Source organism: Myodes glareolus, chromosome 15 (assembly GCF_982192425.1).
Source record: "Myodes glareolus chromosome 15, mMyoGla1.1, whole genome shotgun sequence".
NCBI lineage: Eukaryota > Metazoa > Chordata > Mammalia > Rodentia > Cricetidae > Myodes > Myodes glareolus.
Window position 1 is genome coordinate 20976522 of NC_142040.1, and position 208535 is coordinate 21185056.

The 208535-nt window shown below is 45.0% G+C and overlaps 1 protein-coding gene, 1 non-coding gene and 1 pseudogene across 2 annotated transcripts; all 3 read left to right on the forward strand.

The window, feature by feature from the left end:
• Window positions 1-20413: 20413 nt before the first annotated feature.
• On the forward strand, window positions 20414-190149 carry Arsb (arylsulfatase B). Its single transcript, XM_048455942.3, has 8 exons — window positions 20414-20829; window positions 37983-38169; window positions 42493-42683; window positions 51873-52080; window positions 100453-100696; window positions 128320-128390; window positions 186442-186564; window positions 187656-190149. The coding sequence occupies exons 1-8, from the start codon at window positions 20515-20517 to the stop codon at window positions 187919-187921; spliced, it is 1605 nt and encodes a 534-aa protein (XP_048311899.3). The 5' UTR covers window positions 20414-20514; the 3' UTR covers window positions 187922-190149.
• LOC125414136 (small nucleolar RNA SNORA24) lies at window positions 126032-126150 on the forward strand (annotated as a pseudogene).
• A 13731-nt stretch (window positions 190150-203880) lies between the features above and the next one.
• LOC125414142 (U6 spliceosomal RNA) lies at window positions 203881-203986 on the forward strand. Its single transcript, XR_007236163.2, has one exon. It is a non-coding gene; the product is annotated as a U6 spliceosomal RNA (small nuclear RNA).
• Window positions 203987-208535: the final 4549 nt, after the last annotated feature.

Below are 208535 nucleotides of genomic sequence, written 5' to 3' on the forward strand. Positions count from 1 at the left end.
CGCCACACCTGTGCTTCAAATGTGTGATCAACAGCTTAGAGAAGGAAGTGTTGGCCTATCCAGACCAGCCCTGGGAAAATAGTGATTACCAGGCAGACAAGCCCCTACCATTACAGAGATTGGGGGCCATTAAGGATGGACCCTTCTTTCCAGGTGGGCCTCAGATCCCATCTCTTGTTTCTTGTTAACATTAGAACAAGAAACTCCCGCCTTAGGATTTAAACTGCAGTATAAGGAGGTGGCGCAGAATCTAGGCCTTGTTGAGGTCCTTCAAAGTAAAGCCACTTCTTCTGGTCAAAAGAATAGGAACCAAGTTCTCCTATGACCCTGGGTGGAGACATCACAGTCTGAGATACCCAAAACCTTGTATGCTAGTCTCTCCCTTTAAGGATTACAGCTGGGCCTGTCAATCACTTGAGTAGGGAAATTAGTTCACCTGAAGACATGCTAAGGCTAGGGGAGGACTAATTGTCCCCTTAAAGCCATAGTGTTCTTAGCCTTCCAGCAGCCTCTTCATCAGGGATGCTCGCGGTACCCCGCAAGCAGCACAGCAGAGCTGTCCTAACTTTGCCTTTTCCTGCCTTCAGATACTGGCCCAAAGCCTACACATGGGTTCCCTGGACCTCCAGACTTTCTCTTTCTCTGAAGGCCCTGCCCTTCCACATGCAGGTGCTTGCTGACCTCAATTGCAGATGGCATGGCTTTCTTTCTTCCTCTTCGCCCTTCCTCTTCGCCGTCTCTCTGCCTGGCAGTTGCCAAGATCTGCAGCCTTCCCGCCCTGATGACTTTCTCTCAGAGACTTATAAAATTGTCCCGAAGCTTCCTTTGGAGTCCGTTTCTAAATTCCTTTTTTAGGAAGAGGTTTCCCTGGCAGCACAGCTTTCCAGGTCTGTCCAGACTGCAGACGCCCCAGCCAAGCATTTAGGGAAAGAACACATAGCTCTGCAGTTAAAAACGATGCTGTCATAAATGTCAAAGGACAACACCTTTAGAGAATGAGGAGATGGGGCAGAGGGGCAGAACATAAGGAGCCGTCAAGTAAAGATAAAAGCTGAAAGTTCCCCTGAGAACCAGGTCTTTCGTGCCACCATCATGGACAGTTTTAAGGGATCAGTGAGAAGTTAGACCGCATCACAAGATGAGCAAGAGGTAAGGAGTTGGGGAATTGGGACACACTTTTTTTTTTTTTTTTTTTTTTTTTTTAGTCTGGGGTAAGTAAGCTTTGAATAAGATGATTAAAAGACTGTCAGTTAGCAGCAAGCATTTGACTGCAGATTAAAAACATTCCTAATAACAGAAGCTGGGGTGATGATGGTTTTATTAAATCACTTAAGAAGCTTGGTAGGTGCCAGAACTTCATAGATCTCTTTTCCTACGCGGTTGAAGCCTCCTCAGTTCTAACCGCGTACATCTACATGATTAATCTCCTTCAGAAGGAAGGAGATGTCAACTAAGATTACAGGCTGAAACACACCTCCCCACCCGAATTAAGCAGAGTGGTTATTGATGATGTTAGTGGCATGAACAATTTCAGGGAACGGATGAAGACAAAATCCAGGCTCTGTCATACATATCAGTATATGATTATGTAACATATGATTAGCTTCAAGTTTGAACTTTTGGTTAATTACATCTTTGAGTGTTTAAAAGTTTTTTTTTAAATTGTATGTATGTGCATGTATCTGTGTGTATGTGAGATGGAGAGAGAGAGAGAGAGAGAATATTCTGGATATCTTTCTTCTGGTGAGGGCTTGAACCCATGACATTTGCTTGACTGGATGCCTTCCACCACCCCTCTTCACCTTATTTCTTATTTTTTGGAACAGGTGTTTCACTGAACCTAGAGATCACTGATTAGCTAAACTGGTCAGCTCTAGGACCCACTTCTCTCCCCTACCCCTCACCTCAGTGCTAGCATTACTGGGGCACAGAACCACACATGGCTTTGAGTGTGTGTGTGTGTGTGTGTGTGTGTGTGTGTGTGTGTGTAGAGGAACAGGGTTTCTCTGTGTAGCCCTCGCTGTCCTGTAGCTCACTCTGTAGAACAGGCTGGCCTCAAACTCATAGAGATCTGCCTGTCTCTGCCTTTTGAGTGCTGGGATCAAAGGCATGTGCTGCCATGGCCTGGCCACACATAGCTTTTATGTGAGTGCTGGGTTCCGAACTCAGGCTCACGTGATTGCACGGCAGGCATTTCAGCAACTGACCATCTCCCCAGGCCCCTTGGTGTACTTTTGAGACAAGGCCTCACTTTGTAGCCCAGACTGTCTTTGATCCTTCCCCCAGCACCTCGAGTGCTAGAATGACAGGTCTGTCCCAGTACGACCAGCTGTTGCTTACATCCCTGAACACTGCACCGTTTACAGAGGTAATTTGGAGAACTACAGTTTTCTCATGGGTTCCCAGTATTCACTGCTCCACACCATTCATTTTCAGAATTAGTTTTTGCACTGGATTCATTCAAGTTTACGTAGGCTGAGTTTATGTCTTCAGTCCCTATAGATCTAGCTATCCTATGTTTAAGACCCAATTTGGAAATAACAATAACCACAGAGTATTTAAACAGAAAGGGGCAGGAAGCAAGCCTCTTAGATTCCATTGTTCTGTGTGACTGGAGTTCTCATTTGTTATGTGTGTTATAAAACAATAGGCAAACTGTGAGCTTCAATGTATAGAGTAAGAGAACATGGTAGGGTCATATGTGAACTATCTCACCAGTTTTGAACATATATGTCAAATTCAGACTCTTTTCAGATTGTTTAAAGATTAATTTATTCTTGTTTTCGTGCATGTGTGTATGTGTGTGGGGGTATGCCGCCTGTGTGCAGGTGCCTGCTGAGCCAGAAGAGGGTGCTGGATCACATGTAGGTGGAGTTACAGGCAGTTGTGAGCTACCCAACATGGGTGCTGGGAACTAAACTCAAACCTTCTAAAAGAGCAGCCAAGTACTCTGAATTGCTGAACCCAGATTTCTTCTTTTCAAGTTGTTAATTGTGTGAAAAACCAAAGAAGCACTCTGTGAATTTCCTGCTGAATAGGGAATTTTTCAAGTTTGCAAGGATGCTTAAAATGATCCAGAATTGTTCTCGAAGAAACAAAGACACAGACGATTGTAATACGGTTGTGAAAGCAGATTCACCAAACTCATCATTAGAGTGGAGTTTTTTCCTAATCACCCACTTGTCTGTTTCTCATGTAAAAGAAACTGTGCAAAGCCTAAAAAATGGTTTGTCAATTAATGGACGAATCTGACTGCACTGGCATTTAAACCCTGATGCTTGAAAAAAAAAAACTGGTTTTGCTGATACTTTTGTAAAAGTTTGGGTTTAAAGACGAAAAGGCCGAGATCGCTCAGAGGTTAAGATTACTTTCAGAGAATCAGAGATCCATTCCTGACACTCACATGGCAGCTTACAACCATCTGTACTCCAGGGGATCTGACTCCCTCTTCTGGCCTCTGTGGGTGCTGCACCCATGTGGTGCACATATATACAGGCAGGCAAACATTCACATACGTGAAATTTAAAAAGTAAATAATTGAATTACATACATGGCAGATTAGTTTATTACAACAGAATGTGTATATATTAATTAATATTACCCTTTCTCTGTTTTATTTTTTAAATTTATTTTATTTAAATTTTTTGTTTATTTTATATAGTGACTGCAGTTTCCCCTCCCTTCTCTCCTCCTGGTCCCCTGTCCCCCACCTCCACCCACTCTCCTCCCCACCCCCACCTCCATCTTCCCATCTACTCCACTTCCTCATCTACTCCTCCTTCTCCATTCAGAAAGGAACAGGCCTTCCATGGGCTTGAATAAAACATGGCATATCAAATTGAGACAGGATGGAGTTCCTCCCCTTGCATCAAGGCTGAGCAAGGAAATCCAACATGGGGGAACAGGTTCCCAAAAGGCAGGTAGGCACTAGGAACAGGTCCTGATCTTACTGCTAGGAGCTTTACAAAGAGACCAAGCTATACAACTGTCACACACATGCAGAAGACCTAGGTTAGTACCATGGAGGCTCCCTAACTGTTGGTCCAGAGTCCGTGAGCTCCCATGAGCTCATGTCAGCTGTCATGAGCCCCCTGTCTCTTCACCAATCCCACATCTGACAGAGGTCTGATCCTCAAAATAAACAAAGAACTCAAGAATCTAGACATCAAAATACCAAATAATCCAATTTAAAAATGGGGTACAAGTCTAAACAGAGATTCTCAATAGTAGAATCCAATGGCTGAAAGACATTTAAGGAATTGCTCAACATCCTCAGTCACCAAAGAAATGCAAATCAATAACAGCTCTTAACACCTGTCAGAAGGGCTAAGATAAAAACACTGATACCAACATGTATTGGAGAGGATGCAGGAGTCAGGGCAATACTCTTCCACTGCTGGTGGGAATGAATATTTGTACAGCCACTCAAGTCAATATGGTGGTTTCTCAGAAAACTGGGAATCAATCTTTCTCAAGACCCATATCAATCTATATCCATCTGGGGCATATACCCAAAGGATGTGCAATCATACCACAAGGAAACTTGCTCAACTATGTTCATAGCAGCATTATTCGTAATAACCATAACCTGAAAACAGCCTAGATGTCCCTCAACTGAAGAATGGAAAAAAAAGTGATATATTTATACAATGGAGTACTACTCAGTGGTAAAAATCAATGACATCTTGAAATTTGCAGGCAAATAGACGGAACTAGAAAAAAAAAACATTGAGTGAGGTAACCCAGACCCAGAAAGACAAACATGGTGTGTGCTCACTCATGAGTGGATATTAGCAGTAAAGTATAGGATAACCAACCTACAATTTGCAGCTCAAGAGAGGCCAGATAACAAGGAGAACCCAAAGAGGGATGTGGGGATCACCTTGGGAAGGGGAAATAGAAGAGATCTCCTGGGTTAACTGAGGGCAGGGGATGAGAACTTCAGGGAGTGGGTTGGGCTGGCTGGGTGCTGGAGGCAGGTTTGGGGTGAGACAGAGGGGGAGAGTAAAGAAAGAGATGTCTTGATGGGGGACATTTTGGGGTTAGGCAGAAACTTGATTCTAGGGAAATCCCCAGGAATCCCAGCTAAAACTCCTAGCAATAGTGGAAAGAGTGCCTGAATTGGCCATCTACTGTAACCAGAACGGTGACTACCCTACTTGTCATGAGAGATACTCTATCCAGTAACTGAAGGAAGTAGATACAGAGATCCACAGCCAAGCACTGGGCTGAGTTCCAGGAGCCTTGCTGAATATTATTCTTTTTTCAAAACTATATTACATAACATATTTTAGAAATATCATCTTCTTGCTTACTTTTGTGATGTCATATTTATTTCATTTTCATTTTTCTCATTTCCTTTTTACAGACATAAAGAAAAGTTTTCAGACATATTTCTTTTCTGGTCACTATTTCTCATTTTATTTGATGATATTCCTAAAAAAGAACTGTCACATGGAAGAGGCAAATTTTTCTTTTAAAAATTTAATTTCATCATTTGGTTATCCAAATGGCTTCTTTTTTTCCAGTATTGGGGATTTGATTTATTGCCTTGCACATGGTAAGCAAGCATTCTACCCCTGAACCATCTCCATAGACCCCCTTTCAAGACAGACTCAAAGGTGCCCAGGCTAGCTTTGAACTACAAAACTCTTCTCCAGCATTCTGAGTAAGGGGCCTCTCTGGTGTGGGAAGTCCTTCTGTATATGTGTTGCTTTTATTGGGTAATAAATAAAGAATCTGCCTTGGCCTGTGATAGGACAGAGCAGAGCTGGGTGGGGAAAACTAAACTGAATGCTGGAAGAAAGAAGGCGGAGTCAAGAGATGCCATGTAGCCACCAGAGGGGAAAGACGCAAGCCTCCAGCTGGACCCTTGCAGTAGGCCACGAGCCTTGTGGTAAAATATAGAATAATAGAAATGGGTTAAATTAAGATATAAGAGCTAGCCAATAAGAAGCTAGAGAGAATAGGCCTAGCGGTGACTTAATTAATACAGTTTCTGTGTCGTTATTTCAGGGCTGAGCAGCTGGGAACAAACTAGTAACTTCCTACTACACCTCTCCATGTTCTTACCTTGCCAAACAGTTCAGAAATCAACCTAACATGCAGAATGACCGATGAGGATGCTCTGCAGGAGCCACCAAACATCCCCTAGGGTCATGTGGACCAGACGCTGCTAGCAGGAGTTGGAACCATAGAAAAGATACAGCCCTGTTGCCACAACCGAATCCAAAGTATCATCCTTACTCTCACCCTCCACACCCTGTCCTGGGCTCCCCGTTGAGTCAGTCCAGCTGGATGCCAAGGAGGAGGAGGGACTTGGCCTCTTGTGTAAGCATTGGTCACTTTTGACAGAGAGCAAAGAAGACTGTGGAACAGATAACACAACCTGGACAGTGGCTGCCTCTGGGACAGAGAGATGTTTGCTGATTCATGGTCTAGAGGAGCATGTGTGCCTAGTGGGAAGGGGTGAGTGCTGGGTGAGCCAACACTTGAAAACGTCTGCTCGTGTTAGGACTGTACTGATGACTTCTGTAGCTGGGGCCACCTGACAAGCAGCAACTGAAGAGTAGAAGGGTTAATTTGGGGCCACAGTTTGAAGACATGTTCATCATCTGGGGGGAAGCATAGTGGTGAGCTTGGCTTGACACTGTGGCAAACAGGAGAGTCAGGCTGTCTGCTCACACCTCTGGGGTCAGGACAGGAAGCAGAACTGGGCTATAAACTTCTAGCTCATCTCTGACCCAGGGACCCATTTCCTCCAACCAGGTCACACATCCTAAAGACTCAGCAGTGTCTCCAAACAGCAGCATTACCTGCTGGGATGAAGCTTTCAAAGCACAACCTGTGGAGAGCTTTCTACCTTGAGACCATAATTCCATGACAGAGTGAAATAAGCTATTTAGGTGGTGTGTGTGTGTGTGTGTGTGTGTGTGTGTGTGTGTACACTATCTCTGACATCTGATGTTTCTTATTAGTCATCCTAGGGAGAGTTTGAAAGACCTAGTTTACATTGTGTGACTTTTTGTACCACTTAATTTCACACAATTATGTACATTTTGCCTTTTTAAGACTTACTCTCCTTAGCATAGTGCGTTATTACTTTTCTCTCTAGCAGTGGATTTTTTGTTATAGAGTATGGTTATTTTTTTTTCTAAACACGTGTTCACACTAGTCTGCACACTCAGACACCCTGTAAAGGGTGGTCGTGGAGCTTACTTTCAGGAAATGGATATAAAATGTAGACAGTGTAGTATACCAAACATAAAAACAGTGTTCACATTTCTTTTAATGCACAAAATAAGCACACGAAAGTATACAAAGGTCTATGAATTCTAGAAACCAACACTAACTAGCTCGAGAAAGAAGCTGTTGCCATGGGCAGGCTGTACTCAAGGAGAGCAGAAATGGGATCACTTTGCTAGAATCCATTGCCGTAGGCACACTGCCAATGCCAGGGTCTTGTCACCAGAGCAGAAGTATGGTCTTCTCTCTGCTGTGGCTGGCTTTGAGACTGGAGGTGACAAACAGTGGCCAGGGCCAAGGTAGTTTCATTTTGAATTAGCATCAGCTCTTGTTCTAACTTACCAATTTCATAAATTTGGAGAATTTTAAGAGCTAAAGGGAATTATATTTCTTCTTCCCCCCTCACCTTTCCCCTCCCATCACACACACACATGCACACACACACACACACACACACACACACACACACACACACAAACAAAAACAAAAAAAAACTGAAGGTACTCTTTATGAAGAATTACCTATTTAATAGGCTGTCTGGAGGCTCAAGGGCTCTTTCAACAGTACAGAAAGTGTATGCATGTAAGTACTAACAAATGGAAGAAGGGTCCAAGGCCTCCAGAACACTTCTTGGACACCTGTTTTAGAACTTTACATACCTATGAGATCCTTTGCTCTTAGTTACAAATGCCTCCCACATCCATTTCTATAACCGAATACATCATGAAAATAGTTTAGTAGACAGCATCTAGATGAACAGACTTTGGCCCCCTTTCTGATGCTCAGGTGCCTGACCTGTGCAGCCAGGAGCAATGAGCAACATCAACCACAACTTAACACACGGCCATGCCGTTTAGTTATCTCTCTGAAGAAAGCCCGCTTGCCAGTCTTATCTCAGCCGTTGCATAGCTTCTCTTTACCCACACCAACGGTTTCACGTTCAGACATAGGGGTTTGAGGAGGCCTGGCCTCGGTTGCTGGTACTGAGAACATTCAAAGGCACTGAGACAAAAATTGCTTGGGGTTCTGTCTCTGAGCTTAGCTTGCTGGTTTTCAGCACAAGCCGGAGACAGCAGGAGACAGTGGGAATGGGTGGCTGTGGGTGTGGTTCCTTAGTGGAGGGTGAAGACTTGCTCGTGACATTCTGCAAATTGTGCCATTGCATTACTAATAATAATGTTAATAGGACAAGAAGAGATCGATACTCAGATGCAGAGGTTTTTCAAAACTGAAGGCACAGAAGGATACATATGGTGGAAAACTGAGTATGTTCCCATCCCTCTGCTGACCAACCTATCTACCTAGGACAACAGCCCTCCCCCTGTCTCTCCACGCACACACACACACTTGAAGAAAATTTAAAAGCATGCCACCCATAACTTTCACTGTTTCCAAGAAGGTGTATTGGAGATTGTTCCACATTATCTTTTTAAATGATTACAACATCAGCATGTGTTTGTGATTACAAAAATGTTTTGAAAGACAAAATGGTATTGATCACCCCATTTCAACAGCAGCAGAGAAGTACTCAGGAATTAATTGAATAAGTGAAAAGTGTTGGAGGAGGGCTGGAGAGATGGCTCAGTGGATAAGAGCACTGACTGCTCTTCCAGAGGTCCCAGGCTCAATGCCCAGCACCCACGTGGCAACTCACAAATGTCTGTAATTCCAGTTCCAGGGGATCTGACACCTGCGGCAAAACATCAATGAACATAAAATAAAAATAAATAAAATCTAAAAAGCCACCAAAAAAAGTGTTGGAGAAAAATCTTCATGTACTCTAAAGGTTACAGATGCAGGTCTTAAAAGTGGAGAGGCTGAAGTCAGCGTTGTGGATTCCTGGGAATTTCTCTAGAACCAGGTTTCTGCTAAGCCTATAATGTCTCCCTCAATCAAGATATCTCTTTCCTTGCTCTCATATCTGTCCTTCCTCCATCTCGACTATCCCATTCCCTCAAGTTCTCCTCAAATCTCCCCTTCTCCCCTCCAGCTAAGACACTAAGCAATAGAGGAGAGGGGGCCTGAACTTGATTTTCCTTGTAGTCAGACTGATGAATATCTTAAATATCACCATAGAACCTTCATCCAGCAACTAATGGAAACAGAGGCAGAGACTCGCAGCAGAGCACTGAGCTGAGCTCTCAAAGTCCAATTGAAGAGTGGGAGGAGTGAGAATATGAGCAAAGAGGTCAAGACCATTATGGGGACATCCACTGAAACAGTCTTCCTGAGCTAATGGAAGCTCACCAACTCCAGCAGGACTGGAAAGGAACAAGCGTAGGACCCAACTAGTCCCTCTGAGTGTGGTTGACAGTTGCATGACTGGGACAGACTGAGGGGGCCTCTGGCAGTGGCACCAGGATTTATCCCTACTGCATGTACTGGCTTTTTGGGAACCTATTCTCTTTGAATGGATACCTTGCTCAGTCTAGATATAGTAGGGAGGGCCTTGGACCTTCCACAAAGCAATGTGCCTCACCCTCTCTGAGGATTGGAGGGTGTGGGGTGGGAGGGTGTGTGGAGGGAATGGGAGGAAGGGAGAGAGTGGGAATTTGGATTGGTATTTTTTTTTAAAAAAAATCTAATTTAAAAAAAATGCACACACATACACACACACACAAAGGAGAGGCACCTCTCACTCGTGGCTATAATTGAGTATCACAGAGGTCTTGATCTCTGAAAATTAACTTAGAAACTTAATTTAGTTCCAATAAAACACCAGCAAACATTTTATTTATTTTGAAACAGAGTCTTGCTATACTGGCCTTGAGCTGACCATCTTTTTGCCTCCCAGAAAGTCACTGAATTCTTCATGACAGAAAACGATCAGCCCCTATCCCACCATCAGCCCCATCCCACCACCAGCCCCTACCTCCCCTCCCCGGGAGCTACCTCAACATGTCCCTTCCAAGGCTGATATTGCAGCTTCCCTCCGGCAGGAAGCAGCCTCCCTGAAACTACAGCCCCCCTCTTTTTTCCTCTCCCAGAGTTGGGATATGTTGGCCTCAGGTCATAATGAACTGAGTCAGGCTGTGGGGGTGGGGGCAATAGCTCTGAGCCATAAAGAACGACTTAGCCCCAGCCTGACCATTCTGGATCCACCTGTGGCAACAATATGCTCAGATAGTAAAAACAACCCACTTTGGTCCCAAGCAAGTCACAAAAAAATGGCTCTAACTTCCTGGTTGCTGTGTGTGTGTGTGCGTGTGTGTGTGTGTACGTGTGTGTGTGTGTGCAAAGGTGTGCTGCATGTGTGCACTGTATCTGTTTGTGCGTGTGCGTGCATGTGCGTATGTATGTATGCATGTGTGTACGTGTGTGTACGTGTGTGTGTGTGTGTGTATCTCCCATGCCCACTAAATGCACTCACCCTTCATCCCTCGGAAATGTTGGGGTCACTCGCTGTTCCAATAAAGCAGTCTCTGCCTGTTGAGATGGGGGTGATAATTATGCTAAAGAATTAGGGCATATTAATCAAAACCAGATTCCAAGAGTTCACAGTGAATTAAATACATAGGGAACTCAAAAACTCATAGAAAGAAAGCTAAAAGGTCACTATTGGTAGCCATCCTAATTATAACCAACTCGGCAAGAGACAAAAACCAATGAGCGAAGTTTGAGAACTCCTTAGTGATCACCTGCAGGGGGAAGGGTAACTTTGCAGAGGAGATAGGGTGCCTGGACCACAGTGGTTCCACAAGGAAGCTGATCAACACTGCGCCTCTGGCTGAGGCTCCAGAAGCATACACACCACCTTCCAGCATGTACAAAGTGTCGCCCGACTCAAATTCTGATGAAGCAGCAAACAAACACCAGTGGAGAGATTACTTAAAACAAATAACTATTGCTACAGCATGCATGCCATGGGCGTTCAGGACATAGATGGAAACCAGAAGGGACCCTTCCATCTGCAAGTCTCCAGGGCACCACCCACCTATATGCTTAGCTGAAAGTGTAGGACACAGGAAGTCTGGTGTAGGCTTAGATTCAGGAGCAGTTGTTAAAGAAGGATTTGCTAGGCTGCTGGAGTTTTATCAAGGACAGGGAGAGCCTGGGATTATGGCATGTGACTGTAACCCCAGTTCCCCTCTGTTAGAGGAAGACAGAGAGCTGGAGGAGGCTGTCCTGGGCTGCACAGCCAGGACCTGGTTCAAAACAAAAACAAAAGCAACAAAAAAGGAGGGGGGATATAGAAAGCAACTAGCTATTGCTGTGGGAGTTCCTTCAGCTCCTTCAGCCAATCGCCGCTGAGTTACCAGCCCATTGGGGCGTGGTCTCTCCCTTTAAAAAAAGCAGCGGCTGTCCTCCACTCGCTCTTTGTCTTCCGGCTCCGTTTCCGGCCCCTGGACTCCTTTCCTGTTCGCGCGGAGGGGCTGTTGTCTGGGACGGTAATCTGTAAGTTTTTTCCCCTTTGAATAAATAACCATTCTATTAATCATAATTCCAAACTGGTGTGGGATTGTCTGTGACTTACGCCTTCATCTGGCGCCCCACGTTTGGTTGTAGAACCCCCCCTTCCCCCCCACTCAACTGCTTGCTACCAGCTCGGCTAGTCACGAGACCTCCCTCAGCTGCGGCCTGTGCCCTGTGTGTGGAGCCAGCAGTTCAGTTAAACCCCACGCCTCCCAAGCTCCACAGGCTCGGGACAGTCTCTGCCTGCCTGGTTTGCTCTTTTCTGAGTTGTTTTTAAATTTCCCTTGTAAGTGCGGTGCTTTAGTGGCGTGAATCAGAACGACTCGGTCACGTGGAGGCATACGCGGCTTCCGGGTTGCTCTTTTCTACCCCTGGATTCTGGGTTTCTGGTTCCGTGTATGGAATTGATTTAATTAAACTTTCTTTCTTGAGCAACTTATATTTCCTAGTTTTTAACAAATACTAAGGCAGACACTGAAACAGGACCTGTTTAAGTCACCTTTGCAGTGGTTCTAGTCGCAACTTGGCAACAGCGCTGCCAACTAGACAAGAGGTAATATGGCAGTTTTTGTTTCCAACGCCAATTTTACTGTTTTCTTTATTAATACAATGGATTATGTCATGCAAGGTTTATATGACTATGGGAATATATTAATTTACTTGTTGCTAGGTTTCAGTTTTCTTTTCAATATTTTATCATTAAGAAAGATACGATTTTTACGGACTAATATTGAACAACTAGTTGAAAGGATTAAAATTATTGAAAATCAGGGGTTATCTGAACAAGTGGATACTATGATAGACAAAATTGACTCCATGTCCAAGGGTACTAGGAAGTTACCTGAAAGGGTACAGGCTGTTGAATTTGACGTTCAGATGTTACCACAAAGTTTTGATAAGGTAACAGATAGAATGAACCTCCAGAATGGGAACCAAAAAACTGATACCTTAGTGAAATTACTAGAAACACGGGTAGGTCAGGAGATTCAGGATTTAAGGGATACAATGATAAAAAGATTAGAAATGATTGAAGAAACTATTGGAGCTGGTGAACAGAGTAAGAAGGCACAAGGACAGGATACAATGCCACCACCAGCTGTTAGAACTGGCTTACCCAGGGTCCTAACAACATACCCTGTAATTTATTCTGACAAAGGGTTAACTTCCAAAGGCTCAAAGGGAGTTAAAGAAGCTAGATGGACACCAATAGCAATGAATGATTTAAAAGAAATTAAGCAAGCTGTCGTTAACTTTGGCTTGCACTCTGCATTTGTTAAGGAAATGATAAGGACTTGGGCTTCTAATGTCAGAGCTACCCCCCATGATTTCTCTCAGCTAGTGTCTGCAGTTTTAGATGATGGGCCTTCCTTGATGTTTGGAATTTATTTCAGAGAAGAATCCAAACATATGGAACAGCAAGGAAGAGCAAAAGGTGTGGAGGTTTCCCAAGATCAAATTCTTGGTGTAGGAGCATATGCTGATCCACAGGTCCAAGCTCTTTATGATGAAGAAGTGCTGTCCTTATGTCACAAAGCAGCCTTGAATGCTTTGAATAGAATACAAGATCCAGCAAAAAGGGTCGAATCATATACCAGGGTTAGGCAGGGACAGAGAGAACCCTTTACTGACTTTGTGCAAAGATTAATTAAGGCTCTGGACATAGGGGTAACAGACCCAGAAGCTAGACGAATACTTCTTGAATCTCTAGCTTTTGAAAATGCAAATACTGAATGTAAAAAGATAATTGGGCCTTTAAGATCTAGATCAGCACCAATGGAAGAATGGATACAGCATACAATGAATGTTGAGATGTTTAGCTATAACGATGAATCCTGGGTAGGAGAAGCGATTTCCAAAGCTATGAGGAGACATCAAACTACCAGGTGTTTTAATTGTGGTAAATTAGGACATCTGAAAAGGGATTGCAGGCAAAGAAATCCTAGGAATAATATCTCCTCTGGGAATGACAAAAGTAGGAGATCTCAGCCTTCAGGTATATGCAGAAGATGCGGTAAAGGCCGACATTGGTCCAACGAATGCAGGTCAACAACAGACAGACAAGGCAACCCGATACCATCGGGAAACTCCTTGAGGGGCCTCTCGCAGGCCCCCAAGCCAAAAGTGGCCCAGTCATTCCCAGTTACAGTCGAAAATGTGTCTCACCAAGAAAATTAAAAACTCCAATGTCTGCCGTAAAAAGTAATACTGGTCTAAATGATGAATTACATGTGGAGAATGAGTCAAAAAATTCAGGAGGACAGAGTAAACGTATATTTTGGCAAACGTATATTAACGATCAAAGACCAAAGCTAAGAGTCTGTATAAATGGCATTTTTATTGAAGGCTTATTAGACACAGGTGCGGATGTAAGTATAATTACTCCAGAATCCTGGCATCCGAATTGGCCTCTTCATGAGGTAGATGTTCAGTTCCTGGGAATTGGAACCCTATCTCGTGTAAAACAAAGCACAAGATGGGTGGAATGCATAGGGCCTGAAGGGCAAATAGGAAGATTAAGGCCATATATAGCAAATATTGCAATAAATTTATGGGGCCGTGACCTGCTACAGCAATGGAATACCCAGATTAACATTCCTGTAGTTCCAGGAACTCACAATTCTGGGAAGGATATAATGAGGTATTATGGAAAAAGGTCACCAGCCATTCAGGCTGTACAAGAACACACAGCCAATAGCAAACCTTTAGAGGTACCAACAGCCCTACCTTTAAAATGGCTAACTGAGAAGCCAATATGGATCAAGCAGTGGCCTCTAGCTGAAGATAAGTTACAGGCTTTGGAACAGCTGGTACAAGAGCAACTAGATGCTAACCATATTGAAGAATCAACCAGCCCTTGGAATTCTCCTGTGTTTGTTGTAAAAAAGAAATCTGGTAAATGGAGAATGGTGACAGATCTAAGAGCTGTCAACAAGGTAATTCAGCCTATGGGTCCGCTACAATCTGGAATTCCTTTGCCTTCTCTATTACCAAGAGGATGGCCTCTTATAGTTATTGATTTGAAAGATTGTTTTTTCACTATACCTTTGCAAAAAAAAGGATAGAGAAAAATTTGCCTTCACAGTGCCTACTTATAATAATTCTCAGCCTACTAGGAGATATCAATGGACTGTCCTCCCACAGGGGATGCTCAATAGTCCCACATTGTGTCAATATTTTGTTAATAAGCCACTGGAAATAATTCGTAAGCAATTTCCCAAGTCCATAATTTATCATTACATGGATGACATTTTATTATCTGATTCAAATAAAGGTATTTTGGAAAGTATGTTTGAAGAAGTAAAGAAAGTTTTGCCTAGGTGGGGATTACAAATTGCCCCTGAAAAGATTCAAAGAGGAGATTCTATTAATTACCTAGGCTACAGAATAGGGTTAGAGAAAATTCGAACACAAAAGGCACAAATTAGGAGAGACCGGTTACGGACTCTTAATGACTTCCAAAGATTGTTAGGAGATATTTCCAGTCTACGACCAGCTGTTGGGATAACACCTGATCTAATAGTTCATTTAAACAAAACCTTAGATGGTGATAAGGATTTGAATAGTCCCAGAAAATTGACAGTTGAAGCAGAAAAGGAACTGACAATGATTGAGGAAAAATTACAGGAGGCACATGTGGATAGGGTCAACCCGAATCTTAGTTCCATCCTAGTCATACTGCCTTCCAGAATTTCTCCTACAGGGATTTTAATGCAGAGGGAAGATATTATTTTAGAGTGGATATTTATACCTCATAAACCAAGTAAAAAATTAAAAACTTATGTAGAAAAGGTTTCAGAATTAATTATAAAAGGTAAACTGAGACTTCGTCAACTAGCAGGTATAGACCCAGCAGAAATTATAGTGCCTTTTACTACTGAGGAAATAAGAAAGTTATGGGAAGATAATGAACCATGGCAAAGAGCTTGTGCTAATTTTTTGGGAGAAATTAGCAGCAACTATCCCAAAAGTGATAGACTTAACCTCATAAAGAGAACTTCTTGGATTCTTCCTAGAATTGTACGTGATGCTCCAATAACTGGAGCTCGGACATTTTATACCGATGCAAATAAATCAGGGAAAGCAGGTTATAAATCAGAAGAATTGAGTAAGGTGGAACAAAGCCCTTATAATTCTGTCCAGAAGGCAGAATTATATGCCATTCTTATGGTGCTAAGGGATTTTAAAGAACCTCTTAATATAGTTACAGATTCACAATATGCAGAAAGAGTTATCTTGCATATTGAAACCGCTGAATTCATACCAGATGACACAGAGTTGACTTCATTGTTTATCGAGGTACAGGACATAATTAGGAATAGGCTTTGTCCAATGTACATAACACACATCCGGTCCCATACCGGTCTGCCTGGGCCTCTAGCACAAGGTAACGCTGAAATTGACCAATTATTGATTGGAAGCGTTCTGCAGGCCTCAGAATTTCATAAAAAACATCATGTCAATAGTAAAGGCTTAAAGAAAGAGTTTTCCATTACATGGCAACAAGCTAAGGACATTATAAAGAGATGTCCTACTTGTTCTTTCTATAATCAAACACCATTGCCTGCAGGGAGTAACCCAAAGGGTACTCAAAGGAATGAAATCTGGCAGATGGATGTGTTCCACTTTATGGAATTTGGTAAATTAAAATATGTACACCACACCATAGACACGTATTCAGGTTTTCAATGGGCAACTGCCCTGAGCTCAGAAAAGGCTGATTCGGTAATCACACATTTATTGGAAGTTATGGCCATCATGGGTATACCTGCACAAATAAAGACAGACAATGGTCCAGCATATGTATCTAAGAAAATGAAACGCTTCTTTGCTTATTATAATATAAAACACGTTACAGGTATACCAAATAATCCTACAGGTCAGGCAGTTATAGAAAGATCAAATCGTACTATAAAGGATATGCTAAACAAACAGAAAGGGATGAAAGATACCCCCAGAAATAGATTGCATAATGCTTTATTAACCTTGAATTTTCTTAATGCTAATGAGAAAGGAACAACAGCAGCAGAGAGGCATTGGATAATGGAAAAAACTTCTGAACTAAACCAACCTGTTTATTTCAAAGACGTGCTGACCTCTCAATGGAAGCCAGGAGATGTGCTACGTTGGGGAAGGGGTTTTGCTCTTGTTTCCACAGGAGAAGAAAAATTGTGGATACCATCAAAATTAATAAAGGTTCGATTTGAAGAGGAGAAACCTCTTGGAAAGGAGAAATGACAGCATCTACAATGATGATAACCATACAGGTGGTAAGAAAAGCATATAGAATGGGGGCAGGGTTCTGTTCTTATCTCCACAGGAAAACACTGATCTTTGAAAAGTTCAAGGGACCCTGGATATTTGAATACTGACGGATGGAAAATAACGGCCCAATAGGGACTATCAAGAAAACTGAATAGGTTCTGTAAGTACCATATACTAAATCATATTTCTAAATTTATAGAGCTGGTTTTAGAGTTGAACTCTGGCTCAGTCCCTCTCTAATTCCAAGCCTGTTGTTTAAAGAAAAACCCAGAGTTTCTGGAGTTTCTGTCTCATGTCAAGAGCCATGATATGGGACAGAAAGAAATATGAGTTTAGAAAACATCTTTACTTTTCTTCATATCTATCATACCTTCATTAAATATATCTATCATGTCTCTCATTGAATATAGGTATTCATGTATATGTCTATATAATTAATGTTTAAGTTTTCCACAATGAACAATGAGTTTTTCCTACAGTGACATTTGAAGTTTCCAGGAAGAAGATGGGGCCCCATAACAACAACTCCACCTGGTTGATATGACGTCATGATACTGATAGCGCTACTACAAGACCTGTTTTGGGTACCAGCTGCACAAGACGGTTCCAACGTGCTGAAATGGTGCACATCTTGTACAACATTCTGGCCAGACCTCCACAAAATACTCAGAGACTATTTGCAATTTTAAAAGACATTGATCTTGAAATTTAACCATCATTTTACTTTCACAGGATCCCCCAGAAAGAACGTCTTCCCCATGACAGCTGGAAGTAATTCTAGAGAACGACGTCCCCTCTCCCAATAAAGTTTGTCCTTGGGTTTAGGGACATCATTTAGGGGTTGGTTATAATTAGTATACGGTTGAGGGTTGGGGGAGGAATTTTATAAGCACAGGAATCTTAAAAAAAAAAAAAAAAAAAAAGGAGGGATAATTGGATTATGGGATAAATAGATTTGTACTTGTGAGTTATTGCTTTTAGACAAACATATTGGTATCGATTCTTATATATTGATACAAAGTTAAATTATGTTGACTATTTTATGCATGCATGCTTCATGCTTCTACCTCTGTTTAAAACATTTTTATGTATTTGTATATATATATTGTATTGATATATGTATATTTACCATATTGCATTGTACACTTCTACCTCTGATTAAGATACTTATATATTGTTTATGTATTGATATATATTTACCATATTGCAATGTATACTTGCACATTGTTTATATTTGGAGGTCTCATTGTCCTCATTTATTGCACACTTGTTTATTATCTCAGTCTTTAAGTTAGATAGATATTGAGAATTATATAGATCAACAGTCATCTAAGTTTGTCATTTATAATTAGACTAATCAGGTTCTTTAGATATATAGAGATTATATTCAGTATAGATAGATAATCTTCAACCTCTTCAAAGAGCTGTAGAAAATGGCCTTTAATCTAATTCAGAGTTCTATGGTAGGGAGACACAATCACTCCTGGCAACACTGATCTATGCCCGAGAGAATGTTGAGCACCAAAGACACTCCACCTGGAGCCTTTCTTCTTGGCAGAACTGGCCTTTGGGTAAAAAAATGCTCATACCTCAACTACTGACAGAGTTACAGAATATCCGTAAATGGATAAAACAAGACTGTCATATCCTGCCAAGACAGGGTAAGATAGTTTTGAAGTTTCTTGCCTTTGAAAATGGTATGTCAGTTACATCAGGCCTTAGCCAAAGTTGGTTGCTTCAACGCTGCAAATGTGACTTTGGGTGTTTGTCCAGGTAGCCAGTTGTCTCTGCGATTTGGTACATGTTCTGGAAGTTGTTTGATTGCACTTCCTAATTACTCAGATAACATTATTTCCCTTCTCAGATCTTCGATGGGATTGAAGATTATATAAATGTAGTTACTTTCCTTTCATGACTTGGCCAAGTTATTTGTTATACAAGACTTAAGCTAGTTAGAATAGGATATTTGTATTTATTGTATATAATTTCGTAGGTTTGTACTTATTGTATATAATTGCGTAGTAGGCTTAGAACTCTCTTACTTAAACAAAAGGGGGAGATGCTGTGGGAGTTCCTTCAGCTCCTTCAGCCAATCGCCGCTGAGTTACCAGCCCATTGGGGCGTGGTCTCTCCCTTTAAAAAAAGCAGCGGCTGTCCTCCACTCGCTCTTTGTCTTCCGGCTCCGTTTCCGGCCCCTGGACTCCTTTCCTGTTCGCGCGGAGGGGCTGTTGTCTGGGACGGTAATCTGTAAGTTTTTTCCCCTTTGAATAAATAACCATTCTATTAATCATAATTCCAAACTGGTGTGGGATTGTCTGTGACTTACGCCTTCAAGCTATGGGGTAGACGCATATGCAAAGACCACAGTGGACATTTCTGTCTCCCCCTAGTCCATCCTCAACACAAAGGGAAACAAACTGCTCTTTTATAATGCTAGAACTATAATGCTAAAATTTAAAACTTTTCAGCTACATTCTTTATAAAAGACGAAAAGTAGTTGCCTACTTCAAAGGAAAAGAAATGTAAGTATGTTAAGAGGGAAACAAGCTAAGCAGTTACGGATAATTTTCCAAAAAAGGAAAAATCTTTACTCTCACACAAATGCAAAAATGAATACATCATTAGATTTTCTTTAACTTAGTGAACAAACCGATAAGAAGTTAAAACCCGTTTAAGGAACAAGGCAACAAACGGCTGTTGACCAGCTGCGAAGAAGTCATGTGTGCACATCGGGGTAGCTGTTTCTCAAGGCTGTCATTCAAGCACGGTCTCTAAAGCTGTAAAATAGCTCCCTGGACTTGGCCTCAGCCTGAGAGGCTGTCTTCCCTAGGTGCAGTATTTTCTCCTCCACCTAACAGTTATCACTCATCTCTAGACATTGAATAAGCAGGCGGTCTTCTGTGGGCACACCCCCAAACAACCTGGAAATGAAACTTTACCCTGTGCAAACGGGCGGTGTTCAGCCCAGGGCTGATGGGAAGGAAGTGGCTTCGTGGGTACACACTTTTTATAAATGGATCTGAACCACCACCATCTGCACGTCTCTCTCCTATTTTCTCAAGTGCCCCAAGCTATGGCCTTGAACTAGATACAAGTTGCTAGTTACAACACCTCCCCCCCCCAACACACACACACACACACACACACAAACACGAGAAAGAGGGAGAAACAGACATAGACAGACAAAGGCACAGGGAAACAGAATGGGGAGCCAGGAGTAGAACCATTTACAAGGTGGTTTCTTCTGGAGGGTGAAGAGGGGAGCTAATTATAACGCTTAGCTGTCAAGGTTGCAGCTAGATTTAATCAGATAAGGGATGTGGAAACCCTTTGGAACTCGTGGTTCTCAAGTTCATGGCTAGGAAAAATAACGGGCCTCTGCTCTAGGCTTTGAAAGCACCACACCAGTGGAGTTTACACGCGTGCTCTGTGCGGACTCCTCCCCCGTCCCCGTGGGGGAGGCGGAGGGCGTGGACGCCGGCCCTCCCCAGCCCGCGGCCCGCCCCAGTGAATGAAATCTTGCCGGGCCCCGGGTCACTCAGTTCCCGATTCTGTACGGGACAACAACAACTCGGGCTCTGCCGGCTGCGAAGGATGGGCGAGCTCTCTGCTCCGGGATGCACCGGGAGGCAGGCCCGAGGCCTCGGGCTGCAGCTACAGCTACAGCTGCTCCTGTTGCTGCTGCTCCTGCAGCCGTCGCTGGGCTGGACCTCCGGGGCTGCCCGGCCACCCCACGTGGTCTTCGTGCTGGCAGACGACCTGGGCTGGAACGACGTGGGCTTCCACGGCTCGGTCATCCGCACGCCGCACCTGGATGCGCTGGCGGCCGGCGGGGTGGTCCTGGACAACTACTACGTGCAGCCGCTGTGCACACCCTCGCGGAGCCAGCTGCTCACCGGGCGCTATCAGGTACGAGGTGGCCTCTCGCCCTGTGTGGCTCTGCGAGCCCGCGCGCTGGCACTAGGGGCTCAGTGGGACCGCGCTCGCTGCCCATGGCTTCCCCAGGCCTCTGCGCATGCCCGGCTTCCTCTTGGTGGCCCCAGTGCTGAAGTGGCTTTCGTTTTCTCAAGGACTGAGGAGAGGAGGTTTCTGGGAACTCGAGGTGCTGTGTCTGTGAACCCCCAGGATCAAGGGTAGATGGGGACCTAAGGAGGAAGGATGGAGAAAGTGAGGGAGGCCCAAGGAGCTCCAGAGTGGTGCTCAGTGGTCAGGAGTGAGCTGCTGGGACAGGGGAATAGGAAACCGAGTAGATGGGAGTTTCAGAGATTAACTTGGAAGCATTAAAAAGATTGGGATTGTTGACAAGGGGAGCAAAATCAGAGAACCTGCAGTGTGTGAGCCTGGGGGGGGGGGGGGTACTGTAAAAAGTCTTAACCTTTACCACCAGTTCTGTTTGTGCCCTGGAGGCCGCTACAGGAGAGATAAGGTATACCCCAGGCGCCTCTGCATCTGTCTTTCCTTTAATACGCACTTGCCCGTAACTACCCATGTGCCAACAACCTGGAAACTCCAGCGCCTGCCCTCCAGGTCCTCCGCTGTACACGACCAACAATGGAAGTCACTTCCAGGTCCTCCGCACCCCTAGTATGAAACACGGGATGCTGATACTCCTTCCACATTGGAGGGTAAATCCAACCTGTATGATCATATTCACTGCCCTTTAGAAAAGTGTCTGCAACGCACGGATTTCCCCCACAGACTATGTGTGTGTTAGATGACCAGGAACAGGAAGAACACTTTTGTAGTGTTTTTATTGCCTTTAAACTTAATTTTGAAAAACATCCCATGAGGTAATTATCGTGAATCCCCTTTACAGGTGAGGAGATAGCTTGCCTACACGGATGTCAGCTGACGAGTCATACAGTCATACAGCTACTAAATTGTGGTCCTTAGTTTCTTGCATCCACCGGACATCTCAGACCTATGAAATTGCCACCCCCCATTCTGATTACAGTTGATGAGTTTATAAGATCCTGATGTGATTATGACCAAATTAAATATAATTTTTAGTGGCTACTATTGAATACTGATATTACATCTCTTTCTCTATTCACCCATCCATCCATCCGTCCATCTCTCTTATCTTTCTACACACACACAATTACACTATCTTCTGGCGTTTCTTCATGCAAAGATTTAGATAGCATGGTGCCCGTGTGGATATTCAGAACAAGTCAATCAAAGATGTCAGCAAATATTCGAGGAAAAATGAGTTAGCAATAAGTGTAAGTATGATGTCATCTACTGTGTAATGGATTCTAAGCACACAGTTTATTCAACAAGCATTTTGAACTCACTGCCCTCCTACATATGTGTTTCCAAAACCTTTCAGACCAATGCTAACCTCATGTTCTAAGACCAAGATAAAGATTTCAACAGAAGGCTGAAGAGAGATGATAATGTTTCTCTAAGAGACTCAGCAACACCCCTAACCAAGAGTTTCCTATGGAAACTAAAGCATGGTTGGCTTCCCTACCAGCAGGAAGGTCATGCCAAGGAGTCTACCTGACTGTGAGGTGCAATCAGTAGTCCCTGGGCCAATGCAAGTGTGTCCAGCACATAGTAGGAGTCTCCCAGGAGTAGGGGAAGGTGGTTCTGGGTTTTCTCTGGAGAGAGAGAACTGAACTCACATTGCAAAATAATGGAGGGGCTGTTGGGTTACTCAGCGTCCTAACAGACCTGGACGGGAAAGCCAATGCTGCACCTCGAACCTCTCAGACTTGATTACTGTTGGTTTATGTGGTGTCCTAACAGACCTGGATGGTAAAAACAATACTGCACCTTGAACCTCTCTTAGACTTGATTACTTTCATCCCCTAATACGCTACCCTCACCAAGCCCTTGAAAAGACTTGATTGAGTACTGGGAGTAAATCTGTGGTTAATAAGTGAAGGGAAAGGAGAAGTCATGTACTTCAGAACCACCAGAGGCATCTCAAGGGAGCTGACTCAAACATATTTGGTGTTTTTTCCACCCATTATAGTCTGTCACAGGACTCACGAGTTCCTGTTAAAGATTACTTTGGTTTAGTGATATCCTAAATCTAAAAATGACCATTGCTTTAAAATTCTATACATTGGTACATTCTGGATACCTTTCTCCTATCCTTCAAAGCTAATTAAAACAATGATTTTTATATTTAAATAATTCAAAGCTGATGACCCTTCCTTGTTTAGAATCATTGTCAAAACCATAAGAAATATTTTCTGTACCTTTCAAATATTTGGCTGTAGATCCTTCTCACATAGCAATCCCTTTATAGTTCACAGAGTTATAGTGATACAGCAGTGGCGATAGTTCTGGAACATCCAGATACTTTTCTTCATAATATCAGGATTATTCTCTGAAATCGACTCTTAGTTCCTCTGTCCCGATGTCGTATTTATACTGAGGAGCGTAGTTTTTACATTTTTAAAAGTCGTGCTGTATTATCGTCGCTGTTTTATCACAAGGATGTAAACTAAGGCTGGAACAAGATAAAACATGATGGGCTTGGGGATGATTCAGGTGCCAGAACCCTGGCAAGATGGCAGGCGGGGGCAGTGGGGGGCAGGCAGGGAGTAGGTGGGGGGCAGGGGACAAGCAGGGGCCAGGCAGGGGCCAGGCGGGGGGGAGGCGGGGGGGGGGGGCAGGTGGGGAGTAGGTGGGGGGCAGGGGACAAGCAGGGGCCAGGCAGGGGCCAGTGGAGGGGGGAGGCGGGGGGGGGGGGGCAGGTGGGGTCGGGGCAGGCGGGGGCAGGTGGGGGCGGGGCAGATAGGAGCAGGCGTGGGGGCGGGGCAGGCGGGGGCAGGTGGGGGCGGGGCAGGTAGGAGCAGGCGTGGGGGCGGGGCAGGCGGGGGCAGACGGGCACCAGAAAGCTCTCAGGCCTGCTAGACTGCTCTCTATGGCAGAATTTCAGAGCAACGAGAGAGCCTTCTCAAGACAGAAAAGTGGACCGTGCCTGAGGGCTGCTGCCTTAGGTTGTCCTCTGGCTCCACAATGGGTGCTGTGTGTATACATACCTGCAGCCACATTTACACACACACACACACACACACACACACACACACACACACACACACACAACCACTCATCAGAAGAAATGTGCCCAACGCCACAGGACTAAATGATGGAACTGCTCACGTACCAGGCCGTGTGTTCAGAATCAGCGCTTACAGCAACCGTGTTTCCTCCTCAGAAGTATTCATCCTGTTACCCCTAGTAGCTCCTTCATATTTAATATCCTTATTATTTTTTGAGCATTTAAGTCACTCCTAAAACATCTCCATCTGAAAAATGAATCTAACATATTTTTACTTAAAAATTGCCTGTGTTAGCTATAAAATGGGAATGGCTTATTTCTGAAAGGATCGTTCCGTACAATAAAATGAAAAGATTGTTAACTATTTCAGAATGAGGTCCTTGAAAGAACTCTTCAAGAGCCCTGCCTGTTCCCTTTGCACTTGTGGTAGTTGATTCTGTCAGCTTGGCACGGTCTCTGGGGAAGAGTCTCAGTGAGAGACTGCCTGTATTAGGTTGGCATGCGGACAGGTCTTGATTCTGTTCATTCATGTGCAGCCCACGGTGTTGGCAGCTTTGCCCGAGCTTGGGTCTTGGATGGGAACGGGGAAAGTGAGCCGAGCAGGCGCAGGTGCGTTTCTTTCTGCTCTTGACTAGGCGTGCGGGTTAGCTACGTTCCTGCCGTGACTTCCCTGTCATGAAACCTGCAATCTCAAAATGAAACAACCCTTTCTCCTCTAAGTTACTTTTTGTCCGTTTTTTTATTTTTTATTATTATTATTTTTTATCACAGCCATAGAATTGAAAATAGGATGTCAATCCTACTAATGTTGACAGAGTTAATGTTTAGGGAACCCTTCACATATTTGAAAATTTAGACAAGCCTAGACTACCGAACTTTGCTCTCTTGGGCTTCGGGGTTGTGTGTGTGTGTGTGTGTGTGTGTGTGTGTGTGTATTTTACTTTTGAAAGTGATGAGTAAAGAGAACTTTGAGAAATGGTGAGAGGTAGGTTTCAGTCTTGGCTGGGTCAAATTATGACCTTGCTGAACTCGGTTCCTCACAGAGAGATACAGGACCTAGGCTAAAATCTGGTGCTCCGCCTAGCCTTAAATGTCTTTGACACTGATGCTTTTTTGTTCCTAGGGAAAGGGCATATTATCATACTCACCAGCCTGTCTTTGGTAGGAGCATATGACCCTGCCTCACACTGCCTTACACACCGCACGGGAGGAGATGACCCTGCCTCACACTGCCTTACACACTGCACGGGAGGAGATGACCCTGCCTCACACTGCCTTACACACTGCACGGGAGGAGATGACCCTGCCTAGCACACTTTACACGCTGTATGGGACCTTGTTGCCTAGCAGTGCCTTACACACTATACAGGTTAGTTTTTCAGCTTTTGAGAATTAAACAGAAATATGAATTCAAGTTTTTATATTAAGACATTTAATTATTACCAGTTCTTTCACAAGATCCTTTTAACCATCATGCTTTGGTGGAAAATGTATAGCATCTGAGAGAGGTGGGTGGGGTAGTGGGGAGACTGAGCCATGAATGAGGGAGATAGTCGTGGTAGATAGGCGTTAGAATTCAGCCTCTCTACAGCCAGGCTGGTGTTCTCCCCATCACCTTTGTCCACTATCTTTAAAATCTATCTATACATTTTATTTTTAAGTAGAAAACATGTATGGTGTAAAAACCCAAGTCTGGGGGGAGGTTTTATTTTCTTCAGTGGTGTAGTCCCTGATAAGTAGCCCCCGTTCCTGTGGAATCTTCCTGTCCCACACTCAGGAAACAAACTCTTATTAAACTAGAAGGGTCACAGAGAAAGAGGAGTCATGAGTGCAGGAGGGGGAACTTGCTGAGGAGGGCTTAGCTCTAAGGGAGAGTGCAGGGTGGGGAATGAAGTATGAAAACAACTAAAATCTGTTATGTAAACATGTGAACCTTCAAATAAAAAGTTAAAACCCTCAAAGCTTACAAAGGGGCTTACATTGAAAAATTTCCCCTACCAGCCACTCCCTTAGGCATCCATTCCCATGTTTATAGAGAAGTATACAGAGAAGTGATGAGCTGAGACTGACAAGATCCTTCCAGAAGTACCCCATGACTGTGCATGCAAGCATACATGTAGATATTGTAATGTTCTCTTCACACCTTTGTACCCATGTTTAATTTTACTGAACATTTGATGTCATCCATATTGTTAAATAAATAGCATCCTCATGTGTGTCTGCACGCTAGTTTGTTACACGAACAGAGCATTTTAACCAGTCACATAATAATGGATACTAAAGTAATTTCAACATTTTGCTTTACCAAAGAAGGGGAAATCAATATCTTGCACACGTGTCTTTTTGCTCATTTCAAACACACTTGTAGAACAGTTTCTCAAAAACAAAATTTTTGGGTTTAAATGTAACGTTAGTTTATAATTTTGTACTGTAAATTTGAACTTTTAGAAAAATCTCGTTTTTGTTTATAATTATGTGCATCTGCTTATGTGCGTCTGCTTATGTGCATCTGCTTATGTGCGTCTGCTTATGTGCGTCTGCTTATGTGCGTCTGCTTATGTGCATCTGCTTATGTGCATCTACTTATGTGCGTCTGCTTATGTGCGTCTGCTTATGTGCATCTGCTTATGTGCGTCTGCTTATGTGCGTCTGCTTATGTGCATCTGCACAGCAGTGCAGTGCCTGTGGATGTCAGAAGAGGTAACTGGAACTGGAGTTACAGATGGTTTGTGAGCTGCCATGTGGGTGTTGAGAACAAAACCCAGGTTCTCTGCAAGAGCAATCAGAGCTCCTAACCACTGGGGCATCTCTTCAGCCTCCCTTGCCTAATTTTAATTGGATTATGTGTGTTTTTAATGTTGGCTTTTGGTCTTTGTGTTTTGGGTAGTAAACTTTAATCAGACGATTATTTGTTACTTTCTTGACAGTGCCCTTTGATACACAACAAGTTTTCAATTTTGATGTAATATTTATAATTAATTTGTTTGATAACATACTTTTGTATTACATATAAAAATCATTGCCTAATATTGCATGTATTGGTCTCTATATCTTCTTCCAGGAGTTTTATGACTTTGATCCTTACATTGAGCTCTGCATTTACTCTGAGCTAATTTGTGTGCTCCACTAAGGTGTGGAGATGTGTGCTTAGCTGAAAAGACTGCTCCTTCCTCCTTCGTCTTCTCGCCTCCGTCTGTGTCAGCCCACTGACCACAGTGGGTTTTTCCATCAATCTGTGTGTTTCTCATGGCTGTAAATGACACTGTAGCTGTATACTAGGGTCCAGAATATGGAAGAGTGGATTCTGTCTGCCTTTCTTTCCCTGCAAGAATGTTTTAATGATTGTGAGCCCCCTTGACTTTAATGTGGACTTTAGGATCAACTTATCTGCTTTGGGAGTGGGGAAGGAGACACAGAGTTTTGACTGGGATGTCACTGGTCCGCAGAACCACTTAAAAGTATTGCAGCCTTGACAACAGTCCTGGAATTGAGCCATCTTTCCAGTGTTTCAAGTATTCTTTAATGCTTTTCAGCAGTAGTTAGTAGTTTTCAGAATACAGATTTTGTAGCTTGTTGAAAAATATTTTGTATTTGGTACCATTGTGATTGGAATTGCTTTCTTAATTTTGTTTTCAGATATTTAGTGATCTTATGTAGAAATGTAAGTAATGTGTATACATTAACCACCCTTGTGGGACTTACTAGGGTTTGTACACGTGTGTTTGCATTTGCGTGTTCCTGTGTGTGTGTGTGTGTATGTGTGTGTGTGTGTATGTATGTATGTATGTATGTATGTGTGAGATCTCAAGGTTTCCTGAATTAGCACTTTTCTTGCTTTATTTCAAACCTGAGTGTCTTTCATTATATTTCCTTGCCTAGTTGCTTGGGCTAGAACCTTTGGTGTGTGTTGAATAGATAGATGCGTGTCTTGTCCAGGCTTGCGGTCCATCACCATGAAACGTGATGTTTATTCATTCTTTTGTTGAGCAGGTGTTTGTGGAGCAGCCTGCTGTGCCGGGCACTGTGCCGGGATCTTCTGGTGTTTGCAGTGTTTGAGGTGAAGGGAGGAGGGATGGGAAGGAGTGAACTAAGTGGGTATCCGAGGAAGTGAGGAAGGTGACTCTAAAGAGCGTGGCGATAAGAGTTGAAAATAAAGTAGGTAGAGTGATAGGGACCCTGAGAATGTCCCCAAGGAGGCGAGGCTGGCAGAGAGGCGAGGTTGGCAGAGAGGCATGAATGTCAAAATCAGTGCTGTCAAGATCCTGCAAAGGATTTAACAAGCTGTGGGAGGAAGAAGAGAAGCAAGCCCTGAGACTGGATCCAGCTTGTCCTAAGACTGGAGAAAGTCATGGTAGTGGACACTGTGGGAATGAAGAGCCAAAGGCATGCTGGGAACTCAGAGGAAGGCAAGGTCTCTCTGGACCTAATGCTTCCTGTTCAGGATAAAAATGTTAAGTCTTCAGCTCTGGATGTTGCTATTTCCATAGTAAAATTATACTTGATACTATTATACCCTAAAGATTGTGTCCACTGGAGCTCACAGAGATCCACCTGCCTCTCTCTCCGAGTGCTGAGATTAAACGCTGAACTGCCATGCCCAGATCAGTATTCTTATTTTTAAAATTGCATCCAGGAAATGCAGCTGGAAGTTTCTAATGCAAAGCTGTGTTTTCCTGTCTCCCACACTTCCACTTGGCAGCCCCTCTTTTCTAGTTTCTTAATGGAAAGGATTTGATATTCATTTGTCTTTGGTTCAAGTTGCTCATGTTTCCTAATAGCATTTCTGCACTGTTTTCAGTTCAGACAGAAGCTCAAAAATACTGAATTTTCAAATTCTAGCAAGTTGTCTTGATTCACTATACAATATTCATTATATGTCTACATTCCCAGTGAATTTTTTTAAATTTTAATTTAAATTTTTACATGTATGGGTGTTTTGCCTGCATGTATGTGGTATGCCGTGTCTATGCCTGGTGCCCATGGAGGCCAGAAAAGGGCATCGGATCCCTTGCAACAGTAGTTAATGTATAATTGTTAGCTGCCATGTAGGAATCCAACCTGGGTTCTTTGGATGAGCAACTGGGGCTTTTAACCCCTGAGCCATCTCTCCATGCACCAATAAAAATTGTCTACTTTTTAAAAAAGTTTTATTTTATGTGTATGAGTATTTTGCCTGGGTGTATGCATGTGTACCACATGTATCTGATACTGTGGTACCCTCAGAGGTCAGAAGAGGGCATCAGATCCCCTGGAACTGGAGTTACAGATAGTTGTGAGCCACCATGTGGGTCCTGGGAACTGAGCCTAGGTCCTCTGCAAGAGCTTTGAGTGCTCTCAACTGCTGAGCCACCGCTTAGCCCTCTAGTCCCAAGGGTTAGTAGTTCAAGGGCTGCTCCTCCTATTAGGTTGACTTTAATTCTCTCTGTTGTCGAGTACTCTCATATTGATCGGATAAGCGGATGTATGCTGTGCACCGGCACAAGAAGGAGCTCCATCATAGTTCAAGGCCTAGGACTGCACTTGGTGGAGGCCATGTGCCTGTAATCCCAGCCCTGGAAGGCTGAGGCGGAAGGACTAGGAATTTGAGTCTAGACTCAAGTGCATAGAGAATAGAGGGCCAGCCTGGGCTACAAAGCAAGACTTATCTCAAACAAACAAGGACTTCAAATGTAGCTCAGTGGTAATAAATGCCTGCTTGTTTTTAAAGAGGCATTTGAGAAGGCCAGGCGAGCTGGTGCACGCCTTTAATCCCAGCACTTGGGAAGATCTCTCTGAGTTGGAGGCCAGCCTGGTTTACCCTAGGCCTACATAATGAGCCCCCTCCCATCTGTCTGTCTGTCTGTCTGTCTGTCTGTCTGACTCTCTCTCGCTCTCTCTCTCTCTCTCTCTCTCTCTCTCACACACACACACACACACACACACACACACACACGAAGGAAGGAAGGAAGGAAGGAAGGAAGGAAGGAAGGAAGGAAGCAAAGATTGAAGGATAACAAAAATGACACGTCTCAGGGAAAACACTAAGGAACTCTTTTAAGTCCTCAGCTTGTTCTTCCCCTGGGGACCGAGGAGGTCACTCCACACCACGATTCTATAAGCCTTGGCAGAGAAGACAGACAATGAAAGATGACACCGCTTCTTTCCTAGGGGACCTCAGCCACATTTTTCTTAATCATCCTGATAAATAGACAAGCCACTCTCAGGGCTTTTTACTCACCCCCGAAGCGGAACCTTGGACAGGAAATACAGGGAAGAGGCCATGCAGGCACAGGGCAGGTGATTCCTGACTTTTGCTTCAAGTTTGCCTCACAGCTGGCAGGAGACAGTTGCAGAGGAAGAGGGCCTGGGGGCATGAAGGTCCGGCTAAACATGACCTTACTAGCTGCTGTTCTTGCTTGTCCTCAGGGTCTGGCCTGGTCCCCACCAGCCTTGACGGGTTCTTGTCATTGAATTGAATTAAACAGATAGCGGAGGAGCTGGGAGAATTGGGAGGGGACTTTGGGTGAGGACATGTGATTCTAGTCAGAAGAACCATAGCATCGTCCAGCCAAAGGCAGAGACGAGAGCGGCATACAGCCAGCGGGCCATTGCGTTGCTGGTGCTAGTTTTCATGTCTGTGCTCATTTAAGGGGGAAACAAAGGATGCATCGGCTTTGTATGAGCTAGCAAGTCAAGCATGGGTCACTAATACGAGGAGCCCAGGGGCAACTTGCTCTGATGGAGATGTTTAATTTACCTCCCAAGATATTGGAAATAAGAAAGTAAGTTGCATTCGGAGTTGCATGGAATGTGATCAGTTGACTGGTGGCGTTTTTGTAGCTGATTGACTGATGTGGTTGGTTATTTGAGGACGGTGAAATGGTTTAGCAGGTAAGGGCGCTTGCTCGTCACCAAGCCTGCTGACCTGAGCTCAGTGTTTGGAATCCACAGGGTGCGGAGGAGAGCACCACCTTCTGCAAACTGTCTTCTGATCTCCACATGTGTGAGATGGTGTTCACATGTCTACACGCAAGCACACACATACGTATACACACATGCACATAAAAAACCCCACATATGATAAATGCAATAATTTCTAATTGAAAATCTGTGCATACTCTATTGCTCTCAGGTCATTATCATTATTGATTTAGTTTCCTAATCATATCTCTTTACTAAAAAAATCCTTTTCTCAGAGTTCTTTATGTTTTCTTCCTTAATAAGCTTCTTTTGGATTCATAATTTAAACAGAGGAAGTTACAGAAACCATTTCTGCCTTGTTTGTTCTTTTCACAAACATCACTTTGTGGGTTTAGCCTAGCGCTCTTTACTGATCAGCACAGAATAAATAGGCCCTTAAAACTGTCAGTGGTGCGGGCCAGTTCTGAAACCTGAGCGCTGAGGGGCCAGGCCAGCTGGCCATGCCAGGCTCCTAAGGCATAATGTGTGTTCTGTAGCTCTTGGCTTCAGTGCTCTGGGCAGCTGACTGTCAGCCGGGCTGCAAGGGGGAGGGAGCAGACTCTCCACTCTCCGTTTGTCCGGTAGGTAAACTGTGGGGTGGTACAAGTGTTTTCTGACTGTGATCAAAACCTACAGGAAACAGGCAAGAGCGCAGGCTGAGAGTTCTGAAGCCTGGCCAGTCACTGTCTGGTTGTGTGGCTGTGTTCTGTTGTGGGAACCCCCCTTCAGGCTCCATGGTGTGTAAGGCAGAGGCCAGGCCTGCTCACTTTCCTGAATTCTCAAGTGCCGTAGAGGTGGCATTTCACAAACACTGGGGCATATGGAGGGACAGACAGACGGACGCTTCCCTTCTACTCCACTGGATGTTATCCCTCCACTGTTCAGGGTGGGAGACAAATGGCATCCACTGCCAAGTGTGCTACAGGGGTTCACTGAGCCCCTGGTACAGTTCCTTACGAGGTGGCTGAAGCATCCTGAGCTCGGAGATCCTGTCTTAGAAGGGGTTCTGTTGCTATGAAGAAGCACCATGGCCAAAAGCAAGTTGGGGAGGAAAGGGTTTATTTGACTTTTACTTCCACATCATAGTCCATGGAAGTCAGGGTAGGAACTCAACCAGGGCAGGAACCTGGAGGCAGGAGCTGATGCAGAGGCCATGGAGGGTGCTGCTTACTGGCTTGCTCCTCATGGCTTGTTCAGTCTGCTTTCTTATAGAACCCAGGACCGCCAGCATAGGGATAGCATCACCACAATGGACTGGGCCCTCCCCCATCAATCCCTAGTTAAGGAAGTGTCCTACAGGCTTGTCCACAGTCTGATATTATGGCGGTGTTTCCTCAGTTGAGGTTCCCTCCTCTCAGATGACGTTGGCTTATATCAACTTGACACAGCACAGACACACATTTAATCAGTAGACTGCATGGGCCTCAGAAAGAGGACTGGACAAAGTTCTGACCTAAGAGCCGTGATCCTTCTCCCCACAACAGGAGGTGGTTTTGTCTGGTCCTGTTTTTCTCTTTTAAACTAAGCAAGCATCTCCTAGGTCTCAGGAAGAAGACTAAAATTTTCTTGTCAATTATCACATGGGAAGCAAGACCCTCCCGGGATTTGCAGACCTTAGCATCAGTGGAGCAGACCCTCAATGGTCAAGGGCAGTCTTCAGAGGGGGCGTTTTTGCAGGAGGATTTATTTTCATGAAGGAGAGCCACACAAGGCAGACGGGTGGTAGCTCTCATGGGCTTTCACAGGTTACAGCTGTGCCCTTTTCTGTTCACACCTTCTTTCTGGATGTTGAAGATGAGGTTTGGATTGGCATTGTGGATTTTCTTGTTTAGATAGCTGCCCTTCTTTCTCTGGTTTGCTTTTACCCCATGACAGCCTGCCCCAGGCATTGTGGGGTCACTCCAGAGATCTGTGCTGGACTGCCATGAGCCTGGCACTGGCCTGTTTACTGCGTCTCCACACGTTATAGCTTCCTGACTTCAAATAGCGCTTGAACAGACCACAACCACGCTTCTGGCTGTCATCCAGAGTTTGACTTCTGCTTCCCAATAATGCCATAAAAATGCCCTGTCAAATAAATCCTCAGGAACTAAAAAGAACAAATTCCCCGTTCTATGTGATCGGAGAGAATGGAGATAGGTTTCAGCTGACCGCCTGGCTTGGTGCCCATGGCACAGGAAAACCAAGCTGCCAAGCATCTCTTGGCAGCGTTTTCTAGCGCTCAGAGATTATTCTCTGTGCGTGACAGATGAGCTTCCCATGTGAGCTTTGCACATTTATATCCACTGATGCTTTGGGTTCCATAAATACTGCCTTTGCATCCTGATGGTGATACATTAGTATATGTTACGAAGTGTTTGAGCCTGGGCTCGGTTTTCTGTTTAGTAAGCTTGTAGTGCTAACAGTGGAAAGAAACCGTGGTGTGTATGAACATGCTTGCATGCATGCGCACATGTGCATGTGTGTCCGTGCACATGTATGTGCATATGCGATTGCGGAGTGATGAGTGTTTTTCCCCTAGAAGTTATAAAACCCTTGGCATTCAGCGACGAATCAGGAAAGAGATGGCATATCCAAATGAGAGCACCTTAGGGAGGGTTTCTCTGCAAAGTGAGGTTTTAGAAGATGTGGGAGTGGGCAGAAAGTGTCCGGAAGAGATCCCAGTGGGGAGGGAAGGAAGGGCTGATGTGACCTGGAAGGGGAGGCATATGGGAAAGCCCTTCAGAGTGACCTTCAGGGCAGAGGTGCAGGTGGCTAGGCACCTGACCCAAGGCTTCTCACTCTCTCCTGTCCCCCTCTTCTTTCTGATCACTGATTCCCCACTGACTGACCTCGATCAGAAGCCAGAGTTGGGAGGGCAACAAGTCCTTTGTTTTGGCTTCTAGAGACTAAACACGACCTGGTTGGAAGGCATCTGAAAGGCCTCTGAGCATTCTCGTTGTCTGTGTCCAGTTATTGCTGACAGAGGCCTAAGAATCCACAGAAAATGTACTTTCACTTTTAAAATAAAAATATTTATTGGCATATGATTAACATGCAATTAGCTGTACATACTTTAAACATACAGCTTGATATATTTTGATATTTATATCCACCTGTGAAACCATGATAGTGAGTTTATCATACTTTAACATTTAAGATAGTCCATGTGGCTCTCAAATGAAATTATGGAAAGATATCATGGACTCAAGTCATAATAACCACAATTTCAAAAATGTTGGCTCTGACAAAACACACAAAAAATAAAATCCAAAGTTCATGACGAGTGTAAAGATGTACGAGTGTAAAGATTTTTACGAGTGTAAAGCTCAGTGGCAGAGCATTTGCCCAGCAGGCACGGAATCATGGTTCCTCCTCAGTCTGCAAACTAGTGATTTCCACACAAAAATAGCAAAAATGATACACTTGGTGGAACAGCCCTGTAATCCCAGTTATTCAGGAGGCTGAGGCAAGAAGGTCACACACTCGAGGCCAGCCTGGGATACGGAGTGAGTTTCCCGAGCAATTCAGTGAAACCCTGTCTTAAAACATTAAAAGAGGGCTGAGCGTGTAGCTCAGTGGAAGAACATGTACAAGGCTCTGTGTTCAATCCCAGCTTCTCACATTCTCTCAGAACTTGGGAGAAAACTCTTTCATTGGAGTTCATAGTAAAAAAGAAAATGAAACTTTAAGTTTGAACGGGTTTTTTTTGTCTAAATTTTGCATTTGTTTATTGATGAAACTGAGTTTAAACATTTTCTGTCTGAATTTTACATTTGTTTATTGCCAGATATTTAAAACAAAACCTTGAAAACAAATGGCTTTAGCAACTAAGAATGTTTGCTGCTCTTCCGGAGAACCCGAGTTCAGATCCCAGCACCCGGAGCTGGCCGCTCCCTGCTGCCTGTAGCTCCAGCTCCAGGGACTCCGACACTGCCTTCTGGCCTCTGTAACCACTGCACTCATGTTCCCAGGCACCTCCCTCCACATGTAGATATAATTTAAAAATAATGAAAATAACACTGATCCAAATGTAAGTCTGTGGATCTATGTGGTTCGAGTAGTTAGCAGTTGAAGGTTTGAGAAAATCAGTGCTCATTGTGTATTTATTTATTTATTTAGTTCCAGTGGGAGCGGAACCGCCAGGGTGAAGCTTCAGTGTGCACTGTGTATAATAGTCATCTGCAAAACACAGTCCAGGGGGCTGGAGAGATGGCTCAGAGGTTAAGAGCATTGCCTGCTCTTCCAAAGGTCCTGAGTTCAATTCCCAGCAACCATGTAGTGGCTCACAACCATCTGTAATGGGGTCTGGTGCCCTCTTCTGGCCTGCAGGCATATACACAGAGACTATTGTATACATAATAAATAAATAAATAATTAATTAAAAAAAAAAAAACACAGTCCAGGAAATTGGCTCAAGAGTAGCCGAAAGAGTCCCATAAAGCCTTGGTCCTCAAGGAAGCAGAGCGTTGGGAGGTGTGATGGGTGAACTTGGTGGCCAGCTTGATAATACCGGTGGGTGAAGAGGGAGCCCCTATTGACTAGCTGCACCCATCGGCTTGGCCTGTGGGCATGTCTCTGAGGGTGTTTTCTTGGTTGCTAATTGATGTCACATGGGCCATCTTACCTTGGGCAGTGTCATCGTTAGGCAGGTGGGCCCCTCCTCTCTAAGAAAGGCAGCTGAGGACGCCGGAGAAACAGCCAGTCAGTAGTGTTCCCCCGTGGTCTCCACTTCAGCTCCTGCCTCCAAGTTCTCGGCATCACTGTGTGACGGGCAGCAGTCAATCTGCGAGCAAAATAAACTCTTTTCTCGTGCTGGGTGGGCTGGTCAGTGTTTTAGCTCGCCAGCAGAGAAGCACACTAGGGCAGGAGGGGAGAGGTGTTATTGATGACTACTCAGACCGGTTACCATCACCGTTGTTGGATATTTAATATGCGCTTGGCATTATGTATCCCTTCATTAATCTTGCCCAGTCCACAGGAAGTAGATACTGTTGCGCTCCCTCCTTTACAGATGAAGATACCCTTACAAATATCGAGACTCAAAGAAGTCAAAGAAGCCACTATCTTACTGTCTGAAGGTCACAAAGTTTGTCAATGGTAGGGTCATGACGGAGTGGGGTTCCTGCTTTATCCTATTCTGCAGCATGTCTATTATGTAGCATGTCGATCACCCGCAAACACATTTGAAGAATTATTAGCAGCAAGTTGCTTGATACCCACTTTTAGTGGACCAGGGTGCTGAAGTCCTCCCTGGGTTGTGAGCTGACAGCCATAGCCTTCCCTGTCCTCAGAGTCCTGTGTAGCTAAGGCGTTGGTTCTCAACCTGTGGGTCGAGACCCCTCTGGGGTGGCCTTTCAGATATTCTGCACACTAGATACTTACATTATAATTCATAACAGCAGCAAAATGATTGTTATGAGGTAGCAATGAAGATAATTTTCTGGTTGGGGGTCACCACAGCATGAGGAACTGTGTTAAAGGGCCGCAGCACTGGGAAGGTTGAGGGCCACTGCTTTGAGGAAACACAGGCTCTTCTAGTGCTAGGGAAGGCCAGGGCCGGTGAAGGAGTACTTCATCCATCCTCGGGTATGGTAGCATCTAACAGCACAAGAGCTCGGCCCAGGTCCCTAGGCTTCTGTTCGTTGGCTTTCAAGTGCCACGGGCAAGTCCAGAGTGCTCTCACAATCCAGAACAGGGATGGTGTTAGTTCTGTTCGTGTGCAGCTGACTTCTCACGCAAATCTTCAGAGATTCAGGGACTTGTTCTTTGGCCACCTATCCCATGTCACCTGTCACCTTCTCTCCTATGCTTCTTCAGAACAATGGTCCTTATCACACAGTAGAGTCCAACGTTAAACTCTTTGGTCTTAGAGTATCTGCTCTTGCTTAAAAAAATTATTGAGGACCAAAAGAGTAAATGCACAAATTACACCATTTGCAATTTACTATAGCAGAAATGAGAATGCATTTATTCATGAAAATGGCAATAATGGGCCCTTTATATGTTATCAAAAGCAAAGAATGAGAAAAAGAATGTGCTTTCTTCATCAGCAATGAAGCTTAGCATTGTTTGATTTTTTTTAAATGGCTTCTGTTCATAAAATATAGCTAGGTTGTTGACCAGTTTCTGCCATCTGATCTATATGACCTCAATATGTTATTTAGGTAAAAGTTGAAGAAAGTCTGACCTCATAAAGGCTTCTAGTTCCCCTTCTTTTGAAAAAGGGAGAGAGAGTTTCATTTATAGACAGCATCCAGTTGATCATGGTTCACCTTAGTACTTTTCACCTTTATAACAGTTCAGAAGCCAAGTCCACATAGTCACGCTGTTCACTACCGGTGTGACAGTCATTAAATCCTGGGAACCGGCTAGCATGCTGCTGTAAAGCAGGCGTTGTGTGTAAGTGCTGAGGATATATAAGGTGGCCTAGTCTAGGTTGCAATATCCTCCAGGTTAGCTTTATTAAATGCATCTTGCAACTTATGATCATTTCAATTTGTGAAGGATTTATTAGGATTGTATTCCAATTGAAATCCAAGGAACTTCTGAAATTATAAAAATTACATTTTTACTGTTCTAAAACCAAACAAGTCTTTGTCTCTTAATACAGTATGCTGTGTGGACCCTGTGCCCTGGGAATTCTTTCGTAAGCCATTCCAAAGTGGCAGTCAGTGGAATGCTTTCTTGAAAGGATAAATGTCTTTCCGGATTATGGTTTATGTAAAGTCCAATAAGAATCATGAACCATTAGTTTCATTGTACCATTAAATAAGTCTTTAAAAAAAATCATCAAGTCCTCCAAGAATCGAAATGCCCCTTCTAATCAGATTTTAACTTCTCACCTGCAGTGGGATTCGAATCCTTTTCCTTGAGAGACTAAATTACCGGTTCCTGACATACTGTCTTGATCAATATTTGTTGAAAATATTGGTTTGTGGTAATGCTTTTCATTCATACATCCAATTCCTATCTGTGTCCACTACTTTATTGCACCACTGGGGAAACTGCCTTTCAGAATAAACCTGGACATCCAGATCCCATAACTTAGGTGGCTGCTGTATCCACTTCTTCACAGCGTTTTCAGGGCATTAATCCCTGCTTCTGTGTTTGTCTCTTTAAGATCCATATGGGCTTACAGCATTACCTCATCAAGACCTGTCAGCCCAGCTGTGTTCCCCTGGATGAAAAACTCCTGCCCCAGCTCCTAAAGGAAGCAGGCTATGCTACGCATATGGTCGGAAAATGGCACCTGGGAATGCGCCAGAAAGAATGTCTGCCAACACGCCGAGGATTCGATACCTACTTCGGTAATGGAAATTCACGTTTCTTTAACAACACAGACCTACTACATCCCACTCATAAAACACACCCAAGTGCTATCAAACACAATGACTGGAAACTTGAACATAGGGTAAATCAGCCAGCACCATAGTGGGGCTGCTTTCTGATGGTCCCTTCATAAGCCAGCTCTGTGCTGAACACTGGGTGGACCTTTGCCAGAGCCCTAAGGGACAGCCTTAGGGGACCACTCAGAGACCACTGTCCACTCTGTAGGGTCATCCTGAAGATGATGGGGCAACGCTCTGTGGAACTAGAGGCAGACTTTGTGCTTCCTTACCTAAAGTTCACATGTTTTTCTCCCCGTGGCCTGGGTTCAAAGGCCCCTCTTCTTGGGGGTGGCCTGGGTTCAAAGGCCCCTCTTCTTGGGGGTGGCCTGGGTTCAAAGGCCCCTCTTCTTGGGGGTGACCTGGGTTCAAAGGCCCCTCTTCTTGGGGGGTGACCTGGGTTCAAAGGCCCCTCTTCTTGGGGGTGACCTGGGTTCAAAGGCCCCTCTTCTTGGGGGTGGCCTGGGTTCAAAGGCCCCTCTTCTTGGGGGTGACCTGGGTTCAAAGGCCCCTCTTCTTGGGGGTGGCCTGGGTTCAAAGGCCCCTCTTCTTGGGGGTGGCCTGGATTCAAAGGCCCCTCTTCTTGGGGGTGGGGAGAGAACGATGACATCTTCTCCTACCTGTGAGATCTGCTTCTGAAATTACTAGATTGGAGAAAATCGATTTAAAAATTAATAGCAATAAAAGATAATCAACGGTAGTGGGAGATAATGACGTGATAACTAGAAATGGGAGAGCCCTCCGAAAGAAACGTGAAGCCTGCGCTTGTTTTAAAGTGTGACAGCGTACGTCTGTTATAAACTCTGCCGTAATTACTGACCTGTTTGCCGCTGACTGTGTGTCTTTCTGTCAAGTTCTTTTTATATTGAGCTGTCTTTCTGTTGTCTGTTCAGTAACTTCCTTCCCTCCCTCCCACCTGCTTCTTCCAAACGGACACATAGTTAACATAGACATTTAAGTAGACTAACAAAATTGGAGTGACTAGTCAGACGTGGAATAATGTAAACGCACCAAATTGCAAAATAAATAAAATAAATAAGAAGCAAAAAGCTGCATGGCTCCGGGAGCACTCCACATCCAAGTCTCCACATTCAAGTCTAAGATAGGAGACTTCTTATGTCGGTAGGGAGGAGAGAAGAGGGTTACAGGGACATTATTCCAAGCTAAGTGGACAGTAGGTGTTGAGGAAGTGAAGCTGCTCCCGACCCTTAGCTGTGAGAAAAGCTTCTTGGGAAGGAGGTAGAGTGGAGAGCCACTCTAGTCACAGAGTGGTGGCTTTCTTGTAGCTCCTTGGTCATTACTTGCTTCCTCGTGAGGTTAAGGACAAAGCAGAGCTCAGTGAAAGGTAGCGGGTTCACATACGCTTGGAAGCAGCCAAGTACTTGGATCTAACCCTGAGGTCAAGATACCAGCATGTCAGACAGGAGAGCAGGTGTGTCCCTCTCCCACCCGGGTGCCGCAGCACCACTAGCCAGCCATGACATTCTTTCTGGTTGAGTCTTCAGCGCCCTTGAAGGACTGTTAAAACTCAGCCTTCTTTGATTTACCACCCTGGACGTTCCAGAGGAAAGGCTGTGCACCTCGGGGGCTTTTGTTTTCATGCAGGACTCTGCTAGAGGGTGTGTTCGTGTCTGTCCTTTGACAGACTGTGGATTTTAAAAATCTTTATGAAAAATCCAATTTTTGATTGGACAGCTAGGGAGAGAGTTCAGTCTGTAAAATGCATCCATGAACCTGAGTTCAGTCCCTAGGCCAAAGTGAAACAAGCAAACAAACAAGCAAACTGGTGCCTTGCGGGTTCTAGTCCTAGCACACCAGCTGTGAAGATGGGTGAATCCCTGGGACACACTGGCCAAGTGGCCTAGCCTAATTGTCAAGCCAGTAAAAGAACCTGTCTTAAACCACAAAGGGGGCTAGCTCCTGGCAGTGGTAAGTATTGCCCTTTAGCCTATGGACACACTCTCACACAGACACAAACGGAAACCTTCACATAGAAGGCAGAAATCATAGGCTTTATGAGAATTGAGGTCTACCCCGGAGCTAGGTAGACCAATATCCACATTCATGTGAAGAGAGAGTTGCAGCCAAGAAGAGTGTTTGGAGCGCAAGGCCGTCATTAGCCTTGTAGTTTAGCAGTCCTGCTGGAGGTGGGTAGGTGCTTGTGAGTGCCTTCGAAGCCAAGGAAGTACACACTTGATGGGTAACTGTGTCAACGTGAACTGCATCTCGATAAAACCATCGAAGGACACAGATTTAGTTGTTCAGAAGTATTTTCTAAAGTTCCTCACAAAAGCCTAGGTGGCCATCGTCCTTAGACTCAAGTTTGTGGATTACAATGATGACAGCATTGTGTGACTGTCACTAACTGTGCCGGGTCAGCTTGGCCAAGTGTTTGAGGATGTGGCTCTGTTTCTGCAACTCTCCTGTTCGTAACCTCATTCAATATTTATGGCTCCTGTAACCAAATATAGCCTGTGCACATGCCCTCCCCAGTGACAGTTTATATTAATGGATAGAGAACCTGAAGTTTTCTCTCCAAACTCTAATACATCATCAATGTTAAAACACAAGCTAGGTCCCAATCAGTCTGATTGCCAAGGTAAGGGTTGAAATTCTTATTCTTCATTTTATTTATTTATTTACTTACTTACTCATACATTCATTCATTCATTCATTCATTCATTCATTCATTCATTCATGTGTATGTGTGTGCACGCATGCATGCCAGCACACATGTGGAGGTCTGAGGACAGCTTGCAGGAATCAGTTCTCTCCTTTTACTGTGTGGATCTAACTCAGGTTGTCAGGTTTGACACGTGGCAGGCACCTTTCCCCACTGAGCCATCTCAGCATCCCTGAATTTTTTTTTTGTGAATACGTATTTTTCTGTTTCACATTAAGTAATAAATATGTTAGATTTTTTTTCCGTTATAAATGAAAAAAAGTGAAAATCATATAAGAAGTTGTCTTAAGATCCATATACTAATTATGTTTGGGACCTTGACCTGGGATAATGGAAAATGGTTAATCTAAAGTGAATTACTATATAAGTTAATTATAAATTGTTATATAAGCTGTAGAAGGCTCTTAATTATCTTTATAGAGAAAATTCCATGAGAAGGAAAAGAGCTAGGCCCATTTTTCATCATTTTAAGAACAAAAAGGAATATATTTAAGAGCCCAGGGAAGTTTATTTCTTTTTAATAGCTTCGCTGGGGGTATAATTCATATACTGTACAGCTCACCCAATCAAAGTATTTAATTTAGTAATTTTTATGCAAGTTGAGGGCTTGTGTCATTATCATCACAACCCAGGTACAAGGACAATCTTTAATCACTCACAAAAGAAACCAAACCTCCTGAGCAGCCGCCCCAGCTTCCCCTCGGACCCCAGCCCTGGGCCAGCACTAACTGCCTCTCCTTTGTGTTGACTGACTTTTGAGCAAGTCTGTGGATTGTATTCTAATACACAGCACAGCTTGCCTTTATACTTTAGCAAAACAGGTAACATTCACAGAACAGCTATTGGGAAACTTCCTTTTCTCCTGGCTTCAGTATCTGTTGTGGGAGAGGGCTTTTTACAGAAGGTGAGGGTGACGGCCACTCAGCTCAGTGAGCAGCAGCGTGACTCCAAACTGTGTGTGGTCAGTCTAGCTAGACCGCTCTCCTCTGACCCGGAGCTGGAGCAGAGAGAGCTTGTGTTGGGGAAGGTTTGTATCTTTCCACCAGTGGGTGTCAGCATTTGACTAAATATAACTCTCGCTGAGGCCTCGTTCATAAATAACCGCCGACGTCGTCAGTCTCCCAACAGCAGCGACACAAAGGACGTGAGCTGAATCCCGTTTTTATTATCTTACAAATGAAACCTTGTATCAAATCACACTACCAGTGTATGATCTTTTCTCTTAGCCTTCAAGGATTAACATCTTATTGCCTACTGAACTTGAACTCTGAATTCTAAGAACCTGTTTCCACAGAATCATCCACTTACAAAGAGCCGACGTGATGGAACCGATGCCCTGAACGACCCGAGTGAGAAGAGGACTTGGCTTCTGTGCAGCCACATTTCAACGGTGTCTACAAAGAGATATAGAGATGTTAAGAAATGTAGCTCTGATTAGCCTTGTCATTTGATTAGCCTCGTCACGGGCAATCAGTTGCATTAGGCAATTAAATGCTGGAACATTCGTTTGCTTAACAAGCTTTCTGCCATGCTGACTGTTTCGTCTCCCATTCTTCTCGTAGGCTATCTCCTAGGCAGTGAAAACTATTACACCCACGAGGTCTGCGCACTAATTGAGCCTTTGAATGTTACGCGGTGTGCTCTTGATTTCCGAGATGGTGAAGAACCCGCGAAAGAGTATACAAATATTTATTCAACAAACATATTTAGCAAAAGGGCTACAACCCTCATAGCTAACCACCCACCAGAGAAGGTAAGGCTTCCTTCTTAATTATTCTCAAAATTTTGTTACTTCTGAAGATTTATTTATTTTTTTTTAATTTTAGAGCACATTCCAGTTAGCCAGAAAGGGAAGGTGGTTAAAAGTGAAGAATCTGGATCTTTTCTCTCTTAAAGATTCGATGGATCAGTGTAGGAGATATCCATGCAGCATACCGGAACCCCCAAGAGACGATTCTCATGGGAGGGGACCCTGAACTGCAGGCAGAGGAAGGCTGACTTCCAGGATTTCAATGGAAACCCTGCTTACTCTTTGCTTCATTTTTTCAAGACAGGGTCTCTCTGCATAGCCTAGGCTGTTCTGGAATTTACTCTGTAGACCAGGCTGGTCTTGAACTCACTGAGATCTGCCTGCCTCTGCCCCCAGAGTGCCGCGATTAAAGGCGTGCACAACTATCACCTACCTTTGCTTGCTCTTATGAAGCTCTGTGTGCAAGCACTGTAAATGCCTAGCAAGCCGGGCTTCTGGTTCCCAAACAGGTGACTGCATGCAAGGTGGGGCCCCCTATGGAGAAGTGTTAGGAGTTCAGGGCTCAGAGCAAACTCCCCCATCTTACACTTTTCAGAATTATTTTGGTTGCTCTCAATCATTTCTATGCCCATATTAATTTTAGAATCGGTTGATCGACTTTTACCAAGAAAACAAAAGGTAGTTGCTTTATTTGGTGTTCATTGGTTAGCTTAAAGGAAATGACCATCTTAGCGACACAGAGTTTTAAAAATTCAAATGCGTGTTAGATTTGTTTTTATAGGTAACTAAGGAAGCCATTGGGTATGTCATGCGCAGACAGCTGCAGGTTAAAAAGAGCTGTGAATAGCCTTAAACCCAGATTGCCTGGATTTAGCATCCACGTGCTTTGGAAATTATCATTTTTTTTTTATGTTGCCAGACACAAGGCTCAAAGAGTGTCCTCATGAATGTAGTCACACACTCACACAGAATGTCCTGCCATGGGAGCCTGCCTAACAGGGAGGAGTCCAGAAAGTGCGCAGGTCCGTCCTGATGCGCTTCGTCTCTGGCGATGCCTGGAGGAACTCAGCACAGGTCTGGTGAAGGTCCCGACCTGCATACTTGTTCAGACTTAGTGACCTACCCGTGACTCCCTGTTTGGTATGGAATCTTCTAGGCTCTGTCTTTGCTCCTCCTACCTGGTATGAGGAATCTTCCCTGGTGACCATTTTTCAGCTTTTGCTTCACTTTGGCTTTTTAAGAGTGGCATGCTGACATCTCTAGGCAACTGTGTCTGCCACGCAACACGAAGAAAGAGGACCGCTCTCTCAAACGTTTAGAAACGGGCACGCTTTAAGTCTAGATTTAAACTAAGACAGTTGGTGAGCTCGATAACTGACTTCATGGATCAGTAAATGGATGGAAAGCAGCGGCTGGGTGCAAGGGTTCTCTGTGGGTGGGTGTTCTAAGCCAGGAGTGGTGGGGTAGACATGTGAGTGAGGACAGTAGGAGCCCCTAAGAGCCTGTATCCCATGGAAGAGGTCTCGCTAGCATGGCCCTCCTCGCTGGCAGTACTGTAGTTCTTAACTGTGTGTGTAGCATTCTGTAAGCATAGCCTCATATCAAAAAAGTCAAAGTCGGGTTTTAAATAAATGTTTTGTTTTCCTTTGAGGAAGGCACATCACTTATTTAAGAAAATAGACTTGCTTAAATAGTGACTTTTTTTAAAGCAAATAGTGACTTTGTTTAAGGTCCCAGGGCCATTGGAAGTCAGCGTCAGAACGTGAGCTCTCTTCCTGATCAGCGTCCCTAGCTCACAGCTAGTATCCGAGTGCAGGGATTTTGAAACCCAGTTCATATTCAGCTCCGCAGTCCCAGTTTCGACACCGTATTAGACTCTCCTTGGACACATGTAAGAAATGATGATGTCAGACATTGTGAGGGACCGGTCCCCGGCAGGACTGAGTCGCCAGTATTCTGTCACCTCGCCTCAGAGATTGTCTCAGGCTGCCACTATGATAGCCCGTGTAGTTAGGATTCTATGACATGTTATTCAGGGCACTCTCAACTACCTATTTCAAGTTCACAGTCTGATCCCATGATACTCTAATTAAGCCACAGTGATAATCTGCCTACAATAAAAATTCATTGCCTGGAGGCACTCAGCACAGGTCTTGATGAAGGTTCTGGCTTGCATATCTATTCAGCCTTAGTGACCGGCTCATGACTCCCTGTCTGCTATAGAAGCTTCCAGCCCCTGTCTTGGCTACTCTTACTCAGGATGAGGGACTCTTTCCTGGTGACCGTCTCAGCTTTGCCTCACTTTGGGTTTTTAAGAGCTTCATGCTGACATCTCTAGTCAACTGTGTCTGTGAAGAAAGGGAAACGTTCTCTCAAATGTTTAGAAATGTGTACAGAACAGTATTGTCTCCCGGTGCCCTCATGACATTGAGCAGCTAAGAGGAAGCAGCTGTGGAGAAGCCGGTCTTTGTGGGTGGGCGGCTACACTGGGCTGGCGGGGAAAGCACCGGAACTGAGGACGCTCACAGGCCTTGGGCGCTCCCATGCTATGGAAGGGTGTTGTCAGCATGGCACTGCTCATAGGTAGCGTTACGAAATCAGCAGATGGGAGATGGACGTTCCCTGCCAGTGTCTGGGGTGCCCAGCGTCCCCAAGCACAGGAACAGGCGGGGAAATAGTCAGTGGCAGCTCAACCATTCACAAGGCAGCTCCTGCACTTCTGCCAGCTTCAGTTCTTGAGACTGGTGCCCCTCACTGGCTCTGGGAGTGGCACCTTTGTAAGATCTCTTACAAGGTTTAACCTAATTCTGTGCTAGGCTGCCAGGCGATATTTATAGGTTGGAGCATGGCATCCATTCTAAGATGGGAGTCATTAAAGGAATTCCCATGAAGTGTCCGCAAGTCAACTAAAAATGTCCCTGCTTTTGAGGAGCAGCTGAGAGAGAAAATCGATAGAGTTGTTGTGTCGTTATTGAGTTGCTGATGCTGGGGGTGGGGACATTTCTAATGGCTGTACATGTGTCAGGAAGGGATGTCCTTTCTCCTTGATGTCAGGAGATTGTCCTAGTAATAGCATTTATAAAAAAAAGTAATATGTTTTTCCATTCATACTTTGAATTAGGAAAACCTATAAAGAAATAAAAATAAGACTTTGTTCCTCAGTGACATATGATTTCTCTCCATCATGGGGTTGTTCAGAGAATAGAACTGAGGAGCCATGTAGCATAATAGAAAGGGGAAAGAGCCATTAGCATCTAATAGCTCTGCTGGCTATGTCTGGGTTTTCTGTGATACTCAAATGTCTAGTCATGATTTCCTAACCGGGACTTCATTTTATAGTCTTAGGATACTTGAAAGGGTCGCAGTTAGGACTGGGGTAGAGTTGGCAGCCCAGGCTGAGTTGATCAGAACACAAGTCTGGAATTGAGAGAATAGCAAAGACATGTTGGGCTCCAATATAAACAGAGATGGGTGGAGGCTGACGTTGAGCAAGGCGTTAGTGTGAATCCAGAGGCAGTGAGGTGAGAATGGGCCCTCTCCAAAGCCAAGGCTTGAGTGTGCTAGGCCTCAGGTCTGCAGACTTGTAAGGAGCCCATCCCAGATGCTGGCTGTTTGCTCTGCACGGTGAGCAGAGGATGCAGCTGGCAGGAGTGGAGAAACTGATTACAACTTTCCATTGGAGGACTCTAGAACTAGTGGCTGCAGGCAGGGTCCTGATGGTGGTTGGAGACAGCCTTAGATCATTGTTCCTTCCATTAGGCAGCCATGTAGTTTAAAAACTACCATTCTCCCCTGCCCCCGAAATTCAAAAACAGTACAGCGGGACTGGAGAGATGACTGTGTGGTTCTGAACACTGGCTGCTCTTGCAGAGGACCTGGGTTCAGTTCCCAACACCCCTGCTGTGGCTCGCACCCATTTCTAACTCCAGTTCCAGGAGGAACTGACACCCTCTTCTGGCCTCTGTGGGTACTGTAGGCACATGGTGCACAGACGGACATGCAGACAAAATACTCATATACATGAAGTTAAAAAAATCTTCAAAAATAGTGTACTGATACTTCTGTTTAGTAATGTTGGTCAGTTGGTTGTTCATAAATAAAGTCCTCCTGAGAGCTGAAAGTTTGATTTATAGTGGTATACATGTGTATAAAATGACTGAGTGTGGTAGTGTGCACCTTTAGTCCAAGCACTGGAGAGGTAGAGACAGGTGAATTTCTGTGAGTTTGAGGCTATCCTGGTCTACATAGCAAGTTCCAGGTCAAGCTGGGCTACATAGAGAGACCCTGTCTCAAAATAAAACAAAGTGGGTGGTGGGGGAAGGACAGACAGACACGGGGCCTGGGGGAGTAGGGAAGCAGATACAGTGTGTTTCATTGGTCCCAACCTCATGAAATGGACAGTATTGCACATCACTGTGTCCTCCCGGTGACCCAGAGCTGTGCAAGGGTGTGGGGCTGTTTACCCCACAGCAGACTGCCCTTGACTACTCCTGATGACATGTAAGAAAAGACAACATTTTTGTTGTTGTTCAAAAAATGCACGTATTTATTCTTGTATGTTATGAAGCTATGGTCTGGTCCACAAGCGGTGTGAGGCTTTTGCATGTGACAGTCACCTGACAGGCTAGCTTTAGCTCCATCACTAAGGTGTAAGTGAGTGTAAGACAGACTGCTGATAATATGGTCTTTGTGGTTTTTATATTGGTATCCCTTTAAGAGTGATGGTCATATCATTAGCCACTAAGGAATATTTATAGAATGATGGTCAAATTTTTTCAATATTTAACAAAAAGAAGTACAATTTGTTCCACACTGAGAATTTGTAAATCCCTTTAATATTGATTCCAGAATCGTGTTCTCTTTTTAAGATTTTTTTTTCTGTGTGTGTGTGTGTGTGTGTGTGTGTGTGTGTGTGTGTATGTGTGGTATACATGTGTCCAGGTACCTGCAGAGGTCAGAAGACGGCATTGGATTCCCTGGAGCTGGAGTGACAGAAAGCTGTGAGCCGGCCCATGTGGGTGCTAGGGACCCAGCTCAGAACTCTGGTCTTCTGCAGCAGCAGAAAGCACCCTTAACCACTGAGCCACCGCCCCAGGCCACATGTTTTCTCTGGCGAAACGACAAGAGCTTTCCATGCTCTGCTGGTTTTGCCTTCGGGGTTCGCTGTTAGCTTGGGATAGGGTGCTCCCCCCTTCATGGCCTTCACCAAATAGGTTGCTATTTTGCTGCAAGTGATCTGGCTAGGAGTGGACAGAGCAAGTGATCTGGCTAGGAGTGGACAGAGCAAGTGATCTGGCTAGGAGTGGACAGAGCAAGTGATCTGGCTAGGAGTGGACAGACTCACTTCTGTCCTCCTGGGGTTCTGACTGCTTCCAAGAATCAAACTGACATCAGACAGTTTACATTAAAAGTTACATTAAGAAAAGAAGGTGGGAGCCAGTGTCCTCTGCCATAGGAGGACCAGGCAGTGACCTCCACAGGAGTAGGTACAAGGGAGTGACCGCAGAGGGAGCAGGCCTGAGTCAGAGACCTCTGCGGGACTGGGCCTGAATCAGCAACCTCCACTGCAGCAGGCTTGAGCCAGCAACCTCTCCCAGAGCAGGCCCAAGGCAGGAACCTCAGTGGGAGCAGATTCAAGCAAGCAGCCTCTACTGCAGCGGGCCCAAACAACCCCTGGGAGCACTGAGTGACCTCTGGGAATACCAAGTGACCTCCGGGGTGACTGAAACCATGGCCCTGACTGTGCCACGAGGAACAACCATCTGAGCCTTGGATCCACTGGCACCTGGAAGACTGATCACCAGAGATACAGCCCCGGCTATACCAATCAGAGGAAAACAAGGGTCAACAAGGTACGAACACACTCAACACCACAAAAAGCAACTTGACACCAACAAAAACTACTGGCCCTGCAACAGCAAGGCTTGAACACCCAAATATAAATGAAGCAGAAGAAAATGAGCTAAAAATAACTTTAGGAGAATATTTGAGGCCCTTAAAGAGCAAATGAAAAATTCCCTCAAAGAAATGGAAGAAAAGACAAACAAAAAATTGGAAGATATCATCAAATCCCTTAAAGAAAACCAAGAAAAAGCAATCAAACAGATGAAAGAAACTATCTGAGACTTGAAAACTGAAGTAGAGGCAATAAAGAAAAACACAGACTGAGGGAAATATAAAACAGAAATTATGAGAAAATGATCAGGAACCACAAATGCAAGCAAAGACAGCAGAATACAAGAGATGGAAGAAAAAATCTCAAGCACATAAGATACAATAGAGGAAATAGACTCATCGGTCAAAGAAAACGTTAACTCTAACAAAAGCTTAACACAAAATATCCAGGAAATATGGGATACCATAAAAAGATCAAACCTACAGGCTCTTGTATTCATCACTGTGTGCCCAGATAATGGTGACCCCCAAGTACAGTACAGTGGTGTGCTGGATACTTCCAGTGAGAGACAAGTGGATGAGCCTCAATGTCCTCTGCTGCTTTCTCCCCAGGGACAGGTCAGTGGGATGGACTCCTCTTCCCCAGGGCAGGCCATAGAATTCAGATTCCCTCCTCAAACAGCTGGGAAACTGCCCTAATGTTCCTCTTTCCACATCACAGTTGGCTGAAGGAAGGGCGGAGCCTGCCTGATAGTAAGTTGTTATATGTGCTCATTCTCAGCAGAGCCAATCAGATCCACCCAAGAAATTCTCAGTCAGAGGCCTAGGAAATGAACAGACTGGCTTCTCTGCCCCACCCCCAGTCTGTTCCCAGAAGTCCACACCTTTTTCTAATTTTTCAAGAATTATTAATGAATTAATTTAGATATGTAGCCTATACTACAGTGTTTTATGTCTCACACTGTAGTCTAGGCTGGGCTGGAACTCACTATATCCCTGGATGGCCTCAAACTCATGGCGATCCTCCTGCCTTAGGCTCCCGATAACTAGAATTACAAGCATAGGACACCATGCCCAGCTTAACAAAGTGTCCGATGATTTTCATGTGACTTTTATTTTAACACTTTATGTGGGCTGCAAATTATGGTTGCCTTGTGAATTTTAGTCCTGTCCCCCTCTACACCGTGGCTTCTGCCTGGACTTGGCCAGTCTAGTGCTGAAGAATAAGTCAGGAAGACTTCCAAGGCAGAGCGTCGAGCACTGCCAGGGCTTAGGCTGAATTCCCCACCCCCCACATCCTTCCATGGTCCGGAGGGACCCAGAGTGCCAGTATGACCCGTGTGGATGGAGTGGAAAGTGTGTGTGGAGGATCAGAGGCAGAACAAACTGGTGTTAGAACTTGTAGTATAGCGTTTACAAATGGGGATTTGAAATATTTTTTTTTCATGGATATATGTCCAACATGTAACTTGCAATATCTGAACTCCAGATAAGCGTTTGGGTGTCTGTTTGGGCGTCCTGTATGAACAGCTCTTCTTACCATGTGTCTGCACCCCTTTAACTTAAGGGCACACACTCAAAGGGATGTATGTGTTGTTTAAAACAATTTTACAAAAATAAAAAAGGAAGTGAGTCCCTCTCATATGCCGTTTGCCTCCTTAATTAATGATTTAAATGCCCCAACTACTCTAATAGCATAATGTGCTTATTCTTGGATTGAAGTCATTGATTGTCTCTTTGAGGGTTTTCAGCTCATTGGAGAATCCTGCAAGGCCCAGTGCAGGGGATAGCTGCAGAGTGGCCCCCTAAGGAGAAATGGCTGACTAGGTGTACCACAGATGCTGGATGCTGCAGATTGGCATGAGAGAAAAAACAACCTGTGGACATACTTCCTACTCCCAGGAACTAAATTGGCCTTACATTTATTTGGCTCAATATCAAAGACTACCAAAACATTGTTTCCTCAAAAACCGTGTTTAAAAACCTTATAAACATCTCCTTATTTTTATTTTATCTATTGGTGCATGTCAACAGCAGAATAGTGAGGTTGCTGGTAGGAAACACTTCATCAATTAGTGGTATGTGGGCATACTATCTAACCTTTTGAAGCTTAGTTAACTCACCTGTAAAATGGACATAACAGGATGGCTTTGGGTGTTAAATGGCATGGAGTGGCCAGACAGTCAACAGAATGTATTTTATATAAAGCATTTAATATATGGTGTGTTGTTGATATTATTGTTTATTTGGGTCTGAACCTTCCATCCTGTTCTAGGACTTTGACCTTTATGGTTTGTGTCTTTTCTCATGTTTTGGGTCCTTTGTCATCTTTGAACATATTTGCCAAAGCATAATTGGCATAGCATAAAGTTCACCCATTTAAAGTATACAGTTAACTAGGAATCTTAAGCAACATTTAATCATCATTACTGCCTGCTTTTAAAATACTTCATCACTGGAGGGTAATTTCTGCCCGCTAGTAGTGCCTCATCATCATTCTGTCCCAGAATTCCCTGTAGCCGCGGACAGCCACTCACCTAGTTTCTGTCTCTATAGACTTTCTTCTTCAGAATATTCAGATCAATGTAGCAACGCGAGATGTGGTCCCTGATTGGCTCTTTTCATGTTTTCAAAGCCCGACTGTCTTGCCACTGATTGTATTGTTGGTGTGCGCCATGACCAAAACTATTCTGAATTTTATTTATTCATTCACCGATTTGCGGACATTTTAGTTTTGCTGCTTCTTGGCCACTATGAATAACGGTGCAGTGGGCATCCATGTACATTTTACATGAACATGTGTTTTCATGGCTTTCTGGAATAGGAAGGCCAGGTTGTAAGGTAGCTGTGTAACACTAAAACCTTCACACTGCTTTTCGGTGTCTGCAGACATCACTTACATTCCTACAAGAGCATCCGAGGATTCCGCTTTCTCTATAGCCTCGCCGACATGAGTGCTTGCTATTGTAAATGCTCTAAGCCTCCAAACGGACATGAAATAACACCTCAGTGCAGTTTTTGTTTTGCAGTCCCTGGTTATGAACATTGGTTACATCTTTGGAGAAATACCTATTTAAATTCTCTGTGCTGAACTAAGTTGCCTTTTATTGTTGACTTTATGTATTCTGGATGTGGGTTCCTTACCACAGATATGATTCGCAGATACTTTTGGAGCCCTCTGTAGGTTCTTGAAGTTATTGATATGAACTGATAAATCCTAACTGTCTCATGTTTTGTATGTTTTGTATCGAAAGCCTCCGTTCCCTTTTAACTGCAGTCTCCAAACTCTGTTTGCAGCCGCTCTTCCTCTACCTTGCTCTCCAGTCGGTCCACGATCCCCTTCAGGTCCCCGAGGAGTACATGAAGCCGTACGACTTTATCCAAGATAAGCACAGACGTATTTATGCAGGGATGGTGTCCCTCATGGACGAAGCAGTGGGAAATGTCACCGCAGCCTTGAGAAACCATGGGCTCTGGAACAACACGGTGTTCATCTTCTCCACAGGTCAGTCTGCCAGTAGGCAATCCATCTCTTGGCAAAGCCTAGGATGTGGCGTTCGGTAGGCGGAATGAAAACAGATTGGAGCAGTTAGCATTTCCTTACGAAAACAAGCGCTAACTGCAGTAGTGGAACCGCAGTCACAATGTGAATAAGGAAACAGAATTACATACCTCGTCTCCTTTCGTTAATATTTCAGAATACACTAGGAGTGTGCTCAAAGACCAGCGCTCACTGAGTGCATTAGCAGGCACAGCACATCCACAGGGCGTCAGGATGGCAAGTCCCCAGAGTGCCTCACCAGGCCAGCCATCTTCTGTGACTACCACTGTTGCTAACTGAAGGGCTATGTCTGGGCAGAGACAGTCTGCGGCACTGTAAAGCCAGGATAGAAAAGGAGCCAATTAAACTTAGGCCAGAGTGTTGGGGTCCAGCCTCGACAAAATTCATATGTTCCCAGGTAGGAACGTGAGGATTAGAATTATTAAGCAAAGTGAATATAGATATAAGAGAAATAAGAGACAAAACCACAGAACAGCATCAGGAGGGAAATTCGGTGAATACTGAACCCACCCACTTTTATTTTCACTCCAGGGGAGGGGGAGGCAATAGACTTCATTAACATGATTTAAGCAGTAGACCAAGTGTCCTCCACCTTTGGTCCAGGTGGAGCCCATCCACCTCTCTATGCAAAATCCTAACTAGCCACACTCTAGGTGTGTTTGAAACATGTATGATACATGTATGTATATACATCATTAAATTTACACTCTATTTTAAAGGGTTTTTTTGTAGGTTTGTATTTTTGTTTTCGTCAGCCTTTCAAGTGAGTTAATTCTTCACATCCTGTTGACCTTGGCTAATACCAAAACCGTTGACTGGAAACTCTGTGTGAGATCGGGGCTTGTCATCCAGTGAGCTATTCTGAAAAGTCACGGGGTGGGGGTGGGGGTGAGGCAACATGACGAAGAATTAATCTTGCCGGCCTCGTAGTTGTTTCTGTTGTTCTGATGTTTTGCTTTGCTTTTAGTTAAGCATAGTTGTCAAATCTAGTGTGGTTGAGCCCTTACTGTATACAGACAATCTCAAGAGCCTCGCGTGTTTAGTTCAAATAACCCTCATAGCAATTCACTCCCTGAGGACTGTTCCCTCATCTTGCAGAAGTTAATACTTAGCCCACAGTTACACTGCCATATCTGGGCAGTTCTGACTCTCTGTTTCAGGCTCTGTAGCATTTTCTGGCCTCAACGATGGCAATCTTTGTTTATCTAAGACAAGATCTTGTTGCCATATAGCCAAGCTGGTCTGAATTCTCAGTCCCCCTGCCTCAGCCTCTTCGGTGCTGGACTATATGTACTCATCACCATCCATGGTGAGTTGATAATGTTTGTGTTCTCTTCCAACTCCCGACACAGCAGAACTATCTCCATGGTGGGCCGCAGCAGCAGGTTGCTGAGGAGCCGGGCAGGGCACAGTGAGTCAGTCGGTGGTTGTGTGAGCAGCTTGTGTGGTTGCTTTAGTGCCCTCTAAATACTATAGTTTTCTAAGTGTTCCCTATATTGATAAGGGTTGAATATAAGATAATTTTTTTCACAAAAAAGAAAAAAAGAAGAAAGACATCTTATCTGTAACCCTTTACGGGGTCTTTTATAATCTGGGGGGTCAACCTCAGTTTACTTCATTTAAAAATCCCTCTATAGCATTTTTGATCAATCTGGTGTTGAAGGCCTGGAGTCTCTAGAAACACTTGGAAAAGGAGTCCAGGATGCTCAACACCGATTTATTGGAAATTTAATTGGAAATGACCGCAAAAATTGGAGACTATAAGTTAAAAAAAAAAACCCCAAGCCTTGTTGCAGAAATCATGATTACATGGTTTCTGAACAGTGATTTCCTGAATATGGATCAATATGTTACTTATGAACTAAAGAGTGCTCAGAAGTGAAGATGTTTACTCTGGAAACTGTTAAATATCTCAGTGACTCTCATAGGAATAGCAATATGGGTATCAAGGATGTCTGGGAAGAGCTGGAATAATTTTTTTGTGTGATATATGAGAATGAGAAAATATTTAAAAGTCAATGTCTCTTTTGTGTCATGATTTCAGATATGTGTATTTTAAAATAGAGTTGAACATTTTATGAACATCTGAACATCTTATTCAATTTAGCAAAAATAATATTTGAAGCTTTTCACTGCAAACATGGTGATTACCTTAAAATAGGGCTCTTGTTTCCTGATAGGATGTCTTAACAGATGTATTAATCCTAGGTCATCTTTGCTTTGGGGGCTCAATGCAGCTTGGTGATGCCTAGACATTTTAATAATGCTCCTAAATTTCATTCGGTGGAGTTTTAGTTAGGATTTTTGCATCAGTTCACAAGTGAGAGTAGGATTGTTTCCTTTCTCACTGGCAGGCTTTGCTGTCTTGATTGAATCACGTGATAAAATAATTGGGATGGTTTCCCATCTCTTCTATGATCTGGAGTAATGGGCACTCCCTTGAGCCTTTTTTGGAGGCTCTTTAAAGGTTATCTCCATAGTTTACATTTTTCCTTACTTATGTTTCGATTGAGTCTCCAAATGTTTTCAGATTAGTTTTTCCTGAGATATAGTGCCTGCCTTGATTCCACCTTCAGATGATTCTCCATCCCAGGGAAGTTTCCCATATTTAGCTTGCTGACGTTGGTCTGCTTGAACTGGGGAGGGGGAAATCAAACTTTCAATAGGTTGGATTGCTAATCCAGCTTCTTTTCTTATCCCCTTTTGGCTTTCTGTCTTTCCCCAGTCTCTCTCACTCCCTACTGTGCTTCTGTCCTTTCCCTCAGTCTCTCGTGCCTGTGTTACCAGCTGGAGGTTCTGCTGTTTTGGCTCTGTCCATCAGTGTTTCTGGTGGAGATTATTTGTGACTGTGCTTTTAATACCTTTGCATTCCTTCCCTTCTTTGCTCTGTGCCCTTCTCTGCCCGGTTTCATAGTAGAAATGACCCCTGTGTTAAGTCCTGACTGCACACCCAGGCACCCTCTAGTGTTTGCCTCCACTTACGCTGCCCTTGCTCATAATGAATGTGGGGCAGCTCAAGGTTGCTTTGTGAGCTGGTTCCCAGTCTCCATTTTATCAAAGAAAGAACCCCAACTTCAAGAAGCTGAGAGATTAGCTACATGTCAGACATGAGAGAGCCAGAATTCTTAAGATCTACTGGGGTCAATATCCAATTACTAATCGATTGTCCTTTTAGCTCATCTCCTTGTCTTTTATCTCCTTCTTGGCATTCTGAGCATCAGTTCCCAAAGCCAGCCTCTCCCTAAATCTTTCTGAGAACTTTAAAGTCTTTATTTTTATGCCGAATCATTGCCAGCTTTCTCCCAATGTAGTGATGTATAGGCTATGTGCACAGTACGTGTTACCATCTCTCTGTGCCCTGGCTAATTCTGTCCCACATCTGTGATTGGGATCAGGTTGATAGACACAGCTCACTGGGTTCCCAGGCTCTCTAGGAGCAAAGTGTATTCCACCCAGCAGAAGCCATTTCCTTCCCTTCTGGCCATTGGTCCTTTGACCAGCCCAGGTCACCGTGACCTGACTCCCCTCAACTCCATTCTATTAATGTTTTACTTTTGGAAATAGCCCAGGAAACCCTTTCTTCCTCCCATCCCATCTTCTAGAAGTGATCAAGACCTCTTAACTACATATATAAGGGTAAAGAGGTAATAACTCTTTCTCTGGTTATGTGCAAAATTAGCACTCCTAGCCTTTCTTCTGCCTTCATTCAAGTAGGTGGAGTGGCTCACGTCCAGAGACCACGTAGCTCAGGTTAACCCTGTTTCCTCAGTACAGCATCCCTGGCCTTAAACTTTGTGAAACTTTTCATGATTCTAGGATTATAAGCTATTTCCTATTGTCATGCCTGAGCTATGATTAGTTCCCATCTTTCTCTGTTTATTTTTAGCTAGATATTGCCTAAAAGAAGCAGTGTTCGTCACAGTCAAAAGGACAAGATGTTAGCCTGGACTCCCTTCATTAGGGCTCATCTTTCTACTTGCTAAACTCCAGGAGTGAGAGCCAGTTCTTGGTCAGCTAGACCAGTAGTTCTCAATCTTTCTAACACTGTGACTCTTTAATATGGTTGGCTCCTCATGCTATGGTGACCCATAATGGTGAAAATTATTTCATTGCTGCTTCATATCTGTAATGTTGCTACTGTTATGAATTGTAATGCAAATATATGTGTTCTCCAGTGGTCTTTGAGGGGTTGCGACCCACAGGTTGAGAACCACTGAATTAGACCAGGAGACTCCGAAGAAGAAACAGTGTCATTTTGTACATGTCTACGCCAGCTCTTCCCAGAACAGCTAGTCTCACTTCGGCTTTGGCGTTCAGGAGAAACCTCATTTGCGTTTCTTTCTCCAAAGGGTTTTCTGCTTCTCTAGACAGTTTTTTTCCCCGAGGTCGCATTTAGTAACGAGCATGACAGTGTGGCTGCACCCCAGGAGAGAGGGCCTGTGCTGAAACCACGTGGTTCATCTTTTCCAGTTTCTAACTACTTAGTGCTTCTCTTCCTTGTAAGTGCTCAAGGGTTTGTGCATCCAGATGGTGAGCGTTGGATGTGTTAGAGAGACCACAAAATGCACCAGTCTCTTGGTGTCCAGCTTGTGCTCCATGCCAGAGAGGGGCAGGTTCTAGGTTAGGCTTGAGAGGTGTTTGCTGTCTTCTTGAAGTTCCCCTTATAATCTGAGAGAAGTCCACAGGGCGTCTCATCCTCTGTTACCTGCCCCTCGTCTGACCTTTAAAGTGACCTTTCTCAGTCATTGTCTTAAGACCTCACAGTACTGCGTTTCTGGGGTGTTAGTGGCCCAACACTGCACATCCACTAAATGTCACTGAATCCAGCCCTTTTCAGTGTCTAACTTCATGTCCTATGGATCTCACCTTAATTTTAAAAGCATAATACCTTTTTATTTATTTGTGTGTTTGTTTGTGAGCACATGCATGCCACAGCCTGTGTGTGGAAGTCAGAGAACAGGTTGAAGGTGTTGATTCTCTCTCCCTACTTTGTAGGTTCTGGGGCTTGAATTCAGGATGCCTGATTTGACAGTTATCACCTTTACTGCTGAGCCTTCTCACTGGCCCTTACCTCACTTTCTAAGGTTCAGTTTCTTGTGCTTTCCCATAGGTGAACGGAATCTAAACCCCAAGATTGGGAGCTTTGGAATTTGTAACGCTGCACATAATTATTTTGTACAGAGAATTTGAGAACCTCTGAGCTGAGGTAACTCTCATTGAGATCCTGGGAGTTTCCCTTGCTAGGAATAGACAAAGTGTAAGTTCACGTGCATATCCTCCACACTAGGAGAAATGTGTTCACGTGCTACCAGAGAGGGATTAGCGGTCTCTGTGTAAGAAGAAATGAGATGGGATGTTTGCTAATGGTTGCGTTAGTCATATGTGCCTGCCAGAAACCAAATGAGCATACCGTTCAGCTTCTCCCAGCTAGCTTTCCCTTAAAGAAAAAGTAGGTGCTGGGGAGATTGCTTAGTGCTTAGAGCCTTGGCTGCTCTTCCAGCGGACTGTGGTCTACTTCCAGCACCCACATGGCAGCCTCTAGGTCCAAAGTATCTGATGCCCTTTTCTAGTTTCTGTGAGCAATGTACACACATGGTGCACATGTGCAGGCAAAATCCACCTACATAAGATAAAAATGAGCAAATGTATTTTCTTAAAACAGAAAATGTACTCATTCCTAGGTTCCTCATTAAAGCTAAGGAGACAAACTTAAATTTAATTATTCTGTTCTTCATGCCTCTACTGATATGAGTTACAATAGATTGATTACTGTTATTCTGTTATGGATTTGATTAGGACTTTTTTTTTTCTATGTTAGGGATCAAATTGAGAGTTTCACACTGATTCAGGCATGTTTACTACTGGCCACAGCTCCATCTCACGCCACTCTTTCTGAGTAATGGGGTTAATTTTACCATAAGCAAATAATGTTTGTCACATTACACATGTACTGCCATGTTTTTATACCACAGTGACCCTCTTAATCCTTCTCTGATATCACATTATCAGAGTTCCAGTCCAGCTTTCCTGTGAGTGAGTTTTGTGGTTCTGCCTCAGTTTCCCTGTCTGTTAAATGACCATTTGTTCATTCACTTGGCCTCTGCGAGTGCTGGGGAGATAACATCAGGTGTTGAGCAGGATCAAATCTCCCTGTTAACTCTGTGTGTGTGTGTGTGTGTGTGTGTGTGTGTGTGTGTGTGTGTGTGTGTGTGTGTAGGCGCATTAAAAACAGGCAGGGTTTTTAGGAGACTGACAAGAAAGAGGTGTGAAAGGACAAAAGTGGGGGTAAGAGATGGAGCTGCAGGAGATTTAAGAAATAGCAGAATGGGGGCCTGGAGAGATGGCTCAGTGGTTAAGAGCATTGCCTGCTCTTCCAAAGGTCTTGAGTTCAATTCCCAGCAACCATATGGTGGCTCACAACCATCTGTAATGAGATCTGGTGCCCTCTCTGGCCTGCAGGCACACATGTAGGCAGATATTGAATGCATAATAAATGAATAAATATTAAAAAAAAGAAATAGCAGAATGGGGGCTAAGAACATTTTTATCCCTAGCAACACTGACAGCTTTTCAACCTGTGGTCTCCAGTGCAGGGGCAGTCTTGCCAGAGATTAGGGTGCGTTTGCAAAGAACTGCAAAAGGTGCAGACTGGCCGAGTGCATGAGTAATCTGTGTGACGGTAGGTTCACAGGCCAAGGATTCACTGTGCACTTGGGACGTAGACTGGGGGAGTCGGGAATGTGTGAAGCAGGCCTGGCTGATGCCCTGACTACAAGGTACAGTTGCCCTTCACAGAGCAGGCTCTGTGGTGCTCAGCCCTGCACCGTGCAGAGGGGTCTTGCCCATGTCATCATCCTTAGACCACCAGAGCCTGCTCAGCAGTGCATTTATGCTTAGACAGAGTAAGTTATTGCAGAATATGAAGTTTTGCACTTATCGTGTGAGCGTTCACAGAACTATGTGAGAGTGAAAGGAATCATAACTAGGGCCTCTGACGTCAAAGTCCCCTTGACATTTTATGAGAATTCTCTTCAAAATGGGTAGCTGGCAATAGAGAGCTGCCCCACGGCTTTCGGGATGCCTGTGCAGTTGGCAGACTTACAAATATTGTAGAAATCTGTGCTGGGAATGTGCCACCTGACAGGCAGAGCGGCGTGGCTGGGCGCTCCAGACCTTCGAGGCCATGTCTGACAGAGCTGAGAACTGTCAGGTCCATGAAGCGGGTTGCACACATCACCTCACCGCTCACCCTGTAGTGGTGTGTGCACTGAACACGTGTCTGTCGGAGAAAGGTCACAGTAGGTGGATTAAAACTGAGACAAGATTGAGCTGTCCTTGAGCCCGCTATGGATCATGCTACCCCTTGAGATTTTGCATGTTAACGTCTGTATAAAGAACATGTTGGACCACTTGAAATTTTTATTCATAGGGGGTGTTAATTTATTGATAACGTCACCAAGTGAAAACAATCACCAGTGTACGTTCAGGGCTCTGGTCTTGGTTTTAGTGTCTCTCTGATGGGACGCTGAATGCTCAGTCCAAGTCTAAGGAAAGGATGCCTCTCAATCCTTTGTTTATAGACTGTCGGTTTTTATTATGTTACTGAATAGATGCAAGAATATCGCATTGTTGATATTTTGAATTTCCAGCAGGTGAAACACGAAGTAATCAACGTCTTCACGCTTCTGTGAACATATAGCATCGTGGCCTTTCTCTGAGTTTATAATTAATGGATGGTCATATTGAACTGAGCATATTTATTGACTAAATTGCAGGAAACTTTCAAATCATTTGGAGCTCTTTTCTGCATTCCCTTTGTGTTCCATTTTAAAGGTCATACTTAAGATGGCTCCTTTGGTCAGTCCTCTCAGAACTTGGAGCTCAAGTTCCCTCTGAGGCAAGGGGAGAAGGCGCTTCATTGCACAAGCTTTATGGGCGATTGAGTCATGATGAAGGAAGATTATATATAGAGAGGAAAGCGCCGAGAAATCACAGACATAAGAGGAAGGGGTCAAAGCAAAGCCAGCAGCCACCCCCTGCCTGTTTACACGCGTCTGGTCTGTTCACATCTGTTCTCCTCCAGGAGCTGCAAGTGTTTCAAGATAGCAACCCTATCAGACAGGCTAATCCTTAACATACCTGTCAACCCTGCAAAGAAATGTTATTGAATGTGTTACTTGACGTGATAGTCTTGTCCAAACATAACTGTAGGGCTGTTCCCATGACAGGATTCTGTAGACTAGAGGGGAGCCCCAGGAAAATGAGGAACTAGTTTGAGGAGTCGCTGGTGAACCGCAGCCTCAAGGAACCCTTGAGACGAGTGAGGATGCTGGTTGGTGCTGAGTCTGTTTTTGTCTTCCTGCCAGCCCAGGATCCCAGCCTGCCAGGTGGTGTTGCCTCCATTCAGAGTGTCTTCCCACCTCCATTAACCCTTTCCAGAAGTACACTGGTTGACACTGTCTGGAGGTGTGATTCCAAAGCCTGTTAGGTGGAGGATGGAAACATCCCAACACCATTCCTTGTCAACTCATTCATCAACTCACCTTTAAATCATGACCTTCTGCCCCATCCTCTGAGGTCTCATTATCTGCTCGTCTTCTATAGAAGGAGTCATGACCTGATCTCTGAGACTGCACATTCTGAGTTCTGCTTTCGAAAGCTTCCATTATTACCCACATCAGACCAGCCATCTGACCCAACCTGCTAGTGGTATACAACTTTTTAATTGAAAATTTATTTTATGTGTATGTCTCTTTTTGCCTGCATGCATGTCTTGCACAATACCTGGTGCCTGTGAGCCAGACTAGGGCATCTGATTCCTTAGAACTGGAATGATAGATGGTAATGAGTGGGGGTGAGGGTAACTGAAGCAGGGTTCTCTGGAAGGTTCTCTGGAAAAGTAGCCTGTGGTCTTCACCACTGAGCCATTTCTTAAGCCCCTAGGAGTAGAAGATGTGCTACAACCAAGTTCTACATTGTGTGGTCCCGACAGTTGTTAATATGTGCTATAGAAAACTTCGCTTGAAGCTGAGAAGAATGGAAGTGGGAATAGCCTGGAGTTGATTCACAGAAAGATGGGACCTGGGAGGATGTCTAGATTTGAGAGGCAGAGGGAGTAAAGAAATGGTCAACTCTAGAAGTCTCCTGGAGACAGTGACAGTGGTGTGAGCATCACAGACGCACATGTGCCAGCTCATCAGCAGGTGCTGCAGTCTTCTTTGTACCTGGAGCAGGGTCTTCACAATCTGCAGCCATGTACAGCACTTCTTCGGTGGAAAGTGGAACCCAGTTCAGGGCTGTCTGACAGCCTCTGTGTCAGTGGGGTCTAATATGAAGGTGCACACAGCTCAGCTCAGTACGTAGGAGCAGAACAAGGCCTGCCTGGATGGGTGGGGTTCTAGAATCTTAGAGCTGGGGAGGGTTTAGGAGGCACTCCAGTCTACCCTGATCATCGAAAAACTGAAACATACCTAGGCCGGCTGAGCAGATAATGTCAGAGTAAACACTTGGGTTAATCTTTCCTCCCTACCCTAGGCTCTTCCCTCCCTGCACGGTAGGGTTCGTCCGCGTGATAATGACACGGAAGTCTTAATGTCCACCCATGGGGATTAGAGTGCAGCTTCATTCACCCTCTGAGAACAGGCCTTGCTGCGAGCTGAAACAACTATGTGAGGCTCTGCAGCATTCGGGCAAAGCGTCTTTTTAAGCTGTGTGTAGCCTCCTTTAAGAACTGGGTGAGGACCGGCATAGAAGAAAACATGCATTTATCACGGACTTGAAAAGTGGAGAATTTTGTCGTTCTTTCCAAGAGTTTATTCTACCTGCCAATCAGTGGCAAAATTGAAGAGCTAATTGTTCTCCCCTAGCCCTCCCTCCTTCCCTCTCTCCCTCCCACCCCAGATTTCATCTCCTAATGGAAATGCCCATGAGCAGTGTGGAGCCCAGTGTAAGCAGCCAGAGGAAGAAAGGGCTGAACACCCAAGAGATATTGGTTCATGAGTCTGCAGGAAGTGAGTGGGCTGCAGGTGCTGAGGGTCTGGAGTCTTTTAGCAGAGATGTTATTAACTGTAGGTAAAGGACACACATATACACCGGGGGGTGGGAGCAGGGACTGGCATTTGAATGACAAAAAGCTCCACATTATTTACGCTCATCTCTTCCACAGTATAAAAATGGACATTTATTTACTCTATATAATATAATATAAAATAGAGTAAATAAATAATAATAAATGTATAACTCTTGTTGTTGTTGCTGCTGCTATTTTATTTATTTTTTAAGGAAGAAAACTGGGATTGGCTAAATTTTAACTACGGATGCACCCAGGCAGCTGTTTTTCCCATTTGATTCTACTGGTGCAGATTCTCCCTGAGGGCAGTGGTAGGTGCTGTATACATAAAGCATTTGCTCCAAAGACAATAGAGTTCCAGGGCTAGCTAGTGGCGTGTATATCCTGGATCCCTCTCCTCTGTGGGGTTTGCAGAGGCCACTGTGGCCTTCTGATGTGCTTTGAGCTGGCTGAGGAAAGTCCACAAATGCTCTTCCTCCCACACATTATCAGCTGCCTCTTCCCTGAGGAGAGGGCCTGAGAACCCAAGTGGAGGCTCTTGACTGGGACCCGCCCTGCTGTGCTTGGCTTTGCTGCTGCCCATCTTGTGCTTGCAGGAGCATCAGACCCCCCCCCCCCACCGGGCCTAAAACAATAGCAGGAATGTATTCGAAGGGTTCCCCACTTACTTTTCTTGCTGACTTTGGCAGTTGGGTCAAAGCAGCAACAAAATGCTGGACATAAAAGTTCTGCCTCCCAGGCTTTGTTCCCCTCCTACAGAGCAACCCTAACCTCACAGGGCTCTTTTCTCATGCTTTCTTAATGAGGAAATATTTTCGGGATTATTGGCACTGCAGGTCTATTTATTTATTTTTTTTTCTGGTGGTTTTCACTCTTAACCAACTAAAATCCCTGTGATCTTGTTTGTAGTTTTGTTCCATTATGGGCCACATCTAGTCAACGACCAAAGAGCACAGGGACTAGAGAGATGGCTCAGCAGTTAATAGTCGTTCTTGTAGAGGATTCAGTTCATTTCTCAGCACCTACATGATGTCTCACAATCGTCTGCTAACTCCAGGTCCAGGAGATCCAGTACCTTCTTCTGACCATCTCAGGCACCAGGCACGCACATGGTGCACAGGCAACACACACACATAAATCAACCTAAAACAACTTTTAAAATTAAAATTAAAAAATTTAAAGCAGAATTTTCTTCCTTCCTTGATGTGGGATTCCCCTTTGTATGCTGTGAATACCATTGGTTAATAAACTATCTTGGGCCTGTGCAGAGCAGAATAGAGGTAGGCCAGGAAAACTAAACTGAATGCTGGGAGGAAGGGCGTGGAGTTCAAGAGAAGACATGGAGCCTCCACAGGAGACAGACATGCTGAAACTTTGCTGGTAGGCCAAGACCTTGTGGTGATGCACAGATTAATGGAGATGAGTTAAATTAAGATGTAAGAGTTAATGGAGATGAGTTAAATTAAGATGTAAGAGTTAGTCAATAAGAAGCTAGAGCTAATGGGCCAAGCAGTGATTTAATTAATACAGTTTCTGTGGTTATTTCGGGAGTCTGGGCAGCCAGGAACAAACAAGAGGACTCTTACAACCTTTCCTTCCTTCCTTCTTTCCTTCCTTCCTTCCTTCCTTCCTTCTTTCCTTCCTTCCTTCCTTCCTTCCTTCCTTCCTTCCTTTCCTCCCTCCCTCTCCTTCCCTCCTTTCCATCTCTGTCCATATCGCTCTTTCTACCTTATGTAGGATTTTGCTTCTTTTTAAAAGAATTGTTTTGAAAATTTAACAAACTTTAAAAGTAATCTCAGTGCTGCGGAACTTGCCAAATGCCTTCGATCTCTTTTCTTGCCAGTTCAGCCTGTGGTCTTATCACATAGTCAGATACTTGCAGATTTATGAAATCATAAATGAAGGTGGGGTGAGGAGAATGGCACACCGTGTTTCTGAGACTGGTGACCATGCAGTGTCATTGTCAAATCTCATGTTGGTTTCACTTTATGTTTAATGGAGTAGGCTGGGTGGTGGGGTGCAGCCCCCATAATACTTTGTGTGCACAGTACACATCGTCTCTGTGTCCTCGAAGGGAGTGGCCTGATCGGTTTCTGTGGAGGTTGTCATCAGACTATTCCTAGGGGAGGCAATAGGAATCCATAGTTAACAGGCAGGGCTCTGTAATTTTGATTTAGCCAAGAAACTGATTCTGAGATCTGTCATTAAATGAGCTATGGTCTCTTAACTTATCTGGCACAGTTGGTGGTCTGGGGCATAAGCATCGTTCCTGTCCTTGGGAATCTTTTCCTGGGTCTGAGGTTGTGAACTTTCCTCCAAAAAGATCTGAAGGGAATGTGAATGGGCACAAAAATATATGTTGTCCCTTATGGCTAGCGCAGTGCTTGCTAAAGAACGCAGGAGTCCTGGGCAGTAGAGATACTGGACACACTTGAAATTTAACTTCGCACTCATGTGGACCCAATTCTAGGACAAGAGGCAGATACAAATGATGGAGTTTGGGGAAGAGATTGGCCATCAGGCCGGCTTAGAGGGAGGACATGGGATCTAAATCAAGCTGTTCTCACAATCACTACGATGTAGGGAGGCTAATGAAAAAGAGGACAGGACAGTTGGGGGCATAGATCTGCGCACATGCAGGGGCACGGGAAGAAGGTGGCATGGTGACTGAGCCGGTCGGCCTTCTCAGCAGCACACAGCTCCAGAGTAGACAAGACGTGCCTCCAGGACTCAGCATCTTGCTTGTCTGCATAGGAGGGAAGAGTAATATGTTAACGATGTAGTGGTTTTAAACATTTTTATGTCAAAACAGAGGCACATCATTGAAGAGAATGCAATCCCATAGACTTAAGAAATGTAAGAACTCAGATTTCTACTCCTTCCTTTCTTCCTTCTTCCCCCTCCTCTCCCCACCTGTCCTCTTCTCTCCCCTCTCCCCCTCCTTTCCCTCCTCCTCCTTCTTGAGACAGGTCTTTCTTTACAGCTTTGCCTGGTCTTGGAGCTCACTACATAGACCAGGGTGGCCTTGAACTCCTGGAGATCCACCCCTGCCTTCCAAGCGCTGGGATTAAAGGTGCACCACAATGCCTATCTCCACTCTTCTTTTGCTCTCTCGATGTGACAGTTTAAGATTCTTTAAAAGTGGTCATTGACTCCATTCTTTCAGAGTCAGTGGCCATCAGCAGGGATCAGCATTGCCCAGTGATCCACAGGGCTGCTGCAGCAGGCGAGGTTAAGGAGGTTAGAAGATTTGGCTTTGTTGTCAGAAACCCCAGCATGTATGGAGGGGGCAGGCTCTGGGGACTGCCAGTGATGGCGATCTTCAGAGCAGTTAGTGTGGCCCCCAACACTTGCCTGTCTTCACACGGCAGCCGTGGAACATCTCCGTCACAGGCCAGGAGTCGAGTCAGCTCTTTTCGTCAAGAAAGCAGAGAGACCTGTCAGGGGCAGTCTTCCCGGATAATGAGTTGCAGGATCCTCAGAGGCAGTTCTCACACACTCCTCCTCCCCCAAACTCTAAGCATGACAGTCCCTCCTTGGCTCCCTCTGCCCACCCAGGAATTTGCCCCAGGTACCTTTCTTTGTTTTTGGCAGATTTGGGCTGTGAGTCATTAGGAAATGCTGACTGGGGGAACTGTGCTTTTCCTAGTCATTGTTTGGAAGCATGAGGAGAAAGGCCAGTTTGCTTAGAAGGCGCACAAATGGTCTCTGAAAGCAACCCAGAAACAGTTTTGTGCACTGAGAGCCTCACTGAAGTCAGGTCTCACCGTCCAGCGCCCCAGTGCTGATGCACTGTGTTTGCACAGGCTCAGGGTGTGGAGAGGAGAATTCAGGTCTCACCGTCCAGCGCCCCAGTGCTGATGCACTGTGTTTGCACAGCTCAGGGCTGCTCATGGGGGTGGAGAAGAACTTGGCCAGGAAACAAGCCTGTGCCTACTGGTTTGGTGTTTGTTGTTTTTTTGAGATTGGGACTCACGATGTGTCTTAGTGTTTTATTGCTGTGATGAGACACCGTGATGATGGCAGCTCTTATAAAGAAAACATTTAATTCAGGTAGCAGCTTACGGTTTCAGAGGTTCAATGTTATCATCATGGTGGGGAGCATGGCAGTGTGTGGACAGATGTGCTGGAGAAGGAGCTGAGAGTTCTATGTCTTGCAGGCGACAGGAAGTGAACTGTCTCACTGGGTGTAGCTTGAGCACAGGAGATCTCAAAGCCTGCCTCCACAGTGACACCCTTCTTCCAACAAAGCCACTCCTACTTCCACAAAGCCATACCTCCTTTTAGTAGTCTTTTTTTTTTTTTTAAATCACCTTGCTATATAGCCCTCACTGGCCTGGAACTCCCTATATAGACCAGGCTGGCCTGAAAATTACAGAGATTTACGTGCCTCTGCCTACTTAGTGTGGGGGTTAAAAATGTGATGCCTAGTTTTCTGCTGTTATTTTAGCAATGGAGAATGAGAAATGATATAGGCAGAGAAGGGAAAAACATTTCGGAACTTCTGGAGAGAAATTTAGTGTTTTAATTTGTTTACTGTAATGTGATAAGATTTTTCCTCAAAAATAATAACCACTTTTTAATAAAAGATTTTCTATGCCTAAGAGGAAAAGACTATTTCTGTCTGATAGAGAAAATACTAATAACAAATTTGCAAAAAAAAATATAATCTAAAAAGAAAACTGGATATGGTGGCATATACCTGTGGTCGTACCTACTTGACTTGTCAGACTGAGCAGGGGATCTTTTGCTCTCAGAAGTTTGAGGCTAGTGTGAGCAAAACACAACCAGAGAGAGAGAAAGAGAGAGAGAGAGAGAGAGAGAGAGAGAGAGAGAGAGAGAGAGAGAAGAGATTTAGGAGCAGGGATGCTCTGACTTTGAGAACACTTTCAAACTGTATTGGTGCTAATGATTAAGATGTGTAGGGAGAAGGGTCGCTTGCTTGTCCGGCCGCCAAGCTAGCTTAAACCTGAAATAACAGCACAGAAACTGTATTAATTAATGCTTGGCCGGCCCATTAGCTCTAGCTTCTTACTGGAGAACTCTTACATATTAATTTAACCCATTTCTATTACTCTTTGTATCACCATGAGGTCATGGCCTACCAGCAAGGGTTCAGAATGTCTATCTCTGGCTGCAGCTCCATGGCATCTCTCTGACTCTGTCCTTCTTTCTCCCAGCATTTGGTCCAGTCCTCTCCGCCTACCTAAGTGCTGCCCTATCAACAGGCCAAGACAGTTTCTTTATTCATTAATGGTAATCCCAGCACACAGAGGGGACTCTCACATCAGAGATGTCAAAGAAAGCATATTATGCAGCATGGACATTGAAGAACATTAATTAGTCTAGTATTCTGTATTTGTGCTGTATTAGTTCACTTTTGTTAGCTGTGACCACAGTATCGGGAAGAACAGTATAACGGAGGAAAGATCCATCTGGGCAGGTTCAGAGTTGCAGAGAAGCAGTTCATGGTGACAGAAGCATAGAGTTGATGTTGTCCACATCACACCCATCCATGAAGCAAAGGCTCAGCATGAAGCACAGACAGATCCCACCTTCAGAGGCCTGCCTCCATCAGCAGACTTCTGCCAGCCAGATCTCACTCCCTAAAGGCCCCACAGCTTCCCCAAAGAGTGCTACAAGCTATACACCAAGTATTTAAAACGTGAGCATATTGGGAACATTTCGGATTCAATAACATGTACCTCTTATACATTGCAACATTTTTTTCTTCTCTGAGGTATATTAAAAATAATTACATTTCTTTTGTAAGTGAAAATAACAATCGTAGTGAGGTTGTTGAAGACCCCAAGTGGCAGAAATAGTTTGAAAATGTCAGTGGCATTCTATTCTAGCTTTTACATTCATGGTTGCCTTAGTTTGGGTTTCTATTGGTGTGATAAAATACCATGATCAAGACAACTTACAATAGAAAGCGTTTAATTAGGCTTCCAGTTTTAGAGGGTTAGAGTCCATGATGGTGGAGCAAAGGCATGGTGGCAAGAATAACTGAGAGCACACATCTTGGTCTACAAGTAGGAGACAGAGGTAGGGGCTGGGATAGGAGAGGAGAGGAGAAAAAAAGAATATGCGGGGAATAGCTTGAATCCTTTGAACCTTCAAAGCCTACCTCCAACAAGGCCACACCTCTTAATCCTTCCCAAACAGTTCCACCAACTGGGTCCAAGTATCCAAACATAGGAATGTATGGAGGCCATTCTCATTCCAACCTACAATAGTCTGGTGTAGTTGGTTGTTCTTTTACTATAGCCCCATGTTTGAAGGCCAATATGTTGTTGGCTTTTCTTTTACTCTTTTTACTCTTTCTCTTTTGTGTGGCCTGTCCCCCAGCTCCCAAGTAAATACACACGGAGTCTTATGGTTACTTAGAAATGCCTGGCCTTAGCTTGCCTTGTTTCTAGCCAGCTTTTTTTTTTTTTGCCTCTGGGCTTTTATCTTTCTCTATTACTGTATACCTTCTTTCATTTACAGTGTAAGTGAGTGGCTGACCCCTGATGTTCTCCTCTCTTTGTTTGTGTCTCCCAAAAAACCCACGAGTGTTCTCTTAGCTCCACTACAGAACACTCACTACACCTGGTTCACCCCTTCTACTTCCTGTCAGCTAGTTGCTGACTAAGCCTCCTGACCACAGGTTAATTTTATATAATCAAACAAATGGAACATGTTTTTGCATTGTAAACAAAAGCAGTAGGAAGAAATGTAACACACCTTAAATTAATATTCTGCAACAATCTACCATGGCTGTGTAAGAACTAAAATATCTTTTGTTCTTAATAGAGCATACCATTCTGAAAACTTGAAAGGTTATGACTCACTTTTGGATGGATTTTTTTTCCCTCAGTTAGCAAACATAGATATTTATAAAATATCTAAAAGTTAAAAGAGCTAAATAATTTGTTGGTCTTGGTCAATACTCCCAACAGTTAAAACAAAACAAAACAAAAGCCAGTTTTTCATCCCCATTGCCTTTCTGGGGATGGCAGGCCCCTGAAGTCATGTGACTTTCCTTGGCCTTCTCACTGCTCTGTCAGCTCACATGCTTGAGGAACTTAATTTCCTGTCCTGCTGCATATGATTGAAAAGCAATGACATTTATTTTCTCTGAGGTAATGTGTTTACTTTTCTCTTGGATGGCCGTCCCTTTGTTGATATCTTAGCAAGGCTTGGAGCATTAATTGATTATGAGGCTTCAGCAAGATCCCTTGCTACACTCAGTGCAGAAACTGTGTTCCCGTGGGTTGGTGCACAGGCTGCATTGTCTGGGGATCCTGCAGAGCTCTATAAATGAGAATCAGAAAGCGTGGGTCATGATAATAATTGTTCCATGTCTGCAGACCCAGGAAAGAGCAGACATAAACAGCCTTTTTCTTGCAGACATGCAGCCAGTCTGCCAAGGTGTTCCTTAACACTTAGACTGTGGGGAAGGGATGGAGTCTAGGGAGGATATTTTTATCACATGTAAAATAATTGCCAGTAGATATTTCTCTCTGCCACATATGAATAAAATGTGTGTGGAGTAAGATACACATCTGGAAAAGAACAGTGTTTACGTGCTGGTATTTGAGGACAGCATTTTGCTTTCAGAGTCCCATGCTGTGAGTTCAGCCAGGTTCAGTATTAGTCCCTGAAGACAACCCTCCCCTCATCTTTCCCACCTCTCTTTCTCTTTTTGGTTTTTGGTATTCATTGCTCTTGTGGAGAATATGGTACTAAATCCAGACTTTGTTCTAACACAAGGACCTTCTATTACATCTTAACTCAAGAAAACAGTGCAAGCCAAATGAATGATGAAACAAAATAATGTGCCTGAAAGATTCCAGGCCCAGGCAGTATAACATTCTCTGGAAAATCTTGTTTACAATAGACTCAACTCCTTGGCATTCTGGGGAAGGGAAGAAGGTGGGCAGCCAGGTCCAAGTAATGTCATGGGTGCGAAACTGAAAGACAGTATGGTACAGTGCCTGAGACAGCAGGGACTCTGGACACAGAGGGGCGTGAGCTCAAATCCGCATTCTACTGCCTGCTAATCGGTGCCTGGTAGGGCCATGCCCTTACTCAACATCAGTTTGCTTATCTTCTGCTACATCCACGGCTGTCTCGCCAGTGTAGCAGAAATGCTGACTGGATGGGCAAATATTGCCGGTAGGAGTGGGATTTGTGCTTCTAGGAGCTGTGTGTTCCAGGCGGTCCCTTGACAATCAGTTGTGGTGTAATGCTACCTGAATTGTCAGTAATACTGACTCAACCTGGCTGTCCTTGGAGCCATATGTGTGTCTTTTCCCTTGTCTGTATGTTCTTTATGATTCTTACATATTGCTAACAGATCAGACTATTCCAGGCAGTTGCGGATACAAACAAGACTATTTTTGAATTCTGCTCCGCTATTATTCAAAGCCTTAAAAAAGTAGCTAGTTCTGGGAATTGCCAGAATCATCATTAGGACAATTCCTTGATGATGTGGAACAAAAGGAGTTAATTTTACTAGGAAAAACCTTAGAAGCTTTAGGCATTTGCCTGAGAAATATGTGCAATTGTAAACAGAAGGCCTATGAAACCTTTCTTATGGGAAGAAAAAGACCTAGCCTAAGCTGACAATATCTGAGCCTGAGAATTGAGAAGGGAGGAGAGTTGAAGTTAGTGATATAAAGTAAACTTCAGAAAGATTCAAGACTATGTATTAGAATTTTCCTAGCAGAAAGCTTTCCCAGGGAGATAGTAGCCTTTTCTCTTTCACACCCAGGCACACAAGGTCACTTAGCTCAAACCAACCAGCCACCTGCAAACTGATAAAGATGGTCTAGCTCAAGGGCAGTGATCTCTTTGAAGGCAAGAGGAGAGAGTTTGTTTTGTAAAGTGTGAGAAAGCAGAAGTCCTTGTGCCCAAGTCAAAGCATCTTCAAAGATTCTTTTTGTAAACTATTTTATGCTGTTCTTTTCTGTTTTGATGATGTATGCCTTTGCCAAGTTCTTTGATTGTAAAAAATATATAAATCCTGCACTGAAGTAAGTAAATCGCAACAGCATGTCTCAACATTGAGAGTGTCTGTGTGTCACTTTCCTCGCCGTATCCTGATCTCCCCTGTGCCTTTGCCCTGATTCCCTACGGTCTGAGTGGCTCCCCTGAGCCGGTCCGTAGCAATCTTCAGAATGGTACACTTCGATTTACCCGGGCTACTGTGAGAATCCAATGAAAGAATTCATGCAAAACACCTGGAAGAAAAGCTGACAGAAGTAGGGTTTCACAAATGCAGCTGTTATGGGTGGAGTCACATTGGGCCATCTTGCCTGGCCAGAGAGGATACTGCAGCAGTAGTCTCTGGGTGGAATCTGTGTTCCAAAGGTCCAGGTTGAGGTAAGGACTCCAGCTGTTCCATGGATCGACACTAGCGCCCCCTGGAGGAGATGATTGGTAAGGGCTGTCCCGGCTTCAGAACCCCATTTTCAGGACACAGAAACAGTTGTTTGGAAACAAACTGCAGGTAGGGTGAAGGTTTTGCTGCAAGAGAGATGGGAGTAAGGGTAGGAGGGAAAACTGTAGACTCTGCGAGAGTGTGGTATCGGAGCTGAACTTGTGTGTTGAAGGCTCAGACTCACACTGTGCATGTCTGGGGCAGATGACCTCATTACCAGCATTAAATTTAAATATTACAGAGATTCCTTAAATTATGCAACACTAGCTTTCTGCTGTTAAGCTTTCCTCGGAATGTTGGTCTTAGTTCTTCATTTCTCACATGGAAAACAAAAATGGGCTTGAGAGATGGCAGCATCCCTTCAAAGCAAAAGCCCCTACTTTTCTATACACTTCACCTGGACAAACTCAAGCACACTACACTCGATTTTCCATTGTCTTTTGAGTATCAGAAAGCAACGTATTATCGGTGATGCCAGAGCCAAACTTTGTTACTGCTAACTATCCCTGTTGGCACAATGGCACATAGTTTAAAACAATTGTGTCCAGTAGCTCCGGGCTTTCATTTAGGAATCACATATGCTAAGACAAAGGCCATTGCAGGCGCCTCCAGGTGTCACTGGGTTCTTTCCCTCCCCGCCGTACTCCAGATGCTCCTGTGCTGAGTAGGTGGGCAGCTGGCCAGCATCTCAGTGGGTGTCCAGGACCTTACTCTGAGTCCAGGAGGACTTTCATGCATAACCTGGATGTGCAGGGAGCCCGTCTGTCTCCACGGGGCCACCATAACCTGGATGTGCAGGGAGCCCGTCTGTCTCCACGGGGCCACCATAACCTGGATGTGCAGGGAGCCCGTCTGTCTCCGCGGGGCCACCATAACCTGGATGTGCAGGGAGCCCGTCTGTCTCCACGGGGCCACCATAACCTAGATGTGCAGGGAGTCAGTCCCTACAGGGAGCCCATCTCCATGGGACCACCATAACCTAGATGTGCAGGGAGCCCATCTCCACGGGGCCACCATAACCTAGATGTACAGGGAGCCCGTCTCCACGGGACCACCATAACCTGGATGTGCAGGGAGCCCATCTGTCTCCGCGGGGCCACCATAACCTAGATGTGCAGGGAGCCCGTCTGTCTCCACGGGGCCACCATAACCTAGATGTGCAGGGAGCCCATCTCCACGGGGCCACCATAACCTAGATGTGCAGGGAGCCTATCTCCACGGGACCACCATAACCTGGATGTGCAGGGAGCCCATCTGTCTCCGCGGGGCCACCATAACCTAGATGTGCAGGGAGTCAGTCCCTACAGGGCCACCATAACCTAGATGTGCAGGGAGCCCGTCTCTACAGGGCCGCCCTTCCTTATCGGGAACTAGCTGGTTAATGCTTCTTTGGGCAAGAGTCTGAGGTGGATTCTGTCATGATTTCCTAAGGGTCACGCTGAGGCTGAACGTTGGTCATCCGTGGCAGGGACTAACTAGGATGACATCACATCCATGTGCTGCCTTTTCCTTTTACCCTGTTTGTTGCCCAGCTGCTCATTCCTACTCTCTGGGATCGCTTCCAAAACAAACTCCCTGTGTCCACGCTTCTGCGTTTGTCCCAAGCAGAACTGGTGCCCGGAAGCATTTGTCCTTAATCATGTTCACACCAGCTTCCCCATCTTCACCAGCTTGGGGGCTGAACAGGTTAATAGCCTCGTTTTGTAGAAAAGGAAACTGAGCTCCAAAGACGTGAAATTACTCGCCAGGTCACAACGTGCCAGAGACAGGTGTGGAGCAGAACTTCATTCTGGCCTTTGGCTAATAGTCTGTCCTCTAAAAATGCCCGTCATCCCACCACGTGTACCTTACATGCTGACCGTCAAGCTGGGCTGTCAGGAGGAAGAGACTCAGCGATGACAAAATTTGGTCAAAGAAATACTAATGATAACTTGATTTCTGCACACGTCAATATCCATGGAAAATGGAACTGACTAAGGCTATTGCTCCGCAGAATGAGAAGTGAGAGGCAGGGTGATGGGCAGCACTGGAATGCAAGCTGGGAAGAAACCAGGATCTGGTGGAGGCTTGTTTAGGTGTAGTGAAAAGATGGTGTGATTACAGGACTGGGAATATACCACCTCCACAGTTGAAGAGTTACTAAGAGGAAGTCCTGTCTAGTGGAAATATAATGCAAATCATTAATGTGAACCACAGATGCAATCTTACATAGCCAAGTTAAAAAAAACACTAAAGAGATCCAGGAGAAATTAATTTTAGCAATATACTTTCTTATTCAATATATCAAAAATATCACTTAGCACGCCAACAAGAAATCAGCATCAGAAGCTATGAAGGAGAATTTTGCCATCTTTTAAAACCAGGAGTTTTATGCTGCTGGCACATTTCAGTTTAAATCGCCTCATTTCGGGTGATCAACAGTGGCCACTACTTTTGAACAGCTTGGTTCTACAGGAAGTGAGCTGAAAGGATGGTCCGCGATCACCAGAGAGTGTGCTGCTGGAGACTGGTTGTAGGGGGTTCAGACTTATTTGGAACTCAGCCTTTTTGAAAGATCATCTTTTGAAAGATGTGTTGATACCGAGATGAAGGATTGTGAGGGCTGGGAGGATGGCTTGGCAGACCAAGGCTCTTGCTACCAAACATGAAGACCCGAGTTCAGTTTCTGGAACCACATGCACTGTGGCATGCGCACATGCACGCATGCTCACACACACACACACACACACACACACACACACACATACATTTTTTTTTTAGGATAACGAGTGGACTGGCGGTGGGGAAAGTGCAGGAGGACAGGGTCAAAGCGCTGCCATGCAGTAAAGTTGCTGAGTCAGCGGGTGATCCCATGGCGTGGGCTTCATGGAGGGGCAGGTGCTGAACGGTAAGGGCAGGGAAAGATGAAATGTGCAGAGGTGAACAGCCAAGGTGGGAGCACTGAGGACCCTGCGAGTGAGGATTTCTGCCATGGCGGTGGCGGTGTGTGAGGAGCTGTGCATAGAGGAAGGGATGCAGGAGCCGGGCAGGGCTAGCGCTTGGTCTCGCATCACTGGCCTGCAGGGGACATGGGTCCGAGGGCTGAGGGAAGCGTTCCTCCAGTCTCATGTGTCTTCTGAGCATTCTCACCACCCTGCCCAGGCACTGCCCGTGGCTTTGAGACCTGAACTCCCCCTGTGTCTCTACCCCTCACTTCCATCTTGTCCGCAGTGTGTGACTGTTTCCATGACTCAGCTGGGCGAGATGGCGCCTATGCCCTGTTCTTTCTTCTTATCCTGTGAGAGATGGGGAGTGATGAAGCCGGTCTTTTTACTTGGAAAATGTCATTGTGCATCTCTCAGAACCGGGGCTTACCAGGCAGAACATGGCCACTCAGCAGCAACTGAACCAGCCAGATCTCTGCATCTAGGTGCAGGAGGACTTTGTGGCCGACCTGTTGGAAAATCCTTGATTTCTGGTCTCCAAAATGTACACAGAACCCTTTTAGGGCCAAGGGAACTGTTCATGCCTTCTGCTAATTAGCAGATACGAATTCATCTCTGCAGCTACCCTGCAGAGTACACAATCCAATTAGACACCTGCAGAGTTTTGGGTTGTATGTTTCCCAAAACCCTGTCGATCCTAGCTGCTAGCCACGGCAGACTCTCCCTATCTGGGACCCATCAATATGCCGCAGGTCACTGACATTTGGATTGGGCAGGCATATAGTAGGGTAAGGACGGTGCGGTCCCGAAGCTTGACCTATCATGAGCCCGCTTCCAGTCAGGGATGTCACAGGGTTACCGGCACGTAAGTGATACTGTCACGTTGACTTGGTGTATAAAATTGTGTGAACTTTCCTGCAAGGATGTTTTGAGCTTTGCCCTCCCTGCTTCACCTCCATTTCTTACCCCCAGGTGAAAGCGTGGGGTCTGTTATTTTTGTCCCAGACTGGTCCTACATCATCTGTAGGAAATTTCATTGATACGGAAAATCCGGAAGCTCGCTTGACTCTGCTCCTTCTCCTCCGCTGCCTCTATTGAACCCAACCCTGTTGGCACTGTCATGTAAAAGAGAAAGGAGTAATTAGCACAACCATCAACAGAGGAGAGAGGCACAAAAAATGCTTAGGCCCTTCACACTTCCCTGAAAACCCAATTAGCACTCTTTTACGGTTGTAATTTTTAATTACTGTTTGAGCTGAGAAAAAGTGTATTCACTAATTAGATAATTATTGGGTAGTGACCTTTTGATTTAAAAATTGCTTTGAGTCTAAAATTGTCTCAAGAAGAATTGTTTAATTTAATAAATCACTGCTGCTTTGATGTCATAGAAAATCTTAACACCGAGAAAGGTCTTGAATCGTCTGCTGAACTTGCAGAGGACCTGACTGATAGCCACATACTTCTGCTTCAGGAGATCCAGCGCCCTCCTCTGGCCTCTGAGGGAACCTGCACATATTATCACACATGTCACACGCACACAAAAACACATAAATAAAAGTAAAAATAAATCTTTATAAAAGGAAAGGCCTTGAGGTGTTTGCTTGCAATTCCAGTGCTCAGGAGGCTGATGCAGGAGGATGGAGTGTTTCAGGCCAACCTTCGCTATGAGGAAGTCTTTGTTTCAAAAATAAGGGGTGGAGGGGAGAAAAAAGAAAGACAGACAGACAGGGAAGAAGAGGATGACAGGAAGAAAGGGGCTGGGGATGCAGGTCTGTTGGTAGAATGTTTGCTTGTCATGCATGAGGCCCTGGCTTTGATCTCAACACTGCATGGATTGGATGTGGTGGCCAACACCAGCTCTCAGGAGGTAAAGACAGAAGGACCAGAAGTTCAGGGTCATCCTTGCATGCATAGTGGGTTTGAAGGTAGCCTGGGATACGTGAGACAGGGTCTCAAAAAAGAAAGAGAATATAAAGAAAAGAAAGACTTTTCTGGGGGTTATAATTGTTTACTATACTATAATTTCTTACTATGAGTGACAGCCCCCAGTTCTCAATCTTTTTCTCAGCCTTTGCTCTAGCTTCCTACACCTTTGTGTAGTATTTAAGATATGACAAATGATATGGCTTTATGGGGAAACCCATACTGGTTTGATATTTCTTTGTATTAAGTGGTGTGTGTGTGTGTGTGTGTGTGTGTGTGTGTGTGTGTAATGAAACTGAGAGTCTTTCCTCTAAAAAAATACGCAGGACTGATTGCTATGTGATATTAGCATCAGGGAAACAGTCTACAGTGTGTGGAAACCATTGTCTGGGACATCTCAGACATTCAAAATAGTCTAAAAAATAAGCCTATTTTCCTAAGTATCTGATAGACTATTAAAGCCATATAAGGAACTTTGATCAGTAAACTAAGTGGTCACACCAAATGCGTGTCCAAATGTGAAACTCTACTGTAGGAAGCTGTATTATGGATTACCTTCCTACAGCTCATGGCTGTCTATATGGAAGTGTTAAGGATGTAGTTTTAATATCACATCACCCTCTGTGCCTGGTGTGTAAACTTGTCACTACAGAGTTACACAGAGAATGCTTAACTGCTGTGGAGAAGACAGTGCTTCTATTTACCAATAAGCCTAGTTTCTACATTTGAATTGAACACGGAGCTCAGAACTCTGAACTGATTATATTCAGGGCTAAGAGGCTGGGTCCAGAGAATTGATTATATTCAGGGCTAAGAGGCTGGGTTCGGATGTTCCCAGGCCAGCAGAGGAAGTGTGCAAATAGTTCGTGTTGTTTGGTTTGTTCTATACGCTTTGCCTTGAGAGTGTCCAGCTTTGACGTATGGTTTAATAAGACTCGTGGTTTAGTATGCCACCGTAACCACGACTGCCTCTGGAGCCAGGTCTTCCAGGGATGTGCGTCCTGTTGTATGAGCAAAGAAATTCAGTGAAATCAGGTGGTGGGTGGCACAGATAACAAATGGGCAGGATGGTGCCCGAACCCCGACCACAGCGTCTCTGTGCTGCCGTTTAACTTTAGTTAGAGGCGGGTTGTGGTTTTTCATTTGTTTTGACAACAGGAAACAATAAGAAATATATTAATACAGTTTTCAATTAAAAAGAAACTGTGGTGTAATACACACACACACACACACACACACACACACACACACACACTCTGATGCCATCAACTTGATCTCCTTCCTGTCTGAGCTCTGCACTCTGACCTTGCCATGATGGCTGTCATATGGGGTGTCCCCTCCCCATTCTGTAAATCCAGCCCATATTACTGTGTTTGGTTTTTATCATAACGCTCTTGACTGTTCTTGTTTTCCTTTCCTTGTTAAAACTGTTTCTCTCAGCAGAGCTAAGCACATTGGGAGGGAACCTTGTCTGTCTTGGCCACCATTGTATTATATTAATGACATGGCTCTGAAAGGTTGTAGAAGTTAGGTCTATTCGGGAAACAACCGGGCTAGCTAAAAGATAAAGCAGTTATATTTTTATTTATTGTAAGGGAAAAGCTCACGAAACAGAAACGAGAAGTCCAAGCTCAGCTGTGCTGTGTGGGAACCACAGAGAGGGAGCACCTGGGCCGTGCACCCCTTTTTCTCCGGTCCCAGAAAGCCACACCCTAACTTGGTCCCACTTCTTGAAGATAATTGGTTAACAAGGCTTCCCCATCAAAAAGTGATCTTTCTCTCACTTTCAAAAGAAAACAGGTCCTCATTTGCTCATTTCTCCCTTCATTGTAACTTAACACCAGTGAATAATACTTTCTGATTTTTAGATTTCTAGATTAGACATTTTAAGAAACCTATTTTATTTACGTTGTCTCTGTGTGTCTGTGTGTGCATGTGTGCATGCATGCGTGTGTTTTGCCTGCATATATACCTGTGTGCCACCTGTATTCTTGGTGTCCTTGGAGGTCAGACGAGGGCACCAGATGCCCGGGAAAGGAGTTACAGACAGTGGTGAGCTGCAGTGTGGGCGCTGTGGATTGAATCTATGGCTTTGGCAAAAGCAACAGTGTTGGCAGCCGCAGAGCCAACTCTCCAGCCCCGTCACAGTCATTTAGCAAATCCTTACTATCTCCTCAGTGATTTCTTAAAGATCATCTCAATTATTTTATCAAACGGCTCATATTTCTGATTTAAAATCAATTCATGATCATGAAAGAAAGTTAGAAGTAGTGAAAGTACAAAGAGGAATTTATGAATTGTGTAAACTCATGGGAAAGTTTCTCCTGACATCAACAGTTCTTTACAAACATGAGTTGTGGTCTGAGAGGCACCGTAGTAGTTGAGTCTCGCCTGGCATGTGAAAGGTTGTGGGTTCTAGTCCCAAGATGAAAAACATTAAAAAATGGTCCAGAAAGATGGCAAGGTGGGTAGAACTGCCAAGCTTGGTGACCAGAGTTTGGTCTCCAGAGCCCAAGGAAGGAGGGAGCAGACCCCCCCCCCCCAAGCTGTACTCTATACAGCATGTATGCTATAGGGCATATGTGGTGTCCTGTTCCCCGTTTTTTAAAAAGACAACACAAGAAAACAGAACAAAGAAATTGTGTTTTAGCAATAGCATTCCCTTTAAGAATCCAAGACTCTGGTGAATACAGTCACCAAAAGAGTTTTTGTTTGTCATTGCTAAGTTTTGGGGGTATCTTAATGTGGCACTTTGACTTAACACTTAGCCATGGTGTTGGGGAGTAACTGTGATGAAGCCGTGCTGGCTGGACTGTGGAATTCAGTTCCAGTCACACGCAGCCTTGCACCTACACTGAGATGTGAACCAAGAAGCCCTATTTCACTGCTGTAAAATCAACTCATAGAAACCCCACCTCTGTGTTTGGTCATAGTAGGGAAACCTGAGAACCAAATGAGATAAAGGGCTCCCACTGCACAGCAGGGCAGCAGGTGCACTAACTCCGCCCCACATGTCTGCATTTGTTGGTGACTCGCCCTTCCTAGGAAACTCACTGTGAGTTAAAAATGCATTTTATGCCGGGCGGTGGTGGCGCGCGTGTTTAATCCCAGCACTCGGGAGGCAGAGGTCGGTGGATCTCTGGAGTTTGAGACGAGCCTGGTCTACAGACAGCAAGAGCAACATCTTTGGGAACCTGTGAGGAGTACAAACCTTTGTTCTCTTCCCTGGACCAGAGGCCCTTGAAGTGGGACCCTAATCTAGGCTTCAACAGTCTTCTGGGTAATTCTGCACGCAACTGTTGGAGCATTTTCCTAGAAAATAAATTGTTTTTTCAGAAAAATTGGTTTCATTTTAAAGTGATATCATTATTTTTGAAATAATCATTGAGCTGCTGTGGTTTAAGAATAGTAAGGATGTTTTCTCTCTCTCTCTCTCTCTCTCTCTCTCTCTCTCTCTCTCTCTCTCTCTCTCTCTCGTAGCCCAAGCTGGCCTCAAACTCACTATGTCATCTATGATCTTCCTGCTTCCACTTCCCAAGTACCTGGATTACAGGATTGTGCCATCAAGCCTAACTTGAAGTTGCCTTTTTAAATATATATTTTAATTTAAATTATGTTATGTATATGTATGTATCCTAGTTAAGATTCTTATTGCTGTGCGAAAACACCTTGACCAAAAGCAAACTGCCTTACACTTCCATATCACTGTTCACAGAAGGAAGTCGTCAGAGCAGGAACCTGGATGCAGAAGCTGATGTAGAGGCCATGGAGGGGTGGTGCTTGCTGGCTTCTGCCTCATGGCTTACTCAGCCTGCTTTAGCATAGAATTCAGGACCACCAGCCCAGGGGTGTTCCCACCTACAAAGGACTGGACTCTCCCACATCAATCACTAAGAAAATGCCTTACAGCTGGATCTTATAAGATACATTTTCTCAACTGAGGTTTCCTCCTTTCAGATAACTCTAGCTTGTGTCAAGTTGACATAAAACTAACGAGCACAGCGTATGTGTCTGTGTTTGGGTTTATGTACATACGTGCAGTGTCTGCACTGCCAGAAGAGGACATTGAATCCCCCAGAGTGGGAATTACAGGCGACTGTGAACTGCCCAGTGTGGATGCAGGGAATTGAACGAGCGTCCTCTGGAAGAGCAGCACATGCTCTCAACTGCGGAGTGGTCACTCCAGCCCTGGGTGTCATATTCTTTAAAGAAATACTTTCCAGTCTTCCTATCCTTGTGCTTCCTAGAAGTTTTCCCGTTTCTTCTGTTTCAAAACTTATTTAGACACTGAAATTTTAGGCTTAGCTTCCATTATGGAAACATGAGTAACTTATTTCAGTGGTCTGCTGTGATGTGGTAGACACGATCTAAAATGGCGAGAATGGTCACTAATGAAACCTTTACTTCTTTTTCTCAGCTGGTTAATTTTCTATTGAGCCTCCCGGATGTCGTCTGCTTGCTTTAGGACAGCAGGATTGGCTTATCTTTTGAAAATTACTTTGAAACAAATGAAGTTTTTCCCACAGTAGACCCAAAAGTTACTCTTGTCAGAGGGGAATTTTCACTAACTAGAACTCTTTCTGAAAGGAGAGAGTATGAACATACATCAGACATTAATGATGGTGAGGGGAAGAATGTCATCCAGCCTAGATGAAGAAACTGACCCAGAAGCCTTGGCCTAGTGCTAAGAGTTGATGAGGGTCAGGTCTCCTGCTTCTGATTCCACCTCTTTGCAGAAATCCCTCTGCTGCCTTTAGCCTTCAGAGAACCCCTTCTTGGCTGGATCTTTGTCAAAAGCTTCATCCGAAGTGGTTCCTTCACCCCCCACACACTTTATTTATTTATTTTTTTGACTTGGTTTAATATAAAGCATTCACAAGTTCTTTCAAGAACAGCACACAGCTTTGTTTAACTCCCTCAAGCCCTCTCACCTCCATCAAGCTGCACCAGGAAATTTAAGGTCTAGCCAGAGTCCCCCAAAGAGTTAAAAAACCCAGCCATCCTGCAGAGTGGAAGAAACTGATGTCAAAAACAGATGTGCCGCTGTGGGCCTTGCTGAATTCATAAGTCAGGCTAAAGCCAGAATGTATGCATGCGTCTGAAAAAAAAAAAGTCTTGGCCAGCGTAGTCGAGAAATGAAAAGTCTCATCTGCAATTCATCTTCAGGCCTCACCGGTCAGGAGCCCTGTGGAGGGCTCCCGGGAGAGGGGTGGCCCTGACACTCCTAGCCACTAAGTCAGAACACCCTATAATCCCTTGTTTTCATTGTTGGTGTTCGGGCCGAGCTGCCTGCACAGAGCCTGCCCGTTTTCATTGGCTTTGGGGATTGTTATTGGAGTGGCTGACAGCTGTCTGCCAGGCTGTCTGCAAGGCCTTCCTGTGCGCGCTGCACTGAGCAGCTCCACTTCACAGCGCTATTGTTCCCGGTCAGCCCTTTCTTCAAATCTTTCCCAGCTGTATCCTGATATGGTCAGCCACTTAAATTAGCTCCAGATTGTTCTGTTTATTTTATGTTAGATAAGTGACAGAATACAGTCCCACCAGCAGGCCAAATGGGGGAGGGGTGCAGTAAGGGGGTGGGGGTGGGAGTCCAAGAACACACGGTCTTTTCCAACGCGAGGAGGGTTCCAGACAAAACTCCGAAAAGGCACAAGTATGATGCGTTCATAGTCCTGCCATTCATACGTGACCCAGAATGGCTGGGTGAGCATAAATTTTGGATCTGAGCAGCAGAAAAGAAAAATCAGGATCCTGGCACAAAGCCTTACTAGATGGAAGTAAAAACATGTATGACGGGAAGAACCCATCGAATCTGTCAGGTTGGTTTCTGTGCACTGGACGCTCAAGTTCATAGAGATCCTGACCGCTTAGGCTTGCAATGCAAGGTCATCATGGGCTCAGACCTCACCTGGGTTCTTTGATCTCACGGCATGCTCAGCATTTGAAAAGATTTGCATCCACGCCTGAATTTAAAGCTGGAAACCCACAGCTACTGAGCCACCAGCATGCGTAGCTGCTTACCACAGAGCCGCAAGTGAAAATTCACCGTGGACTTGGCCTCCTGACTCTTACTGGCCATCTGTGCAAAGGCTTACCCAGGGCCTCTCCCCTGTGGGTCTGGCCTCTAGCAGGGGTTCTCCGTGAAGACCTTCCAAATGCTTAGCAAAAGGTGGCTTCTAACATAATAGATTCTCTCCTAGGACAAAGAGTCCGTGGTTGGTAGGAGTAAACCCGGATAGACTGTGAGAAATGAACTTCCAAACGCTTGAGCTGAGCCAAAGCACACAGCAGTGCCAGCAACCTGCTGAGTTACCTTGGCCACGGAGACTCCCGAGTGAAGATACCATGACTCGCTTCGTCTCAGCTGTTCCACTCCTTCCCACCCCGAGACCCTTCCTACCACGCACAGAGATGGGAAGGCAAGATCAGGGTCAGGAGTAATAAAAAAAAAAATTGCCCTTAGGAACTGCCTCTCGGTTTCCTTTTAGGAAAATAATCTCACTGTATAATTTTTTAAAATGACAAAACCATCTGGAGAAAAATAATTATCCTGTCAAGGTCTCTTGGCCCCGGTGGAATATGCCTTTGGTCTCCATGAAGGTCCAGCACGGAGCTGCCTGGCCCGCATGTCACCCCAGCTTTCTTCTCTCCTCCTCCTCTTCCTGTGCAGTCTTGTTGACTTTTGACTGTGTGCAGCCATACATTTTCCCCTGGGCCAGGCGTCCCAGAGTTGTGTTTTTGGAGAGCAGGAACCACTTTGTAAACCTCTATCGTCTGTTTCCACAGCACTATCAGCTGCGCAGCCCAGGAAGCCTCTAATCAGGGCATTCAGATCGTCGTTTTCTCTTTAATCCCTACACAGGGTGCTTTTGTGTTCATCCAGACACAGGCTTTAAAACCCAAGTGCCCTTGGCCTGTTCTCATTCACACCACGGCACAGCCTTCCCCGGCTAGCTAAGATGGAGTCAGCCCGCCAGGGCTTGCCTTTCTCATCCATCGTGACAGCTGAAAATTGGATGATGCAGCAAAATAGACCAGCGGAGACTTGGTAAGGGCAGAGGGCAGACGAGCAGTGAGCTAGGTTTTCTTGGTTCCTGTGATGGGGTGACTTCTTGTTTATCTCCTCACCTCTATCTCTCAGCTCTGGCCCAGGAAACACGAAGCAGGCCTTGATAGCGCTCTCTTGTAGAAAACCCTACTTCGAGTGTGAGTGAAGAAATCAGCAACACCCTGGAAAACATGGGGAATTCTCGTTTCTCTTGTCTGCTCTGCCTGTGTTTCTCTGCTCTCTGCTGAGCTCTCCTCTGTTCGCCTCATTCATTGCTCTCTCATCCAGCTTCGGCGTAGACTTCAACTGAGTTTGCTGACTGGAGTCCATGTTGCCCCAGTGGTGGGGTTTGTGTCAAACACCTAAAAGAAGACCCATAGTCTTCTGTGGGAAATCCTCATTATTTTTGCTTCTGTAGGAAATCCTCATTATTTTTTCCTCTCTTTTCTTGGACTGCTTTACTCCCAAAGGTAACCTCAGTTGTACCAAGTATACGTATGTGAAACTATAAAAAAAATAAAAATTTAAAAATATTTATCTTTGAATTCCAGTATTCAGCCCATCTCAAAGATGGCCATCTACACTTAGATTTTTGCTCTGGGAGCCAGTTCTTCATGATGGAGTAAATTAACCTGGCAGAGTAACTCCAGGCACAAATTGCTGGGAGTAAGATATGTGTGAGGGTATCTACAGACAAACCTGGAGAGGAGCACCCTACACTTTGTGAGCCAAGGCATCCCTCCACACAGAACCGCCACACAGACCCACGGAGGCAAAACAAGGGCTTTAAAGACTCTTTGCCAAGCCCTAGGCTAACCCAAGTGTGTGACGGCAGAGTTCAAGACCGAACCATCATTATCACCACTGTGCACAGACTGTGGAACAGACCCATGCTCCGATTGACCAGCTTGAGGCCTGTGCAAATAAACACACCCCTTGAGAGGCTTTTAGCACAACGCCATATTCCAAGTACTCAGGAAATAATTCAAAATTACTTATGAAGAACTGACACCCAGAGCAAAAATCTAAGTGTAGATGGCCATCTTTGAGATGGGCTGAATACTGGAATTCAAAGATAAATATTTTTAAAATTTTAATTATTTTTTTATAGTTTCACATATGTATACTTGGTAAACAAACCAGTTTAATCTCCTATCTCCCTACTACTCCTACTACGTCTGCCTTTTCCACCCTCCTCCCAAATCTCTCTCACACGGTCATGTTTTTCTGTTTTGTTTTGTGACCTACCAAGATTAACCATGTATGTGACCGTGAAGTTGCCTGTTGAAGCCTGGTGGCTCAGCAGAGGACAGAAAACTAAGGACAGTGGTTCCCCCTCTCACAGAATCTATCAATAGCCAGTAGTTCAGAGGTAAAGGGAGAACCATGTGAGCCTTTGACTGAGTATTGATAAGCCTGGTCTTGTGGGTCCGGTGCAGTAACTTCAGTAGATGGGAGTTAATGGTTGTAGTGATTGTATCTGGTCAAGAGGATGGAGTTTTGTAGCACCCTACCCCATCTTCTGGCTCTTTCACACATCCTGCCTCCTCTTCCACAGGGTTCCCTGAGCCTCAGGGAGTGGTATATGTGACTAGTTTATGCCGTATCCATCACACACATTCTCTGCATCTTGGGCGGCCTGACCTGAGTCTCCGTGGTCACCACTGTCTGCTGTAAGCAGAGGCGGCCTCTCCAAGTTAGGCTGCAGCTGCTTCTGTCAGGCACGCATTGCTGCCCTGCTCCGTGAGATGAGGGAAACACTCTTGAAATGAATGGAAAACCTTAGTTCTCAGTAGAGAAGTGTACGCTACAACCAAACAAATTGGCAACTTAAATCAACAAACCCAACTTTTCTAACTGAAAACTGTCCTATTGAAATTCAGAGTATATTTTAGTGGCCCAAATGAAGATGACAGTGGAAAGGACCAATGAAATTCAAGATGGGTCCGTGGGGATTCTACAGCTTTAAAGGTGGGGGTTAAAAGGGATCGGCCCATCGCTAGCTTTCCCAGAGTAAAGAACACCGATGCAGAAAATACAATGAATGGAATGATGGAAGTAATGATGGGAGACATTGGGGATTTAGTGAAGGGGTCATGCAGAAAAGAAAGTCAGAGAAACCTACACCATAAAGTACAAAAAATACTCAAACCATAAATTGCTGGAAGCTAATGAAATAGAATGCCTTAAAGGTAGCAGTCCTATTTGCTTGGCTCTGCTAAGAGAAATGAAACTGTTCCTGTGAAATGTAACCCCTGGGGCTGAGGACACAGCCCCTTTGGAGCTGCAGAAGCCACGTGAAATTGTGGGTCTGACCCCAGCACCACAGCAAAGAAGTGTGCTGGTGTCCACCTGCAGTCCAGAAACTTAGGTGGCGGCAGGAGGATCAGAAGCTTCAGGTCATCCTTGGCTTCATACTTGAGGCCGAGTTAAGATGCATGAAAGCCTTGCCTCAAAAGATCTTTTTTTATTTTAAAATTTATACTTTATGTTTGTAGCATTTTCATTCAGTGCTTAGAGTCGAGCCCAGGGCCTCACATATGCTAGGCAAGTGTTCTGCCGCTGAGCTACATGCCCAGTCCAGCTTTACTGATAACTGGTGAAAACCACAAGCCATTTTCTGTAACTAACGAGTGGAGGGGTGGACAACTGTGCACTTCCCACTGCATATGAGGAATGCTTGCCACAGGCATTAGCATGGAGGGCTTGCCAACACATTATGCCGAGGAAAAGAAGCGAAGCTAAGATTGTACGGCGAGATATTTTTTCTAATGAAACATTCTGAAAAAAGACAATTTCAAAGATGGAAAGAATATCAGGGGTTGGGAGTCGTACGGGGAGTCCCCTGGGGCGCTCCGTTTCTGAGGATGCTTGCTGTTATGTGGGCTGTCAAAATCCATAGAAATGCATGTAGAATAATTGGATTTTTATCATCTGTAATTTTAAAACAAAAAGGAAAGTCCAGCACACTATTTCGTGTCTAAGAGGGTTATTTCCATGGCAATGGGAAGTAGGGAAAGATTTGTGTAATCCCTTATCTATTTTGAAGTCATTTTCCACTTGATTCATATTTAAACTTTCAGGAAGCCAAAAATGAAATAAACAATGAGGCAGTCTCTCTGACCACACACAGAAAGCTTTCCAAATCTGAATGTTTTGTTTCACATGCCAGATGGACGTTTTGTAGGATCAGCTGGCCCCAAAAGACTCCACTGAGAAATGGGTTATCAAAGTCAGGGTATGTAAAATTGAGAGACTCCCTGGCTCCAGAACATACCTGCTGGCGTGTGCACATGTGCGTGCATGTGTGTTTTATTTTTAAGAAGCCAAGTCACTGTGGTAGACCCGTGAAAACATGAATGAAGAATGTGCCATGTTCTGAAAGCTCTGGACTTTGGTAGGACGGTGTTTGGAATACCTGTCTGGGAGAGTCCAGCTGCTGCCCCAAGATACATGGTTGCTCCCTTGTAATGGGGTCCAGCAGTCGACCGAAACTTTCTCCTTTTGAAGTCACATGAACACCCTGCTTCCTCTCACACCATGGTGGGCCTTACTAGTTTTATACACAAGTGTAGTGAGACAAAGGCATGGCTTAGAGAGACCCTTGACCTGTCCCAGTGCACAAATTAGTTTATGTTTTACTGCAAGAGTTTCTTAGGGCTTGTTTTGCCATTAAGACTTTAATCTATCTTTCCATTTTATTTTATTATATGCGCTGGTTAGTTTTATGTGAGCTTGACACATTTGGAAACAGGAAACTTCAATTGAGAAAATGGCTCCATCAAATTGGTCTATACAAAAGTCTGTCGGGCACTGTCTTGATTAATGATGGATGTGGGAGGGCCCAGCCCACAGGGAGCAGTGCCAGTCCTGTGCAGGTGTCCCTGTGTTGTATAAGAAGCAGGCTAAGCAAGCTATAGGGGAGCAAACCAGTAAGCAGCCCCCCTTCATATTTCTGTTTCAGTTCTTGCTTCCAGGTTGCTTCCTGGAATTTCTGTACTGATTTCCCTCAGTGATGGGTTATGGAGTGAAAGTGTAAGGCAAACAACCTTTTCCCCCCTAAGTTTCTTTTTGTTAGTGTTTTTTTTTTCTCCAAAGATGTATTTGTTTTTAGTTTGTTAAATGTTTACATGCATGTATGTATGTGTACCATATACATGCAGTACCTGTGCAGGCCAGAAGGGGCATTGGCTCACCAGGAACTGTAGTGACAGACAGCTGTGAGCCCCAGGAACTGTAGTCACGTACAGCTGTGAGCCCCAGGGACTGTATCACAGACAGCTGTGAGCCCCAGGGACTGTAGTCACAGACAGCTGTAAGCCCCAGGAACTGTAGTCACGTACAGCTGTGAGCCCCAGGAACTGTAGTCACGTACAGCTGTGAGCCCCAGGGACCGTATCACAGACAGCTGTGAGCCCCAGAGACTGTAGTCACAGACAGCTGTGAGCCCCAGTGACTGTAGTCACAGACAGCTGTGAGCCACCACATCAATGCTGGGAACACAAGCCAGTTTCTCTGGAAGTGCAGCAGCTGCTCTCCTGTCCACTGGGCCATCTCTCCAGTTTCTCCATCTATGTTTTATCACAGCACCCGAAACCCCACTAGGACATCACACAGTGTTGCTCACTGAGCTATGATTCACCTACCATAAAATTAGGAAGTGTGCGATTTACTGGTTTTTAGTAGATTCACGAAGTTGTGCATTCCCTGTCATTGTCTAATTCCAGGACATTTTATCAGCTCCAGCAGAAATTCTGTACCCATTATCAGTTGCTCCCAGCCCTGCCCCTCCCAATCCTGCAGTGATTGCTTTCTTCAGTATAGATTTTTTTTTGAACATGTCCTATAAATAAAACCACATAGTATTTGATTATTTATGTCTCACTTTCTCTTTAGTGTAATATCTTCAAGGTTCATCCATTTTGTAACACGAATCTGTCCTTTAATGTATTTTCTGTCCTTTAATTTATTTTTAATATATTTTTGTAATGTTTTAGTCACAAAAGTGACTAATCAACTTGGGACCTCTAGGTTTAACCTTCTGAAGAGCCACGTAAATGTTCTCCCAAGGAGCCGAATGCTGTTGCATCCCATTGGCTGAATAGTGTTGCATTCCCAGCAGCCGAATAGTGTTGCATTCCCAGCAGCCGAATAGTGTTGCATTTCCAGCAGCCGAATGGTGTTGCATTTCCAGCAGCCGAATAGTGTTGCATTCCCAGCAGCTGAATAGTGTTGCATTTCCAGCAGCTGAATAGTGTTGCATTCCCAGCAGCTGAATAGTGTTGCATTCCCAGCGGCAGTATAATCAGTTCTAATTGCTTCATGTTAAAGTGGTGAGGCTTGTTTTTTTTTCTCATGTACTCTGGAGTGTGATGCGATACCGCCTGTAGTTTTAGTTTCTGCCTACTTACTAAGGAACGATGTGAGCATCTTGCTACGGGCTTATCGGCCACTCCACTAATACACCTTCTTTGGAGAAATGTCTCTTTGGATCTTTTGCTCATTTTTTTTAATTGAGTTCCTTGTCTATTTGTTGTTGCATTGCAATAGAACTGTCTTTAGATTTTAAGGTATGAGTTGAAATAGGGGTTGGCCAAGGCTTGTTTTGTTATTGTCTTGGTTATTTGTTTTGTTTTGCTCTTAACACACCAGAGTCTAGCCTCTCTTGTTGAATTTCCCCCTGCTAACCTTAGTACCTTTGTTAAGATCCAAATGATGGGCTATGAGCAGAATGACCCCAGATTCCAGGGCTCAGACTTAGAAATGCAGCATGTGACTCCTTCTTCCTCCCCAGGGACTCCAGGACTACCCAGGTTCCTGTTCTGCTGTGTGGAAGCCACCTCATGTTAAGGTTTTCCTGCCCCTTCCTAAACTGAGGTTTAGTTGCCTCTGTGTCTGTGTTTGAAAGTCAGGGGCTTTAAGAAGTGGTGTGGTCACGGAGGGATTAAGGCTGTTTCTGCATGGGTAGTTTTGTGTAAAATCTCTCTTCTGTCTCTTTGGTCCTCCTGCTTCCTGCTGCAGGACTATGCCATACTGAGGGAGGCCCTCACTGGATCCTAAGCCACAGGTCTGGACTTCACAGCCCACAGAACCCTAACATACCTTTATATGTCACTTGACCAGGGAAGTCAGCCAACAGAAACCAATACCTGTTTTCAGTCAGCACAGTTAGTGTATTGTCTCTTTTGCTGGCTCCTCTGCAAGAAGCCGACACACCGGAGCTGGGGCAGGAGGGGGGAGTGCCTGGTCCACAGCTCTCACCCCTACACCAGCCTCAGGTGAAACGTTCCTGTTCCTACCAGACCTCCATTTCACCCATCAGGATCATGCTGGGTGCTCCCTGCGGCAGAGACTCTTTGGACCACCTCCACGTCCATTTGTGTGCTTCTCGGTGACAGATAGAACATTCGTGGGTGGACCTGAGTTTCCCCCATGCCCTGGTGTGGCCATTGCTCTCCGATAACTACACTTGGCACCTGGAAACGTAGTCTCACTGTTCCCTCCTCTACCCCGTCTCCTCTGGGATGTGAGATAGCCCTTTCCGCTCTTCCTATGACTGTCGCTCTACCCTGGGCTAGGGTTTCCAGGTTGGGGAACAGCTGCCTTCCCTTGCTCTTTCTGCTGTCTTCTTTCCTTCTCCAGCTCTGACTGGTGGATCCAGCTAGGTGCACAGCGTCTTTAACGCTCAGGTTTCTTTTCTTCCATCCTTCTGTGGAGACAGTGTTGGGCTTCTTGCTGCATCAGGATCCTAGCCTGCTCAGAGGCTGGTCACCACTCACATCAGTAGATTTGAGAGTGAGACAGCTCAGCCCTGTGCTGTGTCTAATAGCCTGGACTTTGTGAGCCTGTTGTGACCACTCACGGACATTTGTCTGATGGCCTGGACTTTGTGAGCCTGTTGTGACCACTCACAGACATGTTTTGCTTTGGCTGATTGTTTTTGGTCTTGGTGGCATACTGTTTGGGGCTGTTGGCATGTTCTTGCCCCCTGCTTTGTTTGTCTGCTCTTACCTCGCTGGGCATAGAGAGCAGCCCACTTCCCACCTTCTGTGTTTCAGCCATTCTCACTACGATGGCTTCTGCCCTTGCTAGGGACTCCTAGTGTCCCCAGAGCTCACTCACCCTTCCACTGTGCTGGTCAGAGGACTGCTTCTGCCTGCCTGGAAGTCCAGTGTCCTTAGGGATGCACAGGGTTTCATCCTCTTGGCCTTAGAGCAGGCACCATCTGCAGATCTGACGGAAATCTTTTCTTTGTGCTCAGCATCTGAAATTTCTAATTATACTGCTTCATATTTGGGCTTAGAGAGTTATTTTTGTGTCTGCCATTGAGTGTTTCCTCCCGATCAGTTCTTATGTTTGCCTGCCTCTCCTGACGGCGGAACTCCAACCCCCCAGTGAGATCCTTTAGCATTTGGCAAAGCTTCAGAGAAGTGCTCTGGAGAATCGGAACTGCTGGAACTGCCGGGGCCACTCAATTAGGTTCATTGACCTTTCTAAGTGACCCTAAGAGAGCCAGTACAATGCTGACCCCGAGAGTGCCATTTAGCAAGGGCTCCATAGATTTTGACACGTTTAGCTTACATTCTTTATCTGGAAGCATAAAGACAAGATCTCTGATGTTTGCCTGCATGGAATATTCCAGCTTTCTCTGATTTAGACTCTCTGAAGCCCACTGGCCTCAACTTTCATTTTCCTTGCCATGTATGTAGGTAATACGCCCATTATTCTGAAACTACATCTCTCTCTCTTTTTTTTTTTCTATCTGTTAGTAGCATTTTCAGTGTCTCCCTGCTGTCCCAAACCTCCAAGCACTTCTACGATAACCATTTTGTTGGGTTTTGATTTGGCACTACTGAAAGAAAAGCAGCAGTCCAGAAAAGAGTCTCCTGATCGTCAAGGATGGTTTCAGGCCTGAAAGAAGAGTCAACCGATTTGTCAGGAGACTCTAGAACCCTCGGAAGACCCAAAATTTCTTATACATTGGAAATTTATTAATTTTTAATTTAAAATTGAGTACCTCCTGTAAGATCAAACCATAGCAAAGACAGAGAAAATAAGGCCAGAACAAGCATTTGGTACTTCTGTACCGTTTACTAGAGAACCCGGAACGCGAAGAGTAAACCCACATTATCTATGTTTTCTAAGAGCAAGGGGCTCGCAACCTTCTGTGCCGATCTTACGACGGCATCCACAGAGCTCCCAAATCTGTGGATAACCAGTGCTTTGAATTCAGAAAAAGTTATCCACTGAGCAGAGTGCAGTAAATTAGAACGCTTTTCCGGTTCCCAGACACACCACAGCTTCCAGAGAACAAATGCTTTCAGTCTTTCCACAGACTTTTTTTGTCTTTGTGCCCTTAGCACACTTCAAAGGAGAGATAAAATCTCAGTGGTCTCTCATTATTCTAAGCAATGACATGCCTACAGCAAATGAGGAAGGGCTTTATTTACAGTCTTTCTTTTGGATCCCACCAGTCCTGATGTTGATTTTTTCTCACATCCATCTTCCTTTATCTCAATTCTTTTGGTGGCCAGGTCAGTTATTTAGTGACTAGCTGCCAAATCTGCCACATTCCCAGAATCCTCTCTGAGCCCACTCAGCAGGATCCTCCCCTGGCTGCTGGCTTATCAAGATGAACAAGACAGAAGTGTGTGCTGGGAGCCCAGGGGCACAGCTCTTCTCTTCCTTGAGTAAAGAAACCACCACACAGCCCTACAGATGCTCAGATGAACATCTGGATAAATATTCAGATTCTGATGCTTCATTTGAATCTCAGGACGTCATTGCTGAACCACGGTTAATGGATGAACTTCATTTAAACCCGTAGATGTAGAAAGAAATCATCCTGAGTTTTCCCTAATAATAACAAAACCCACCATAATTCATTGCAGCCTTCTGTCTACAGTGTAGCATGAAATCCAGCAGGGCGATAAGGAGAGAGTCTGAGAACGCCGCTCCCAAATTTAGGCTGTCTTTAATGTCAGGGCAGTCTGCTCTGCTCTCTTTATCGGTTCTGGTGGCTTCTGTCAACAAAAACAGTGAATGTTTGCTAGGTGGTGCTTCTCTGCCAGACTCTGTGGTGAGGTGGGTTTGGTTAGCTTTGTTTCCCAGACCCAGAGATTAAGTATCCTGGCCGAATTGACAGCCCTGTCACTTGAATGTGTTTCAGTGAAATTAGCAAAGTCACAGTAGGGACGGTGGAGAAAAATGACAGCAGTCATAAAACAGCTAGACGGATTTTGTTTCTGTCTAGCCGTCATCTAGTTCCTTGGTTCCGTATGATTGCAGTTTGCTGGGCTGAGGGCGCAGTTCAGTTACAGAACATTTGTCTCACTGCACTCCCCAGCACTACAAAAGGAAAGATAGAGCTAATTTGTTCTAACTAAAGGAGACCTTAGCCTTCGTCTCAGGAACCCGTGTAATTGAATAAGGCCCTTGTACTGCCGGCTCCCTGTGTCTGGGATGTCTGCTTTGTGATGGTCATGTGACTGCCCTTCTGGTTTCAGCTTTAAAAAATTAAAGATTTATTGTGGATAGTTTGTAGCTGCATGGGTTGGTACCCACAGAAGTCAGAAGAGGCTGTCAGCTCCCTGGAGCTGGGGTTAGTGGATGCAGAGAACCAAACCCAGGTCCCCTGCAGAAGTAGCGAGTGCTGTAACCGCCGAATCAGCTCTGCCTCTGTCTTATTCCCTCTCTTTGGACAGCCCGGGTTACTACTTCCAAAGAAGGGCTCTCGTCTCTTTCTTACTTATAGCATGAGAAGAGTTTGTGTGTCTCGTTCGTAGGCTGCCACGTTCTAGAGCTAGGGTGGCCCTGGAAAATGGCAGAACTCAAAGCAGATTCGCTACAGCGTGCTCTGGAGAGTCCCTTTCAGGCCAGCGTTTTCCAAAGGGCTCCTGAGCAGCCCCCCCCCCCCAAACCTCAGTGTGACTGAGGTACCAGGCGGGACCAGCAGTTCTTGTAGGCTTGATGCTTACATCTTCACTGGGGCCCTGGGCCACTTGCTAGTTGACCATCGGTTGATTGAAGCAGCATCTCCATCCTAAGGGTCAAGGCCAGACAGTGGCCAGGCAGGGACTTAGAGAGCCTGCAGCATCCCACGCTAGCTTTCAGTGTCGGCACTCACTATTTGGAGTGGGTGCTTCTTCTTCATTTACTGGCTTCTCTTTCTGTTAGCTGGTCCTTTTCCAGGTCTTGCAAACACAAACAGCAGAGCTATAGGGAAGGAAAGAACCACCAGGAGCCAATCGAGCCAAGTGCCCCAGGAGTTATGGAAATAAATGTGTGGTCTAGGAGAGAGAAAGACTGTTTGGGCTACTAACAGTTCACTAAAGATTGGATATTTAACCTTAAAATCTGAGTCCAGCAGAAAAAAAGGAGGATGTGTTTGTGTGAGGAAACTAACTCGTACAAGATCAAGTTAGCCTGAAAGGCCGTGGTGCGTTCTGATGGTGGAAGAATTTAGTTGTACGAGATTGAAGCGTGAGAGACTTGGTAGGCATGAGTGCCCACAAAGCAGAGTGAGGCCACGTGTGTAAAGGATTCTGTCGGGAGCCGAAGTCTTCCCTTCCTGTGGTGGGAAAGCAGCTGGGTCTTTACATGTAGGGGTGACTTGATAGGTTTGTAGCTTTATAAAAATACCTCTGGTGGCAACTAGGCGATAGGAATCCTGCTTATCCAGGGAGCCCGTGTGAGGGGCGGGCCTGACCCAAGGCAGTAGGTGATAAACTGGAGAGCTGATTTGAATTTATCCATGGCAGAGTTGACAACCCATAGACAGAAGGACCTCCCACACCAAGTGTCTGTCCGGTTTAGGCAAAGAAGCTTGACCGTAGTGAGACAAAGGTCAACCCTTCCAGCCTCCGGCTTGATGGTTACTTTCTCAGAATCCTTTAGTGCGAGAGAATTGACTTTCCCCCAGACCTTTGGATAATGCTGAGACTTAGGCGGACTTTCCACTTTGCACTTGAGTAATATAGAAAATGAATCCAAAAGAATCAGCTACCAGTTGGGCAGTGGTGGTGCATGCCTTTAATCCCAGCACTCAGGAGGCAAAGGCAGGCGGATCTCTGCGAGTTCGAGGCCAGCCTGGTCTACAGAGTGAGTTCCAGGACAGCCAGGGCTGTACAGAGACCTTCCTATCTCGGCAAAACAAAACAAAAGGGATCAACTATCAACCAGTAGGTACAGCTTTGGGACAAAGCCTTGACCTCTGCAGAATGGCGTTTTTCCATACGACCCTTCACACCCACAAGTGTGCCCTGTGTAGAGAGAAGGCTGGACTCTTGAGAGCATGAGGAGGGTTCCTTTGCTTTTCAGGTCGGTGGGAGAAAGAGGTCTTGGGGAAGCCTGGCCCAAAGCATTCATGGGACATCAGGCTGATGGCTCAGGGTAATGTCACACGGTCAAGCCACTAGATTGTCGGAGGCTGTGGTAAGCCTGGTGGTGTTGTCATGGTTTCGTTTCAGCTTTTATCAGCTGGATACAGATGAGGTGTCTGTGCCATAGACTTAAATGTTTTTCTCTCGAACCTTTGGCTAACTAATGCGTTTCCATGATTTCTGACAGTTATTTTTATTCGATAATGAATAATAAAGTGAGATTTACTGTCTCCATCTGACAGCATTTGTTTTATTTTGACAGTTCTTTCTAGACAGCAAAGGTTTTATAATTAGGTTTTATGTCTGCCAAAATGTTGGGGGGAAGGGGAAACTACTTCTCTGGAAAAAAAAGTTTCATAGTTTCCAGGCCGAAAAGCTGGAGTCATCTTATTTTGATTTGGAAGTTTTTGCATAAGCCCGTCAGAAAATGAAACCAGACTTTCTCCTGAAAATGAATTCTTAACAGGAGAAAATTAACTCTGGCTATGTAGAGAATGGGGAGGGAGAATTAAGAGATGTTTGAAATAAAGTGTTTCCATAGTCCCTCTAAAAATCTCTATCTGAACTGCAGGAGAACCCCCCGCCCCACTGTTTTATCAGAGCACATGCATTCTTGCTGTGTGGAGCTTCCACCCCCAGGGGGCGCCAAACTTCCCGCCACCGTGGCACAGCTGCAGATGGCTTTGTGGCTGAAGAAGCAGGTGGAAGTCACAGGTGTGTCCGTCCATTGACGGTTCTTTCTTTTAGAGCAGTCTCGAGAAACCAAAAGAGGAAGCCATATTGCTAACTGGTGCTGGCGACCTTATCATTGCTAATGGCAGAAACATCACAGTGAGCTAATCACAAAAACAGTCCTCCTCGCTGCCTTGGCCCTGGCAGCGTGCTGTGTGGAGATGCATTCAATCCCTGCAGTAGCAGCAGTGGCCAGATTCGATTTCCATCCAAGAGTGTTTTCCTCCCTGACTCCGTCAGTCAGACTAGGATCAGATTCCAGACATAGCTGCCCTCGGCCCCACCACCTCTGATCTCCACCATTACCACCGTCCGGTATTTTCCACGGAGCACAAACGAGTATGTATATGGAACCGAGGGACTCATTAACTAGTATTTCAAAGACCTGTGTCTGCTCAGAAAAGCAACAGCGGGCATCGTCTGTGCACTGTGCAGCTTCACAGCCGTGCCACCCCAGGCATTCACACGCCAGGTTGTGACCACTCCATTTTGGTGCATTTAAAAAATACTTCTTTTAATTTTTTTTGAGCTCATAATATAATGACATAATTATAAAGCCCCTTCCCTTTCCTTCCTCCAAACCCTTCCGTATACCCCTCCTTGTTCTCTTGCAAATTCAGTCTTGTCATTATCTTATACATATATGTGTATATTCCTAAAAATATAAATACAACCTGCTCTGTCTGCAGAGTATAACTTGTGCGTATGTTTTCAGGGCTGACCATTTGCTGTTAGATAACCAGTTGGTGGTTTATCTAATCCCCGAGGAAGACGATTTCTCTCGTTCTCAGCATTCCTCAGCTACAAGGGCAATTTTGAGCACACAACAGTTCTTTGCAGTGTGCTCTATTGGCTGTAGGGGTCTGAGTTTTGGGCACACGAAGGTTCCTTCTTTGTAATGTTGCTCTATTGGCTGAAGGGGCCTGATACTCTGTGAGAACTAAAGGCAACACGACATAGAATGTGGGTTTCATAAACTTGCACACGGACTTGGTCCTTGGGTTTTGGGGGAGGAGAAAATGCAGTACAGGATGCATGGAGAGATGACTTTATGGCTCAGAGCCTTTGCAGCTTTCAGAGGACTAGGGTTTGGTTTCAGGAATCTACATAGCAGGTCACAGTTGTTTGTAACTCCAGCCCCAGGGGATCCAAGGCCTTCTTCTGGCACCTGCACACCTGTTATGCAATAAACTCATAGAACACACACATATTTTTTTTATCTTAAAAAAATGCAGTGGAGTTTGAAGAGGCGGTCTTATATGTCATTGATATCAAGTGATGAGATCCATTGTCACCCAGGCACGTGCCGAAGAGGTATTTCCTTTAGCCTAGCCCTACACTCTCCTTCATGAAGCAGGACAAGGAACCAAACATGTGTATATCAGTGACTCCATGAGAAGCCTCCGTGGCAGTGGAGCCTTGAACATCCTCCCCCAATACCAATAAAAGGAGCCCTCGGCAGTGACTTTCCTCCTGCTGTCTCATGGGAAGAGTGTGCTCGCTCTTTGCTGGTCCTCGTGGCTTGCTCAGAGAGTTGGAAGCCTTTTTGTAAGCCCACACTGCACTAGGAACGCCAGGGACTGGCACTGTAGGTGCAGAGGCCCGGGGGTCAGACAGAGCCTGGAGCGCTAGCTTTTCCATTCTCAACTGTTTTCAGTCCTCTTCTTCCTCCTCAAGGAACAGGACCATTGTAATCTAGACGGTTGGTGTGGCCGCGGGCATGGAGGACGGTGACAGTCACTACTGTTTACTGAACACCCAGGTGGCATTTCATCCTCACTTTCAAACAGGAACAATGAAGAAACGGTGGTAGCGTGTTGTCCCTGGTCCCCTGCTAGTGAGCAGCTGGCGTTAGCCGTCAGTTATGTCTCTCCCATCTTAGACCTTAAGATTCTGTGAAATCTATGGTGTCTGATGTGGAGTTAATGCTTCCTTGCTTCGTGTAGACACAGTCCATACTCTAGGGTCCCCTGTATTTACGGCTTAGCTTTCTACTGTTTTAGTTGACTAGGGTCCACCATGATCCCATGAAAATAGTAAATGGAAAATTCATTCCAAAATAAATAAACTCCGAGTTTTAAATTGTACTTTCTTCTGCATGGACATCTAGTGTAGTGAAGTCTACCATCATGCTAGTACATGAACTGTTCCTTCATGCAACATGTAGTGTGGTACCATAGTGCGGGAGAGAAACCACAGCCACCAGGCTTTTGAGTTTTAGACTGGGTCTTTCTGTATTGTTCAGGCTTGTCTCAAGCTCCAGGGCTAGAAAACATCCTCCTTCCTCAGCTGGGGCAGCATGCACCCGCTTTTGTAACAATGTATTATAATTGTTCTGTTTTATTGTTATCCTTGTTGGTATCTTACTATGCCTAACTTATAAATAGTCACTGTATATAGTATAGAACTGGAGAGATGGCTCAGCAGTTAAGAGCACTGGTTGCTCTTCCAGGGGACCTGGGTTTAATTCCCAGCAATGGTGACTCACAGCCGACTGTAACTCTAGTTCCGGAGTTCCACACCCAGATGTGTGTATGTTGCACAGACATATACAGGCAAAACACCCATACACATAAAAAGTAAAAATCAAAAGAAACTAAATCGAACTTTTATTATAGGTGTCTGTAGGAAAAAACAGAGTGTGGTTACCTGGGTTTCAAGTATCCACTGGATGTCTTAGGCCACTCCTCCAGGATAGCAGGACCGTGTGGAACATTCCGTGGAACAAGCCTGTAGGTCATTTGGACAACAGTGGATTTTTAAAAGAGGCAATGATTAAGTATCATATACCTGCAAATAAAGAGTATTTAGATATGTACATGAAGTCACCTTGGTCCCCGGGTACCTTGGAAACTAATATGATTCTACAAATTTGGTAACCCAGAAACATCACTGCTGTTTTTCTACAGTCCAAACTCAGTGTTTCCCTCTGCGCTCGCACCTGGCTCATAAGCCACCCAGTGTCTGTCGTTTTTACCACCTCTACCCTGTTTACACCAGCGCCCTGCACACCTCTGACATCTTGGAGCAAGACCTTCTCTTCCTGGCACAGCATACAGTGGAACTTCACCTTGCCATCCTGTAAAGGGAGGAAATGGTTCACTTCCCCTCCCGCAGCTGTGCTGTTTGCAGGGTCGGGAGATACTGTGACTTCACACATAAGAAAGGTCACCAGAGAGTGGGTTGGTAATTGAGTACCAGCTTCAGGGTTAGAAGTTCTCTTTCAAGATGAACCTATCTTTCTTCTTTTCGAGGGTTTCTCTGTGTAGCCCTGGCTGTCCTCAAACTTGCTCTGTAGACCAGGTTGGCCGACAACTGAGAGCTCCACCTGCCTCTGCCTCCCGAGTGCCAGGGTTAAAGGCGTGGGCCACAATGCCTGGTGCTGAAAGACAAATCTTAAAAGGTTTTCTGTCCTCCCCTGAAGTGACTTGGAGTCACTAAGTGAAACCCCCCTGAGTTTTCTTTTCACGAACCCAGGGAAGGCCAGCTCTCGAGCTCCTGCGTGTGCACTGTGGTCTTCTGCCCGTGAGATTCCTCCATGCTTTTGTCTGGCCTCCATCTACTGTAGAACTCATAGAGGATGGAAGGGCTTTTTACCAGATGAGTGTCATGCTGGACCCTGGTTATGTCTGGTCCTGGAGGACGGTGTCCCGTGGGAGAAGGGAAGAGGGCACACCGTTTTTCCTCAAGATCCCTTTACCAAGAGTTACATGGAAACCTCATGTTCTTGAGCACTGGAAAACATACCCTGACCACTTTTAAGTAGCTGGGCCACACCGCTCATCCCCACCCTTAGACAAAGTGCTACCACTTGGAAAGATGGGGAGGCACTGAAGGCGTAAGTCACAAATAATCCCACACCAGTTTGGAATTATGATTAATAGAAGGGTTATTTATTCAAAGGGGAAAAACTTACAGATTACTGTCCCAGACAACAGCCCCTCTGCGCGAACAGGAAACGAGTCTAGGAGCCGGAAGCAGAGCCGGAACCCAGAGAGGGAGTGGAGGACAGCTGCTGCTTTTTTAAAGAGAGAGACACCACGCCCCAATGGGCTGGTATCTCAGCGGCTATTGGCTGAAGGAGTGGAAGGAGCTCCCGCAGCAAGGCACGACAGGCTGAGGAGAAATGAAAGTGTTGCTATTTGGAGAGACAGCTCAGCCTCTAAGTACGTGTACTGCTCTTACCGAAGACCTGGTTAGGTTACAGCACCCACATGAGGAGGCTCACACCTGTAACCCCAGCTGACATCCTCTTCCTCTACAGGTACCTGAATTTGTATGTCCCCTCTGCACACGTACTGACACACATAGTTAACATAATTAACTTTTTCTTTAAAGAGAGGAAGCATTGTCCTTTTCCCCCAACTACCAAACAGAATCTCAAAGGTCATGAGTTTCTCTGAGAGCAGGGAGCATTGCAACGGGAACATGTTTTCTTGCTACTCTGGGCACTTTTAAAGAGATTGGCACCTGGGATGTTTTAAAGGAAAACTGAGGAATATTGCATAAGTTATGTTGAAGTAATAGTCCTTGGCCACAGAGTTGAGCAACAAGAACAGAACTTGTCTAAGATTGACAATTATTGAATGGATGTCCTTGCAGGAGTATTCTTGTATAAGGTCACAGTAAGCTCCCACCCCCAAGACTGTGGTTCTGACTTGTTCTCATCGTGTGGCATACACATATGACACCCCACTCCTTCATAACCTCAGCTTCCCCAGTTACATTTTTGTCTGTTAGGGCTTGACACAAGTGACTCCATTTTGATACCTTTCACCTGCTCATGCCAAGGCTTCTCTGTGTTTCAGACAACGGTGGGCAGACTCTGTCTGGGGGCAACAACTGGCCGCTTCGCGGAAGGAAATGGACCCTGTGGGAAGGAGGCATCCGTGGGGTAAGCTTTGTGGCAAGCCCCTTGCTGAAACAGAAAGGCGTGAAGAGCCGGGAACTCATTCACATCTCAGACTGGCTTCCAACACTGGTGAATCTGGCCGGGGGAAGCACCAACGGTACCAAGCCTCTGGACGGCTTCGACGTGTGGAGAACCATCAGGTACCTACATGCCTTTCCCCGTTCTTTTCCAGGACAGAAACTCCAGCAACTTAACATGGCTGATGGAGAATAATGACTTTGCTTTGCAGAATGGCAGTCAGCTGAGACATATAAGACTCCCCATCCCCCACTCTTTAAGAAAAAGAAATGAGTCTCAAATATTTCTTTCAAATATTGTCATTCCATATTTTTAAATCTTACATTTGGTATTTTTGGTTTTGTGTTTTATGCAAAGGACAGGATTCTCCTGTAGAGGGTCTTTAGAGCTGAGAAGGTTTTTTTTTTTTTTTTTTTGGTGTAGGACAGAGTATTGTCCTACACCTGCAGGATGGTGTCCTTCCTGCAGGATGGTGGGGCTTCTACTTTGTTACCAGCTGGAAAAATGGAGGACTCAACAGAGATGTAAGCGTGGGATGGGAGCCTGGGGACACTGTGCAGTCTGGAGAACTAAGTTTATTGATAAGTATTTGATGAATATCTACTATGTGATGCTCTGTTCTGGGTCCTGAAAAATTAGAAATAACTCAGGCAAAACCCTGGCTCTCAAGAAGCTTACGTTGTGGAGTGTGTAGGGGCAAGGAGTAAAGGCATTAAACCAGGAAAATAAGTGAGACACTTCAGGTCCTTTGGGAGGAGATAAGAAGTGTGAAGGAAATAAATGCTGTGCTCTGAGAAAAGGAGATGCCATGCAGGAACAGGGCCTGCCCTCAGCTGTAGCGATGGCAGCTGTCCTGCCCATTTCTCTCCCACAGCATGGAAGGGAGGCACAGGCCTTTGAGGCTGGAAGGAGGTGCTTCCTTGGAGTATGGGAAGGAAACCTCAAGCGTGGTATCTGTATTCAGCATGCATTTAATAGTATGTGCATCTGTGGTTTAGTACCTAGATCCAGTTTACACATAAAATTACACGCATTGGAAGTGCTGTATTTACTGAAACAACAAATTGGATAGTACTGTGCTTCTCAGCCTCTTTGGTGTGCCGAGCTCTGTCTGGGGGTCGCTGGTTGAGTGTCCTCTCGTAAACCACCCCATACTTCGCTTTCTTCATCTATGATGTTTTGAGTTCAAAATAGTGAAGGTTCAGGTTTCAGAGGAAATGCACAGCAGGGGACACAGGGGTGAAGAGCCACCTTGGTGTGCATGGTTCTTTATAAGGTTGTGTGTATGCGTGAGCATCGTGGGGTGGGGACTCAAACAGACTCCTAGCTGACCACTGGTCCCTGCACTCACTGGTGACACCTATCTAGTCCCTAGTTGGTCATCCATGTTCACAGAGCTAGGGTGCCAATACTCTGCACATACGCTGATTGATGTTGCTAAGCACATAGCTGATTTCATTTCTTTCCTCCCTCCCTTCCTCCCTTCCTTCTTTCTCTCATCACTCTTTCTGTTCCTTTCCTTTCCCTTTCTTTCTTTCTTTCTTTCTTTCTTTCTTTCTTTCTTTCTTTCTTTCTTTCTTTCTTTCTTTCTTTCTTTCTTTCTTTCTTTTTTTGGTATTTTGAGATAGCATTTCTCTCTACAGCCCTGGCTGTCCTTGAACTTGCTCTGCAGACCAGGCTGGCCTCAAACTCTCACAGAGATCCACCTGCCTCTGCCTCCCACGTGCTGGAATTAAAGGCGTGCACCACCACCACCACCCAGCCATTTCTTTTTTTTTTTATATTCTTGTTTTTTCTGTAGTCATTTTAATGTTAAAAAATATAGGGAACTGAGATATCTCAGCAGGTGAAGGTGCTTGCTGCAAGCCTCACAGCCTGAGTCTGATCCCCTCCACGCGTGTGGTACAAGGATAAAACCAATTCCCATACGTTGTACACACACATACACACACACACACACACATACACACATGCACATACACATGCACGCACATGTACCACACACTGTGGCCGGTGTACTCTCACAAACCCTCCACACTAACTAGATAAATAAATAAATAGATAAATGCAATGAATTTTTTAAATCAGGGTTTAGAAGGATATCATGTCACGCAGAGGGCGTTTGGCGACTGTTAGTGTGTGAACTGTAGAGTTGACAGACCCGTGAGCTTAGGAAAGATGGAGATAAGGTCACTCGAGCCCTCCTGCTTCTCAAAGCACAGCATCTCCTCTAGGAGAAAGGGTGAGGGAAGGTCTCATTCAGTTCTTCCAAACCCAAGGAGGTCTGATTCTGTCAGCTTTATAGCTTTGTTTAAATGATTGTGCTTCTCAAATTCCAAGTTTTCCCTGAGGAATGTATAAAAATTTAAGGCTTGCTTTTCAAGCAGCAAAATTAAAAGGATTGGCCCATTTTTCAACTCTTCAACTAGAGATAACCCTTGAACAATGCTGGGTCTGAGGTCACCCCTGCATAGCCACAAATTCACACTTAATTTTAAAACTTCTTATTTAACATCTTCATTAACAGGTATTTGAAGTCAGTAGACTCAAAAAAAAAAACTTCTAAACTTTTATTGAAGATTAAAAATGAAGTTATTTTTTTAAAAAAAATCTCAGTTTGATCATTTGTGAAACAATATACAAAGCTATGTTGAGAAAAACAGGGCCTTATTGTATTATGTCCAAAAAGAAGCATCTTTAAGTAAAAAGTGACAGTACTGAAAAGCCCCACAGTGCACAAACAGAGCAGACGGTCTTGGTTACCTCTCAGCAAGCAGAAGGCGAGCCCTGCCGCTCAGTCTCTTCTTCCCTTATTGCTGGGCTTGCATGCTCTCTTCTTGATAGGTGATATGGTAGAGAAGATAAATGGCCCTTTTCTCTGTCCTGCTCTCTTCACCATTGGGAGTGGGTAAACCCACAGCTGGCGGAGCTGCTATTTCTGTTACCTCTGCAGCAGGTCGCTGTGCCTCTGGGCTTGACCTTCATCACCTGGTTTACCTTGTCCTCTCTAGGCTCTCTGGAGAGAGAGAGAGAGAGAGAGAGAGAGAGAGAGAGAGAGAGAGAGAGAGCGCTTTGCTGTATGATGGTCTGTAATCTCCAGCCATGCATAGCTGTGGCACTTGTCTCCCTGGCTGTGTGGTACCCTGGCTGTCAGTAATCTCCATCGCTTCAGCCTGCACATGAGGTGATTACCGTATGGTCTCGGTATATAGTAAGTGGAGACCTTCACCTGAGTTATGAGCCGCAATGCCGGCCCTAGACTTAGAGCGTGCTCTGTGAGCCCTGCCCCGTCCTTTCTGTCATCTGTACTCAACTTGGTAATGCTGCGAGTACGAAGGACTGTAGATGTGGATGACATAGGAAGCGGCCATTGTCTTTCACCTTGAATTGAAGCTCTGCTGGTCCCACTCTCATCTGCTGCCCCCAACTCCCTTCCCCTCCAACATTCAGACTGCACACGAGGCTCCTGCACCCTTGGTGGTGCACCCTGCACCCTTGGTGGTGCACCCTGCGCCCTTGGTGGTGCACCCTGCGCCCTTGGTGGTGTATCCTGCGCCCTTGCGTGGTGTACCCTGCGCCCTTGCGTGGTGCACCCTGCGCCCTTGGTAGTGCACCCTGCGCCCTTGGTGGTGCACCCTGCGCCCTTGCGTGGTGTACCCTGCGCCCTTGGTGGTGCACCCTGCGCCCTTGCGTGGTGCACCCTGCGCCCTTGCGTGGTGCACCCTGCGCCCTTGCGTGGTGCACCCTGCGCCCTTGCGTGGTGCACAGCTTGATGCTGCAGTGCTGAGGGCGGGGGTGACAGACAATCCTGTCTGCTTCACTGCTCTCCGTTGCCATGAGGGGACTGTCACCTCTACTACCCGTTGCTATGGTGGTAGTGGAACCAGGCTGCCCAGATTCTCTGGGTTCTGCTCTCCATATGTGACTGTATACTCTTCCACAACTTTATAAGCAGCTTGCTACTTATCACAAGCCTCACCAGTGACTTAGCAATCAAACAACACATTTTGTGCTATATGTATTAAAGGCCATAAAAATTATGCCAGAGGACCACAGAGAACACTTTTTTTGACATTACCAACTTGAGACAATTTGAAAAAAACTTGCAAGTGAACTGTAGAGCCAAGGAGTATTAAAATTTCTTTTTTAAATCCAATATTTGTTCTTTAAAAGGTTTGTGTTAAGGATAGTGCTACAGTTCAGTGGTAAAGTGATTTTCTAGCATGCACAAGCCTCAGGTTCAATCCTCAGTAACATGCGTACCACACACACACACACACACACACACATACACACACACAAATATATGTTTTCACCATTTTCTGCATCTTTCCCCTCATTTAACAGGTTTGAAATCAATTCTGTTAAAGAAAAATGATCATTTTATAAGCAATTGCTATAAATAACCAGTTTCCATTACGCCATCCAGCTGCTCCTAGCAAACACCATTTTGAGGAAGGCTCCTTGAAATGCTCAACCATTGCCTTAATTTTTAAAAATTATTTATTTTTATTTTGTGTGTGTGAATGTAAATTCACCACGTGTGTGCAGCATCCATGGGGGTCGGAAGAGGGCATCAGCTCCTCTGGAACAGGAGCTAGAATTGTGAGCTGCCCCGTGGGTGCCGAGAACTCAACCCAGCCCTTTGCAAAAGCAGAGAGCGCTCTGAACCACTGAGCTGCTTCTCCAGCACTAGCCTCAGATTCTTACCTGATGTTTTTAATAAATAACACCGAAATGGACTATTCCTGCATAAAACCTTTACCTGCATTTAGGATTTTTCTTTATATAAAAATGATTTTAAATTAATCGTGATAGAGAAAAATAACCACTTTAATGACCACTTTGTAAATAGTGACTATAAATGACTATTGTTCTCCAAGAAGGCTTCTCTTTCATTACATGATGAACAGAAATATTCATTTTCATCACAGCCTGCCTCCCTCCCTCCTTCCCTCCCTCCCTCCCTCCCTCCCTCTCCCTCTCTCTATCTCTCTCTCTTTCTTTCCATTCTTCCCTCCTTTCTTCTTTCCTTCCTTCCTTCATTCTTTTTTTTCTCTTCTATTCTCTTCTTTCTGGTTTTTTTGTTTATTTGATTTTCAAGACAGGGTTTCTCTCTGTAGCCCTGGCTGTACTGGAGCTTGCTTTGTAGATCAGGCCGGCCTTGAACTCACAGAGATCCTCTGGCCTCTGCTTTCTGAGTGCTAGGATTAAAGGCATGCACCACTACTTTCTGGCCATCACAGCCTTTCTTGAATGGTCTTTGAAAAAGCTCTTCAGTGTTTTTTCCATTTGCGTTCTCTCTTTTGCAAGCACACACTTTTCCTTTCCTACAGTATTTGCCTCAGTGTTTGCATGTGCGTCAGGTACATGCCTGCTTCACATGGAGGCCAGGAGAGGGCACCAGATCTCCTGGAACTGGAGTTGCAGATGGTCATGAGCCACTATGTGGGTGCTAGGAACTGAATCCAGGTCCTCTGCAAGAGCTTCCAATGCACTTACCTGCTGAGCCACCACCTCACAATTCAGGATTTACGTGGAAGCAAATAAAACCACAAAACTCAGAAGAAAATCTAAATGAATACCAAGCACACATCTGAGAAATAGATTTCTGAACAACAACAACAACAAAAAGCAAGAAAAGCTGATCTCACTGAGAGATATCAGGATACCAAAATGTTAGTACACAGGAAAATATGAAAACAATTTTGGACAAATCTCTGTCTCACAACATTTTACAATGAAAAGGAAATAACATCCAAGTAATGCAACACTGACTTCAGTTCATGTTATAAGCGACTAAATGTGGAGTTAGTGAAGGCTGACGAGGAAGATAAACCAGGTACACAATAACCAGGACCCTGAAGCAGTTGGATGGCAAATTCAGGATAGCCTGGGCTACACAGTGAGCTCTTGTTTCAAAAAACAAATAAGTAAATTAAATAAAAGGAGGAGCTAGAGACATGATTCAGTGGACAGAGTGTTCGCACCATAAACATGAGGGCCTGAGTTCAGATCCTCGCCACTCATGTCCGTGCCAGGGTACACGGCAGTCTGCCTGTAACCCTAGCTCATGGGAGGTGCTGACACAGAACATCTCCAGAGCAAACCAGCTAGGGAGACTAGCTGAATCAGCAGACTAGGGGTTCGTGAGAGACCCTGTTTCAGTGCATATGGAGAACAACTAATGGCAGCCTCTGGCTTCCACACACAGATGCACACATGCACGTTCGCACACCCATGCATGACACACGCGTGTGCATACCACACACACATGCAAATTAAGTACGGAAAATATGAACGAGGTAAAACTGCATGGTTCTGATGTGGTCACGCTGTGGTGTGCTTGGCGCCAAGTCAGTTTTTATTTTTGTTTTGTTTTCCGGCAGAAATGTACACTGTGGTTCTGTGGGACATTTTGTTCATTTTGAGAAAATTCCTTTGTTCCTGACCCACTGGGGCTATTATTTCTGGCACAGTGCACATCATCGATGTTCATCTGTATCCCCAGATTTTAGGCTGTCAACCCCCATTTCATTCTTAAGATTATCTCAATCAGGAGTGACCTTTTAGAGTCTGGCCTCTCTGTGTTTCTGCCTGCAGAGAAGCTGGCACAATATGTGGTCACCTTTAACTCCAAGTTACTGTCTTTCTTCAGTGTATTTTCTCAGTGATCAACCCTTTCGGGAGCTCTGGGTTCTTCAGGACCGTTACCAGAAGGATATAGCTCATGTGTGCTGTATCGTAAGAGAGGAGGCTTTTCTGTGTTGTTTTTTTAAAGGCAGATTTGTCTCCACTGGTTAATCAAATGTTTCCAGGCTTGCTCTGTGGAAAACTCAGCATATCATATCATTCCAGGACAAAAGTTCTGAGGAAAACAAATCTGCGTCTGCCCCTGGCTCTGCATAAGTCTTTCCACATCAGTGGCAGGACACCTCACACTCAGCAGCAGGCACAGAAAGTGACCAGTCACACTGGTGTCAGAGCCGCCTTCCCAACTCAGCAAAAGCAAACAGCCAGCCAAGGGTCAGAGACACTTGATCTGTGCCCAGAGGACGGGAGGTTTTTTCCAGGAAAGGAAAAACCATTTTTTAAGGTGATGGCAGTTTTTTCAACATTGAGCAGAGGCGCGTGAAATGGGCATGACAGTTAATGGATGGCCAGGACAGCAGAGGCCTCCCTCAGGGCATGGACATCAATTCTTCTTAGACTTGCTTCAAAATGTTAAGAGAACTGTCAGAGTTCTAGAGTTGTTCTGGTTTGCTTTCTGTTGCTATGAGGAAACACTGTGACCAAAAGCAACCTGGGGGAGAAGAGGGTTTATTTGGTTTACACTTCCAGGTCGGTCACAATCCATCATCGGGGGAAATCAGGGCAGGAGTGTGAAGCTGAAATTGTGCTTGTTGCTTGATTGCTTGTTGCTGGATCGTGCTTCACAAGCTTTCTTATATAACCCAGGATCACTTTCTAAGGGATGGTGTTGCCCACAGTGACCAGTCTAGGCAGTTCTGCAATGGAAGCTTTCCTCTCGGATGACTCTAGGTTGTGCCGAATTGATAGTTAAAGCTAAGTAGGGCACTGATGTTGTTTTCCATAGGGCAGTTTCTCTTCCTTCCAAGAGCACACATCATTTCTAGGGTACCCAGTCTTCTCCTGGCTCTTTCCAGTGTTGTGTGTTTTTCTGCCTTACACCAATAAGCAGCTTACAGGCTATTTCTAGATATTGTATAAGTTTGGATGACAAAAAGGGAGATCAAAGGATTCACATTTTATATGCTTTCTTTATAAACTTGCTCATTAGTTAATCTTAACATAAGACAGAATTGAAGCCTGGCGCTCAATGGTAGGAATGTGTTTTTCCTTTTCCATCCACGGGACTGCGTCTGTGTATGGCACCTGACTTCAATAACAATTGACTATTAACTTCTGATGTGCAATGTCTTAAAACTTACTGTGTTGTTCTGGAGATGGTTTTGCTTACTATTAAAGGTTCAAGAAGAAAGTTATAGAAAAAAAATCACTCCTCTCCCCTCCTCACCTGCATCCTAGATACCATGAAACCCAATGGTCACTGAGCCGGAGCAAAGAACCTCTGATTCTTATTCATTCTAAGTACTACTGCAGTCGGATGGATTGTGAATGATAGTTCCTAGATGTGGTAACAGTGTTTGAAGTCCTCGTTAGCACTGGGATCTGTTCACACAGCGAGTGCCTCACTGTTGCCATCACGGCCCTCCTTGAGTGTGTTTAAATGTGTGCCAGATTCACCACTGGTCTCTTCTTCATTTTATTTCTTTTGTGTAGCATGAATAATTCAGGTTGGGGTTCAACCTGAATATTAGAAAAGCAAAGCAGTCAAGCCACTAGAGAGCTCTTACCTCTATGAAATCTTAGGACTGAAAGAGGGAGTAAGTTCCTCTCTCATCTGCCTTATATTCCTCTGTAGTGCTGGGATTATAGGTGGGCACCACCAGAGCCCAGCCTCTATGACTAACTAGTGCGGCTTCTGGGATTAAAGGTGTGTGCCACCACTGCCTGGTTTGTTTGGCTGTCTAGTGTTTCTGCCTTGCATTCTGGTCTTCAGGAAAGCTTTATTTTTTGAAATACAAATGGTATGTCACTACATTTCTCCCTTTTTAAAATCTAAAATAAAGGAAGGTTATAACTAATATAAGAAAAACTATATATAATAAGTACAATAACTATAATATATAAGGCAATAAATATATCAACAATATCTAGTCCATTTGCATTTGACAAATTCAGAGAAAATACACCATATCTAGTCTATCTTGGTGAGTCCAAAATCTTGTACCTAATTTACTTTCTATCATAACTTGATTTCTGCATCTGGTAAACAAGGAAAACTATAACTGTAACTTATCTAGTCTTCAACTCCCTCAGAGACCCAAGAAGGAAATAATATTAACTGAGTAAGCAAGAAGTGCAAGCAAGCAAGTTCCAAAAAAAAAGAATATGAGAAATGACAGAAACAGCTGGCTGCCTGGACAGTCACCCAAAATTCCTTTGCAGCATTGGGACATCCATCTTCAGTCTTCAGACCTAGTATATCTGATGCACTTTTTGTGAAGCAGGATATTTTGCAGGGTTGTCCCTCCTTGCCTTGACAGTGTTTGGCAGTCACTCTCTTTTGTGTCCTGCTTGTCTAATTAGGACAGCATACTGTCAGCAGTTGAAGTAAGGGCATTTTCTTGCTCTGTGACTTGCTTTTGCCACAAAGAAAGTAAATGCCTTGTGGAGTTTCTTTGATGCCCATTGTCTTCCCTGTGGTAGATTGGTGCTGCCAGAAACAGACTTGTCTCATGGTCATAAAATAAAGAATCTTTGTTATTAAAACATCTTAAATATTTGGTAGATCTCTGAAGTGTCTGAAGATGACCTATCTAAAATATATCTAAAAAACATATATATATAAATATATATATAAATATACCTTAAAAACATACCTAATGTGACCACACATTCGATTATAATAGGTGATTAACTATTAACCTGCATTTCTTTATTATTCTAGATAGTTGGTAGTAATAATTTTCAAGGACTAGAAATTTGCATTACACTGTTAAATGATTTATATAAGTACAATACCTTGGACAAGAGTAGAAATGTATATACAGTATGTACTAACAAAATTAATTAAATTTGTATCATTATACAGAATTTGTATACAATATACAAAAATCCAATCCATTATAAAGCATTTAAAACTAGTAGCTTTTTAAAAGTAGATTCAATAATCTACCTTTTTATCTTATCATATCTATATCCTCCCTTTTTTCTTTCCAGAGTAGATTCAATAATCTACGCTTTTATCCTATCATATCTATAGCCCCATTTTTTTTTCTTTTCAAAGCAAGAACTCTTATCGCCTCTGTTTAACTTTCCTCCTTGCTGTAACCAATAACAACTTGTAACCAACCCCTCCAAACAATAGCAAATATCTTAACCCACTGAACTACTAAAAACCACCCACCCCACCTCCTGGGAATGTGGGTGTCGTATTCTTAAATTTACTTTCTGCTGTCTGGGGGTGATGGCATCTTTAGGGGATTTTGAAAAGAAAAATTTGAGTTAATTGTCAAGTCCTGGGAGAAGCAGCTGTATCATTTGTTGTCCAGTCTCTATGTACTGGGAGAGTGCAGGACTTGTCTCAAGCCATGGCTCGAGTAGTCTGTGAGGCTGGATCATCTCAGCTAGCCATATCAGAATTGTTCTGAGTAGTTTGTAGTTCGACGCTGATATTTAGGTGGTATTTTTCAGCTTAGTGGTGCTATCATAGTCCTAGAGCAATTATCATTGTGGGGTCCTACCCTCCTTTTGGAGACTTCAAAGGTCACTGTTAGACATGCTCATGGTTCACTGTAGAAAACTAATAGAGACTCAAACCAATATCATGTGTAGGAAGGTAGATGAAACTTTTGTCTAGAATTAGACAGTACTCCATATGACCATTAATATCATGACAAAAAGTATAGAATATATATGTATTAATCTTATAAAATTCATACCTTAAGAAACCTGTTAAAGGTTCAATATTAAACTAATGGATAATGAGATTAGTAACAATAAAATAGTCCTTAAATTTTTGTCTTTCTTCTATCCCTTATCAGGCGACTCTTCTGACATGAGACAGAGATTTTGGGTTGTAATTTAATAAGCGTGCTTGCATTTAGAGAAGGGGAGAGCCACACTCCTACTCCAAAGCCAGCTTTAATCTTCAATTGGATTGAGACTACAAAAAGACTGTTTGCATTATATATCTGTAAAGAACAGTAGAAATAAGCATTTGGGAAGATTTTTGAAATTTTGTCTTGTTGGAAATGTGTTATACAAATAGGACAATTTACTTTTTTTCTTGAAACATTTTTTTCTGAATGATTTGTCCTTTTTCTTCAGATGTCTCATTTGTCCAGTGGTCTTCAGATTCCTTAACTGGATGTCTTCATTCCCCTGAAAAGACAGAAACAAAACCCTTCCCCAACCTTAACTTTGGGGAGATTCTCTGTAGGGAAGTCATATTTGATCAAATGAAAAGAATTTGTTAGTTTTATAGGTTAGTTTAAACAACCATGGTGCTTAATGAACTATGATCTCTTCTAATTAAGAGGTGCCTCTTATTCAAATAGAATCTTTATCAATTTTGATGGTATCCATAGCTTTTCTTCTCCTATGGAAACAAAGTAAAACCCTTTCTCCAACATAACACATGTCCTGGTTTCCATTCTGAGGTCAACACATCTTTAAAGTATATTGGCTGATTTAATTCTGTCGTTTTTTTTTCTATTATCTCTGCAGCTATTGTTTCTTTTTCATCAGCATTTAGAAATTTATGGTTTGTTTCTAAATTTTGGGGAATATTAATCTGAGTATTCCCATTGCTATAACAAATCAAATCCCCACAAATTCGTTGCTATTTATCTACATATGGTTTTAATATTTCTCTCTGTTTTTTTGCCCCTATACATTCAACCCATCTTGTACTCTACTTTACCTGAGATCAAATTCCAATTCATAAAAACTGAACATTTACATCCTGAAGAGGCCAATTTGGATGTCAATATTCTGATGAAATAATTGTTACATCTGCATCTGTGTCTACCAGACCTTCAAAGACAATGTCATTTATTCATATTTAATTTTGGTCTTTGTTCATTTATAGAAGTTTGCCAAAATACTCACTTTATGGTTTCTCCTAGATTTTTTGTTCTCTCTTCTGTAGCTTCTCTGTTATCCAGAGCAGTATGGTTTCTTACAACAGGCATTAGGTTCTTTAATTGCTCTGGGAAGGAGTTTCTTCTATGATGGCAGAAAACAACTGAACCAGATTTGGCATAGGGGCCAGCAAGAGGCCCCTCATGGTGTTTCTCCACGGCAAAGGATTACCTTGAATATCCCTTGTTGACCTACATTCATTAGTCTAATGCCTGCCTTTGCCACACCTTCTGAATAGTTCAGAAGGGAGGGGCATTCCGAATGGATTATTCCTAGGGAAACCATTGTTTCTAGGAATTTCCTGTCTACAGTCCCTTTTAAGGTGACCCTGTCTGCCTCAATTATAACACTCAACATTTCAATTTTTCCTCAAACCTCTGGAAATCACCTACCTCCATACATCATCATAGTCATGAGATTCAATACTAATTGTATTTAGAATCCATTCCAACAAAGGTGCTGGCCTTGCCTTTTATATCCTAATTATCCTTTTGTATAGAGAATGGGCATTTTTAAAAGTCAGAGATTCAATTATTATTTGTCTAGCTTCTAAAAAGGTATCATTCTATTTACTGCTGAAGTCAATCTTTGTAAGAAATCGTTAAAGACTTCCTTTGTACCCTGTAGAACTTTAGTAAATGACTCAATTTTCTTTCCTATTTCTTCAATTCTGTCCCAAGCATTCATGGCTATTGCATGGCATAAATCCAGTATGTGATCATCATATACAGATTGCCTTTCTATAGTAGCATAATCTCCTCCAAGAATTTGATCTTCAGAGATTTTTCTACCTCTAGCTTTATTCCATTGTTCTGTAGTAGGAAGAGCAGGCTGCTTGTCATCCCAGCTGCCCCACTAGCTTAAACCTAAAATAACCACACAGAAATTGTATTCATTTAAACACTGCCTGGCCCATTAGCTCTAGCCTCTTATTGGCTAACTCTCACATCTTGATTAGCCCATTTCTATTAAATCTGTGTATCACCATGTGATACCTAATACTGCAAACATGGCCAAGAACCCATGGCTGGCAAGATCATAAGCCCCAGATGAGAATCTGCTACTATTATTTTGCTACATGGACATAGTATCAAGTTGCCATCATACCCATAGATTAATACAGCTTTTAGCCCTCATCAGAGATGCTTCTTTTTCCAGTGATTGGCAGCTAGTATTAAATAATGCTTTTATGACTTAATTACACAGACCTGAGGCAGTACTTATTCTAGAGCCAGTTATCTTCCATGACTGAGCCAAAGCCTTCTGTGCCCATTGCTGGGTGAGTGATGAGTATTTCCAGTCTGGGTGCTGTTCTCACCCAGTATGAATTCTGAACACTGTCCCTGTCAACCCTTCAGCTGGGATTCTTTCTCCCTGGTACTAAGCAGTATTTATCTATGCTCCAAGGGATCCTCTACAAAGTTCCCAGATCTAAGGAATCCTCTCCAAAGCTCTCAGGTTCTATTTGTGTACTTTCTCTTCTCTGGAACTCTCTTCGTTGGACTCCTTGGATTTTCAGCTCTGTCTTTTCTACTCAGGGAGTCTTCCAGGGCCCCCCTCAGTTGTTTTTCATCCACCAGCGCTTGGAAACTCCCTCAGACTGGGGCAGTCACATGACTTAGCTTTTCCTACCTATCAAGCATCTAACGATATCTGGTGTTATGCTTTATGCATTCTAGCTGGTCTTTTGTTTGAGTGGTTTAGGAACCATGGTAAGTAAATCCCATTTGTCCATTTTTCCGTCTTAGGGAAAAACAGAAGTAACTGATAAGAGATTGACTGTGCCTTTGACTTCACCGCTTCCCACCTTCTTTTCCATGCTCAGGTGTGAGCTCTAATTAACTCTCTCAGAGGAGGTGCTTTTGATATGTCAGTCCTTTAAATTCAAGACTTGTCCCTGCGTGTTTTACTCTAATGGGTAAGTTTTATTTATGTGTATGTTACTACACTTGTCATTTTGTTTAATGAAATATTTTTACCTCTTATTTATTAGAAATTTTAATATTTAGAATAATTTGTATCTTCTTCAATTGCTCACCAATATACTGATATACTTTGGTAACTCTCTTATCCATAAGGGACCCAACTAGCTTGTTCAGCCTTACCTTTCTACTTTCCAGTTCTTCTAGCTTTATTATTAAGTGTGTTATTTCTACTTTGTCGGAGCATATAATATGAAAAGCTGTGTTCTCCTATCCATGATTTTGTTCGGCTATTAGGTCTGCAATATTATGGTTAATACTAGCTTGCCATCCATCCATTTCTGAGGCATCCCCAGTGGTTTCTTCCTTGGAAGAATTTTCCTTGGATAAATTTCCCAGAATTCTTTAGATTCTTACATACCTATCAAAACATTTTTATAACCCTGATAATTGAAAAATATCTCAAATAATTTTAAAATAAACACTTTTGTCTCCTACTGTCTTTCCTTGGATTTTTAAAACCATTACCCCTGTCTTTGCTTGTTTGATATGTTGCTATGGATAGGTCTAATTTCAGCCCAGTTTAATTTCCTCTGCAAGTAGCAGGTTCCTTTCCTTTGGAGGCCTAAGGGATCGTCCCTGTCACTATTGTTCCTATGTACAGTCGGAGACTGTTGCTAGGTGTGTCTCAGAGCTGACCATTCTGGGCCAGTTTTCTCACATACAAAGTAGGTTAGTTCTATTTGGACATCCATGTCTTTTGTTCAAGATATGTACAATTAGTTTTAAATACTGTAGTCTGTTGTTTCATTTTTCTTCTTCAGGAACTCCAACTGTAGTATTTGAAACTTCTGGCAGTTTCTCTCTCAACCTTTTCGCCTCTTTATTTTGAATTATCTTTATTTCTCTTCTGCCTCTTCCTTCACATACTTTTAGTTATATATAATGCCCCTGGTTTCTGAGAGTTTTGGCTTTTTTCCCCTTTAGGTGGGGTATACACCGTGGTTCAGGCTGGCCTGGGACTCACTACATAGTTTACGGGGGGCTCAGATTGAAGCCCTTTACCTGCTGAGGTGATAGGAAGAAGCCACAGTGCTGGGCTTGTTTATCTCTTCCTTTTAGTTTCCTCCCTTAGTGAAGTACCTGAGATTTTGAGTTTCCAAGTCTGGGTGTATGGTTCTTGCTTAATTCTACCCAAAAGGCTGGGAAGTGACCCCCCTGCTTTAAATTTTGACAGTTACTAAGTTAATTATAAATCATATTTGCTTTGTGCTGAAATATCACATGGCAGTTCCCTCTGCTTGTGACTTTCTTTCCATAGTAAGAAAGTCGTTTTCATTAGCCAAAAGTTTTGAATTCTCACTTGCTGTATTTTCTTAATTTCCCTGGAAACTTGGTACCCATGGCAGCTTCTTATCTATTGCCTTGTCCGCGTGTTTGCTTTTTTCCTAGACCTGCACTAGCAGGCAGTCCGCAAGGGTGGGATTTGAGTAGGTTAATTTCTTTCTTAACTCAGAAGAAACTTCAGAGCTTGGTGTGGTGGCTCCCACCTGTAACTCGATACCGGGAAGCTGTGTCAAGAGATCACTGCCAATTTGAAGGCAAACTGGGTTGCATAGTTTTAGGACAGCCTCAGCCGCAGAGTGAAACCCTGTATTAGTCAGGATTCTCTAGCCATAGAACATATAAAATGAATCAATCTCTCTCTCTCTCTCTCTCTCTCTCTCTCTCTCTCTCTCTCTCTGTCTCTGTCTCTCTGTCTCTCTCTGTCTGTCTCTCTCTCTCTCTCTCTCTCTCTCTCTCTCTCTCTCTCTCACACACACACACACACACACACACACACACACGGTATTTATTGAAATGGCATAGTCTGCAGTCCAACAGTGACTAGCTGTGAATGAAAAGTCCAAGAATCCAGTAGCCTATTGGTCCCGCGAGGCTGGTTGTCTCAGTTGGTCTTCTGTATAGCTGGAATCTTGAAGAAGTTACCTCTATGTCAGAAAAGGAATGAATGTGCTGTCAAGGAGAGGGCAGGTAGGGGAAGGACAAACAACCCCTTCCTCCTTCCATCGCCCTTATACGGGCTTCCAGCAGAAGGTGTGGCCCAGATTAAAGGTGTGCCTTCCCACCCCGAGATCTGGATCAAAGGCACGTTGTCTTCTTTCCTTGAAATCCCGATCAGCCAATCACAGCTATGCCTTGTATTTCTAGATTGTAGTTCATTCTGGACATAGTCAAGTTGACAGCCAAGAATAGCCACCACAGACCCCATTTAAAAATCAAGGAATGAAGAAGAAAGAAAATTGCATTACTACAGCAGAGCCAGATGGTTTCTGTGGTGGCCTGACCTCCTTGCCTTGACCTACTCTCCCCTGGACTTCTGGTGGTCTTGTGTGGAGGAGAACCTGTGCTTCAGACACTTCCTACTTCCGCTTTGCCATGTCTTCCAAAAGACATCCATTCTTCTCTCTCCTCGCACGATGGCACCAGTGCATCCCTGCTGCCTTTTCCTGCCCTCTCCAATCACTATTTTTCAACTACCCAGTGCCCAGAGCTCTCTTAGATCTACAGTCTGTTAAACTGTATGATCATTTTGTTGGAACCGCTACCTTTTCCTCTGCTGTCCACTCTCTCATCCTTCTGGCCTGACCCTACCCCGAGGTGGGTCCAGGCTTGTCTCATCAGGTCTGGGATGGTCTTTCTTTAATTCCATCTGGGACACAAGGGCACCCAGTCTCCTGGTGTGCTGTGGGCTGACATCTGGGTACTCTTACTTGACACTGTTACCCCTTAGGCTTGGAGAGAGTTGTGTGAAATATTTAAATTTAGTGGTCATCACTGTTCTGAGGAAGGATGGAAATGCCTGTGCTCTTAGGTTCTTTCACCGTTCTCAAATGAAACAGAACCAGCAACCTTACTCACAGGATCCACGACTACCAAGCATATATTTTGTGAAAAAAAAATGTCCAAGAATTTGCTTGCTATTTCTTCCTTTTCTAAAATTTTTTGAGATTAAAATATAATTGTATCATTTCCCCTTTCCCTTTCCAAACCTCTCTCTGTACCACCTTCCCCCTTACTCTCTTTCAAATTCATGTATGTATGTATGTATGTATGTATATTCTTAAATACCTAAGTGGAACCTGCTCGGTCTGTATAATGTTATTTGTATGTATGTGTTTTCAGGACTGGCCTTTGGTATTGGATAACCATTTGGTGACTCTTCCCAGAGGAAGACTATTTCTTCTGCTCTTGGCATTTCTTGTTTGCCTGTCCTTTTTCTGTATAGGGTTGAGGCCTCCTGACGTGGTCCCTGTCCATGTTAGCTCATCGATTGGTGTTGTTCTTATTCAGCCCACGGTTAGATGGCCATGTTGGTGAGACTTTATGGGTGTAGCTTCTGACGTTTCAATCTCATAGCAAACTCTGTTCTTCTTGCTCTTACCATCTTTCCAACCCCCTTCCACCAGGATCCCAGAGCCTTGTTGCAGGAACCATGGCTGGTTTTGATTCCCTTCTTTATAACCGTGTCTGATAGAAGTACCTTGGCCTGTGTCCACAGTGTCCTGCACTTCACGGGTCCTTCCCCAGAACTTAATGTGTATCATATTCTAGTAAGGCAAATAGCTTTCCATTTGTTGTCTGTGTGGATGTAAACAAGGTAGCCACTATAGGTGGACACAGAGCTGCCAGCTCTGATAACAGTTCGTGGGAGATCACTGCCCATTTTTGTCTTGTGTAGCCACTGCAGGGTAATGTTAGAGGTAGACAAAGTCGATGTTTTTTTTTTCTTTGTTTGAATCAGGTTTTGGTCCTTATCGTAAAACCAAAACCAAGGCTGTTAGTCTCATCAGCGTGGGCGTTACAGCAATCCCCTCAGGACCTTGGCAGCCAGCCTCCTGCCCGGTTGCCAACATTGCTGGCAGTCTTCGTCTTTTCCTGATTCTTCCTGAGGATTAGAATGGAAATTGGAAGAAGGCCGTATCATCCCCTATGGGGTGTCCTACTACTAACCCAAGAGTCTTACGTTTCAGTAACCAATAGGAAAAGATTGCATTAAGAGTGTGGTTTTTTTTGATAATTTCTTTTTTCTTGGGTCGTCTACTTTAAAAAAACTTAATAAACTCCTTAATAAAAGCAAATAGCAATGCAAAAATATCCCTATCCTCTAGCAAATAAATTCAACCTACGTCCTTACCAAATTTTGTCTAAATTTTATAATTCCCATGCCTAACCTCTTTTCTCACGGTAATACTTGCTTGTTACAGGGCTTTGCAAGGAGCACGAGTTTTGCATAGAGCCAATACCCACCCATACATACACAGTGAATACAATGAGTCTTGTAAGTGGTTTCCCAGTGTAATGATTTCAAATGTGTACTTTGTGGTCAGCTCTGGTTCAAATCCCATCTCCTGTGCTTATTGTTCCTGCATTTCCTGATAGCTTCAGGCATTAATTTCATCGTGTGTTAGATGTGACACAGGCTGGAAATGAAGCTCAATGGTACAGTGATTGTCTAGCATGGAGAAGGCTCTGGGTTCAATCCCCAACTCTGCAAAAAATAATGAGCTAAAATAATTTGTGAGAACAATGGTACCCATCTTGTTAGCACTTAAGTGAGACTGGGCAGAATGTGTAGGAAAACTCCTGCCTAGATGCAGGAGGAGTCAGCATCTGGGAGCACGGCTACAAGGAAGATGACCCTGCTCACACGTGGATGGAAGTTGCCCTGGAAGGTTTCTTTATGTTTTTAGCAGCAACTGGCTTGGGCTTTGTTTGTTTGCTTCCTTCAAAATTTCTCCTCAAAAACTCTTGCCATTGCGATTTCTTTTTCTAAAAATACGACAGTGTCTTCTAGGACGCGTCTTTGAGACAGATGGTCAGCAGTTGGTGGTAAAAGGGGGAGCTATGTCATCACGTCTCATTTATCCGAGGGAAGGGGTTTTTGCCTCAGCCTTCGACGTGGAGCATAATGGAAGTCAAAAGCTGAGAATTGTGAACAGACAGTGTTGTGATCTCAGCGTCTGAAATTGTCGAGTCCTAGGAAGTATGAAGACAAGTAGTCACTGCTCAGTGTCTCTTCGTCTGTATGTCAAATAAAACTACTAAAGATTAATTTAAATGAAATATTAAAATTTCACCAGTGACAACAACATACCATTTTTGTCAGTCATATGGGAAAAGAATGGAGACATGATTGCCATGTTTGTTAATACAAGAATTTGCCGTTAGAGATTGCCTCAGGGTTTCTATTGCTGTGATAAAACACCATGACCAAAAGCAGCTTGGGGAGAAAAGGGCTTGTTTCATCTTCTGAAAAGCTGAATGAATGAAATTTATGCCCTGGAAAATGCTGAAGCATGCACGGCAGCCTGTGTATGCTGGTTCTGTTGAACTTGTCCATATTGGGTTTCATGGTCTAAGTTTATGAGGACAACTGGCCAGGTCTCTTCCTCAAGAGGGCGCCAGGTCTCATTATAGATGGTTATGAGCCGCCATGTGGTTACTGGGAATTGAACTCAGGACCTTTGGAAGAGCAGGCAGTGCTCTTAACGGCTGAGCCATCTCTCCAGACCATATTCTATTCACATATAATAGTCTGTTATTGATGGGGGTTAGGGTGGGAACTCAAGGTAGGGACCTGAGGCAGGAGCTGTTACAGAGGCCTGGAGAAGTGCTGCTTACTAATGTGTTCTTCATGACTTTCTCAGCTTGCTTTATTATAGAACCCATGCCACTAGCCTATGGTGAGCTGGGCCCTCCCACATCAATCGTTAATCAAGAAAATGCCTCACAGGCTTTCCACACAGTCTGGTGGGACATTTTTCCACCTTCCCAAATGACTTCAGCTTCTGTCAAGTTGACATAAAGCTAGCTAGCCTGCATAGAGGTAGTTGTTTATGGAGTCATAAAAAGAAGCTAAATGTATGGTATAACACATCCAAAGAGATGCTGAGGCCATATGTAAACATTTTACTGAGGAGACAGTGTAGCATATTGGTTAGGAGTGAAGTTTAGGAAGTCCTTCAGCCTGAGTTTCAAACCCAAATGCATCATTTGCTCAACCAGGGATCATGGTAGCCACATAACCAAGCACCCTAGTCAAGATTGGGTCAACCTAACCGATTACCTTAGCCACGGATGGCTCAACCTAACCAATCACCTTAACCAAGGTTGTATCAACCTAACCAATCATCTTAGCCAAGGTTGAGTCAGCCTAACCAATCACTTTAGCCAGGATTATGTCAACCTAAACAATCACCCTAGCCATGTTTGGGTCAACCTAACCAATCACCCTAGCCAACATTGGTTCAACCTAATCATTATACTAGCCAAGGTTGGATCTGTAGCATTGAAAATTAGATGAGATTAGTGCATGTGAATTATTTTAAAGATTTATTATTTTGATTGTTATTATTAATACTACTACTATTATTTGTGTGTGTGTGTGTGTGTGTGTGTGCATGTGTATGTGTGTATGTGTGTTTACATGTGTATGTGAAGGCCAGAAGAGGGCATTGGATACACTGGAGCTAAAGTTACATGTGGTTAAGAGCTACCTAAATGTGGGTGCTAGAAACCAAACTTGTGTCCTCTGCAAGAGTAACAATCACTATTAATTGCTGAGCAATCTCCCCCTGTGGCAATTTTAAATTTTAAATTGTGTGTCAGTGCTAGTTGCTATTATTCAATCCAGCCTTGCCAAAGCAATCAAAAGCAGAAACTAATCCTAGTTTGGTGGTTAATGGCGTGGATGGAACACATCCCCTGTACGGTTGAGAGACTGTCCTCTGTCTTAAGTGGTTAGAGGTGCGCAAAGTGATTCTGTCCTTTTCCTTTACATAGTTCTTTGCTTACTTACTTTTTCTACTTACTGCTGTAGCCATTCTTTCAGGCCCAGCAGGGGGTGATTGCAGTTCTGTGTCTGTATTTTATTACAGCTCTGCTGTAATAGAAGCAGCCATTGCTTTGGTTTACCTAAGACTAGATATATGATTATGGAAAAAAAATTCCACAAACATCAGCAGTCATGATTGAGATATGGAATTTCCCAGATGGGATTCATTGCCTATTGAAGACAGTGTTAATTAAGCAACTAAACTTTCAGTACCTGTTCAAACGCCTCCAAATAAGGAAAATTCATAGGTAGCAGATCACATCTCATTGTTTTAAACACATAATTCATAACGAGTGGGATGTGTTAACACTGGAGTTTTCCTCTAAAATGGGAGATGATCTCTCAAATGAGAGAGAACATTACATGTCTTAGAAATTAAAGCTACAGCTGTCTGACTGTAGTTTATAAAGTGAATACAGATGTTGTGGCCCAGTTTATATTGTACTATATCTGCTTCTCAGAGTATGGTCCTGGGTCATTGGTTATATTTCCTTTTACAAATGTTCTCTCTCCATCATTTCCCAGAAAGACCTATAAGGCTTGCAGGAGTTTCTGATACTTCTCAGCTCACCACCCTCCCTAGCCTCCATCCCCAGATCCAAGCCCGTGTTCTAGAAACAAACACGTGTTTACCCTCTAATCTCTACTGTTGGATTGGATGGATTTTGGTTTGGGTTTTAGTTTTCTGGAGTAGAGTAGTTTTTTGAATTGAAGTCTTGCTATGCAACTCAGGCTAGATTAAAACTCAGCCTTTACTGCCTCTGAGTTACTGGGGTTATAGGTGCATCTTACTACACCCAGCTGTACCTTCCTGAACTGATGCTATTTAAAAGAGATATGTAGCAGATTTTCTTGGACCACCACCCCCAAAATCATGACATGAAGACTTCTTATTAATTATGAAAATATTTTCTATATCTTGGGCTTGTTTCTAACTAGCTCTTATAACTTAAATTAACCCACATTTTTCAATCTACATTTTTTTACTTTACTTGTTACTTTGCTCTGTACTGCCCATCCTGCTTCCTTCATGTCTGACTGACAACTTTGCCTTTCTTCTCCAAGACTACTCTGTCCCCAGAAGACCCACCTAACCTCTTCCTGCCTAAAATATTGACCATTCAGCTCTTTATTAAGCAACCCCAGTGCCACATTTTCATACAGTGTAAAGGAATATTCCACAACATTTCCTCCTTTTTGTCTAAATAAAAATGGAAAGTTTTATCTCTAACATAATAAGACTATAAACATTAAGAAAAATTGTCAGGAAAAAAATTGCACTCACAATGTCCACTCCTTTTGTATTTGGCAAATTCAGAGAAAATACTCCATTATTTATCCTATTTTGGTTGAGTCCAAAGTTTTGTACCTAATATACTTTCTATCATGAATGCTATATCTATAACTGTCTAATCTTCAACCCCATCAAAGACCTGCGGAGGATATAATATTACTTGAGTAAACAGCAAGTGCAGAGAAATCAACTTCCAAAACTATAGAAACAACAGAAACAGCTTGCTGCCTGGACAGTCACCCAAGCTTCCGCTGCAACATTAGGGCATCTGTCTTCTGCCCACATGCATAGAATATCGACAGCTTTTCTGTGAAGCAGGAATTTTGAAAGACTGTCCTGCCTTGTCTTGGCAAAGTTCAGCAGTCTTATCCCTTTGTGTCCTGCTTATCCTGTTTGTACAGCATACTGTCAGCAGTAGAAGCAAGGACAGTTTCTTGCCCAAATGGATAGCTTTGACATATTTAAAACAAGCTCCATATGGATGTTCTTCAATGCCCATTATCCTTCTATAAAGTAGTTTGGTGCTGCCAGTAGCAGATGTGTCTCATCATCATGGAAAGTCTTAGATTATTAAAACATCTTAAATGTCATATTCTGTATGTCTCTGAAGTGTTTGAAGACCATCTCTCTATCTATAATATATCAATTTAGTCATGAAAACATACCTAACCTGACTACAAGTTTGATTGTCATAGATGAATAACTATTAACCTGTCTTTCTTTATTATCCTTAATAGCTTTCAAAGACTAGAACTTTACATACAATGTTGAGTGAGCTGCATATGTACAATAGTTAAACAAGAATAGAAATATATGCAGTATAACAAAAATGACCCAAAATTTGTGTCAATATACAAAAATCTTAAGAATAGAAATATGTATACAGTATAACAAAAATAATACAAATTTTGTATCAATGTACAAAATCCATACCAATGTAAAATATTTGAGACTAGTAGTTGCTTTTTTAGTTTGAAAGTAAATTCAATAACATAGCCTTTTATCATATTATTTCTGTATTCCCCCTTTTCTTTTCAGAATGAGATCCCTGAATCTAATCTCCTTTGTTTAGTTTTCTCCCTCACTGTGAATAGTAATAATTGGTTACCAACCCCCTAAAGGATGGCAAACATCCATAACCCATTGAATGACCAAAAGCTACCCACCCCACTCTTGGAGAATGTGGGCATTATATTCTCTAGACTGCTTCTTGTTGTTTGGGGGTGATTGCATCTTTGGGGAACCCTGAGAAAACTGAGATAATGGTCACGTCCTAGAAAAATTACCCATAACAGTTCTTGTCTAGTCTCTGTACAATGGGAAAGCACAAGGCTTCTCTGTAGTCTTGGCTGGAATAGTCTGTGAGTCTGAACCATCTCAGCTGGCAATCTTGAAGCTGTTCTGGATGCAGAACTCTGAGGAAACTGCAACAGAGGCATTCTGAGAGACTGGATCATCTGGTCCACCAGTTTTCTTGCTATCTGTTCCCCTTGCTTTGAAAACAATCAAACTTTCAAATCTAACATACATATTTACATTAACACAAGTATCGACTGTGTGTTATACACAGGCCAGCCAAAGATGATTTTTTTTGTTATTTTATGTTTGAGCAGGTAAAATGTATGTTACCTGTCTTATAATTTTTATAGATTTATTTCTTTATTTCTATAGCCAAGATTTTCAGGGAATCTCCCCCAATCAAACTTTATCCTCTTTAGCCTTGAATGAATCCACAGTCTTTTGTTTTCTGTGGAAACAAAAGAACAACCTCTTCCCCAAAGCAATACATTTTCTGAGTTCCATTTTAAAGTTAAGGCATTCCTAAAGTATCTATAATGGTTTAATTCTGCTGGAATAATTCACAATCCAGTGTCTCTCAGCAGCTGTCATTCTCTGTTTGTTAGCATTCAAAAAATTCAAAATTAACAAAACACAATATCAGGTCCAAACTCCCTGTGTTATAATATTTTCCATCCTTATGGCTTATTTTATATTAATTTATTTTCTTTTTTAAAATTTTTAAGCGATTTATTTTTTCTATGACTGTCTATGCCCATTTTCTTTCTTCTACATCTAAGAAATCTTCTACATAAATCTTCTACATTTAAACAAATTGTACCTTTTTAGAGGTTTCTGTGTCTGTACCTAGACTTACTAAGCATCTGCAGCATTCTCTGACCATGTGAGACTAACCCTAAACTGCCATGTCAGCTGCCACATGCCTCAACTTAGCGCATGATGCAGGCACATGGCTCCAGCAGCTGGCTCCAGCCCACAGGCAGCGGCCAGTAGCTGTGTACAGAGCCATGTTTGACTCCATGCTCTTAACTTTTTTTTAAAGCTTTTTTCAGGACTTATGTGAATATTCAGGGTTGGATGTTGGGCACCTTATATAGTAGGCTTTCTTGGACCACTAGCCCCCAAATCATTATATAAAGACTTATTAATTATGAAAGCTCAGCATATACTTTAGGCTTGTTTCTAACTATCTTTTATAGCTTAAATTAACCCCTGTGTTTTTAATCTATGTTCTTCTACGAGGCTTGGTTGCATTCATTCTGCACTACCCACTCTGCTTCTTCTGTGTGTGACTGGCAACTCCACCTTTTTTCCATGAGACCTCTCTGCCCCCTGAAGTTCCACCTCACCTCTTTCTGCCTAGGTTTGGGCTATTCAGTTCTTTATTAAACCAATCACAGTGGTGCATTCTCACAGTGTAAAGGTATATTTCTCAACAGAGAATTATTTTAATGTATCTGTGTTGGCGACTTACTTTCTAACTGAGAATGGAAACTACACAACCCTCCTAACCACATTTCCCCTCCCCCGTGTTTTATTTCCTCCTTCCTTAGAATTTCCTTCTTCCTTTCTTGGTCCTCTTAACTCCCATCCCCCATCCTAAACATTGAGACCCCCAAGCCCTTTCCTGAAGGCAGAGGAAATGACTTCAGCAATGGAACTTGAGACATTGCCATTTCCAACTATGGATAAAGACAGTTTTGTTCGAAGACTCTGCAAGGAAATGTCAAGACTCATGATCAGTTACTGGGATAGAGTATAAATATGTAGAATACAATTAAATCCCAAATATTTACTAATACCTTCTATACTACTCATACATTTTGTATTTGTTGAGATGGATAGTTGTCCCGTCTTTGGACTATGTCCACTCTTAGACTATGTGAGCATTCGAGCTTTAACCTTGTTATTGTTTTAAGTGTTCTGTTTGTGCCATCATGGATGTTTCCACATACAACACATTTGTTGGTGCTGTTTTTGGTTACTTTAGAGCCCAGGCTGACCTCAGACTCATAGTTCTCTTCCCCAAGTGCTCAGTGCCTCGTTCTTGATTATGTTTATATTTACAAACAATTTAAAAGCATGTTAGAAAGTCAAAGTCCTATACAGTTTCATTATACTTATTCCTCATCCCAGTGAAGAGTCTAGTGTTTGTTTTTCCATATTCCCATAATTACCATCTTCCCTTCTTATACACAGAAACATTGCTTTTATGTGTTGCTAGGAACAGAACAAGGTCTAGTACATCCTGTGCAACTGCTCTGTCACCAAGCTGCATCCCCAGTCCCATGTGCATCGTTTCAAGTTTCATCTCTTTATGTCCTTGGGCTGCTGTGGCAGTCTCGTTTCCTGGCCACGGGAGAGCATAGTCTTGTTTATTGGCAAAACCGTCACACTTTATCTGGTATCAAACCATGACTGGCAACATTTTTGTTAAGAAGCTTGGGTGCTGGAGTCTTGGGCATACTTTTCTAGATGATTATTGAAATGTTTGTAAAAAGTTTAAGTAGTCATGTGTAGATTTCTAAAATCCATCCCTTTCCAAAGGGTTAACCCATGTGAATTATATGAGCTTGTCTTGAGATTTTACTTGTTTTTAAAATTAGGCAACCCAAGATTTATATTTTATTCAATTCCCCTAAATGTTGAATCGGTTTTCTTAATAATCTGGAATCCCTCAATATATTTGTTATTGTTTTAACCACTTGTCACGTATTGTATTTTTTTGGCATGTCTTTTAACCACATCCTTGCTAAAATATCTTGATTAGCATATTTTAAAAGTAGAATCATAACACACTATGACAGTTGGGGACTTGGAGATCCTGTTGGCATCTTGAGAAGTTTGCCTGTGAAGACTTTCCCAAGGATAATTGACAATGACTGTCAACAAACTTCAGGTTCAGAAAGTCTTATCTGACATGATTGCTGGGAATTGAACTTGGTTACTCTGGAAGAACAGTGAATGCTCTTAATTGCTGAGCCTCTCTCATGGTCACATTTTCTTGTGGTTACCATTCTCTTTGCACATCTTTACTTCCTTGCATTCAAAGCCTCGGCAACCAAACCTAGTTTGGAACTAGCTGTCAATCTCCAGAATCCATAGGTAGGCAGTGAAGTGTTTTCAGTAGAAAATAGGAAGAGTAGAATCCTAGCAGCTATGCCTTGCTGTCAATTCCAACCCATCCTGCAATGTTGCCTCTCAGGACTGAGGACTGTGGAACATCCTTCATGAGTATTGTCCCTGAAGACTAGGGCCGTCTCTGAGTTTTTGCCTTCAGGTCTCTAGTGGAGATGTTTTATTAGAGTAAGGGCGAGAACAAACTCTCATAAAATATTTCCATTAAATATTCAGGTTACATCCTTCCTGTTGCATCTCTCTGTGTGTTTATATGTGTGAAATTAATCTTAGTTTAGAAAATGCTGATGATAGTTGAAGTTCTTTGATTTGGTTTTAAATTTATTAATTATATTTTAGCATCTTCTTACTTGGAAAACACCAAGTAGCAAATTGCTGGATGGACCTCTTTGAAGTGTTGCTGTCTTTGAAATCTGAAATAACTATTATAGAACTAGCTGTGAGTTTGGCTGTGGACCCTGGGCCTTCTGGAAATCATGTCTTTTTGGTTATGTCAGGAACTTTATGGTTTACTCATATATGCATGAGTCCTGTGATGTTAACTGTATTTTGCCACCAGCAATGCCTAGCAGAGGTACTGGATTAGCAAGTGTCTTCAGCTCTCTTCAGTGGTTTACCCTGATTCACAGTTTCCACAAGGTCAAGATGAAATGACCAGGGTTTTTTTTTTTAGGGTGTTTATACTTCCAGTTTTCAAAGAACTCTACTTTCAAAGTCATACAGTCCAATATTCTTCTAGAACTTAGGATATAATTTCTTTCCTGTAATAGAAGCAGATTGGACTAAGAGACATCAATTTTTTCTTTGGTCAATTTAGGTTCTATTAGTAGTTATATGTTCTTTCAAAAAAAGGTTTTAAAGGCATGTGTTTAACCTGCATTTCTATTAAATCCATGACCCAGGTGTAGGATAAGCATACTACCTCAGAAATTCAGCGGGAAGGTCAGGAGCAAAGGCCAGCATTTGCTGTATAGCAAGTTCCACCTGGGCCATGGGAGACTGTGACTCAATTAATTAATTAAAAGATAGATCTGTGGTCTATTTTTTTGGCTAGGACAAAGATTTGAAGACTGTGACAGCTAATGAGGAGGCTGCTGCATCTGCAATTTTTGTGTCACCAATTCGAAAGGTGTTCTTTGTTTCCTTCTACACAGTATGATATCCCCACAGATGGCTTGAGTCTTCTGTTTCTTCCATAAAGAATGGTTACATTTAAATATGGCCATGGTGTCCTCATGTGCCTGACACTGACATTTTTATGTGGAGCTTTCAATAGCTGTTATGATGTAGACAAATGACCCCATGAGGATCCACCATCCACAGCTATTAGGTACATTGGAATTGTGATAAGATTGTTTACTGGCAGATTTGTTATTTTCTGTAGGCATCAAGAAAAGAAGTCACGAAACAGTGCATACCCATTTGAGAGGAAGTTAACTTTTCCTAAAAATTCTTTTCCAGCGAAGGAGTCCCATCCCCCAGAGTGGAGCTGCTGCATAACATTGACCGGGACTTCTTTGACAGTTCACCGTGTGAGTACCCAGCCACCGCTGCTGCGTTAAATGCTCTTCCGTGTTTTAGTAGATCCTCGTGCGCTAGCCTAGCGCTCTCCACCACCAGAGTTACTGTTGGTCTCAACCTCTCTTCCTGACACTTGTTCTGGTGATCTCGCAGTGGCTTCAGTGTTCTGGGAAGTTAGTAAGTTCTGCCTCTGCCATTTGCTGGCTGTATGTAGCAGGAGCTCAAAGGAGCCCCGAGTTCCCTTTCCACCACCAATATCGTATCATTGCCTGTGTCGCCTAAGAGTTCCAGAACCTTTTTACAGAAAACTCACCGTCAAAAATGCCACAGTCCATCTCTGGGGTTGTGTCCTTCACAGCCTCTGATAGGGTTGGCCAGATGCTGCACAGAACCTGCAGAATCTCACAGGTGTGAGTTTCCTAACTGTCCTGGGGGTCATTCAGGTCATCGCGCCTGCTGCATGCCGGAGCCTTGTCAGTTCCTCAGGGGGTGTTGTCACATTCACTGCACTGGTGTGGGGGCCATGCCACCCCCTTCCCAGATATTGGACTGCCACACTGGTGTGGGGGCCATGCCACCCCCTTCCCAGACATTGGACTGCCACACTGGTGTGGGGGCCATGCCACCCCCTTCCCAGACATTGGACTGCCACACTGGTGTGGGGGCCATGCCACCTCCTTCCCAGACATTGGACTGCCACGACCAACTCTCTTTACTTCTTCATCCTTTCCATGTGACCACAAGAGCCCGCCCCTTACACATTCCTGCTCAGAGGGTTAACCTGATGACATCACTGAGCACCCAGCACCCTCTCACCTGGCCTCATCATGCTGTTGCCCAGCATTACCTGTCCTGCTCGCCATTTCAAAGCCCATCGTGAATTATATCGTCCCAAAACTCAATACATGTTACCTGCCTCTCTGTAGTCTCCAGAGCATTCCAGCGGCCCCATGACACACAGTTGTTCCTTCCTCAGTGTTTCTTAGTGGCTCTACATAGCATCAGACACATAGTCTGATTGGGCATATGGTTTTCTCTGATGTGAAGGGTCTGGGTGGCAAGATCTAGGACTTGTTTGTATTTTGGCCCTCATCAGTTAACCCAAATGCTCAGTACCTTGATCAGCATTCACTAATCATTACTTGATCACAGAGTGGACAACTGTGAAAGGGATTAGATGCAATTAAAAATGTGAAATTTCCAGGAGAGTGGGTGAATCTGGAAATTATGATATTAAGCAAGCGAACATGTTCTCTTCCATGAGCAACTCTTAGCTGTTACTGTTTAGACAGATGAATGCATGTGAGTGTAGGTATAGTCATGCAACTGGAAAGAGGACCATGCAAGGGGAAAGAGGGGCTTTAGAAAGGGCATCCGGTGATGGGGGAATAGGAGGATGGATAGGAAAAACAAATTATGTTTGAAAATGCCGTATGAAATCTAATACTATGTTAATTTTTAAAAGCTAAACACCACCAGACCCAGGTGGATGCATTCAATCTAGAAAAGGAAAGTGTTCTAAGAACAGGCAAGAAATGTCTCTTCTAGAGTAAAATTACATTAATGGTAGGGGCAAGACTATGGGTTAGTCCCTGAGGACAGCCCAAATAGTCTAGATTTGTGCTTTCCACTCTGGTAGCCACTAGCTCCATGTGGCTACTGAGCACTTGAAATGTAGCTAATTATGGATTGAGAGATCAGCTCTAAGTATAAAATATGATATGTATCAGGCTTTGAAGGCTAGGTATACATATGGTGCATATATGTTGTGATGACAGTATTTCGAATATGTTAAGTTGAATGTATACATATGATGTATACATGTTGGAATGCTATGAAATGACAGTCCTTTGAGTATGTTCAGTTGAATATACTATTAATACTTCCTCTGTTTCTTTTTCCTTTTATAAAGTGTGACTGATGGAAACCTTAGCATTATATATGTGGTTTGCATTATATTTCTGTTGGTCTACAAGTGCTATTCTGGAAGGTGCTAGAAAATAAGTTTATCCACTTCACAGAGGATCAGAGACCTGCTTCTAAGGTTTTCATTTCTATCCATTCACGTGTGACTGTGCCTGAGGCAACATTGCTGTTTATGAACAGGTGCTCCCTCGCAGCGTGCTCCTTAACCATCCTCCCCTGAAGGCTACAAGGTGACTTTCCCTGTCCCTGCACACCTAAGAGACTTGGCCTATTCCAGGAATACCAGAATCTCCTGGGGTGTCTGGAGAGCAGAGCAAATGCAGGAGTAGATTTAAAAACTTCTCATAGAGTCCTGGTCCAGGGCAGCTGGAATATGCTTCCCACATAATGGCTGTGGACTGTTTCCATTTGCTAAATCCTCATACCAGATAGGTAGATAGATAGATAGATAGATAGATAGATAGATAGATAGATAGATAGATAGATCAATCGATAGATAGATAGCCTGTGCACTTTCTGGGCTATAGTTTAATTTGGCATTAGAAGTGACAACCTAGAGCCAGCTTCTTATGTGGCCATCACAACCCTGTTTGCAGCAAGGTTCTTATTGTAACCTGCCATTACTTTCGACTGCCCTCCCTAAAATACTCCTAGCAAAATAATCACATGGGCAAGAGGTTTCTGCACAATGCAGGTTAGTAGGAGTGTGGAAGTCAGGACAGGGGAATTCACCCCTAGCTGCCTGAATGTTTCCAATATGTTATTTGTAGCTGTGCTAAGTTCCATAATTGCAGTCATTAATTCAGAGACACGATTTGGCCTCCTATAAAGAAGCCCCTTGAGGTTGGCCTCCTCACCAGCTTGGCTCACAGAAGTGAGATGCTCTTTGTTGTCTATGTCTATAGGGAGCGCCATGCCCACCTCCTTCTCATACAGAATGACCCTGCAGGCCTTTTCTGCTATGTCTGAATCACTTCAGTCTGCTGTGAGGCAAAATCAGAAAAAAAACTACCTTTGGTGTCTGCTGCTTTTTACCATGAAGACACGAACCTGCTTTCTTTTCTATTCAGTTATTTGCAGGGAAAAAAATAAAGCCAATTACAAGAAAATTTTAATTTAGAGGACATCAACATCTGGAAAGCCAAATAGATATTTTAGAAACTTTTGTGAAATCAGGAAGCAGCCGATTTAGTGTATCAAGGAAGGGCTGATATTAATCTGTGTGACTGCAGAGCCATGGTTGGCTACAACTCTAGTGTCTCCCAGACTGAGTATCAGACTCAGGGGAGGATGGTTAGGGAGCACACTGCGAGGGAGCACTTGTTCACAAACAGCAATGTTGCTTCAGGCACAGTCACACGTGAATGGATAGAAATAAGAACCTTAGAAGCATTATAAACAATAGACTAGTTTGGGATGATACATGGTTTTGTTATTGCTACATCCCGTTCACCTCTCTGAGCCCTGTCCTCTTTCCTGTATCAATGTCGCCTCACCTCATACACTGTGTGAACTGGCTGTTTCCCAGGGGAGCCCCGCCTTCCACGTCCCCCCAGGTTCCCACAGAAGCTGGCTCTTCCTAAGCCCTCTTTAGAGTAGCAGGGACATCCAGGGAAACTGGGGTCCCTCCTTAGGCTAGCTGTCCCATTAATAAAAGAATTTAAAAACAGACTCAGAGGGAAGCTCAGGGACCATTTTATTAGCGTTTGAAAGAAAAACAGTACATTCCAGCCGTAAATTTTGGCAGCTGCTGAATGGGCGTAGGTGGAGAAGAATGAAGAGGGAAGGTCATGCCCTCGGAGTTGGGGTCCATGAGACCTGGCATGGTCGCAAGTGGAGGGAGGTTGGCAAGCAACTGCAGGGCAGAAAAGTGGGGTGTGGGGCTTCAGAGGATGAGCGAGAAAGCAGGATGCTAGGGAGTGCACACTTAGATGGGGAAAACATGCCTGAACTTTTGGAAAAAGGCACAGAAAAAGAAGGAAAAATTATACTTTTGGAGTTTAGAACTCAAAAAGCAGGCAGCTTAGCAGTGAAGATGTGCAAGCAATGCATCAGGGGAGAGACTTTATGGAAGTATAAGTGAGCACATTATCTCATTAAGGGATAATTATTCCTCCCATCTCCTCAGTATTTTATTAGGTGAATGAGCTTTCCTGGAGAGTAGACTCTGGCCGTGTGACTGACAGGCCAAGCTCAAGGGAAGAGACAGCATAGTATATAATGTTGTAGTCTTTGGAGGAGATCAGAATGTTATATCTCCTCTCAGGGCCAGAGGTATTCCATTCTTTTGACTAGACGGCCTAAGGAGAGGCAGTTGTAATGTTTTCCTTTCTAGTGTTAGCAGAGAAAAAAAGGGTCCAAAGTCAGCCATGAGGAAGGGGGTCTATCTTCAGTGGCCTCCAAGATGACTAATCTCTGCCTGCTTAATGTTTGTACTCATTCATTGTTTTGGAAGTGAGCTGAAATTGGGGACTAGATATAACCACATTTCCACCATGGACTCCCAGAGGTCCGATTCCAAAGCTGTCCATTAGAAGGGATTAGTGTCTAATCCCTTAGCTGGAACTTCAGCTGCTCTCACGTGAGGCTTTCAGGCAGGGGAGGTGTTCACTGAGCAGGAGAGAGAGATAGCAATTGCCCTCCTTCTATTCTCTGTGCCTCGGCTCTTCGGGCCTCTTCTCTCAGGGCCTCTGCTGTCTGGGCCTCCGCTCTCTTGGCCTCTCTCTGCTCAGGGCCTCCGCTCAGGGCTTCTACTTTCTGGGCCTCCGCTTTCCAAGACTCCGCTCTCTGGGCCTCCACTCAGGGCCTCTGCTGTCTAGACCTCTCTCTGCTCAGGGTCTCCACTCTCTGGGTCTCTGCTCTCTTGGCCTCTCTATGCTCAGGGCCTCTGCTCTCTGGGCCTCTACTCGGGGCAGGACCAATGACACTGCCTGTGGAGGGCAGACCACCCCATACCTCTATGCCTTTCCTTTTGGGGATGTGACCTAGACCCAGTGTCTTTCCCTAGAAGTGGGCAGCAGACGTAGCCAGAGAGGACTTGAGGGAACGGATGGCGCTGTTCACAGTGAGTTATGGGAAAGCCTGGAGGGGACTGGGGAAGCAGCTGTGACGCTGGGTCTGAATTTAGCTTGCATAGACGGAGGGCTCTCCAGTCCCAGATTCCATACTTCCCAGCACCATTCAGATCATGGGACAAACCACTACAGTGACCTCAGCTTGCAGCTGTCAGGTTGGTCCTGGTCCTCTCAAGCTGAGACCACAGCTCACCTCGATGTCGGATATCATCATGAGAACTCCAGAATACTCCAGTTGTATGACATGTGCATACGTAATTCACACATACACACACATGCACACACACACACACAAACACACACACACACACGAGTTGTGCTAGCAGGAGCCCAACTATTGGTGAAGGACGCTAGCAGAAGTAAGCATAATCCCTATCACCGAAAGCCCACTCTGAAATGGCTCAGTGCAGCGTTGCTATGAGCTCAGGTGGAAGGCCTCTTCTTTTTGGGTGTGGCTCTGAGATGTTGCTTCTGCTGGTGATGATGGTGGAAATGGGGCATGGCTTCCTCTCCTCCTGTGGTGGTTTGAATAGGAATGGCCCCCATAGACTCATGGGTTTGACTGCATGGTACATATGGAATGGCACTGTTAGGAAGTATGGCCTTGTTGGAGGAAGTGTATCCCTGTAGGGGTGGGCTTTGAGGTCTCATATGCTCAAGCTACACCCAATGTGGTACACAGTCTCTTCTGTTGCCTGCAGACCAAGATGTAGAATTCTCAGCTCCTTCTCTGGCACCAAGACTTCCTGCATGCCACCATGTCCCGCCAGGGTGATAATGGACTAAACCTCTGAGCTGTAAGCCAGCCCCAACTAAATGTTTTCCTTTGTAAGAGTTGCCATGGCCACAGTGTCTCTTCGCAGCAAGAGAAACCCTCACTAATACACTCCCCCATACAGACATTTTCTCTAGTACAGTTTCCACATCTGCTGGGGGGTGCAAGACTCACCCATTTTCAAATCTGAATAGAAAACAGCCTGGTTGGCAGAAGCAGACCACTATGGCCGTACCTTTGGAAGTTACAAACCAAACTGTGGCCCCAGCATTTCTCTCGGCTTTCTTTCTGCCATCATCTAGACAGATCTCCTCCCCACCTGCTCCCGAGGTCATGAGGTCAGCCTCACAGAGGCAAGCGAGTGGGAACCAGACCAAGATCTTTCACCTTGTGAGCTGAAATAAGCCCTGTCTCCTAAGTTGTTCCTGTCAGCTGTTGTCATGGCAACAGCCTCACTTCGCTCTCCGATGCCAGTTTTCTGTATTGGTTATTTCTGTGGCCAGATCATCTCTTGCAAATAACTCAGTGGAGGAGGAAAGACGTGTTTCGGACAGGTGTCCATCGGGAAAGGGTCGGGGGACAGATCTAGGAGCAGTTCGTGGCGGGAATGTGCATTTAAAGGAGCGCCTGTAGAGGACTTTTCAGATCGCTCCAGACTTTAGTTCCTTTAGTTTCCGCAGGCTTCTGAAGACCAGGAGCTCTTGTTCTCTTGAGTATATCATGCCATGCTCACATCTTTCCTAGTCATGCTCACCTGTTTCCCATTCAGAGATACATGCTCCAAGTAGATGCGACATCATCTGTATAGCTCGCTCAGTGCCTGGCACATATGGAAATGTATGCTGATCAGTGAGTCTGTGACCACTGATTCCCTTGATTACACAGCTAGCAAGAGCAGTGATGATCTCACCCAGTCTCAGATTAGCTGCCTATCTTTCTGCAGAACGTGGTGAGTACGGTAGGCTGTGCCAGTCACACGCTACGCATTATTGCATAGAACAGCAAAGTCCTGGAGGCATCTGCGCTGTCAGTCTGATACCCCCTACCTCCTTTTCCTAGCCCAGATGGGGAGACCAAGGTTTTAGGTCCTTTGTAACTCTTAAACAGCGGAGCTTGACCTCGGGACTCCTCCCCTCACACATTTCCAACCCTACTGATTCCAGGCCTCTCTCATTTCCTGTCCTTCACCGGTTTGATCAGAGCTGGGTCAACTATAGTGACAGCTCATCTCAATGATGGCCTGCTGGGGTGTGCTATATTTCAGTGAACCTGGGAGAATGGCTCTCATGGTGACACCAGCCTTACTAGCTTCACATGTAATCTGGCTCTGGATGGTGGTTGCTTCTGACTGTAGAGCTGAGTCTGGGCACCCTGCTCATGCCTTGTGCTATTACACTGAAGGCAGAAAAAGGAATATTGGGATGGGCGGTATCAGTGTGTAGAGTGTCAGGCTTGGGTTCCAATGATAGGTTGACTCCTTTCTTGAGCGCCTGGGATGAGTTCTTCCATTCATCTGTTTTGTCAACAACAAACTGAGGGCAGTTTACAGGGCTTCTCTGTAAACAGATCTCTCTGCTGTGAGCACCAGGTATATCATGGTTGTTGGGGTGGGGAGGGTGCTGCACTTTCTACTTTATGTATTTCTACAATTTTCGGTTCCAACCATGAGCACATGTCACGTTCCTAGTCAGAAATGATGTATGAGGTGGAGTTTGAAAAGTTACTCAGGGCTGGTAGAGACAGACCATGATGTGTGCAACGTTGTGACCCTGTGTCGGGCAGAGAGGTGGGGGTGTAAATGGCTTCTCAACTGTCAGCTTCAGACCCACAGACCCTCAGAACCCGCCGTGTCCGTTGAATTCTTTCTTTCAGCAGGGAGTTTATTTCATACTTTCATACTTCAGGATGCTTGCTGAACTGCCGGTGTTTGTCACCTGTAGTTTCTCACACACCCCTTGCCATGGGTCACTCTGTGCTCTCCCTCACAGAGCCCAGGCACAGGTTCGTTTTCTCTGTTTGAATTTTCAGAGGCCTAGGCCTCCTCCCCCCTCCCCGTTCTGGGGAGCTCTCCAGCTTGTTCCCGGGTGTGACTCTGTTGATCCCTTGAGCAGCCCCATAGCCGCCGCAAGCCCTGTCTCCTCCCCTCCACACAGCACATCTCAAGCGACATCCATCAAACCTTTGCTGCTAACTCTCCGTCTTGAGCTGGCTTTCCTCCTGAGAAAATACAGAAACCAAACCCAAACCACAGCACTTTAAGCGTGCTAATTAATCCTCACCGTGGATGTTGGCTATACAACGCTAGCAAATCCCATGGCCCCAGTCTGATGTTTGGAGAAATCAGGGTAATTGGCGTCAGAGGACGGAGGCTGACTGAAGGGTTTGGGTTGGCCCTGTCTCTGGGAGTGAGGCCATTTGACCGAGGGCCAGCTGCCTCACCAAATTCCCTCTGCACATCGCTGTGGGATTACTGCTCTATAACCCTATTGCGTTTCATTGCTATAGAAAAACACCTTTTAAAACAAAACAAACAAACAAACAAAAGCCTGCGACTGGATAATTTGTAAACAAAGGATGTGCATTCAGCTTATGGTTCTGGAGATTTAAGGGTGACACTGACATCTGCTCCCTCTGGTGCGACCCCTGTTGGCTGTGTCACATTGTAGGGGGTAGCATGTAGAAGTGCGTGTGAGAGGGCGTGACCAGGTGGTGATCCTGGGAGCCCCGAGGGGAGGGCCAACCTTGTCTTTGCTTACAGTCAAGGACCTCATTTCCTGAAGAGGGCAGCATTGCCCCTCCATGGCCTAATGACCTGGCACTAAGCCCCACCTCTTAATGGTGGCATCACCTGAGACTCAAGCCTTCAGCTTGACTGGGGACACACTCAAACCATAGCCCTCTTTTACGTGTGTGCTGGCCCCAGAGTGACCGAGGAGGCAAACTCTCTCGTTTCCAACTAAATACTTTGATTCCTTTTCTTTCATTCTGCCACAACAAGACATCTAAACCATAGCTTTAAACTTTTCCGTGGCTGAGATAAAACATCCGGATGAGAAGCAAGTTAGGGAAGACAGGTTTATGTTGACATTCTGTTCCAGAGGCGATACAGCCGGTTGTGGCAGGGAAAGCACGGTGGGAAAGCATGGTGGCCGATTGTGAGGCTGGCCTGGCAGCCAGGAAGCAGGCTAGATACATTGTAGCCAAACACAGGGAAAGAAACACTGGCTAAGACACTTAGAATGACTTCTTCACAGGAACAGTAGTTGAACAGAATTCAGCTGTGCTCCGACAGTGCTTAACCACTGCCCCACCGGTCCAGGGAGAGGTGCGTCCCCTAATCTGTCTCTGAGGATTGAACGTTTCTCATACGGCATGCCTCCAGCCCCTCTTCCCTTCACAGTACCCCCTGTCCTGTCCCTCTTGCTGTGATTCCCAGGATGAGCTGGCCCACCTGAATAGCCAGCCTGCCCCCCCTCCCCCGCAATTTGGGTACTAGCTGCTCAGCAGTCTCTTCCAGCTATACCTTGAATTGCCCTTTATCCTGTAGTCCAACACATTCACAGGTGCTGGGAATATTGGGAGAAGGGACTCTTTGGTGTGGGGGTGGGGTGTATGGGGGTTGGGGATGTGAAGGTTTGGAGGGATGGAATGCATTACTCTGTCTATGACAAATACTCAATTGTCCTGGATTTTATGAAAAAAAAAAAACACAGAGTCGTCTGGAAGCTAGTTGGAGAAAAGAATAATGTACGGGTTTAATAAATTTAAATAACAGAGGAAGGAGTGGTAGAGATAATGTGAGCTATATTTGGCTAATTGTCAGTGGTTTCCATGGAATCTGATGGAGTTACGCTGAACGCAGGAGGACCCTCTCCCAAAGGCTTGGCTGAGAGGAGGGGCTGGCTCTTCACCTCAGGGAGCTGCTGGAGGAGAAAGGATCACCTCAGGAAGTGGCAGGCTGTGTGTGTAGGCACACTCAAGCCTGCTCAGGGGCAGAGGGAAAACATCTGAGTAAGGGCTGGCCAGCCTCGGGAGTGGGACTTGATCCTGCCAGCGGTGGGAGCCGCCTAATGGCTCTTGTGCAAGTAATGCATTAAAGTGGGACCGTGGACACACAGGAAACATCAAAGACAGCGGTAAAAATCATATTAGGACACTCTGGCCACCCTAAAATAAGCCTTGCAAATGTTTTAATATGTCTTTTACAGTTCTCTCTCGTGATTTGATTCATTAGACGACACATATAAACACATTCTTACAGGATTCAAATCATAAATTTGAAGTTAATTTAACATAAGCTCATATAGGCACTAATTTTTAGAATTCTTGTATAATAATTTTATGAATGGTCACATAGGTTGGTAGTATATGAGATGAATCTACCACTTCTACAATAAAATGCTTTGCTCAACAATTTCCCTAATCCTGCATATTTAGGATATTTTCAAAGTTTCACTCGCATAAAAAAATTGTGCATGATTTCCCTGATGGTTAGCATCGTCTGCCAGCTGACAGGGTCCAGGAGCGTAATGTAGGGAGCACAAGTTTATGATCCAGGATTCAGAACTGGATTTGAAAATGAAAAAGTAAACTGAGTATAAGCATCCAACAGCCCTGCGTATCCGATCCCTGGGATTCACATGGCAAAGGGGGAGCATTGACTCCCTCAGGGTCCTGACTGCCCACTCCTCACACTGGGGCACATGCACGCACAGATGCATACACACATAAAACAAGTAAATACAATGCTTTTTAAAGGACACATTTTAAATGTAAATTTTAAATTTTCATTTTGCAGAATTCTTTACATTCATCTGCCCACCAATATTCCAGTTTCACAAAGGTTTAATCATTTGTCCTTGGCTGTTTATAAATGTTTAATCATTTACTGTTGGCTCTTAGGTATACCAGAATGAAAACAAGTAGACTTACAGATAGAGAATAGCACTCGTGAGACTGGGGGTTTGCAGCAGTGGCAGACTGTCCTCTTCATGGACAAAGTGCTTTGCTGTCGATTCCGCCCTTCCTGAGGGACTGCCCACAAGCGCCAGAGGTTTTACATTGTCAATCATTTTTTAGGTACCTTGTGTTTTGTGTTTTATTACTGGTGTCAGGGGTTACTTTTCTTTCTAAATTCTGTTAGCTAACCGGAGGTACATAGCAGAGGTTTTTTGTTTGTTTGCTTTTTGTTTTTTTAGAGATGGGAGTTGCTAAGGACGGAATTCAGGATACTACTAGCCTGTGACCCCAGCCCTGCCATTGAAGTTTAGACATTTAACAGACGGTTGCTTTTATATCTAATCCACATTGTTGTTAAACTCAAGTCTAATGGGTTTGTGTTTTGATCCCAGCAGGAGAAATACCTGTGGCCACGGTAGCTTGTTGCTTCCTTTTCACCCCTCTGCCTTCGCGCCTTTGTTTCATCTCATTGTGCAGGGAGTCTGGATAGCGGTGGGTGATGGCGAGGATGCTTGTCGGAGAGAAAACTTTCACTGTTGACACCATTAAGAGTGAAGCTTGCTGTGGCATTTTGTTGTTTTTCACATAGGGTTTCTCCCTGAAGTCCTGGGTTCAAATCCCAGCACCATATAAACCAGGCATGGTGAGACAGACATACCTGTCATTCCGGCGTTCAGGAAGTGGAGGCAAAAGGATTGCCACAGCTTTGAAATTAGCCTGATCCCAACGGGGTTCTGGGTAACACAGGGCTACAGAGTTAAAAACCCTGCCTTTAAGCAAACAAAACTTTTTTAAAGCTAATAGTCTTTTTCCAAAGTGTACATCTGGCCCTGCAGCTCAGTTGGTAGAGATTTGTCCAGCATGCATGAAACTCCGGGTTTGTGGCCTGGAGTCCAAGGCTACACCCATTAACACAGCACCTCCACAGGAGATGGAGGCAGGAGGAGCAAAAGTTCAGTGTCTTCCATCAGCTACAAGTTTCAGGACTGCCTGAGATACAATGAGAAGTTTTCTCAAAAATCATCAATGTAAAGTAGTTGGCTGTGGGAAACACAGGCCAGCTCCTGTTGCTGCAGCTCTGTTTCGTCTGACCTTGATTAACTTTCAGGCACAGTGACTTCACACAGTTAATCCCCACACATCCCAGAGTTCTTGCTGTCACCATTGCCACCTGTTTTTGTAATATTACATGTTTGTGCTTTTGTTTTCAATGAGTAATGCTTCAAGACTGGCCCATTTTATTAGCTCATTCAGAGGAGATTCTTCAAGCTTTGCTGGTCCTCTGCATTGTCTGGATTTTCTATTAACTTCTGTTCTTTATTATTTACTCCCCCTAAGCATTTTTCAGTTGTAACGAGAATACTTAACTCCAAGTCTGCTCCCTGGATAAATGTGGCAGCACCTACCCAAGGCACTGTGAGCTCTGGGCACAGCACAGAAAGGCACTGCGGCTCTCCCGGGCCTGTTCACCCTGTGTGACTTGCCGCACTGCTGCTGCATGCTCCCCCTCTGCTAGCTCACAGATATAACCCTTCTTTGGAGAAATGTCTTTTCAAGCCTTTCACCTACTTTTTAATGAGGCTGGTTACGGTTTTCCTGTTGAGTTATGTCGATTTTTTAAAAATGATTCATTTCTTTTAATTATATATGCATTGATGTTTTACCTCCATATATATCTGAGTGAGGATGTCAGATCCCCTGGAACTGGAGTTACAGATAGTTATGAGCCTCCATGTGCATACTGGGAAATGAATTAGGATCCTCTAGAACAACAGCCAGTACGCTTAACTACTAAGAAATCTCTCTAGTCCCTTGTGTGGATTTTAAACTCTTTAGTAGTTGGAATTCCTTAACTCTTAACTATTTACAACCTCCATGATTTGCTAAGAGTATTTCCCATTCTGTAAATGCCTTTCCCCTCTTGTGGGTCATTTACACACACACACACACATCACTTTTTTCCACTTTTTGCATAGTGACTACGTTAAGGCACGGTTGCTGGAACTGAGGTCCTTTTTATGCATTATGGCCTCCTTGTGCAAATGTTTCATGGTAACTCAGTTGGCTGGTAGGGAACAACAGACTACTGTCTCTCACCACTACAGCACAAAGAACCTGCTCGTCTGGAAGCAGGGTTGACTTGAGTGTTCAGTGCCAGGCAGAGAGATACAGCTAGGCCCCATCAGACAGACTGAATCACAAACCAGTCCCCTATAGGCATAAGTATAGGCATACCCAGAAGTGCCCTGCCCCACCCCAAACACATACACACACCTCACCCCAGACTCAGAGGCCCATCCTTCTGGGATCATTTCATATATTTAGTAGTTCTAGAAGGCCAAGAACACTAAGCAGGATTACGCCAAGAGTACTGTCGCTGTCAAACGTAGAAAAGACCCTTCACGCCTGAATTGCTTCAGTTGCAGATTGACATCTACTGAGCACACAGTGAGTGAGGAAGCAGCCATTCCAGCACTTCCTATTTGACTGAACACTCAGTGATGTAGAAATCACAGTCTGCACCGTTAGAGGTGGATGACTTGCTCTTCCGATGGTGGCCTGGAGTTGACATCCTCTCAGATCCCTCCCTAGCTGGGGTCAGGCATCCCTTTGCTATTGAGCCAGGCAGACACCCATTTTGGTGTTCTAGAAGCACACAGATAGAAAGGCTGAAGTTCCTCAGTTCCTCACTAGGGTGGATGTCCTAGCTGGGCCTCACTCAGCCAGGAGGAGCAGAGACCTGGGGCAGAGACTCCAAGCCATGCTAGAGCCCACAGCCACTGGCAGGACAAGCAATCAGTTCCTTTCTTTTGCAAAGGAAAACACCAGGGCTCAGAGAAAGCCAAGGCTGTGCCTACAGTCATGCAGCAAATGATGTGTTAGAACCGTCTCACTGAACACTAGGGTCGATACCCAGCCTATACACCCAGTCCGTGACACTAGTCCTTGACCTGTGCTGACCATCCCCTTGGAGGCTGACTCCCTGGCAGTCATGGGAAAGTGGCCGCATCAGAAGGACAAGGTACACATCACATAGACTGAGCGTGACCACTGCTAAGGTGTAGAAGCAGTTGTCTCCCAAATAAACATTTGCTGTTCACCCTTTGCATTCTCTGCAACCCGCCTCCTCCTCAGTATGACCCTCAGGTGGCCATGGTTTTGACTGGCTGAGAAGCTTTCTGAGGTGCTGGGTGGGCACTGAGACAAGCTGCCTTTTGCTGCGCTTGAGAAGAGCGAGAGGAAGAGATGAGACAACAGGAAGTTGTCCAGATGCAGATGACCCAAAGACCATCTCTCTGTTCAAGGTGTGTTTAGGCGCAAGACACACGCATGGCATATCTATATGAAAGAGGTTCTACCCTGGCCAGAAAAATTGCTAACAAGGTCTTCTTGGACTCATCTGTCTTCCACTTTTGTACCAAATATCCCCTCTGCCGGGCAGGGGGTCACCTTCATGACTGTCCCCTAAAACATATTCCACCATGGAGCACAGAGCCACCTGAAACCGCCAGGCCTAGGAGTGTCTAGCAGAGCAAGACAGGTTGTGGAAGGTACAGAAAAACCAGAAAGATGCTGGAGAACTGAGCCGGAGACTGTGGGTGCCGGTTCTAGAGCATGCAGGAGTTCTGGGCCCAGAGCCTGCTGTGTTCCCTTCAGTCTGAAGCTTTGCAAAATGGTCCCTGTTCAGGGAGAAATGGGAGAGGTGAAAGGAGAAAATGAAGGGCTGCTCACATTTCTGGAAGGGGCCTGAAACCTGTTGCTTCTGCTAAGTAGGCCCAGCTCTGCCATCCTTCCTGGAACCCCAGAACCACAGGGAGAGAGGGGGAGACTCAGAGTTACGGAGGATGGGCGCTCCCTTGGCTGTAGGTTCTGTGTGGAACCTGGTCAGAGTGATGGAGAGATGACCACACTGTTTAGGGGCCCTGTAGACCTGCCAGGCAGCTCCCTGGTGTGTATTACACAGCTACAAGTTGGGTATAAAACACTGAAAATGTTGCAAATAAATATTTGCCAATCAAGTATCTGGGATGAAGTTACTCTCCAAACTTCACAAGAACACCTATACCTCCATAGCAAGAAATCAGTTCATGTTAAAAAAGAAAAAGAAAGAAAGAAAAGAAAAGAAATAGGTAAAGGCCCTGAATAGAAGTTATTCCTTGAAGATATACAAATGTCCAGCTAGTCTAGGAAGAACCACTTGGCATCTCTAATTCTGAGGGAAATGCAAATCAGAATTGCAATAAGCTATGGCCTCTCCTGTTTAGAATCGCCTCTATCCAAAGGGTATTCGTGTATTTTTGTAATTTCATCATCAGCATTTTGTTATCATTGTATTTTTTATTTTTTTGCCACACACATGAGTCCTTTTAAAATGTGTTTTAAAACTTGCAAATGAAGCCAGGTGTGCTAGTGCATACCTGGTGTCCTAGCAGGAAGCTGAGAAGCCAGGTGTGGCAGTGCACACCTGGTGTCCTAGCAGGAAGCTGAGAAGCCAGGTGTGGCAGTGCACACCTGGTATACTAGCGGGGAAACTAAGGCTGCACTGTGGAGGTCTGAGGTCAGATTGGAATATAAAGCAGGTGTCCAGCCAGCCAGGTCTGCACAGGAGATGAATATGGAGTTGATGCTATTGGGTTAAGCTCTTCAGTGAATGTTCTTGGTTGTGCTGTCCTTTACCTCTAAATTATATGTTCATCTTCCTCAGGAGTGCTCTCATAGTTTGGCACGCTTTTGTATGCCTCAGGCTGTTCTTATCTAGCCAGTGAATATAATGGATGGATTCTATTAAAATTAGTACCGATAGCTTATCTCTGTTAGATAACAGCAAACTGTTGGAAAACTCTCGAGGACTTGTTAAGTTAGCTTTCCATCACTATGACAGAGGACTGGCCGTGGACAGCTTGAAGAGAGAAACAGATTAGGTCACAGGGGCTTCGTTTCATGGTTGGCTGTGCACTTGGGCAGAGCCTTGTGTGGTGGAAGCACAAGGCAGAGGGGCTTCCCTTCTTTTCTTCGCTGTAGACAGGGACCAGGGCAAGATTAGAGCCCCACAGATTCGCCTAGCTACCTCCTCCTTCCTCACCTCCTGTCTCTCACCATCTCCCCCAATAACGCCGTCACACTGTCAGCCCACCATGATGAATCCACTCATCAGATCGAGACTCTCAGAGTTCATTCACTTTACTGGGAGTCACACCCCTCAATGTATGAGACTGAGAGGGGACACTTCGTATTGAAACTACAAATATACTAGGAACTCATTCAGCAGCTGCCGCAGGTGAGCAGTGGATGTGGTGGGCTATCCGAGTGGGAGACAGTCTCTGGGTTTCTATGTTAGACGGAGCGATTGATGGAGTCTGCTGCATAGTCTTCTCATCAGCCTGGGCTGTGTTCTAGACATGCAGGTGACTGTCCAGTCCCTTTCCTGCTGTGTCTGACTCTCTATTAGGATGGGCCTCGAGCATTTACTCCTACATCTGCTGTGATGAAGATGCCCCTGGGTTCCTTGAAGTAAATGATCCTAATATTCTTGATCCATGGTAACAAAAGAGGCTGTCAACTGGGGGTTCCCCTTCTATCAAGAAACCTACCTTTATTTCTAAATTAGCAATATTATAAAAAATATATCACATTAAGTTTTGGTTTTTTTTTTTTTGAGACAAAAGTCCCACTATGTAGCTCTGGGTGGCCTGGAACTCACTGGCCACCAACTCACAGAGATATGCCTGCCTCCTGAGTGCTGGGATTAGAGGTGTGTGCACGGCTTTCTCACTTATTTCTTAATCACGATCCTGTTTTATCAGGAAAGAAGCATCTGGCCATTGCTGTCTTCTGCCTTTAGTATGCAGTGAGTTTCAATGCCCATGCTGTCTGCCTCCTCTCCTCTGTTCTCCACAAAAGCAGTTTGGAATGGGCTGCATGCACAACTAAAAGGAGTGGAGAAAAAAATTATGTAGAAAGAAATAATGACAAGAAACTAACTGTCGTCAATGCTGTGTGCTAGGAATCGTCCCGCAGCCCTGTATCGTGTACCTGAGCTGTGCGCTAGGAATCATCCAACACCCCTGTGTCGTGTACCTGAGCTGTGTGCTAGGGATCATCCAACACCCCTGTGTCGTGTACCTGAACTGTGCGCTAGGAATCGTGCCACACCCCCGTGTCGTGTACCTGAGCTGTGTGCTAGGAATCGTCCCGCAGCCCTGTATCGTGTACCTGAGCTGTGTGCTAGGGATCGTGCCACACCCCCGTGTCGTGTACCTGAGCTGTGTGCTAGGGATCATCCAACACCCCTGTGTCGTGTACTTGAACTGTGTGCTAGGAATCGTGACACACCCCCGTGTCGTGTACCTGAGCACACATCACAGCTGCCCATTGTAGTTTTTAAAAATTGTTCATCATTTTCTTCTCCTGTTTAAAATTTTCCTGAGACCAGACATTTTCATCTCTCACACTCACATATGTACACAAGCATCTAGATATTGGCACAGCAAAAAGCATTCGTAGAATAAATATTCTGTTTCATTTAAAGTAAATTAAGAAAGATTCCATGAACCTTAAAATATTTGTTGAGAGATGATGATGATTATGATGATGATGATGATGATGAAGAAGAAGAAGAAAGAAAGAAAGAAAGATAGATAGATAGATAGATAGATAGATAGATAGATAGATAGATAGATAGATAATAGATAGGTTTGGACTAGAGAGATGGCTCAGTGCATACAGCTCTTGCAGAAGACCCCAGTTAGGTTCCCAGCAACCACATGACAGCTCACAACCACCTGTAATTCCAGCCCTGACACCCTGTTCTGGCCTCTTTGGGCACCTGTGTTCATATGTACATATACAGACATACAAACATACACATAACTTAAAAATAAAAATAAATTGCTTTTAAAAAGAGATTGGCCATAGGCCAGATACATCGTTGACAGAGGTAGTGCTTGCTGTCCAGATGAGACGTGAGGAAGTCTGAACTTGACTCTGATGATTGTAAGTTGGGGAAGCATTTTCTTGAGACTGATACTTACCCAAATTCAGTGATTTAACCAGGCAATCAAAGCTACTTGGACTACTTATATTCACCTCAAGTCATTGATTTTATAATGTTTTATAAAATCTTGCAAAAATTACTTAGTACATAAAACTTGGCTCCACACTCAAAAGCAAAATGAAAAATAAAAGAGGGAAGTCATCTTAAGTACACCTTCCTTTATGATCTTCTGGCTGCAATAAAGAATTATTTATAATATAAATATTTCATTTTTAGAAGTTGAGGACTACATTGAGTTGCTTCTTGAACAAGTTAGTATATGGTACTGACTTCTGTGAATAACTAATGTTTCAAAATGTTGGAGATTAAAAATGAATCAGCCTCTTCCCTTTATCTAATGTCAGTCCTATCTTCAAATTTATGAGGTAATTTTTAACACATATCTTCATAAATAATAAGAAGCAGCATTTGCCCTGCATTTGAGCTCAAATAGATGCAAATTCTTTTGAAATGAAAATATTGACAGTGAGCACCAAATTCAAAAAGAAAGAAAACGATGTGTACGATGTATATAAATCACCAGGCTCTTGGGATAGAATGCAAGTAAATCTAAGAACTGTACTTTTTCTTGATTGTACATTTTCCCTGTAAAACAAATCACTTTCCCGGCTCTGGATGGCTGACAGCTCCAAGGATGACATCAGCTCTTCGACTATGCACTATCTGCTTTCCTTCAGATAACTCAGTGGCACTTCATCAAGTTTAATGATTGAGATGAATTAGAAACCAATGGGGGTTGAGTTTAAATTCCCTTAACTGCTATGCATAATGTGTTCCTGACCTTAGACATACTTTTGAGCACTCCCGAGAATTTATATTGCCCATGGGTTTCTCTGTTTCTAGAAATAGAAGTGAGCGAGTGAAGGAGCATGCGCGCCTTAGAGGTCCAATAGTATCTGTCAAAATGTACTACATTACGGTGCAGTGCCTCATTAATCCACACCAACCGCCCTCTTTCCTGCCCCACTCAAAACCGAAAGGATAATAACCTTGGCATTGTTATTCTGCTTCTACAGTATCTTTGCTGTAGTGCTTTTCAGTAGTGGGCAGACTCTGATGATCAGTAAGGTGAAAGTGCAGAGGTTATATTAGAAATTAGGCTGTTGCTCAGAAAGAAAAGAGCAAGGTGTGAACAGAACTAACCATTCTTGCAGCTCCTAGAAACTTACCTGTGACTGTCAAGTAATAATAATAATAATAATAATAATAATAATAATAATACTTGTATTTCAGACATCTGGTCTACCCCTCGGCTTGTTTACCAATATTGCTCACTTTTGAATGCTCTTGCAGATTTCCTGCTTTGCTTGATTAACATAGGGTTAATAATTCATCATTTCTTTTTCTCTCCTTTAAAGATTGTGTTGGGGTGGGGGTGGAGAATGCATGTCTGAGGAGGCCAGATCCCCATGAAGCTGGAGTTTACAGTTGTGTGTGATCAACCTGATGTGGGTGCTGGGACCAGAACTTAAGTTCTCTGTAAGGTATAGGTCCTCAGAACGAGTAGTGCAGGCTCTTAACCTCTGAGCCATCTCTCCAACCCCGAATGCAGCATTTCTGATGACTTCTTAGGTAGTGCCCAGCCAAGTGGCAAATTCTCGAACTGCAGTGTGAGTAGAGAGCCATAACCCAGATGATTTTCACCTAATCTGAAGCTCAAGTCTTATAATTGAATATATTTATACAAGTATTGTATTTAAGACAGAAACTTTTTCAATTTCAGGGTTGGCGGAGGATCTGGCTCAGTAGAGCTCTTGCCTAGCATGTGCAGGACCCCTAAATTCAACCCCTAGCACCAGGCACACAAGCCTTAAATCTCACGGCTGATTTTTCTGAGGATTTATAAGCCATCCTCCTAAATTCTTGTGTAAGTTGGCTTTGTAGCAATGTACATTGTCTTCCTGATTATACAGATCCCAAAATGTTTTCCAATACTGTGTAATTGATTGTGTTTGACCCAAACACAGCTCAAGTGAGCAGGCAAGGCGGTTGTGAAGCTTGACTCACCCATGGTTCCTTGCTCTGTTTTCTTGATATCTGTGCTGGCTGGTCTATGTCAAATTAACACACAAGCTGGAGTTATCTGAAAGGAGGGAACCTCGATTGAGAAGATATCTCCACAAGATCTGACTGTCAGACAATTCTTTATTAATGAATGATGGAGGAGAGCCCAGCCCATTGTGGGTGGTCCCATCCCTGGGCTGGTGGTCCTGGGATCTATAAGAAAGCAGACTGAGTGATCCAGGGGAAGCAAGCCAGTAAGCAGCACCCCTCCATGGCCTCTGCATCAGTTCCTGCCTCCAGCCAGATTCCTGCCCTGTTTTGAGTTACTGTCCTGATTTCCTTTTTTAAACAATTTATTTTATTTTATCTTATCTATTTATTTATCTATCTATATTTATTTATTTTTGGTTTTTTGAGACAGGGTTTCTCTGTAGCTTTGGGGCCTGTCCTGGAACTTGCTCTTGTAGACCAAGCTGACCTCTAACTCAGAGATCTACCTGCCTCTGCCTCCCAAGTGCTGGGATTAAAGGTGTGTGCCACCACTGCCCGACTGCTGTCCTGATATTTTTTTATGATAAACAACAATATGGAAGTGTAAGTCAAATAAACCCTTTTCTCCTCAGCTTGCTCTTTGGTCATGGCCTTTCATTGCAGCAATAGAAACCCTAACTAAGACAATTTCCTGTGATGTCAACATTCAGAAAGACAACTTGGGCTCCCAATAAATAGCAGTGATCTGAACATATGCCTGGAAGGGGTTTCCAAATTGAGAGTAAGGTAGTAAGCAGTGAGCTCCCTGAGACCTTGTTTGGTTGTGGGCCTGTCTTCTTTACAGAAGTAAAGATTTCTAAACTTAGACGAGCTAAGGTTGGGTGCAGACAAATCATCTTCCAGAAAGATTGCGTAGAAAAAGCATGTGCTACCTGTGTGCTGAGGAGGCCATCTGTAAAGAGCTGGCAGGTCCCTCTGACCCCTCCTTTGACACCTGTGCATTTGTTTGGCCGTCAGGGAAGCATCTGAAATGCCTGTTGATCTGCCGCTGTGTCTCAAAAGACCAAGCGCTTGCTCACCCAACACCATCCTAAGAGCCCATCCTGTGTTCTGGGTCCAGCGTTTCTGTGCCTCTTGAAAATAAAAGTCATCTCCTAGACAAGCAGGTATCATCATATATCCAGCCATATTCAGAGGGGGAAATGGGAGACTTTATTGTTGTTGTGTTTTCTTCTCTAAGTGTTTAAAAGTTAGCAGCAAACACTCTGTCTAATAAAAATGAAAAGTGTTTTATATTCAGTGTCAGTTTTACAGAAAAAGTAATAGAGGCATCAAATGGGATTAGAGAGAATATACAGAAGTGTTACAATGTTTCTTAGTGTGGGGAAGTGCAATTATAGACAATTTTCATTCTCTTTTAGATCTTATTCACTGTATCTATTTCTTTTACAATTAAAAACTTTTTGTTTTTTTAAATAAAAAGAACAAAGGAGAAGGGAAACAAAGCGATACTGTGTGCAGACTGGACACCCCCTCCCAGGTCCTTAGGGCTGGAGTTAATCGTTTGATGTCTCTACATGGTATAGATCTGTATACTGCCTCCATGACAGTAATAAATTATAGTGTCTTGGTAAAGACCAAACTCATCAGTTTTTCCAAAATCTGTATTTTATTAATTCTACAAAGGTCTGGGTCAAAGTTATTCCTCAAAGCTTGTTATTTTAACAAAGAAACCCAAGGTTTCTGGGTTTTCAGAAAATTCATTACCACCACACAGCCGCAAAAGGTCACAAAATGCCTCCCTCCACAAAAAAAAAAAACCAGCATATAAGAAAAATCTCTTTTGTTCAACATCCCATTACCCCAGCAGAACCAAGAAAAACCTCTGACATTTCAGAACCTATTGCTTCGGGGAAATAAATGTTCCCGAGATCATGGAGAAAAATGACAAACAAATTAATGGAAAACAAATAGATTCCTGCAGCGTCCCAGGCTCTGCCAGACCAAACATACTCCAAGTCAACCTTGTTCTCAGGGCTTCCCAGTCTGCAGAGTGACAGTTTCCACAATGGCCTCAGTGCTGTGGCTCCAGAGAGCTGTACACACACCAAAGCATGCAAACGAAAGATACGCGAGGCTGGAAAACAAAAAGAGAGACTCGAGTGTCCGCTCATCTTTAACTGCGGTGGGAAAGCCGTGGCTGGCACAGTGTTGTTGAAGTCTTAATCTAGTAAGTGGAAGCATTTTAGAAGTGATTCAGCCCCTTCTCACGATGCAGAAGCAGAACTGTAGCTTGACTGAATTTAGCAGTGCAAACTTCGGCCACGTCCTAAAACTTCTCCCTTCAGTTCTGCCTCATTTGCACCCCTGAACACACGCTTTCCCTGGATCTTCAATTTCCATTGTTAGTTCCAACCTCAAGTACGCTTCCATTACTTTTTTCCCTTTTCTTTCATTGTTTTCTTTGGAGACGAGCAGTGTGGATAAAGCCAGAGTTCACCATGACCCCAGCTGCAGCTTTGGCCTCTGTGAACACGTTTGGCTTGCCCTATTAGTCCTTCAGTTATCCATTTACACAATACAGATAAGTGAATTGCAAACGTGTATAGTACGCTTTTTTAATATATACTTGGTTTTATATAATTTTTTTGTCTGTTTTGTTTTGTTTGCCATATGATTTGGTCCTCATCAATATGGAGGTTTTCCCAGGTTAGTAAATACAGATCAGTGACTTTCAGTGGGGCCTGTTTTGCCTCAGGGAGATTTGGTGACTTTTAGAGAGTAGTCACTAATGGGGAGAGCCCAAGGATGCTGACAAGCAATGTGCACATCAGCACTTAGCAGAGAATTATCTACACACAGGGGCCAGAATGCCAAGAGCGCCCGATAGGATCTTTTCCCTCTGAACTGCTGCACAACCGTGGTTCATTCTGCCCGCCACACCACAGTACACACTCAGCCGACTCTTTCTCTCCTTTTCCCTGCACACCCCTGCCTTAATCCATTCCTGCTGCTGTGACAACATGCCACAGGTCACATACCTCATAAATATCAGAAACTCACTGTGCACTGTTTTGGAGGCCGAGGAGCCCAGGATCAAGGTGTCCACAGATATGTCTATAAAAGGTTTCATCTCCTGGTCCGAGATGGTGCCCTATCGTGGTGACTGCGCTAGGCAAAGAGCACAGGGGTCACAAGTGAGAAAGGTGTGCATCTCTCTGTTCCTCACGTCCTTTTGCACGCACACTAACCAACCCTCTTCACAGCGGAGGAACCACCAGGCCAAATCACTCTGCCTTATTGCCCCATCTCTTACTACCTTGGGGCCCAGTTTCAGGGGGTCATGCCTACAGTCGCCCCTCCAGGCTACCTTCCCAGCTGCCTGTATATTTCCCAAAACCAGTCACGGGGTTTTTCCTCAGCACACTTTTCCCCACCTTGGCTCTGCCCCTGACTGCCCATCCCTGCTCTCCTCTGTGGTACCATGCTGGCTCCCCAGAACTATGCTGGGCTCTGGGAGTGTGGAGGTGACCTACAGGAGGGTCATGCTTTGCAGACTCTCTGGGCCTATCACCGGGGATTATGCCAAGTTTGCTTAGTGACCGACTGACCGATTAAATACATTATTAGAGATCATAAAGGCCATTGAGAAATGCTTTTTCTCCATGGTTCAGAATTTATGACGCATTTTTATCTTGGTGACCATTTCTCCTGAAACATACATTTCAAATGCTAAATCAGGAAGTAAAAACTCCCCTCACACTTGCCCGCCGCCATTCGCTTTATGCCCCTACAACACCCGTGTGTGTCACACAGTCACTGTGCAGAGAGCACACTTGGCCTCGGCCAAGGCTAAGAGCTCCCCTTGAAGAAGCCATCCCACTTGTGACTGGCTGAGGGGACGAAAGGGTGATCACTCCACAGCCTCTTTCCCTTGCCCAGCCTTCCCGCCTCCTCTGGATGGTAAGGCCTTCATCTTCTGCAGCCTCGCACTCCTTCCAGGAGACTCCAGGCATGGTCTGAGCCAAAGGAGCCTCTTGGTCCTCATCTCCCCAGATCAAGGAACCTTAAGCACCTACCTAAAACCCGACAGCAAAGGAAATCTCAGCCGTAAATTCAGTCCAATGTGGAAACTAAACTCCTTCCGTGTACTCAGTGTTCACTGTGAAGGCCGTCGAGAGAGAATAAATGGGATGTGACCCACATTCTCCTGAAGCCAGAGCCTGTCAGGAAGGGAGCATACATAAACAGTCGCTTAGAATGTAAAACAGACCAAAGGTGATGCTGAAGGGAGGATTCAGCAAAGCGGCTCAAGGAGGCAGCGGCTTAGTTGCAAAGTGGGACCAAGCAACACATCTGACAACAGCTTCCACCTAAAAACCAGAGACTCTGTTCGGTGGATTTTCTTCGTTCAAATGCAAGGCAAGTGGGGGTTTGAAAGGAGAAGTGAAGCAGGAGTACATGGAGTTTTTAGAGAGCCATTCTGCAGAGGCCTGAGTAGAAATGGGGGCTCACCGCCTCAGTTCTTAGCGTACATATGAGATCTTCACCTCAGATCTCATGAAGGCCTCTGGTGCTGTACCATGTGCCATCCCTGTCTCCGTGAGCCTGAGCAGCCCTGGTTGTCCATCAAAGATTTTAAAATTTAACTCATGTCTATTCAAGCGCGTAATAGAATTCTTAAAGACACCACCCTTGATCACTTTAGGACTAACTGGAAGGTTCTTCAGGGGCTCTGTCTATATCTGTCCACATTTATAGTTCTAATTGCCCATGATGGGATGGTCCTGGGATGGGAAAGGTTGTCGCTCAGTGGTTCCCAAAGCTCCCTTGAATAAGGAGGCCGATTGGAGAGAGAGTCATGAATATGGGCAGGGAAGAGATGTTTGAAACAGGTGAGTGAACACGTACACCAGCTTTCTTTTCTTGTTCACTTTTGCTCTGTTGATGACCTCATCGTCCCTCACCTCTCCCTCTCTCAATCTTTCTCTCTGCTGTGCTAGGGGCAGAACCTAGGACTCTATATATATTAGGCAAAGGCTCTACCTCTGAATACCACACACACACACACACACACACACACACACACACACACACACACACATACACACTACCACCACCGCCAAATGATAATATTTCATCCCTCCTAATTAATTGACTGATTGAATGAAAGTCTGACAGGCAGTAGAACATGGTTCTAGAAGTTTCAGAATGCTCGCGTGTCATTCCTCTGTGTGACTCATTTTGAGGAATTCATCTTAAAATGATGCCCACTGCCTTCTTTCATGGTCTCTAAGGCAACAGGCCAGGCAAGCTATGGCTACAGACAAGATGGTCATTAGACCAGGCTCACACGGAGGATATGGGAAGGCCTGCTTTTGAAGCCATCCAAGTCACTGGCAGAAGGCAGTGGCTGCGGTTATAGGACTAAAGGCCGCTCTCTGTTCAGGGACAATCCTCCACTTCTCAAGCCCTGACTTCCTGGGCTCTTCAGCCCCAAGTCCGAAGAAGAGAACCTCTGCTGTGGAATCTCTCTTAGATAGACTTCTCACTCACTTGACTGCTGCCAGCCCGAGAAAACACTGTTCTCGGAAGGCCTGCCGGGGTTAAGTTTTTCTCCCTGCTGGTCATGGATTAGTCTTCTTATTGTAGAACTCCCTAATGTAACACCCCACTGGAGGCATTTGGGGGCCAGATGCCATGTGGCCCGTCTTTGAATCTGGTCACCCCTTGTCCAGAATGTGGCTGTGTCTGACCTTGAAATGATACCTGGAGATGGAAGGTCAGAGAGCCGAGGCTGCAGCTGGGATGGAGTGACACGGGAGACGCCTCTGGGAACCCAAGGAAAGCTTTTGCCGGCAGAATCAGATTACTGCGCGGAGAATGAACCCTTTCATTAGCCTGCATTGTGGTTGAGCGAATACTGAAGCAGTCGGGGTCCTTGCCTCTTTAGCTGATCCTAGCATAGCTGCTGAGGCATCTTGACTGGAAATGCTATTCTGATAAAGTTTTGCCCTGAGAAATGTATGTACATATCTCTAGGAAGTAACTTGCTGTGTTTTAAGTCTGGGTCTGATTGCCTGAAGCAGGAGCCTCAGACCCACAGGGAAGCACTGACAGGGTCTTGGTGTGAGGGCGAGGTCCAGGAACTTTGTTATCAGAAGAGCGACCTCAAGCAGAGAGAGGGTCTCAGAGGCAGTGTGGCTCAGACCTCACAGTTCTCCTGAGATAAGAGCTCCTCAACCACCTCCCTTTCCTAGAACACAGGTCTTTCTCCTTCCCCAAATGTCTTCCTGCCTTTATTTCTTCCTCTGTGGAAATCAAGTCCACTTCTTTCACAATTTGCTGTTATATGCTCACATTCTGAGCGTCGTGGATGTGGGGACCTGTCATATGCTCATGTCCTGAGCATCATGGATGTGCAGACCTGTCATGTGCTCACACTCTGAGCATCATGGATGTGCGGACCTGTCATGTGCTCACACCTGAGCATCGTGGATGTGCGGACCTGTCATGTGCTCACACCTGAGCATCGTGGATGTGGGGACCTGTCATGTGCTCACGTCTTCAGCATTTTGGATGTACGGACCTGTCATGTGCTCACACCCTGAGCATCGTGGATGTGGGGACCTGTCATGTGCTCACGTCCTCAGAATCATGGATGTGCGGACCTGTCATGTGCTCACGCTCTGAGTATCGTGGATATGCAGACCTGTCATGTGCTCACACCTGAGCATCATGGATGTGCGGACCTGTCATGTGCTCACACCTGAGCATCGTGGATGTGGGGACCTGTCATGTGCTCACACCTGAGCATCGTGGATGTGGGGACCTGTCATGTGCTCATGTCCTGAGCATCGTGGATGTGCGGACCTGTCATGTGCTCACACCCTGAGCATTTGTGGGGGGCCTTCCTTATTCCCCAGCAGCATCTGGACCTGAGTTGGGGGTGGGGAGTGAAATCAGATGAAAGCATTTGGAAGAGCTAACTTTGGGAAAATGTGGGGAAAAGCCAGTAGACTCAAATGCCTTCCTCCACCTTTTCCACAGACTATGGCAGGTAGCTAACTGTGGACAAACACTACCTGCCCTCCATCTCCCTGGCGCAGAAGGCCGTGTCTGGTTCAATTTTAAATAAGATGCTGAAAACTCGTGTGCCCCTGCTCCTCCTGCTCTGTTCCTTATCGTGAACCCAAAGGTCTCAGTGAAGAGGGTAGAGAAGAATCTCCCAGACACAAAGCAGGGCTGGAACAATAAACATAGGAAGGAGGGAGGGAAGGAAGGGAGGCTCTTAGGGAGGGCTTTGGGGCTTTGTTTAGTGGCAAGGCACTTCCTAACAACTCCAAATCTAACACTCAGAAAGGAGGAAGAGAGAAAGGCTGGGGGAGATATTTTACCTTTTCAGCTGCCATAAGATTAGGAAAAAGAAAACATTCTTTTTAAAATACCACTTTATGCAAGGCTTCATGAAAATATAGTTAGGTTGTGATATAAAACTGAGACACTCTACCTCTTAATTTTGCACCTTATATTTAGTTCCGTTGGTTGGTTTATTGTTTGCTTAGGTTTGTGCTTTGTTTTTTTTTGTTTGTTTGTATGTCTTTGTATAATGAACAAATACTTCCTGCTACTTTGTGTCTATAATACTGTGGTCCTTGCACATCACATACTGTGGTGCTCAGTCTTCACCAAATATATAATTCCCCAGGGCAACATGTTTAAAATGCAGCTTCCTTAGAGCTCAGGGTCTCTGAGTTTGGTGATCATCCCATGCACACAAATGTGCGTGCACACACACACGCACACACACACACACGCGCGCACACACACACGCACACACACACACACACACACCACAAGCACACACACACCCTGAAGTTGTACAAGCTGTAGTTTCTTGTCCAAAGGACACATCACCGTCTTAGGGGCTAGAATGTCAACATGTGTAAAGATAAGTTATAAACCTCCATTGTGGATGCCAAAAAGCCAACAGGTAGCAGAGAAACAAGGAGCGGGAAAGATGGCAGCTGGAAGAGGACAATTTCACAATGAGGTTTTCGGAAGATTGAAGCAAAGGCCTTGGGCTCTAACTGGGCCTTTAGGTGTGGAGAAAAGGATGGATGAGGGAGGAGTTGGGGGATGAATGAAGGAGTTGTGATCAAAGCCTATGTTTAAAAGAATGCAGAGGGGGCCCTGGGTGGGAATGTATGGTGACAGACAGCTCAGAGTGCCTCAGATGATTGAGTGAGATGGCCTCACTACTATGGTGATTCTTGAAACTCAGCTTCGTGCTTCCTCATTAGGATGCTTTCCAGAATGTTTCATAAAGTATTGCACATGGCATGAAGAAAAAGAAATGTACGCACTGTTACATGTCATATCAGCTTGATTTGCTCAAGTGTCTGCACTGTTGACAAATTCTGTAGACGCCGCTCGTATCTGATTATTAAGTTCGAATGCCAAAACATGCTTTCCTTAAAAGCCTGGTCTTTTGCCCCGCATGTCTTCCTTCAGAAGTGGCAGCCATGACAGCGAGGACTACACTACAAATCAGTGAAACCGACCAAGGGAAGTGCTCTCAAAATAAAATGTGGGAATGCTCTGTCAACCTTTGCAGGGTAGTGCCCTGCCTATCCGCATCCAGCTCATATATTCAGTCGTAACTCATTCTTCTTGGAGGCATTGTTAAGGGTCTTTATTGAAGAGTGCACGATGGGCACAGCCTTTGTTCGCAGTTGGTTTTTCTCGTTCAATATCCAATTTGAATATTGGAGTAATTTCCTTCAGAAAAATTTTTATGTCTTATTAGAATCATAAGAAATTAAGAGACCCCTTTCTTGCTAGTATTCATCACGAAAACAAACAAGGAAATGGAAAGTCTGTAGCGCTTCAGGACTCTGTTATCTAGAGATGAATCATTGCTGTGGGTTTGAGTTTTGTGTGAATTCAGGTAAAGAGAGGCCAGATTTGCATCACCGTGAAGCTGGCAAAACTGCTAGTAAAAGGATCTGTATTTATTTTGCCTGTGCTTAATCAGTCTATGGACCTTTGTCACCGTGATTGTAATACTCATGTGTGTCCAGACAATTCTAAGCACTAAACTCTCCCAGCTGCATTTAATACATCTAATACTGTGTGTGTGTGTGTATGTGTAGGTCTCTGTGTGTGTATGTCTGTGTGTGCATCTGTTTATGTGTATGTCTGTGTATGTATATCTGTATGTGTGTCTCTGTGCTCTGTGTGTGTTTGTGTATGTATGTCTTTGTATGTGTCTGTGTGTACATGTATGTGTGTGTCTGTGTCTGTGTGTGTCTGTATGTGTGTGTATGTATGTCTGTGTGTGTTTGTATATGTATGTCTGTGTGTATGTATGCCTGTGTGTATGTATGTATGTTTGTGTGTCTGTGTATGTGTCTATGTGTATGTATGTCTGTATGTGTATATGTCTGTGTGTGTCTGCATGTGTGTGTGTCTGTGCGTGCGTGCGTGCGTGTGTGTGTGTGTGTGTGTGTGTGTGTGTGTGTGTGTGTGTGTTTGAATAGAATATTCCTATGACTTTCTATAATGTGAAATCACCCCAGCATTTGGGTGTGATTTGAATTCATCTGAGCTTTCCTTTTTATCACGCCCGTCTGAATGAATTGCTGTGTGGCTCTCTTTGATCCATTACATATTCATTTCACATACTGATAGGTTTGAGATGGTCCCCAGCCTGCTTTCAGATGGTCACTCACTAAGTAGTTCATTCTCCCTCCCTCTTTCTCTGTCTCTGTCTCTGTCTCTGTCTCTGTCTCTCTCTCTCTCTCTCTCTCTCTCCTGTCTGCCTCACTATAAGTATTCGTCTGGCAGGTGACTCGGGCCTGCCTTTCTTCCTGTTTAGAGCCAACGTGCATTGTCGTCTCTTCTCAGGACCTTACAGACCACGGAGCACCTGCCCTGTTCTGTGAACTCTGCCCCGCACTTCAAGTGAGATAGCCTGGGTTCCTGTTCCCTTTCCACAGTGCCTTGCCTGTGGATCCCACGTGCAGATGACCGCGGTGTAGTCTTCCCTCACAGAGGGCACATACAAGGGTGTGACACTGTAACTGTTTAGAGAGTCGAGTGGATCTGAATGCACATCCTTGATGCAGCACATGGCGAGAACGGGAAGAGTGAGAAGCAGAATGGGGTCAGTTTGCTTGGCGGAGAGCCTTGACACTGTGGATGGGTAATGGATTTTCATCTGTGCTAATAATTTGCCTTTTTCCAATATTAAGTTTCTACTTGCAATGTTTTTAAGGATAAAATGTGGTCAGAATTCTGTGTTCATTGCTTCACAGAATATATAGTTCCTGAGGTCGCTCTGCAGTTCTAAGTTGATACACCCCTGAGAGAATTGGCATGTCCCACTCACACATCTGGTTTGCTTTAGGCAAGGGAACTTTCTCATGCCAGAATGGCTCTTGGTGGATATAGGAAATCTGCTTTATGTTGAGCCTCTGCAGCTCACAGATGCAAATGTTTAAAAACATGGCCATTTCTTCATCTGAGATGTCCCCAGTCACTGCTTTCATCCAAAAAAGAAAGAAAAAAAATCCTACTGTGTTATAAATCCATTGTGTGCAATCCTTATCCGCTCGTCTCATGGCTCATGTCAGAACTGAAGTTAACTGTTTGCTAACCTTTGCTATGCTAAGTTTACATCCTCCTGATGGGGTTTAGGAGAAAATGAGGCAAGGAGCTCCACGGCCAAGAACAGTGCCTCCCAGGAAAGCCCCAGCCTCGGAATGTGCCTACAAGTGTGAGGACGCACTCTGCTCTGTGGGGAGGGACCCGGGTGCATCAGCATCTGCTTGGAAAGATGGAGCCACTTCAGTAACCATGAGATGGTGATGTGTGGTCGTGTCAAACACAGGCCTCGGCCTGGCTCTTCCTGCCTGCAGAAGCAAGACGAGGGTACGCTGGCCTGGCATGCTCTTGGCTTTACGCATTTTTCCCTTCCAAATCTGAAATTTAACCTAACACCTTAGGGCCTGTGTTTTCTTTGTGAAAAACATAACTTTTCTTATTTTTCTGATTGTTATATTGGGTTTAAAGCAAACAAACAAACAAAAAAAACTTTCTGTGTAGGAAAAAGTTTAACTGCATTCACAGCCCTAGGTCAAAGATTCAAGGCCTTTGAGAGCTTAGGAGAAATCCAGCCCCCATTGTGTTGTAATGCAGCTGAACACAGGACTGAAGCCTCTGGAGCCCCCAGGCATAGGAAGCAAGGCTGACTGTAAGTTCCATTAAAGATGTTTAACTCGCGATCTCCCCAGTGGCCCTCACTGTTTGCAGAAGGGAGGCCTTGCATTATATTTTCCCAAAATGCATCCTAAATAAAAACTTAAAAGCCATTCCATGGCAGTTAAAGCTTTGTGGTCGAAGGTACAGCCTCGATAAGCATCTTGGACGAGAGCTGGGTAGTGTGTCCCCAGAAAATGAGCTCACATGGCAAAAATCTACCCGCTGCCAAGCTCCCTGTCAGCAGAAATCTGGTCTACTTTCCCAAGTGGAATGTGGATTTCCAAACTCGAGACGATCTCTTTCCAAAGCAAATGAGAAACAAATAAGTCCAGGGCACTGACTCTGTTTTCCATTCAGTGCATAGATTTCCCACTGTGCCTTTTTCTACAGCATTTCCCAAGTCGGTTCTCTCAGAAGCACGTGAACCAGTGAGTGAGTGGTCCAGGCATTTAATACGTTCAGAGAGGCAGTGCTGGATGAGATATTATCATCCCCTCTTGTGTCTCGCTGTGGAGCAGGCTGTGTCTGTCCCCTCAAAACAAATGACTGAGGTTTTGAGGAAAGGGTTAGAGCTGTATCCTGTTTACATAGTCTAAGGCATGGACGGTCACATCCTATGCCTGCACCAGCGGGCCAGGCAAGAGGGCATGTAACTGAGAAGTGTCACAGGACCTGCAGGCCTGCTGTGGAGAGAGCAAGGGACAGCCCTCACTGCTGGGCTTATGGCAGGACCCTGGAGTGAGGTGGCAAGTGTGCCCAGGTGTCCCACACCACACAGATGAGCTCCCTTCTGGTGTCAGCCTCAGCCTAAAAGGCAGTTTTCCAAGCTCCTGAGGAAAGGTGGAAACATCACTTTCTAACGCCCCCTCCAGCCAGGCCTGGCCCTTTCCTCCATGACTGTCACATTGCCCGTGGAAACCCCTCAGTGGGTCCATGACACCTGATCCAAGGCAGAGCTGACACCAGGCCCTACTCTCTGCAGGTTGGGCTGTGCCTAGTTAGCACTGTCCCCCTGCTCTCCCTGCGCCCATGTGCCCCCCATCTTCAGCCAGCTTGCACACCAGGCTCCCACTGTATTTTTCTGCATCTCTGTGTAGCGAAATTGCACTCACCCTTTGAGGTCCATTTCAAATGGAACCTTCCCTCCGTGTTCGGTCTTCCTGCCCACTGCTGCACTAACTTTCTTGGTAGAATTAGCTACTGATTGGCTGCCCCTCAACATTTTGTATGCTCTTAGCTCATCCCAGGAGGAGTATTTGTTCTCAGAGGCCTGAAGGCCTGTTCATTCCTCTTTGTGTTTCCCACAGCCCAGTCCTGGGCTCGTGGCTTCTCTCTTGCAAGCCTTCTGTTACACCAGTTCATACCAACCAAGATGGAAGCCTTTAGGGTTCATTAACATTTTAGCTCTGATTAATTGAAGAAATAAAGGCAGGGCCTGGGGAATGATTGACATTGATTGGTGACTTCCCCACCTTCTACGGGTCCAGCAAAAAAATTATCATCTATGTCTTCAGCCCCAGCCAAAGGGACCAACAGTCACCCTGGTTCCTTGCAGAGTAGGTGTGGAGATCTTTCTAAGGCTGGAGAGCCCATTGGTCTGAGGGTTCAGACTGAAATTGGCCTCTTGAGGCCTTCAAAAGTATTTGGCTCCGGAAGTCAGGGAAATGCTTTGATGGGAGTGCTTTTCTGTTCAGAGGGATAAATGCATCACAAATCGAAGCTGACTCCACCTAGTACAGGATACCCCTGCCAGCAGGCTAGGTTCTGCCTGATCCTTGCCACTGGACAGAATCCTACCAGCCGCTTCTGGGGGCCAGCGGAGATGGCTCAGTCTGTGTTTGCCACACAAACGTGAAGACCTGGGTTCAGATCTCCAACACTCATGTAAATCTGGCATTGCAGCGTGTGTCTGTGGTCCCTGCACTGGAGAAGGAGAAATGGGCATGTCCCTGGAGTTCACTGGCCAGCCAACTTAGCTAAAGTGTTGAACTCCAAGTTCAGTGAGAGACTAGATTGAAACAAACAAACAAACAAAAACTACCAACAAAAAAACTAAAGTGGAGAGCCACCATATTTAAAAAAAACAACAACAATATTGACCTCTACCCTCTGTACATAGACCCACAAATACACATCCACACAAACATGTATATCACACACACATAAACATATATATCACATGTATGAGCACACATGCACACACACTGATTGACAACAGTAGAACATCTATAAACACCAACAGAATGTGTGAGCGATATTAGAGAAATGTCCTTAACATTCTAGGAAGGACATTTGTCTTGGCATATTAACTCAAATTTGGTGTGTTAGTCTTACTGGAATTATAAAGTGTTTGTTTTAAAACCCTTGTCTGGTAGAGACATACTGAACCCGTTGCGGATGGACCAATACTGACATGAGAAGTAAAGATAGAAAGAAATGGTTGTAGGATGGTGTTTTTTGGAGTTGGAGTTTGGATCTGGTGGCGTTTATTATGATGTTCTGTCTGGTATTTTTCCTAACAAAGTAGTTGTTTGGGTAGGTGGAAGGTTGTTTTGTCTTAGACGCTCCTCCTTTAGCCTCTCTCTTACTGTGTCTGCCTTGCTCGAGGTCACATCAGGATCCTTAGTTAGGAGAGCCCAGTCCTGGCTCCCATTTAAAAGTCTCTGCTTATGTTTAGTTAAATAGGTTTCAAAGTCTTTGAAAATTCAGTTCCTTCCTCCCTATGGACCCTGCTCTGAACTGTTGACTGAAGTACCCTTTGAGGCTCATCGCTTGCCTTTCTCCGGTGAGGAGTCTCTGCCGGCTAACTGCACATGATAGGAGAGACAGAAGTGAGCCGTTTGCGCTGTGTCGGTGTCCCAAGGGACCTGGCAAGGGAGCATTTGAAAAGAAAGACCCTTCACTAGAGCCGAAGCTGTTTAGAAGCTCCCCTGTGAAGATGGACTTTCTGATGGAACCTGGAGTCCCCTGCCCAGCTGGGAACATAAAGCAAAGAAGCAGGTTCAGTGCTGAATTATTTAACCTCTCAAATGTTTCTGTTGTGTCTCCATCTAGACCAGAGAGGCTGTCTAGTCTCTTCACATAGCATTTTACAGAGTGTGTTTTCCCCCAGCTCTCTTATTTCCAAACCGTGTCCTCTGCCACACACCCTGACATGACGTGGAATGCTCTCCGCGTGCCCTGTTGTCTTCGGCCACTTCTCTCGGTTGTGAGAGCGCCAAGAGACTGGAGCTGAAGAGGAAGCATGGTGGCAGTGTCCCAGCTGGAGAAGACAGAAGTGGGGTGGTAGTGTCTTCAGGGGTAGCCATCCTGGCTAACTCCTGTACACGCAGCTGTAACTACCGAGTTATACACCCCACATTCCAGATGTCACCAGGGCTGTTGGTGATGGTGAGTACAGAGATCAGTCAGGCTGCGGAGAGACAGACGATTGAGCATTCTCAAGCAAGCCCAGCAGGCTGGGTCAGATGCCCTGCGGCAGGTGGGTGATGAAAGAACAGACTAGAAGGAACGGCTGACTGGGAATTTAATATTGGGCTTTAGTGTGGCATGGCTTGGTTTTGGAAATCTGGTTTCATGTGTAAGAGAGGCTGAAAGTGCCACTGCTCTAACAGGTCCAGCAAAGGAGACCCAGTCCGAACACTGCATTCCGTCCCGGGGAAACTTCTGAAGATGCCATGACCGTCAGCTCTAGCTGTCGGTGTGAACATGGGGTCCAGCGTGTCAGTCAGCACTGGCTGTCGGTGTGAACGTGAGGTTCAGTGTCTCGGTCAGCACTGGCTGTCGGTGTGAACATGGGGTTCAGTGTCTCGGTCAGCACTGGCTGTCGGTGTGAACGTGAGGTTCAGTGTCTCTGTCAGCACTGGCTGTCGGTGTGAACGTGAGGTTCAGTGTCTCTGTCAGCACTGGCTGTCGGTGTGAACGTGAGGTTCAGTGTCTCAGTCAGCACTGGCTGTCGGTGTGAACATGAGGTTCAGTGTCTCAGTCAGCACTGACTGTCGATGTGAACATGAGGTTCAGTGTCTCAGTCAGCACTGGCTGTCGGTGTGAACATGGGGTTCAGTGTCTCAATCAGCACTGGCTGTCGGTGTGAACATGGGGTTCAGTGTCTCAGTTCATGTTCAGTGTCTCTGTCAACACTGGCTGTCGGTGTGAACATGGGGTTCAGTGTCTCAGTCAGCACTGGCTGTCGGTGTGAACATGGGGTTCAGTGTCTCGGTCAGCACTGGCTGTCGGTGTGAACATGGGGTTCAGTGTCTCGGTCAGCACTGGCTGTCGGTGTGAACATGAGGTTCAGTGTCTCAGTCAGCACTGGCTGTCGGTGTGAACATGAGGTTCAGTGTCTCAGTCAGCACTGGCTGTCGGTGTGAACATGGGGTTCAGTGTCTCAGTCAGCACTGGCTGTCGGTGTGAACATGGGGTTCAGTGTCTCAGTCAGCACTGGCTGTCGGTGTGAACATGAGGTTCAGTGTCTCAATCAGCACTGGCTGTCGGTGTGACCATGGGGTTCAGTGTCTCAGTCAGCACTGGCTGTCGGTGTGAACATGGGGTTCAGTGTCTCAGTCAGCACTGGCTGTTGGTGTGAACATGAGGTTCAGTGTCTTTGTCAACACTGGCTGTCGGTATGAACATGGGGTTCAGTGTCTCAGTACTGGCTGTCGGTGTGAACATGGGGTTCAGTGTCTCAGTCAGCACTGGCTGTCGGTGTGAACATGGGGTTCAGTGTCTCAGTCAGCACTGGCTGTTGGTGTGAACATGAGGTTCAGCGCAGTGGCTCATACCATAGTCCCAGCACTTGGGAAGCCAAAACAGAAGGGTCGCTATAAGATTGAGTCCAGCCTGAGCTACCCACTGAGTCTGCAGTCAGCTTCTTCTGCAATAGCGAATAACCCTGTATAAAAACACAAAACAACTACAACAAAACCCACAGAATCAAGCCACAGCAGATGTAAGGCTGTTATGTCCCTCGGGGACCCTGGTCCCTGACTCTTTTTTCATTCCTGTTTCCTCTGGTTTTATTTCTGTCTGCGTAATACTTCTGAACAACACTGGGTAAGAGGGCAGAGAGGAGGGAATCCCAGAGGAGATGGTTTTGACAGTATTGGTTAAAACTTCATCATCTTTTCCTCTCTATTTTGTGTCAGCCACTTGCCTCCTTACCCCTTGACCACCATTAGCCCATTCAGTGCTTGCAGCAACCCATTAAAGCAGGTGTCAGTATTCCCATTTTTCAGATGAGGAAAGTGAGTCCCAGACAAGTTCTGTTGTTTATCCTCCCAGGCCACTCAGAAAGTAGCAGGGTAGGGAGCCGTAAGTCCAGGCTCACAGGCCATGATGATATTGCTGTCTTGGGGCTGGAGGGAAGATGACTTACTATGTAAGATCACTTGTTGCTTTCTGCGGAGGACCCAAGTTCAATTCCCAGCACCCAAATGGTGGGTCTTTCCAGGCCTCTTCTGACCTCAGCACGTTGCAGTCATGCTCATGGTGCCCATTCATACATGCATCCAAAGCACTCATACACATAAAATTGAAAAAAAAATCTAATAAAAAGAAACTTTTTCCTCACAAGGCAGAGATGGGTGGAAAGGGAAGAACTAGAAACAAGAGGAACCGATAGAAGTGGAGAGGCATTCTTCCTTGTATTTTGTTTTCTTCGTGTGCTTATCCAACCTTTATCTCATGCCTGCTGTCAAATCACAGTGCAGGTCCTGGAGAGGCAACAGGAGCTGCCCGTGGGCCCCACTGGCCTGCCGATTCCCGCCACCAGTGGTAACTGGGAAAGTAAATCGGGATCAGATACAACTGATGTGATTATAGGATTAGGCTTGCTGCTTGTTATGCCATTCAGCAATAAAAAGCAAAAGGCCCTGGTGTTTTCAGCAGCCTCCTGGAGATGTGCTTTCTAAAGTTATACCATTGCCCAGCACGTAATGTATGTATCCTTCCTCCATCTTTCCTTCCTTCCTTCCTTCCTTCCTTCCTTCCTTCCTTCCTTCCTTCCTTCCTTTCTTCCTTCCTCCCTTCCCTCCTTCCTTCCTGCACATGTATTGTTCTTTAAAAGGGTTCAGGATTCAGTTATAAACCGTCTTGCACACCTTCCATGAGCCTGGCATCTTTCACTATGTCAAACTGGCCTCAGCTAGCAGTACTTCATTAAATCCAAAAGAAAAAAAAAAGAGTTTTAATTTTGAGGGGGGGAAAAAAGTCCAGCTCTGAGAATAATTAACATTAGTTTTATGTAAAATAAAGTGGGGGCTGTTTCTACTGCTCGCTGCACCTTCTCCTCCCACGGAACCGGGCACGTGATTCTGTCTCGGGCAGGCACTGACACTGAGGACACCAGCCTGCACACACCCTCACAGGAGCGTGCAACACACATTCTTCTGAGGAAACCTGGGAGGAACTTCTAAGAAGCTCTGGATGAGTTCTCACAGAGCCCTCCAAGTCAGCGCTAACTGGCAAAGATTTCCAAGGCATTCTGGAGGCTGAGCACTAAACAAGGAGCCAGAGACAGCTGCTCTCCTCAGCTGGCCCTGAGTGTAGATAGACTGACCCATCAGCAGACCTCAGAAGGACATGGGACCTTCAACAACGTCTCCACATTCCCTCCGAGGGTGCAGCTGCAAGGACTGCTGTTATAGTAGGGACAATTGTGGTGAGCCGGGACAGAAGACGCAAAAGCGCCAGCCCTCACCAGCCACCAGCCACCAGCCACCAAAGTAGGACCGCCCATTTTTGTATCCTCTCCAGGATCCACTCTTTGAAAGCCTTTGGGTAATTACAGCCTCCATTGCTGCCTTTGCCTGTCAGTATTAGCGGATTAATTATCTGCCATGTCAAGAGATTTCCCCAGATCCTTCCAGGGGCTGAGGCTGCTTGCGAGTGAAAGTGAGCCGTTCCCAGCCCCCCTTTCTGATTTAGCTTTTTCTTTTCTTATTTTCTCTAGAGAACCATGTGTGTTTACCCTGACAAACCTCAATGATGGGGTGGGTAGCGAGGAAAGGAAGGAGGAATTCAGCATGGCACTGTTTTGGTTCCCTCTGCAGCGAGCAATGCTGGTCCTCAGAGATCACCCTGACATTCCTGGTTTACTTTGCAAGAGCCTGCCTGAGCTCTGTGAAGCAATAACCCGAGTGGCATGCAGTTCCTGTCCCGGCACAGGGCAGATTCTGTGGGATGAACAAAGCCATGGGTTCCATGGAAGAAAGATTTCCAGTCTATACACTGCTCGAATCGTTTGAACCCCTGGATAAACTCTGAAAGCAGTCACAGGCTGACAACCAGCAAGTCTTAGTGACCCTCCGGTCTCTGCCTCCCGTGATGTTTGTTAAGAAAGACACTTTGAACTGGGGATGGTGGCACACACCTTTAATTCCAGCACTTGGGAGGTAGAGACAGGCAGATCTCTGTGAGTTTGAGGCCAGCCTGGTCTACAAGAGCTAGTTCCAGGACAGGCTCCAAAGCTACTGAGAAATCCTGTCTTGAAAAGAAAAAAGAAAGAAAGAGAGAGAGAGAGAGAGAGAGAGAGAGAGAGAGAGAAAGCAAGCCTCTTCAAGGAAGGAAGGGGGCAGTGACAATTCAGCAACTCAAGAGCCCTGCTCTACAAGGACTTTTAGCATCTGTCTGGCCTTTTGTTACCTTAGCGTGGGCTTTGGGGACGCGTTTACATATCACAGCCTTGTCTTCACATGCTTTGTTACATGTCATTCTTCATATAGCTTCATGCATTGTACATCTTCATCAGCATTGTAAATCTCCACCCTCAGGTGTGTGATTTAGTATTACAAAGATTCACAGTCACACTTGGACCCTGGCGTTGTCTCTGGGCCTGCTACGGTGGCTGGTTTTAGTTGGCCTCAGTGGGTGGGGAGGAGGTTGTTTTTGTCCCTCCTCTTTGCCAGCTTGTTTTTTGTCCTGTGTGAATATTCTAAAACTTTGTCTAAGGACTTCTGGAATTCTCTCTCTTCTTCTCCTCCTTAGTGCTATGTGCAGGGTGTGTAGTACATGACTGAGCAAAAGAGTCGTGAGCCTAGCTGCACTCCGATCTTCCAGGTAAAGACACATACATGTGGTTAAAGTATAATGCTTGTCATAAAAGATTAACAGGGCTCAGTTAACTTGGGAGGCCCAAAATGCCCCTGTGCCAGTGTGATTTGATGAGAGGCTCGGAGAGGGCGTTATCCAGGCAGAGGGTTGCAGAGAGGGTCCCTGGGTGGAGGCAGATGCAAAGACAGCAGCAGTGGAGAAAGCCCAGGCAGGGCCAGCAGAGCTTGGAGCATCCAGAGTTACCCCAAGCTCTAAAAGAAACCTGTGCAGTGTGTCAGAACACAGTCACGTGAGAAGTCTGAGTGCTCCTGAGGAAACGCCAAGAAAACAAGACGAGAGTCGTGTGACCTCGGTTTCTTAACACAGAATTGTTCTTGGAAGGTGTGTTTGTGCCCCTCCCTGATGAAATGGATAAGAGTGCGTTGACTTCAGCCGCTATTATTTGTGCGCCTCTGTGGGAAAACATGTTTCTGCCACATGCGGCTTGTCCTTGTGATTGAACACCTCACTCCAGAGTGTAAATTGTCTGATGCTCTGAATAAAGTTGGCTGCTGCATGAGACTGAAGTCTGCCTCATTTTTGGACCCTACCCTCCCAGTTCAGCACCAACTAGAGCGGTGAACACAATTGGAGCATATTCCAAGCAAAGGCTGTAGTATGAGAGGAGACCTTAGACAAGTGGACAGGTGAAGATGCTGCTGCTGATTGAACAGGCCTAGTGTGTGGGGGCAAGGACGGGATAGACACTTGTTTCCTATCTCTAGACAGTGTGAAATGGACCTCTTCAAAGCCCAGTTTTGGAGCTTTGTGTTTTAGAGACCATAGTCCCTTCCTTCTTGCATCTCTGCCAGTTCAATGAGCTGAGAAGGCCACACGTTTGTCTACATGGGAGTACAGGAGTGTATTCTGGTCCAGGCCTGGAGGGTGCTCTTACACTCTATTAGCATGCAAAGGAGAACAGAAGTGTTATCAGCACGATCCTTTGGAGGAAATGGAGCAGGTGACATGCATCCTGTGGGCCGTGTTGCAGTTCTGGCTTTATTCATAGTACACCAATGAAGCTACATCCAGCGTACACCCACTATTAGTGAGCCCACCTGGTTATCTTGTTCCCAGTTCCTAAGCTAAAACCATCATCCCTTAGAAGCAGCATCTCTGGTGTTGGTTCTTCTTGTTCCGACATCATGGCTTCACACCTTGAAGTTCTGCTCTGGGTCTGCCCGCCATCTGGATCACCTGCCCGTTAGATCAGGAAAGGCACGAGTCACCGTAATACAATCTCTGGCTTGGGCGGGGACACAGCATTCCAGCTGGGCTGTGTGGTGGGTACTGAATGAGAATGCCCTCCATAGCCTTGTATATTTGCATCCCAAGTTGATGAACTATCTGGAAGGATTAGGAGGTGTTTGTAGCCTCACTGCGGGGAGGTGTGTTGCTAGGGGTGGACTTTAAGGTCTCAAAAATTTCACACCAGGCCCAATGCCACTCCTTCTGCCAGCTGCCTACAGTTGTAAAGCTCCTAGCTCTGCCCCAGCACCATGCCACCGAACTTCCCCTCCGCAGTGGTCATGGACTAACCATCTGAAACTGTAAACTCCCAATCAAATGCTTTCTTTTGTAAGAGTTGTCTTGGTCCTGGTGTCTCCTCACAGCCACAGAGCAGTGACTGAGACAGACTGGGCCATCAGTTTGGCTAAGGGCCACCGGCTGCAAAGGTGGACTCACCTTGAGCCATGTCAAAGAGACCAGCAGTGGCAGGGTCTCTGTTCTTCAGGGAGGAAGTACAGTTACACCTTTCTTCTTCTGTCTCCTAGGTGACACTTGGCTCTCTAGTCCTCCCAGTTTGGGCGGCTGACTCTACATCCCTTCCCATCCTGTGTCTCACCTCCATATCTGCTCCCTTGGCTTTTCTCTTTCCCTCCATTCCCCTCCTCCAGGCACCTGCTGAGGTTCACAGCTTGCCTGCCCTGGGGTTTCTCTTTGAACCTCTAATACTGCTGTCCTTGCGCCTCATTTGAGTCCATTCTTCACTTTTTTTGTTTGTGAGGCTAAGAGCCCCTAGGAGGTCCTGGATTTCCCCTGGGTCAGTCCCACACCCAGGCTGGAGCCCTCTCAGCACTTGTCCAGCAAGGCTCTGAGCCGATACAGAATGTCATTTATGCAGCTGTGATGCAGACCACCCCTTCCAGGGCACTTCATCCTGGCTGCCATCTGCGGCCACATTTTCACAGTATTAAATCATCTTTGCAGCTTTGTCAACAAATGGAACAGGGAGATGGATCTTGGTTACAGTTACTGCAGAAATTCCTCTCTCTCTAGTTGGGGGAATTGGCACTGACCCAATCCGTCTGTTTCCTTTTTCTTTTCTTCTGAGACACCCGGGTTAGCCTCCTGCCTCAGCCCCCTGAGTACTGAGATTAGTCATGTATCACATGCCTAGCAACCTATTCTTCCCAGGCTGTTCTTATTCTGTCCCCCGCCAGCCATCCACAGTGCCCAACCAACATCCCATCCAGCCTTATTTCTTCCCATACACAATCGTCTCTACCCAGGATCACCTGTTTCTTCCCACTGTTCAAATCCTCCTGGCCGCATCTCACCTTCCCTGGGAATCCGTGCCTTCCCCACCAGCTAGAAATAAGTCTTCTGTCTCAGGTTCAGAGGGACTCATTATCCAAAGACCTAGTTAATGCAGACATTGTAAATCATGCCTATCTTTAAAATCCCTTTCTCTAATTAATGAACAAGTAATAGTTGCACATCTCCACTCCTTTGACATCTAAGCTTCTTGAGGCTGTCTTCCTTGTATCTAACAATTATATGTAGCACACCTTCAGACCAAGAAAAAGGATGAATGGTTGTCTGTCATTCCTGTGACATTGTATGCTACACTTGAACAATAGAGATGCTCACATTTTTTTATTTGACATTTAACATAGAATCCCTTCTAAAATGCACAGCCATGGACAGTTCAGGAAGGAATGCCTTTTCAACCCCAAAGAGAGATGCTGTGCATGCTGGGAGCGAAGCAGCAAAGATCTAGACACAGCTTCCTGCCTGCCTGCAGCTCTTGCCAATTCAGGAAATGACTCTGAAAGTTTCTTGGAGTGTTTGGTGATAAATATTCTGTCCTTCCGATTCACAACCCTTTTCTCTTTCAAGAAAGACGTTGCAATATCTCCATGCTTCCCACAAAATCTGGGTTTTGGATTTATTTAGCTTTGTTTGGGGTTTTGTTCTTGTTGTTCTTGTTGTTTTGAGACAAGATCTTTCATGGAAGTTCAGACCAACCTGGAGCCCGCAGCAGTTGTGTCTCAGTCTACAAATATTGCTATTACAGGAATGGGTCATGATGCCCAGTTTAAAATTGGTTTGTGTTTCGTTTTGTTTTGTTTTCCGAGACAGAGTCTCAATATATAGCTTTGCCTGTCTTGTAACTCACTATTTAGACCAAACAGGCCTTGAACTCACAGAAAGATTCACATTCCTCTGTCTCCTGAGTGCTGGGATTAACAGCTCCTGTATGCACCACCATGCCTGGTTTAAGATTTTTTTAATTGACATAATTAGGCTATTATAATTGGATACATATTTATAATACATCAGGGTCAAATCATGGCAATTAGCATGTCTGTATCCTTGAACATTATCCTTTCTCTGGGTTGGGCACCCCCAGACTTGTCTCTGGCTGTTAGAATTGTAGAGTGAATTGCTGAAGACCATAGTTGTTCTCCATGGCGTCCTCCTTCATCTCTGTGTTTCATGCCCAATAGCCACCAGCCCATGATTTTTCACATGACACACTGCACCAAAGCCAAGAGAGGGCATCCAACCAACAGCCCGTGTTTCAGAGTCCACCATCCTGAGTTTTGCTCCTCAGAGCCTCTGCAGGGCACCATCCTCTGGCAAAAAGAAGCCTCGAGGGTGAAGTGCTTTTTTTGTAAATCTGTCTGATTTTGTCAGGTGGAAAGTTCAGTTCTATTTAGTTTTCTCCCTCTCTTCGTTGGTTTTGCAGATGTAGGTTCAGAATGGGGAGTTTGCTGAGCAGATCACTCCCTGAACGCAAGTAGTTCCCACTGGTATAAGGGGAAGGGAAAGGTTGTGGGGATGCCCTCCTACCCGCTTTGATAAAGTGACAATTGCAGGGACGGAGAGAGGGAGAGAAGAGCAGGAGAGACACACAGACAGTTGCGTGCGCATACACACACATACACACACACACACATACACACACACACACACGCACACATACACACACACACACACGCACACACACACACACGCACACACAGCCCTCTCTGAAGAGCAGCCATCCAACACAGGCTCAGTCTCCCCTTTAGTGAATCTTCTCACAATACACCTGAGTTACCTCAATCCTGGCCTAGTCTAGAAACTAAAAATTGTGAATGCAGAAAGGTCTCAGCTCAGGCTGTTGGGATAGGACCAAGTCTCTGGAAACCTTGGAAGAACTATCTGTTGTCCTTCATTGCTAAGCTTCATGTTCAAAGCAGATCTGGACATCAGGGACCTTCCAGGCAGGGATTCCCTGAGACCAAAGTTCTCCAAAGCAGATCTCAAGACTTGGTGGCAATTCTTTAATATTTTGTTCAAAACTGGCTCTAGAGCAATGTAGCCACCGTGGTACCTACTGTCTCAAACAGATTTCCATCTTCCTTGGAAAGAGATTATGTTCTGGATTCACGTGAGACCCTGATAACTTCTCAGAATCTAAAACTTCGTTCCAACTCGACCACTGCCAGGAACCAGAGGAGGCAAGGAAGAACTGCCTTGCTATTGACTCTTGTCCCGTTGGCAACAGCAGCTCATGGCCCTTGTTGCAGTGATTATAGGGTTTGGGTAACTCTGGATCTGGACGGCAGTATTGCGGGGGCTGTTCTTGGGAGAATGCCACCAGCTTCAGTTTCCTGCACCATAATTGTCACTGTTGCAGCTAAAGTGTGGGCTCCTGGGATAGCGAGGGATGCCATCCCCAAGCAAGACAGAGAAGCCAGACCCGCCTGACAGCCATCACGGCTGAACCACAGGCAAGCCCCCCTCCTTTCCAAATTAATTATCAGCATCATTTCATCCTTGTCCAAAACATGTGCTCAGAGCCTAGACACGTTTTTCCTGCGTGCTGGAAAGCGAACTGAGCCACGCAGGAAGAGCTTGGTCTTCAGCGAGGCGTTTGGATCCTCTATGAGGATTTGTGGTTGGGATTTCACTAAATGCCGTGCTAGGGTTGGGGGTGGCTTTTCCTCTTTCATCCAGAGCCAGAAAACAGATGACCCAGCCTACTTTGCGCTTGTCACCTTAATCATAGGCCGAGGATGAATATTTTTGGTTAGTTTCCCTTTTTTTATATACACACAATGCCTATTTATAGCCATTTGTCGTTGGACTCCACCAATTACTTCAAAAACTTGTATTTAGAGAGAGACAGGCTGAGAATGTGAATTGGAGGAGTAGCCATCGCCCCGCCTCAGATTGGCCCGTGTGCGGCAGGATCAGAGGAGAGGGCGTGGTTGGCACGCAGATGCTGGGCCGTGACCGTCCATCTGCTAGCATTTTAGCTACATGGTGACAAGAGAAAAGACACGCTCTCTTTTCTGTCTGCCTTATCTTTGTTTCTAAGCTTACTGCTCAGAAACAAACAAGTTCATGTTTCTAGGGCATTCTGTGCAAGACCCAATGCAGACTCGGGCTAGGGAAGCGGATCAGCTGCTTACTCAGGCATCATCAGAGAAGCTTCCTCTGCAGCAGTTGGGAACAGATGCCACACACAGCCAGACAACGTGCAGAGAGCAAGAGACCTTGGAACACTTGGCTCTAAATGGGATGTCCTATCAAATCCCTCCCTTCTCAGGGCTCAGGGAGCCTCAGGGAAGAGAAGATGAGAAGAGTGTAGACATCAAGAAAACAAGGTCCTCTAAATGAATAGGATCGATGTATAGAGACAGGGACAGCAACAGGATCCTCGAGCTGAAAGGAGAAGTGGACACACACCCCACAACCCCTAACCCAGAAGCAAACTCCACTTGATGATAATTCACAAATGAACATTTAAGTTTCTCCATGGGAGTCTCATTGTGCAAACAAACTACTCTTGAAGGTGGGCTGTATTCCCAGCAGGAGATGACCAATAGAAAACAAATTCAGTGCCATCTTTGGAGGTTCCTTGTCTCAGAGCATCTTGGATTGCTCATTTTTTTAACCTTATTTTTAATTTTTATTTTATACATAAGTTTTTCTTCTCTTTTACTCTATGAGTCCTTTACATATATATTATGACTTCCAGTTTGGTATTTTTGTGGGGTTCCTGAGTGTGTGAGCAAGTGGGTTTCTGCATCTGTGCCCTTTCCTTCTCATATTGCCCTGTTCCGACGTGATGTCTCCGTTTATCGCATCATGTCATACTAGAACCCCTTAGAAGCCTGTTTGATTCTAATGAGAGACAAAAAGGGGATGGACCTAGAAATAAGGGAAGGTGGGGAAAACGTGAGAGGAGTAGAGGGAGAGAAAGCTGTAAATGGGATATATTATGTGAGGAAAAAAATCTATTTTCAATTATGGGAAGAAAAAGAAGTAACAGCCGCCCGGTGCCATGGCTGTCTCCAGGCTGTGCTGCTAGCCAGACCCTGAGTCCCCTCTCTCGTCTCCTCGCAGTGATCCTCTTTCTTGTGACCGCCGCCCCTTTCTTTCGTCTCTCAGCACTGGTCCTCTGCAGCATTCCATCCTTTGCGCCTTTCTTTGCCAGTCCGTCTATTTCTTTCACTTTAATTCCTGCAGGCAGATGTTGGGATAAGGCACCTAGATGAGGCGTCCGGGACTTCAGAGAGGGGCAGCTCACGGAAGCTTCCTGATGCGCTGCCCAGTACAAAAGATTTCCTGACCTCTTCCGTTGCGCTTGGGCCACAAAGCTAACAATAGGCCTGTGGCGTGGAACACAAAACAAAGGCTAGGCTGGGAGCAACCGGAGGGACAGAGAGAACTAAAGAGAACAGAATGGGAGGGACAGGCCGACAAGGTTGAACCTGCCTTCACGGCCAAGGCCAAAAATAAGAGATAAGTGGTGAATTTCTCTTCTGCAAATGCAGGGCTGTACTGAAGAGACTGTGTATGAGTGAGGCAGAGAGCTGGATGCTGGCCACTCGGTACCTGGGTTGGGCTTGGGGTAAGAGGCAGCAACAATTCCACAGACAGAAATGTGGGTAGGGGGTGAGATCGTGAAGTCTAAGATACCGAGCGGAATGTTGTGTTCTGATCTGGAGGAAGGAAAACATTTAAAAGATGAACAGAGAAGGCCGGAGAGGCAAACAGGGAGTCCGGGACGCTCTTGCTGCTTTGAGTGAGAAGGGGATCTTGACCACCCGTATCAACACGGGGCAGACATGCCGACTGCCTACTGTACTAGGGACATGGACTCCTGGGATCATCTGGCCGGTTACAGCTGGCTGAGCAGAAGGGCGCACTCCAGGTTCCCAGAGAGACCCAGCCTCAGTGAATAGAGAACAATGGCAGGAGATATTTGATAGCAACTTTAGGCTTCAGTATGTGCGGGTCCCCACCCCCACCCTGGATACAAACACACATATCTACATACACATGTACAGAAAAAGGAAAGAAGTACAGGAGATAGCAAAAGGGTATCAGAATGAGCTCAGTTTGATGGAACTTTTTGATTTTTTTTCCTGTGCCAGGCACCACAGTGCTGGCTTTGAAGGCATTTTCCTCCTTTAGAGATGGGAAAGAAACTCCCAAGGGTGAAGAGCTTCGAAAAAGAGAGACATTTTGTTTGTTTGTTTGTTTGTTTTGGTTTCTTTGAGACAGGGTTTCTCTGTGTAGTCCTAGCTGTCCTAGAACTCACTCTGTAGACCAGGCTGGCCTCAAACTCAGAGATCCGCCTGCCTCTGCCTCCCAAGTGCTGGGATTAAAGGTGTGCGCCACCACCGCCACCCATCCAAGGGAGACATTATTTCTGCTAGGATCCCAGCCTGCCTTTTCCCCTACCCACAGGGTCTCGCTATGTAGCTGAGGCTAGCCCTAAACTCTCTGTCCTCCTGCCTCAGCCTCTCAGAGGCTGAGATTACAGGCATGTGCTCTCCAGCATGCGTGATCTCCTCAAGCTTTCATTACTTGTCATGTGCATCTTCTCCAGAGCCGCACTCTGTCCCCTGAGCCCTCGCAGGGAGGGGACGTCTCCTCTAGACTCTCCTAACACTCCGTGTGTTTCTTCATCCTGGCAGCACATGTTTATTGCCTATTTTACAATATGGGGTGTTTGAGCAAAATCATCTTTTCATTATTAGACTATGGCGTTTTTTTTTTACTCTGATGATATTGGTATCTAGCAACTATCAAGATAGATATTTGTCTTATAGATAAATAAATGTCACCAAATAAAATATTCAAAATTTAGCATAAGCTCAACATAAGAAGATCTCTGCCAGTCTACTTTATATACCAATGGTGATGACTTCCTTTATCAGGGTAGCGCTGAGCTGACAGGATCTCAGGGAGTGGTTGCTTTCTGTGTCTTGGCTGACATTGCTCGGTTGACACTCCTGGCTAGTGTCAGACATTAACCAACTGTTGAAGTTCCCCGTAAATGGCTCCTTCCTGAGTACTCACTGTGCACAGTTCAACGGTGATTAACGCTGAACCCTGTCTAGGCTGGGCAAGCCGCATCAGAGCTATTTTTTCACAGGGACTTTTAAAATATCAAATATGGACCGAGTGAGTAGGTGTCAGAGAAAATGACTTTGCAAACTGAAAATCATGGACTTAGATTCGTTTGAAACACATCACGTGGAGTGTACATATAAAAATAATGGGCATTTCGATTTTCATAATAAATAACATCTGTAATATTCTTCCTCACCTTTTTCTGATTAGCTTCATGTCTGGCGTATTTCCCCCCCCCCCCCCCCGACACTCCTCTTTCAAGTTGTAAGGGTTTTGCCAAGGACAGACAGGATTCTCAATAAGTAGTGCGGATGTTCGAGAAAAACTGTGCTAATCGGGTGAGAGCCCAGTAAGGAGCAGACTGTTCCGTGGCAGGCAGGTCTCCCTGCTAAGCGTTTTCACAGTTGAGCATGAACTGGTGCTCAAGCTCCAGGTCTGAGTGTCGCTCTGTCCTGTGCTCTCACCTGGGGTGGGGGTTGACAAGGAAAGGCAGGGAAGTGAAAGGCTAAGCTGGTTGCTAAGCCCTCCCTGAGTGCACTGGGCTCCAGGGCGTTCTTTCCCACCTCTTCCTCCTTCCCTGCACTCTCCCCTGTCTCCCCAGCCCCGCTGCCTCTCCCTTCTGTTTGCTCCAAACTTCCCTCCTTGTCTCCCTCCTATTCTACTCCTCTGGTTTCCAGGGTAACACTGGACAGGTCATCTGCACCCACGTCCTGTGCATGTCAGGCTCTATCCTCTGGCATCGGCTGTGTTGTAGCGGGTGTGGCAGAAATAATACTCTAGAGATCATTGAAACAATGGACCCCCGGGAAGTGGCATTCTCCCTAGGAATCTTGTGCTGGGAGAAGGAAAGGGTCCAGCAGAGGGGTACCTTGTCTCCCTGAAAGAGGAGGCCACCTTCTAGAAGGAGACTAAAACCCAGATAACGATGGGGCAGTGGTGGGTGGACCCTGAAAAAGGACTTGAGTTGCTCGATCCCCTTGTCCCTCTTTCCTAACGTGGCCACATTGAATGAGTGTCCTTTTTCTCATTCCTGCTGTTGATTGGGTTCTTTTAATTGGCTCATTGAGGGCAAGTACCTAGGTCTGTCTTGGCTTCCAGATTGTGACTCCCAAGTTCCAAACAATGTGACTTCCTTGGGCACATTTTCACAGTCTTTTCATTTGCCTTCAGGAAAATGCAAATGAGGACTCTTGATCCGTTCTACTTTTCCCTCCAGGTTTATGTATGAATTAGATGGCCCTTCTGAGGCGGTTCCTGGTGCAGTTGTAACAGACCAGGCTTGAGCGATCAGGACTTGAGACAACAGCAAGCAAGTGGATTGTCCACAGCTGCGCCCAAGGCTTCTAGCGAGCCTGAGCAGTGAGCCCCCACAGTGAGGCAGGTGCCACTCTTGGGTTAGGTATTTCAAACAATCTCAAGAAAATTTCGACGAAGACATGGAAATTTCAGCAGCGACTGTCAAATGACAGCCTGAGTGGACAGCTGTGTCAGGGTCTGCCACAGCTCGGTGCACAGGTCACATTCCTCCCTCACACTCAGCCCACAAAAGAAGTCATAAAATGGAAATCTTAGCATCGCCTGTCCGTGCTGCGAGAGCCGTTTCTCTGGAGAGGCTGTCTCCCCACATCTGCACTAATCAAGACTCCCACTTGGGGTTCCTAGAGTTCTTGCCCCCGCACTACTGGCATCCCTCTCCCTTGTTGCTTACCTGGTGACTTGTCTTCCTCTAGCTGGCTGTGCCCCGGTGCTAGCACGAACCCAGGAAGTTATGTGTTAGGGCTGCAGAGAGTTCTGCAGTAGAGTGAGTAGCATGGGTAAGACCCCAGGCACTGTCCCTAGTCTGTCTGTCTGTCTGTCTGTCTGTCTCTCTCTCTCTCTCTCTCTCTCTCTGTCTCTCTCTCTCTCACACACACACATGCACACACACACACTCACACACACACACGCACACACGCACACAGACACACACGTCAGCTTAGTAAATGAGTCTTTCTCTCTGAGGGGACAATGGCCTTGTCTAGTTCAATGCTCCCTCCTTTCTTTTCTTTTCCTTTCCATCTGAAAGAAATGTCAGGAAGACATTTCTCCATGAAGGTACATAAATAGTTAACAAGCCCAACTGAGATGAGCTTTTTGGAAGAGGGTGCAGATTGACTCCCATAACGATGACTGCTGTCTCAGAGGACAGCCGCTCACAGCGGTGATAAGCATAGATAAGGTAAAAAGAGCTTTGTATTTAAGGATGAAGGTCATGTGTCCCCTAGGTGCCTGCAGAAGGCAATGAAAACGGTGGGCTGGGTGATTAAAGGAGACACAGGCTGGAACTTTACAGTTACTGCAGCTGGACACCTAAGGAATGGGCAACCTGGTTCAACCCGAAGTGCTCTGTGGGACTGCCCTAGGGCAGTAGCTATACAAATACCAGTGTAAGTCCAACCAATGCTGGCAAAAATGATAGCATCAGCTCTCTGAAAGGGGCAGAAGGCCAGGAGCCTAGATCAGCCCAGGCTGGGCCAGATGACAGGCCTGGAGTCATCCTAACACCCAACTCTGGCTCTCAGAGCCTAGCTAGCTCAGCCATGGCCTGCTAGTTCGGATCACACAGTTGGTATAGTCTGGGCAGCTTGTAACACCTTGACTTTAATGATCGCCAATCACGGGCCATAGGTCCATCTGGGATAAAGATGATTTCTTTTAGTTTATTGATTCTGTCTGTACTCCTATTCTACTGGCAACTACAGTGGGGATTCAAGAGCCCTGCAACCTGGTTTTTCATGCTCAATACACGAGACCCACCACCCTAAGCTCTACTTCTGACATTCACCTGGTGACTATGCAGTCTTTTTATGCTTGTTTTACATAGACTGAAACAGAGGCAGTCGTTCAATGACTTATGAAGGTGACAAAAAGCAATGGTTCTAAAGGCCTCTGAAATCTACCTCGGTGTGATGTCTGGGTTCTCCTTTAGAACTCCAGGGTGGGGGTGGGGGATCTGCCTCCACTAAAGCCTTCCAAACTCTCCCCATCCTTGGAGCTAGTGAAGAGGCCACTCTGGCTTTTTCCATCTTTCAAAGTTAACCGGAGCATGCCAGCAAAGCATCAGCTGGGGGAGGGTGTTCTAGGCAGTGTAATATCTAGGAAACTATTTTTAGGGAGAAAACTTCTATGTTTGGATCAGTAATGATTTTTAAAATAAGAAACAAGACAACAGCGTACGCGCTCACATCTGGAGTTGTAAGGCTTTGCCACACAGCAAGATGAGAGTACAGCCTTGGCCCGGGCCCACGGTGCCTGGGACATGAAGCCGTGAGCACCCTGAAGATTTGATCCACATGTGCAACGAGTCTCCATCCAGCTGCAGCCTACTTGGGTTTAAGTTTGGTGGAAGATGATGCAGGCTCCCAACAGGAGGGCTTTCACCAGTGGGCACAAGAAGGACCTGTGACTTGAACTTCACCCAGATTTGGGGTCTTTTAAACTTTCTATTAGTTTGACCAGGAAGACATAATCAGCTGATTTAATGTTTAACACAAGTTAAACTTCAATGTAAACTTTAAGAGATACTTGAAGGACTGGAGAGATGGCTCAGCAGTTAAGAATGCTAACTGCTCTTCCAGATGACCTGGATTTAATTCCCAGCGCCCACATAACCCACATGACACCCACATACCCTCAGGCAAAACATTGACATGCATAACAATAATTTGTAGAAAGAGATGTTTGATCCCTATCATAAGTTAACAATCTACTCCTAAAAACAAATAAAACAAATATTTTTTTCAACTTGGGTGTATAAAAGTTGAAGGTATTTGCAGCTAAACCAAAATGTTTCCTGTTTGTGAAAAACGTACCTGTCAGAATTCCGAATTAGAAAATGCTTGAACGGTCAAATTTCTAAAAGAGCTGAAGTTTGCTAGACATAGCCTAGGGGCAAATTGCCTTGTTAGTAAATAAACACAGGCCATTTGGGTTGGGAATGGTTCTCAGTGCTTGGGAGGCAGAGGCAGACAGATCTCTGTGAGTTTGAAGCTTGGCCTACAAAGTGAGTTCCAGGACAACCAAGGCTCCGTAGTAGCAAGACTCTATCTCAAGAAAAGAGGAGGGGAGAGAAGGGGAGGGGAGAAGAGGGGCAAAAGGAAAAAGCAAATGGATCAGGAGGAAAAGGAAATATTAAACTGCTCTTTGCAAATTAAAAATAATCAAAAGCAAAGAGATCCATGGAGGTGGATAACTGGCCAAACAACAGAACAGAAAAGAGATTAAACCTCAAAATGGCAATATATATATATATATATATATATATATATATATATATATATATGTAGTTTCTGTCCTTAAATGTTTTATCCACCCCTGTCCTGATTCTGGACTGCGATGGAGCAAACACAGATTTTCTCCAGACCCACGTCAGGGGAGTAGGCTTTGCTTTGTTGGCGGTTTTGGTTTATTTTCCTGAAATAATAATCACTTGGCCTACTTTTCTTCTCTCCTACTTTGCTCTACCTTGGTATAAGAGGACATAAAACCAGAAAACCTGTACCCATGGATGGTAACTGACGCTCGCTGACAGTGATTGCAGATATTGCTGCCTGCGTCATAGAGCAACTGTGGGAACTAAGTAGGTCAGCAAGCAGAAGACTGTTACGAAGCTGTGTTGTCGTCCCGAGTACATAGTGAGATCATGTACCAGCTGTTTTAAGTATCTTTAGTGTTGATAGTGGTCTCGCAATATACAAATGTGCTAAGCACGGTATATGCCTTAGCTCCCTTGTAGTTAAATGAATTTTATCGATAGCAAACTGAAGTATTGGGGGTTCAGAAAGTTGTTCAAGATTGGGCAACTGGTATTAATAATGTTTATTATATACCTTCTACAGAAGGAAGTTACTATCGGGCCATTTGAATGTCTCATCACACTTAGGCCACATAATCATATTGCAGAGTAGAAGCTTGCACCTACACTTTACAACTGAGGAAACTGAGGCCAGGAAGGTCAGTCAACACCAAGATCACACACAGTGAGTAGAGGAGTTGGTACTTGAACCCAAACAGTCAGGCTCCGAATGTTCCTACTGTGCGCCTTGGGGGTGGAGACAATCAGCTGCAATGACTCTTTCCTGCATCGTTAGCATCAACCCTGACAGACCAATCTTTGATGTTGGTTTCCTATAAATTTTGTCCTCCTGTCGTTCAGTCCAACAGTCTGTCTCATCTGTGTCAGCTTATCAATACCTATTTAATAATCCATTATTTCTTATATTATTATCATTATTTCTGAGCACAAAAAAATCCTCAATAAAATACTAGCAGACAGAACCCAGAAATGTGTAAAGAAGAGTATGTGCTGTGATCATGTAGGGTGAAGATCTGCTTAACATCTGAAGATCAATTAGTGACAAAGATTGTTCAATTTTTCAATGAAAGATTTTTTCAGTGATTTTTTTCCTTCATTGAAAAATCAATTAATGAGAGTCAATGGATCAAAGGACAAAAGAGTGATAATCGAATAGATCCAGAAAAGCTTTTAGACAATACTAACACTCCTTCACTGATAGGAGCGCTCAAGCCAGAAGTAGGAGGAGTCTTATTTACCTTGGTCAGAGGTCGATTCTGAAAGTCCTACAGGTATCATCGTAGATCAGGAGCTCTAAGGACTGTATTCTGATTTCACTGTTTGTATCAGACGTGTATGGAGAATTAGGCAAAACAATGAAAAACAAAAGGAAGAATAGACACCTACATGGTCAAGGAAGTAAATCTGTTGCGATTGTAGAATGCTGAGCCTCTTGATGCCAGTCCTGATGACCTGATTTTGGTCCCCAGGGCCTGCATGTTGGAAGTCCCCAGAGACCCACTTCCCGCAATTGTCCTGATACTCACCTGCATGTCTTGGCATGTGTATGTGTACACACACACACACACACACACACACACACACACACACACACCACAAAAATAAATCATTAAATAAACAGATGTAATTTTTAAAGCATGTGTCAGAATTTAAAAGCTGCGAGAACTAACAAGTTTCAACAGAGGTTTGCGGTACAGGAGCAGCATACAGTCATTGTTCGCACCTCGGACAGCCGAAGTGAAGCAAACAAACATGAAATTTTAGAAAGACATTTTAATAGTATCAAAAAAAGAGTAAAATAATCACAGTACTCAGGAGGCAGAGGCAGGCAGATTTCTGTGAGTTCAAAGTCAGCCTGGTTTACAGAGTGAGTTCCAGGACAGGCTCCAAAGCTACAAAGAGAAACCCTGTCTTGAAAGATAAAAAAATAATAATAATAACAACAGTAAAATACTTAAATTTATATTGTTGAGGGTATAACTCATTGGTAGAACATGTATTAGGTTACAAAACATGTGTTAGGTTAAATATCTGGGTGTCGTGGTGCATGCCTTTAATTCCAGAATTCGAGGAGTCAGAAGCAGGTAGATCTCTGTAAGTTCAAGATCAACCTAGTCTACATAGCAAGTTTCAAACCAGCAAGGGCTACAAAACGAGGCCTTGTCTTAAAAATAAATATAAATAAATAAATAAATAAATAAATAAGTGGTTTAGTTGTTCTAGCCATACTTCATTTGTGCCACAGCCACATGTGGCTGGTGCCCAAAGCACAGCCTGACACAGACACAGGCCATTCCCAACATCATGGCGAGTCCACTAGATACTGAAGATTTAGGGACAGGATCCCCCCCTGGGGCGGCTGGAAAGGGTGTCCACTGCAGATGAATGGAGAGAAGATAGCCTTTGTACTAAGTGGTCTTGAGACAGTTAAAAGCCATATTCGAAAGGGGGAAAAAGTATTATTGATTCCTACCTCTTTTCATAGACAAAAATCAGTCCCACATGGGTTATAAAAATCAAATATAAGAGAAGAGTGTTGGATCTTCACCAGCAGAATCTTTCCAGTGGCAGGCGTGGAGGAAGTACCAAAAGAGGCCATTCCCGTGGCTACGTATAATCTCAGTGTCACGTTTTGTGGACACATTTTATCAGACTGGACATGTTTGAATTAAAAGGAGCCAGGAGTGAGAGTAACATACTGCATACTCTCTGTTCACATTGAGTTCAAAAGCAGACAGAAGCGTCTTCACTGTGCAGAGTTAAGTTGCGGCTGCCTTGGAGCGAGGAGGGAGCATCTGGAGGCCGTGCAGCCCCGGCGAAGTTCAGCCTCTTGTGCACCAAGCTGTGCACCTGTGATGTTGGTTTTCTCTACAGGGATGTAAAAAGGTGTTTGTAAGAACCCTTCTTTCACACACACACACACACACACACACACACACACACACACACACACAATGTTTTTGCTGATTGCATCCTTCATGAAGATACTTTTTCAAGAATGTTTTTTCAAGGATTTTTAGTTGATCCAGGACTCAGAGGAATGGGGATGTTACTGATAAGAGGGCCATTGGTATGATGGAGAAGCATGGACCCTGTAAGTGGTCAGTTCTAGACACAAACCCCAGAGAAACCCTATCCCTTGTGCAGACAACAGTACTCACTGTGGATAACCAATAACACTAAATCAAACAGCTTGGGAACATTGACAGAGAGATCAATTGACAAGAGGTAGTGTTTTGTATAGTAAAGTTAAACAGTGAAGAGGAACATATGCACTTATATTATTATAAATCTCTAAAGAAGGAGTTAGAGTTACAGAATATGTTTAAGAGCACACATGTATGATGTGAATATGTGTAATATCACACGTATGTAAGATGTGAAACAACACTGTGTATACTGTTTGGTACACCCACATGGCCCTGAGCTTTGAATATGTATGTAAGCCATAGCAGCAATGGCAGGTAGAACAATGGAAAGAAGAGCTGAATGAAGGGGACAGAGGAAGCTCCAACATGATCTGTTGTCCAGCTTCTTTCCTCAGAAAATCTAGAGAGAGGCTAGTGATGGCTCAGTGGGTACAGGCACCTGCCGCCAGAACTGCCGACCCAAGTTCAATCCCCTGGGCCCATGTAATAAAGCGGGGGAGGGATGAGTCTTTCAAGTTGTTCTCTGACCTCCACATACCACAGAGACACATGTGCACACACTCACACTGACACCCACATGCACATAAATGTACACAAAATAAATAAAATGTATTAGAAGTTTTTGAAACAATTGTGACAAAATACTAACTTCTGTTCACTGGTGGTGGCTCTAGAGTGTTAGCATCCTTTGACCTCTTCGTTCAGTCACGCAATATGAGAAAAATAGAGCTGAGATAATAGTATCATTCATCATTTAGCCTTAGACTTGTTGTTTAGGTATTTTCTGTTCCTGTTTGTTTTAAGAAAAAATGTATATAAATGTAAGGATGGCAGAGATAGCTGTTTCCTTTCTTTTGTTTATGTTCACCAAAACATGCTTGTTTTGTTTAACATCCGAAAGGTTTGATATAGAAACGGGGCCTTTATACAAATCTGTGAGGGGTGAGATGAGAGGATTACAGTTTTAGCACAGCCTGTGGGCCATGAACCCGCATCCTGTAATATACATCCCCACCATCTATACATCCAGCACTAGGAGCATCCGTCTGTGTTACAGCCAAAACATTTAGCAGGCAAAGAACCAAGCAATCAGAAAGGTTTTCCTTACGGATGCTTACTAAGATCGAAGCCACTGATGTGTACTCCATCCGTTCCCAGACTCGAAATACTGACAAGGGTTAGGACCCCCACCTTTCCCATGGCCCGTGGAACCTGTGCCAACCGCTGCCTTGAATCCAGCGAGCCCTGGAGCTCTGGAGGGATGGAGGCCCTGGCACAGCACACAGCGTTGCTGCTGTTCACCCAGCCGGGTTTTGAACTTCCACCTCCCTTTCACCACCTTGGTGGAGCGTGCACTCGGTTGTTTTAGTTTCGTTGGGCCGTACTGGAGCCTTGAACATGCTAGACAAGTGTCTGCAGCCGAGCCGCATCTCCAGGCCTGTTCAGTTTAGTTGTTTCTGAGTTTGCCTTTTTATAGACATAACCATACATGGTGGCAATTACTCACTAGGCTGGCAACCTGTTTAGTAACCTTCTGAAGCACCCCCCGGACAATTGCCTTGACCGTATTTGGAAAGTTAACAAAGAAATGTAAGCTTAAAACAGACTAAATATTATACAGTGAGGTCCAAAGTGGAAGGTTATAAATATGTAAATTTGTAAAGTGGAAGCTTATAAATATGTAAGTATACACTCATAGCCACGAGCCCACCCATCCCCTGCCCTCAGGGGTCAACCAATGTCCACAGCTAAAGTTGCACTTGACTTCACATAGTGCATTCCTCTCAGCAGCAGATGAGAGTGGAAGTTAGCCTAGAAGAAGAGACTGAGCATGCTCAGTTTGAGACGTTTTCTGGGTCTAAGTTCAGAGCCAGCGCATGCGCCAGGTGTATGTAAGCATCTGCCTTCACTGTGTGCTCTAAGAGAACACTGAGTCTGTCCAGTAAGCTCAGTGGTGGTGGCTGAGGAAGCCAAGGGTCAATTATTAGCAATTCTTTCCACGGTGACCCAAAGCTGTGCCTCTGTAGCTGATTTATCAGTCCCAAAAGTGATAGTTTAGGTTCATCTGTCTGTCTTCTGTCTCTTAACTGGTTCTAAACTCGAGATGGGGTATTAATGACTGTTCCCTCAGGAGCTTGGTCAATTGCTGAAAGACCTTAAAATGATAAATTAATATCATCCATGCTCTCTCCTAATAATTGATATAACCACACTTGTTCTGGTGAATAGTTAAAAGAATTGCTCACCAAATTTTAAATTTCATGAATGGTTTAAAAATAAATGTATCCTCAGTTTTTGTGCTGTGTTTAACCTCTCCTGGCTTGAGAGAGGCATACTGCGATAAAATGTGCATTTATAATTTGATATGCTATGTGCAAAGATACAAGCATTCACAGAAAATGTATTCCCCTTAAACATTAAGAGTAAAGAGAACACACACATGCGCGCGCGCACGCACCGCCCAGCTCAGTTGCTGTAACCGACACTGTTCTGCACATGGCCTCTGTGTCTTGGCGAGAAGCAGTGATTTTAAGGATGGATTAGTCTTCTAATCTCTTTGGGGTTTCCTTTATATTCGTGGTGGTTTATGACTGACATCTAATGTAACTATACTTTCTGTTTATATTTAATAAAAGATTCGTTTCTGTGGCAGGGCACACATTTGTGCTCTGGCGTTGAACAAAAGCTACTGTTCGGCAAGAAGGGTATAAAATGTTGATTTATAATGACACGGGCCAATAACAGCCATCTAATTCTTTCAAACTATTTCTCCCCAGGTCCTGGCCAGAGCATGGCTGCAGAAAAGAACGATTCTTTTCCAATAGAATATTCTGCCTTTAACACATCGATCCATGCCGGGATTCGATACAAAAACTGGAAACTCCTCACGGGCTACCCAGGTAGACTGCTTAGCTCCCCTCCCACAGCTGCCAGAGCAGGGGCTGTGCCTCCAGTCTTTCTGTCCTCTTAGGACTTTATTCTCTGGGCTATTTCCCTAGAAAGGGAGGTCTTATCACTGCCTTCTAAGCCCTTCTCTTCCTTCCCTAGCTCCTCAAGGCTCCCTGCCAAACCCCCTCAGTTTGCTCAGACATCTGAAATGCTAACTAGGCCTTCAGATCTTTTATGCTCCCTGCAGATCTTAAGAAAGCAGCTATCTGCTTGGGGTTTCGTGGCCTCTGTCTGGTCAGAATTGCACAATTTCTGCTGTTGTCATGGCCTAAGGAGTCTCTCCCCCAGAAAGAATGGCAAGGGAAAGCTCACCAAAATTATGGCTGCCTTAAAAAAAAATCATAAAACGTTCTTTCTGAGGCTGCAGAATGGAGGAATGGCTTCAGCTGCTCTAACTGAACTTCCTCTGACTTTTTTTTTAATTTCGTCTCACTTTTTAATTATTTGTAGTAGGGGCAAGAGGAGAAAATCCTATTTGAATACTTCATAGGCGTGGATTTCAGACATGTGTGACTTTCAAACACAGCACACCTAGCTCTAGCCGAGAATCTCCACCAATGCTGTGTTTGCTTCCTCTACCCGATTCTCAGAAAGGGACACATTGGCGTATTTTCACAGGCTCTGATGCAGTTTAGCCATGCTTAACTTGTGAGTGTTCTTGGTGTTCACAAGGACAACTCATTGCTTGGGACTGTCCCATGTATTGCACTGTGCTGTGCTTGCTAATTACTGGGAGTGTATTTTTATCCCCTACCCTCCCCGATCACTGTGACAACTAAAATCCCCCTCTGGCCACCACCCCACACATATTTTTGATGTCCCTATTGTTAAGCAATAGGATCTGTTCCATTAAAGCTTGGTTATAATATTCTGAGACAAATCTAGAATCAACGCCCAGAGATGTGAGGGTTTGGGGGTTTTGTTTTGTTTTTTCATTTGACCATACCCACAGCCAGGGAGGGCAGCCTTGTCCCCCAGATGCCTTGAGATTAGAACCCACCAGCAGAGCTTCTTGCCCCTGAAGTGTCACGTCTTTTTCCAGGCTGTGGTCACTGGATCCCGCCTCCATCTCAGTCCAACGTTTCTGAGATCCGTTCGCTGGACTCATCAACCAAGACTGTCTGGCTGTTTGATATCGATCAGGACCCTGAAGAAAAACACGACCTGTCCCGGGAGCATCCCCACATCGTCCTGAAGCTCCTTTCCCGCCTGCAGCACTACCACGAGCACTCTGTGCCTTCCTACTTCCCACCTATGGACCCCCGCTGTGATCCCAAGGATACTGGTGTGTGGAGCCCCTGGATGTAGGGCTGGAGCGGGGAGCTGGAGCACATTTATGGGCAGGCTGGACCTCAGGTCCCTACTCTACTGTCTTTTCTAAAAGTCACCCACCCCCCTCACCTGGCCCTCAGGCTACATAACCCACCAAAGGAGTTCAGTTTCAACCCACAGAACATTTCAAAAGCCAGTAAAATCTGGACGGATCCTGCTGTTGGCTGGAGTTAGTGTCTGGAGGCCAGGGTGGCTGGGTTCATCCTGCTTCCTAGACTCCAGTCGCTGGGAACTTGACATAGGAAGCTATCCCTGAGTTCCTGAGGCCAGAGCAGCTGGCTCTTTTTGCTTCACAAGTCAATCATTAGAATTCCCTCTGCTAACAACCAGTTTTATTGGCAAGACACATGTCTTGTAACAAAGGCGGGGAGCAGATGATTGCTGGTGATTCTGTTGGCTGTGAGGGCTCTGTGCCTGTGAGATCTCGTTCAGCTTTCCAGATCCATGACCCACGGGCCACCGCTCACTGACTCACCTTGCTGTGGAGCATAAAGCCCACTGTAATAAGCCAACACGGAGGATGCCTGTGCCTTGGCTTAGGTTTCCACCACCACTAAATACATTTTTCTCCTACTTCCCCCACCTGCGGTTGCTCAATCTGTCTAGACTTCCGCCACCCCAGCTTGTGTGGCTCTGTTTCTGTTATGCCCTTGGACTTCACTGTCCTTTCCCTGAGGACACTTTCCCCTCCACTCTGAGCATCCTGAGCTCTGGGAGAGTCCCAAGCCCCGTCCAGAGGAGGTAGACTGGTCATTCCGTGGCCATGCTCGTGGGAGTTGTGGGTACGTGGCATCTGCTAAGCAGGTCTGTTCCAGCTGCATGGGAGCAGTACGCAATGATCTGTGCTGTTTTCTCAATCAGTGGGAAGAGGAGCCAGGAAAGCACTTTCATTCTGAGGTGATGGAAGGGGCAGTTTGAGAAAGGGACTGACCAATGTCTGGTATGTTGGCCTTAGTAAAGCAGGGAGACGCCATCCCTATTCCTCTCATTCTCTGTTTCACTGCCTCATACTGGGGTTCTGGGGTTGAAGAATGAGGATACAGTATTTGACCTTCAGCCTTTTCTCAGACCCTCTTATTTCCTACCAATGTGACTCCATCCAGATTAGCCTCAGAGAGTGTCAAACCCAGATAGCAAATATAGTGTCAAAAGCAGATGCAAAGCTGCTTCTCATCAGCACTGTTGCCTTGTTCAAGGCTTATCACCAACACCCACGGCAGGGCCAGGGATTTAATAGGCACCCAGTATATTTTTTAAATGAATGAATGAACTGAAGAAACAGGAAAGACTCACCATGAAAGATCCTTTGTCGAATGAGCTGACCAACAGTAGTGTAAATTGCTAGTCTGTCCTTAAGCTGCCCCCTCCACCCTGGTGGGAGCAAGAGCTGCACATCTGAACAGTCTCTGGCCCGACATGGCAGGGCTGTGATGTCCTGTCCAGGGAGACAAAAGAGAATCATTTTTCGTAGTTATTCTCCATTGCCAACAATCTCTATTTCCATTCTTCATTGAACACCAGAAATTAAAACCATCAAATAATATGATATAAGTCCTCATGTACAGCCACCTTCAGTTCGTAGCAGTATTTTCTGGTCATTAATAGTCTGAATTTTATTGTGATAAAACTATTACAAGAAAATGGTGCTAAAGCTAATGACATCTTTTACCAACCTTTACGCAACTGAGCTGGCAGATAGCTGACCACCAGGCCACCTCCTGCTCCAGAGCAATGGCAGAGGTGACTCTGGATGCCCCTTCTGTCCCACAGCTGTCAGTGGCTATCAGTCTTCTGAGACCAAAGGTTTCTGCTTCATAACACCTATTTGAATTTTCCTTATTATTCTCTGAGCAGCTACCCTCAGTTCTAGCTCTTGGGCTGTCTTGATCGTGGGCTATCTTGGAAATGTTAGCATTTGAGTGGGTTAAAGAAGACTTTCAGACAGTCATGTTTAAAATGGCTAGAGATTCTGTTTAATCAAACACATAGAATGGCATGGGTCTCGGGACCTATCTCCTTAGATTTTCATGTTTTACACAAAAAGAAAAGATTTATAACTATCTTTAGGAATATTGATGTTAGTTCTTTCTAATGTGTTTGCCTTTACAGAAAGTTTTGTTTATTAATGTGCAAACTCATCCCTTTGTTACCACATGACTGTTTCAGACTTGAGGGACAAAATAAAATTGATCTTTCTAAAACTATGTGAGCGTGGGGCCTCAGCTTGAGATGGTTGAAGTTCAGGAACTCAGCAGCAGGGGTAGGTGAATGGGTCACGATGGACCCAGTGGGCTACCAGTAAGGTGGTGAAAAGGGCAGATTGCGTGTAATAGAGGCACTGCAACATTTTTTTCTGATTTGCCAGTTTTATATTATGTGAAGTATCTCTCAACACGTCTGTTACACAAATAAGAACAAATACATCAGAGATTTTTTTAAAATGTGTTAGTGTCAGTGAGACCGTTCAGAGGGTAAATCAGCCAAACCTGAGTTTGGCTCCAGGACCCATATAAGGGTGGAAAGGAAGAACTCTTCCCTGGACTTGTCCTCTGGCATGCATGCCCTGTCATAAACATCCCCCACATCGTAGGCACAGACACAGTAATAATAAACACTTTAAAATGAAAAACAAGGGAGACATTGCCCTAAGAACATATATCGTGGGGCTCCGGGTAAGAGTGCGCGAGGCCCTGGTTCAGTCCTGAGCACCACAGAAGATGAAGGCTCACTACTAAGATCAGGGGGGCGTTAGTGAAGGGCAGGCGTGAGAACGGCGATGATGGAGCGTGGTAGTGTATTATTGCTGGCTAAGAAATTATCCCAAAATTTAGCCACCGAAACAACAAACGTTTCCTGCACACATTGCATAAAGGCGAGAACTCAGAGTGTTTTATCTGCAGGCTCTGCTTCAGGGTCTTACATGAGTCAGCAGTCCAGCAGTTGAGCAGAGATCATCTGAGGCTTGGATGTGATTGGCAGATTCGTTCTGAGATGCCTCGTGGACTGGCCGTGACCAGAAGCTTAACTTCCTTGCCATGTGGGCATCAGTGGTGACTATGAAAATGTCCTTACAGGGCAGGAAATCTAGAGAAGGAGCAGCAGGCAGGGAGCTTTGACGCCTTTGTGACCTAGTCTTCAAAACTGTACACGGTCCCTTCTGCCTTTTTATATGCATGATAACTATCTCTTAATCAAGAGCATACTCGCAAGAAGGAGCCCACTTTTGCAGAGACTGTTGGGTCTGTACTTGTGTTCACTGCAGAGGGCGCGGTTTGCCTCTTCTGGAGAAGGTTGTCCAGTCAAGCTGACATGCACTTACCACATGCTGCTGCTTGAAGAGAGTGGCAGGAAAAGATTCCAGCTTTATTTTAGTGGCAGAACGACCAAAAGCAAGTCATTTAGTCATGTCAGTGCCTCAGTTTCCCCTTCCAGAAAGGAGATGGCTGAATTAAGAAATCCCAACATGCAATCTTTGTCCAAACATAAAATTATTTAAAACAAGAAAATGAAGGAATTATTCTGTCTTTAAAAATATGTTAGTGTGTGTGTACGTGTGTCTATGTGTGTGTCCGTACATGAATATATACGTATGTGTGGCAGAGAAACCGAAAGAGGATGTGCAATTCCCCTGAAGTCACCTACCTTCGGTGCTAGGAATTGAACCTGGATTCTCTAGAAGATCTGTAAGTGCTCTCAACAGCTGGACCATCTCTCTAGACCCATTTTATATCTTTTTTTTTTCTTTTTTACAAGATTCATCCGAGGAATGGCTCAAGTACCCATTAACATATAACTGGGTAATAAAACATGGTGTATACAAAATGGAACGTTCCCCAGTCACAGAAATTAGTGGAGTTTTCATACATTCTATAATCAGGATTAACTTTAAAAATGTTATGATAGGTGAAAGGCATTGGACATGAAGGACAACACTGCATGATCCACTACAGGAATTATTAAGGACAGGAGACTGCAGGGCCAGTAAGATGGCTCAGTAAGTAAAGGCGCTTGCTGCTGAGGCTGATGACCGAAGTTCCACGCAATGGAAGGAGGAAGTTCCATCCCGTGCCCTTCCCGCACTCCAGCACATGCTAAATAAATAAATGTAAAAGAAAGTTTTTAAAGAATAGACAAATTCATACAGAAAAAAGTAATAATACTCGAATGTAACATGTAAAGACCCAAGTGTAAAGACAGATATCACTCAGGTCTTGGGGAAGCAGAGACTGGGAAGTATTGCCCAGTGCAGTGGAGACAGAGTTTCTGAAGACGTTTTAAAAGAGTGGTGATTTTAGCTTCCTAAGACCATGAATATAGCCAGTACTATTGAACGGGTTACTGTGGTGGCTGATCTTGTCGACTTCCTTGGATTGAGAGATTGGTAAAGCGGTGTAGCTGAAGGCATTTCCAGAAAGTCTCTACTAAAGGGGAAAGCCTACATTGTGTGGGTGGCGCCATCCCTGAAGTCGCAGATCTGGATGGAGTAAAGGTGGGAAGAGGGCCGCCTGCTAGCTCAGGTGTGCGCATTCTCTGTGTCCTGTTGCCATGAGGCAAGCAGTTTCGGCCTCATTCTCTCACCACCAGGGCGGGCGCTCTCCCTCACCACAGACCCAGGATCAACGGAGCCAAGAGCCAAGAGCTTATGTAAAATCACAAGTCAACATAAGTAAGTCCCCTCCGAGCTGTCCTCGGGTATCCGACAAAGAGACAGGACCAACAGAAAAGCTTTATGTCGTGTGTGTATGTATTATCACAATATAAATAGGAGAGGGGAGTACGCCAGAGTTCCAGAACTGGGTCATGGAGAGAGAAGCAATTATCAGCAGGAGATAAGACTTGGTGGGCTTATGTCTCTGTGGGCCTGAGGCTTCGTGGGCCTAGGACACATTGGGCCTGGAGTTCTGTGGGCTCCATGGACTTAGGGCTCCATGGGTCTGGGACTCCATGGGCTTGGAGTTATGTGGGCCTGGGACTCCGTGGGCCTGGAGTTGTGTGGACCTGGGGCTCCGTGGGCCTGGGGCTTGGTGGACCTAGGGCTCTATGGACCTGGTACTCCATGGGCCAGAGTACTGTGGACCTGGAACTCTGTGGGCCTGGGGCTTTGTGGGCCTGGGACACAGGGGGCCTGGAGTTCTGTGGGCTCCATGGACCTAGGGCTCCATGGGTCTGGGAGTCCATGGGCTTGGAGTTATGTGGGCTTGGGACGCCATAGGCCTGGAGTTGTGTGGGCCTGGGGCTCAGTGGACCTGGGGCTCTATGGACCTGGGCCTCCATGGGCCAGAGTTCTGTGCACCTGGGATTCCATGGGCCAGGGGTTCTGTGGACCTGGGGCTCCATGGGCCAGAGTTCTGTGCGCCTGGGATTCCATGGGCCAGGGGTTCTGTGGACCTGGGACTCCATGGGCCTGGAGTTCTGTGAACCTGGGGCTCTTTAGGCCTGAGTTCTGTGGACCTGGGACTTCATGGGCCTGAGGCTCTGTGGACCAAGGGTTCCATGGGCCTGAGTTCTGTAGGCCTGCGGCCTCTGAAGCCTCCTCAATAAAAGCAGCTGCCTCATCTGCAGGTGAGATTTCTATGTGATTGATTAACTGATGGTGATGGACGTCAACATAGTGATTCTTTTTTGGGGGTGGGAATGCTTTGGGGTTCAGATTCTGACCTTAGTCTCCTCATAGGTATATGTAGACAAATGTTGACACTCACCAAGATACACTGATACACACACTTACGGAGTGTGTCTTATACCCACTTATACAGTTCTTTCAACAAAAACAAGGCTCCTGGCCTTTGAACAGAACAAGGACCGTGTATTTATGCTTTTGATAAACAAAGTAAATATTAATGCACAAGTACAACATTTTCAGTGTTGTGCGGAAACACTTTTTATTTTAAATTATTTTATTTTTAATCATGCCTTTGTGGGGTGGTGTGTGTCCATGAGTGCAAGTGCTTGTAGGGACAAAAAGGGGGCGCCAGGTCCCCTGGAGCTAGAATCACAGGCAGATGTGAGCTGCCCAAGGTGGGTCCTGGGAACCACACTAAGCTCCTCTGTAAGGGCAGCAAGTACTGCTAACCACTGGGCCACCTTTCCAAGCCTAGAAGCTAATTTTAATTCTTCAAAATGTTATTTTGTGTTAGGGGTTACAGGGCGCATGGGTGTCCATTCTATGAAGTGTGGAAGGTTGGAGGACAACCTTCAGGAGTTAGTTCTCACCTTCGATCACACGGAACTTCAGGGACTGAACTCAGGTCAGCAGGGTCGGCTGCAAGCACTGCCCTGAGCCGTCTTGTTGGCCTAGGTTATCCTGAAGCGTTTACCATCCTGTGTGATGGGCTGGACATGTGTTAGTAGGTACAGACACCAGGGGGCGACACAAATAAATGACTCCGACAGCGTGGCCCTGCATGGCCCTCAGAGACTGGCGTCTAACTGTGCTACAGTGAGCTTTCTAGTGTGATCTTTCTAGTTTTTTTTTTTAACAATATCCAGCAATATGTGGGCTAAATAAGGTGATGAGTTCTGCCCTTTATTGAAACTAAAGGAGCTTTAAAATCTGGGTTTTTGTTCAGATAGTGGACTATCCATAATGTGTGTTCATAGGTTCATTTGAAAGACCCAGACTGCATACCCTAGCCTTATGGTTCCTAAGGGTGGGTGGAATCAAACCAGGTGGCAGCAGGCATACGGCTTTCACCTTTGCCCTGTTTCCACGAAAGCCGCCCCCAGGATGGCACAGACGCAGGAGGAAAGAAGACTGCAGTCCCTTGGTTCCATCGGGACCTCAGAGCGGTGTTTCACTCTCAAAGGAATTTGACAAAGGACCTGTGCTGACTGGTTTTTATGTCAGTCTGATACAAACTTGGGTCATCTGAGAGAAGGGGGCCTCAGCTGAGAAAGTGCCTCCATAAGATCAGGCTGCAGACAAGCCCGTGAGGTAACCTCAACCTCCCCAATGCAGTTTAATACCCTTTAATACAGTTCCTCATGTTGTCGTAACCCCCAACTATAACGTTATTTCCATTGCTACTTCATAACTGTAATCCTGCTACTCTTATGAATCGAAATGTAAATATCTGATATGTGACCCCTATGAAAGGGTCATTAGACTCTCAAAGAGGCCACAAGCCACAGGTTGAGAACCACGGCTTAAGTAGTGACTAATGGGTGAGGAGCCAGCCCATTGTGAGTGGTACCATCCTGGGCTGGTGGCCCTGGATTCTATAAGAAAGTAGGCTGAACAAGCCATGATGCAAGCTAGAAGCAGCTTCCCTCCGTGGCCTCTGCTTCAGCTGTTGCCTCCAGGTTCCTGCCCCTGCTGAGCTCCTGCCTTGACTTCACTGATGAACAGTGATGTGGAAGCCAAACAAACCCTTTCCCCCTCGAGTGGCTTTTAGTCATGGTGCTCCATCACCTCCATAGTAACCCCAACGGAGACAGGACCAATCCCTGAACTCCAGAGGCTTCACCTAATAGCTTATTTACATTTCAAACATCTAAAACAGAACCTCAAGCAAGCCATACCCCTGCACTTGAAGCCAGTCCCATGAAGCTTCTTTGACATCTGGGTAAAAGAATAATCAAGTAGCCACTTTCCAGGTTGGTATTCAGAGCCCACTGTGCTCAACTGAGCATCAGTAGAGACTATGATGATTGGTAAGTAAACTGCTGCCACTTTGGGTAATCATTTGAATGTCCTTAAAGAAGTACAATTGTTCTAAGACTGTTTACTCCAAAGGGGTATGAATTAATACCTGTGTGGCCACTCTGCTATTCTCCACGGGCTTCAAGAGTGGTTTGGTTAGCAAGGGGCTGGTGTGCCATCCATGAACCCTACAAGCCCGGGATGGCTGCTCGACCAGATAGAGTCCTGAAAAGTCAGGCAGAGGAGGCAAGCACATGCCATTCGAGTAAGCAGGACTAACCCAGCTTTTATTGGCACTCAATGAATTGACTCTTAGATCCCTAGAGGTGGAATCTTGCAAGTCTATGCTGTGATGTGCTTTGGGAGGGAAAATTGGTAGAGTCACCAAGGCTGGTGCCCACCTCCAACAGAGTAAGAGAATGCACGGGCAGATATCACAGCTCCCAAGGGTGAGGCAAAAGATGAGAGAAGGTTCCAGAATGGAGCCCGAGAGCAGATGGGTTATGAGGTTCACACTAATCCAATGAGTGCAGCTTGCAGGTCAACAAGGGAGTTCAATTTATCGTAACATTTTCCATTTTATATTTTACCTCCATGAGGGTATGGGTTCTTTTTGTAGAGACTACAGAGAACACAAGAATCTTTGACTAGTGCATACTTTGACTCAGTGAGAGAAGCAGCTACTTTGATTTAAAGTGCTACAGGGATCGAAAGGATGCCTTTGGGTTTACGACACACAGCTGGTAGGACTATGTGCCACTCCAGCCAGGACTGCAGGGTGAGGAGAAAAGTCCTCCTGTATGAATCCTGCCGTGCCCTCTCATCAAGGCCCACTGGCCCAGCTGCCCTGTTCCTAAGGAAAGCCAGCAACCCTGAAGTTACCCAGAGCGCCCGGCCCGCCCCTGCCACTCATACAGAACTGCTCGCTGCTCGAAGACAACATGGAACTTTCCCCTAATTCGCATCCTTCACTCTGCAAATACTTTCAAGTAATGCTTTTTCAAATCACCATGAGAAAGAGAAAATAATCATAGAAATACAATGACAACCAATTGCTCTTAAATGTTAGCTCAGAATTATTCCCAGCCTGGAAGAAAGACCTGAAGTGTGAACGACCTTTCACCCAGTGAGTTGGTGTTACTAATGCCAAGACTGTGACTTGGCAGCCCCGCCTGAAGGCTGAGACAATCGCCAGGGTGCAGAGGCAGCCTCGAGAGGGACTTTGGCCAGCTGTACAGTGCGGAGTTGTTATCTAGAGTATGAAAAGAACCGCGAAACAAAAGAACATTAAAAATAGGCCATCCAATCAAAAAATGGGCTAATAAACTGAACGTGGTGTTCTCAAAATAGCAGTAAAGGGGCTGGGGAGATGGCGCAGCGGCTGAGAGCACTTGCTGTTCAAGCGTGAGGGCCTGGGTTCAAGTCTCCAGGACCCACAGGGAAAGCCAGGTGTGGCTGCACCTTTCTGACCCCTCGGTTCTGTGGGCAGAGTGATTGCTAGGGCTTGATGGCTGGCAGCCTCACTCCAGGTTCAATGAGAGGTCCTGACTCAAGGGAGCAGGGCAGAGAGTGAGTAATAAGACAGCCAAAGTCCTCTTCTGGACTCCGCACACATGCACACGGACGTGCATACGCCATACATATGCGCATGCACACATAGACGCACACACATACACACAGAGCATACAAACTAACCAACGAACATTTTAAAAACTGCTCGGCTTCCTCAGCCATCAGAGAAAGCTGAGATCTTGTCTGGCATGGTAGTGCACGCCTTTAATCCTGGCACTCAGGAGGCCGAGGCTGGCAGACCCCTTTGAGTTCTAGATTAGGCTAGCCAAATCTACATGGTGAGACCCTATCTCAAAACAACATTAAAAACAAAAATTGGGATTCCATCTCCCTCCAGGTATAGTGGCTATCCTCGATTTAGCAAAGAAGGACATGAGTCCAGGGGAGCCCTGCTACTGGGAGCATGTGCTGGCATAGTCGCTGTGGAAGTCAAGAAGAGGTTGACTCAATTCTAAAATGGAACTACCATAAGCCACAGCCCTGTCACTCCTGGGTAGGAACCTGCAGGACTCTGCATCAGCAAACCATGCAGGTACTTGCTCAGCCATGCTGATGGCTGCACTCCTCACAATGTCTAAGAACAGCAACCTGCCTCCGAAGGTGAAGCCATTGCCAACAATATGAGCTCATTACTCAAGCCTGCATTTAGCCTTCCCTTCCCAACATTAAAATCTCCACTCTTACCATCTGGCCCTTGACGCCTTTCTGACCTCTGACCTGCCAATGACTTTGAACTTCAGGACACTTACCAGTCCTGAGTGTAGTTGTCTTTCTCTTTGCTTAAATGACCCATTGTTCAGTCTGTCTCTGCACTTCCGCCACCCCAACCCCAGCAGCTTTCCCGGACCCTGTCCAACAGGACCTATGTGCCTGACCCGCCCACCTCTAAAATGGGCATCAGCATGCTTTCTTCATGCCTGTATCTTGTCTGGATTGCTTGATGGAATATGCATCGCAGCCCAGGCTTGGCCTTAAGCAACACTAGCAAAAGAGTTCTGCTTGTTGACTCATTATGACCTAGCTGCTTTCTAACTCAGGGAGACATTTCAGTACTAGACCTAGTGTGGTGTTTTCCCAGCACCTTTGCTACCTGCCAACCATGCTTACTGAGTCCCTGTAGTCTCTCTATGTTGCTGCTTGCTCCATGGACTTAGGCATCTGGAGCCAGGTTACCAGTGAAGACTTTGTTTGTAGCAGTTGGAAGGACTTCAAGGCCTTTATCAGAGCAGGGGAAACGTTTATACTCTCCAGGCCTCTCAGACCAAAGAGTCTACCTGGCATTTCCCCCAACAGGTCCGCTCCTGACTTCAAACCCTTTTACAGTCTCCAGATCGGATGTGTTCAGATTTCCCCCTTTATCTTCCAGGCTCCCCTTCAGAGTTTCGCCTTCCACTCACTCCTGCCCTGTTTCAGATGCTTTTCCATGCGTGACCTTCCCCGCTGATTATGGGCTTCAGAATTTATGCCCATGGGCAAGGCAATTCTTGCAAAGTCAAGGACAAATTGTAAGGGGCAGACAGTATGTTTCCTGATGTCTTTTAGTTATCAGCCCCCACCCACAGAGACTTTTTTCCTGCCACAGGGTGGTGGGTGGTTTGGGAGACCATAAATGACAGAGATAAACTGCTGGTATCCTTAAGGTAAGTGAACTTTGCGGGGGAAATTGAGGCAGGCATCTTGGTGAAAAGTGTAAGAAGCTAATATGTTCATCAGGATCATTTAGTGATTCTGCTATATTCCTCTTGAAAGCCCCCCCATACTTGAAAGACCCCCATGTCCACATACTATGTTAAACTCTGCTGAAACTTAACTGAGCCATAGAAAGAAAGCCCCCAGGCTCAGCTAATGACTCTGTGAAATTTATTTGGGCCATAGAAGGAAAGTTCCCCTGGCCCAGCCGATGCTAAAACAGGCTATCTATTGGTTGCAGACTCGCTGACTAGGCTGAGGAGAGGGAGTGCCCTACCCCCGAGGCATTCTATCGAAACTGTCAACTTGCTGCAGGGTTCTCTATCTAGCTTTGTGGTTTTTCGGGGAAATTCGAGAATAGACACGGGGCCATTCCCGGAGTGAGCTAAGCCCACCAATTTGGGAACCAATGAAATGCTTGTTGCTATACAGCCTCTTATTTAACTCTTAAATCCCTATAAATACATAATGTGCCTTCAGCCCGGCATGCTCAGTCAGCTACGCTGCTGAAGCATCCGCAGGCGTCTGTGTATTCAATAAACTGCCTCTTGCTCTTGCATCCAGTGGCCTGGTTCTTGGACAGAGGGCTCCAAGTGAGACCCCCTGACATTTGGGGTCTTTCACTCTCACTGTCCTCAGAAATCAAAAAATGGCCCCATATTAATACTTTGCCATATAAATCACCTATTAATGTATAATGATCTATACCACGATACTATATCTTAAAACAAAAAAAAAACACATTTTGTCTCCCCAATGTCTGGGGGCCAAGAATTGCAGTATGGTCTGTCTCAGGGACTCTCAGGAGACAGGTGTTTGGACTGGAGGTATGCCGTGGATGGATAGGGTCGTAGTGGGCGTTCCCATGATGGAAGCTGCAAGCGCTTCTATCTTAACCTCTTAGAAATGAGGTCCCGCAGTCAAGCAGTGGTGGTACACGCCTTTAATCCCAGCACTTGGGAGGCAGAGGCAGTCAGATCTTTGTGTTTGGGGCCAGCCTGGTCTACAGAGCATGTTCTAGGCAGGCCGGGGCTACACAGATAAACTCTGTCTCAAAAAAAAAAATTTAAAAAAAAGAAAGAAATGACATCTTGTTATGATTTGAATATAAAATCTATCTCCCAAAGGCTTGGGTATTGAAGGCTTGGTTCTTACCTGGTAGATTAATCCATTGATATTGATAGAGCCATAATTTGTTGGCATCTGGGGAGGCAGTGGATAAGTAGGGTCTGTTTTAGGAAGTAGGTTACTGGGGACATAATCATGTGGGGGACACTTGATCCAACTGTGTGTGTGTGTGTGTGTGTGTGTGTGTGTGTGTGTATGTGTCCCTCTTCCTTCACTCTCTTCCTCTCTCCTTCTGCTCTTTTGTCACCTTCCCAGTTGCTAGGAGACGAACAGCCACCATCCTACTCTGCTGCAATGATTTTTGTGTCTCACCTCAGGCCCAGAAACAACAGAGCCAGCAAAGTAGGCTCCACCAACATCATGAGACAAAGTATATCTTCCTTCCTTTAAGCTTCCTGTCATTCAGAGAAATGCAAATCAAAACAACTCTGAGATTCCAATCTTACACCTGTAAGAATGGCCAAGATCAAAAACACTGATGACAACTTAGGCTGGAGAGGATGTGGGGTAAAGGGAAGACTTCTGCATTGCTAGTGGGTGTGCACGCTGTTATAACCCCTTTGGATGTCAGTGTGGCGATTTCTCAGAAAATTAGGAAACAACCTTCCTCAAGACTCAGTAATACCACTTTTGGGTATATATCCAAACGATGCTCAATCGTGCCATAAGGACATGTGCTCAACTATGTTCATAGCCGCATTGTTTGTCATAGCCAGGACCTGGAAACAACCTAAATGCCCCTTGACCAAAGAATGGATAAGGAAAATGTGGTGCATTTACAAAATGGAGTACTACACAGCAGAAAAAAAATAACATCTTGAATTTTACAGTCAAATAGATGGAGCTAGAAAACATCATCTTGAGTTAAGTAACCCAGACACAGAAAGACAATTATCACATGTACTCACTTGTAAGTGGTCTTTAAACATAAAGCAAAAAAAGCCAGCCTACAAATCACAATACTTGAGAACCCTAAGAGAGACATACATAGATCTAATCTACATGGGAAGTAGAAAAAAACAAGATCTCCTGAGTAAATTGGGAGCATGGGGACCTTGGGAGAGGGTTGAGGGGCAGAGGAGAGGAAAGGAGGAGAGCAGAGAAAAATGTAGAGCTCAAGAAAAATCAATAAAATTTTAAAAATAAAATAAAAAAATCAATTTTCTGTCAGGGGTTTGTCATAGCCACAAAGCTGTCACAGGCATCCTGTTTCATCGTAGCTGTCCACTAGAAGTCTGTACTGAACCCAGCACCCACTCTGGGTGGGATTCCTCAAAGGCATGAACATCAGAAGGTAGGAATCCCTGAGGCTAACTTGGAGACTGGGGACGGTGCCCGGTGCCCCCAGACCACCTTCTCTGCTCTGTCTTAGTGCTGCTGCTCTATCTCCCTGCTCCCCATGCCGCCCCAGTCCAGGACACACTTAGAAAAGGGCACTGCTTCCATCCTTCCATCGTGTCACTGAGAAAATGGCCTTCAATCCCAGCAGTTCATAAAGCTGGGAGTGCGGCAACACTGGGGGTCAGAATACTGGAGCTCAAAAAAATGGTACCCAAAGTATCTCGCCTTGGCATGCTGAGCTAAAGTGAAGAGGCTCCAAAGCAGGAACCCCTCTTTCTCTACTGGTTTCCTACCGTCTGTTTTTCTACAAGCAATCTGATTCCTTTTGTCCAGTTGAATGTCTATGCAGCTATCCGGCCTTTATAAAGACTAAACATAAAAGCAAGCGAGCAGCTTTCCGTGAGCCATGGGGTTGCTTCTGAAGACTCCGCCGTCACATAAAACTATATTTCAATCCATGTGTTGTGCTTTTTCTTGCCCATCTGCCTCTTGCTACATACTTATTGTCGCTTGAAGACTCAGACCTGAATAGCTATCTTATCTCAGGATTGAGCATGGTCATGGAGGGCAAACTAGTCTCGATAAGTACCCCCTCAGAATCCCCTTTAGAATCTTCCAAGGGTTTTCCTGGCTCTATGTTTCAGCACACTCCTCTCCGCTGAGTGCCTAGGAACTCCCTGCTGGCTCCTCTCAACTCGCATCTCCATCCTGGCTGGACCACGCAGAAGGTCGCGGAAGGTATAACTGCTCTCTGGGACAGCAGAGGCGCTTGCTCCAGTGTCCGATAGCTAATCTCCAATGTTAGTGCTTGGGAAACAAAAGTTGTCACAGCTTAATGTTGACTGGTGAGCCCCACCCCCCTTTTATACAAGGTGTCCCTGTGTAAATACTCTGCCATTATTAGACCAGCCCTTTCCTGGGAACCACTTCATCTTCCCTCTGGTCCTGCTGATCCTCCAGTGCTGGAAATACACAGAAAGATAAAGCGGAACACGGGTACTTGGGTGAGGCAGGCAGTAAAGTTAAAGAGCTGATCTTTCTCTCTCTCTCTCTCTCTCTTTCTCTCTCTCTCTCTCTCTCTCTCTCTCTCCCTCTCTCTCGTAAATCCATTCACTAAGAAGAATCTGGCAAAAACTGTAGCAGTTACCAGAAAAGGAGAGAAAATTGACAGGACACAAAAGGCTCTTCAAAGAAAGGTGATTTGAATATCAAAGGTAGAAGAAAGGCCCTCAGGAAACCGATGAAACTCTTGGATAGGATTTTGCAAAAATATCTCTCTTTGTCTTCCTGTCTTTGAATGTAAAATGAAGGACGCCTACTGTGTATCATATAATAGCATCAACAGCTAATGCCCAAAAAAATGGACTCATTTTTTAGGCTAAGAATGAATGCATCATTATCCATCCCACATCCACTTTATAAAGTACGTAGAAAATATTTTTCTGGTTTGTTTGAAGCTTTGTTTGAAGATGAAGTTGCCCTGTGATTCACTGACCGTTTTAGATGGGCATGAACAGCAGGGTGAGAAGGTGCCAGACAGAAGGCAGATCCAAGGAAGGAGAAGAAAAATGTTAGGTGGTAGCAACGGCCAACAGGATGTGGACTGGAACTCATCCTGTTGTCTCAGGTGTCTGCTGCTGCTTCAAAATGAACGCATGGCGAGCATTCTGAAGAGAAGAGCTAAACGAAGCCCATCTGCTGGCTAAGAAGGGACGAAAGGCAGGAGGCCTCTGTGATAGTGAGCTCTGTGGTGGGAGCTTACAAAGGGAAAGAGCTCCGTTTGTCACTTCTTTATCAAAAAGGGATCTTCTCACGCAAAGCGAGCAGAGAGAGCATCCTCAAAGACTGCACTCTGTAGGGACTTTAAAAATGCCATGAGCCAAAGTGACTTCATTTGAATAGAAGATGCTCTCCGGTCTAATATTTACTTGGGTTATACACTCTAATGTATTTATTTCAAAGTTGTCCCTCCTTGTTGTAGCTATTCCTGAAATCCCTACATTCAAGAGGCCGAGGCAAGAGGATCATGAGTTCAAAGCCAGCATAAGCTATGTCGTGAAATCATGCCTTAAAAAGAGAAAGAGGTAACAGACTCTCCTGGGGGGTTCTGGATAGAAATAAAGTAATTCTAGCTGAGATGATCAAATACACTAATTTTGAATGTGCATCTGGGGACCTACTTTGTGTTGAACATCTTTAAACTTGCCAATCTAGAATAAAGGGGTTGCCTGTTTTTTATGATGAGGATCCACAAAATGTTAAAAGTCACAGGTTTTTAAACTCCCAAACAGTTGAAGTTTGACTTCCATTCAAGAGCTGGATCTTGGGGCTGGAGAGCTGACTCAGCAGTTAAGAGAACACACACACACACACACACACACACACACACTGCTCTTGCAGAGGACCTGAGTTCAGTCCCCAGTGCCCACACTGGGAGGCTCACAACCACCTGTAGCTCCAGCTCCAAGGGATCCCATACCCTCTTCTAGCCTCTATAGGTACTACACTCACATGTACATACCCACACAGAGATACACAAGGCTATACCATGACAAAAAAAAAAGTGTTCTCAACTCAGCAGCACATATGCTGAAATCAGAATGATACGGATTTTAGCATGGTCCCTGCTCAAGGATGACATAAAAATATATGAAGCATTCCCTATTTTAATAAATAGGGGCTAGAGAGATGGCTTAATGCACAAAGCATTGGTTGCTCTTCCAGAGGACTAGGATTTGGTTCCTAGCACCCGCATAGACATTTACAACAGTCTGTAACCCCAATCCCAGGGGATCCAACACCCTCTTCGGGCCTCTGTGGGCACCCTATCCATGAGATGCATAGACATGCATGCAAGCAAAATACCCACATATAAAAATAAGGAAAAACAAATTCAATTTTTTTTTAATGTTGGATCTTCTTGAGCCCGAAGTTGCCGAGGCAGATGGAGCAGCTGTGTTTCTGGATGATGTATATGAAATTAAATCAGCATCGTCATGTGTCAAGCAATCCATAAACTGCACGCCTGGAACTGTTCGTGCTCAGAGAAACTGTCTGGATTGCACAGGACGTTTAGTCTAGAAAACTGTCCTGAACTATCTCTTATCCTGTCTTCCACTTTCGACTCATTTTAGCATGCAACCCAGCATATTCATTTTGTTTGCCATAGGCTGTGGGATGTGAGTACTGGACACAGAGCTGGCTTCCCTGGGATTGACCCCTGGTGCACTCAGGTATTATAGCCACACAGCCTCTTGCCTTCTTGCTCTTGGCTGCTTCCAGATCCACTTCCTAGCATTTATACCAGACTAGTTCAGCTTTCCTAGAGAACGACCAGAAAGTGTAACAATCTGGGACTCCTGTATTGACCTCCAGGGTCAAATATGGTAGATCAGCCGGGGCAGGAAGGAAACAAAACACATCTACACTAATGCTGACATTCTAGCTGGTTCTTTTCTTTCCAGAAGTTATCTTCCCAAAGAAGACTGTCTTGCATATTTTCTGTTGCTATAACAAAAGAATGAGGCCAGTACTTTGTAAAGAAAATAATTGCTTAGCTCAGCAAGCAATTTAGGAGGCTAAACACCAAATAGCATTAGAGGCAGTACCATGTGGATAAAGGTATTTGGTGCCAAGCCTGATGACTGAGTTCAGGACTTGAAACCCACATGGTAGGAGAGAATAGACGCTGGCAGATTTTCAGTTTTCTTCTGGAACACACACACACACACACACACACACACACACACACACACAGAGAGAGAGAGAGAGAGAGAGAGAGAGAGAGAGAGAGAGAGAGACTATTTTTTTTTCAGCAGGAAAGCCCAACCGACGTCAGGCATCCTCATCTGTTCACCCTCAGGCAATAGGTCCATAGCTGCATCGCAATATGGAAGAGGCATCATGGCGAGTCTACTTGCCAGAAGGAGGGATCACAAATAAACCAGGAAGCCAGATGTGTCAGGGACCACACTTGTTCTTTTACATCAGCTTGTTTCTGAGACTAACAACTTGCCAGAACCAACCAGTCCCTTCCGAGGGTTGCTATTCCCCATACCCTAACCTTCCACCAGGCTCCAGCTTTTAAACACGCTTGTCGCTTCAACATTGCTACACTTGAGCCTAAGCATCCTGCCCATGAGCCTTTGCGCTGCATACTCGATCAATAGCAGAGTCCCTGCCCATGTGCACTCCAGTGCATGCCACAGTGCACTGGAGACATGCCTTTGCCTCATGGCTTCTGCGATAAAAACCAACACAGGTATAGTTTATATTTCTTAAGCTTCCAGGGAGCCAGATTCATTGTGAGTTGACAGACACCAGCAGAGAGCCCTAGTCCTGCTGCTGAGAACACTCCCCTGCTCCCGGGTGGAGCCAGTGCCTCCCGGTCCCCATCTGGATGGTGTCAGCAGCTCTTTCCCCTCATGAAAACCGCAGATGAACATACATTTGGGTTTTTCCACCTCTTAAATTTGGAAGCAAAGCGAAGCATGCAGGGTGAGGGCCCAGTGAGTTTGCCGGACTGATTATTTGGCTTCGTCTAACTCTTGGTCTCATGGGAAGCAGAGAAAAGCAGCTTTGGTAAAAATTAGATCAGACATTTTCCTTTCTATAAACACAGCCTAAAAAAAATGTAAACCAGCTGAGCTGGCAGGGCCTTTGCCCGCCCCGAATGCAGACACTTATGGTATCAAAAGTTACTTAGAGACTTTTCAACTTGGGTTTCCTCTGGCTCAATGGGGAAGAGAGAGACAGCATAAGACCTGGATAAAACTGGGCTACCATACGGTCCAGCGTTCGCTGTAGAAAACAGAACCTCATGCCACAGAGCTCTGGCTGTACCAAATTGCAGTGTGGCTTCCCTGGACCTGGGCCCCCAGAGAGATGCTGCACCTGGCTTGATATTTCAGAGAAGTTCTCGAACAGCAGGGTATTCTTCTCGAAACTTCCCATCTGAAGTGTGCAGTCATGATGACGCAGGCCCGCTCCCTCAACAACAAGGGTTAACTGGGGTTAGTTAGCAGATCTCTGCAGTGTTTATAACCGTGTGCAGTGAAGCTTCGGTCAGATGCTGTATTCTGTAACTGTTCTCAGCACAGAAGAGCCACCAAATAGAGCATTTGCTTTCCTGTGACATACTCTCCAGACTGTGTTTGAAAGACAAAACTGAGGGAGATGCTTGCACTCCAAGGTCTATTACTTTTCTGTCTGGCCCGTGGAATGCTGCTTTTCTTCACATAAGGCAGTTGGCACGCCTTCAGAGAAGTAGTGCCTTTCAGGCTGGCCTAGGATGCCTTCTCTGGTCTTTGCCACAGAACGCGTCACTGAACAATTGGAGGCAGGGGACGAGGAAAGAGGCAGCAATCTGGAGAAATGTAGAGAAATGAGGGGTGCAGCAGAAGCAAGGTTGAGGTCCCTAAGAGACCCTGGAGCCATCTCCAAGGAGAAGAGCTTAGGACAGGGGATTTGGTTCCTTAGCAGAGGGAACGTGTAAGCATGTTGAGGCCACCTGAAGCCCACACGCAGACAAGCAACTGTGGGAAAAGATTCCATTTTCAGAAACCCAGGCAGCATCAGAGAATGACTTGGACCTGTGACATTGTGGTGATTCTGTGTCTCAGCTGTGCCTCTCGGAGATGCTGTCCTGGGCCTCAAAGGGTCAGTGTGTGGATGTGGAGACCTGCCTCCAGGCCTCCCTTGTGCTCTCAAGCCACAGTTCTGCAGTACCTGATCCTTGGGAGAATCCAGCCAATAGCAAGGCTGCCTTTATGGCCACAGAGGATACGTGTATGGATGGTACGGCTGGTTTCTCACTCCTGAATGTAAGTTTCACCTTGAAAAGAATCCAGATAATATCACTTAGTTTTTGTTTTGTTTTGTTGTTTGGCAAAAATGGTGGGGAAAAGTTCTCAATAAGGAAATAAATATGGAAGATACATATATCTGTAATTTACTTTAAAACATATTAAAAACAAAGGATGCGGTTCACTTCGGCAGCACGAATATGAACACGGATGGCCTGCTGATTTGTGAATCGTTCTGTATTTTAAACAAAAAAAAAGGGTAAAAATACAATAGATTGACAGTGGCTAAGACAGAAGTATACAAAGAAACATGCCTAGCTAAATGTACGGTTTTCAGCTTCTTTGTATGTTAGAAATTCTTATGATAAAATATTAGGGAAGAAATACCAGCTCGCTCAGATTTGGAACATTGCAGGGTATAAGAATTCAGGTCTAATCTTGAAATTTGCAGGCAAATGGATGGAACTAGAAAAAAAAAGCCATCCTGAGTGAGGTAACCCAGACCCAGAAAGAAAAACACAGTATACACTCACTCATAAGTGGATATTGGACGTAAAGAAAAGGACAACCAGGCTACAATCCACAACCTCAGAGAAGCTAGGGAACAAGAAGGACCCTAAGATGGACACACATGGATTCCACTGGGAAGGGGCAATAGATAAGATCTCCTGAGTAAGTTGGGAGGGGAGGGGGGAAAGGGAGGGAAAGGAGAACATGAGGGAACAGGGTGATTGAGTTGGAGCAGGGACAGAGAGGGAAAGCAAGGAAAGATATCTTGATAGAGGAAGCCATTATGGGGTTAAGGAGAAACTTGGTGCTAGGGACATTCCCAGGAATCCCAACTAAGACTCCAAGCAATAGTGGAGAGGAAGCCTGAACTGGCCTTCTCATGTATTCAGATTGATGACTACCTTTATTGTCATCATAGAACCTTCATCCAGTAACTGATGGAAGCAGATGCAGTGAGTCACAGCTAAGCACTGGGCTAAGCTCCCAGGGTCCAGTCAAAGAGAGACAGAGAAGGGATTATAAGAGCAAAGGGATCAAGACCTGGGGAAACCCACAGAGACAGCTGACCCGAGCTAGTGGGAAATTATTGACTCTGAACTGACAGCTGGGGAACGTACATAGAACCAAACTAGGCCCTCTGAATGTGGGTGACGGTTGTGTGACTTGGATAGTCTGTGAGATCACTGGCAGTGGGACCAGAATTTATCCCTAGTGCTTGAACTGGTTTTTTGGAGCCCGTTCCCTGTGAAGGGATACTTTGCTCAACCTCCATACAGGGGTAGGGGGCTTGGTTCTGCTTCAGCTTGATATGTCAGACTTGACCTCCCAATGGGAAGCCTCACCCTTTCTGATGAGTGGATGGGGGTTTAGGTGAGAGGAAGAGGGGAGCAGGAGGAGGGGAGGG

Bases quoted from the DNA above. Each gene is read 5' to 3' on its own strand.
- Arsb (XM_048455942.3), top strand. From the start codon at position 20,515: ATGGGCGAGCTCTCTGCTCCGGGATGCACCGGGAGGCAGGCCCGAGGC. The intron at 42,684-51,872 runs GTAAGGCTTCCT...CTCTGTTTGCAG, and splicing joins CTAACCACCCACCAGAGAAG to CCGCTCTTCCTCTACCTTGC. The intron at 100,697-128,319 runs GTACCTACATGC...ATTCTTTTCCAG, and splicing joins GACGTGTGGAGAACCATCAG to CGAAGGAGTCCCATCCCCCA.